We start from the raw sequence: 253,460 nt of genomic DNA on the forward strand, positions 1-253,460 counted from the left end.
GGAGGTGTCTGGGCTGTTATTTTTCTGCCTGCCAGTGTTCTTCACTTGATGTTGCTGTCTAAAAGCACCGAAGGAAGAGGGCTGTGGGACATATTTATACCAGGGGGAAAGTTGCAAGAAATCCCAGTATTATTTCAGGATTGGATGTCATAGAAAAACATTGAGGTTACTGTTGCAGAGGAAGAAGTGGAGTTAAAAGGTGAAAACTAAGATGCAAACAGTGGATGCAGCTGGCAAGAAGCATCTGGTCATCAGCCAAAGCATCAGACTGCAATAGATACAAAGTGACATCTCAAGGTGAATGAGTTAGTAGGGCTTTAGCATCAGATAGCTGCAAAGTGTGCATTTAAGAAGGAGCACTAAAAAATTGTATAAGAATTTTTCTTTATAGCTCTTTGTAGCTGTATACATGTGAGAAAATAGTGAGTCAAGAACACTTTGATGTGTGGCTGTAGAGAGACTCCTGAGCGGTGTTCTGCAACTGTTCTCTCTGTGGGTGTGGGTGTGTTTCCCAAGGCTGCACCGACCCTGCCATGAACATACTGTCTGCCCTGAGTTCACTTCTTTTGCTCAAATGGCCTTGCCAAGCTCTCTGGTATTAAGGTAACTGTGACACAGTTACTCCTTATCTCCTATCTGTAGCTAAGGAGTGGTATTACTTCTAACTCCAGTGCCCCCTATGAATGGCTTTTCTCTTTGCTGTGACTTCTACTTTGTATGCATACTGCTGGACAATATACATTATCCCAAATATTTTAGAAATTAATGTACTGTATCACTATTTTAAAGAGCTCTGAAGTTTTTGAATGTCATTGTGAGAGGAGGTGCAGGAGGCAGCAGTTGGAAGAGGTTTGGGCTGTCTGCCCATTTTGGTCACAGATGTGCTGTATGACCTTGGCCAGCCATGTAGAATTGCCTCAAGCTCAGACCCTTTCTTGTGCTGGGAGTAGTTCTGATGACTGCAGAGAAGACTTCACATGCTGTGAGATACTATTCAAAGGAGTTGAGTGTAATCTTCAATATTTTTTTATGATACTTTTGTCTGTAAATAATTTATTTCCTTCACAGAGGTACTAGAGATTAGCTGAACATTTCACATGCATAAATGAAAGGACTCTTGCTCTAGCAAAGTGGGTTATTGCTGTGTGGAGAAGGTGAATCTGAGATCTAAGCAGAAGTGTTTCAGTAGAGTGGTTTGCATCAAATCTAAGCAACTCCAATTTCACTATCTGCAAATTAAAACCTTACAGTAAAATCCAGTGGCATGTGGGGATTATCTAGGCCTTGTTTGTGGTGGGGTCAAAGGATGAAGTAGAATTTCACAGTATTTTCCTAGGGTTCTCTGCCTTTTGCAGAATATTGTGTGATAGGTGTTATTTTCATTAAATACACTATTAAAACCCAAACAAAACCATAAGGCTGGTAAATATAATTATATCCAAGCTTGCATGTGTTTTTGTTGTAAGGTGGGAGAGTTCAGAGTTTTGATTCCAAAGCTCCCTGTACCGATAGCAAAGCCTGCCACTGTACAAGGATTTTTAAAGCAATTTTATGAAGAAGACTGGAAGGATGGACAGAGGAAATACAAATCTCAAAACAACCTCAGGAGCTCATAAGGCTTGAAGGAAAAAAACAAAGAAAAGAATTGCTCTGTAACAACTGTATTTGCAGTTCACATCCTGTAGGACTTCTCTCTATGCCTTCACACTCTAGGAATTAAGCTTCACAGACTTCAGAGTCTTTACTTTCTTTATGGTTTCTTTGACCAGCAATTTAGAGTCCTGCCTCCTTGGACTGAACCATTAGGAGTAAATTTAACCCATTTCTTTAATGGAAATAATTTGAGCATGACTGAGAGCACCTTCTGGTTTTGCTGGCACTTCATGGGCCATAGTTTAGAAATTTCAGCATGTTATGTATCATGAGATGTGGCCTTTCCAGTAGTGAGATGGGTACAGAACAGTAAAGTTAATTTTCATCTAGAAGTCAGGGTATACAAATCTGAACCATAAAAAGCAGAGATACTCTCAAAGAAAAATGTGCTAGGGATCTTATACAAGGAACAGGAAGATATTTCAAAGTCATAGGGGAATTTCAGCTGTTGGGCAGTTACTGCAAAAACTGGAGTTGAGCCCCCATGCAAGGACTAGTGTCCCTGACTTTTACAAATGGCTCTATGAAATCTCAGTGATGAGCAAATGTCAGACTCAGGCTGTACTCCTTAGGCAGAATGTTGTCTCTTGATGTATTCCAGGATATCTTGTTTGATATTTGCTCCCTCAGTTAAAAGAACATTTTTATGGTCTTAAGCCCATCTAACAACTCAGGTTTTGTGGAAGATTCCCATTCAGATTATTTCACTACTATAGGATTTAAGATCAGAAATTAAAAAAAAATACAATAAACAGGTGAATTTAAAAGCCTTGCAAAATTGAAGAAATATAGAAGTTTCCTTCATTAGAAAGTATCCTTAAATCAATTTTGCAGAAAGTTTAAATCCTTTCTGGTGTTCTCTAGAGTGAATGTGGATCAGTAAACTGTAGACCTGTTGTATTTGTTGATCAGCTGAGGTGGGAAGACAAATCTGAATTTCTTGTAGTATCTTCTACCAATAGACTTGATGTGCAGTCTTACTGAAAAAGGTCATTATCCATTAGTCTCTATGGTTCTGTGGGAAAACTTGCTCTCTGAAGAGTACTAGAAGCAATTTTAAAAGAATTGCAAATTATTAAGGTTTTTACTTAGAAGTTTGAAGACATAAAATTAAACTGCAGAACATCTCAAGCATTTGTTGTAAATTTTGTCATGATTTGACTGTCAGCTGCAGAGCTTTAAAAGAAAATATTATAGATCCTGTTTTCTGTAACCTCTTTTTTTTTCCCCCTAAGTGGCATGGTATGGTAATTTCACCATGTGTTCATCTTGCAGAGCACTTACAAATTTAAATAAATATAATAGAGGTTAGGGTGTGGCTGATGTCACTTGAACTGCTCAGTACATATTGACAAAAATCAGGACAATTTTATAGGCAAATTGTTATCTACCATCTCCTCATAGACCACAGCTGTGATATTAATGGAAAAAGGGTTATAATTTATCAGTTGTGACCTACAACAGGAGCCTTGCCTGATGTATGATGCCTGATGTACAATGTGACTTTCAGTCTTTTTTCACTTATGGACCACTATTGGTTGAATTTAGTTTCTTCTATTGTAAGTTTAAACCTACTGGTAATGGGCTTTCTGCTCTTAGTCACATATTGCAGACATTTTATAAATATTGCAGAGCCCCTACCAGTGCTCCTCAGATCACCAGACTAAACCCTCAGGTTCACCAAGAAACCTCTGTTGGATGGGTGCCATCCTTGGTTGGACTGAGATGTTTTAGAGCTCTTTGTGTGTGTCCTGCGTTAATGGAGTCATAAAAGAACAAGGGGATAGGTAAGTAAATCCTCACACAACTTTTTCAGTCTAAACCTGTAAGTACCCTCATTCTCACCCCAGTTCTCTCAGTTCCACCCAGTATCACCTACAGCACTTATTTCTGACTGCTGCTTCCACAGACTGTTCCAAACGTGTTAAGTGGTTTAAACTGACGACTGCTTTATGCAGATGACTGTGTGTAGTGGAGCTTTATAGTAGACATGTTTTGATGCTTAAGTTTGCAGGAGTTATGCTCTATTAGTCTGTGTATAAACTATTGCAAATAATGTTACTCCTTTGTTTTTAAGCTCTTATTCAAGAATATTGCATTGTTAAATTTTATTGTGCTGAAGTCAGAGAAATTAGGTAGTGATTCAGCTGAAAACACTGGTTTATTTCAAGATTTTATATGTATTATATATTTTTAAAGAAGCGAACTTGTAATTGCAAGATATGGCTTTCAGGTCTTTTTCTCACACAAGATCCTCTTGCAAGAGTTAGAGGGATAGTGATTTTTACTAATTTCTCTATGCACTTTAGGTCCAAGGCACTTGTATGTTAAAATCTGAAGTGTTTTTTTTTAGAAAGCAAAGGAACATTTTTTAAAAAATCAACATACACTAAGAGTCTCTATAAATAGAGACTAAAATAATGCAGGTGAGTCTGTTACTTCTTTCTGGACATAAAAAACAGGGTCAAAAAGGCTAGAAAGACAGCAGAAGGGTGGGAAAAGAGCAAAGATGGGGCAACGCTACGAGGTTGTGTACAACATATATATAAGCTATAATTTGGAAGCTACATGGGAGAACTTGTTCTTAACAAAAGGAAGATGTATAATTTAACTGGAAAAGTTCACTGAGATTTTTTGTACATGAAAAACAGAAGAGTATAAAGGAGAGAAGAGAGTGTATCCAAAAACTACTGACAAAATGGTGATTTGGCTCCCCTGAAAGGGAACACTGACAAGAATATGAGACAAAAAGGTCAGAGAAATAATAATTGGAAATTACTATTTATAGCCACTACTGCATACCTCCTAGGTGTTTTAGCATATGAAAATCCAAACTAAACCAGGAGAAGTTAATGCAAGTAAGAAATGTCAAGGAAACAGTAATTGCTAAATGGAGTTAATTGGATCTTTGTGGAATTGTTGGAGTGGAAAAAAACATTTTGTAGGTGGAAAAAATAGCTGTAGGAAATATCGAAAGTATTCAGATAAATATACTACTATACTTCTAATAATATTTTTTTGTGTGTCTGGCATGAAAATGTTTTGAGTATGTAGGAGGAAAGTGTTGCAGATCCATTCCCTTTTTGCAGAGCAGAATTACTGAAAACTCTATGTTCCCAAAGGAGGTTGTTAATGAAAATATGGAGACGAAAATGACTGAAGAAATCTCAGGTTTATGCTCTGGGCTAAGGGAATGAAACCTACAATGATGATTATTGATAGATCTTCATTGAAGGCATTACTAAAAGTCACACTTTTGGGAGCAAAGCAAATCCAATTTCCAGTTGTTCCCATAAGGTAAGGAAGCCAGTTGATGCCTGTCAGGAAAGCTTAGGTGAAGATGCTCAGAGCTGCAGAGATCCAGCCCAGCCCCTCTGCAGGAAAGGCTGCAGCCTTTGGCTGCTGTTCAGCCACTTGGCAGAGCAATTACCTTGTCCAGGGGCTGAGCCGTTGGAGGTTCTCAATTTGGAGAGGTTGTCTAGGCATGCTTGAATCAGGTCATCTTTCTTTGTTATCGTGGTGATTCCACGCTGTTTGGACCATTGCTCAGACTCACGGAACTTTAAAATAGCCGTGCTTTGCTGAGCTGTTCTGACTAATGATCTTGTCTGTCTGGGGCAGCTATTCACCTTACTGAAGCTCTCCCTCCCTGGCCGCCCCCGGGGCAGTGCTGACTGTGGCACTTTTCAAAGCAGAATTGAAGTCCTCACACAGAAGTTTCTTGCGAGAGCTCTGAATGCCATCAAATTTTCATTGTCAAGTACTCTTTGAAAGGAATAGTACTGTATCCACAATTGCAGATTTCTGGTATCCTAACTACCTGCAAGCAATTTGGGTCAAAGATCTAATGTTCCCGTGTTCCCTTTTCCATTGATCTCTTAGAGTTTAAGAGCGCTAAAAAGAGCTGCAGTGGGAAGTGTCACTAAAACCTAGAAATAGCAGTTTAAGGCTTTTAATCTTTTCATGACCATTAGTAATTGCAGGGGAGCCACCTCTGCCCAGCAGCCAACAGTCTGGGATAGTATTAATTGCAGCAGATTCTACGTATGTGAATGTCTGTGTCTTTTTCTTATGTTTTTAAGGTGTACATTTTTTTCTTTCTATTTCCTGGGAGAATAATATATTAGTTTATACCTTTATAATCACTGAACAAAAAAACTCTAATAATGTTTCACTTGTACTTTAAAATTTTTCAGTTGTAACCTTATAAATTCTTTTGTGTTAATTAAGTAGTGCAAGAATTTTCAGTCTGTGTATCACTGTGTGGATAAAACTGCTTTTATAGACTTACCTAATTTATAAATTCAAATGTTGTTCCTTGAATTTTATTTTGATTTATTATATTGGTTGTCATGGTGTTATGCATTTTATAAGTAAAAGAACCAATTTGTGAGCTGTCTGTTGGTATCACATGAATTTATTTTTGATATATCCCAAATGTAACTGTAACTTTATTGAACTGTCTTTTTAATAATGTTTGATTTATTAAAAAAGACAAGGCTGAAGTGATAAAAAACTTGGAGCAAATTAATATTATTTTAACTAATTGGTTTCAATGGAGTTAGATTAGCAGGTAAAATAATACAATGCACTATTTATTTCATCCATGCCAATGCCATTAACTTCCAGTTCTGGAGTCAGTAAGCAAACTAGAAGTCAAACATATAATTGAAGGTATTTGTCTGTTTTTTCTGGAGTTTCCAGATTATGCTTAATTCTCTTTCCAGCTTCATAGTTCAGGAACCTTGTGCTAATAGCCAGTGAACCAGAATTTTCTGCTGCATGAAGTGCTACCAAGTGGTTGACTCATCAAAACCAATTCAGGATAATTTCTGGGGTCCTTTTTCTGTGATTGGTGAATATGGACATGGATTTTTACGCACATCTTGGTGTTTGACTGCCTGGAATAATGAAAAACAATCTCACACATCATTCGTGTGAGAGAAATTGATGATTCTGTATGCATATTCTTTTTGGATCTTTTTCTTCTATAATAAAAGTCAGCAGGTCTAAGTAGTGTGACATAAAGTAGGAAATATAGCAAGGGCAGAGCTGTGAAATGTGCTGCTTTATACAGTTTCTTGTTAAGTACTACTGAAATAGATTTATTTAGGCTTACATATTCGAGTTTTATTGTTGTATTGTCTACAAAAAGCAGTTCCATCTGATGCTCTGATTTTGAAAAGATTGTGCTTGCTGTACTTTGTAAGTTTTCCCTTGAACTGACTTTCCTTTCTCTGTTGGAAATTATAGGAAAAATTTGCTCCCATTGAAAAAATGGTTTAAAAAATTCAGTAGTAAATTAAAATATAAATCAAGCTGTAGCTGATGAACCAGTGAATGCCTAGGATGTGTCGGTGTTGGATTGTTTAGGAGGAAAACTGACATCCATGTGGGAGCCTTTAAGACTAGCAGAGAACTCCTATGTACAGAAAGGGAACCAAGAGGAATAAGAAACTGGAGGACACAGAATGCCGCAGTGTTTTCCTATTTGTATTTTTAATTTATTTGGGTTGAGGCATACAAATATGAATGTCTTCTGATTAATTTAATTATGAGAATTGCTTCATAACTAAGTGACAGAAATGTTCCAAAGGAAAGATGGAATATTGAACTGTGATCCTTCCAAAAGTATCTTGCACAAGCTCATAAGAGCTAATGAGCACACAGTGAGTGATTACAAGCAGCTGAGAAATGTGTCCTCTCCATTCATAATAATTTTGATACTTTTGAATGTATAATTTGCACTACAAAAGTGTTGGAACATGGCCTATGAACTATACAGAAGACATCTTCTAAGTAACAAAGTTATCTCTTTTGCAGAATTACTTGGTAGCATTGTTTTACACTTGTAAAGAAAAATGGTTTTGATGTCACATGAGCCATGTTCAATACAGATACAGCTCATGGTTTTGATTGTTTTCTGCTCCAGGAAAATTTCTGTCCTTAATGTTATACTTAATGCTCCTCTAAGTTTCTTTTTCTGGCTAGTGACCTCTGTTCTTGTAAGTGATTTTTTTTCATTTAGAGCAACACCAGATTCTTTCCAGAGGTTCTGGTACTTCTCTGTTGTAGTTCATTGTTATATTTACCACTTCACTAGTGAAGAGGAAAAGAAATTAGGTCATAATCTTCCTTCTGTAAATCCCTTTTAATCTTCCTGATGTATTTGAACTTCATGATCTTTAATGCTTCCAATGTGTTTTTTTGCTATCAGTTTTGGCCTCTCAGGTGGCCATCTCATAATTTATTATGGTTATTCTAGAGCACTGATAGTGATAATGCATTCTTGATCAATTTCTGAACTTCATTATTCCATGTAAATAATTTTGATCAATATCATTCTGTCCTAAAACTCTTGATGCACTGAATATTTAAAATCTCTTTCTCCCTCTGAGAGGCATTGAAATAAAGGCAGGACCAGACATAATTTGTTCTTCTTTAGTGACAATATTTTGAAAGTAAAACATTGGAGACCTATTGAAATATCAATAGATAACAAAACAAATGGAAAACTGACTAATAAATGAAAACTCTTTCCACTCTCATTCATTGGAGCATGATACCTGATGTAGTTAAAAGGAGAAATTGATGTTCCTACCAGCTGGACATAAAACTATGCATGTTCACCTGTTTTAGCCTCTCAACATGAAAAATCCAATGGCAGGAAAAAGGTTCTTCCCTGTAGGGGTTAAATAAATTAAAAAATAATTTGTCATTGAAGGTGTTCTGATCATGGTAATGCTTGAATATTTGAAGTATAGAAAGGTTAAGACAAGGATATAGCTTTTCTCTCTTCGAAAATACCAGGTTAAAGGCAAAGCAATTTGTGGAATAGTTGTTAGTATTTTTATTTCAAGCTGGACCTTCACAAGGTGAGAGACTGAAAGACAGAGAAAGAGAACAAACATAATAGCTGCATTAAATAAAAGGGTTTTATATTCATGGTGGTAACTGTAATATACACTGTGCTGGGATATCTTTCTCTTTTAGAAAGGAATCAGAGCCTTTTTTAAAAAAATTGCTATTTTTCCCATTGTGAGATCAAAGTTTCTCTATTGCTGTGTTCCTGATAGCATTACAGTAGAAAGGTGTGCTGTCCCATTTAGCAAAGTAGCCTCATTAATGCAATTCTCTTTAGGTTAAAGTTCTGTCAATTACCAATACTGAAAACATAAAATGTTTTCTTTTTGTGTATGAAAGAAATCAAATGTGCATTGCATTATGAGTCCCATAACTCCACTAAGAGCAAAGATAGCAAGAAAGTGTCATATTTGAACAACCACGTATTTGAAGCAAGATAAAATTTTTAACAACTTACAGCACAATTTGAAAACCATTTTTTCCTCTTTCAAGAAAATTCCTTAGGAAGAAGCCACATCTGCGCTATTCCTGCTTTTTTCCCCCTATTGCTTGTTTAAGAACTGTTTACATCATATTAATAATTTGCAGATAAGATCTTCTGGCTGGGCCTGCGACCCAGAGGAACAAATATCTTCCCTTAGGGGTGTTCCGTGCTAAAGGACAAAGGGATCACTTGTGGCCCTTTTGTGAGAACACGGCATGTGAGTGTTGATGGTCCACCCAGTCCAGGGTTTGCTCTTCTGCAGTGATAGCAGGAGATGTGGTTTAGGGAGATATCAATGAACTTGTTGATATGGACAGCAAGAACCAAACCAAAAAGGCTGAGAGAATAATGGATATTATGAAATGTAATACTTGTCAAAACTGATTTAGGAAAAGCAGACAATAATTGAGATAAATGACTATGCTCCACTGCACCTTGTCCTCCCTTCCTTCCAACCCCCCAGCACTGCAGGGACATATGAATGTGCTTTTGCTTTTTTTAGAGTTGGCTCTTTGTCAAGGTTACCATTACTTGACTTTCTGATACTGCGTTGTAAAGCTATAGTCAAATTCATTGATGTCATGTCTGGAATACAAGGCATGACTTCCAGGGCTTCTCTCAGCAACATGCACCAACCAACTAAAAACAGCCACGTGCACTTCAACAAATGCAATCATTTGAGGGGTTTGGAGTTCATGTGATTATCATGAGAAACAAATTTCGTCAGCGAACAACCAGAGACTCCCTATAGCAAGTGGGAAAATCTGAATTGAAGAATACAATTTTCTCTTGCATACATTTTAAGTGGGTTTGTTTTTTACAAACAATCTCTTTCCATGTCAAATCATTAATGTTATGTTGGGTTAGAAATGCCTGAGGAAGCCCAGGAGATTGTAACTGCTGACATGTGTGGAGACATCTCTTAAGGTCATCCCCAGACTGGTTACAGGGGTCAGTTGTGCTGCTGTGGGTGCAGACAGGTGGGACTGAGCTTCCCATCATTCTCATTTCCTGATGTGGGATGCCCTTGGCAGAGATAAAGACAGTGTTGCAGTGTCGTGGTTTAACCCCAGCCAGAAACCAAGCACCAAGCACCAGTTTTCTTCCCCTGGACGTGGCTCTGAGATGGGTCTGTTACCATGTAGCCGTTCAGAATTTCTCAGCACTGAAAAAAACCTAAGAAACCCAAAAGTTTCTGGTAGAAACAGATAAATTTCAGAAGAGGAACTTTTTAGAATCTTCTTTGAGGCAAATTTTGTAGAGAGGTATCTACCAGAAATGACCTCATCTAAAGAAAATTCCGTTAACTTCTCAACAATTCCATTTGAGCTCTGACTCAGCAATGGCAATGTGAGTAAATTCCATAGTGCCAGTTACTAAAGTGTATTTTAAGAAGCGGAGCTTTGGAAATTGAAGTCCATTGTTTAAATGCAGGAATAAATGTATCATAGTCTTCTAAAATAACCCAGAAAAGCAGCGGGTTAATTTTAATATATAATACTGTCAGGATACGGGGGGGGGGGAACTATCTGTTAGTATTTCTGAGCATTCTGAAGAAGCTGAGTCAGTGCTGGAAGGAAATACCTGTTTGTAGCTGGGAAATGCAGCCGGGCTCCTTTGAATGCAGTGCTTCCCTTTCCCTTCAGCTGTGGTGTGGCGCTGTGGTTTCTGCAGCTTCGGGAGTGACCAAAGGTGAAGTCTGGTGGCTGTGCTGTGTCTCGTTTGTCCCAGAGACGTGTCCTTTGCTGGCCACGCACTCTGCTCTGTAGCTCTTGACTCACAGCCCAGCTTGGATCCTTCCTCCGGGCATTGGCGCTGGGAGCAGGGACCTGTCCGGCAGTGCCAACCGCTTGTGAGCTTTGTGTTGGCTGCACCAAAATGCACCTCCTCCCCAGCTTGTTATCCAGAGACAGTTTGTCCTTTAGGTCTCGGGATCACACCTGGTTTAAATCCACCCTTATTGCTACGCCAGTTTGGCAGCAAACTTTATTTACAATTTGTAATTACCTTACAGCCTCATTACAGCAGACACCTGGTACTTGCTGTTACATTTAAGGTTGCAAAACAGTTGCCATAGCAACAGCTGTCTCTGCACACCATAATTTTGTAGAGCGTTTCCCTATTGGCTAAAAACCCCTCCACAATTGCTTTCTGTCCAAGGTTTAATTTTCCTATCAATCAATTCTAAATTAATTTGAGGTGAAATAATATATTTCTCATTAGAAAAAAAGACCCAACCCATTTTCTTCTGGGATAAACAGATGCAAAAGTAGACAGGCTGAGGACTATTAGTATTGCGTAGACTGAGAAAAAAAAGTTTTGCTTTAATTTAGTTTTAATGAAAGTAAGATAATATCATGGGTATACGAGGCAGAGATCTTTTTTCTGACCATATAGTTTTACTGTCTGTCCTTTTACATGACTTGTTTGATAGTTTTAAATACTTACATATTTAAAAAAATATCAGCTATCTATCTATCTGGAAGATTAACTTTGGTTTTGACACATTTTGCCCTTAAGATAATAGATGTCCAAACAGTAAAAATGACCCAGTGTATTCAGGCTGTGTCCCTTTCACTCTGTGTACGTGTATTGCTAGAATCAGTCAAAGCTAAAGCCATGCTGGAAGATTGGGAGCTTCTAGCTTTAAATTTATCCACTCTGACATGTATTCGACTCAGGATTTACTGCTTTAAATATTTTTAACTTAAATTTAGCAAACTGATTTTCTTCAGACTTAACTGAATCCTGAGGAAATCTACAAAGCAAATCTAATCTGAAGAAAAATACCACATTAGTTCTAACATTAATTGCATTTAATAAAATGCATTGTAAACTGATATAATCTTATTATTGTTGTTTCAGATCTCATTCTATCTATATTCAACCATTGTTTCGTAAGTCTATCATTTGTGGATTTCTTTGGTTTTTCAAGCTTTATGTAAACACTTTGGATTGTCTTTTTGGAATATTCTGCACAGTCTACCTTGTTCAGTTTGGTAGATTTCAATCAACATAAATCCCATTTAAAGCATTTGAAAGACTTAAATGACAGACATATATAAAGACCCAAATTTGGGGGGTAGCAAAATATATTAGGAGTCAAGATATATTTTTGTTCCTTTTAGTAGTGTAAATACTTTAAATATAAATCTGGAAATGTACAGTCAGCACTCAGAGTTATTGACAATTTCTTCTGCATTGCCTTCATGCCCACAGCAGCTGCAGCAGAATTCCAGACCTTCCACTCCACTTTCTGGTTGCCAGCATGACCCCAAATGCCCTTTGATCCAACAGAAGGAGTCTTTTTTCTTTAAGGAATGAAGTGCAGGTTAATTGCTTATTTGTATCTTGAGAGATCAGAAGAAATTAACAGTGCTATGTTAAAATTGCATTTATTCTTTTAATATATGTGTTACAATAATTTTCAGTAATCTGAAGATAGCAATTTTATTGATGTCATGCAATAACTTCCTATTCCAGTTAAATGTATTTGTATCAGTTTTTATGCTACTGTACTTTTTGTGTCAGGGAGTAATTAGTTGAATATTTCTTAATTATAAGTATTAAGTTAAAAGTGTTACATAGTGCAAAAAGTGTGAATGCTAAAGCTGGTGGCATTAATATCATGTGATCCTATGTTTTTCATTTAGCATTACCAAGATTATCATTGCAATTTCAATGTATTCAAAATAAGAGGCTGCAGAACTTGGGCTGCAAGTCTGAGATGGATTCAGTATTTCTGAAAGCTGTTAAAATAATGATAGAAATTTCTGGAAGGAAATATATTTTCCAACATAGTGGTGGTCTGGGAATAAATTCTGCTTGTAAGAGCACCAAGATACATATTTACCTTTAAAAAGACAATAAGTCCAGATCTTATTTGAAAAAGTATTCAGTTTGTCATTGTCATATTCTATTTGTATTAATGAATGGTATATTTTGGACAGTTACATTGCACAGGAAATACCTACTTTTCCCATTGACATTAAAGAGTATACATTATAAAGTGTTAGAGATACTTCTATTGAAATGCAATTCTTTTCACAATTTTGAACCATACCCTTTAAACTGATTGTTCAGTAGCAGATTAGCACAAAGGCACATTTACATTCATGTTTTCACCCTTTGCATCCTCATCCATCAAGTTCAGACCCTTGAGTTTTTATTATGTTTTTATTGAAATGTTAATGTGTAATGTGAGAGTGCAAAAACCTCGAATATATGAAAGTAAATAAATCACTGCCACCTAAAATAATATTCTGAGAAATTGAAAAGAGGACATGGATCTTTGCTGCTTCTGTGCAGATGCTGACTTTTAGAAGCTGATGATATTACTTAGCATCTGCTGAATGTGTCTGTATCTTGAACCTGGTGGGTTATTATTTTTCCATTATAGATGTGTTCCTGGGTTGTTCTATAATAGTAACATAGTTTTGCAGACTGACACCTCAAATAATGTGGCAGTATTAAACTATCTTTACTCTTGGTGTTTGAATAACAGAAGGAGGTCAATAAAACAGATGAAAGTTGAGGTTTATGGAGACAGTTCTAGCTAGAAAGGCAAAATGATATGTGTTATATATTCAACAGCAGGCAGAGTGTTCCCATGAAAATGAATATTCAGGGGTGCCTTTATTAACAAGACAAGACATCAAGTTAAATGGAAAAACAACACATTTTTCCTGAAATAATTTCCTGGGTGTGTAGGCAGCTTTTCTGCAGTGTATTTCAAACACTTTTTGTAAGATGATTTCTCCTGGAATGAGTGTATCCTAGTATTTCTGGCTTGACATTAGTGTTTGATGTCTGAGGTTGCTTCAGAAAGTTTAAAAACTAAGAAATACTCTCTTTTCAATCGTCCAAACAAGCTTTTTGTTATAAGCCAGGAAGTTTGGAGGAGTCCAGGTGTCTGCACTGACACATCTGTGTTTATCAAACTGTTGTTCAACTTTTTGAAAAGAGAACAGACTTTTAACAGGACCGACTTGTTAAAACATCGATTATTATATTTTGACTGCTGATGGCATTGGTGATATTTGAATACGTACTGCCCAGTACAAGTTATTTATTCCAGGCTTTGCAGAAGGCTGACCAGTTTCTAATTCCCCAGCCATCCCTTTTACTGCTTACAACACTGTAATAACACTGGGAACATTTTGTTCTTGGGATTTCCTTAGATTTTTGGGCTTGTAAAGAAGTTGACAGTAGTCCAGAGAGCTTCTCAGCTTGAAACTTGCCTTGAAACTATTACATTTTTCCAGATGCTGCCATGCATCTTCTTTCATTAGAGGCCATGCAATTCTGTTCTGTTTTAAAAGTAGCATAAAAAATTTAGAAGCACGTATTATTTTTATGAACTGATATTTGTACTACCTGTATAAGGCACCTGGCATGTGCCTTGCGTTCAGGATTTGATTTTAAGAACATGTTCTTGATGTCTGTGACCCCATTGCCTATTTGATTGATTCCTTCAGTGTCTATTATCAGCCACCAGCGTTATAAATATTGTAACGTGGATATTAACCTTTTGCTTTGTACCTTTCAAAAATGCTAGTACATTTTATTGATGATTAATAATTAATAACTGCCATTCTGATTTGTTTCCTTTGTTTTCAAATCTACTGCATTGCTGGCTTCCAGCAGGATTTTTTCCAGTGTTTACAATTTGAAGTGTAGTATTCTTGACAGGGGTGTTTTTAATATTATGCATACATAGGAAGGGAAAGAAGGAAAAGGTTTTGGGAGATGGCTACTTTACAGTTACTGTCTTTTTTTTTTTTAATAGCTTTTTTGTTTTAATTTCAGAGAAAATATTACAAAATACATTGCATTAAATAAATATTGCGTTAAATCAAAATCATACAAAGAAACACAAACCCCAAAAGAGGCAACTTCTCTATTAAAAGAAATATATGAAAAATGGGCTGATTATACAAGAAAGGTTCCATTCAGGGGGAAAAGAGTAAAGTCAAGATTTTTCTTTATTATTAATTTAAAGTTTCAACTTCCTAACTAAGCACAGAAGTCATGCAAATGAGGAAAAGGTGAAGCAATTGAATAATTTGAAAGTGAAACATTTTGTTTCATCTTGGAATCAGGAGGGAATTCAAGGAACCATTTGATATAGAGTCTCAAGTTTATAAAATAGGACTTTTCAGTTTCAGAACTTGCACTGGAAAAAGTTCTAGCTGATGTTAGAACAGCTTGCTCTATTTAAGGGTTTGTGCTTCAGCTTGGAGGCATTTAAGGCAAAGTCACCTGATTGGGAGCTAACCAGAGTTGATTTATTACATGGATTGTTGTCTTGTGTTTTGAGATCTGTAGAGAGCAGGATTTGCTAATTATATATCTCAACTTAGATTGAAAAGAAATATTTAATAATACTTTTACCAGAAATATAATGTGAAGTTTTACAAAAAGCAATTTAGTTAGAATGACATTCTGTGCTATCAGCAAGCTTTCATTGTATATGTGTGGCCCATATGGCAACACCAGGCACTTATCAGTATGAGGAACACAAGCAATTTTTTATTATTCATACCGGAACCTCAGTTTGTTCCAACTTTAAACCATTCTTTTGGAAAACAACTTCCTGAGCTGACAGTTGTAGAGAGACTGGTATGTATAAAAGCAACTAGCCATTTCTTAGATATTGATTTAATTACTCCTTTTGGTCTTATGTCTCTAAAATGTACCTGGCCATACTTAAACTTGCTTACAGTTTAGCTGTGCACCAGTAAAAAAAGGTACTTGGCTCCCCTTGGCAAGTCACTCCCTGCAAATCTCCTGTGTTTGTAGCTCCAGAATGTCTGTCCTCATCTTCTGCCCCTATAGTGGGTCTAGTGCTGGCCAAATGCCAGTGCACCCAGTAGAATTATTTACTCATTTTCTGCTGCGAGATTAGGATTAGGAGAAGGGCAAAACAGGCTCAAAACTTCAAAAGGTATAAAGAGAACTTTATTAACAGAATTAAAAGAAAAAGAGTAACACTTCAGAACACTTCTCCTCCTCGCACACGCTCTTTTCTTTCCCGCTGACAGCATCAAAAGACTAAACCTGGGACTTTCAGTCATTTTGACAATTCTAAAATAATCTTACTTCAGTCCATTTAGGGAAAGGAGTCTCTTGCAATGCCACAGATACTTCTCCACAAGAAACAAGTTCTCTTGTGATGTCAGTGTCACAGCAAATCAGCAAATCAGTTGCCCAGGAAAATCTCTTTGCAGCGTGAAAGTTCCTCCTATGCCTTGCAGCTTTCCCACAGCTGCTTTCATGGGCCACTTCAACTTACTGAAGAGCTATTTTAAGGATGAGCTGTTCTAGCATAAAAGCAAAAGTTCTTCTCATCCACCTCTGGGAACATAGGTTTTCTTCTATCCCTGGGACAGGGTTTCTCATCTCACTCTTCTCTCTTTGTTCAAAGTTCTCATTGGATCACAGCTACTTCAACAACTGCTCACTTCAGTACTGATGCTTCTGTTCACAGCTGTAGTTAGAATGTTACATCCCCCCAATGCATTCCACAAATTACAGGGAAAAAACAAAGTCTGATATATCAAATATTTCTTCACCATACCCTTGCAAAAGAACTTCAGCCCAAGACTAAGGCATCTCCTCAATCACCTCCCATCTAGAATTTGACTCCTTCTTCACTGACCTCAGTGTCCTCACCCTTTCCTTTTGCTGATTTGGGTGAGTATTGCTGTTTGCAGGTCCGTTTGTTCTTAAGCTTTATCAATTGAAACAGTTTTTATAGGGTTCTGCAGTGCTGAAAGGTTGATCTCATGCAGGGAGAAATGCTCTGCATCGGGGAAATTGCTTGCTATGCTCCCTGTTCGTCATGTGGTCCCTGCCAACACCTGACGCCTTGTCTTCATGTGAGATGCTTCCTGGGGTTAGTTTTTAATATGTGATTCAAAAGAGGCATTTTCAACTCTTTTAAGTGGTTTACCCGGCTGTCAATCTTCAAAGTTAACCAGCTAATTGGTTCTGCCAAGTCCCCACAGGCACTACCCCCGCAGCCTGTGGACTCCCCCCCGACTGAAAACCAGACTTCATTAAACCACAACAGCCACATACTTCCCTTCTGTTGCCTCCTTCTAGCACTGGAATCGTGTTGTCTGAATTTTAACACAGGACATTCTCCTTTCTACAGTTCTGATAGGAAACAGCTTGAAATACTCATGATATGTTCAATATTTGCATTTTTTTTTAAATCTTTTATAGGAAAATTTTCTGATGCTATTGATTCCCCCCCCCCCCCCCTTTTTATAATTTCTTTCCTTTTCCTGTGCATTAATTCTGATGCAATTCCTCACATTCTTCCTTTTCAAAGAATTGACCTGTGATAGGAACCCTCCACATGGTCACTGAGATGAAAAGCAAAATGGATAAAACATTTAGTTTCTCTACTCAGAGTTCATCCTTAAGGTTTTGGTCCAAAAGGCCACTAGACCCACATATAAACAGTATAAAACCCCTCAGGATCAACTGATACAAAGCAAATTAAATGTTTAGTTATAAAATGCATGGTGGCACAATCTTCCAGTAATGAATTGAACCCCAGGAGAGGCTATGGATGGTAAAAAGAAAAATGTAACTGCTTGTTACTAAAATGCTCTCTGTCTTCGTTGTTTGAAGTATGTAAGGCTAGATACTTGGCTCTTCTGCTTGGTTGTTTTGTTCCACTTGATTTTGAAAACAAGTCACATGCAAACCATCAGTTACTAAGTTGCAGAAAGTTTTACACTGTAACAGAAACACTGCTCCTTCTACTATGGCAAATAGCAGAGTCAGGGTTTCAGTGCAGAAAGTTTCTGTATCAAAATACTTTAAGAAACATGCAAATGAAAGCAATCTCATTTGCTGTAAGTTTTCCAAATGTAGTATTTCTGAATCACTTCATGTGATTCAGAAATTGAATGGCATGTTTGCAATAGGCTCAGGACAGGAAAAAAAATTAAAGATACTAGGGGATGGTTGATATAAAGAGAGCTTGGTCTCTTTGTTTGGCGTGGATGTTATCTCTGAGAAATAGGAGCATGAGGAATGTCATCTAGCCTACGGAAATCAGCCATTAAAATAATAACAGTATCAAAGAAAACAACCTACTAACCTTTAGCAGTGTAATGTATATCATTGATATCCCTTCATATAGGGTGGCAAACTGAAGGGTTTGTTAGAGCAAGAAAATTCTCCATTGTCAGAGGAGCAAAACTCTCCTGTTTCATTAATGGCTCCTGATGTTCATCTGACGCAAAAATCCTAGGGATGCAAAGCTGGTGCTGAGTTACCATCCCAGCCTCTCCTGTGATGGAAAGGTGTGTCTACAGCTACCAATGTAAAACCTCCCCCAGACTTTCAGTGATCTGTTCCTTAGATAGCTGGGGGTTCTCTTGGCACTTAAAGAACCCTGTATTCTTCTCTGGAGATATCAAAATATTGACTGTGACAGCAATACATATGCCACAAGCTGTACAAACTGAATTTCACATCACCTGATAGAGGTAATACACAGCCCGATAACCGTAGTGAGCATTTCTAGCTGTGGGAAAGCTTTTCTGCTCTGCTGATGGATGATTTGGAAATCATCAGAAAATAATTATCATTTTAGGGTGCAAGGCTTTTAACTTAGCCTGGTGAATATGTGTCTGCCTCCCTCAGAAACAGGTGACAAACTTTAACCAAAGAGAATAAACTGATTCTGCTTGTCCTACCAGGGTGATACTTCTGTGCCCAGAAGAGGGTGTTACTGAATCCTTCTCTGCCATTTACCCTACTAGCAGCCATTTCACCCGTACTTACAGAAAATATGGGAAGTAAGCAAAACTGTTCTCACTCATTAATTTAACATTGGACTCCGGGAAATGAGCAAAGTTTTCAAGTGTGACCTTCATTTTTAGGTTGCCCGTGCTTTACAGCTATTTAATATTAGCCATTTGCTTTTTCTGGATTCAAGAGAATTGAACACCTGCTTTTTCTAACAATTACTAATGAAAGTAAACTCTGAATTTGTCTTGGAAAAGAAGCCCTCTGAAAATCAAGTAATGAAATTTGAGACGTTTTTGAAATATGACTTTTAATTTCCTACACTTCAGTGTCCCTGTCTGTACAATGACCTTCCCAGCTAAATGTTGAGGGGGCTTGTCAGCTTACTAATAAACTGGAAGAAAGTCATTAATACTATTCTCAGATTGCACTATGAAAACTCAGAGAGTAAAAGTCCATAGTAATTCCATTTCCCCCATGGAGGTCTTTTCTTGCTTCTCTGTCAAGGGAAGGACTGAATTTCTGTTGCCCTTCAATGGGCTTGCCTCTAAATCTCTTAGATATTGAGTGCTGTGCAGAAACTCAATCTCCATGGCAGTTAAGTGCCACTGGTGACTGTGTAATATTTGTCAGCACAACAATCATTAAGGGATCTGTACTGTCCACTAAAGGATCCAGTGGAAATGATGGATATCTGCTCACACTGCACATCTCCATCCTTTCACACCCATCCTTCAGCATGTGTGCAGAAAGCAAGGAACATGTGTTAGTAGAGTGGCCTCTATCAATTGCACAGAATAGGGGCTCTCTGTGGGGAGTTTTCCATGCCCATATTTGTCCCCTACAGAATGGTTGCGATGTTGGTCACGTAGCATCTGCTGCGTGTCCAAAAATGTCCCACTGTGAGTGAACTTGCTGGGCTGGCTGTCAAATACATTGAACTTTTCTAATTGGAATACTTGCATTGAATAGTAAATTCCTGGGTCTATATTTACCTTCGCAGTGTCTAATGAACTCTGTGTGAGATTGGTCATTCAGGCCTCAGGTTTGTTGGAGCTATGAACCAATTCCTCCATTTTCTGTTAAATGCAGGGAGTTTGCATTTTAAAAATTATCTTTTGTGTGTTGAAATTTAAATAATTTGAACCTCAAATAGCCTTTGGATTTTACATAATTTTCTCCCTGTGTTTTGATGGAACAGTGAGCCTGCAAAAAAAGGTGAAATTGTTTAGCTGGCCAGCCTGTGCAGGCCTATCTTTGAATAAAACATTCTCCTTCTTCAGCAGCTGAAAGCCTGTGGAGATTTTGATGATACAAATGAAAGGCACCTTGTCCATGCACCAGAGAAGCTCACAGTGCTTTGCTGGAAACTGCAGATGGAGGCAGATTGTTGTGTAATGCTGGACAGCTTCCAATGCATTTCCTTCAATGCACCTGTGCTCCAGGTAGAGTGACCCATTCTTTGCCAACTTTTAGAAGGAGTTAATATATATGGAACTCCATTTATGAAAGATTAGGTTTTCACATTCTTGATTGATCAGCCTCAGGCCTTTCAAAAGTATTGCATTCTTAGTGATGTATTTGCTCAAACTTGTGATAATATAGTTTTTTTGTCATTAATAGTTTCTGATTGACAGGTTTGGATTTCTTGTGGCTGAAATAGCCTGATTTCAGATTTCTGAACTTTACAAGCCCTAACAGAAAACTGCATTGAGAAAAATTTCCAGTTCTAAGATAGGATTAGAGACAGAAGAGGAAAAGCAAACCTAAAAATTATTTTTTTCTTTTTTTGCTATATAAGGTTCTGACTAACTTACTTATTTTACTTGTTCTATTTGAAGGCAGAGTATAATACTTCGATAAATAAAATTTTAAAAATTAGCCATAGAAGCAGTTGTCTTCTTTTTATTACCAATTTGACTCATTATATTATTGCCAGGAAATCAGCAATAACAGACCAATATTGAGGACAATTTACATGCATTTACCCTCTCATGTAGAGTGTCAAGTACATTTATGTTTAGTATACTGATTCCTTGTATTTATACAAGATGATCCCCCCCATACATTTGTTTGTTGGTGACTATGATAGTTCTTCCATTGTCAATATCTAAGCATTGTTTATCAATTTCTGACTAAATTTCATGATCCTATCTCTATTGAGAACAGATGTGCTGCAACTAGGGTACAAATGGAAAGATTACATGCTTGACCTTGCTTATGCATGTTGGGGTAAATGAGCTCCAGTAGGGTGGTGGAGTTGAACCCACCCAAGCTGACTATAATTGGTGATATAAACCAGATAATTAGAGACATGATAATTGGAGATGTGAAGACTTCTCTAGTGGAGGGGCACATTTAAGTAATTTGCCTTTGGCCTCTCTGTAAGGAAACTGCTTGTGGAAAGAAGACTGTGTTTTAATAACATCAGATTTCACAAAAGCAGAGAAAGCCATTTGTCCATCATGGAATAGAATATTATAATTAATATTCTGGGGAAAACAATGCTGAATTTTAGATCCATATTTGAATCAAAATCTAGCACCATCTATTTCTGTATTAAAGCCTAATTAGGTACATAACCAGAGCAGCAGCAAATCTACTGATATTACAGCAGTTACTCATTTTTTATCTTTGCATGATTTCAGAGTAATCTCAGGGGCAATATAATGTACAAAGAGAGGCACTGTAAGTGACCTGAGGTCATTATCATAGTGCCAATTAGGAAAAACAGACAGATTTTTTAATATTGCATTTTATAGGCAGTTGAAAATGCTCCCAAACAGCTTCAGTCATGAATACAATTCTCTTTTTAAATAACCTGTGGGCCTCCAGAAAGCAGAGAACAACATGGTTGTTCTGGAAATCCATTTTTAGGCAAAGTATAGTGAAGTATTCATACAGCACTTTTGTAACACAGGAAGAGATACAAGAGAGTAGCACAGGAAGGTTGTTCAGACTTGCTTTTTGACTTGCTTCTCCACCCATGTAAGATGTGAATGAAAAAAACAATAACACCATTTTTTTTAAGGACTATTTCTGATTTGCATGATCAAAATAAGTTTTTAACTTTTATTTTTAATTTAGGACTGTAGTTCAAAGTTCAAGTTTATAAAAAAGGTTATGATGGATTGGTGTTTGCTTTATTCCATCTGTGAGTATCAGTGTGTCGCAAGTTCATTCTGAGTTTAGGCAGGAAATTCAGACAGTGAAGTCTCCACAGAGCTTTGCATTTTATAGGTAGAAAAAACCTAAGTAAAAGCAAGTGCAGAGTAAGACCCTCTTGAAAGAAATCTATTCTGAGGAGATCTCTGTTACCAAGTAAGGTGGCTAAGGGATGACATCAGTTATAACACAAGTACTTATTGAGGGAATATTACAAATGACAGAATTTATTGAACAGGACCTTCTGCTTAGACTGCCAGTCAAGCTTGTCTAATGGTAGTAAAAATGGGAGAATGGAGGCATGAATTCAAAGGAGGCTTCAGCAAAGCAATTGCAGTAGTCAATTACTTTAGATGAAACAGGGTGATAAGAACCAAAAGAATGAATACTTGCAGGCTATTTTGATGCTTTAGAGTTGTATTTTCTTCTTTTACACATCTTTCTCATCCAAACCCATAGCCGCAGAAAACATTTTCAAGATTTTTTCTTCATTCCTGGTTGGAATTAATTTAAATATTTATGTGAAAGATAAAATTATATGCTAGAGGAAAGGTAGACTGAAGCCTGTTTACAGAAGATTCATTTTCATAGCAAGATAAACCTTGTCTTTGTTCTGCAGACAAAATTAACAGAAGTTGTTTGCCTAGAAGATTCAAGTCTAGAAAAATCTCAAAGATTTTCCTTTATAATATTGTGATGATTGTGGTATCTGTTTTTGTATGAATAATTTATATAGATCTGGAGTCCCTCTCTATATTTTTTTGTCTTTTGGGCAAAAGTAACAATTTAACAAAATTAAAAACCAGTCAGATGGTTAAAGTTTAGCTTTTTTTCCTGGCTTAAATCACTCTGAAGGCTCTTTAAGTCCAAGTTATGGCCCTTGACTCCACTGTCTCGATGCAAAATTTGCACTTCATCTGTGCAGCCTCATTACCTTGAGATTTTGCCTGAAAATTATACATGAAAAATGCTGGAAACCCAACCTGGGCACTGATTGCATGTGACAAGCAAGGTAGAAATGAGCTTTTGCTCTGGATTGTGAGCCAGTAAGAATAAAAACAAACTACTCTTATCTTCAGCAATACTGTGGAAAACAGTGAATATCTAAAAGTGGTTATACTGAATTTATAGTTTTGGATTCCAAGTTTTTCTTTTAACTTTGTTTTTTTCCCTATAAAATTCTGCTGCTGGAACACAAAAAAAATGTTCACATTTCCAAATGGGAATAGTTTACATAAGAAAGTCCTTCAAAGCAGGGCAGTGTCTTGCACACCTGCAGAATGTTGTGCATGCAGAGGTTTCCCTGCTCATGACAACTCATGGGTTAGAGCAGCCCTGGAGCTGCAATGCACTTACAAATGGGATAATTCAAAATTGCATCACCTGTCTCATTTCACTCACACTCTCTGCTATTGGGAAACTGCATGTTTTCCATATTGTACAGGACAAAAACCTGGTGGTTGTGGAGGGAAGGCAGGTCATGTTTTTCACTCTGAAGGTGCAGAGAGGCACTGGGACCTCAGACTTGGTACAGTCCATCCAGGGTGGAAATGCAGCTGCCTGTGCTAGTTTATGGGGCACTCCTCCCACCAGTGCATCCTTTTGAAGTAACTGCTCTTTTCTTCTAAAGCCACTAAATAACCATCAAATGGCATCATTCACTGTATGAAGGATACTTAAGGGAGTGGATCCTCATTCATTATATAACTTTGATTTTTAGGTCATTACATATAAAGCTCATGAATCTTTACCAAACTGCTTAATTCACTGAAACCCAGAATTGCTTTCCTTTTTTCACCATGAGACTTGTGCTGAACAGAACAATGTTTAAGCATGTCTGAAAACAAGGGTCATAAATCACCTACTTTAGTACAACTCTTGGGATTTCAGTAACAGGTTTTTAAATCCTGTAGGACTAATGTTACATAAGGGGTATATCTAAATATTATGCTGTAAAATATTTTCCTCTACTAATATCTATGTGTGCAGCTAGGAGAGGTTTTACTTGTTCTATTATTTTGGTTTGGCTCAAGACATTTACTAGCTTTTATTAAAATGAAAAACAATGGAAAAATACATCAAACTTATTTTTTTAAGTGAAGTGTTATATATGTCCTTTATGAAATTTGGCATTTACCTTATGTTGGCTTAATCAGTAAATTAATTTTTATTCCATTCCCTCCTAAATACCTTGCTTGGAGTCAAAGTTTTACTATATTAGATGTGATGGAAATGTGAAGGAAGAGTACAATCTGGTTTTACCATCTGCTACTTGATCTTGTGAATGCCACTTATATGACTCAGTTTATGCAGTATATACAGTTCCTGTCATATTAAAAGCAGTGTGTCTTATTAATTAACTACACACATGGAAGCCCTTGCCTAAAGTCTCAGAGCTACAAGTACTGCTGGAATAGTTCTTGGAAAGGGACCATTCTCTATGTAAGGTTGTTTTGTGTGAGTTTTTGTCTGTAAGGAAGAGCTGCAGGTTAAAATGCATTCTGGAAAGAAAATGACAAACTACATCTCTATGAATATGGACAAGCTTCATGTACAGCTGGTCAATTTGTTTCTCTTCTGAGAAATTAGCTATAAAGAACAGATTTTGTAAGACATATCTACCACAGAATTCCCTACTCCGGGGTAGGGAATGGCAGAGCTGCCTGGAAGAGCTGCCCTTGGGTGTTTTGGTGCATGGGCTCTCCAGGCAGCTCTGCCACTGACTCAGTGAAAAAACTTCACTAGATTGCACTTGTGTTTCAAGGTGTTAATAATGCATAACCTTGCTTTTTCTGGTGGGTAAGCTGGGATGGTGGTATCTTAATTTGATGTCAGTGAGCAGATTTATAGGATTTTGCATAATTACAAAATATGCAAGTTACCCCTGCTCTGGAATTGGAGAAGAAAGTTTTCCTTGTTTTGAGATTCATCTTCTATATTCACAAATTAGAGATTGTGCTTTGTTTTGTAACTCCTCAACTGATGTAATTTTCTACGACTGTCTTCTTTTGTTTTTTAGGTTGTTATTTTATTTTACCCACACTCCTAATAAAATAAAGTTTTACTTTCTAATAGAGCTCAAGTTACATAGAAAATCTTTAAACAATATGGATATCAAAAGTTAATTATGCAAATAATTCAAGTGCTCCACTGAGACCTTAGGAGAATCAGACTCAATTACTCAGTAACAACTGAAACCTCATAGTTCTTATTGTTTGGTTTTTACTTGAGAAAATATTTTTTGAATGAAAATGACAATTATTTAATATTTAGTTTTAACTTCCATAAAAACACAATGTACCCAACTAGGAACTTGCAGGCTGTGAATAAGCAAAATGAACTATGAACTTTACTAGTCAATAGCTTACATATTCATGAGACTTTATTATTGTCACTGATGGATAACATTGCCCATTTAATTCACTTCCTACCTCTTTCTATGAGTCTCCAAGTCAAATCCCTGGTGATTTGCTCTATATTTGAGGATATAGGGAGTGTTTTTCAGGTTTATTGAAGAACAGAATAAATAGCCTTTTCTTCATTTGGCCCATTACAATGCCTTTCATATGGCTTATATTAGTTATTTACCAAGTATATTAACACATTTGTCTCCTGAGGATTAAGCTTAAAAATTGGGAAATATGTGTTCTGAGTAGTTTACTGAGTGTATAGTTTATAATGTATAACCTATAATTTCAGGGACTATACTGATTGTAGAGAATTACCTTAAATCCCTTGGAATAGAGAGTATCAGTGTTTTTCTGAAGTCAGTATTAAGCATCATTGCTGTCTAATATAAACCCTGTATGCTCACAATGCTGATTACGGGGACCACAAGTTCCAGTGGTTTATAGGACTCAGGCTTGAAAGTGGAGAGAGATCATTTGTAGCTGAATAGAGGGTAAAGTAGCCTGTCAGCAACCTTGTGCGTGTCATGATGGCAGTGAGAGGAGAGGAAATATAGGAATGTTTGTTAGGGAGGAATGACTGCCTGATCCATAAGGCCAGGGAGCATTTCCACAACCAGGGGTGAGTTGATCTTTATTTTTTGAGAGAGAAGGGTCCTGACAGTGGTACCAGCCCATTACTTTTCTGAACATGTTTTCTAATAATTGGCCCTGAAATAACCAGCTCCTCTAGATTGCCTGTAGATTGGCACAATAAGAGAGACACAATTCCACTCACTCAGAGGATGGCTGAGATTGGCTTATGGGCACCATTCTGCCCAGCCTCGAGACATTCTGCAGAATTGTGTAATGCAGAATTTCCACACTGAAAAGTTACCCATGTATGAACTTCAGGTACCCCTGGAGGGACCAGAGGGTTTTTGAGTATTTCAGGTTTTGCTTCTGTTGCGTAGATACCTTTTGGATGTAGATTCACACTGTTTCCTTTAAAGCCTCTTTATTTTAGATGTATTTGTCTAAACAAGATGTGAAGCAGTTGATAAGTCTCTCTGACTCTCCTATTACAAAATGGCTTCTCTGTGTATAAATAGATTCAGTATAAAATTTTGAAGAGATTTAATGTGCATTTCAAATTGATATTTGAGAATAGCTATGTGCTTATTTAGATCAACAGATAAAACAGAAGAATCACCAACTGGCAAATCAAGCTGTTAGTTTGATCTTCATGATAGCAATTCCCCACCCCTTCCCCCAAAATGTTGTTTCCACAGTCTGTCAAGATGAGAAATGAAATTGAGACTTAACTGGAAATGACAAAGATGCTCTTGGAGATGAAATTTGATGAAAATCCATCTGTGTGGCTGAGGGAGATTGTATTTCAGGGCAGTTCACCTGTCTGAGCTAGAAGGACACTGAATCTGCAGACTGACAAAACGCTGGGTCTATTATTTGCATATTTATATTAGAGCTGAAGCTTGCCAAATATTAAATGTCCTCCCAAATTATATCTTGTGTCAGAAAACCTGAAATGGGAAACAGTATGGTCTTGTGATCGGAGTGTCATTTATTATACGGCTACTTCTAGAAATCTCTGTTTGGGTATCTTGCAAGAGGTGGACTTCTGTTTCAAACAGCAGTAATTAACTTCAATCAGCTGTTGCTGTAGTTAGAACTTTCTTCTGATGTATGTTTTTTTACATAAAGATATGTTCTAGTAGTGAATTAAAGGGTACTCATAGAGTCATATTCAGGATGATAGCAACACTGGTATTAAAATCACAGGTGAAGGAATAAAGTGGCAATTAAAATTCCATATACAACAAAACTGAGAGATGTATGTGTTCCTGCCCTGTGCCCCGGCAGCGGTTCAGATCCTTTTGTCCAGTCAGGATTTCACTCTTACTTTGTTAATAGGTCTCACCTGTGTCTCCCGAGCAGGTGCAGACACAAGGAGGCACAGGTGAAAACAGTTGTGATTTAAGCTGCAATGAGTGTGAAGGGCTCAGGCCGGGCCTGTGCAGAGCTGTAAATGTGTCAGGGAGGTTTTGGCAGTGCTTGGGACAGTGGCTGGTTTTGCTCTGCCCACAGAGATCCAAACAGTCCCCACTGCTGGGTCCTACTGAACAGGGTAAGGACACTGTGTCTGCAAGAACCTGCATGTACTGCACTTAGGTGACTTTCCTTAAGCCTTGCTAGAGCTCCCTTTGTGTTCACTTTGCAAATATTTGCATGCTCAAATTTGGTAGCAAAATAACAAATTTCATTAGAAAAAAATGCCTATAATATATGATGATTCAGTAGATGAGTATCTGAGTAGTTTAGTTTTTTAAATGTGAGAATGTTATCAATATATAAAGTTAAACATTTGTGCAAATGAAGTCCCTGGATGATTGTATTTTTCTCTGCCCAGTAACAACAGATCATGTTCAAAGTATTAATATTCAATTCCTTGAAAAATGTTTTTTAACATTTTCAGTTACAATGTAATCAGTAATCTCCTATCTGCCTACAGAGTGTCTTAATTAGTTAAAAAAGTTTATTAATAAACTTATTCTGCTCTAAATTAAATGGGATTTTATAGTATGAGGGCTTTATATTAAATATAATGGAAACTGTGGTGATGTTCAAGCAACTTGGCTTTAAAACCTATTGTGATGGGATGTATTAGGTTATATGTTAAAAATCTGACTCATTATTATTTTTGTAGTTAGTAATTAGTGATCAAAATTGATGTATTTTATTATAGATTTAGCATTTCTCTAATGATTGTGAGCTGAAAATTTAATCATGGCCTTTATGCACAATGCTATTGATTTTCAGTTTTTTTGAAAAAACCCCTACAATTTGAAAGGGAAAATTAAGGTGTGTACCTGAGGTTCCTTTTCATATTGAGGAATCTCCAATATGGAGACAACTGTGATCTCCACAGATATATTAAGTCTGTTTTATACAGGGTAACGTTCTCTATGAGAAGTAGCTCGAGATTAGACACACTATCTTGTATTTACTACACAGATGCACTTAAAATTGTTCTTGGTTCAAACTTCACCTGGGTAGCTCCAAATGGTGTCACATTCAAATTACTTTATTTTCTTTCTTGTTTTATACCCTTTAATTTCAGAGACTTGTCCTTTCAGAAGAAGAATCAAATATTCTGTTGGGGTCAGTTTCTGCACTCAGGCGTTAGTTGAACAATACAGCTCAAGGCAGGTGAGTGACTTTAACCAAAGACTAAATTTGATGTGATTTTCTGAGGATAGTTGCATGTCAAGATAACAGTGAATTGCTGATACCTGTATGGTTTCAAATGATTTTTCTTACGCCATTATTCTATTTAATGCTAGCATGTCCTAGCTGTCAGACATTTGAAACACTCTCTTTCCAACCAGATGTTATCTATACAAAAGATCAAGTAGCAATGGCAATTATGTTTCATAAACAATGGCCAGATCCAAATCAATCTGGACATAAAATTCTAGTGGTAGATGTGTCTTATAGCATAATTTTCTCCTAGATATCACACATTTGAGAATATGCCAGCTGCAGTCTAATAATTTTATAATTTGTTCTGTAATAAATAAGACACTGAGATTTAATAAAATGTACCTTACTGAATGTTACTTCTTTGGAAAGCATTTCAGACTTTTTTAGGATTTACTTGAAATATTTAGTAGTTACTCAGGCACAGTTCTGTAATGTTAAGCATGAGATGTTAAAATCATATTTTTTGTAGCTGCAGAAACTTTATGCTTTTATTCAAGTTCTGTAAATGAAAGAGAATGATATTTATAGCTCCATAATGGGTGTCATGGGAGACCTCAAGACTAGTTTATATCCACTTCATATATCAGAAAATGCACTGTAGTTTTATGACACAATATAAAATTGAAGGACATGAAGCCCTTTTTAATCTCATGGTTGTCAAAAGTTTAGAACTTTGTTTATTAATCAAATGGGCAATAGATACATTCTTAATTATGCTACACATCTCAGTAGGACAGGGACACAGGTATTAAGTTTTATTAAGAAAATTGTGTTTAATGTTTTGTAAATGTATATAACTGCTATACTGAAGCCTCAAATTGAGAAATAATATTTAAACTTTAAAAAGCACTGTGTATTAAATCCTCTGTAATCCTGGCTGGGGAGGGTACATACAGAGCTCTGTGTTTCATAAAGCAAGAACAGTATTTTCTCAGCTGATCCACCTAAATACTTCACATATAGAAAATTGAAGAGGATTTTAGTGTAATTCTAGTCTTCAATATACAAATAAACTAAGAACACACCCATCATTTTGAAAGTACAAATTCAAGCTGGAAAATTCTTGTTTCTTCTCCCTCTGGCACAAAAATGTTCCCAATCAGACACTTTTAATGCCTTGCAGTGGGGAGTATTCAAATAGGAAGGATGGTAACATGATTTCATTGTCCAAAAGGCTTTATTACACCAAAAAACCTGAAAAAATTCTCATAATAGTTTCACCTGAATATTTTCTTATCTAAACCCTACCTCTATCTCAGTTTAATTTCCTCAGATATTTCAACTTCCAGTCCTCTGCCCTCCTGTGTACCTGTATCATAAATGTTGATGATCTGTATCCTTTTGGTGTGAGTCTATACAGCATTTATTGCTTTATTCCAGTCTTCTATGGCAATCAGTGTTAATCTATTAAAGTGTTGAAAGCATTACATTGGAACATGCACTGCAAACAAAAAGTAGAATAAAATGAATGTGTGTTTGTATGTGTTAGATACTGCAAATTGCTGTCATTACTACTGATGTATGTATGAAGGTAGAGCATTCAAAGTATTTTTATAATGCAGATATAAATCTTGTGCCAGTGAATGTTAATCTGTTGGATAAAACCTCAAATCAATAATGGATTATTTGCTGCAGGTATTCTACTGGCTTTCATATTTAAGTATGTGTGCAAAGGAGGTAAAGTGAATGAAAGGTACAGGGGGAGTTGCTGTTAATTTATTTTTAAATTTTCATTTTGTTTGGTGTATAAACATGATGCTGTCTGGACGTAGAGGGTGTGCATTTTGTGGGAGTATCCTCAATCCTGTTTATCTTATACAAAAGAACTGTTCCTCTTCTAGTTGTAGTCAATTGTTAGAAATGCCTTCTTGCTAATGGTTGATTCTCAATTATTTTTAAAATGCTTGACCAAAGAGACATCTTCTGGAGCTCTATGTGCTTCAGATTAATCTTTGTATTACTCTCTGTCTCTTGGGTCAATGTTCAGGCCTTTGAAGCTTGACCTGTGGAAGACACACTTCAGTAGTTTTGAAGAAAATAATCTGGTAAGAAACTCCTTTTCCATTTTAGCTGAGCTCTGCTAGCTGGAAATGGTCACAGACCAGAGAAATAAAGAAATGCAATGTTTTCATGGAAGTGACTAACAGAAACAAAGATTAGATGTCTTTGAGCTTAAGATACTAATTTTTTGGTGTTGTTTTAAAATTAAAAATGCTTTAGAAGCTTTTATTCTTAGGCAGTCTCTTGTACAATCTGCCTTTCATAGACTTATGAGCTAAATGCAAATTGATCCTATTGCAATGAGAGGATGGGAAGAGAAAAGCTTTTTATTCTGCCAGCTCAGTGTAATGGCCAAGTGGACTGGGCTCAGTAATTCTTCCTGGTGACATTCCAGTTGTTCTGTATTCCATTCCTCTGTTCTATATTCAGATCCCAAGAAGAAGAAGGCTCAGCAAAGATCTTGGTAAACTATTCCTAATTAATTAAAATTATTTGAAGAATCCTTTGGAGAGGGATAATTAAGTTCAACTTGTTCTTCACTGGTTAAAGAAAAAATGCAAATAATCGTTTGATTACTGTGATTTTTATGTTTAAACAGTCTTTCCCCCCTTCATTTTTATAACTGAAACCTTTAGGATGTAGAAGTAAGTATATATGCCACCCCACATAAATGCAAGAAATAGATTCTCAAATGATGTGGTGCATACATAGTCATAGACAGCAGTTTAGATGAAGCTCTATTTAATTTAAAATACAAATATAGTAAAGACATGGACAACAGAGGAAGCTGTTATTGATTTCTATGCCTGATGCCGCACTGGTTTCTCACAAAAAGCTGATTAGAGACATCCTCTGCTCAGGGAAATCTGCTGTTTGCCTGGGGCAGGCTCGGGATGGTGTTGAGCTGTGTCAGCCTTTGTGCAGCACCCAGACACAGCTAATGGATGGTGCCTGCCTGGGACGGGCTCTGCATTAACCACGGCTGCTGCAGCTGCTTGCAGTCACAGTTGTTTGTCTTTGGATTTTCCTATTGTTTGGGAAGTAATTGTCAGCAGAAGCTGGTAGAACATTTTCTTCTGAAATAAAATCCCCATAAGATGAGAGAAATCAGCCATTTCCTTTGCTGGGTGACAGTACTGGACCAGTTATATTTGTGCACAATAGAAACTATGGGTTTTCCACAGCAACTTTGCCCCAGAGCGTGTTGAGTTCAGTCCTCCAGGCATGAAGGGACCAAGCCTGTCCTGAATCCTGCTTTACCTCCCAGTGAGCCTGTGATGAGGTTGGGGTTTGAGCTCCCTGGCTCCTGCTGGTGCAGGGCTCAGCCTGGGTCATGCCTGGGTCTCTGCCCAGGAAGCAGCATGGGAGGAGCCCTGCCGGATCTAGGGGTCTGCTGTGCTTCACTGCCCTACCAGCAAATTGTCATTACTGTCGCATCACCCCAGGACCTTCTGTTTCAGGAATAATGCATTTCAGTGTTTTTAGGGCAAAGTTTTCTCAGCTTTTCTGGCTTCATGAATTGAAAATTGAGAGACTGAGGCTAAATCAGAATTAAGTGGTGTTTTTATTAAAAATCTATCCAACCTTTGAAGTCGGGTTTACTGACCACAGAGAAGACTCAGCTCCTGTTACCTTATAATTCAGTTGGAATGAGGTTATACCATATTTGTAGTCTGAAGTACAGTATAAAGAAAGTAAAAAGGAAAACTTTTTTTTTTTTTTTTTTTGGCCATTGCATGTATTCTTTTCTAGATAGGTTTTAATTGATGGAGATGTTACCAGGTGAGCTACTTCAGTGATTTTTCTCTATCCTTATTTAGTAGTCTTTTGATGATCTATAAATGCTAGCAGAGACTGGTATCTGTTTTCATAATGCCTTAGAGCATTGTACCTAATTTATAGTCTAAAACTCAAAGATGTAACAGGAAGAAAACAATGTAATGACAGCATGGAAGAGAACTGGAAACTACTTAAAAATTCACCTCCAGAGGATACTTGTTTATGGTTATGTGCCTTTTTTTTTTTTTGAATTGTAATATTTTTGTTCAGAGATATAGTCAGAGTCCTGAAACTTATTATATAAGCTTCTGAATTTCAAACATTTTAGTGGCTTTAATAGTTGTGATTGAGCTGCTTTTGGTAATTACAGATATGGCTGTTTGGTATGGTTTTTCAGCCCAAACTGTTCATAAGGCTTAGTCTTGGGAATAAAATATGTCAAAATTATTCAAGGCAGCTCAGTAGCAGAGTGGAAGGTCTAGCAATTGCCATTAAAATGTTATGGATGTGGTTGCAAATGACAAGGGGACAACCTCACACAAGGAAATCCAGACAGCACAGGAAAACCTTTCCCAAAAGACTGTAATTATTTTGACAGACCATATTATGTGCCAGATTTAAATTGCCAACTCCCCAGTTGTTATAACTAGTGTCGGAAGAGATTTTGCAGTTCTTGGACAGTGGCACTTCTCGTAGGGGTGTCAAGTGATGTGAGCCTCTGAGTCAGAATGCAGGGTTGTACGTGAAAAACTTTCTGGTGGTTTGCTTTTTAAGCTTGCAGTTTGATCCAGAAGATTTTCAGTATCTTGCTGGACATTATTATTGTTTTGTAAAACTGTAGCAGAAATCATAAACTGTAGCGAGCCAGATTCTGCAGCTTTGCACATTTACGTTTATTCCAGTGTATGTACATATTTTACTTTTAGGATGGTGCAAAAGCCATTTTAGCTTTGTCTTGGTTCTTTTTTTTTTCTTCCCCCCCCCCTCGCCCCCCCTTATGCTTTCTCCTCCTTTTAGAAAGGAAATGAAGGAATGTCAAAAGAAAATTATTTTTTTCATTCCTTACTAGATAAATTTTCCTTTGAGATGTCATCAAGTGAGCTACTCAGGGTTATTTATCTCTATCCTTTACTAGTATTTAGATGTTCTAATGTTTACTAATATTTAAATGATCCTTTTAGAAAGGAGGAGATAGATGAGAGATATTTGCCCTAAAAAACACTTGAAGTACTTTTTCTTAAAAAAAAAAATCTTTATTAGGACTTTAAAGTAGTTGTTTATTCTTCTAAGAAACTCTTCTAGATGATGTACCTTCTCTTTGAAAAGCACAATTTTTTCTTCTCTCTACCAGCTAAGAATTCCCATGTGGGAATGTGTGCTTGAATTATGCAATATTCTGAAGGCAAAGCAGTTTATTCTGAATTTGTGAAAATAAATAAAAACTCACAAAGTAGTTTCTTCCATTTAATCTTTTCCTTTTTCTGTTTCTGTCTCTTATAGTCAGTTTTTGATGATTTGATCTTTATTTTTTTTTTTCTCCTTGCAATGACATCGAGTTTCTCTAAGGAACTTGGGTGGAACTGAGCCTGCCTGCAGAGGAGGTTGTGAAGACTGTATTGGTAACAAGTGAGAAGGCCCAAATTGGCACCAACCAGTCTGGCCTTAGAGGCATGTGAAGGACCTATCCTGAGGCTGGGTAGATTTTTTTACAGCTCAGAAAATTTATAAGATTAGGAAAATCAATTCTAGAATGAAAGATGTGCTTACATGGACAGTAGGTTGGCAAGAAGTGTTTATATTTAATTTTTATTGTGATCTGTTATAATTTTCCTTTTTGCCTTTTCTGTTAAAGATGACAACTATTTTAGTTTAATTCCCATGAAACTTCTTTTTGGAGTTTAAAATCCTACTGGTGTTCTTTCTGAGCTTGCTACAGGTGCAAACCTCTGCAGGTGCCCTGCAAAGCCCTGAGTACCTCAGGATCACTGTTTTTAGTAGCTGCTGAAATAATGCTGCTTTTCTCAAGTTCTGCATATTCCTTTCTTCTGCACAGCTTTTCTATACTGCATGATTAGCAGTTGCATTGTAGCTGACTCTACAGTGTTTTTATTGCTCTTCTAGGGAAGCTCCAAACTCTGCATCCCTGCTCCAGAAAGCTTTTGGTAGTTTTTAAAATAATGTTGGAAAAATACAAGCTTTGTAATAAATTGTCAAAAGCCAACTTTGGTGTAACTTTTTTTAAAGGTCAGAGGATGATTGATCACAACAATATCTGGATTCAATTGTTTTGTTTACAGTTAATGTTGTGAACACTACAACAATGTGATAGACTTTTCCTGCATCTCTGAATAGTAACTTCCAAAAATACAGGCTCATCCTATGAGATGTTAAGCCATATATTTTCCAAGAGGAGTATTCTCTGCAAAAACATTTTGTCATTGCAAACAGGACAGGCTCTGCAGCTGTTCAGCCATGAGCCCATTCCAGAAAACAGGAATTTTGGCTCTGAGGGCAGAATTTCTTTCCAGTGTGGGGAAATACCCTGTGTTAGTTCAGTAGAAGATTGAAGCAAAAGCTCTGCTCAAGAGAGTTAATACAGACTGTCCAGCTAACCTGGCTCCACTGTTTGCTGGACTTGTCTCTGATCCTGCATGGTTTCCTTCATGGCTGTCTTCAAATCTGGTTCACTTCTGCTAGAACTTGCCATACTTGGAGAGAAGATGGATGTTCAGGTATGTTTCTATTCTATTTGACTCCAAGGTTTATCTGTTTCTGGTCCTCAGGGAAGAAGAAGTTCTGTGTTGCTTTTAAATGCATAAACCACATACTTAGTCATTACAAATAATGATGTTGTCAAAGTATGAGTTTTCACCCAAAAGAACATCATCACTCTTTATTTGTTGTTTGTTTTACTTGCCTCGCTGAAGATGTTTCTGTGAGAAGATTTGAGGGTTGTTTTCTCAGCTGATGGGAATGGCTGCAAAAATGTTTTACAACTCTCCTGAGGGCATTTTCACTGCAGGGTGTAGGTTTGAATCTCAATCAAGATTTATTGTTTTGAGGTTCTGAACAGATATGTCCAGAGGACTGTGCTGTATGTGGATCCTTGTTTCTGCTGTCCTCTACTTTCCTCACTGACAGCTGAGAAAACTTTTCCATTTTCAGCAAGACACAGCAAATTTAACAGCTCTAACATTATCTTGCTTCAAGTTTTCTCCAGGAAAACTCAATGCTTGGGTGTTTATTAAGTACACTTTAAGTATATCCTTCCACACTGAGAACTCCTTCCTTCCAATGTATTTTGCTATATATTTGTATTATAATTTCTTTAATGAAAGTAATGTTTTTTTTATTAATATAAATAACAGTATTTGTTCATTAGATCAATGTGCAGAGCTAGGTATATGAGGAGAGAGAAAATTATTTTAAAATATTAAGTAAATATTACCTTTACATTTTTGTTTAGAATTACTAACTTTAAACCAACATTATTCAACTGGAGAAGAAAATTGGCCATTTATATGACTAAGCAGCAAATCACAAGCTGTACTGGTTTGAATAGCAAAACCAGTGAGACTTCAAGTTGGTAATACAATTTTTAATAGGGAAGAGAAAAAGGAAAAACAAGATACATGCCATAATAAAAATAAAACCACTGACAGAGTCAGAATACAACCTGATACCCTGTCAGTCAGGGTGTTGGTGCAGTTTTCCTCCAAAGGGTCCAGCGATGATGTGGAAAAAAAGCCTGGTTCTTCCTCTGGAATCCAGTGGAAAAAAGGCTACCTTTGGTATTCTAAACCTCAGTTTTTATCTAGGTAGGAAAGGCTTGGCTTGTCCTCCTGGCTGGAGCATCTCCCAATGGGATGATGTAATCTTATCAGTTATACAGTAGGACTGAATGGCCCATTAACAGAAGATATTCCCCACAGAGATAAGGATGATCACCCTTCTCAGATGGTAAGAGAATATATATCTTGTAAACCAGGACACAAGCACAGAGTCATCTCAAATGGCTCATAAACTACAATTAGGTACCAATTACAATTTATCATACTATTAAATAGTGAAAAAGCAGACAAATTCCAAGTTGTATTTTTTCATTTTAAGGTAGTGGAAGATAAAGAGATGAAGTTTTTCTAGAAAAGTATTCATGGTACACTGCATAGGGCTCTGAAGGCAGGTAAACTTCTGGCTGATATGTTCAAAAGCAAAATTTTAATATGAGAGAATGAATAGTCACTAGAGATTACATTGATACATAATGTCAATTTTTGCTATAATTTAAAAAGTTCTGGATTTTTGAACCATGATTTCCACTCCCTTGCAGTGTTTCAAGTAATGAGAAATAGTGGTTTTAGGAAAACCCATCTCCCACCTGCAGAGCAGGACAGTTTTTGAGTAATAGTTAAATAGGTATAAGCTGCAAATCAGCATTTATCTTGAGCAGTACTGCTAAGGCTGCTGTTAGACTACTTTTTGTTAACTGACATATTACTTGTATTACAGAGAATTTTTTTTCTTCTAGAAAAGTGGTTATTGCTGGCAGAAAAATCAGGATTATTTGGGATTCTGCTCTCATTACTTCTAGGAGTGACAAGAGCAATAAATGCACCTTTGTGCCATATCAGCAGAATTTTAAGGGTTTCCCTGAGTAGGATACCTAATGCAGTGTTTTAAAATAATCTTTAAGTTATGTTGCTTTATTTTCCACAAACATTATGGGAAGCTTCTACTACATTATCAGCACAACTTGTTTTCTGTAGCAAGGGAAAAGGACATCTTATATTTCACATCATGATCAGTGGCATTAGAGCTCATACTGACTTGAATAGATCCATCTCATTTCTGTTAATCTCTAGCTGGTGTATTTGAAGCTGCATAAAGAGAAGCCATAGAGTTGTTCTGAATAAAAAATAATGCATGAATAATTAATCTCCTAGAATTCCCTGTCTGGAAAGAAGTAAAAAAAAAAAATATATACTTTATTATTTATTGCAGCATGTTTTGGTTGTAGTCTGCAAGTAATAACTATAGATAAAGATTACAGAGGAAAATAGATCCTTTAAATAACAGTAGTTGATAAAATTATTATCTAGAAGAGTACTTGAAACATTTCCAAAATTACAAAGATTTTGTTGTGAATTCTTACTTTTACTATTCATCAATTCTTAGAGAGGAATGATTTTATCCTAGAGTCGTGATGGAATGTTCTAATCCTTTCTCTGAGGAAAGATGCATTTTATAGAAATTTGGCTGAGTATGTTATGTTCTGCTATTCTGGATATACTTTTTCTGAGGTCTTTGCCCTGGAGGAGAGAGCACTGTGTGTGAAGTTAATCAAGGAAGACACTCTAAATAATGTTTTCTCAGTAGTTTTAATAACCACTTGTATGAATCCATTCATACTATTAGCATATTTTTTGAATAACAATGTTAAGTATATTACAAATAACATAATAAAAATATACATGTTGTCTATTAGAGGACAAATAATTATATTTTGTATTTATTTGCAATTATTATTTACAATTATATATTAATTATTAATATATGTGAATGTGGACACGTTAGTAAGACTTTGCCATTACTACCAGTACAAAAAGGTTCTGAAATGGGCAGGGCAATAGGGTTCAGAAGCTGTGAAATGTTATTGTGGCAGATGGTTTAGATTGGCTTTTGGTTAATGGGGAACTAAGAAATAAAGTTGAAAACATGAGAAGAAAAAAGGTTGTAAGACAGATCTCATTTTTTTAAAGGAAAAGAATGTATTGGAGAAACAGAATAACACACTTAAGAGAAACAGAGTTTGGCAAATTCAGGGAATTGCTGCACAGGATTTCTTGAAGAGATCAGCTAAGGGATAAAAGACTGCAGCTTCTGAGGGTGACGTAGACTGTTTGTGTACATGTTATACGATGTGGAGGTGAAATAGAAATTATAGAAACAGACCATAATGGCTGTAGCAGGAGCTCATCAGTGACCTGAAGATCAAATAGAAATCATACAAAATGGGGGAAAAAGTATGTAGGATAAAGGTGAATGTAAAGGAATAGAATGGATCTGAATGGATAGAATTGGTTAGGAATTTCTATTAAGAAGGGATACACAAAGTAACAGGCGTCAGGGAGCTAGGAGGAAAGAAAGGAAATGTATTTCCACTGCGAAGCAGAACAAGCATGAATTCTCTCATTCTGGGAAGACAAAGGTGTCCAATATATTTTTCTGCAAAAGTTTTTAGTGTCTCAGTATTTATGAAGATTCATGTTAACAAGGAAATAGTTAAATTGATCTAAGATTATGAAAGTAAGTGTTTTGGGATACTTCAGGGCTAAACGTTCAAGTTGGCAGGATCTGATTAAATTCTCATTTCAATACTTTGCAAAAGAGAGCTGAAGTTGCTTCTGAACTCTTTTATCTTTATCTTTTTCAATGAATGCAGTCACCTGCTCTGCAGAGATGTCAGCAGGGCTTGTCCTGGTTGATCTGGCCTCTTCACACCAGGGAACAATTGCCTTCCCTGGCTCTGAGGAAATTTAGTGATCTTTCATATCGAGGCTTTCAAATACACCCTTCCAGTCTGTCTTTGGACATCCTCCTAGATTAAAGATAGTCCAGGGAGTTTTGATTAAGTCCTAAACCTCCTTACTGGGAACAGGGGTTAATTTGTGGCATTTGCTAAGCTGCCTGGTTACCTTCTGGGAATGTGCTTGGATTTCTTGATAGTACAGCTATTAGATAACTTTTTTCTTTCTTTTTTTATTGTTGTTTTTCCTTTGTTCTTTTGTTTGCTATTTATTAAGAAGTGGGAATGATTCTTCTAGCAGTGAACAACATTGCAGGTGTGTTAAGATCTTTACATTAAAATGAACTGGGAGAGAAGTAAAATGAAGCATCCATATTCATAAAAAGGAGAGATGCAGGAATCTTTAGCTGAAGATGAGTAAATTCACTGACTCCTAAAACAATAAATCAAAGTATCAACTAAAGCAGAATCTTTTTTTTTTTTTTAATGTAAGAGTGTCTTTTTACATGAGGACCTTTTCACCGGAAAGGTGAAGGTGGATTGGAAATTAATTGTAACACTCCAGGGTGAGACAGAAAATGGAATATAGACAAGCTACATTTTTAAGTTGTGTGTGTATAAGATGAGGGAAAAAAGAGAAGGATCCAGTGTCTAAGGGGTCTAAAAAGACACAACCAGCTTGTGATACAATTCAGCATGTTCTCAGCTCCTGCTGATGCTTGTTATTGTCAATTGGATGTCCCTGTGGCTTTCTAACTGCATCCCAGTAGAATCTCATCACCTTGCCACAGCTGAAGGACTATATTAAGTAAAAGTTGAGAGAAGGAATTGAGCTAAAAAGGGTGAAAACAAGAGTACCTTGCAGATTATGGAGAACATATCTACAGTGAGCTATTCTATTTGCAATTTTGATACCTTTTTTCCCTGAACATTTATGCTAGGTGTTTGTGCCTGTTCTTTCTTTTTTGTTTTGTATAAAAGTTAACTGATATATGGTTAGTTTCTAAGCTGTGGGAATGGTTGGACCCCAAAGCGCTGATTTTTTTCCCCCCCTTCCTTATTGAGGATTAGCATTCTTTAAATTACTTAAAGAAATGGAATAACTCACTTGGTTGTTCTTTTCATTGATTTTTTAAGACAAGGCTAAGTGTAAAGGAGGAGCATATCACTATCCATTTTTCTAGTAAAATCTTACTATACAGCTAATGCACATCTTTTCTCCCTGAACTGCTTCTGCCTCTGCACTGTTACGAACAGACCATGAGTCTGAGTGTGCTCTTACTGGTCTCTCTATCATAGTAACAGGCTAGATGGAGAAAAAATTCCTGAAGCTGTGTGTGGGCATTTACAGGGGTTAATACATAACATTTACAAAAGATATAGCTGTTTTTATTGATAACCGGTGAAAACAACAGAAAAGCTGAAGATGGATGCATATTTTTCAAGACTTTAATTGAATCTCAGGAAAAGCAAAAACAATTTATGCATGCGTATTTAGAGTGTGTATGAAGCACTACAAACTGTTTCAATGTTTTCCTTGCACTGTGACAAGAAAAATCTTTGGAGACTCCTATCTGCTGAATCTTTTCAGGAGCAATAACTTAATTTTTAAACAGATCTTAAAGTGTAGCAGTAAAAGCTGTACTTCTTGGCACATTCCACTTCCTTACCATTAATATTTAAAAGGTATGGACTCTTAGGTATTACTAATGAAATCTCCACAGATAAGGAAATACTGCAAATTATTAATTTTCATTTTATTTGTGTTTCTGAAATCGGTGTACTTTACTTAGACTCAAGGAAACCAACAAAGGATATCTACTACCTTCTTTATTCTCTTCGTATTTTGCTTTAGACCTAGAATTCAAGCTGCTAAAGAAACTTTAAATGCCTTTATGCTTAATTGTATTTAGATTTAAAAGTAGTGACTAAGGGGTGTCTCAGATAATTCAGATTGTCCAGAAATGTGCTACATGTGTCTGAATTCAGAGGGTGTCTCTGACAATAGTAAGAGTTGTGCTGTTATACTACATCTTATAAGGCCTTATTGTTTACACTACAATCTTACTGAAGTTCAAGTGACTGAATGTGAGGAGCACTATGTCACCTGTCTGAATATCTCACAGTATTATATTCTTTGCTTAAACCCCCTTGCATGTTGCATGATTATTGACCTTAATCTATTGTTCATAATAACCATATCAAAATGAAGCTTGAGTTTTGTTGTGGATTAGATTTTTTGTCTTTTGTTCCTTCTTACCTATAGAATTTCCCCCATAAGTTGCTAAGAAACACTAACTACTGGGAAAATATAGAAAGTGGCCAAGCTCAGGAATCTGGTTGCCCTTCTCTCACCTGGGGGTTTCTCTCCGAAGGGCAGAGATACTGGGAGAATTGGGCAGGTAAGGGGGTGGAGCAGCTGCAAGTCTCACATTCCCGATCGGTTTTGGAGGAGGTCGGTTGGAGCTCTGGTTTTGGGGAAAGATTTCCCTGCTGCCACAGAGCCCAGCTCAATCCTGCTTTCTTCTGCCATGGGGATCTTGAGCTTGCCTTTCCCTGCCCTGCTGGGAGCTGGACCGCCGCTGTCCTGCCCCCGGTGCTTCTTCAGCGCCGCTGCGAGCTTCTGCTGCACTGTAACCCCGCACGGCCTGCCCGCTGGGTCCTCCTGTTCCAGCTGCACCTCTGGGGCTTCTGACACATCTCATCCACCAGCCCAGGATTCCTGCTCATTCCTGCCCTTCCAGCTTGGTGCTCCTCAGAGTCCTGCTGGGCACCGGGATCAGCATCCCCAGTGGTTTATGAACCAAATTCTCTCCTCCATTCCCCCCTTGTCTGGGCACTGGGATCGACCCTGCCCCAGTGGTTTGTGAACCCAATTCTCCTCCATCCCCTCCTGTCCAGGCACTGGGATAGACCCTGACCCAGTGGTTTATGAACCAAATTCTCTCCTCCATCCCCCCCTGTCTGGGCACTGGGATCGACACTGCCCCAGTGGTTTATGCACCAAATCCTCACCTCCATCCCCTCCTGTCCAGGCACTGGGATCGACCCTGCCCCAGTGGTTTATGAACCAAATCCTCACCTCCATCCCCTCCTGTCCGGGCCCAGATGCTGTTCCTGTGTGCTGCCCGAGCCCGCCCCACAGCGCCCCCTGCAGGTGTGGGGGAATCATTGCCCTCCGTGACCGGCCGTGAGCCAGCAGCGCCCCTGCCGGCTGTGCCTGGAACTGCACCCAGGGAAGGGTCCTGGGGCTCCTGCTCTGTTTGTGCCAGCGCTGCAGATCTTGGTGTTGGTTTGCCTTGTTACACACACCAGGAAAGAACTGCTATTCCTGTCCTCGTATCTTCCTGACAGCCCCTTAATTTCAAAATTACAATAATTCAGAGGGAGGGGGCTTACATTTTCCATTCCAAGGGAGGCTCCTGCCTTCATTAGCAGATACCTGTCTTTTCAAACCAAGGCATGATTTCAGAATAAATTTCCACTTGAACAAGAAGTAATCAGGCATATTTGTGCATAAAGCAGGAAAATCACTGTGTCCTGAGGTTTCCCGTGTGTACCCTGGAGATAGAAACATGATAATAAGAGCTGCTGGAAGTTTTTTGGAAATTTTTGAGATAGTCTACATTTTAAAGTTACTATTAAATAATTTTTTTTGATATATCCACTGAAACACCTGTAAGTACAATCTGGTCAACACTGAGACTTTTGTGTCCTTCCTGTCCATTTCAGAGAAGTTTTCCTTCTGTCTTCTTTCTGCTCTACCTTCCTCATGATTCTTGATAAGAAAAATGAGGGAAATTCTTGTTAAGACATGTTTTGCTTTCTGCTAATATTTTTTACTTGGCCAGCCAGCTTTTCTTCTGAGATTTCTCTGACAGTTGCTCAAGTATTTGGCACTTCTGGCTCTGTAAGGTGTAAGGCTGCCTTTAGATTACCTGTTTTCTTCTGGTAAGCTAATATATACTGGTAGAAGTGCTGCACATTGGCCTTCTCTTCTGGAAGGCAGCGATGGTGACAGATTGCCATTAATCACCCACACTTATAAACATTTCAGCTAAAAGGAACTGGAATCCCTAAAATTCTTTTCCATTCTAGGCAAGTTAGCTTGAAAATACTTTCAAGTAAAAGTGATGCAGTTCCACATTAGGAACTCCCATTGTGACCAAATCTCTTTGCAGTCAGTCTATATATTTTCTTTTTCATTCATTTCTTAGTGTTCTGTGTAAAATCCAGATGTTCTCTGGATGCTGCACATAGTGTGAAATCTGCTTTGTACCATGGTTTTGTGCCCTGCGTTTGCACTTACTAAAGTGAGTTTGAGTTGTGTGTTCCAAACTTAATTTTCTATTTCACAAAATGCAGGTGGAATTTTCCTGTGGCAGAGTGGCTGTTGTGAACTGGGCTCTTTGGAAGTGTTTTCATGCTGAGGAGCCAGATGGGTGAGCACCAGAGTAGAATATATTTCTTTGTCTAAAATAACCTGAGTAGGAGACTATTTCTTGTTAGTTGAATTAGTGAGGTCAGTGAGATTTTTTTCTATAAAGAGTAACTGGCCGTTGCGTGATTTCACATTCTTATAACCGATTATTCTGTATTTAAGAGCAACGTAATTGTTTTTGGCTAAGAACCTCAGAGATTTAATGTTGAAATGAATATTTTTGCAGATTAAGTGAGAGTTTCTGGAATTCAGTTTTTACAAAAACTCAAGATCAGTAATTTAGGTTAGCAGATTAACTGGGCATTTCCTGCAAATTGCCTTAGTAATTCTCATGTGGTATTCAATAAAAGTAAATGAGTGCCCCAACTCCCTTCTTCAAGGCAAAATCCAGATCCAATATCTGCCCCCGCTTCAGTACCCAAAGCTGGTGTGGACTACTTATAAGTTTGGTTAGTATTTATTCAATGAATGCAAATTTGGAAAAAATGTATGGGGTGAGAACCATTCCTTTTATTTCTCTTTGTGTTTCTATAGAGTGACTTTCTTCTTTCTTTCAGACCTAATTTTTTGTTGTTGTTGTTTACTTTGTATCTCACTCTTAGCAAGTTTTTTAGCATTGTATATTATTAAACAAGGGTATTTGCCCAAGAAGGATGATTTTCAGGACAGAACAAAAAAAAAAAAAAAATGGAAAATAAAGCTTAAATGAAAATGTCTTTAATGAAACCATCTTTGAGATATAGGGTAAATCCCAGTGCGATCTTGGAAATGCTACTTGATAGAGAGAATCTGATCAGGAGTGAATGCATAGTAGACAGTGAAGTCTTCCCATGAGGCAGCCTAGGAAATGGGGAAATTTAGAGCAAAGCAATGGATCTAAAAGAATAGTATTTGTTTTTTAAGGGTGCTACGGCAAGAGCAGTTGCTGTCTTCTCCTGAGAAATCATGGTAATTGCTTAATGAGTCTGACAGAGGTTTTCCACACATGCTGTGTTTCTGCTGTATTTCTAAAATGCACCCATGAGAATTAAGGGCCGTTCATCTGTTGCCAATGAGCCTCGGGGTCACCTTCAGGCAGTGCATGTGTAAGGCTGGGTAGAAACTACAATTCAGAAAGAGAAACAAAGCCTGCTGTAATGATCTACTTTAAATTGTTCAGATGTTATAGGAGCACTCCTAGAATATGGCTAAAATGACTCCATAAAGGTCACCTAGAGGGATTTCAATAAAAATTATTTATTGGAAGAATTTTCTCCAATCCTTCAGCGTGAAAAATAATTTGTACCAGGACCTGGAACACCTCCTGTTTTCTCACAGCACCACTCATACTGGGAGATCTGCAAAGTGAATGGGAACCCATGTGTTACTGCAGAATATTGTGCAAAACATTTGGTAGTGGTTTCAGACCCCCTTAATTTTATTTGTGGTCAGCTGCTACGCTGTTAACATTAGTTGACATGCTGTGCCTTATTGCTTTAGCTGTGGTGTGGAAATATTCCATCTAGATGGCTTACAGTGAATTTTGAATATTTTTTTCTTTTTTTGTTGTTTCTGAATTTTTTAGAGCTAGAAATAAGATGAAAATTTGTGTTTCTTGGCATGTCAAAAACTTTGTGTCATACCAAACCCAAAATATAAAATAAAAAGAGATATTTGAATGGACATTTATATCCTTTGATTCCTAAGGCAAACTGCTCAGGGTAAAAGCATCAGAAATGAGAAGGTCATTTTAAATGAAAATGTTCTGTTTCTGCAAACACTAGGAGTTACTTTTTTATAGCTCTTGAAAGTCAAGAACCCTTGTGAAGTGGTTTACTTTGGGAATTCAATTGAAATCAAACCTACAGGGAAGACCTAAGGGTCATAAGCTGACAAGAAGTAAGTGAAACCAACTCCTGAACACCCAGATACAAAACAGAATGCATTTTTCTTACTTTTAACAAGGTGGGATATTACAATTCTTCCCTATGAGTGGTGAGAAAAGCTGAAAATTAACTTAGACCTGGGTGCCGGTCACTAAATTCTGGCAATGCAAGTTGCATTTTGAATGTAGTCTATAAATTTTCTTACTCTTTCCTGTTTTTCCCTGAACACTGCTGGGCCTTTGATTGTTCAAGGGCTATTTGCTGATGGAAAAATATTAAATGACAGGAAATTACTTATAGTGACTATCATCCAGGTGCCTGAATGGTCTATTGGGTTTTTAAAACTTGTTTTAGAGCTTCTAGGTGTGAAAAATGTTTTGTTTTTAAAAGCCATGCTTTTTAATTCTAGATTATTAGATGTAGAATATAATCTTGCAAGTTACATCACAAAATTTGTTTTGATAGCATATATATATGTTCTTTGTATAAGCCTTTCTATTTTATCTAAAGTTTCCTTTGTTGTCAGTGATTTCTGCTTGTCTTCATACACTGAGCTTGTACAATTTCAGTGTGTTATCTTTCTTTGCTTTTGTTCCCAGACTTAAAAAAAAAAAAAAAAAGGCAACCTGCCCAGTTGATGTTGTTAATTAGAAATTCTGATTTTCATGTAACAAGGGAGAAACTACAAGTCAGAATAGGAAAACAGACTTGCTGTAGAAGATGCTGGCAGGCCCATCACTCACCAAATATGGTCTGGTTTGGGTTGTCCCCTAAAACCGTGGATGTGTTCAGTAGAACTGGGATGTGCCCTGAAAGTGGGAAATCACTTTTGGGGAGGAGCTGCCAGTGGGGTGATGGTGAGCAGCAGAGGGAGGTGGCAGAGGGGGAGATGCCACTGCTCCGTCTGTACTGCACGGGCTCTGCTAAGCCAGGGAGGATTTCTTCTCTCCTGTTTTCCACGTTGGAGTGGAGAATTCTAGGAGTAAAGGAAATGGGATTGTGGTAGGAGTCATCCTCTGCTGGGTTCATCTGGTGAGAATGAACTCCTTGCCCTCAGAGAAAGAGGCTGGCACAAAACAAATCCCACACCCACCAAAAGCTTTGTGTTTCTGTGCAAATCAAACCTGTTGAGGGAATTGTTTGAGTTCAGTAGCTTACTGAGGGAGTTATATGTTTAGAGAGCTACATTTTCCAGCTTGTATTCTAGCTTGTGGTATAAAATACCATAAGCCCTTGTGAACGGGGGGCTAACAGGAACAGAAGTCTCCTCAGACTTATCAGAGTAATTTTTTTAGTCTTTTGATCTAGAAATAAATTTGGCAAAGATAATAATTCATAATTCATAATAATTGTTTACTGTTGCCCTTATCTGGGAAAAGCATTTACAAAATATTGCTCTGTTATTAAATTTGTTTTAGTACCTGTTCATTGAATCAATGATTATCTTGTAATTTTTTGTGAATATTTGAAAATGTGGAATTATAGCCTAAAAAAGATGAGAGGTAATTTTGTAAGCTGAAACAGCTAACTGTAAAAATGTAACTGCCAGCCTAATTTCAGAGAGTGTGCTAATTTATTAATTTCAATGGCAAACTAAAGCTGCCACTTCTCAGTCTAAGGCTATGTTTATGAGTAAACATTAAATAATGATAAAATAAATTGGATATATCACCACTTTCCAGCTTTCCCTGAAAGATGTATAACTTAGATTCTACCCTCTCAATCTGTCTCATCTGACTTCTTTCCGTGAGGGTCTTAACTGGATTTCTTTATTACAGTTTGTGTTGGGTTCATGCCAGCTTTCTGCTGCTTCCTACCTTTAGTTTCCATCAGCCAAGGGAAGAAGTGAAAGGATACTGAATGAATGAAGGTTATGATCTGTTGGTGCAAAATCAGCCTTCTGCGCTTGTGATCAAATGATCACCCCATAGCTTTTAACTGATCTTTAATTTTTAATTTTTTTTTCCCCTGGAGATCTGCAGTGGCTTCTGGAATTGAAAACTGTTAATTATCTTCTACTCCTGCTGCTTCTGAGATGGTCTCCCTTATTGACATCACTCTGATTTGTAACTGGAATAATAATTCATTCCTTAGATTCTGACTGCATTGGCCAGGCTCTTCGGTTAGTGGTAATGTAAGAGTGTCAGGATGAGAGAATAATCCAGAAAGACTACCAAACCCCAGAACAGCAATGATGGGAAATCTAGCTGCTCTGATTTGGTTGCTTTTATCATTTTGTAAGTAGCAACTCCAAAATTCCATTTGTGTTCAGCTCTGACTGTATTAAAAGTCCTGCTCGGGCTGTGTTGGTGCAGTGAGGCAGACACCCTTAAGTCTCTGCAGAGTGCATTTGCAAGGTGCAGGATTCAAATCAGTAGTGAGGCTGTCAAGAGTCTGGCAAGATACAGATGTGTTATCTTGCAGGCATTAGCATCACAGGAATGACAGGTTGTAATATGATGTCATTCTTAATGGAGTTTGTACCTCTCAAATTAGGGAGCCATGGGGGACCTCAGCAAGCTCCCCTGTGCTGAAGGATGAAGAATGTGCTGTGTGAATTCTTGCTTTTGTTCAAGGCAGCCTACTTTCACAAAAAATTAATTCCTTCTGCAAGGCCAAGATACTCAACAGTTGAATCCACTTAAACTGAATGTGTTTGGGTTCTGGAACAGTTAATGCCCAGTGCAGACTTTATCTGGTATATAAAGTTGTAACTAGTCAGATCAATGCACTTTTGAGATACATAATGTGCTGCTTAAATTGATGTTGTATTTTCACTTGTCAGAAATCTTTTGCTTCAACTATCTTGATTTTGTTGTGACAAATCAGTCTTAGGAGCAGAAATGATGAACTTGGCTAGTAGGTCTCAAATAATTGAGTATTAAGTATAAATATTTTATATTCCTAAATAAAACAAGATAGGTGTTTATATTTAAGTCACGTTGCTTTACATCCTTTGTATTATGCTGCTGTAGTTTTATTATAGTTATACGTTATGGCAGTTCAATGTGGTTTTTATTTTTGTATGCAAGCTTAGTCCGTCAACAAAATTATAGGAGAATGAATGATAGCTTTAAGCATAATTATGCTTGGTTTTGTTTCTGTCATCTTCTAGCTTCCTTTCCTCAAACTTTGGACTGCTTACAGTAGTGGTCTCTAGAGGCAGAATTACTTTTTAACATCCAGTTTTAGAAGTGAGCTATATTTTTATTGCTCTGAGCCAACAGAGAAGCACAGTTCCCCTAGAGGCTGTTCCAAACAACTTTGCAAGAAAAGAGACAGAAATATTTCAGGAAACCGATTATCCCTGACAAATATATACAGCTGTCTAAAGAGCAACCTCAGACCCATCCATGTCACAGGATTTTTTTGGTCTCTCTAATCTTCTTACTTTTACAGAATCCAGTTTTGTATTCCATTAGTATGCATGTGTATGTTCTAATAGTCTATAAAAACACTGCGTGACCTACTTACTGAGAACCTGGTTTTATATCCCATTAGTGGGCATGTATTTTTACAGTAACAGACTTTTAAAAACACTGTGTGACCCATTTATTCTGCTTCATCGGTAACTCCTGATGTAGTGTGTATATACATCTCCTTTGCCATTGTTTAGGAAAATATGAGAAAACCTTCCAGTGCTGAACAAGAGTTCTGTGCTGTTTGAACTGCTTTGACACTAATATGATGCTTGAAAGCATTTGCAATGTAAGAAAATGGGATGTAGATGAAGCAACCCGTACTTAGAGAAGGATTAATATTGCAATGTATCCTGACCTATTTTTAAAGAAATCCTCATTTTACTGATTTATGATCCCCTGTTGAACTCGCTCATGCTTTACTTGATTTGGTTTTCTCTGAGATTTACTAAAACATGTTGAACAAAAAGGAGTTCCTATAAATGAAGAAAGCATCCATTGTTTTTTTTTTTTAATCCTAATTGTAATTCCTAAATATTGTGAAGGGCCACATTTTTTTGTGTGTAACCTGCCATCTGCCTGTCATATGATATGCTTTATTTTCCATGATACTCTTGATTTTTATAGACTTCTATAAAAAAAATTCTTCCTTTATCTTGACTGGGGCCTTTGAGTCTAATACAAAACTATTTAATATTTTTGCTTATTTTTGTCAGCCTGCTCTGTATTTTCTGTTGTTCTATTCTATTCTGAGGGCAGAGAGACCCAAATTTGATGGTGTTCAAAATGCTTTGCCATGAAGTGCAAAATGGTGTTTTGGTCTTTGTTTCTTTCTTAACAGTGCCCAAGATTTAATTTACTCAGTTTTGACTGCCATTGCATAGTAGTCTAATGGGTTCATAAAATTAACTATTATAGCCCCAGACCTGAAATCCATTTGAGTGTTTATCATATATGTAAGTGACCACTTTCCTATTTGTATGATGGAATGTTATTTGTTTTTAGCCTGATGTGCCATGGTGAGTACTTTGTTGGATCTCTTCTTTTGTTCCATACATTTTCAAAGAGTCTTGTGGTACAGTGCCATCCTTGGAGTGTTCCTGGGGTGCCATGGATTTCCATGATCTCTGCAGAGGTCCATCTGCTTTCAGACATGCCTTGGAGTGTTTTGCATCCTGAATCAGAAGCATATGGTAGTGGTTCTATAATATCCCTCTCTTTGTGTGCCCATACTGATTAAGAGATTATGCACTAGATGAGGTAGGTGTTGGCTACTTAAGGTTAACCTTTGGAGTTCTCCTCTGTCTGTGGGATATGGCTATCCTAGCAGGATCAGAGCTCCTTACATCCAGAGAGTGTCTGGCCCTGAACAGATTTACTCATTGTCCTTCCCTACATGCACCCAGTAGTAACTGGTTTACAGCCACAATGCTAATCAGATAAGTCCCAAAATTCAAAGAGGAATAGAGAGATTCTAGTGCCAGGAATAAATGTGTGTAGCATGGAAGAATGATCTAGTTCAAAGAATTTATAAAAATATGTGAACACTAGTAAGAGAGGGACTGTAGTCTTGTGGGAGTATTGAAGTGTCTTTGGTGTGAAGTTAATCCATGGAACTAATTGTATTTAATTTGGGGGTTTTGCATTGTAGTTCTCAGGCTGAAGTAATTTCATGGAGGAGTTGCACAAAAGCCTATGAACATGTTGCTTTATTGTACCTCATCCACATGTAAATACTTTCCCTCCTATTGTAGTAAAAGGGCTTATTTACTTTAAATATTACCTAGGCTCATTAATTGCAGTATTGGAATTTTTTAGTGTAATGGGAAAAGCTGTTCTATCAACAGAGTGGCATTAAAAATGAATATTGTAGCTAAAAAAGTTAATACATTTGATCTGCAGTTAATCACCTCCCACTGGGGGGGAACGGTACCATAATAAATAGTTTTTCTGGCTGGCAAAGGTAATGTTTAGAAGACATTTTGCCTTGACTTTTCAATTTGGGAATTCAAAGTGTATAGAACTCAATAATTGGTTTAATTTGGAAGTTTTACATTACAGTCTTGATGAAGTTCATTTACTGTGCATCAATAAAAGGGATGAGAAAATGCTTAGGAAGTGCTGCTTTCTGAACCCCTCTTTTAGTCTGGTAAAACATGGTGCAGCTTCCCTCTTGTTACCTATAAATCATTCCAAGTACTGAACGTTATATGACATGAATAAACAAAGGTGTGACCTGGAAAGATGCAAGATCAGTTTTCAGCTTGACAAGGCACATGAGGTGAGGTAATTGATCCATTTGACTTGTAGCAACATGAGAAATACATTTGATTCCCTTAAACACTTAGGTATATGTGATGTTACTAGCTTTAGCTTCCAGGGGCTTGCAAATGTTTCTGCCCTGAATTCAGTCTTGAGAGACAGCTGCTGTTGGGTACAAGGGGAATAAATTGAAGGTGGGAGTAAGCTCTTTACTTGTCACATAGAAACGTGACTGCTGAGAGGCTGGTATTTGATTATTCCAAAGTAATACAAACAAGTGTATAAGGTAAAATGTCAGTTGGGATGGTTTTACTTTTAGCCTTTATTACCTGTATTTAAGGCCCATCTATTCAGCTGGAGAACTTGGAGTACCTCTAATCTTAAATGGTCTATTGCTTAAATTTGCTAATTGCTAATGCAATTTAATATTATGCTTATTACATTTATCTTTTATTTTCAGAACTGAATCTCTTTCTGATGTGAAGCTTTACTAAATGACATAATTTTCCATAATATTAGCTGCTGACTAGCTATAGTTCATGATTTCTAGAACTAAGCAGGCAAATTCTGCTGCAGAAAATGTGATTACAGAATGTTTTAAAGCTATAGAAGTTCTATAAAGTATATAGACATCAACATTACTTATTGGCAAAATGACCTGCCTAGGTTTAAGAGTTACTGTGTGTAGGTTTCAGCACAGTAGTTGATCAAGGTTTCAGTATTTCACTTGGTTCATCAATACTTGTGAATTTTTATTAGCTGCTTTTAATGATCTAAATTATAAATTATTTAAGTCTGTTAATTGTTACCAATAATGTTACTGCTTTCATAATATAAATCAAGCATAGCATCCTATTTTGGATGCTATTGGAATGGCATCCTAATTTATTTTAAAATAAATGTTGATTTTTACAGGTTTCTAAGACAAATACTTTTATAAATGAAAAGCTTAATTCTTGCCATTTCTATTGATGATCAAAGCAGTGAGTATCTGTCTGTCTCCTGGGATTGTATCTTTTGAATAAGAAATAATAAAAATTAATTTGCATTACACTGACATAACACGCAATTGTAGGAAAAACCTGTTACACTAGTTGATCAAAAGAGATTATTGTAGAGAGAGTGCTTGGCAGAGGAGACAACTCTGGAACAAATAATACTGAAAGGAGGCTTGTAAATGAGTCAACTTTATTTGAGGCTGGAGTTAAAGGACTAAACAAAGACATACTTATCCAGCTGTTGGTATTGCTTTCTATGGTATTGTTGTTCAATGTGTAATGAGAAATAACAAGTCTTTCCATGTTCTGCACCCACCCCTCACAGGGATGTTTGTTCAGTTTGCTATGTTGGTCTTTCCAAGAAGATGAATCTACTGTACTGCTAACAGGGATAGGGATACTAATTAATCTCATTTAGCAAACCCCGTTGATATTATAGCATTTGTCAGTGTGGTAGGGTCACTGAAGTTATTTCTTTAATGTTTATTTTATTTTTAATCTTGACTGAAGGTGGTTCTGTATAACTATGCAGCATAATTAAATTGAAATTGCATGATATCAGATTGCAATTTTAACTCACAAAAAGCTAGACAATTTTTGGTTCATGTATTTCAGGTGCCTAAAGTTCTCCAAAATTAACTGCCACTACTCAATTGCACTAAAATGTGCAGAGTGGCTTTTGATATATTTATATTTCATTCCCTGAAGCAAAGCAAATTAGATTTAAAAATCATGTCTGAAATAACTGAAATAAATATTCCACTTTATTTATTATAGCAGTTCATGAGCACACCTGGATAACCAAGGAGTTTTAAGAAAAGGAAAGACAATCTGGAATTTTATTAATTATGCAAGTTCTGCAGGAAGCAAATATTAAAATTGTAAAGAATGGGACCCCTAGATTGTTTTTTATTTTTGTAAGAACTCAAAGGATATGCCTGTGGTGAAGTTTTAATTTGGATGGGTTATGCTTTTGAAATTAATCTCTTGATCATACCAAATTACAGTTCTTTGCTGTACATCATGAAATGGAACATGAAACTTTCATAATTTTGTAAGATGTTCCATGAAACTAAATTTCTGTTGTGGCTTAATCCCAGCCAGCAGCTAAACCCCAGAGAGCTGATCACTCACTCCCCCACCAGTGGGGTTGGGAGAGACAGCTGTAGAGTAAACACTGGGAAATCCATGGATTCAGATAAAGGAATGGGACTGGAAAAGTTTACTAGGGAATGACAAAGCTGCAGGCACAAGCAGAGCAAAAGAGGGAATTAATTCAGTGTTCTCCAGGGGCAGGCAGGTGTTCAGCCCTCCCAAGGAGGGCAGGGCCTGTCACGTGCAGTGGGGACTTGGGAAGACAAGTGGCATCACTCCAAATGTCCCCCCTTCTTCCCCCAGTTTATATACTGGGCATGATGTGACATGGTCTGGAGCATCCCTGTGGTCAGTGGGGTCTCCTGTCCTGGCTGGGTCTCCTCACAGCCTCCTGTGCACCCTCAGCCCTCACCAGCGTGGCCCTGTGAGAAGCAGGAAGGGGCTGAGCAATAACAAAAGCATCTCTGTGTTATCAGCCCTGTGTTCAGCACACGTCCAAACAGCCCCACAGCAGCCACTGCAAAGAAAGTCAGCTGCAGTCAAAACCAGCACAACTACAAAGTAAAGTCCTAGGAAATGTGTATTTTGTGGATGTTGGGTTTACTCTACAAATCCACTGCCGTCGGTCCTTGCTGCTTGGTCACGTAGGCACAGCCAAAGCTGGGGCTAAAGTTTCATCAAATCTGATATCAAACTGAAATAATGATGTGCCATGAGCACTATTGCCAGCCAGAGATAGTCTTCCACAGGAAAACTTGTGCTAATGAGGAATGTGATGAAGATAAGTCCTACTCCTGTGAAATAGGTTGATACCTATTGAGGACTGTCAGATTCTATGAGGAAGGAGAAGGGTGTTTAACAATTGTGTGAGGAAGGACCAGTACCTTTAGGTGTCTTTGTGCTTTTCACGTAGCACATAAGACATCATGGTTGGCTCTCAGGAGCACCACTGGAAGCCACCTGAGTTGCTATAATTTGTTTCTCGCATTATTGTCAACAGAGTTTTGCTCAATATGTGAGATCTCTCCTGTAATCCAATGTGGTTCAGAGTTGATAGGATTCACTTTTCTGTGGTCTTTGAGTAGAGTTGGACACTTGGTGTGAACATCTGTAAATATTTACAACCTGACATTCATCTGTGATGGATAAAGGATGATGCAATCAAGGACAGGGGTAGGGATTAAACTAAATACTAAATAATGCAGCTGGGTAAAGGTAAAAGCTGGCCAAGAGATTGCAGCTAATAACAATTCCCTTCTAGATGAAGGTGAAGTATAGAAACTGGTACTATTGCAGCAGGTACTGTCCAGTGATAAAGGCACGAGCAGGTGGTGGATTCTGTTCTCTTAGAGAAAAAAATTAAGAGGACCACAGAATTTTTACTATTGATTTGTGTAGTATATTTATGTCATCAACCTGAGGAGCACTGCTTAGTTAAAAATTAAATATATCTGTATAAGTACACCTCTTTGCTTCATTAAGCTTAGTAAATTTTAGTTCAAAGTTACAGAATATTGTACTTTTATTTAGGAAGCCAAGTAGATATTTTTTTCCTTAAAACAAAGATACTGCATAATATAAAGATTACTGAGGTGCCTACAATGAATGCTAATGACAATTTCTTCATCAATGCTTCACTGTATTCGGACTATTAAGTGTTCATATTTGACTGAATTTATGAATACATAGATTAATAATTGCAATTTTTTTTCTGGAAAGAATCATTACTGCAAACATAATTTGAGCCATGTTCATTGTTCATTTTAAAAAAAATTTTCTTTTGTGAGAGAACTTCTTCCTATCCTTTCCGAATAATCTCTTGGATATGGTTAGGAAAATGACAGAGAAAAAATATGACACTAAAATATACAACTAGTACAATGCAAGTATTTAGTTTTGTTGTGTAGCTGAGATAAACTAATTTGCCATTTTGAATCTTGTCATGTGTGATCACATGATCTCTTCATTTAAAGAAGTAATTGTTTATGTAACTTCTGGAGAAGGTCTAACTTTTGGGCCAGTACTGTGGTTGCCCCTGCCTTTGAGAGCAACCAGATGAGAGAATTTCTAGGAACCTACCTCTAATCCATCTGGTTTTGGTTTAGATTAAGCCACTGTTCCCAGTAGTTACTAAAATTCATCTCTTGGAAATCAGGCATTTCAGAAATTAAAACTGCTTTAATGTGTAGTGGTTCAAGTATAGATTTTAGCGTGGTTTTGTAAATAGGAACTGTCACTTCTACCACCAACAGTGTGATAGTCTTTTGGTATCTTATTTCACTGTTTACTGAAAATACAGAGAGGTGTAAAATATCTTTATTATATAGTCTACAGTCTCTTCCATCTGTGAGTGCACTGCCACAGTCTCGTTCTCCATCTGTCCCTGATTCTATCATATGGTTGGTTCAGTACAACCTATGGTTGTTTTCTTTGGAAGAGTCTCAAACAGAAACTGAGTGAACACAACTGAGTGAAATGTTTAAGCATATTGCTGTTATTTTAATGTTCCAAATTTTAGCACTAGTGATTTAGATTTTGGTTGTTCTAAGTCAAATCCTGAATATAAATTGAGTTTGGATTTTTTTTTCAGGGGTCTTAAAACATTTTTTTTTGTTTAATAACCAGTAAAAAGACATGCTCGAATGCTTTGAATCTAAACCAGCTGGGAATACGAGTTAATAAGTTTAACAATAGTGGGGATCACATGTTCTATAGCAAAGTATGACAAATAACAGTTTAAGATGTAATAATTGCATTTTACATTGTCCTGGTATTTCTGAGGATAGGGGATTTTCATCCATGAAGCAAACTCTAATATAAGTATGTCTGGAAAAAACTGCAAGCCTTGGAGTCACTTACTCAGGAGGAATTCTGCTTAAGGTTCTAGCCCTTCTCCTTATTTGACCTTGTTATTTATGTATTTCCACTGAATTATGGGATCACTGGTAACTAGAGACTCATAACACTCAAGTTACTAACAAATGTTTATGGAAGTGAACATGAAAATGAATGAATGTAGAAAATCTGATGCTGGATTTTCTTGGCTCTGCGCAGCATTACTGTTTTTAGTGCACAGTTCTAATTGTCAGTGGAATGTCTGGGAAGACAATTTTCCTTGCCTCTCATGTTTCTATAGCTATGTAGGTTAGCAGACTGTTATACCTTCCAGAGCTGTCCTTTTTTCCACTAGTCCCATAATGCTGCATGATGTTAAACCTTGTTTAACACATGCGGAATGTTAAAAACACTCATGTATTTATTGATCACATTTCAGGGACCAATTTAGTCTACAGATTATTTTAGGGTACTAAAAAGAATTGCTTTTAATTCTGAAATCCAATTCATGAAGTTGTAGAGAGATAGAAATGGCTTGGATTTTCCCTTCTGGATTGATCTAGAGTTATTTGACTAGCATTGGCATATCATGAAGAAATATTTTTATGCTTTTAAAGGTTTTTAATAGAGCTCATTATAATGAGCTGTTTAACATAATCAGATTAGCAAAATCCAGTATCTTTGTTCCTCAACTGTATTTCTGCCTCTTTGGTCACTTCTTTCCCCTGTGCCCCGTCCTTGTTAACATAGCTCAGTGGATTGCTGTCATCTTCAGGGGATGCCTGCCAAGGTTTCAGCTCAGCTACTGGCTGGTAATCTTGGCTATAAATACATCCTCCCTCTTCAGACAAGCTTGTAATAAATGAGGGAAATTATTACCTCACACAAATCTGAAATTTCAGCATGGATGCTGTGTGTTAGGTGTCTAGAAACAAAATCCCACTTTGTAAAAAACACATCTGAAGAGCTGCTCCATGCAAACCGTATAAAAGTGCCCGTATTGTCAAGTTGTTGGTGAGTAACTGCTGGTGCTTCTGTGCTATGGGTGGATGTTTAGAGAGGTTGACTGTCATGTGTGGGTCGTGTTTGCAGCAAGTCTAGCACAACAAAGCCTACAACTTGACCTGTAGGGGCTCTCTCTGTCAGTGGTGAGGGACAGGGGTGTGTAGGTCAACAGATGGTAGTTACAGGTAGTTTTCGAGGAGGATTTTTCCTCAGCCCACGAGCATACATTCAGTCCTGAGAAGACACGCTGTGCTGCTGTAAGCACTGGTTATGCAAGTTTCACTGACAAGGCTTGTGGCGAGGGATTGCGAGAGCAGCAGGAGAGCTCGCTCTCTACCCAGGGTTCTGATTAAACTCCATTCTTGAGGCAGAGCTGCTCTTTGAGCACTGCCCGATGCTGTTTGGCTTGTTATTGAAGGAAGAGATTGCCCACAGGTAATTTGATAATTTCTTTGTCAAATCTAGAACTGGGACCCCGCATAATAGAACAAGTTACGCTTGAATTATACCTGGACTTGACATCACTGGTTTCCTGTTCCATTAGAAAGCTGACTTGCATGGCCCCAGACATCTGCCATGGTTCAGATGGGCAGTGTCAGAATAAATGCCCCTATGGGAAGAAAGGGAAACTAGGAAAAATATTTTGCAATAACCTCATGTATATTATTTCATTCTAATGATCTGTCTGGCAAATTTGATGGGCTCTACTTCTATTAAGGAAGAAAGCAAAGAAAAATAGACAACTGAATATATGTGTGTTCTAGCAAGCAAATTTAATTTCCTCATTGGCCACAGATACACTATGTCTTGACAACACAGATAAATACAGCCCTTGGTTAAGAGGTAGAGGTATCTGTGAATGATGAAAATCCATTCTGATGCTTAAAGTGCATGGAAATCCTGCTCTGTGTTCACCTGTACTTGTGCAGCCTAATGATCCTTTTGTTAATCCCTGAGCCAGGGACTGGATCAGAAAATTTCCCTGGGAAGAAAGAAAGGTATTGCAGGAGAATGAAAGGATAAGTGGATGAAGTGTATGTATATGCACATATCCCCTCTTATTTTCTTTTTTCCTCATTTATTTTGAGCAATACTTGTTATGGATTTTCCCTGCACTTGTAGGCTTATTCAACCTTATGTCACATCCCTGTTTGTGCTAATACAGCAAACTAATTGAGGTTAAAAATAACCTCTATCTGGAGCACATACTTACAGGCACAAAGCCACTGAGAAAAGAGTGAGAGCATCCAAATTTATCTAGCTCCTCAGGCTAAATTCCAAATTTTGCAGAAGAATAGAGCTCAGGAAGGAAAGCTTGGGAAGGTGGTCTCTGGAGAGATGAAGGAAATGTTCACAGGTGCTGTGAGAGAAGAGTGTTGACCAGGAGCATCTTTTAATTCAGTATTGTGTGAGTTGAGAGAAAAATATTAATTCATCAATATTAATACACTGAAAACAGAAGGTTTTTTTAAAATTATAATTAATGCAACACTGTTCCTTTCACCTGAGCAATCTTTTTGGTGATGAACCTAGAGAGCCCCTGAACAGGCAGCCATCAATAGTAAATATTTCACAATCTGATAAAGGAATATTTACTGAAGCTGATAGAGGCAATTGCTTCCTAACGATACTTTGGATTATTTTTTTTTAAATTATAGTCAAGGAAGTGCTATTTATATATTGTTTGTTTAAGTATAAATTATTTTATGATACAGTTTAGGTGTATGAAAAAATTAAATGATTTTGTGGTAATTTTCACAAAGATACATGTTCAGCAATGATTAATTCTGCTGTGCTGCTACAGTGCATATTGCTCTGTTTTTCTTGAGTTTTCAATATCCAGCTTTATGTTGGCTGTATCTAGAGCAGGTGTTGTAACATTAAATTGAATAGATTCCATAATAATTAATATGCACTGTTCTTTTGTTCAGTAATATTTAGTTTTATTCTTCTCTCTGCACCCCTGAGGCAGACTTTGGAGAGGAGTTGGGGTCAAGAGGTTCCAGGATATTGAGGTTGCCTCTTCTCTCTCTGTAGATATTTATGGTGAATTTTTGTCCCCCCCCATCTTTCCAGGAAGTATGTGAAGTTTGTCTGCATGTTTCATCTTTTGAAATGCCTACTAGTCAGATGAACTGCTCTGTATATCAGTGAGGGGAAGTCAAAATATATTTTGGAAAAAAAGGAAAGCTTCTGCTGCTTCTAACGTATATATCCTTTCTACATACTGGACTAAAATAGTTGTATATCACCCTTTCTATATTTCAACTCTTGTTTATTTATATCAACATATTGGGATGCTCCCAAATGTGTTTATTTTTATAATAGCAAATCAGCGTGCAGGAGAAGTAAACCATGCAACTTGGGAATTGCTTATCAGCTGTATAATGAAGATGAATGGCAAGCTAAATCTCATCTGATTATGCAAAAGTAGCTTTTTATGATAGCAATGCCTTTGCTTTGTGGTTTGTAGAAAGCTGGGCATCACGCATCTGATTAATCATGTAAAATTAGATGGAAAGAAAGAAGAGGAAAAAAAAGTGGTGCTGTGTATTCTGTGTCTTTTCCAAGCAGGTGGCATTACCTGATGTTTAAAATCTTCTTTGTAGGCAAACTAAGAATATAAAATGATTGTGAAATTCTTAAGTTGTAGTGAGCCTCATTAAGAACTGGACCTACTAATGTGACTTCCAGAATATAATAACTAATGTAATCTATTAATGGTAAATATTTGCCAGGGTTGGTTACATCTTAAGTTGAATGGTATAAGGCACCAACACAAAGACAGTCCTAAACTGCTAATCTTGACTTTCCTGTGGGATCTAAATTAATGCAAATTTGTTGATAGCATCTTCAATAATAGATTTCTGCATCCAGCTGAATCCAGCTTTTATTTACCTTGACTCAGAGGTTCAGGCCTTGGATCTCCATTACCAAAATTCAGTTCTTCTGTTTGTTTTCTTTGTTTGTTTTTCTTTGTTTTGCTCCCCCCTCTGTGTTTGCTCTCTTATTTAGCCTTGGAAAGTGCACAATAAAACTTCTTGCATAAGTTTCGATTGTCCTTGAGATCTAAAACATTGTAATGAGAAATCTCAAAAGGCACAGGATGGCTCATCCTGCTGTATTCCTGAGCCACTGCTTTATCAAGGAGAATCATAAACCTTGGAAGATTTGCAGATGTCTTTTCTTGGGAGATTTTCAGAGTGATGCAGTTCAGAAATCCTCCTTCTGAATTGAATGTTAGCACAGCAAACTGGATCTGTGGAGGACAGGAATTGTTTATTGTCACAACAGTAAGTGACAAACTGTACAGTAAATTACTGGAGCTGTTTTTTAGGGCTTAAAAGAGAGAGAAAAGTATCAGAAAGTAAGGGGGAACTGAGTCAGATAATATGAGTATGTTTTCTGTTCATCCCCAGACTTTCTGTGAAAATGAGGGCACTTACACAGCAATGAAAGGTAATGAAAGCAAATTGTTATTGTTCAGCATCATAAATACCCATAAAACCCCAGACCTAAGCACTGATTGTGCTTTTTCATTGATGTGCCAGAATATATCTTGCTTTTTGCAAGGATTTTGTGTTGTGACACAGCAGTATTTTCTGCATATTACTTTTGTCACCAGCACTAGAGCTAATCTCCTCAATGACGTCCAACTCCACCATGTCTGCATTATTACCTTGTTTATAACTGCACTGTGTTTCTGCTGTGCTGCAGAGAAGGGTGTCCTAATTTACTTGAAATAGTGGCTGCTTGAGGATAGGATGCTCAGGCAGTTACTGCACATTCAGTTTCTGGTGGTTGATTGAAACTAGAAGCTTTATGCCACATTTCAGGGCTATTCTGAAGTGATTTGTGACATGAAAAGATAAGACCGGATTGTAAGAACTCAAAATGGATCTGAGTGGCTCATTTGAAAGCAAGATGCCCACACTTTCTCTCCTCAATCACACAGTTCCTTCTTTTCCCAGCTAGGAACTCCAGCTTTCAGAGTGAAGTGTTTATAACATGAAATCTCAGTCTCAGAATGTGCTTTAATCTCAGGACTGAAATGTGCTTTAATGTCAGGACTGAAATTAACTGTTTTCTAATGGGAAACTTCACCTACACATAGGGAGACAATCAAGGACAGGCAGCTGACAAGTGTCCTGGAATTGGTTCAAAGATCACTGCTTTGAAACCTACAGAATGTCCTTTCATCTTCAGGTGGTTTAATTACTTGAACTCAAGTTTCTATTTTCTTTCAAACAATATTGTTGTAGGCAGAATGTGACCTTGGCCTCTGGCAGTGATTGGAGTGCCCCATGTTTTCATCTGAAGGGTGCACCCAGTTTGCCTGATGAGAACCAGGTCTGTGAACATGCTGGTTTTGGTCAGCTGAGGAACAGCTGAGGAGCTGTTCCCTGGTGAAGGCACCTGCCTCACAGGGTCACGGGGAGTGAAACTCTGTCAGTGGCACATTCAATAAGAAGCAACACTCCTTGAGTCTATGGAAAGATGAAGTTCCATTTGCCTGGTGCAGTGTAAGAGTTCTTGCTCAAAATGCAGCAAACAGGACACACCTCTGGCAGATTTGCTGACAGGTGGCTGCTGAAGTCCAGGTTGGAAAGTCACTTTTGTCTTTTGACATCAGTGTGAAGGGGATGTAATTCCCTGCTGCTTTGGACCAAAACAGTAATTCATGCGCAGAAGGGTACAAAAGAGGTGTAGAAATTTAAGTGATACCCTTACACCTTTTTCATACTGCTCTTAGAGTTCAGAATAAGGAAGAATCAGGTCTTGGTAAGTGTTGGATGTCTAGAAATAGATGGTGTGCCCAGAAACTAGGAAAGTAGTTTGTGATGGAAGGGTTGTAGTTTTATCATCGGGAGCCTGAATGAAAGAATTGGTTTCTTATATGATCCCAAACTCCGTGCCAGATGCTGATCCACCTCTTTGGATCAATTTTTGTCTATAAATAGCTGTTCTTCTCTCTAAAGCTTCTGCTTTGGAGGATTTGACTTTGCAGAACTTGTCAATGCTTTTAGCACTTCCAGAAAGGTAGCCTTCATTCTGTGGTTTTAATTGAACCCCATTCATTGTACCCTCAGTCAGTAAACAGAAGAAAGGTGACAGTCTTTTCTTTCCAGTATCACCTTTCTGTCTTCCACTTGACGAATGAATCAGTGTCTTTGATTTTAAAAAATTGCCTGAGTTTCACATATGTTTAGTTTATTTCCTTTGAAAATGTTTATTTAGGTGAAGGTTTTTCTTGGAGTGAAGAGTGTAAAGGCAGACAAATGAAATACAAGTGAAAAAAGGCTTATTGAAAAAGATTCACTTAAGCATCACTAGCAATAGGTCAGGCCTTGTATATAAAAAAATTCTATCTGTATGATGTTTTCCCTTACAAGATGGAAATAGAGACATCCAGTCAACCTTCACTAAGAAATTGCTATGAACGTAGAGCATCTGAGCACAGGAGCTGCTCTGTGCTCCTCAGAGATTTGCCATGCAGTTTCAGAACAACCTCTCAGTTGTGTAAAAAAAAAAAAAAAAAAAGAAAAGGTTTGTCAGATGGTGTTTTTTCAGCTTGATTGTAGCCTGTCAACTTCACCTTTAAATGTCACTTCCTATTCACATTTGCCTGTTACAGGTGCAAAAATTCCAAAATTACTGTCGTGATTCTGATATGTTTGTGTTTTGTAGGAACGTTTCTCAGCAAAATCTGTTCTGGGAAGCAGGAATTCAGAGCATGCCTGCAAAATAACACTTCATATACGCCTGCTTCATACTTGGAAATGCAGACTCTAGCCATTGATCTCGAGCTCATTGGAGGGGAAATCGTGTCAGCAGTAGTGAGATGAGTATCAATGTGTTTCCTGGTGTAGACAGGGGCTTGCTTAGCACTGCTAAACTCTTGATTCCAGCTGTTAGCAGGATGGCATGTGCAATTACTTGTGAGACTGACAGTCTGTATTGCCTCATTTATAGTTTTTAAGGGTATGTAAAGTGCTTTAGCACAGCTGAGCCAGAATTTAAAACCCTTGTGAAAACATGGGAATGTTGTGTTGTTGTGATTAAAGGAAACTGAAGCGTGACCTAATGGCAGCTTAGCTGAGAAGAAGAAAGGATGAACGCTTTTTTTTTTTTTTTTTTTTTTTTTAAAACAAAGCTAAAATCCAGCAGAAGGAGGAGCCTCATTGCTGGAGGCTATAGTGGTTGATGTGTGGATTAGGTATTCTCTAAACAATTAGGAAGTAAGTGTTTGTGCTGCTGCATATTTAGAGAGGGTCAGGGAAATTATAACATGGATTTCTTTAGGAACAGTAATTAAATATAGTAATTACTGAAGAAAATATCATTCTATATTTAGAGCCTTTATTTCATATCTAATTTGAAGAAGAGTTTCCCATTTGAAAATTATAGTATTATAATTGGCTTTTTCCCCTCTTTTTGAGTTAACATTGTTAGAACATAGTAGCTAACTTAGCAAATATCTGTTAATGAACAAGTAATTTATATTAAAATATATTTAAATAAGAATTATTACCTGTCAGTCAAGGCATTGAGAGTGCTTGAGGTTTTTCCTTTTAACTTTTTAATGTATTTCTGATAATTTTATTGTTTTTTTCTCTTCTGTTTCTTAGAATGTTTGTATGAAGTTCTCTTTAGCTGAGCTTGGTTTTCAGAATGTGTTTTTTTCTGTTCAGATGATGGAGATTTTGCTTTATCAAGTTCAGTAGGTGTTCAGGGATGTATCCAGTTCCCCCCTTTGAATTGCTGTGGGGTATCTGTAGCAGCACTGCAGCCTCAGCTGTTGGGGCTCCCCTGTGTTGGCCAAACTGCAGGAGCAGCTCTGAGTGCAGGCAAGGCTTCATCCAGGAATGGTGCCTGGCACTTGTCACCCTCATCACAATCAAATGAGATCTGTCAGGTTTATGATTTGTGTGTCTGGTAGGAGCCATCTCAGTGTGTTTCTGACTCTTGATAATTAATGAGTTTTTGAAGGACAGATATTAAAACAAACATGTTCAAAACAAAGCTGCCTTTTTAATTTTTTTTTAAGATTTTTTTGGTCAGAAATATTCCTTTTCAGGCAGATGCAGAGCTCCGTCAGGGTTATTCTTGAGCATATTTTGGAACAGTATGCCTAAGTAATTATTCTGAGTTATTATTTAGGAAAGAAATTGAGGGGTAGTCTAGACTTGAAAGCTAGCTCTATGTTAAATAATTAAGTACAGCTGGAAAAAGGATATCTTTAATGAATGTGTTTTGTATATAACTTTGCTGACAAGCTTCTAACTGAACTTTCTTCCCTTCTTGGTCTTTCTTCTTTCTGAAGTCCTTGGATTGACCACTACTTGAAATTTGTTTATTTCTTCTCCAAGCTTTTAATCTAAAATATCTGTACCCAGACACTGCATTACACAGGCAGCCTTCTTAAAACTGGCTTAATCCACTTCGTGTAAAGACAAGTTGTGTTTCAGTTATATTTTGTGAAAAAGAGCCAAACTACTTAAATAGTAGTTTGTAGTACTTATGTCACTTCTTCAAGTGTGGAAGTTTGCTAGTTTGACAGTTAAAGCTGGAGTTCAGATACACATCATTTTTGAAAAGTTTTTTTTTTTTTTTGTGCTGTGTAACTCTTGCCAGCTGACAGAATAACCTTGGCAGAGTGCAGCCTTTGCTTCTTTTCCATACATATTTATTCTGCTACCCTAGGATCATCCAATGGGAATTCATTACTTCAGCTATGATTGAAGAAATCTTATTTTTAATCTAAGTAATTTTCTGTGAAGTTTAATTCATAACATAAGAGCGCCTCCTGGGTAATAACTAAAAATTATATATTTTTAATGAAAAGATTTGCCTTGAATCCTCAGTGTCCAGCAGACTTGCCTCCCACTCTCCAAAACTCACAGATCATCTTTACCATATAATGTTTAGTATTTCGTTACAATTTAATTACTGGACTAATTCAAGATTAACAATAAAAATTGTCTCGGTTGGATTTAGGGGCTTTTAAGAGTTGTAGGGGTGATTGGTTTCCAGTTGGTTGTCTTACATTAAGAAACACAGAATTGCTTTGGGAAGAGCTCAGGCTAATATGACTTGCAGGCTCTATTTTTCCAGTTTGAACACTGGCACAGATTTATCAAATCCCTATGACTGTGTGTGTGGGTTTGTGAAAATGCTCAGTGGTATTTCCAAATGGCCCTGAGTCCTCTGCGTTTTACGTTCCCGAGTGACTTTTAGCAGCATCTTAGCTGCAGTCTGAATTGATCACCTGGCAATGAAGAGAAGCGGCCTCAGTTTCTGGGTTAGTCAGAATAACCCTGCAGAAGTGGTTGTGAGCCCCAGAACATGCAGAGGGGTGATGGGCTGGCGTTCACAAGTCTGGCTCTGTTCCTGCTTCTGGCTTGGGTTTATTGTGTGAGCTCAGGCACCAGGCCCTGCTTCAGTTTCCCTTCATTCTACTGTGCCTTACCTACTTTGGGAATCCCTTCTCAATAAAAAGATCTACTTCTGATTGCATTTTTACAAATAATAGCTGACCTGCGCAAAGCATATCTGTACCAGATATACTATTTGTTGTTCTATATGTTAAATGCTAAAATGAATAAACACCCCCCCCCCCAAAAGCCCCATATGAAAACCCACACTAAACCTCAAACATAATCACATAATCCTTTCTTCCTTACTTTTTTTTTTTTTTTTCCCCCCCGGGATCAAAATATTTTACACGGCTCTTTGCAACTTAATTTAAAATTCAGTATAATCATAGATCAGACAGCATGTTAAATCTGAATTAAAATCTTAGCAGTTTTTAATTTTAAATTTGGATGCCAATTTGCACTTGTACATTAATGAATTGAAATAGTTTCATGAATTTTGGAGAGTATTCAGCCTTTTGGGGGAATTATTTTTTCTTTTTGATACCTGGTGATGGCAAATATAGAAGTATTAGATTTGGTGACATAAAGTAATACCTGAAAGTGATCTGAGGTCTCATAGGTATTTTTAAATGATTCTGTAATTTATTTGTGAACTATTCTGTATCTTGGGAACAACTCCTGGTTCCTAGAGTGTCATGAGATTTTGTTTTTGCAGAGTGCTCTTTCAGCTAGATGCCTTTAAAACACCCAGAGAAACACTGTAGATCTGTGCCACTCTAGAATTTCAAAAGTGTACATCAAAAGCTTAAAAACATTGTGGTGTCTGCACAGATTGACTTTTGAAGAATACATTAAAATTTATTAAATGTAAGTTATTTTGTAATGTGATAACGAAGCTGTGCACCAATTAAGTACTTGTGATCTTTTTATTCATAGTTTAGGACAAAACATTGCTAATTGTCTTGCAGGAATTATGGATAGTGATGGTGTATGCAGCGTCTTTCAGTTCCAGTGGTAGCTCTTGCATTTTAGCTGAGAATGGGTATAAAATTATTGAATTACATCTTTTAACAAAAGGTTGTTTCTCTCCATGCTGTGTGAGAAAAATTCAAATACTTGTAGATGACGTGATGTATTTTCACATGGAACAAAAAATTAATGCCTCAGAAAATGTAAAGGATGCCTGCATTTAATGGTGAAATCTCAGAAGTGCTGTTAATATCTTTCTGATTAATAGTGGAAAGAAAGAGATGAACTGAACATATATGGACTCAATTAACAGGAAAATCAGTGAAAAGGAGAATTAATTTATATAGGTTTAAACATTTTTTAGCTAAGACCTGATTCCTGCTATTGCTTATCAGTCCTGACAGTTTTGCCAGTTGATAGAAAAGCAAATTTTATTCATAATTATTGTCTGTGGGTACATGGCATCACAGCTTAGCTGGATGAAAGTGGTAATTGTAGAAAGTTCTGGAATGACACAAAGAGCTTCAGATTTTGCTTTTCTAATTAATTTGCCTGTTCAGTTGTGTGGTTTCTGTGCTGTTTTTTATTTATTAAATTTAATTTTTGTTTTTTATTTGTTTCTCCATTAGGAGCTGCCTAGGAACCCCCAGGCTGAGCTGTACATTTAAGGTTCACTTCAGTGTGGACTGTGCTAACAGTGCTCCCACGTGCTTCATGCTTTTGTGCAATGTAATGAGAAGCCCAGAAGTTCTATTTATTACATTTACTTGTTGCTTAAATACCACAGGAAGGACTAACAGGAATTTGATTTAAGGTGTCGGTTGCACAATATAGTTGTAGTTAATTGAAGAACTTTAGATCTCCAAAAGGTTGTGGGGTTTTGATTTGTTTGGCTATATATATTGGGTATATAGGTATGGGAGCACTATGAAATATTCATCCGTGATGAATAATTCAAATTGTAAATTAATGATTTATTTGCATCTGAATATTGATACCTTCACAGTGAAAATGGGTTTACTTTTCATACTGGTATGTTGATCTAGAAATTTCAAGGAGCTGGCTTGCTTACTTTTTTTTTACAGATTATCAACAATTATCAGAGGGCAGGATTGTTTGAAAAGTTGATTGAAGTCTTCCTACTTGGTCAATAAAGTAATTAAATAATCTCAACCAGTAAACACCCATAACTGTAGCCAGAGATAGTGACAGCCCCCCTTGTTGTGCCTTGGGTGAAAAACAAGGTGCAATGCTTGGAGCATAAATTTGGAATCTAACTCTGCCTGAATTTCAATTCTGATGACATTTATAATAATATTAAAAAAATTAATCTTACTCCTTCAGTTTTTCTGTGTGTGAATGATGGGACATGGCTTGTCTCAGAAGAATATGACTGTGGGTAAGTGACATAAGCTCAAAACATCATGTGAGCAGTGACCTAGTGTCCCTGCAGTCTCTTCACTCACTGTTTGCTTTTACCTCTGACTGCACAGAGTCAGCTCATATGAATGGTTTTGGGGGGTGTGTATGTCCCTGTAATTTAGCTTCTTTTTTTTTTTTTCTGCTTTGATGGTATTTTCTGACTCTAGTTTAACATAGTAAAAGTTGCTGTGCTGTGTTTGGCTTCTGAGCTCATCAGTAACATTTTTAATTGCTACAAAAGTGTTCTGACAAGCAAACCTTTTATGAACTTGGAGTGGGGAGAGAGAGAATGGGAAAAGTCTCTTGCATTGCTTGTCTATTATTTACTGGCTAAAGAGATATCAAAAGTGTTCTTATAATGGAATTTCAAAATGGATCTGGAACTTTATTCCTCCTGCTATAACTGCTTTCCAATATTGTTTGAAGAGGATTTCTGGTTTCTTTTCCTTTGTTTTCTTCTTATTGTTAGTCACAGTCACTTTGGTATATGGATGTGTGCTAATTATTCTCAATCAGTCTGTTTAAATAATTCAGAGTAAAGGCCTCAAAGGACCCTCTAGGTAGCAGGTCTGATTTAGAATAGCACAGTCTTTGTAACATGGGCCCTTTTCTTTCCACTCTGCCCTTCCTTCTCTTTTTAATTGAAATGTCTCTTGTATTGGCTTTTAGGGTATCTCTTTTTCAGTGATATTTTATTTAACACTGTCATCCAGATACAAGCTGCTACTGTAAATAATGATACTGTTCCAGACTTTCCTCCGTTTGGCAAATTATCTTCTCGGTGTTCACTTTGTGCTCTGCACAAAAGCAGATGCTAGTTTCTAAATATTCCAGTTAACTGTGTTTGTTTCTATTAGCAATGTCTGACATGCTGGATTTTAAACCTGATCTGTGTTTCAATAAGCTGATTCTAGCCATTGCATTCAACCAGACAGGACTCTCTTAGCTGGCACTAGCCTCAATAGCTCACTTGGAGAATTTAAGAGATTTCACCCCTTCTCACAGATTATTTACCCAACCAGTCTAAATAACAGCATTTGCCAAAATTGCAAGCTGTTTATGAGCATTTTTTCTATTTATCTATTATTTTTATTATTTTAAAGAGATTTGATTCATGCAATAAATTTTGTTTATAAGTTTTGTTTATCTCCTTCTGATAGAAGGATATATGCTCAGAGTTACTCTTCATTGTTTCCATCTAATAAGTTATTGCTAGGTGTAAACAGCATTCTTTGTTTCTATTATTTTCTGCTGTGAAAAGCAGAGTAGTAGCAGAGTTTTGTCAGGAGTTAAGTTCACTGCTGCTACTGACTCCAGCTCGCTTTAATAGTTACTGTAATGCTTTGTCTCAGCTGCTGAGTTGGGGAGAATGAAAGGCTAGACCTAATTTTGGAGTGGTCACAGTGCTGAGGAAGCTCAGTCTGGCACAGGAGCTCCTCTGCAAATTATGCAGGAAAAGCGGATAGTGTTTTAAGGGCATATTGATTTATTATTGTCTCCTGGGTCCAAATTCACATGTTGATGCATCATTAGATTCAAATTGCTGTTGTTTCTCAAGCTCCTCAAGAGAATATTCCACCTCAGTGTTGTGTCTTGTATATATATTATTCAGGGAAATAATATCTGCAGGCTCTGTGGCTTGAACTTGTTTATGGTGGCTTCCAGGCAGAGAATACACTTATCTTTTTGTAACAGAGGGTAGTGACATGCAGAGTACACTTGTTCAGATTCCACTTAGTACAAAAAGAGGGGCAGACCCTTTCAAGGGATCAAATCCTGTCTTGTACTGCTACTGAAATCAAAATCAACAGAAGTAACTCTTGAGCTAGACTGGAACATGACAAAAATGCAGACAGGTCTGCCTTTGTGACGTTACTGGTATCACACAGCCTTTTCTGGTTCTGCCACGAGTTAAGGAATGCTGGCTGAATCCACACTGACTGTGAGCCCTCTTCCACATCCATTCCTTTTTTTTTCTTCTCTATCTTTTCCTCTGAGTGTATTCCCATACAGACCAGCTATTCTGGGTATCCAATTTGCTTGTGAAGTGCTTTTTCTGTCTGAGTGCTGTGTAGTGCCTGGAAACCCTGAGTGGTTTCTATGGACAAAGCCCTGCTCCATGTTGCAAGTTAAAGTCCATCTAGCAGGCATCATACAGGGACTGTTATCTAGAGGAGGGGAATGGATTCACTCTGCTGTAGTTTTCCATTAGTGTTCCACCGCATGTTTTTGCAATTCCTTTTAAGTTTTTGTTTCTGCTAGTCAGTAATTGACATTTATTTTCTCACTGTTGTGACCTCAGGCCTGGAGGCTTAACTCACATTGCAGTCAGTGCTGTCACTGGCAAGAAAAAAATCCTCTTGCTTAAATGGGTAAACATGATTGAACAAAATGTGTAGGCCATCTTAAACCTGAATGGATACAGGAATAGAGCTGTCTGTCTATCCTGGGCAAGTGAAGATGGACATCTCTGACTTTTGCCTGAGTCTGGTCTGTTACACCTCCACTTGTGTTTACCCCAGTGTAGGTTTGGTTTTTCCTTTGTGTATGTGGCCAAACAACAGCATATGTCCAGTTTCCAGACCAGAGCTGGCAGCAGCTCAGGAAGCTATTCTGTGGTTTGTCCTCTTTGCCTGGAACTCCTACTACTGCTCAAAAACCCCTAGAGAAATGGGTGTTGACTTATGTGAGACTCCAAGGCAATGCAGGTTGGAGCCTGGGACTGTACTGTAGTGTGTAGAAATAAAACGAAAATATTAAAGAGTGGACTTTACTTCCTTGGATTAACTGTTCTGATTATCTTGTATTTGTTTAGTTGGAAATTAATGTATGATGTTTTAATGGGTTTCACTACAAAGTTTACAGTATACCCACTTGTTATTCTGCAGTGAATAATTCATTTTGCTAAATTGATAGAGAAGGCTTTCAGTTGTAATTGCTGGAGTCTTTGAAATGTGAAACTGAATTCTTACAATGAAATGGTCATAGGCTGAGTCATTTAGGAAGTTTGTTTAGGTAAGCTGTCAGCTACAGAATCTGTTTGAAAAGATATTTTTGCTCATTTGTTTACCTACTGGGTTGATCTTCAAATTACATTTTATAGATTCATCATTTAGAAATGCATTTATCCTCTGTAGTGAGTGTGTGTATTCATTCAGCACAGAACACCCAAGAGAAACAGATCTTTTCCAGATACAAACTGTAGCTTTTCTTTCTCTCATCCAATACTTCTAGTGACACATTTTTATAATATCCCAGTTCTGCTTACAAACACTAGATTGAGACTTATATCACGTCTTGATTATAATTTTAGAAAAATTTAGAATTTGTCTCCTGAAAATTGATTTCTATGAATTTTTCATAGTACAAGCCAATCACATAAATCTGGTGCCAAAATGCAAAGTGATATGAGAACACCATCAAAATAAGCATGTGTAAACAACTGAATGCTTTCCAACACTTGCCCAGCTGTATTTTACAAATAACACTGAATTAATTTATGTTAATTTTATGTCTGCTAGCTGAATTTAATTTAATACAATAACTTAATATTCTCAGCATATTTGTTCAGGTCTTTAGATTTCAAGGGATTTGTGAGAAATGTGTATTTAACTCAGACTAATACAGTAATGGTAAATTATTTTTCTGTTTTCAGTATTTTTCTACAAATTTGATTTCTACAGTGACTAATATGAGAATATCAATAAAAAAGAGTGAAACAAACTGAGGGGAGGAAAAAAAAAGGAAATTATTGGTTATTACTATTATTTTCTGAAAGCTTCTCAAGTAAATAACTAGAATCATGTCTACCTAAGCCAAATGGTGGCATTTGCACATGCCAGGAATTCTTTGAGAAGTCTCTTGATTCTTCCCATGGTACAGACAAAATAATTTGGAAAATGTTTCATGTTTTGCTGCTGGGACTAGTTTGAGCCTCCTGGTGATGGCCCAACACCCATGAATTGATTATTTTGATACAAATTTAAGTCTCCAGAAGACATAAAAGGTATGAAGACCTGTGTACATCCATTTCCATGTCACAGATGTGTCTTTTGGTATTTTAGCAGTTTCCTGGGTGCAGTGTCCATATCTGGAGAAAGGGCCAGTTCCAGCACTGTATTCTTAATTCAAGTGTCATCTCAATGTGGCACTAGGAAAAAAAAAGATTAGGTAAGGTGTTTTAGATTCAGAATGGCTGCTAGTTTTAGTTTCTTTTATTCACACATTACTACTTCCCTTCTTTTGACAGGTATTAGCTAAAAAATGCATTAAGAAAAATTTAATTCAGTTTCTGCACATGGCTCTTACATTTTCATCCTAGAAAAGAAAATAAAAAGTGCAGAAATCTTTCTCAGTCTTTATTGAACAGTTTTACATAAAACTGTCAGTTCTGAGTATACAGGTTGACTTGAAGAGCTGTCATATGACAGATTTCTGAATCTATTTGCTCTTTTCAGGTGCACATCAAATGCTTTCCATGTAGTTACTGTTCCTTGGAGAATGGAAATTTTTTTTCTTGATCTTTCTATTCTCTATTATTTCTTTTTTTCCCCTTTATTTCCCTAACTGCATATGTGTATGTTTGCTATCTTAAGTCACCAGTACAAATGGAATTCCATTTAGAATTTTGGTTGCATCAGTTGTTACCGAGAAGTGAATTTCAGTTTGCTTAGGTTATCTCAGCTGAATTAAGAAAATTGTCACAAGCTGATTTTTTTTAAAATGGGATCATTTACTTTCCTAAAAGTGATTATAACAGCTTTTAAAATAGCACTGAAAACTACTCCTTGTCAATCATTTTGACTACATGAAATGTGTGAGGTCCAACTGCTTGTGCTTCACCATTGCCTTTGCTTGTATTTTGATTCATAAGAATGCTTAGAAGTCCCGTGCTCTAGAATTATTAATATATTTTTCTCTTATCTTCCACATGACAAATTTTGATCTATAAATATTTCTCTGTTAAAAACAGTGAAACATTGAAGTGTACTGTGTAAAGCTGTGGATTACATAGGATGGTTTTACCAGCTTGCCTGATTGCTTCTTCTGTGAGCATCTGAGGGAGACCACTCAGAGCAGTAATTGAGTGCCTTGACTGAGTCTCTTGTTATTCCTTTATCCTGAATCTCAGGGATAAACAGTTAAGTGGGTGGTGATTACATCATGCACTGAAATGTGTGCCATTTTACAGTAGAATAAACAGACACAGAAAATATAATGAAAGTGCTCCAGGTAAAAAACCAGAAGCTGTTTATTCCAGCCTTTCTGGTTTAATTCACAGAGCCACAAATGATGTATTGTGGAATTCTTTTTGCATTTTGTCTACAACAGTGTTCTGTAGCAGGAATCACCTTGTCTCTTGATTCTTCTTCTTTTATTTGAAACTGAGTCTGCTGATGTTTTCTCACATCAAACCTTGCTATCTGTAAACTGTCTGTTAACATAGGGCTGTACCTCGCAGAAATGCAATTTGGAATCTACGAACTTAGGGGAGTGTTCTTAACTCTTTAAAGACTCTGCATAACTTCTCTTAATGTCTAAATATACTTATGACAAATCTGAGTTTTAGTATTGAAGGAAGAAGTTTGAGGGTGTTGAAAGACCTTAAAATTTCATCTAAATATCTTACAAATATCTCCTGTAAAGAATCTGGTTTACCTGCATGGAGTCACGTTTTTTAGAAGGCTGACATCAACATACAAACTATGACCTCCCTTCCCTTAGTTATTTTTTTCCCTAAGCAAAGCTGAAAACTCCAACCTGTGTAATGAGAATCACTTGTGACCAAAACCAACGACAAATGGGTGGCATTGCACAACACTTTTTATATATGTGTGTATTTACATACCTACCTAATTAATTGTGTTTTTTAGGACACTGACATATCAAATTTTACACTTATAAAACAGCCAGATTCCAGACAGTGCAAATCATACTTTAATATATTATAAAGCTATATAGTAAGCCCACTCTGTGGGCTTCACATGCACATAAAACCAATAGTTACATAAATAATATCAAATGACAAAACTAGAAAGCAGTTTCTGCATACTTTATTTTACAATTCCTCACTAAATATATTTACAGGACACAGAGTTTGCTTTAGTGCAATACATAGTAATGTTGCATAAGTACAAACTGTTGAACTTGTCTAAAAAAATTAAAGAAATAAAGCACTTAACTGATGTTACAGCTAAGTATGTAAAGCAACGTCAATAACTCTGAGTGAAAATGCTAACAGCATCTTTTCTTCTCATAAACTATTTATAGAAACAAACCACAAACCAGCATTACATATTCCAAATTACTACCCCTTGTACAGTACCATATCATTTAAAAAAATTACTTTTTTTAAAGCACATATACTTTACTGTACAGCAACCTGTTTCTACAGATACTGACTTACTCTTTTAATACAAATATGACATTACCGTGGCAGTTTTGAAGAACAAAGTTATCTCAAGATATCAAACATCAGTAACAAACTCTGATAAGCACAGCTTCTTGAGAACCTGCTTTAACAGCATTTCTTCACAGTGATATTTATGAAAGGTTGGAAAAAGAGATTAGCATAAAATATTTCCATCCTTTTTCAGTTTTTATGCAAAAATCATTACTTTATATTGGTAATTATAAAATTACAAACACTTTCTATAAGTAACTGCATCTGTAGTAATGATAGAAAAAGTCATCAGTAAGACACCTAAAATGAGGCTTGCATAATATGAGAATTTGAAGAAAACTAGGTACACCTCATTTTTAAAATAAGAGTAAGGGATGTAACTTAATTTAGAATAAGCAACACAGTTTAACAGGGAACCTGTTATCAATTTAAAAAGCTACTTATTTATTAATAAATGTTAAAAAATAATAAAATTGTGATGAGTTGAAATCAACATTTAAAAAGAGATGATGAAACATTTACTCATAATCTTAGTTTTGGCACTTCATTGGAACAATTACTTTACCAAAGACCAAAATATGTATAAAAGATATACAGCTCCTTGACATACCTTGCAAATATAGTACATAAGTACTGGCAAACACTGAAAACATAGTTAGTTAAACATTCCCACAGATTTGCACATGCATGCACTAGTCAGACGACAGCGTTGTATTTATGTTCTTGGCGGTGACAATCTTGCATTACTTGGGTATTTTAGGCCGTTTCTTCAGCAGATCTTGTTTCTGTTTTAAGTCTTACGAATTCTTTAGCGACTTCATCATTGTTCCTTTGAGAAAGTATTCTAAGGATGGTTAAGCCAGTCTCATCCACGGCGAGGCTCCTGAGCAGGGGGTACCAGGAGGCGCAGCTGCCCCTGTCGGCGATGCCCTGCAGCTGGATCACGGTCATGCCGATGATGCGATCCTCCCGGGCAAAGCAGTAATCCTTCACTGATAGGTGCAGCTCGTAGGCTCCTGCCTTATCTTCCTTACTCAGCAGGCTGTGTGGATTAACAAGGTGAATTTAGAACAAAGAGTGCGGTTTAATTCCCCCAAGGAATTAATTCTCCCTAGAAATCTTGGAAGAATTCAAGTGAGAGCGGTAGTTTAAGTTCTGTAGTTCCATTTTGTTACAACAGAATGTCTAATTTTAAACTTTCTACACGTGTAACCCTTCAGATGTATTGGTGATGGAGCCTCTGCTCTCAGCAGTCTGAATAGAAATGGAATTCCCTCAATAGCTGGAACAGGCAGTTACCTTTCCCTGGAAAGTACATAAAATGTTCTCCAACTGTCAGCACCGTGACTTTAAATCAGCTTCAAAATATACAGAAAATCCCTGGCAGCAGGCATCAAAAGGGGCTTTGTGGTGAGACACAGACAGTGAACTAATTTCTAGTCAGAGCTGGAGGGTAAGGGGAGGAAAATACATTGGTCTCAGAGAGGATGGAGAAGTACTAAATTTAAAATTCCAGGTTAGGTGGAAATTTCTTACTGATTTAAGGATTAAATGGTAACAGCATTAAATAAACAATACTATTAACACATGCACAACCCAATACACATTTAGATAGCTCTACAGGCATGAAGGCAGATATCTAGAAATAATAATCAGTGCTTCTTTCCAAACAAATACCTAGGCCAACAGATTCCTGAGGATAGAATTAGTTATTCCTCTGTAGGGAAATGAACTGTACATTTTAACCAGGTTTTGTTGTTAAAACTTGGTGACTGCCATTCATCTTCATATACAACAAAGATACAAATTACAAAATAATTTTGAAATGGTGTCTATATATCTATGTAGGATGTCTTTTTTGTTGTTAATGGTTTAAAGGCAAAAATAATTTAGGAAAATTTTCAAAAAATATGCAATTGCCAGACATAGAAGACTTACAATTGGAAAGTTTCATTGTACTTTGGTGACCAGGTGTTGCTCTTGGTCTTGGTTCCGTGTTTTCTTTTCTTGTCACTTAATTTAGGACCCAATATGCAAACTTCCACAAAGGGCCGGAACATAGCTGTTGTTTGCCAGTTTAGGTTATTAATTGCTACAACTATAAAGAGATAAAAGAAATGAAGTTAAATAAAATTCTATTGAAACGAGTTCCAATTAGCTACCCTGTATGACTTTGTATAGCCAGTTTATATATAAAATATAAACATGTATTTTACAAATCCTTTACATTTACAGTTTCTTTTTGTCTATTACCTTCACTGCAATTTAAAAAAATCAGCTTATGCTGATCTGAATGAGCCTGTGCTTCTGAAATTCAGGTTGTGCAGAACAAATGCATTTTGTTAAAAATGCAGCTTCTTAAGTCTTGGTGCAGTCGTTCACCACTCAGCTTTTACCATAGTTTTTAGAAGTTGAATTATGTACAAGCAACTGAGAAGTATAATTTGACACATTTTAATTTAGAACTCTGTAACTTATCATAATAACTTTAAATTATCTATACAGAGAGGCATAGACAGTACGTGCCTGCATAATCTGAACTTCTGCTGATGTTGAGTAAGGAAAAAGTGCACTCCTAATCACCTGAAATGTACTTACAGCTTCTCAAGTACTGTAATGCTTCTCATTTTTTGTTTTAGTACTGCTATGTTTGACTTGGGATGTAGTGCTTGGAGGTTTGGTCTTTGTTGCTGCTTTCTTTTTAAAGTTGGTTGCTTGAAACTTACCTTTCACAGTGACTTTATGCTCACCAGTTCCAGGATGGGTAGAGATATCCACCTGTACAGATATCTCACCCACTGAATTATTAGCAGTTTGACCTGAAACAAGAATTACTGGTTAGCACACCTGGTTTCTGGATGCATCAAGAGAAACAGACAGTCAAAGGTGACTGGTATTTTCCTTTAGAAACACTTAAAAATTTGTGATGCTTTTCACATTTAAGTGGGAATCAGTTACAGATTCATAAATGCCACAAAGAACTGGGTAATTGCAAATGTCTATGGAAAGTGTCTCAGTGGAATAAAAAGTCCTGTTCATCTGGAACTTTCCATTCTGGTTGTCATTAGGTGTGTTTGCATCTTGAAATGCAGAAGCTGCGGGGTTTGTCAAGCTTTTCATGTACCTGCTAAAAATCTTATTGCTCAGTGTGTATTTGGAAAGTCATTTCTATATCACTATTGATGAATCCTTTGCTGAACATAATCTCAACAAATTACTGAAGTTCTGCACTAGCACAGACAGAGAGGTTTAAAAACGAAAGAAGGTTGAATGGATGGTAGAGGAACCAGGTACTTATTTTTTTAAGCTTTTGCTTTTGAGCACTAGGGAAAGTTGTAAATAATTTTGTACAGAATGAATCTTTAAAAGGACTTTAAATATTGTCTTGAAAGGTAGCTCAATATATCAGGTTACAACAGTGCCACATAAATAAAATGGAGTATGTTTACTTGTTCTTTGGTTGGATGACTGTGAATGCTGAATTCTGTGAACTGCACTTGCTCCCCAGTGTAATCTCCTGTGAACCACATACTAAAGTAAATTGCTACCCCTTGACAACTGGCTGCTGTTTCTGTGGGTAGCAGAGAAAAGATTCTATATTCATCTTATTTATAAAAAAATTCCCCATCCCTCTGTATGTGAGGAGAAGCAAATATTCCTTTAGAATTTTTCCAGCAGTTTATACAGAAATTAAAGAAGAGGTACAGAGAAGAGGGAAGGGTGTCTTGTGTAATAATAGTGGGGAAAGTGATTTCCCCTCCTTAAATTAGTTTATAACTTGAGTAGTTTTTTTTTCTGTTATGCATAGTGATTTTCTTTCCTGGATTTCCTCAACAGTGGCTTTCTAAAATTGAGCTCTACAGTGATGTTTATTCATTGTTTTGGCTTGATCTGTAATTGTGTTATCTAGATGGCATGAGCATTGCAAGGTCGATTAAATACTCTTACCCCAAGTGTTACTACTTCAGAGAACAAGCCTTTTTTTACCTGGTATATCAAAATGTGGAGACATTTTCACAACAGTGATCATTTCACATGCTTAGAGTTTTTGGACATTATTGTGCATTTCTGAGCTTTCAGGTAAGCTTGGCTTGTAATCTACTTTTGAAATATAGCAGTGCTTTAAAAATATACAATGTCAATTTGTTACTCTATTCATAGATGTCACTGCTGATTTGAAGGGTACAAATTTTGCTATTAGATGTTCCTATTAGATATTGCTATTTCATCATCAGTCAGAGGGTTTGGACCACTACTGATGTGTAAATAAGAAATTTATTAGACATCAGCTTTTTAATGACAAGAGATCTAGCTGCACTGGCAGCAATTAAGTTTCTTGTATTTGAATGATTACTTAAGACTGTACTATATGGAAGCTCTGAGTTGGGGAATAATTCCGTGGCTTGCTCACCATAAATAATAGATAATTTTTTAGAAGAATTTGTACAAAAAGGTAGGAGCCAAACGGACCAGAAAAGCTAAATACTAAGACTCAAAGAATGGCTTTGTTTGGAAGCACGGACTGAAGTATTGCCTGACTATAGCAAAATTTGCTTTTACTTGTGAAGGGAAAGGAAATTCTCATTTGGTGGAGGTCATAAAGTTAAAGCTGGCTTTCTTTTATCTTGCAAACGTATCAATTTTCTCTTAGGCCACCTATCAATGAGTAACATGTTTTTAATGGAGTTATATTTAACCCTGGGTGTTGACTTGTGTGAAAAAGCCTTCCCTTGTATTTGTGGGTTACCTGGATTAAATGCAGACAATGCCTGTAATTCAGAAAAAAGCTTGCCCAGCATAGGAATCCAAAACTATATATGATCTATTTTTATATATAGGGCATTCCCATTGGCTTTGTGATACTGTAAAGTAAATCAAAGACAGCATGGACTGGATGTTCTACAGCATTAATCTGTCTCATTCTTACATATTGGGAAATTCCACCTTTTCAGGTTGCTCCATAATACATGGAATTCAGTCTCAGCACAGGCACCTTCTGTGGTGATGAACCTCTTTATGAATGATGCTTCTGATTTCATTGAAAGCCTTCCTTCAGCTCTGAAGTTTGAGTCGAACACACTGTAACTGTTCTCATTAAAAAGCTTTCAATGCCAAGCCAGACAGGAGAAGAGAACCAGGAATTTGTACCACCTAAATCCTAGGGACACTGCATGGGTAGGATAAACTGAATGAACTGAGAGAATGAGAAGTTCTTGAACTCTCTCCCAATCACAATTAATAATAATTTATCCCTTGCTGCAGTGGAAGATGAGTTAAGCTGATCCTGAACATCACTGAAATTATCAGCTGGTGTCAATTACTTGTTTTAGCTTCTAGCTTAAAACAAACCCTAACCCAGTTTTAAAAGAAGAAAATTAGCATTTTTATTTGATAGCCTTGAGAGCAGGCTGTGGATGGTGGTAACAGTGACATGTGCAGTGTTAGCCACCAATAAGGACAGGTAGGATTTCATCAAGACAAGAATCTATGAATCTGTAAGATTAAACTTGTTCTGTTTCTCCAACTTTTTATTAATTATTTATTTTTTAATTAATTATGCAAAGTACATTCTTGCAAAGGTGTCCTAATTGGTACCTCTTTCCTCTTCCTGGTAGTGCATAATTTACAACAGTGCTCTAAGCAGTACTGCAAATATGTAGTGTAAATAGTCTTCTATGTACAGTACTGCTTGATATAGTTATAAAGAAATCTGTGCAAAACATCACCCAGTTTTATACTAAAAACGGTTGACATTAAAATGACCCTACATTCAGTATTGCTGAGAAAACCTTTGCACAGCATCTCAGCTAGCAGAGACAATTTCTAGTGGAGTCTAGAATATAAACTTGGTTTCTTTTAGTAATCACCCCATCCATCTTCCTCTTTCTGACCTGCTTAACAAACTAGAGATACAATTCCAGGACATTTAGTATTTGCTTATAGCATCTCTTATTGACATTCAAGAACTATGGTACTTCATTTTAACGTCTCTGATCTGTCTATTTCTGCTGTTTTGTTTTCTTTTTTGCTACCACTTCTTGTACAGTCACAGCAGGAATTAGTGATTCTGATTGCACTACAGAAAGGTCCATTTATCCTACTACATTTAATAAGCCAATTTAGCTGACAATAAATCTCTACATGCACTGCAGAGGATGATTGCACTTTTCTTCCTTTAGTACTATAATATAACTCATTTGAAGGCCAACAAACTTATAAATGATTCTGCCTCATGTTTGAAAATCTTATGGATGTTTAATTATTACTGCTTGCTCTCTAATATCTGCTTTACGTTTTATTTGTTAGTATATTTATATAATTCAAAATGCAGAATCCTCTTACTGGTGGGTGGTCACATGCATTTAAAGTGAAGCCATTCTTTTTAGCAAAACTATAAAGAACAAAAAATATCTCCTCTGGCCAGAGATGCTTGCTCCTCAGGGAATAGAAAGGCCTAGAAGTCAGGCTTTTATTCCTCCTTAATTAGCACCTGGAATGGCATCAATGTGAGAGCTGTTGTAACACTCAGTTTGACAGAAGACAGACATTTTGGACCAAGGACCAAGTTAAATATTTCTTAGTCACGATAGTCATAATCATGACATGCACAGAGAAATTCCACTGCCTTCTATTTCTTAGTTGATGTCTTTGGAAAAGGTGAACTTGGGCACTCTGAGAAAAAGGCAGAATATGAAAATGGAAAAATGAGTCACATATGTTTTGTAAAAACAAAACAGTAGCTCCCTATACTTTCTGGGATAATATTCCTGCTAAATACAATAGACTCTTACTAAATCAGTTCTGTGTGCATGAAAGTAGGTTTCTGTGGAAGGATTCCTTTGTATTGCTTGATCTTTTAGCAGAAAAAAATGTTCTAAAATGAGGAGGACTTTGGAAAGTAATTTCTAGGTTTGCATGAAAAAAGATCCCATCAAAAATAAATGGGATTCACAGAAAATGAGTTAGCATAAAATTTTGGAATGTGGTGACTTCAGTATTTTGCCCCAAAGTAGCCAAAGATAATAAACAAGACTGAAAATTTGTATGATTGTATCAAAATCTGTGGAGGTTTTAATACATTTCTCTCTCTCACTCTTTTTTATTACCCAAATATTAGAAAGCTGGCTGAGCACTGGGAGCCAGGCCAGCTGACCAGGCACTGCTGCCTGTGGGATGCCAACCTCTGCTGTTTGCCTCATTGGATTTTTCATTTAAATACTGTGCTTTAGCCTTACTTTCTAAATGGGACATAAAAATGAACAGGTTGAACAAGTACTCAACCTTTCATAGTTTCCAACGCTCCAGGAATTACACAAGTTATGAAATCAGCACTTTAATCCAGACATGTATTTGTCATCTTTTGATTGATTATGCCAATAAAATACATATATTTGTCTGGTGTTGAGCTGCTAATTTATTAGGAGAGAAAATATCAAGGAGACTCATTGAGTTATTTTTCACAGGAACCTAAGACTGATTTGGAGGAAAACCTTGAGTGCATTTTTTAACATTTTCATTTAATCCACAAAGAGTAAGTTAAAGCTGAATTGTTAGGAGAGGGATGTAGCAAATGGTTGATAATTATATGTTTTGGGTGATTCTGAGAACCAAGTTCAGCACTTGAAGGATGACTTCAGCAACCATTTATTCACCATGCTGCCATACAAAGATTGAAAAGATTTAGATTTGTATTTCATCAGCAAATGTAAATAATTTGTCTAAAGGATCACTTGTTGTGTTGGAATTAAGGTTGGCAGGGGATTGGGCAGCATCTGTAAGCCTCTCCACAGCTGTGCAAAGCCCCACTATCCAAGTACATTCCCTTCCATTGGAATTTCTGTGGTGCCAGTAGGGTGCGAGGCACTCGGAACACAACATAAAAGCAGGGTGTTGTGTGAGTGGAAGTCTTGCTTTGAGTGCTGGCATGGAATCCCCAGCTGAAGCCTTTCCCTTCACCTCTGGCAGGGAAAGCCATGCTCCACACAGCCAGGGCTGCCACTGCACAGCTCAGGGGTCCCCCAGAGCTGCAGCTGCTGCTCTGCCCACATGGGAAAGGAGCTGGGGATGAGCCAGCTTTGGTCTGGGAGGTGTGCATCCAACTGGCCTCATCTACCCCTCTGTATGTATATATTTATATATATATTGATATATATGCATGTATTCTGTCCAGTGTTTTACCCAGACAACAGACAGGCCTCTCCAAAGGTCTCTAGAGGTATTGAATGCCCTGCTTCTAGTAGGAAGTTATTTTTTAAAATTGATGTCATATAACTGATGGTTACCTGTAGCTTATGTTTACATTCTTAAAGTCTTAGAGGAAACTGATATACAACTTACTTCTAATTTAGGCGCTTTACTCTTTCATTTAAGGAATAACCAAAAATTTTGTAATGTGACAGCCTCTTAAGTGAATATTTTGTAAAGACCTTCTGTTTACCAGCAGTGTGGTTTTATCTGTGTGAACTTTAAAAAAATAATTATTTTTTCTGTCACTATTCTGAGTGTATTTGCTTTGCTATCAGCATATGATGGAATATTTTTATGAGTTGTAATTCAGCAAGTTTCTTCTTTGTTCTTATCTTTCCTGTTTGTTGCTTGTAGTAATATGCTGATTTTGCAGCTTGTAATGCACATCTGTTTGTTGTTTTTTTTTTTTTTTTCTTCATGAGATAAGGTTGTGTAACACATGGTTCTGACCTCAATTTGAAACTACAGTGGAGGAAGCAGGGATTATTTCTTGAGTTAAATTCTGTCTGAAGTATGGGTTATGAGAGAACTGGAAATGTTCTGTAGGACTTAAATTTCCTGATAGAATACAGGTATAGCTTTCAAAATATGACAATTAATAATACAATGGTTTTGACAAGCAGCAGAAGAAAAGGTCTTTCTTTTTCACCTATAAGCGCTGTTAAACAATTTAAGCAATTTTTCTTTTCTGTAGTATGATGTCATCTATCTGCTTGCTTAAACTATAATTAATATCAGATTATTGTTTTAATCTCATTCCATATGTTTATGAAATACTTGGTTCTGCTTTGCATTGTATAATTACAGGTTGCAAAGGAACAAAGAACTGAATTTTAGCTTGGCAGTTGAATTTGTCTTCATTTTTGATTGTGTAACTTCCTTCCCTGTGTTAGTGACTTCACCAGACAAGGATGGAGTTACTGTTAGAGATAAGCATATTTACTTAAGGAGGATGAGTATTGTATTTTCTTGTTCTCAGATACACCTTCCCTTTCTAGCTTTCAATTGTCTGGCATAAGAATGAAGAAATCTGAATCAGGCCAGCTGAAGTAAAGTCTTGTCTGCAGCCTTGCAAACACACAGGTAGGCTTTGCAGTATGAGCTCTGTGTTGCGAGATGAGTATTGGTTCTTCTGTTTAAGTGATACAAACTGTTCTAAGTCAAGCTAAAAAATATAATGCAGAATCCTGCCATTATGTATTATTCTATAACAACATTTGTGAACTGGAGCTGCTGTAAATTTGTAAGAAAAAGATATTTCTCTATGTCCAATAAATAACCATTTTAGATGCAAGAGGGGTGTTTACTTTGGAGAAATTAGTGGTAATAAATGAGAGCTATTTCAGGAAACTCTGTTTGGACTTTTTTATGTAGTTTGCTAAAATTAAAATAATATCTGTTCAAATGTTATTAGTGTTGATGTTAAACAAATGTAAATATTCACAGCACTGGCTATAGTTTATGAAATTACTGAAGATTCAAGGCATCTGCTAAACTAAACCATAGCCATTTAATTTTGATATACTTTAAGTAGTTTAAAAGGTGAGGTATGACTTAAAGAGGTGACTGCTTCTCTCTTCTTTTTTCAGGAGTGACTTAACAGAAGCTTCACCAGTACTGGTCTCAGCACAGAGTAAGGGTGAGTACCATGGGGCAGGAAAGTTCATGCAATAGGCCAGCAGAAGTATAGTGGGAGCCTGTCCTTTGGCTTCTAGAGTTCTGTTTTGATTGTGAAGATGTGGTTAAATTTAGCTCAAGTTTGATTAAAATTGTCTTGTCCTGCCTGACCTGAAATTTGTCCAATTTGGCTCTTGCCAATGTACAAAATATAGGGTCCTTTGCAGAAGACTGGGAGCCTTCCCTGAAATTCTGGGCTGGCTGCTGGCTGCCTTCCAGCTGTGAACCAGTCATGGGGGTTCCAGCCCTACAGCACTGAACCCCCAAGTTCCTGCAGCTGAGCTGGGTTTTACAGGTCAGGCTTGGTGCTGTGCTGCTATTGCACAACTGATTCATGCTTGGCTCAAGCAGACTGTGCACACAGAACAGTTTGGTTACAAAAGATTTTGAAAGCGATCCATATAATAATCTGGATGTATGCAAGAATGTTATCCTGTAGCTGAATTCAGAGGAAAAAAACCCACCCACTTTTACAGCATGGGCTAATGATTACTATTGTTATTATCAGTGCACAGATAAAATGACTAATTACAGCTGACAGAAGTCCAGAGTAAATAAAATCAATCTGAGATCTGGACTTCAGGTGCTCTGCTTGGTAACGATGTACTGGGGGTGCACGATTCTCATCTGGCTGTGTTTTATGTGCTCTTTGCAGAGGTATCAGTCACCTCCTAGTTTGTAAAATACTGGTCACTGAGGCTTTGGAATGCAGTTCTCCCCATTATCTGCCTTCAGGTTTGGCTAAATCCTTTAGGTCTGTATCAGTGTCCTTTTTAGAGACTCCAGAAGTGACCTGCTCCATGGAATGGCTCTTGGCAGTGACATCACTTGTGTATGATTGAATAAGAAAACTGATCCAGATGAATGTGCTTACAACAGGCCCTGCAGAATCAGCTGCCTCCTTTCTGGGTAATATTAAATGTGAAGTTCAGCCAGGTGGAACTAAATTTCATTACTAGTTTATAAATCGTTCTATGTATTATTAGAAAAAGTTTTCCCATCAAACAATACTGATAATTTATTTGCAAAAGAAAATGCTGCTCTGCATGTTTTATATTTGTGGGTTGGGATTAAAACAGGACAAGTGCTTAGCATACTTTGCTTATTTTCTGGAAATGTTTATACAAAGGGACAGTCATAGATTATATCCCCCTTACTATCCTATTGATACCAATGTTAAAATCTGTAATGATCAGAGTTTCCAAAGGATTTAATCTCCAAACAAACACACTGAAAATGTGTGGCAGATCTGGGGTAAGAGAAGAGAAACCTCTCCTCTTCCTCCTCTGCCAGGCAGAAAGGCAAGCATTTAATGAGCTATGTCACTGAGAAAGCTAAGATGGTACCTGTACTGTCTATATCTTTATTTATTAGACAACATTTTTCTTTTATCCTTACTTTTCATAGAGTGGTTAAGATTTGTGTTCACAACACTGAGTGAGCATTAAATTTACAATTTAATTAGCATAGAATCATTATATCTGGAAAAGACCTTCAGCCATGACAAATCATTATATGGAGAATTTTTTTTTTAAAAAAAAGCAGTTACTGAAGAAGTTACTGTCAGATTATGCTCCTCACTGTCATTTGCTTACTCCAACACTTGTCTGTTTTGAAAAGTCTTGAGAATCTATAATGCTGCTTTGAAAAGAAAAATCATCAGAGTAAGATTACAGCACTTAATTTCATTATGCATTTGAAAAAGGCAGTAGGAATTTTGCTTTCAACTATTTAGTCTGCTGAAACCACCACAAGAAAAACTATGAATCCCTGAGTCATAATTTTAAAAGTTAGGAATAGTTTTATTATTATTTTATGCAAATTTCTTTGTTGCCAAGATCTTTAGGAATGTGTGGGCACAAAGGCTGGGAAACAAAACTCTGGTTCAAGCCACCACGTGTCTTTAGAAATAGTGGAGATCATAGTGTTGGATAATTTGGTTATTGCTATTGAAAGTGATCCTCCTGCCTGAACACAAATACAGGAAAGAATCAAGGACCATAACACACTTCTACAGAGCCATTATCACAGAATCACAGAATCTTTATACTTGGAAGAGACCTCCAAGATCATAAAGTCCAACCTTAGGCTTTCTGTTTGTGTGTTAATTCCCCCTTCTCATGCCAATCAGACATTTTTGCTCTTTAGCTTCTTAGAAAACTGCAGCTTAGTCTTATGAGGGAGAAACTGTTTTAACCTGTGGGTAGAAGTAAGCCTGATTATCTGCTTCTTGTAGTCATTACAGGAAGACCAAGCATACAGTTCTATCTGCATTCTATCTACAATATATGCTTTCTTTACATTTACAATATTTTTTCCATTGCTTTGAGCTTAATTATATCCGACTGTCTATTGATTATGGATTGGAAATGTGCAAAAAATAGGCCAAATATCAATCTGATGATATTCCAGAGAAAGCTTCTGATATGCAAACAGGGTCACTTTAACTAAAAGCTAATGATACAGTTAGAGCTGTGAGGCTGGAGATCATAATAGATAAGAATTTAATTCTTTTAAATGAGGCATTAAAGGATAATGAAAAGTTATGAGTCACTTTTCCTTAAGTTTCATTCCCAGTGGCTACATTTCTAACAAGACTGGTGTGCAAATATAGGCATGGTAATGTGTGCACAGAAATGAACACAGACCTCAGGCTGAAATCATGCTGAAAATCAGAAAATTAAATTTTGTGGTTCAGGATTTATAAAAGATCACTAATGGCTTAACTATTCTTTTTGTCCTGAAGCTACAATGTAGGTATGTGTTAAAGAAAAGCGAAATACAGAAAAACAAAAATCCAACCAAAAAATAAAAGTAAGTAACAATTTTCTGCCTGAATCCATATTGCTAATTTCTGTTTTGAGGAGGGGGGGAAAAAATACTCTATTCCCTATATATTAGAGTTTTATAGCTATTTTCTCATTTTTATTATATGAGTTATCAATAGAGATGTCAGTTTTAATATGGAAATATCTTAGGAAATAATTCCTTGGAAATAATCTTGGGGCAAGCTACAAACCTCATGTTTCATGCTTTTTGTACTGTAACATATTTTACTTCAGAAGTAAAAGCAACTGATTTCCAGCTTTACAGCCCAATTAAAACTTTCTGATTCTTATGAGCTGGAGCAGGGTAATTAATTATATCAGCAAATTGTATTTTTTCCCAAAGACATGAAGTGGCAGGCAAGTCATTTTACAAATGCTCATTACATTCAAAAGAAAACTAGTAAAGATTACTATTATGCAAAAATTAGGAGTTTCTAGAATGAAAAAAACATTCAGCTTGGAATATGTGTGCAGTGCTCCAACAAATAACCCTGGTGTTCAGTGTGCTTCCAGAGCTCAGGGACTGTCCTTGCTGTGCAGCCACCAGCCCCTAAAGGAACTGTCCCCAGATAAGCTCCAACAACAGCATTAGAGAAGGGATAACATCAGTAACATCACATTTGTGTCAATAAACTCTAAAATACCACAGGGGGTGCAGAATGTAATCTGCAATCAATAATTTAGAACATTTAAAATATATTAGGATGCATTTCTATGTCCCTTACAGATCACTTACTCTGAGAAGTTTGTGTGGCTATAAATTTCTTTATCAAGGCGTCAGTAGTTTGTGTGTAAAGGCTGAGAGCATACTTGAGGGACTGTAGGTCTGGGCTCTTTTCCAGGAAATTCTTTTTCAGCCCACTTCCTCCAGCATGGAAGTATTGCTAAAATGAAAAACAAATATGGTTGTTCACAGAGGAAAAAAAAGGCCTCAGTTACAGACATGCAACTTTAAGTAAAATTCTTAAGTGAATGTTTAGGAGTAGCAGCAGGTGTGTGTAGATTCATTATAGCATTTGAGATAACTGTCATAATTTCTAGTACAAAAGCTTCTTTCCAAGGGTAAAAAAAAAAAGAAAAAGGGGAAGAAAATAGTATACAGAATTTTGATTTTTGTCTTCATGATCTGAAGTATTCATTTGCCAAAACTGGAGAAACATTTGAAGCATTCTTTTAGGGTGCAGAGAGTGGAAGAAGTTTTAATTCTTTTTCTGAAAACCCTCAAAATATCACAAACCTCTCTCAAATGAAATCGTGGTTTACAAGCACAGATAAAATATACATTCCTTTTTAGGGAAAAGGGAATTTAGTAAAAAATTTTAGAGAGAGTACTCCAGAAGGTGAAGTTTTGAGTAGCAGTGTGAGAAGAGGACTACAGTTCTTCTGGCACAGGCAGATTTGGAAAAACAAATAATGCTTACGACTTTGGTGCCATGCTGACTAAGTAAAGTACATATACAAAAACTATATATACAAATGTATTCTATTATATCTTCAACCCCAAAGCTCAATTCAGAAAGATTAGGGGACAGATTCTTCCCTTTTTCCTCTCACAATGAAAAATTGTTCCCCAAGTTTTATAGAGGACAGTGTTTGATGAATTACTACACATCAGCTACAATGAAAAGATAAATGTGTTACATCCCTTCATTTTGTTCAAACACCTGGCAAAGCATTTTGCAACCACCATTACAGTTCTAGCTCTCAAGATCAATAAAGCTCCCATTAATGGCTAATCAGTAAAAATAAACAATATTTTTCAGGAACACAATGACTACTTGATGAGATGCAATATTGGTCCACTCTGTTCAGGGAGTGTGGGGACTGTAAGCAGAACCTACTGTCCCTGCCTTTTTTGCAAAGGAATAGATGCAACATCTACATTCCAGCTTGCATACACACATCTCCACTAAATGCTATATCCCAGGTTTAACTGGACAGCTCAGCCCTACTGTCCACATCTGCCCTTTCCATTTAATGCACACATTTCACTTTCCAGTTCTCAGGATTCTGCAGGAGATGAAACATAAGTGTTTCATAACAGTTATTATTTACATTTCTGTATTGCTTTTTACTAACTGTTAAAGGGAAAAAATATCAGTAGGAGCAAAATAGGATATGATGTCATCAGGCTGCAGCATTTAATATTGTTTGAATACTATGGGGATAGTGTCAGTTTAAAAGGTTCTGAATAAATCTATCTTCTCATCATTACACACTTATAGAAACATGCATCTTTCCAAGGAAGTTATTTCATACGATATGTTCCAAATAAAGCTCTCATCCTAATTGCTCAAGAGTTCAGTCATGATTTCACTAAGAATCATAACCAATTTCGAAGCAAGTGTTAAAATATGTTAGTATTTCCTGCTATTGGGGCATTACTGTGATTTTTTTTGAAGTTGTGTCTCCCAGTAAAACATTATCTGATGCAGCAGCTATGCATGGCTGAAAGCTCCATGAAAGCTAACAGCCATGTAAAGAAAAAAGACACCTGAGCCTTGTTTTCCTGAGTTCTTAACTATTCTTTTTGTTTTACCCAAAGATGGTAAATTTTGCAAGCAAAACCAGCAATGTGAATGTATCATTACTGTATGGAATTGAATACAGAAAGATAATCTGTAAAACCCTGTTTACTCCTTCAGCTGGATCTGTTATTACCTTGTTCCTTAGAAATAGAAACCTTGAAATAATTCCCCTGCTACTCTTGCTCCTCTCTGAGCTGTTTCAAGGTTTGTAGGTGACCCAAGAGGTTTGAAAGTCACACTGACTAATGCAGGGTCAAGTGTGTGGAAATCAGTGCTGGAGCCACTGCAGTCTCAGCCCAAAGCTGCCAAGTGCCAGCCAAGCCCCTTTGGGTGCTGGTTTCTCTTTGTGGAGGGTCTCTGGGTGTACTCTGTGGTGGTCTCTGGGAACTGGGACAGTGTTAGCAATGAACATTGTCTCTGGGCTGACATAATGAGGCAGCAGAGAACTCAGTCTGAGATAACTGAGGCCAGGAAGTCACTTCTCCTAACTTGCAAACTGCAAATTAAACTGAAAAATATTAAATAACTATATAAATTGCTATGGTTCTTTTTATAGAATGCAACGACTGATGATACACTCTATGTATTTAAGATTAAAAAATATTCCTTTATATTTATCAAAGGATTAATAACACCATCTGCAATTAAATTTTGATTGTTTCTCAGTGAATTAAATGAAAGGAAAAATAAAAAAAGACTGTAAATAGAGATACTGCAAAACCCTTCCTTATCATAATCAGCTACCCAATTTCTGAACACACACAACATGCCATTTGTACCATTCTCCTATTCTTATCTGGGCAACCATGATTTCTGCTTTTAACTAAACTACATTTATTAAGCATTACCAAAAAACTTCTATATTTTGATCATTAAGCTTATGAACTACATTCCTAAATAAACATAGCAGTCTTTTTTTCTTGAGTTAACTCATAAAGTTTGCCTTTTTTCACTTTCTACCAGTGTAAGCCCAATTTCTGCACGATCAAAGTTTTTTAAAGCATTTTGGAAATGATTTTGCCATATTAGATTGTAAGTACAGCAGGCAGTTATAATGCACACAGTCATTGCCTTACAATTTGAAAAGACATTTTTCAGGAAGCATTCTTTAGCTCAGTTAATGAATATTATGAATTAACTATTATAATTTAGCACACAGATACAAGGATGTTGAATTAACAAAGGGATTTCCCTTATTTAATATTCTTCCTCCAAATCTAGACATTTTTAGTAACATGGTCAACACCTATCTATCCATCTGTAAGAGTTCAAACATTGGATATTTAGACAAGGTTAGAGTTTATTTTTTTCCCAGCTTTTATTTGTTTGGAATAAACGTTTTGAAAGGAAAATTATTAGATTCATATACTTTATTTCACACAGCTTACTTTGGAGCATACTTACAATTTGTTCCATTTTTCAATTTGTTCAATTTGTTACCACAACATTACTAATTCCTAATTATTTTTATTTCTGAAATAAATGCCAATTCCACTACAAATACAAAAAATGGCAGTTGGGAGCCCTTTCTGTTGCTTTTTGCTTGCCTTGGAGACTGTTTTATTGCAAAACACTTGATCATAAGTATTTCCTCTTACTTATATCTTCAATTTTATACTTCAGTAGCTGCCTCCTTACCTTCCTGATGTGCTGTCTCTCCCCAGCAGACAGGAAAATATGCTGTTATTGTAGAAACTGATTGCTTTTAAGTTATTTACACCAAGTAATGATCCAGGCCAATGTGAAAAAGACTGATAAGCAAATTAAATAATATGCTAATTAATAATATATTAAATAATCCTAATGGCTTCTTTTGACTTCATAAACCAAATCCATGAAGAGAGTATGGAAGTGTCCAGTCTTTTATCTGAAAACCAGTCATTGTTGGGCATTCCAGCACAGAGCAGAAAAGCACAGAAAGCTGTACCTTTATAGTAACTAGTGCCACGTCCATTACTGCACACTGCCTCAGGGTCAGGCTTTTGGCTTCCTCTCGGATCACGTGGTCCTGCAAAGCAAGACAAGACTGCAGTGGGTTTTGAGAGAGAGACAATATTGTGAATATCTGTTCCCTGCAAAACAAACAGGCATCCGCCAAATGCCCCCCAAGGACTGTGATTAACAGGGATTAATTCAGAATCCTTTCACAACAAATGATAACCTGGAGCAACTGTGCTGTTTCTTGAAACAACGACTGTAGAGAACCAGATCCACTATTTAATACTGAGCATTACTTCTTTTCCTAGGATGCATTATTTCTCTGTTTTGGGGGATGAAGGAAAGTTAAAATTTAACTTAAAATACTTATGTTAGATGATAGAGAAGTAATTAATTTTATTAGTGAACCTGAATGTTTAACAGATGTTTGTTAACGCCCTATGTGTAAAATAAAGGGGGGGGGGGGTTTCCTATAAGAACATGTTAGACTTAGAGTGACTACACTCCTGATAAATCTTTATCTAAATAAGCAGTCCATGATTTACTTAGGCAATATTTTAACTCTTCTAGCAAATGGAAAAGTCAGAGGCCCCAAATACCACATCTTTGTACAAATCTGAAATCCTAATGGCAGAATTGACTGGCAAACAACTGACATCAGCATCAAACATCTCTGCTGTCCATCAGATGGACTCCAGTACTGAAGTGCTGAAGACTTTACTGCAGAGGTACATACAGTGTTTCAATGCTCATATATAGCCCACAGAAAGAAAATTACTGGCATTCTCACATTAAGGGCTTTTTCAAAACTGGGAACTGGTTACAGGAGCAAATATACCTTTTTTTTTGGTTTCTTTTTTTCTTGTGATGTTTAATGCTCATAAGGTCTAGTTGTGCAATATGGGAATGATGGCTTCTTGACCCACGTACCAATCACTTACCATATGAACATAGAGTCTTTTATTCATAACTTGGTTTTGATGAAACTGCACAATAATTATTCACCTCTGAGTAGTTACTGCCATATTCAATCTTATTATACTATATAAGAACAAGAATGAGGGATGAGGTTTGGCCTCACAGTCACTAATATTTCCTCCTTTTTTTTGGTTAGTGCAAACCATTCATGGCTTCATCTGGCTCCATTACCTTGAGTTTTGACAGCTGTCCAAGATCTTTGGCTGCACTGAATATCATCTGGGGCCCCTGTAATCACATTGAAAATTAAGGAAACAGACTCATAACAGCATGTTTTCTTTTTATGTCAACACAATCTTATTTTCTGCTAGGACATTGGCCAAAGTCATCGTTTTGCAAAGCTAAATAAAAGTTTCAGTTGCACAGGAGACACATTTTCATTCAGTTGATAAGGCCAAGTGGTTGAATGCCTGCAGCAAGACTCCCTTCAGTATCCTACAGCTGATACAAATATTGCATTTTCTGCTGAGAGCAGTCTTGTGTTCTCCTTTCTGCTGTCTCATTTTGTATTTAATACTGAAAGCTAAGGCTGTGATTGTTCTCAGTGTGTATCAGTGAGATGTTTGTCCATAACTGCAGCTCTCAGGTGCTGGGCTAACATGAACAATCATAGTGGGAACTGAGCAGCCCTGAGGAACCTGCAAAAGCCTGTGTAGCAGGAAACCTCAGCTAAGTGAAACACAGCACAACGGTGTACTGTGAGCCAGAGCCTTTGTTAAAAGAAAAGATACCGAAGCATTTGAAGTTAAGGCAATATTTTACAACAGCCAAATCCTGGCATGACACCAAAGACCAATGCCTACACATTTGTCTCAGACAAACAGAACCCTACTGTAATTCCATCTTTTATCAATCCAAGCAATATAATTACCAGTGCAGTTACATGGCAGTTCAGCAAGACATAGTTCTGATTATCTGGATTTCATAAAAAAGGTTCATCCAACTTACACTGGACTTATTTTTCATTAGACTTTTTGTTCTAAAGAATTTCATTTTCCAGAAATAATTTTGCTTCTTAAATGCTTCAATTGAAGAAAATGTAATCTAGAACTACAGCTTAAATCTTCATTATTTTTAGTAGTAGAATGGTAAGATAAATATGAATATAAATAGAAAGATGTGAAAAAATAAACCCCATTTCTGGATGCCTGTGCCACTCACCATCAAACAGAAAGAAATATTCAGGGCTAGAAAAATCTCTCACAGTAGCCTACTTTTCAGTGCTTTTCTTTCATTATGTGTTCAATAGTAAACAGAACTACCAAAATAAATGGAAATAGTGCACAATGCCTACCAGAACCACTCTACATAGAGGCCACCACTAGAGAAGCTCACCTTTGCACAGATTGTTCTATGAATAATTGATCCTGCCTGAAACTAATAAATGATCCTAATACGTGATGGAAAATACAGTTACCCAGTTGCAATGCTACCTCTGTATTTGCAGATAAAATTTGCACAAAAAGTTTGAAAAGCACATTAAAGATCTCAGAAATGTAAATTTGAAACTTATTGAAAGAGAGATTGAGTCTAATTATGCAGAGTTAACAAGGTCATGACAGTAAATATGAACAAATTCAGTGAGTGGAGTCCTAGCCATGATCAGATCTACTCTAGAATTTTTAATAGTTCAGGAAATTCATTACTATCTCTGCACTATTTATACATTTTCTAGTAGAGTTTCCCTGCCTGTCCAGCACTATTCTTTGATGCATCTTCAATATATTATAATATGATTTAATGATATGCCTTTAACTTATGGACCCTGACCAACAGCTTTATAGCAGCTGAAGTGGTACCATAGGATGTGTAACAGCAAAGTTGCCAAAGACATACTGTGGCAACATCATGGTTAGCCTGTCATAAAATGGTCAATTGTTTTAAAATGAAATTGAAAACAAGAAGAATTAACAGTTATGTTAACCCAATCCCTCAAAGAAAAAAATACACAACAACAACAAGAACAAAACAACCAACAAAAAAACAACAAAAAACCAAAGCAAAACAACAAAAAAACCCAACAACAACAACAACAAAAAACACAAAAAACCAATCCCCCCCAAAAAAACCAAAACAAAACGAAAAAAACAAAACAAAACGAAACAAACAAAAAGAAAACAGAAAAGCAATTATGAAAAGGGCTCCAAGCCAGGCTCTCTTTGCTGATCCTTCGACAGGATCAGATTTCTCTGTTGCCCTGGGCTCAGCCACCAGAGTTCACATCAGGCCATGCCCCACGAGAGTCTCCTGTGCAGCTCACAGTGTGTAAGTACAGCTCCCTTCCCTCTTCCTGGCAGGCTGGAAATGCAGGTCTGCCCAAAGAGGACCTCCTGTCAAGTCTGCTAATAAAATACCCCAGATGTTTAGTGTTCTATTTGGCTTAAGCTTCCTGATGTTAATTAAATGCTGCCTCAAGATGAGGAATGGCACAGCAGGCAGGGCTGGAGGATGGGATGGGGCATCCCTGGCTTCCTCAAACCTACAAAAATGGAGGTGATTGAATTTCTGATGCGACTAGGGAGGGCAAGGAACACTCTTCATGTTACTGTGCACAGCGAAGCTGAGAGAGAAATCGGATTTAAAACCCCTTGTGTGAGAGCATGTGACTGCATTCCTTCACGAGACTGAATTCATAAAATCTGCTCTGAGCTGGGGCAGGCAGTAAATGAAGGAGTGAAGATCTCCTCACCAGCTAAGAGCTAGATGGCTGCAGGACTCTGAGACACCAGAAAGCAGCACACTGCCTGCAGTCCAGGTGTTGTCCTTGTGGTCAAGGTACAGACCAGGATAGTGTCAGACCCCCTGGCAACAGCACATCAGGCACAGTATTACAGTCCTTTGTATCTACTGAGAATTACTCTGGAACACTTACGGTTTGGTCTGTCAGTGGTGGAAGCACAATTTGTTTTTCTATTTTGTTTAAGACTAACTTCCAGAGCTCTTTCAAAACCCGTTTCAGAACTGTCTTCTCACAGATTTTTGCAGAGACACTTAAACTGGAATAAAAACAAAACCACAAACCAGTCACCAAAACTAGCATTAAGACTTCAGAGGTTCTCTATCATGCTTAGATTAATAGCCATTAAGATTTACAGTTTCTCTACTAACAAAAATTTCTCAGCAGCTAAATTATTTTGCAATATTATCAGTCAATATTTTTGGCAAAAAGACTTGCAGATTACAAACTCATATAAATCTCCACTATCTAATTTAATGCTTAGTATATCACTGATGCATATTTATTGAAAATGCAAAATCATGATGAGTTATAAAGTTTGATAGATGATACAATTTAGCACTCCCACGCCCCTAAATTAAAGTTTTAGTATATAATTTGTTTATGTCTTAAAAATAAAGAGCAACTGTCTCTCTTGTTTTTATTTCTACTGGGATGTAGAACTGCTTGCTGACAACTAATGCAAATTCTCAGCTACTGTTTGGAAGCATTTATTTCTATGTACTGACATGTCTGAGCCATCTTGCTGTCTATTACAGTAAAATTTAATTTTTAGAGCACCTTTTCCATCTTCATTTTGAAAATTTCTGGCTGGGGAAAACCCACATAGGGAACCAAAGGGGTGTGCAACTTGTGACTCTAGACCTCAAGTACAAGATCAGTGCCAGGCTGCTTGTCCTCACAGCCACTTCCAACAAAAGGCCACTGGTGTTTCAGAAACACCAATGACCAAGGACATCAATGTGCTTACAGATGTGCCTGTGCTGCACATGGCCTTTCAGAACCTGCCACTGCTGAATGATGATAGCATAAGTTATGCTTACAGAGGCCAGAATGAATTTGGAGCATCCTCTCAAAACTTAGCATTTTAACAAATATAAAAAAAAAAAATCAAGCTGCTGTTTGGATGATGACCTGGTTTTTGGTGCCACAGAAGTGCATACCAATAAGCAGCAGGACATTGAGAACAAGCCTAGAGCAAATGCAAGACAATTTCAAGTATGGGAATTACTTTTGTTCATCTTTGTAACACAGCCTGTGGAGGAGAGACCGTGCACCAGCTCATTTTCAATGACCCAAAAGATGACAAGACATGGAAAGACAAGCCTGTAACCTATGTAAAAATTGCTCAGTGTTAAGTAAGCAGGTTAGGCATGGGATTCTGCACACAGTGAATACTAGAAATATTAAAAATACTATAGAGTCCTTCCAGGAATCAACAGTGCTTCAGAGCAAAACCAAGTATGCCTGACTGCAGCATCCAGTTGCCAGTCTGCCACACAAACCAGTCTGTCTGCCACACAAACCAGTCTGTCTTCCACACAAACCAGTCTGTCTGCCACACGAACCAGTCTGTCTGCCACACAAACCAGTCTGTCTGCCACACAAACCAGTCTGTCTGCCACACAAACCAGTCTGCCACACTTACGTTTTGTCCAGGGAATCCATGAGAGGCCGAAGCACAATCTCAGCATCAATGGCTGCGCTGTTCTTATTGGCTGCTGCATTCCCATTTCCTCGCATTTGATTCAGTTCATTGCTCATTTGTCTTACACAATCTTCAATAACAAATTGGAAACTATAGGATGAAAAAAAAAAAGGAAAATGAAAGCATTATGGGAGAGAAAATAATAATGTTGATTTTGCATCAGGTGGATGATGGTGCAACAAGACTTAAATATTTTCTGCAATGATGCAATGTTCAAAATCGAAGATACTGTGGTGTTCTGGTCTGAAAATAAGTTCCACTAATGATCATAGCTCATATAAGTAATTAATGCCATGTTTTGATCTTTTCCCTGCCTTGCTTCCATTCTGCCACAATTTTCATGCCCTTGTAGGCATGCCAAATATTTATTTTCCGAAAGTAAAAGATACATCAGAATCTATAGTTTAGATATGACTGACTACCAGCTAGGAACAGCTTTTCAAGATTTTATTTTTGGTGTGAAAGAACAATACAAACAGATGATGATAAATAATTTTTCTCTTGATGATTAACAGAAACCAAGCTTTAATATTATTCTTGAGGTAAAATCAAAAACATTTACTGATTCTGCCCTTTTCGGCTCAATGACTTTTTTCCAGATTTCATGCAGTCAGTGCCATCAGAAGGTTGTTACTTCTTTGCAACTACACAGAGTTTAAACACTTGGACTGTTTAAAATATTCTTTTTCAAAAAACCCCCTTACTTAGAAGCACTTAGACTCTTTCTCCTGGGAGGAATCTTTTTCACTTCAAGGTGACTGAACACATCCTTCCTCTTAAGTTTGTATCTGTTCAGATTTTCTGAAAATTGATCTGGTTGAGTGTCTGACAGTCTTAAAGTGCTATTGATGTGATAATCATTGCACAACATACTGACACAAAGCAGAACAGCAGTTAATCAGTCACCAGTTGAGAGGCAGGAAGAGTCTGCACACACAGCAATTTGGTTTATGGGTGGATTTGTCATGGATTGAAATGGTTTAGGATTAGTTTATGAACAGAAATGCAAAACAGAGGCAAAAAATATATGGGGCCTATTTAGGTGAAAAGATAAATTGGCAAAACTTGAGGAAACTGAAAGAGAATGTACTGAGAGAGAAAAGAAGTTGTTCCAGAGACATGGCTAATTGTAAAAAGAGAATGCAAACCTCCATGTGAAATCACTGGAAAAGTCAGGAACTTTTCCAAATGCACTTGGAAGTACACTTACCTACACACTTTACAGCCCTAGATAAAAACAACATGAGGCAGCTAGTGAAACCACTCATGGAGATTTTTGGGACCAGTTCCTCCAACAAAAGTCAAAACAATGCATTGCCTTTCTTGACATTAGACATCCTTCCAACATTGTTAACCTCACAGACTCAAGCAGTAAAATGACCCATGAGGAATGTTCTAGCAATCTGGAGCATATCCTACACTGAGCTATTCTGGGTTTGCTGTTGCAGAAACCTAGTTGGCTCATTCAGAAAGAAGCCCTGGAAAGAAATAATATTCATGCACTGTCAACGATCCGAGAAGCAGAGCCTGGGAGCAAAAGTACAGCAAGACAATACAGCAAACCAAGCACACTCAGAAATAAGCAGACTGTCTACCCAGACTGCCCATCAATGGATTAAATCAGCAACTACAGACTTTGCTTAATGAACACCACTGCAGCACTAATCCCTCTTTCTTAAATTTCTTCCTAATTTGAAGTAACTTACTACTTCTTATACCACAAGCACTGCTGGCACAGCACCATACTCATTCAGGACTGCAGTGTGCACTCTGATTAATGAAAGGTTTTGAGAATAAGGCTCAGTAGACAATTTTTGAAGAGCCACAGGCAAGCAAATGACCCAAGAAGGCCATTCACAATGATCACTTGAAGCAGGCTAAACACAGGCAGACATCCCTGGTTGAAGCAGGCTACTTGGAAAAAGCTGCCAGTCTTGGGAAGTAACATAAACATGGTCAGAGAGGAAAGTTTAATATAGCATCAGGCAAGAAAAAAGCAGTGACTTTGCTTTCCAAAAAGCAGAACAAAAGCCATCAGCCTCACCTCTGTAACTTGTTCACACCCACAAAGTTCAACTGTCTTTACAGTGAGGTTACTGATACTTGACTTGTTTCCCAGTCTAAACACATACACACACGAATGCACACCACTCCATCAGGGCAGAAGCAAGCCATGCTCAGGACAGCCAAATAACCACCCAGACTTCATCAACAAGGGAGGTTTTTTGAGAAGGAATATTCCTCTAAGGTTTGCAGCAAAATGGGTTTGTTACCTTGCAGCATACGTTACACTGAGTTCATCCAATACATTGCTAAGTTTCACCTGAAGTTCTTTTAGAACAACACTAGCTTCAGGATCCAACTGCAAAGAGATAAATAACATTATATTTTATTTATACACTAGGTTCCTGGGGTTTCCATTACAATCAATGAATTAGGAATTACATTCAAAGATACACTGCACTATGGAAAATCAAATGTGGAAACACCTGTTGCGACACAGAATTGCTTTAGTAGGCCTTGATATACAAGTACCATTTTAAAAAAGTATGGAAAAATCTTTGATTACAGTAGGGAATATTTATATTGTTAGAAATCAAAACTGTGCCACTGAAAAATTACTTTCTGTGGGATTGTGGAAACTGTGTTGGCAGTCACAAGGAGAGAAATACCATTATCAGGCCAGTGGTATTTAACAATGCACCCAAGAGAAGGATGAAGGAAAAGTCAGTGCTCATGTTAATAGTATTTCAGATGCCTTAATATTTTTATTATTTCTGTACATTTCAATACTGTTGGTATTTTGTTTTGTGATTTGCATTGAAGTTGTTTCCATATTTCATATGTTTCTGTAATGCAGTGTAAAATTAGGACAGCCAGCACTGAAAAAGATGTCTTGAATTGATCCATGCCAATTCTACTGACAGAATAGGTGGGAAGGGACTTCACCAAATTTCAATACTGCTGTTTCTAAAAGCCATTAGGGCAAATAAAATTCAAGCACAGAGTAACACATTCTGATGCTCTGATACAGGTTTGTGAAACAGAGGAAAAGTTAATGCAGAGGAGAAATATATTTTTGCATTTACAAGGATGAGGATGCATGCCTAGGCATTTAATCAAAAAGGTACCCTATTGATATTGACCAGCAAACTTATTTGCTATGGATCCTTTTTCAAATTAAAAAAGAATATTATTTTTTTCTCTCCCTGATCTTTAGCACTCAGGAAAAACAGTTACAGTCCATTCTGGGATATGATAGATGATCACCAGGATCAACAGATGAATGGGAATTAATAGCTGATGCTCCAGGTCTTCCAGCTGTCTACATCACAGTGTTAGGGAATGATTTTCAATGATAATGCTTAATTTGTGGACTCTGTTTTGCAGCAAGGTCAGGTACAGATCTTCTGACAATTTCAAAGGACATTGCACATTTAGAATACTTAATCAAGGCTGTTTCTGCTTGTGTTTTTCTATCTTTCAATCACATGAGTAGTGTTTGGTGCTTACTTTTCCTCTGATGCTTCAGAGCACAGTGGTGTAGCAGGTCAGTTCTTTTAATCACACTTCAGAGACAAGGGGAAGCTGTCACAGCACACTGGATAATTTACTTGAGACTACACAGGAATTCTACAGCAAAGCAAACTGAAACAGATTCAGTGATCTATGAGTGTTTATGATCAATGAGTGTTTTAATCTTAGACCATCCTTCATCTCCTTAGAGGTTATGTGTGGGTTGAAATCATAGAAAATCCAAGATTTTCACAAGAACCTGAAATAAGTGACAAGGGGGAATTACCACAAGTCCTTTAGAAGATACTCAGTGTTGTGTAGCACTCTTCTAATCTGAGAAGCTCACTCATATTTTACTTATTACTGTAAGTACTTACTGTGACTACTTACTGATTTAGTTTTGAATTACTTTGCATTGAGAGAACTTCTGTTGCTTCTGTATATCTTAGTAGTGTCCCTGGCAGACACACTTTGACAGTTCATACACTTAAAATGATTGCTTTCCTTCATATGAAGAGCCGGAATTAAAAAGCTAATTTTACTGCAATGTCTATGTTAGTAAACAAATTAAGACTTTACTATCAAAGGCAAAGATTTTTCCAGGAAATGCATTTCACTAGGGAATTATACTGTCTCCTTTCGAGGGATACATACAAACCCCAAATTTATGACCACTGAAATATAAACATTTAACAAACACTGAAACACAAGCATTCACACTGAACATGTCAAGGAAAACACAAAATACCAGGCAAGCAGAAGACTCAAAATTTCTTAGCAGATCATGCACAAACTAGAGAATCACCTTGTTACTGGGCCTACAGAGGTCAGTGTAGGTACTTTCTATCAGAGGTGGTTGTGCTAACCAGAAAACAAAACGCATCTGCTAAATTCACCTGGAATTGAACTTAGTCCGGCCAAAACAGGATTAAATGCTAATGCCAGATTGTGGACATCACACACATTATAGAAGGGTGCATGCAACTATTAAACATTTTAGAGGCTTTGTGCTCACAAATTGCATGAGCAAGTTTGTGTGGGCACAGCTGGAGGCATCTGGCAGGACCTCCAGCCCTGTGTGTACACATGCCCATGCTCATGGATGAGGTGGCACGGGGAGGAGTGTGACACAAAGAGGTATGCGGGCTGCCCGGCCAGTGCTCCACACCTGGCCACGGAGGCATCACTAAGAACATGTCAGCAAGATTTTTAAATGCTAATTCTCTTTAGGTACTGGAAAATACGGTGATTTGAGCGTCTCAGCAGAACTAAATCGTGCACTTTTCATTTATTTTATCATGTGCCTTCTATGTGCTAATGATTGTCCTCAGGCATCATCCAAATATGCCACAGCATGACCTGCCTCTTTTTCCTGATATGGCAGAGCTAAGATGGAAGCATGAAATGAGATCAAGGGCAATGCTGATCAGCATCTGAGATTATGTCATGGAGGGATATACAGACATGAAAATGAAGTATTTATGGTATTGGGGACTTCTCTTTCTCTTCAAGTGTCATTTGCTTCATAGAGTTTGATAAAGAAGGAATGAAAACTAATAAACTTCTCTGAATATATTTCAGGAAAATAAAAGGAAAAGGCTCTATTTGAGGGGGGAAAACCCCAACAAACCAACAATAAAACCCAGTTATGAGTGTCATTAGCTATGTACCATAGCTAATTTAAGCACCAAAAGAGAAAAGACAATGCGCTTATCCCTTGGACAAATGTATTTTGGATTCCATTTACAGTTCCCAGCATATGTGGGCTAGCTTTATAACACATCGGGGTAGGTTGCCCAGGTTTCAAAATTGGATTTTTTAAAGGAGCAAGCTAATTTCATTAATAATGCATAAATCATACTTTTCTATAAATTCTTAATATTCTTGACTTTTCTAGGCTCATATTTCTGTTATTTTACCACGTTCTTAAATAGCAGAATTAATTTTTACCCACAAGGGTTCGAACATACTCATAAATTTGTTTGCACATTACATAAGTTCTGTTGATTATGTATTATCAAAGAGATAATTAGAAGTTTGACTTTTTCTGAATGCTACACAAAAACTGAGAACACATTTACTGAACAGCTGAAGAAATACAAAACATTTGAAAAGCATAGTTTCCAAATTCTGCCTGTCTAAAACTCTGAAATTTTTTATACAGACATGCCTTGGAAAAAGAGTTAAAAATCTGATGAATTTGGCTGCTTTCAATATGCTAGATTGAGGTATTCCCTGCTGCAATTTAATGTGTGCTAGTATGGGCATAATCTTGTTAACTGCAAATTTGGTGGTGTTTCTGCAAGAAACTACAGAGATGCAAACTACTTTTGCATTAGTTAAATGGAACCTCTCTAATCTGAATTCCATTTATCTGCAATTTCACATGTCTAATTGCTTATAGTTTCCTACTGGGACTGTCTGGTTACTTCTGTACAAAAAAATAATTTTACATATTTTCTGTATATCTAGCCAAGGTAGAGGTAATTATCAGCTCCATCACTTCAGTGGCTCTTTCTGTGTCTGACAGACATCACCCTCCCTCCACCCACACCTCTGGGACAGTGACATGTGAGACGTTTGGCTGCCACAGCTCTGAGTGCACTGGAAAGCACTTGGGCCTCTGTACAAGGGCCTCTTTGCAAGATGTAAAGATGGACACTTGAGAACTATTCTGCTCAACTCTGGTCCTCTGTCACCCCATCAAAGTCTTTAAGGCCACATATAGATTCCTGTAGGAGTTCCTAAGCTTTATATGTAAAGTTGGAACTGAATTTACCGAAATGGGAATACGATTTATCAACAGTTAATATAATATTGTCATACATAAACAACCTGGTTTTGCTTTACACCTTTTTTTTTGATCCTAATTACTGTAACTCATTTCTGCCATGTTCTGTCATCTGGTGTAAAGCAACACAAGCATTGACTTCTCTTCTTTCTATCAGCTTCCATCTTATCAGACATGAAAAAAAAATTAGTGTAAATGTATGCATTCCTTTTGGATGAAAAAAAAAAAACAGGAGATAAACCAAAATTCTATGATGATGGTCTGTTCCCATGTTTTTGGACTTGATTTAAAAAACCCCAAACAAACAGTGGGTTAGATGTTCTTTAGTAGTCTTTCTCATGGCAGACTGTTCTCATTGATATGATTTGTGAGTACCCTCCCCTGCTTTGCTGCAGCAGAGGAGGACAGTTAATAAAGAAGCTCATCTTGTTCAGACTATTTTATTTTAATGGTGGGGGATCTTAGAAACCAGTTTCTTCTCTATTTATAGAGCTCCCTGCCTGCAATGTGCAATAGGCTTACTCTGAACAGAGGGACTGCTGCTTGATTGTGGTTATTTTGACTGCACAGTTTGAAAGACATACTGCTCACAGTGTGACACTGAGGAGATTAACAGCATTTAATTTTTCGTAGAATTTGTTTTGCTTCAACTGAAATAGGTCTCATTATTTTGCTGAAAATCACCTGACTTTTATGCCCTCCACAAGTGAAATATTAAACTGTTTTTTTCCCTTCAAGGAAACTGCCTGCAAATTTTATTGCTGGCTTTGTTTCTTATAAGAACCAGTTCAATGAGCCAAATTGGCCATTAGCAGTTGTGCCTTTCGAATAGTGAGGGAATAAGTATTCCAACTGGAGGACAAACATGTTAGTGGCATTTTGATAAGGGTGAAAAAAAATCAAACATGAATGTAGTCTTCTTCAAGACGTTGCCCTAAAAGTCTGAATGCATTTTTAAGATCTTTTCTCTTAGACTGTAATCAGAGATACACTTAAGGCAACTAATGAAGGGATTATAGAAAAAAAATTATCCAAATTGTCTCTTTGGGTTGTATGTTGCACCATATTTGTAGGAAATTCTGCTTTGATACTGCAACAGCTTTAATAATTCTTCCTCATTAACATCAAAAGGAAACCTAAAAGAATGAGAAGTCATAAGAACTTCTGAGAGAAAATTGCTATGAAAAATTCCTAATTTAAAGAAAATTAGTAATAGAAGGCATTAGGATCAAATGAAAAACTAATATTTTCTTGCAGAAAAGGGACATTTTAGGGATTCAAGCAAATATTCTGGTTGAAAATAATTTGCTAGAAATAGACATAAAATGTGACTCAGCTTTCTTCTGCCCTTGTTGTTATCCCAATTTATGAACATTTACCTGTTTTCATGAATCATGACATTCAAAATTAAGATTGGATCCAAGACCTAATACAAAAGTACTTTGCACAGACCGTAAAAGCATGGAGGACAAGATTACTTGTAATATTCAGAGAAGGAAAAAGGTATAATAGGAACCACAAAAACAGCCACCTCTGCATGATGAATATCTGTTTTCAAAGTTTGGTAAGAAATTTGCAGTGACAAGGCTAAGAAGTTTATTTCCTGTTATCTGGAGCAGGAAATATTTTGGCTGTGGCAGCTTCAAGGAGCTGCTCCTGGCTCAGCAGAACCTCCACTCCCTGGAGTGACTCTGTAGGTGCATCTGGAGGCTGCAGTTCCTTGCATGGCATAGGAGACCAATCTCACTTCTGCAAGGTTGCACTGTGGATGTGCAAATGTGAAATGTGAAAACGGTTTTCCAGTCTTGTCTATATAGTGTGGCCACATTACATCAAAATTTTGTGAATCTAGCAAGCTACAGCCTCAAGAAGAAAGAGGATGATGTATGCAAAACTTATTTTTTAAAGACAGCTACCGACAATATGGGTAGGATATTCATGTTCTAAACACTTTCTCAACAGGTAGACAGGATTTTTTTCTATGGCTTGAAGATATGTTAATTTCTTCATCATGTTTCAGAACAGTAAAAGACTACAGTCAGGAAGGTATTTAAAGACTGTTTATGTCCTTTTAGTGTTGGACAGGACTTCAGGCACTTTTAAATCTTCTGGAATTAAAAAGGGGGTAAAGTGAGGGTTTTGAACTGAGCTGTTTTGAATAACAGCTCTTGGTGAAATGGTATCTTGAATATAAGCAGGCCCTTAGATACTGAAAAGTGCACTTAAAATATTATATTAGATTTTTTAAAACTCTGAAAGGCTTTACACTATCTGCCTAGTAAAACTTCTCAGTTTAGTATCAACTGAATGCCCAAGCATAGCTCTTTTTAATTTTAGATCATAGGGAATTACACAAATGCATCAATGGAAATAAGTAGAAAATGTGACTGTTCTTAGCCTTAGAAAATATGGTCAGGAATAATAAAAGATGCTTACTATCACAAACCTCATAAGAGAATCTCTCTCCTTCTTTCTTCTGCTCAGTGGATTGCAAGTCAAAGGCATTAGACAAAGACAATGACACATTACAGACAAAACGTACCAATACATAAAAAGCAAAGTATACTCCAATACAAACATTAATATAAAGCTGGCACTACAGATTGCAACACAAAACACCCAGTGCTGATAGAACATTACAGATCATTAGCATGTGTCTGTGAAATAGCATTATGTCATTCCAGTATTGTCAGGACAGTAAATAGGTCTTGTAGAATTTTTTTTTAAACATTTTTATTTTCTTTGTAAGTAGAAGTGAAAGCTTTGGCTAGGTTGCAAACATGGTGCTAATGATCTCTAAGGAACTTTGAATTAATCAGGAAACAGATATGACTCACCTCCTTCCCTCCCATGGACTCAAACATTTTCTCAAGCTGGACTCTTAATTGCTGAATGTTGTTCATCAAGATGCAGGCCTACAGAGAGAGCATCAAATGTGAGATTGTGCACCCCAATTCTTCAGCAGCCCTACATTCATAGAATTATAGAACCATTAAGGTTGGAAAAGATTTCTAAGACCATCTTCATGTATACAGCTGTGTGCTTTAGAGGAACTTCCTGTGCACTGCTGCCTCTCCTTCCTCCTTTACTGATCCTTCTCTTTGCTCAGCCTGTGACAGCCCACTAAGAGCAGTGCTGCCCCACAGGGAACTGGACACCATCTCCCAGTCAGCTGGACAGGTTTCAGATCCCAGAATTTCACATCCTGAGCTGTCCCAGGTAGCTTCTACTCACCTAATACAGTTACATCTGGTGGATTAATGCAAGCATGGAGAGCAGAGGCAACAATGATCAAAGTGCTTTGGGAGTGACAATAGGCTGCAGGAAAGGGGTTGCCACACTCCTTCCTAGACCCAGCCTTTGAAGAAAACTATGACAACACTGTAACCCAGATAATGGCTGATGCTTAAGTATTTTAATAAATCAAGAGGCAGTTCTGTTAATAACAGAAAAATATTTTAGAAATATGCATCTTTGCATTACTTGAAAAGCTGGTGAATAAATTAGGCAATAGAACTCTCTAATCATATTATTTTAGTCTAGACATGTTGCTGTTTATGCTAATTTTTAAAAGACAGAACACTCTGTGAAAGAGCTGCTGTACAAAAGACAGCAATTTCTGTATTCATATAAGGTTAAAAGTAAAATGTTAATAAAATTAAGGAGCTAGTTACAGAAATCATGGAAGAAAGAATCTATTACTAGAATCTTGTGTACTTAGATGACATTATATGCTGGTTTGTTATGGTGCAGGTGAAGGAATCAGACAATACTTACTAAAAGAACAGTGGCTGGCCAAGGCCTGCGTGTTCTAGTGCATGACTGGATTAATTTAGACACTGAGGAAGGCATTTCAATAAAACACATATACTTTTTTCAGACAAAAATATGGTGATAGAATTGTTACAGTGATTGATACCCATTTGTACCTTTCTCGTTAATAGAATGTTCCAATGTAGGCCTGAAACATGATGGGATCAATAACATGATTTAACTTTTAATTATTAATACATTACTCTTGTAGGAATTTGGTGTCAGGGTACTTCTCAAATGAAGAATTAAAATAGAAATTTGGTCTATCTTCCTACCAGTCAGATTATTCCTTCCCAGTGAACCATGCTGCTCATCCTTCTACAGAATGCAGCTGGCTTTGTACAGCTGAAATGGCACCTCTCTGCTCAACTCCTGAAAAATCCACAAACCCCAATTCTATTCGTCTGTCTACCTTCTATTAATTTACAATCACTAGGATTGTATCCTCCTTTCCTGTACTATTGCCTGACTTCTAACAAATGAATCATTTTGGAAATTATCTGCAATATCAAAAATCAATAATTATGAGAATTATGATTTGTGATGGGGGTATAAGTGGCTGAATATAACATGTTGTTCCAAACAAATGCAAATGCATTTGGCAGTACAGTGAAGCAAGGAGAGAAATACTTCACACTGAAGCAGTTTCAAAGTTTCCTTTGAGGCTGGCCCAGGTGGCTCTTTCAGAGCCTAAGTCTCCCTTGGCTCAATGAAAACTTTGCTATTGTTGTCAAGTAAAGAACATTACCTAAAAACATTCTCATTGTGTTTCATTATCACCTACCCTTCAGAATAGTCAGTGCAGCAGTTTACAGGAATCTAACAGATACAACAACAGGTAAAAGTGAATGGCAAATACAACAGCAGAACTCACATTTGCTTGTAAATGCTGACAGGAGGTGGACATAAGGGGCTGTTTTTACATTAGATAAATATGTTTATGAAAAGCATCTTTGATATGCTTTTATATGAACAGTTTATGTGCACATTTTGTAGTGTTTAGTAAGATTACTAAAAGTATTGATTTGAAAAAGAATACCAAATTCTAATTCGAATCATAAAAAGTATTTGTTTTAATCTCTTCTATCAACTTTAATGCAGATGAACATTTATTGTAGATGAAATTACCAGATCAAATGGAATTTTATTAAGATAAATGTATGTGAGGCAAAAAAAAAGGTTTTTTCTCTCAAAGTCATTTGATACAATACTTTATACCTGGTCTAGTGGAAGGTGTCTCTGCTCACAGCAGAGGTGTGGAAGGAGATATCTTAAAGATCCCTTCCAACCCAAGCCATTCTTTCATTCATAAGAAGATTAATTTCATCTAAGGTCTTCATAAAGATAGGCATACAAGGATAACTTCAGAAATTATTCACTCCAACAATTAAAAAAATCCCATTGGATAGACCAAAAGAATACACAAACAGTTAAGACTTGTTGATTCAACGATTTATTAAAACTCATTTCTTCTAGAAATCAGTGAGCTTTATTTAATATTAACATTAAATTCATGAGAACTCCTAATATTTGATATTTAGCTGCAATAGATGTCTTTCTAAATTCTATTATTGTGTGTATGTTGGTGACCCCTAGACCATCACACTGCTCCTAACTATCTCGAGCACTGGCAGATGTCCAGCACAGGGATGTGACACAAGGACAGCTGAGATCTGTGGTGGGTTAAGGGCTGTACCATTAAAGGTAAACACTCTGAGGATGGGGCTGCAGTTATTGATCCAACTGCATATTGGTGCAGCTGAACAAAACACTACTAAATACAGCATACATTGTGCTAAAACCTGCCTGCCATGGGAGAACTAGCTTTGACTGAACATCAATGATACTGAAAACCAGTTCCCATGAATACTTTTTCTTGGTCTTGTTAAAGTATTGAAAATGTTTCCATTTGTTCAACTACATCTTTAGTGTCTATATCATTTATTTCTGACTCCATGACTATCTGCTCCTTCTTTAGGGACTCCCTTGTAAGCAGTGAGGCAACAAAACAGCACAGTTTTCTTCTCCCTTCTGCAGGGGTAAAGCACAATGAGTGGCAGCAGCAGAAAACTGCACAGGGAATAGTGATCTTAGAAACTCTCCCATGCACAAGGTGATACAAAGAGGCAAGGCAATGCAAAGTAAAAGCCCTAAACAAAGATATTTTCTTCTGTTTGAGAAAAAAGATGCAGATGCATTCACCATGTTCACCATAGTATTGGGCTGTTTCCACAGCATATTTGTAGTCATCTTGTAATTAATTTAGGACTTTGATACTGAAATTATTAACGAGGATTCTTAACTAATTTCACCTATTGGAGCTTTTACAAATTACTGTAAGCAGCTTGAAAACATGCTGACCTCTCTCCATTCATGTCTTTTCATATAAAGAAGTGATTACATTTCCAAAAAGTACAGTAAGTCACTGATAGGTAATTTCTGAAGCAGAAAAAAGCCACAGCTTCTTACTCACCACATTTTCTTTATCACAGTAGGAGCTGAAGTAACTTGAAATAATCGCAGCATACTGAACAAGTACTTTGTTGATAGTCTAGAAGGGGAGAAGGCTTTTAAAAATGGTGAATTTCATAGTGTAAATCAAAAATAATAGAAGAGGTTTGTATAAATGATAGGTTTTACAGGTGCTTACACACACAGTATATTATATTTTTTAGGTATAATATAAACAATCCTGTGAGCACATTTTCAAATCCCTGCACAGCAGACAGTGGGTAGCTCTTAATGTAAAGCGATCTTCTAGCAGAGGTAGTTTAATTTTAGCAGTACTGTTTTTGAGAAGCACTGGGAGCTCTACTCCTTGCAATTTACTACATAATTAATGGAACAGTAGCAAGCTCAAAAAATCCTCCAGGGTGACAATATGTAGACTAGAAATACAATGGAAATATAAGACAAAAGGAGCACCATTCAAAGCCTGGCAATATGAGTTACCTTACAATAATAATGTAAGTAAGCACTCTGCAAATGTAGGATTGTTGCAACGAAAGGAAAGAATTAAATGTAAATGTGAATTTTTTCTAAAGCCAGCGGGACTATAATAGAAATTCAGAACTTGTGAGGAAGTGTAACTATCCAAATAGAAAGCTGGTACAGTTGAATTTATCAAGCAGCAGGTGAATAACTACCATCTCAGGATGTCAAACAAAAATACTTTATTGCCACACCTTGAATTTTTCCTTCACTTGCACTGCCTAATTAGCTAATTGCATTTCACTGAATGGATCAATTAATGGAATTGCAATCAGTTCTCAGCAAGATAAGAATTGATGTATACATGTATGTATAAAATATATAAATGTGAAATCTCAGAGAGGACAAAGCTTCTCAAACTGGTAAACCACTTTGAAAAAGTAGACAAAACCCAGCCTTAAGCCACAGACAGCCTGTCTTTCATGCACTGACTTTAATTTACCTTTGCAAATCTTCTCATTAAATGAGATAGTGCTTCTGGATTAGGACACTCCAATTTCCTAATAATCTCAAAGCTTTGATTGAGCTGTGTGAAGACATCAACCACAGAGCAAGAGAAGAGGGCATGATCTGATGTTTGCTGAAACTAGAGAGAAACATTCAAATGTTAATAGCTGTTCAGAGATCAAAAGTGCATTCATTGATTCTTACATTTCAAATTCCTCCTAGAGTCATAAAAAACAGTAAAGGAAAAAAAGTCTTCCTGCTAATACTAAGAAATGTGGCCTTTCACTTTTCTGATACTTTTGAACTTCTTAAAAATAAAACCAGAATTTTCGTTCATGACTTCATTATCACATCATAGGTTAGTGAAAGGATACCATAGAATAAATTTTTTGGGGATTTAGGCAGAGGGAATTAGAACAGGAATTTCTCTGTAAGGTATCTTCCAAAAGCTGTTATCTCCTGAAGTCTAAGAAGGATGTTGAGGGACCAAAGGTACTTCTGGTTTTGTAAGAATATATGTCTTAATACTTTATTTATTCTCTTCTTTAAAAAGCAAAGGCTCACCCCATCTTTTTTGTCTCTTTCTAGTGCTCCGTGAAGAAATTCCATTGAGACATCTTCATTTTCATCCAGCCACTGTATGACAAATGGTTCAAACCACCTGAAAATTAGAAGTAACTTTGAAAACTAAAGTAGGTAGATTTCATAAAGATCCCAAGAGGAGAGATGTCACGCCACCACACCACCCAGAAGATTGGCACCTTGTGTTTTTATATCTGTTCTAATTGCTAAAAATTTCAACAACCCTGGAAAAATTTTTGTCACAAGAATGCTGCAGCCATCAAAAGGCTTTTCAGGTTTCAGTTTCACAATACTCTCACTGGTGTACCCTGATGATGTAAAATTAGCAGCAGCCAATTCTCTACCAGTGAAGCATGGCAGGTATGTGCCTTCTATCAATATTTGCTCTTTGGTAACATTTATTTTTTTATTTGTATATGAAATAACTTATATGTAACTTTGTTTTAGCAAAAATAAACTGTGTTTTATTTTTCTTTCTTTTATATATATAAAAAAATAAACTAATAGAAGACCTCAAACTATCTCAGCAAACCAGCAGACTTGCAGAACTTGTATACAAGGACAGAACTGAATATATTTATTGCAGAGACAAAGGTGATAACAAAACCAGCAGCTGAGTATTAACCCGATCCAGTAAGAATGATTTCAGTAGTATATCCTGCAGGCATTACAGCTTTATCCAAATTTGGCTATAAACAAATGCAGGGACCTAAAAGTAATACTGCTACTCTTCCCACATCTTATACCTTCCTCAGACATTTTCTGACCAAAGAATTTTGTCATCTCTGAAGACCTGTAGTTACAACAACAGTAGAAACTAATGAAATAGCTAATTGCACATTCAACTCCTCAACCATTTCATTTGACAGATTGAAGAATTAAAGAGAAGGAAGAGCAAAAAGTAGTTGTTGGGGCTACACACCTTGAGATCTTGCACAAACCTGAGCATAAATATTTGACCAAAATAAACCTTGCACAAAGCCTAGAGTCACAGAAGCCTTCCCAAAACACCACTTACAGAGAGTATTCAGGCACTGCATCCTTGAAAGCAGAGAGTTCTCGCACATATTCATTATAAAACCATTTCACTTTGAAGTGTAAATTCATATAATCTGTGCTTTTGCATAATCGCTGCTTTTCATGTTCTGTAATAGGAGAGGAAATAAAAGCACTTAATAGCATTCTAACAGTAAATAACATCCTTGTGCCTCAGTGCACCATGACATAATAATACAGGCTTGCAATTTAAAGCATAATTGATTTGATTTTTCTAGAGGTAGTAATACCCACAGTTTCGATTTTCAGGATCTGAGAACCCTTAGGAAAAAGAAAACAAACCAAAGACCAAACCACAAATTAGGCTTCTCCCCTCTCTTCACTGCAGTGAGAAAAAGCCACAAATTTGCTGACTTCCCATTCTTTAGATCCTTCTTTGGCTGTTATAAAATGGTTAAGCAGCTTTTGAGTGTCAAGCTAGAAAAGACAACCATAGCTGTGTAGTAGCCAGAGGAAGTAACAGCTACAAATGACAGTCCTACATGATTCTGTGGAACCTGTATTCATCAGAGCTAAGGAAAAGAAAGAGGAGAAAACTCCACAGCTCTACACCATCTGATTTATGGCACAAGTAGAAAAGATAGTTTACTAGAGTGTTTTTGAAATTTTTCAAATGGACTTCACCTTCTCAGTGTCCTCCTGTTTTCTATATACTAAATACAGAGATGGAAGTGGGTGGCAGAAATCGTGGAGCTACCTGTAACCATTTTCTGCATTTTTGAAGTCTGATTTAATTTGTTTGGAACAAATGTCCATCTTTGTTCCAGGATTTTGATCCTTGTTTTAGCTTGCATGCTATGCTCTTCACTGTTCACCCAGCCACTGCAGACCTGGGCAGGTCCATTCCTTCTCTCCCTTAGCTAATGACTCTTTATCCTTGCTCAAATATTTCATTTCCTTCTCCCTCAGCATGAAACTAAGGATCCACAAGTTTTGGGCAGAATAATCATACCTTTGTTTACTGCTCACAGCTTCCTAAAATCTCCACAGATCTCATCTGTTTGAGGTGTCATGTCACTTGCACATTTTTCCCTAAGCAAAAGAGTAATTTCTTTTTGCAGCTCCCTTAAAAAATGATCTAATACAGGTGCTCAGCAGGAATGATGTTCTTGTGTAAATATTATGTATTAAGAACTTACTAGTTTCAAGCCTCCTTTTTTGCTCCTTACTTCTGCTTGCTTTGCAACACAGCATTATACAAATTTCATATATTTGGATGGGAACGTAATTTTCTGTAACAGCAGGAGCATCCCATCCTCTGTCATACACTTGAATGTAGCATTGGATTCTGTCAGTGAGAATGCACTGTGAACGACACATTCTGTGTTTTCAGATCTAGCCAGCTACATTAGAAGGAAATGTTTAGTTTTATTATTATGCCAAATCAGCACTCCAGTAGTACACCATGCCATCTGACAAGTGTTTCGGATGCATTTTATTATGCAGTGAGTTCCTAAGTTTTGTGCAAATCAGCTTATGAAGTGCCCCTGTGGGCTTTTATTGCCTTTTTAGCATTGCAGTAACATTTTCACCTTCACTGCCTTTCCATCACACTCAAGAAAAATCACTAAATCAGTTTCTGTCTAAATATTCCATTTATTTATCTTCATGCTACTTGAGAGTACTATGAACTCTCCCCAGCAGAGTATCATTGTTAAACTAGCATTAAACAGGACCACAGAGAGGAAAATGTTGCCTTCTCTCATGGCTCTAAGGAATCTTCATTTTTAGGTAGCAGGTTTTTCACAAACTATTACAGAAAGCTAGATGACAAAACTTTTTCTCTGTAAAAGGTATTCTTACAAGATGGACCAGTCTTTCACTGAGAATAATTATGTTATTGCTATGAAATTCACTGCACATCTACTACTATCCTAGATTGCATCACAAATGAGTGGAATTTCTGAAATGAATAGCACTTTTTTTTTTTCATTCAAGCTTTGCATAAATGGTTATACAATGTAACTTGAGAATGTTTGCTATAGCATCACAAACCAAGGAAATGCTTGTTTCAATTTTAGAAATGAGCTATTGCCGCTAATTGACAAACTTGTCCAGGAGGGTAAAACTTACACATACCATTCACTGATATTTTCTTTTAAGGTTAAGATTTATAGCACATTAAAGATGAGCACAAAAGTAATTCATGAATAATTAAACCTTTTTCTGCAGGCTGTTATGCCTTGTACAGAATATTTAAAGAGCCTCCCAGGATATTATTTCTAGTTACATATAAGTGAAAAATGCATCTAGAATTTCTGACATTAACCTATGAGAACATCAGCAAACACTTCCCATGACCTATGAAGTAATTAAGTATCCATGCATTTTACCTCTCCAGTTCTTATAAACCAAAGAAGGTAACAAACAGGTGCCCAAATGATTCAGCAGTGATAATTTTAACTGGATAATAGATGGGTTTATCCATGGTAACTATGAATTTTGGTTACAAGTGCAGCAACATCACTGTAGTTGCTCTGAATTTAATTAGGACCAGATTAGGAATAGATTGCTTCCTTAATTTCTGAAAAACTAGCACAAGCTAATATAAATGTGAGCCAGCACAGGATACCTGGAAGAATTTTGGAGATCTTTGTCTATTTTCCTTGAGGGAAAGCTAGTACCATGTTTCCCTACACAGACATATCAATTTTGGGCTTTCTGGAAGACAGATGTAGTAGCTGCACAATATAACTCTTTTTTAAAAGATCCACTCTTGCTTTACAAAATGATTATACTACTGAGCCAGTCTGGAACTGAACCTGCCAGTTGTGTGCAAATGTGGTCTCTGGAGAGATGATGACAGAAATACCTGAACATTCTCATAACTGATTCTAGGTAAGGAAATCTCCAGTATAGCAAACCTAATGCTGATAATGTTTTTTTATTTTGTGCTGCTCCTTTTCTGACACATTCCTTGTACTGAGCATCATATTTTTATAAGAATCTACTCATCTAGTATGTTCCATGAGGAAGTCATGTTCAGTTCCCATGCTGGCATGTTGTATTGTATTGTACTGTATTGTCTGAAAAAATGCTGATAAGATTCTTGTAAACTGCAACATCTCTAAACTTTAGCTGTGTGTATGGAGCACTTCAGCTGCTTTGAGGAACTGCAGTTCCAGTAAGTGTAGCTTTTTTACATTGTTGATGCCACTTGGGCTGTGGGGGAATGTCTCCTTAGGGGTGATGCTGTAATGTACACAAGCTTCCACAGCAACACTCTAACTGCAACCACAGTAAAACTTATGGAATTGTTCCATCTCACTGGTATAAATCAAAGAGATGGGAAAACCCTTAAGAAGATCTCCAGTAAGCAACAGCATGGAAGAAAAAATAAAATCTGATCCAATGTTGTTTGTAAGACCAAGAATGAAGAGAGATTGTTTTTAAAAGCTATTACATAGAATGTATCAATATATGCAAAAGAACTTGGTGTGTTATGAAATCAGCACAGACCTGGTGTATCTGGCATGTACTTTAATTGCAGGCAGCAGCTCTTTTAGAGAAAAATTTATAAAGAAACATAATAGGAAGGACTATAATCCAAGGTACTTTCCTCACAGGCCTTGACCAAACAACAGTACTTGAATCACATTTGATTATTTGCTCCATTTTCCAGCAATCGCTGAAGGAAGCTAAGAAGATTTTCTTATAGCTACAAACAAAAGTCATAATTATGACTTACTAAGCAGAAATATCTACATGACACTAACAGCATCACTTCACAAACTGGAATAGAATCTTGTTCACTAGAGAATCCTTTTTTCATTTTAACCTTGAGGTAATAACATCACTCTGAGTTTCCAAGTAATTTTTGATATGTATTAGTTGCTAAAAAAGGAAAAAAGGGTAATCTAACAACCTTCATAAAGGATGAACATGTTAAATATTCAGATAATCAAATTGATATTTTGTTCAACTCTGATTTTCCTTATTTGGGTAGAAAAACTCAGAGCAATTTTTTTCTACATCAGTTTCCAAGCCAATATGTTTTGTAAAAACATATAGTTAAGCTGCTTGAAGGATTCTAGCAAGATGATTTTAAAGTATATTTCAAATCTTTATGAACAAGAACTTCAAGGAAGTTAGTTTGCAAAGAAATGAACAAATTGACCACATATACATAAATATATCTAAAAAAAAAAGTCCAGTTTTCAGGCTTTATAGATAATGTTTCTGGGATTAATAAATACTATAAAGAATATTTATGTGTAGCAAATTAATTACATCACAACCAGCTGGTTTGACTGACAATACATTCTATTGCTGTACAGTTTATTAAACAGAAATGGTTGAGACTAAGCATATGGGATTTGTGTTTGGATTAGCTGCAAATTTTCCCATCAAAACTCAGCTGTTATTTTCAACCATTGTGACATAATTCCATATTATTTGCAATAATTACCTACCAATCTTTCTAGACTGCCAGCTGCTATCTATTTCTTCCAGAACTGCCATTTCAGAAAACATGCTATTTCCAAACTTGCAGTCATATAATTGGGAAGGGTAATTGGGAACACAAAACTGAGTACAGCTAGAGGAACAAAAGCTCTGGTAAGGAATGATATGGACAGGGTGTGAATTGGTATTCCTCCCTCTGAATCACTGTGGAGATGTTACACCAAATGATGCACCTATGTTTTGGATAAAAGTAGAGGTTAATGTTCAATGCACTTGATCCCAGTGCAATTTCCCCACAATACTGGAGCACGTGCTGTGGCACAGCCTTTTTTAATGTGGGCACTATGCTTATTGTGCTCTAGATTTAATCCCTCTACTGCTGAAAGAAACCTGAAGCCTCTGATTGTATGAATGTAACAGCGTACAGGCCACAAATGGAGAAAAAATTTAACTCAAAGTCCGTCACTGATTTAGAAGGAAACATTACATTCTACTAGAATCTCATCCTAGGATTCTTGTACTTTGCTAAAGGCAATGAAAGTCACTGGTTATTAACTGAAATAGACAGTAGAACACAACTAATTGATAATTATGTATAATTTACATTGATTTTTATAATGTGAAATACTACTGACCTTTCCAAAAGGGCTCTTTGTGTCAAGAGGTATATGATAAACCAAAACCTGAAAAACTTCTGTCATTACCTCCTTTTTGGATTACAATTATGTCTAACCCTCCTCTAATTCTCTTTCAAAGTATATTGTATCTGTCACAACAGACTTCTAATCAGCCAATCTTTTCTCTGCATTTACTTGGAAATTTTCATCAAAATGTCTTTGGATGGTTCACAAATATAATGGACTGCACCTGGAACATCTCTGAGGGGTGATGGACCTGTGCAAATGGGAAACTGAAGAAAAAAGAGACCAAGTACACTTGTTAAGGCAACATGAATAAATTAAGAAAGGTAATGTAGATCTTCTTCGAAGGCGTCCTTACTGTGGAGTCATATTTCCTCCCTGGACAGAGGAGCTACTGGAGAAGGTCCAGTGGAGGCCACAAAGATGATCAGGGGTCTGAAGCATCTCTCTTGTGAAGAGAGACTTAGGAGGGGAGCTGGGCCTCTTTAGTCTGGGGAAGAAAAGACTCAGGGGGATCTCATTAATGCATATAAATATCTCTAAGGAGGGTGCCAAGAGGATGGTGCCAGACTTTGTGGTGGTGCCCAGCAATAAACCAAAGATAAATAGCCATAAACTAAAACACAAAAAGTTTCATCTCAGAGTGTGGAAGAACTTTCCATTGAGAATAACAGAGCACTGGAACAGCTTCCCAGGCAGGTGATGCAGCCTCCTTCTCTGGAGACATTCCAAACCTGCCTGGATGCATTCCTATTGTCACCTGCTCCAGGTGACCCTGCCTTCACAGGGGGTTAGGCTGGATGATCTCCACAGGTGCTTGCCAGCCCTAGCAATTCTGCGACAGCGATCAGGGAAGGCAGACAGGCTGTCTTATTGTGAATGATGAGGAAAAATGGATTCGCTGTTCTTTGCCTTCTTACCTGCAGTGGAAGAGGCTAATCAATCCCTGGCTTAATGCAGTGCACTGGAAAAGCTGATGTGACACTGCCCTTTACGTTCAGTGAGCAGCTCTCAAAGCAAGAGGCCATTTGCTCAGTGCTTGCTTTGCCTGACATTTCCCAGCAGCTGCACGAGAGTTCAGGGTCACCTGCTTGGTGTGTAACATGGAGGTGTAACATTGGAGGTAACACGGGAGCTTCAAGGGCATCAAATACCAGTGTCATATACTACTTCAGAGAGGCAACATGTAAGATCATGAGGGATGTATGAACCTGATTCAAACTACCCTATCTTTTACTATGAACATTGCATTTGCCATTTTTTACTCACTGTGTTACATTGTCTAAATGTTTCAGATTACTTAGGCAAATTAACTTTGTTACCTTAACATTACTCAGTTGCTTTTTTACTGCTTATTTGTAGGCCTTATTACTCCTATTAGTCTCATGAATTAATCACTATTTCCAAAGCCAAATACTTCCAACAAAAGTTCCAGAAAAGTGGATGGTTTATCACCAAAAGGTCAATGCAAGATATGTAGCTTGATTATATATAAACTTGCTGTTTTGCTTGCTGCCAAGAAAAGAAAAATGCCAGGAATACAAGTAAATGAATATGATCAACTTCAGTATAAATTTCACCCTTCAGTAGGGTATCAGGCTGAAATTTACATACCATGATACTAAATAGATAATCAAGAACAAACATTTGGAGACAAAATTCTGTCTTTGGATACACATGGCTGCTATTGAATACAAAAGGAAATAAGCACTTGCTTCCAATGAGCAAAATAACTTGAACTGTGCTTTTTTTACTGTTGGTGGAATTTTTGCTTTGTTTATTTATTGGCCATGGAATGTGTAAGGAAATGGAAGCTAAGAATGAAGCAGATGAAATAGTCCATTCTATCTGATATGAGATCTATTATGATAATTAAACCCTGGGGTTCTGAAGAATATGATTGCAATTTCAAATACTTCATACTGACATTTCAACTTCTATTCAAAGTAATAAAATAAGAAAGTAATGAAAGTAATAAATGTAATAAAAGAAGAAAAGTAATGCTAATATAGGAATTCAATTTCATATTGATTAAACTTTCTTAAAACTCTAATATGTATAAAAATTGCAAAACAAAGACAGACTATATCCCTCATCTTTGGAAGTGCTCAAGCCAGGTTGGACTGGGCCCTGAGCAGCCTGGTGTAATGGGTGGTATCCCTGCCCATGGCAGGGGGGGTTGGAACTGAACCCAAACCACTCCATGTTTTTGTGATTTGATGGTATAATCTTGAATCTGGTACAGAACACAGAATAAAGGTAACAAAGAACACTTCAATAGCATTGGAACTTAACTACTGAATACTCAGCTTTGCATCTTCAATATAATTTTTGTGATAGATTTCTTCCATTTACTTATTGCTTAATTAAAAAAAGAGTGTTTTACCATGAAGACCTGATTCTCTGCTTTTTACCTCATCACTAGTATGCAAAGTGAGCATAAAACCTTATCAAATAGGCATGCCTGCATTTCACAAGCAATTAGTAGAATGAAGTACAGACCAGGAGGAATTTGGCAGGAAGAGAAATGTGAGGTTGCACTTAAAAAATTACTTGTCTTCTATCTGGCTCTGCCTGCAAAGGCAAAACCAGAGAGGTGTTCTCTAATTCTTACCCAGAAAATTGCACTTAAGGCTTATTAAAAGATAATGTGGAAACAAGCAGTTTTAACAGATTTATGCTATTCTCCTGGGGGTGGGGGGGAAGCAATATCAAATGCTTAGTTTCAAACTAACACACTTGCCCAGAAGAGAAAATTGACCTCAGATTCTATAGAGAAAAAGGCACAAGTGAATTTCCATAAGTGGAACAGTCCTGAAAGTAAAAGACTGTCTAAGAAAACAGAGACCAGAAGAAGAACACGTAATGTGTGAGGAAAGCTTTAAGTAAAAATGGGCAAGATTAAAGATAGCAGAGGTTGCTTGTTATTTTTAATTTCTTTAACTCAAATATTTGATTCTAGTTAATAAAGAAAGGTATTTCTTTTCCAGGAAAGCTGTTACTGTTTCTCAACGAAAGAAGTCCAAAAAATAAGGGGATTTGTTGTGTGGTTAGCTCACAGAATGCAGGAAGAGGTGCAGCACCTATGCTCCACTGCTGCTGTGCGAGAATCACACAGCTCAACTCTGACAGAGATAAGGGGAAGAAATCCCTCGAGAAAACAAAAGGATGAAAGTTCTCCCCAGCCAGAAGATGCAGAGCTGCACTAAACAATGCAGGTCCTTTTAAGGGATGGTCTGAGGGGACAAAGTCACATTTTTGCTTAGAGGTTTTGTTTGTTTGTGGTTTTTTTCTTCCCCGGCCATAAAATTAGTTCAGACGAAAGACATAAAGCTAGCTTTTGTAAAAACATAAGATGGAATAAAGTGGTATCATCTTAGTGGTAAAGAACTATAATCAAGGATAATAAGAAAGAAGCAGCAAAATATTCTTCTGGGTTGAGATACTTAGAAACTCTGGAGGAGGTCTTGCCTGCCCCTGCTGCTATAGGTGATACACAACCCATTGAGCTGAACAAAACATTTCTCCCTTCAACTCACTCATCTGTGGAAGGGGCATGGCCCTTTGTGAGCTATAGATAACCTGTAACTATTAATCAATGTAGAGTTCATTTAAAGCACCATTTACACTCATAACCTATCCAAGCATGGTGGTACCAGTATAAGCTCACTAACAAAAAATTGCCTCCGTCACAATTAGACAATGTTCAGGAAAAGTTTATTCACAACTTTTTTATAATAAGTAATTGCCTGAGTAAGAGCTAATAATAGCATTTAGGAACAAGAGTTCAAGTACTATTACAAGAGTAATAGTCATTGGTTAGAAAAAGAATAAATAAGGACAGAGCTATCATTATTAAATATATAGGACAATATACACTGCCAGTATTGAGTGCCAAGTTTAAGACTGAGCAATGAAGTCAGGTATTCACTGATGCATTACATTTTTTCTAGCAAATCTGGCACTATGAAAACACCTAGAGTCAGACATAGAGAAACTGGAACTTACTAAGAGTATTATAGACTTGTATTGCAGCACTGCTCATTGTTCTGATGTTGGTTCAATGTGTTAAATCCAAGACCATGGATTAGAGAACAAGGAAATTATGGATATAGCAGTCCCAGTTGCAAGGTTGTGCCATACCAGAGATCTCTGAAGTAGTTCCAAGCAAGATGACACATTGCTACAGCACAATAAGAAGCCATGAAGAAGTATTAACTCTGCCCCTGGGAGAAGATTTATCCACTTCATCTGTCTTAATTACTGGGTCTCATTAACTCCAACAGAACAGTGCCATTTGGCATAGTTGTGGTGCTTTTTAGGCAAGCCTGGATAGCTCTGCTTTGCTCTTGAGAGGTGGATTCTCATACTCAAGAAGCTCATCCCCTCAGGATGTACAGAGGGCTGCTGTTACTAACATCCTTGTCTGTTATGGTGAATAAAGAACATTTCTAACTCCCCTCTTCCTCTAATCACAGCAACATTCTATCTTATCTGCCAAAGGAAGGTTTCACTCCACCTGCAATCTCCTTGATTTTGCCTTTACAGACTCTCTGGATTGCCACAGATGACTCTTAACTCCTCAGGTGTCTGAAAGGATAAGCATGGAATGCATTTGTTGAAAAGTGCTAATGCAGAAATGAGACCAACTAAAATAAAAAGGTTTTATATTTTCATATTGGTGACATCCTGCATTCTTGTGGATGCTTCCTTCTTGTCCTGCACAAAACCTCAGTCTTGCCTTCCCTCACCTCTGTAGCCTCCCTCTAAACCTCTATACTCCATCTTAAGAGGAACTTCGTAAATTGTCAATTTGGAGTGAAAATAAACTTGAAATCTGCCACCAAATGGTGTGACCCTTCTCTGGGCAGCATTAGCCTTTTTGGCTTTTTTTCTATGCTGTCTCTGTGCTCAACATCAACTCTCAGACCTGCCTCTTCTCTTTCAAATCACTTCATCAGTTTCTGTTATGGAAGAAGTATCTGTTAGAAACAAGAAAATAGTATCTTCTTAAGCAGTAAAGACAACAGCAAACCTACATTAAATACATAGAATGGTGGAATGACCATCTCCTTTTCCTATTTTTAAAAGGCCTTTAGAATCTTAGCTCTGCAGGATGCAGACTGCCTATTGCTGTATTTTCAAAGCAGCCAATTAATTTCTGGCCTGATTCTGGTCTTGACTTCTGGCCACTACTAGATTATCATAATAACAGTGATTAGGATGTTCTCTTTCTAACAGACTGAATAGTTTCAGACATTTGATCTGACCTATTCAAAAGTTAGAGATCTGAAAGATCTGAAAAAATAGATTTTTGAGAATAAAGAATTAAAAAAAGATATTTTGCAATTGCATGTCTTATTTCAGTTTATTACTCTCTCATCATCTTTTAACCTTGGCATCTTCATACTTGTAAAGGAAAAGATTTTCTACTATATGAAGTCAGTAACAAATAATATGCACTGGTGGTGAAATTCTCTGTTCTCATTTGTTTTCAGCATAAATACAGAATAATTGGGGGATCAGACAGTACAAAAATATTACCATCCTATATGATCAGATGTTTGTGTAAGCTAAATGCTAAACAACAATCTATAATGAATCATACAAACCACTGATGCTTCATGAATAACCTGCAAAGAAGAAAAACACCCTAAGGAGACCAAATCTAATGAAGACAATTCTCAAAGTGAAACATGTGATACTTTCATGCAAAATCTATGCATGAAAATAACCCATTAGACCAGAGAAAAGAAATATAACTGGTGCAAACTCAATTTGTTAAAGTTTGCCTAAAAAATTTAACACTGTTAAACACTGTGCAAAGGCTAAACATTTTAATTAACTTAAATTGGAAGAAAATCTAGAATGAAATTATGAACTCAATACCAGATTTTAGTACAGTTTTGTTTCCAAGGCATGTCAGCTTGGCACAGTGTAGCCCTGTTCTTGGCAGCTGTGCAGACCTGAACTGTGCTTTGGGATGTCCTGACCTCCCTCACCAAAAAACCAAGTTGTTGCCCCAGTGCCAATGCACTGCCTTGGTACTCAGAGACCTGGCTTTGCTCTTCTTCAGCCACGGCCACGGCCACGGCAGCTGCTGTCCCCTCTGACTTCTCCATGCCACGGCAGCAGCCTCCTTGCTGGAGTGTCCTGGCAAGGACCAAGGGAGGAGAGAAGGCAGAGGGTGTGTGGTGCCAGCTGGTGCCCCTCACAGGACTGCTGGCTTGTTCTACAAGAGGAGGTGGGCAGAGGGCACTGCTGGAGAGCAGCAGGTCTGCAGTGCACACACCCCCGAGCAGATCCAGGAGGGATTCAGCTGTACAGGGAGAGCAGAGGGCCTGAACAGCCGTTCTGAACTGTGCTCAGGAGAAAGAAAAAAGGAATGAAAAGGTGATACTCCAGTGTTTGCTCCAGTGTCTTCCTTTTCGCTGAATTTAAGCTGATGGATGTGGCTGGATGTATTTGTGAATACATAAAGTGGGTAAAACCTGAAACAGGATCTCAGATGAGCTAATCTAATCTTTTTTATCACGAGCAATACTTTTGCAAACAGTGCTGGACCAGTTCATTGCTTCTTGATTGGATGCAGAAAGGAATCAACTTCGTAGCACAAAAGACGCTGCTTCAGGAGATTACTACTAAATTGGAGTAGGGAAAGATTGCAGTCACAGCCCTGGACACTAGGTATGAACAGATGGTAGCCTATGTTAATAACTTGGAAGGAGAGAGTGGCATAGCAGAATGCAATGCATTTTAATGAACTCCATTAAAACCAGGAGGACAAACTGTGAACATATTTAAGAGCTTGCTTCTAATCTTATAGAATGTAAAGAAAAAATATTATTGCCTTCAACAACTGAGTTAAACCCAGTTTGCAGAATATCTATGGAAAGAATCAATAATTCAAATCCCAGGAAAGCTGGGTAGAGGATCAACATACTGATCTGTATTTTGTGACTAGATTTACTGAGGTTCCTGTTTAGGAATGAAATCATAGAAAGTAAAACAGTATACATTTATAATAATTTATACTAATTAAAAAATAATAACTTATACTAATCTCAATTTTCTTAATTGTTATTTATATGCAGGAACTGTTTTCACTAATGATTCTGGAAGCAGCCTAGAATTCCTAATGCCAACAATGGCATTTCCTCTCCTCAGAAAGTCAGTATCCACAGCAACACAGAAATCAGACCATATTCAGAGACTGGTCTGAAAAATATAAAAGTCAAATGCCTTCTACACCTCTCTCTGCAGAATAAGGATTAATATTAACATTAATATTTGTTTCAAAGTCCTGATTCAGTCCAAACATCCACACTTTATATACTGGATAATTAACTCTTTCTTAGAAGATTCTTGTTCTGTTCTTTACAACCAAGAAACAAACCATGGTTTGATCTGAAGCTGCCTTTTGGGAAACCAGCGTGCTCTACTGAACAAATGGAGTGATATTTTGTGAATTATTTTTTTGCAGTGCAGAATGTTTATAGTTCAATGGCTAAAGCACTACAAGCTTAGGGATGTCTGTGTGCAGAGTATAACTACACCCCCAAGGTTATGAGGTCATGGAAATTGGTGGCTATTAGAAATCCTCAGTAATCTGTGCTATCTGTAAGGGAATTACAACACTGAACAGCAGTTTTCTGATAGCTGTTCCTGACTGACAGCCTCTCCAGATAGAAGGTTGTTTCACTGATGGAACCAGGCTTTAATATGAAAGTGGCTTTCACTTGGTCTTCATGTTTCTCAGCTCTTGGAAGCTTTTGCCTTCATTGATCACTCTTAAAGGATGATCTCCTGCCTGACATCCCTTCTCAGACTTGTACTTCTGATTCACTCTGACATGACCACAGAACAGCACTTTGAAACAATACCTTGAACATCTCCTACCCACATCTAAGATGTCTCATGTCTTCTGTTGTTGTTGTACATATTTTAATTACCTTCCTTCCTTTCTTCTCTTTTTCCTCTTCTGTGTTTAGTATGGAAGTTCCACATTCAAATAACACAATTAACAAAATAAAGTAGCACAACAGCAGATGAACAAAACAGTTCTTCCACCAATAGCTGTTCTAGCCATTTATCTTTTCTCTTTCTTTATCATCATGAAAATCTGCCATGTCATCAAAGCACCACTGCACTGATATTACCACATTAGACATTCTGGAGAGAATAATATAGAAGTGTACCTTCAAATACTGGGGGTTTAAATCCTTTATGCCTGTTGAACTGCATTATTTTTTTTAATCTAACCTCATATTGTTTTTTTACCCTTTTCAGACTTGCTCTGTAGTTAGTAGCAGACTTGACTAAAGACAATGCCAGTTTCATGAAGGTATTTTTTACTTGGTTTGCTGCAACAATTGTATTGTGTGTTTGAAACCATCAGTTGAAGACCATTTGCTATATAGAAAAATCCCGTGTATTTTAAAAATGGTTAACCACAATATCTTAAGAGAGAAAATGAAACTGCATTTGATTTGCTGGAATCAGAATGAAAATATCCTGCCTTTTGAACACAAAAAAAATTAATTATAAGTGTGTGCTTCCTCCATAATTTCATTCTGCTAATGATCCTTATGGGCACGTTAGCAATTTTCAGCTAGTGAGAAAAATAGGAGTGTCTACAGTGCTCCCTAGCAAGCACATGTGTGTCTCTTTGGACACTGAATATTTTAATCAGATCTAAGAAGTAGCATTTCAAGTCACAATTCTTTTGTGTTCTTCTTTCACAGATAACTTCATATATTCACAGTGCAATGATTTGATTCATTTTAACCCTTCTTTTTCACTAATTAACAAAGCATCTTAAACAAGTACACCAGAAAGCTCTAATCACACAGAGAAATCTGATGCTAGTATTACTTGCAGTGGAAATTAGTCTTGGTGAACTCACTAGTGTAATTAGTAGTTTGTTCTAATTACCTTCCAGAGCATATTTCATGTCTTGGGCAAAAAGTGTCCACATGATTTCAGCGCTGATTTTTCCCATGTTCAGCTCTTGAGGGAACCTGCAATCAATCACATTACATCAGTTCACCTGCTGCTAGGAATGATGCTTACAGCTGCACAGCAAACAGGCAAATATTTCCACAAAATAATTCCCCTACTATGCACTTATAATATTTTATGTTTTGTAACAATTATATAAACCATCCAACCTTCAAATAAAAACTTCCCTTACGTGACATTTTAAATCAGAAACATTCATCTATCTTGCAGATGATTTCTCAGGTTTAGATAAAGAACATGGAACAGTTGACTTAGAAGTTTAGCAGCCACATGTTTTCCTTAATTCCCTTGTGACACTAGAAAAAAGTAAAGCTTTCTGTGAAGCTATATTGGTTTATATACTCACAGAATCCAATTCACTGAATTTGTTACTTCCACCTTGATTGATGTATGGATAAAATTAAAAAGAATACAACAAGTAGTGAAATTCAGATTTTGATTCAAAATTTTAGTTTTGGTCTCATGCTTTGTGTCATCTTTGAGAAACAGTCCTTTTTAGATACTTTCTGCTATTACCAATTAAGTATTTTTACACAAGTTTTTCATAGGTCCCAGCTGCTTCTTATTCAATGCAAAAGAAAGGCCTTAATCTTTGAGTTACATTTTCACTGCTAGCAACTAGCAAAAGCTGGCATTTTAGTGATCGATACTCTGTTTTTTTGTCACATTTTTTGTCTTAAAAAGAGGCCTGTCTTTAATACAGGTGTGGAACAGACATTAATATGAGCCATTCTCAGGACACAGAGGCAGAGCCAGGCAGGTCAGGCAAATGAAGAGGAGAAAGTAGAACACAGAATCTCCCAGTGGGGTAAAGCAGTTGTTGTTTAAAGTACAGGGGTGCAGTGAGAGCCACACAAATACACCCACAGTTCACCAGGAACACACAAAAAAGGGGAATCTTTTAATGAGGAAATACACAGAGCTGTGTGGCTTTTGTACTGAGGTTATTACATTTTATACTAGCAGGAAATTGGATCCAAAGTATTTTGACCTTTTAGTAAAGCACCAATCAAATTCAGAAAATATACTGTAATAATTTCTGTAAAAATGTAAGAGTTTTTAAGGGTCTTGTTGACACAGAAAGAATGAAAATTATGTGCAACTTTAAAATGGTAGCAGTATGATCTAAGTAATGTATTCATTTTAGAGACCTATTTGACCCTGATCATATCTGCAAAGAAAAAGTGCTTAAACAGCTCATTAACTCTGCCACTTTAATAGGAAGCAGTTGCTCAGTTTACTGAGCCCTCTATGTGCTAATGACTGCTCAGTTAAAGAACTTCATATTAATTCTGTTAAGGCAAAATTAATTTCTGTTCAAAAGCTGAAATGTAATTCAGCTGTCTTAATATCTTTACCTCTAGTCCACTCTGCATTCTCTCTTAGCACCAGACTTGAACTTTGATGGTGTTGCTCTGAGGAAGCTTTTAAAAGCTAATTTAATATTGACACTGTCTTTGGAGCACATTGCAAGGCTGGACATAGGCAAGGCTGGGTTTGATAAGTGATAAATAGATTTGTCTATGTATTTTAACTTGCATGAGCACATGATCACACACACTGCAATTATCAATATTGTTTAAATTAGTTCAACACATCCCACCTGGCATCACTTGGGTGAAGTCTAACACTGATGACAGCTTTTATACTTCTAGCAGACTGGTGGGCATTGCACAGCTCTCAGTCATGGGCATGAGGGAAATACCAGAGATATCCTTGCAGTTCACTATATATAAGAAGCATGTGCACAACAGAAGCACACAACATATTCCACATGGTAAAGATAAATGGCAACAGAAGCAGCTGTCTTTTTTAAAGGGAAGGGATAACCAAAGATTAAATACTAAAGCATCTATGTAAGTATGGTATTTTGTATTATTTGTATTTTATCACCTTATTTTTAGGTAAGAAAACTTTCAAACTACTTCAAATTTTGATCCCTAAGGAGCAAAATATCAGAGAAATTTCCCATGCAAATCTCTACACATCACATTTTCTAATCTTTGAAAAAGCCATGTATTTTTACATTCCTCAGTGCAGCAAAAGGACAAGAAGTGAAGTGCTCTGTCAGTCATTTAGCTTGCTCTTGCTACAGTTATTTCTGACCCCCATAGGCCATAATTCTCCCAATTTCAATGTAATTCTTAGAACAATATGAAATCCCAGTTTGTCCAGAAAAGTTATGTTGCCCATACATGACCATATCCATTTATTTCAAAAAATACTAAATTGCATATACAAGACAGCCACTTATGTCTTTGCTCCATTGACTCTAATTAAGCAAAAACTTAGTGAAAAGAGTTCTTATTGGCTAGTTCTAATGAAGGGATATATATGAAACCAGAGATCAATGGAATGAAATTGAACTCAGCTTAGAACAAAGTGAAAAGAATCAATGTATACGCAAAACATATATAACCCCCAAAGCACTTATCCCAGTCAGTACTGCATGTCTCTAGTTCAATGCTAAAGTCAGAACATGACAATCATGACAATTAAAAATGCTTTTTCTTAATTTGTGCTCCCAAATCTCCAGTCTGCTGCATCTTAAGAATATCAAAGCCTCTGAACCTCAGATGCACTTTCTCAGAATAACTAATTTTCCATGTTTGGTGGCTTCAGTCTCATCCAGGTGCTAAATCTCACCAGTCCTACGGGATGAATACATTCAGTTTTGTGCTGTGCATGCAGCAAGAGCATAGATCACACCACCTGTGGAGTGCTGGCCAAGGCCACTGCTTCACTAACCCTTAAGACAAATGTTCTATTTGATTTTGGAAAATATGTATTCTATTTAAACTGTGAGCAAAGAGCTCATTTATTCATACATTTTCTGCTCTGTCCTCATCTATCCAAAGCTTTATTTTGAACGTTCTTTCTTTCCCTGAAGAAAAAATATTGGGCCAGACAGATACTGTATATAGTCTGTGTAAGTAATCTGGTCTGCCAGCATTACATTGTTACATGAGAAGCTACAGTGCGTATGGTGAAAGAATGAAAACAGCTCTGTTAAACAGGATCATGTTCACAAGTTCAGTGAAAGAAGTGATATTCATATGCTTCCACAGAATGAAGTATAATTGATAATGGGGAATATCACTGACCAAGACACAAAACCTATCAGACACACTTTTCATCATGAAAGGAACATTCTATAGTTAGGCTGACACAGTCCAATTCATGATGCAGTGTACTCTGATTTTTCATTTCCATGATTTTTTCTTCCACTGACCTATGTTTCATAATTCACTGACATGTAGGCTACAATTATGCTGTTTCTACATTATAAGTTACTATCCCCAACTTTTCAGAGTTACTAAACATCTGAGCTCCTCAAGCATGAGGAAATCTGCTCCTGCAGATTTCATGTGTTAGTCCTTTCCATACTGTGTGGAACACAGCAGAGGAAACAGATCCTATCATTGCAATGATCTATGGATCAGTAAAGAACAAATTTAAAAGTCCCACTAGAACTGTCTTGTTTCTTAAATTTATACTACAATGACAACTTGACTGTTCTGAGTGTATGCGGGAAAAAAAAAAAGTGCAGAGGCCTGAAGTTTAGATCTTTTAAAATGCAGAGGCATATTTGAATTGAAAATTTTGTTTTTTATTTGATGTTCCTTTTATTAGAACAGATATTTTGACAGCAATTTCTCACAGCACATGCAATGCATGTTTAGAAGTGCCAGGAAGCCCTGGATTAACCTATGAATCAGGTTTCAAACACATTTTACATTGTTTAATGCCAGACCATGTTTCTCCCTCAAACTTGTCAAGTTTCTCATGTCATGTAAGAACTGCAGGTTGCCCCCACACTCCCACTGGGTGCTCTGCTCTGCTCTGTCAGTGGCTGCAATGCTTGCTGAGGCCATCATGTCGTGTTTCATCTGCATTCATAATCTGATACAGTTCAAACTACTCCATGACAGGGCAATTTTTGCCTCCAAGGTAGATATAAAAATAGGGTTTCCAAAACTGGTTGAGGAGTAGAATTCTGAGCGATATTACACAATTATGAAAACTTTTATCAGAATGTTCTCCTGGGGATCTTCAGCTACCTCATTGCTAAAATAGGAATCAAATGGATGCAGGCCTGAATAGTCCACTGAGATACTGCATGGCCATGGATTTCTAATAAGGAGTCATATTTTTGTAGTACTCTTGTGTATTCAACTTACATTTCCCATTCATCCATTTTAATCCATTTTACTTTTTGGGGTAAGCAGGGGGGTAAAGGCTGTCTTAGTTTTTTCTCAACAGTTTTTACATGCTGGTTTTGTGTTAGAAGAAGCTTTTCTTAAAAAAAAAAAGTATCTAAAGCAACTCTGAACAGTTTTTCAATTTTTTTCCAGTTACAGCCTCTTCATCTTTTGCTTCTGATGTCTCCTACTTCTAAAAGACCTGTTATTCCCTGTGTTCACTCTTTCACTCAGAAAACAACAGCAAAAACAGAGAGAAGTCAGACCCACGAGCTCTCTCCCTTAATCTGTCCCAATTCCGTCCACTCCTGATTCTCTTTTCATATCTTACACAATCATTCATCTGTACTTTAGGGAACTTCCTAATCCCCTTAGAAGGAATCTGTTCCTTATGCCTTTACTTTCTCCCTCACATTTGTATAAAAACACAGCTAGAATTTTTTTTTTAGGATAATCAACCTGCTATTACACTTGTTTAATTTCAATGAAGAGACTGAGTTTAATCACAATATATGTATTTATATAAATTAGAGATTTTACAATGACTCTATTGTTTATACAGCCTGCCAGACAAAAGGCTGAGCTTTCATTAATGGAGAAACTCAACACTACATCATAAAAATGGAGTAAACAGGAAAAGTGTTTTTTTTTCTAAATAGGGCAAGAACTTATTCCTAAATAAGGTCAGTGCAACAGATGATTGAACAAAGAAATGTTTATTATCCAGGACTGAAACAATACTTCATTTATTTCAAATAAAGGAAGGAGTCAGAAGTCAATGAAATATCTTTCAGCTTCTGGTTATCACCAGGAGGTTTCTTTGTCACTTTTACTGTGAGGCCATAAATAGAATGCTACCTTTTATGAACATTAAAACACATCTCAATGTACAGAGTGCCTTCTAGTATCGACACTATTTTGGCTGAAAAAACCAGAGAGTTCCTACTCCCCTTGAGAGCATTCAGTTAAATGTAATTGGAGAAACCTCTATGAATTGTTTAGTCATAATACAGATGTAGGTTTCAATGTTAACTTTTGCTAAGTCATCACAGCCAGACTATGCCCAGATTTTCTGCAATCTCTCTGTAAAATGGCTCCAAAGAGCTAAAACATTTCCCCAGGACCTCATCAAGTCACATTTCAATTAGTGCAAGGCCTGTTTTTCCAGCTGTAATATGTGAAACATGCTCCTTTGCACTCTTTCTATATGTTTCATGTTCAAGCACCAGCACTGCCTTTTTTTCCTGTGTTTATCAATTATTTCTCTCCTTTCTACTCATGTGTCAAACTTAAGTCATTTGACTTGTCTTGGTTATTGATTTGACCTCCCTCATCTGCTACATCTTCAATTCTGAGAAGTCAAGTTCCATCTCCAGGATACTGCTCTCTATACATTTTCAAGCCAGTCTGGCCAGTCAATTATAGACTCAGAGAGGGTCTTTCTGTGAAGTTCATTATTTTTACAATTACATGCCTAAAAATCATACTTAAAAGACTTTCAGCATGATTAGAACACCATGTGTACCATGATACTCTCATACCATCAATACCATCACACTGACAATTCCCTTCACCGAAATGTCACTGACATTTCCCTTCTATCCATTTATCTCACTTGCAGAATATTTTGCTACTTAAAGTTCTGAGATGATTCATATACCACCTGTCTTTTAATGCTCCTAAACCAAAAGATTTTCTTTCCATTATCAGAGCACTAAGGTTTTACCAAACTATGTCAGAGCTACCTTCTGTAGAAAAATCTCCTCCTAGATGCTATTTAAAATACAACTTCTGATTCAGGTGTATTTCTTATCCTCATTTTAATAAATCAATGATTCTTATTTTTTATCGGGAAAGTAATTACTTACTGGTTCAAGACTGGTGTATATGCTGTTTTATCTTCATCTATAATGGTGACCATTAAAGTAATCAACTGTGCCCAGAAATCCAAATTCTTTGTTGTTGGTCCCTGTTCTTCTTTAGGAACTTCTTGTTTCTTACTCTGTTAAAACAAGATTTAATATATTTTTATTACAGAAAATACTACGGGAGTCCCATCTATAGATTATTCCTTGATTGGGAAGAGTGACATATTAAGAATCTTTAGAAATTTTGGACCAATACTGGCTAACCAATAGAGCAGAATGTATGAAAAAATGTACTTGGCTGTGCACAAATATAAAGAACCATAGTGCTAAGATTATCATGTCAGCAAAGGAGATCAATAGAGACTTGGTTTTTAGTGCATGCTGACACTGTAATTAGATACATTATTAAATTCTTTGCAGTGCTGAGACTCAGCACAGGTAGAATCACTTGTTGAGGTAGAACTTTTATACTCAACACAATAAAGACTGAAAAAAATCAATGCTGAAAAGTGTTTAATCTTTTGTTTTAAATTGTATGCTGAAGGTATTCAGCCTAACAGCTGCTTATGATGTATGGCCTAAATGAAGAGGCAGTTGAATTTCCCTTAATTTTATTGAGAATTTTTTATTCTTTAATTTCACTGAAATGTGCATTTACAGATAATCTTTGTCTCTACAGTCTTTATTTACGAACCTTTAGCCTACAATTTCCTAAGCAAAAGTATTTTTCATTCCTTTGCTGGGGAGAAGAATGAATGTCCAAAGAAATAACTTCATTGTAGGGACCCAAATATGAAAAGAAATATTTGTAATTCTGTAGGGACACATACACGAAGAATTTCTGCCATACAGAGCTATGTCTGCACATGCTAGATCTACACATGCTCTTCTGCACTGCTGTGTGAGATGCAAAGGGGTCTCAGCTAGTAAGTGAGAAAATAAACATGTCTGTGATCCTGTAGGTTTAAACTTTTATTCCCTGGACTTCTCATTCCTAGTCCAACTATGACCACGTCAATCGACCTGGTATCTTTGTGAATATGCCTAACACTGTATTAGTGTCACAGTGAATTAATTAAATGTTATTTTAACCTCAATTAACTTTTATCTATGAATAGCATTTAGAATGGTAGAAAGGGAATTTCCACAACACCTATTTGAAACTGTCTTTGTGGCCACTGTGGAATATTTTAGACAAGTATTATTAATCACACTGCTAAATACTCAGTTGAACTGCAAAGGGTACCACCTCAGTGTCTAAAGCAACAGAAATAAAGCTCAGAAGCAGGTGGGTCCGATGTCACCAACAATTAACAACTGTGTATGCAAATGAGAGCTTTTCAAAACAGAGATGAACATTAGAGCATTAGTGTCACTCACAAGGGCTTTCCCTGGTATACATTGTATTTTTACTAAAAAGGCCTTGCTTCTATATCAAAGATATATGTCTAATAGACCATTTTTTTTCCAGAAACGTGTTAAATATCAACTGAAAGGCAGCTGTAGAAGACAAAGCCACCTCAGCTCAGTATCTTATCCAAGAACTGTATTTCACAGCAAGTGACATGTAGCTGAGACAGCTTTTCATGGCTGTGAATATGAATCACAGAATAAAAAATTCTGTCCTTTAACACAGATAGCAAAAAGTAACTAATTTACAAAGTAATAGCTGCACAAGGAAGTCCTTTGAACAAAAATTCTCTGGAAAAGAAATCTCTTCAAAATCTGTATGACCTTTTCAAATGGCCCAGAGAAGGTATTTTTTTAAAAAAGTCTCACATTACAGATGTAGTTTTATGCCCTGAAAATAAAGTGCATACTCTGCCCATCCCTAGTTGTTATTTCCATTTTTATCCTAAAATCTACCTAGGGTGTTAGAAATGCTCAGAATCATTCAAGCTCTTTTTACCTTAGTATTGTCAGCACTATTATTTGCTTTATGTACAACAGATGCCTTTGTAGAAGCATTATAGAATTATGGAATGCTCTGAGTTGGAAGGGGCCCACAAGGACCAGAGTCCAGCTCTTGGATCCCTGCACAGGACAATGCCCAAAACCCCACTGTGTGTTTGACAGTGCTTCCCCAACTCTGGCAGTCTTGATGCAGTGCTGTTGTAATAAGGTAAAACAGTGGTGAAAATTTGATTTCAATCTAGATTTCTTTTCACTCTTGCTATACCCATTTGAATGAAACTGTCAGCGTAAAAGCACGAACTAAATAGCTGATATACCTAATTAGTGCCACACTGGAACAAATACAGTGGGAAGATATAGGAGACCCTAAATGCCACTTGTAATTGTAGAGGATGATAACAACGAGAAATTTTTAAAAATACAACTGAAAAGGTCAAGAGGAACACAAATTCTGGATATGAAAAGATGACAAAATTATTAAACTGATGGTATTAGTGGTTCTTAATTTTAAAATAAATGATTTTCTAAAGTTTCTGTTTCTGTTTGATACAGCATTGAACAAGCTCAAATCCCAGACTGCTCTTCCAGTAATGAAGAGACCTTTCCAAATACTGGTATATGAATGAAAGTTTGCCAATTAGCAGAATCACTTTCTTTGAGCTTTTTCACATAGGAAAAGCTATTTAAAATATCTTGACCTCCTGTAACATCACTTTGAATGGTAATGCTGCCCACATGCACAGAACCATGAAATGCCATAAGATGCCCTGTACTTAAAAGCTCTGTAAATGACTGGCCAAAGGCACAACAATGATATTCCTAAGGGCTTCTGCTGGCAGATCAAACAAGCAATAAGAGCAGATGATATCTCACTAAAAAGACAGGATTTTATACTCTCAGATTAATTGACTTGGGTACTTCTTGTCTTTAGGATCACCCTAGAGTGGTAGCAAACACCTTATGAGAAAAGTGTCTTCAAAGAGAACTCATTCACTTAAGATTCACAAATACAGTAAGTATTGGAGGGTCTGTGGGCTTTTTAATGCAACATCCATACTAGGTGATAACTCTTATTCTTTTGCCACAGAAGACATCAAAATCAGAAAGACAAAGTAAGAGCAGTTTTTCATAGGATATGAATCAAAATAAATTATTTGCACTGCATCATGTTTTGCTCATTCCCTTTTATCATCAATTTCCTAGGCAGCTGAATTCATATGCAAGCGATGGATCATGGAGGCATAGAGCCTCCAAAATCATTACTGGTGTTTTGATACTCTCTTCAAGAAAAAAAAAAATAAAATGTAGAGGGTGTTTTCTGAGTTTAATGGGGAAAAAAAAAGGCTAAACTGTTGACAAGCAAAGAAAAAGTGTTTGAGAGTGGAGAAAGCAATCTCAGACACAGTGTGAAGCAAGATTAAAATCTACATCTGTATTACCCTTAGACAAATCTGTAAAGACTGGTCTGAGAAGCAGAGGACTTTCAACTTCTCTCATCACTGATTTTACCAGATTGTAAGATGAATGTCTGCTTTAATTTTCTTTGGTTTTGTGTTGTTATGTTCCGTGCAATCAATACACACTATTATCTGTGTGACTTTGATAAATTGAATCCTATGATATCAGAAAGCTATCTGTTGCTGTCTGCTCAAGTCCCAAGCTAGGATTCAGAGTACAATATTTTCTATATAAATAATGACAGGAGGGAAACTCGACGAAAACCACCAGAGTAGCCTTGATCAGCACAAGGCTACAGAGGGCAACTTTATAGACCAGTCTTAGATAATGAAATAATAATTTTAACAATTTCTCCATATTTGAAACTGCGTATTTATTACTTATATTACATATAATATTACATATATCTTATTACTTTATGTAGAATCACCAGAAAATATACAATATGCACTATATATAAAATATATACATATGTAGGCATTCAAATATTATGCCTTCCTATTTTTAGAATTTTATTTAATTTTAAATGATTTTTAATAGATAAAATAATGAAAATTTGGCTTTACAGAATTTACTTAAGAGAGCCTAAAGCCAGAAACCACTTGCAGACATGCATTCAAAACCTGTGAGGGATTTCCCTGTGCAGTGCTGTTGCACAGTAACTAACTCCTAAACTGTTAACTTATTTGAAACTGAAATCCTATCTGCAGAATCATCATAGGATCACAGAATGGTTTGAGTTGGAAATGATGTCAAATATCATCTTTTTCCATCCTCTTGCTGTGGGCAGGGACACCTTCCACTAGACCAGGTTGCTCCAAGTCCCATTCAAATTGAACACTTCCAGGGATGGGGCACCCACACCTTCTCCAGGCAAACTTACTTGATGTATTCTCCAGTACCAACTGAAGTGGAACATTATTCTTTTGGATTAATTCTCACTGAGAATTGTCAGCCTTTTTCTTCAAGGACTGGCATGTTAAAGGAGGCAGTTTAACTAGTCTGTCTGCTCAGGGCAGTGTGACATGCATAGCTCCTCTGCAGTGGCCAGCCAAGTAATACTGTGGTTTTGATCTGATCCACCCACCCAGAAGTGCTCTGCTTCTGCAGGGAATAGGTGGAGGAAGACCAAAGTGAGCTAGCTCTTTGACTTTCTAACCAGTGTTCTCAGACAAGCTGCTAAGAAGAAATTATATCTGTAAGATCTGGCCTTCCTCTGACAGAGAATTCTCAGAATGGGGTTGGAAATACCATAGCACAAAATGCATCTTTCTGTTCTGAGGCAATTTAGCAAATGTTTTTCTGTTACTGTGGTTAATGCTGCTGCCCATCAAACACAATGCTGCAACACAAAGAGAGATCTGTAAGTACCCTTTGCATGCCAGATTTGAAGTCAGAAACTTTTCAGTGCAACTAAAGCAATATGTAAATATAACAAAGGGCCCCACAAGAAGTATTGCTTGGCACTGAAATTTGCATGCCTGAAAAACAGAATTCTCTGTAGTAAAGAGCTTTTGCTACTGCACTTTATTTCCCACGTCATACTTCTGAATGTGTTTGAAAACCATAGATCACAGTCATGCTTCAAATCTTGCAGTATTTCAACAGGAAATTAATGATCTAACAATAATTTTTATCCTTCTTACTAATGAGAAAAAAGTACAGCTTTCAAAGCAACTGTGAGGCTTGGATTTCCAAATCCCAAATGGAAAAATGACCAGGGACTTACAGCTAAATAAAACAAAATGGATCCAGCTCCCAAAGCACAGGCCCATCCATGTGCTTATCTACAACTCATATTCCCAGAGCTGGGATGATTTTAGTCCATTACCAACCCAACCCAAGGTGCTGGACCTCTACAAGAGAGAAATGGCAAGGGCAGAGTACTGTGCTGCTGCAGCTGTACAACACCTGGCTCCCAAAAGAGCCAACTGTTTTTTAGCTACCTCCTGTCTGCACCAAGCTATGCTGTGACAACATTCAGAGCTGAGCAAAGACTCGAGTAAAGGTCCCTAACATCAGGTAGGGACTTATATCAGGCCTGTTCTGATGAGCTGATGTCAAATATAAAGTACTCCAATGTTTTTATTCCAGTATATTGGTGCTATCAGTCATGAAATTATGTGTACTGATCAAGAGCTCTTGAGATAACATGAAGGGTACAGTCTGCATTTCATTGGTGTCACTCAGTGGAGAAGACTGCAAAACGAATTATTGAAGGGACTTCAGTCACTGCGAGCACCAGCCAGGATTTCAAAATTTGTGTTCTCAAGAAAACAGAAAGAGTGACATATCTGTAAATTGAGTCAGAAAGCTATCAAAGTGCTTCCTAAACTACTTCTCCAGGATATTTTTTTAAACATATGGCAGCCAAGCATTTCACTCAGGTAACTGTTAATTAAAAAGAGAAAATACTACATGTGCTGTGTAAGGAAGTCAATAGTTCTTCATCAGAGGGCTTTATCTCCAATAATGAGGATAGCAATATACATGTCAGTAAGACTGTCAAGCTATCACGTTTTATTGTCTGTGGAAGCCATTGGTTTTTGCCATCAGCTGTTCTTTGTATTCTGGTGTGGAACTGTAGCATGATATTTTTGCATACTGTTAGCATTTGCAATGTTTCACAATGGGAAATATCCTCAGGGGTGATATTTTGCTGCAAGACATTAACTTTTTAATGGTGATTGTCTGCCTGACACAAAGGTAGAGAGTAATAAAAAGAGGAATTGGAGACTGCTGAGTATGTTTTCTGATTTACTTTTCCCGTTTATAGTGGCAAATATCCAGAAACTCCAATTTTAACAGTCATTGCTCTATTTTCACCCCAAACTTAAACAATCCCACACAATCAGAACTGAAGCATATTTTCTAGAAATACTGTGGCAGGCATCTCTGAGAACTGTAGATTGCAGCCAAAATCAGCTACAAAGGTCGTTGCCCCGAGTTGCACACAGCTACACACCCTGGGCATGCAGGGGCCTCAGCAGGACAAGAGCTGCCAGTCCTTCCCCTGAGTGAGAGCAGGTGCTGACCCACGTAAGGACCATTTCTTGTTGCTTTGGGGTTCATCGATTTCAGTTCTCAGTACCCACAGCTCAAAGCTCAGCTGTGCAGCTAAAACATGAACCTCCTGTGCTGCAGGACCACGCCAGGATGAACTCCCTCCTCACCTGATGGGGAGCCAAGCAGAGATAAGGGAATGGGCACTGAGCAAGGCTTAAGGGTGGTAAAACGTTAATTACCATACTGGTTATTGCTTCATTATTATAACAGGGGTACCACAAGCCAATCACCTGGATTCACTGGAAAGCCTCCTGAGCTATGGGTTCAAACAAGCTGCATACTTCATCCTAAAAGCAAATGCACTTTTGGATATATTGATAGGAAACCATAAGAGAATCATGCTGAACTAAATCTGCTAGTATAACTCAAGAGCTGGTGTAGAATTCAGGTGGTCTTTTGAATTAATTTTACTCATCTCTCTATTAGAGCTAGAACAGTTATATTTCTCAGAATTCTCTCCTATTTTCTGTGAAAGAAAGTTTTACTGTCTGGCATTAAGATTATTTGTGATTGCTGCTTGAATTTTTGGTTTGATTATTGATGTGAATTGCTGTTAGGAGTAAATTATTTTTAATACAATCTATTTATTTTAAATTTTGCTTTTTACACTTCTTCACTGAAGTCTCTTGCACTGCTTGTTGATTGTAATTGTACAGACAATTTTCTGCTAAAAGTTTCCATAAAAAGCTGCCCTTGCTGGAAATCTTGTGGAACAGAACTCAAGAGGTGTAGAAATACAGTGACCTCAGTTTTCCAGCTGAGTGAATACTTGAGGGTTTTGGTTTTTTTTTTTAGTATTATATTTCAGGACTTCTTATTTCTCCACCATTAAGTAGAGTTGTGTGAGAGAAAAATATAACAACATTGCTTGTTCTACCTCAAATATAATTTGGAGAGAACCCTTACTTAAGCAAGTTTTACATTCTCTACCAAGCAGAAAAGCTGTAATATCCCTGCACTTTAAAACCACATTTTAAAATAGACAGGCTAAATGACTGTATGGATTCACATTAAAAAGTTGTGAATTTTTTGAATACAGATAAGCTTTTGCAGTTGTCACAATGCTTTGCAGAGGTAAGACTTTATCACTTCTAGCTGTTTACTGAGGACTAGAATCTACTGATAAACTGCAGACTTATGTAATACTCAGTCTAGCAGCACTTCATATTATATTTACCAGACAAGATCAAATTGCTGCAGAGTAAACATTAGCAAGAAAACAGAACAGTTTATGACGTAAATAGATGTGATGCCTGAAGCTGCTCCTTCCACTAATTTATACTCCTGCTCAGCTTACAAAATAATCTGTTGTAGGACAAACACACATCAGCACCAAGTGTGGAGTGCTTATTGGTGCTGGTGAGAAATTCTTAGATTCAAAGCTACAGTTAACTTTTCTCACACAACAGGAATCCAACATGACAAAATAAATTCTCATTTCAGAAATGTTGAATAGATAGCAAATATCACCTTTCCTAAAATACAGGAAATCATATTCTGGATTCAAGTGAAATATGCTTTCAAATAAAGTTCATTTGAAGCCTTTTATCATTAGTATGAGTGTTCTTAATAATTATACGCACACAAAAAATAAGTGCATTTGCCAAAGAACTTGGTTAATCCTTTTCAAGGCTGGAATAGTCACAGAACTGCCATTTTTCAAGTGTACCATCCAGAAAGCAAATACAAGGTACAGGAGGTAATATGATAAAGAAATGTTGCTCCTTTAAGACCATAATTAATTCTAACATTGCTTACAGAATGACTGTATATTATAAATATATAAAAAGTACTCTCAAGGATTTTGCATGACATTTGGAACACAACAAACGCTGTAGTTATTTTGCATTGACAAGTCAACCTGATAGAAAAATATTAAGAAATGTTTCAGAATTATCCTCTACTTTCTCAAAGCAGTTACTAAAGCTTGCATCATGTATGTATCATAGGTGTTAAAATCTAAGGCTGGAAAGACGATATAATTTCCAGTAAATTATTTTTTTTCCTAAAGCTACAGAAGTGAAATGGTAGATTTTAATTAACTATTTTCTTGTTACACAGACCCTAAATGAACAATATTCAATCAAACGTCACCTTCCCCAAGCCACTGGACAATTTCACAGTCATGTCCAACTTGATGACTACAATATGAGTTAATGTATCCATTTTAAACATTTTAGAGTTCATAGCTCTCTATGGGTGTATTTATGGTATGCTGCTCCTCCATGAATAAAGAAAATGAAAATCTGAATGCTTTGACATGAAAGAGCACCTGAAGGCTGTTTACTAAAGGCAAAGTAACAATAATGAATGAGCAATAGCACCAAAATTAATTTTGACCTTACCTGATCCACTAACTGGGTGTAGAGATCATAGCAATTATCAAAAATGTATTTATAAGTTGAATCCAGGCAGGCTTTTACACAGTCTTTCACTACAGTACTGGCTCGAGGGGGGCTCTGCAATTCCAGGACCTAATTAAATATTTCATAAATGGGAGAATGTCAGAATTAGATTGAGCACAAAAAATCCAAGTGTTGAATGCAGTTCTCTTATACTGGATGAAAAGTGTTCAGATAAAACAGTGATAAAAATCATTAAAATTGTTTTAAATTAAGGTGGATTTAGTTCAAAGATACATTAAAACACATGCAGATAGATTTTATCTCTGTTTTATTTGAATTAAAATATTTATATGATGAAAGTAGCATGTGTGCCCACGAGTATACATCTTTATATCTTACGGTTTACATTTTAGAAGGTTTTGGTTTTTATTATTTAGGAAATAATTAAGCTTTAAAATTATGAGCTTTCCTTGGAATATCTGCCAAATAGCACTTATTTATTTAAAGCAAAGGGTTCATATCTTTAGTCCATTTCAGGATACATTAATTCAAACTTTAACTTAATGGATTATTTTAATTCTCTTTATGTAGTTGCCTAATGCAATGGAATCACATGCTCTTATGACAAAGGTTGCTTTGTGTTTCTCTTTTTTTTATTCAGAACTATTAATGTGAACCATTCAATTCCAAAAATATTTTCATGTTTGACCACTTAGATCTCAACCTTTGGAGAGACTAAGGCAAATAGTTATCAGATCTATTTTGCTGTTTGACTTGTGATATTACTATATTACTAGAAAACCATTATTCTATATGACTCCTAAGGAGCTCAGCTAAGTATACTTTATGTGACTTCACTTCAAACCTATTTAAAAGGCAAATATTTTGTTTCCTTCAGGAAATTTATTTGCGCAAGTAAAGCACGATACCTTCATCCGAAAAAAAGTAATGCTGGTAAGCAGGTCCACAGTTGATTTCAGATCTTGTAGTCTTTCAGAATTGCCGGCAGGAAAATTATCCTGGTGAATCAGGGAAAGAGGAATCATACAAAATTTGAGTTACAGGCAAAATTCTTGAACAGCTAGTCAAAACTCTCTAAGAAAACATAAGGTGTTGCTTGGAAGGATTAGAGATGTTCACATTACCCAAATTCTGCCTGTGAGGTAGTTAATGATGAGTATCCCTTGGACATGAGTAGGAGCACCTTTGATAATACTCCTGCATTTGTAAATGTAAATAATTTAAAACATTGTGATATTTCCAAAATGTGAATGGAGCAAAAAATGTTACAAGAAGTCTGGAAACTGTTGCTAACAAAAATGATTTATGGATTTTACATGGCATATACATCACTTGTAGGCATAAATGCAGTAGTAAGATTAATGTAGAAATAATATTAAATTTTTGCTATGATCTCTGGGTTAACAGAGTGATGTGAAGTAGTGGTATTTAAATAACTTCCTGCTAATGAAATATAAGCTTCATGCTATGAAACAATCTGGATAGCATTCTTCAAAATTAAAACATCTTAGCATGAACATATTGCCTTCATTTCATGGTCTTAGAAACTAAGTATGTGCAACTTCTACTCTCTTTAATGCCTTGGGGTTCTTTTAAATATTCCTTTTCTCCTCCAGTTTTGGAGAGCAGGCCAGATGAACAGACGATCCTTGACTTTCAGGCTGCCACTCCTAGAAGCTGAAAGGAGAGCCACAGTGATGAAGCCCTAACTTAGGTATTGTCCAAAAGTTTCGTGATCCAGTGACTGGAGAAGTTCAGAGCCAAATGGTAACTGGCAGGTACCCAGTGCCTGCTTTCCTGAAAGGCTGGCTTTGGAGCATAGCTCAGTGGAAGCACATTTCATGAACTCCTGCCACACAGGAAAACATGGAGACAAGACTCTTTCAACATTATTAGGACTTCAGCATGCAAGTTGTAGCAAAGATGTCAGGCTCTCAGAAGAAATACAGCAGTAACTACACTTTGCATTACCTGAGTCACTGAAGGTGACTCCCAGATGAATTAATTTAATCAACTTAAGACAAGTTAATGACCAATTTAATCAAAGTTGTTGAATACTACTCTTTCTTGAATATGTACTAATCCCTTGACTCATTCTTAGCTTTTAGAAAGAAAATACTAAGTTTTTTCTTTTTTGTCAGATTGGAAAAATACAGGTGTTAAACAGCTTAAATTCTGTAAATTTTTGTTCCAAAGGATTTGGGGGTCTCATTTTGACTCTAGACAGAATATGTTGTACATACCCTGTATTTGGACAAATCAATCCTCAGAGAATTGTGCAACTGATCCAGCAGCTTTATGAACTTTTCTCTCTGTAAAAAGAAAACAAGAGTATGTTGCATTAGAATTTGCAGGTTCCTGAAATTGCTGGGATTTTAGAAAGCTTATTTCCACTCTTAACTTATTTGAAAACCAATTTGTCTTCCATTATTTCATATACAAGTGATGGTTTGAAATACCTGTTCTTCAAGGCCAGGTGATACATCTTCTTTCACTCTATTTTCCTTTTCTATCAATATTGTATACCTAATAAGCACTAAAAACTGTGCAGCTGCGAAATGTATTAGTGAGGTCATAGTGATTTTGCAATGCAATATTTTCCTGACTTATATTTGCCTTGCAACTGATTAAACTCTTGGAGACAGCACCTCCCCCTTCCTTTAATAAGTAAGAAATTATGCTCATTTACAACAGAATTTGGTCCAAAAAGTATGATTGAAAATTATACTTCTGAAACAATGGCTTTTGTAGGAATAAGTTAAGTAACACTAATATAATGAAATTACAGTCTTCCCTTTCAAATGTGAAGATTAACTTGTTATCTTGATAGATGAAGGAGCAGTGAAAGTATTTTGCTGTGAGGCTTCCAGCTGAGTTGTGCCATTCTCAAGTAATACTAATGAGTTTTTAATTACCATGTTAGAACATATTCCATAGTCTACTGCACAAAACTCTGAAATCTCAGCCTATGTGAAAGCAGCAGATTTCTGGAAGAAGCAGGAGCTGGTAGCTCTCAGGATGCTCTGGTTGTATCTGCACCATCCCTCAAATGTGATGATCAGTAATTTGACAATAGAGTCTTTGTGCACTGTCTCTCATCAGTGGAGTTCTAACCTACACCAAACCCCGCTAATTTGGCACAGTTCCCTTAAGGGATCAATCAAAAGAGAACTTTTTTGTCATGTTATAAATCTCTACTGAAATATTCAGTCAGCCAAATCATTCCCAGCTGTAGCCTGAGGAGCTGAATTTGAGATGTTCTTTTTGATGAATGATGCGCAGCTATTCACTAAAAAATGCCTTTTGACCCAGGAGAGAAGAATAAGCTAATATTTTGCCTATAAATCAATTGTTTGAAAAAAGAGTTCCAAATCTCTATTAGTGATGTCTACTACTCTTTTTCCATCCATCTGTTGGACTATGAATTGGATTGGAATTACGTCAAAGGCACACTGGCATTAACATCACAGAAAGGCCTTAATCTCTGCCTAGTCTGAGGAAAAAAGTAGTTCTGATCATTAGAAAAATGGGAAAAAAGGATTAAAAAAATCCATCAAAACTATTCTAAATTTCAAAAGTTGCATCAAAAGTCTAATAAAGCTTGAACATTGAAAGAGAAGACTTGTTCAACAAAGATATTAAGTAATTTTTGGTTTACTCGTACAAATGTATAATTTCATGATTTTGTCTTGAAAATCTGAAATTCATAATTCCTCTATTATTCTAATACTGGGGAAGAGTACTAATGCCTCTAACATTACTTCAAATTAAATTTTAAATTTTAATTTGTATTTAATAAATTTAAATTACAATTAATATTTTATTTCATGTCAATAAATTGTATTTTATGAAAACTGTTACATCAAATATACCTTTGATATCAGCCCTACAAATAAAAGAAAAAAGAGGAAAGAATAAATGCATTTTTCATCATAAGATTGTGTTTATACTCTCTGTATCATGTGTAATACCAAAGTTATGAAGGCAACCTCTTTGAATTATCACTCTGCCTTCCTCCTCTCAATTCCTCTGAGAGTACAGAGAAGAAATCAGAGTAAGGGCTGAATGTATCTTTATCTACTACCATGTTCAAAGACTAGGAAGTCCACACTTGGAGATGCTTATCCACAGCATAAAATTTAGCAGTAACAAAAGAAGTATTATCACATCCTGAAATGCTACTGTTCCTCCTAAAATTCCTGATACCTAAATCCAGGACTCGGACAATGCATCAGCAAAAGTTTCAGCAAAAATAAGAGAGTCCATTATTACAGATACTTGTGAGAAGAGCAGCATTCATGGCTACATCCATTGTGCTAACATGAATTCACTGATGACACAGCCCAAGAAAGGAATTGCATCCAATACTTAGTCTAATGCAGTTAGCAGTTTGCAAGACCCACTGCAATAAAACAAAAACCTGTTTGTTGGAGATTTCAGTACTGTGAATGTGTGCCAGTGCTTTCTACCCTCTACACCTCACAAGGAGCTGAGCAGCATCTTCTCTGGCTTTTATGATGATTGATTTTAAAGACTCAGGGTAAAATTTTCAAAATCTAACAACAGTACTTATTCTTAAAAATGAGCAATTAAATGTAGATGTTAATATGGAATAGACTAGGAAAAAGAAAGGACTAGAACTCTCTTAAAAAGGAAAATCTACTTACCCCAAAGTTAGTAGCAGCAAAGCGATCTGAGGCAGATACATTAGTTGCTGCTGTTGTATGAGCATAGAAAGCATTTATATTGGCCAACAGTGTGCTCATAACTGCTGGAACACCAGGGCACATGTATTTAGAAGAGAGACAGGAAAAGTGCCTGCAATTCAAACAAACTAGCAGTTATTAATGATGCCAGGGAATCTGCTTCTTCTCCATTATAATATTTAACTCCAGTGATGTAGCTGTTAGGCTACCTCAGTGAAAACTCTGCAGATGCATATGAGAAAAATCCAGACACGTTTGATATAACTGCCACTTGTTGCACACTGATCTTTTCAAATTGGCCACATTCACATTCACATTCAGTTCCTAAACACAAAAACATGACACAGCTATTTAAATTGCTATGAAGGAAAACATTCATTATTAAAGAAAACCTAAAAAGCAAACTCTAACTCATCTTGGAAAGTCACAGAGATCTATAGTAGAAGAAGATTTAATTGTTGCCAACTAAAACACTCAAACCAGCATTTTAGTGTGGCTTTTATTTTACACTGCATTATTAATGAAAGGTGCTTCAAGCAGCTTCTGGGTTCACTTTGACTCGAATTAGGCCATAACTGAAACTGTTCCACTTCAGGCCAGTAAAATTCAGGAAACCAGTTTGTTAAACCCAAAGCAGCCAAAACTAGATATGCAAAGTAGCAGCAGTGTTTACTTGTTTAATGAATCAGGAGATGACTGCTGGTAGCATACAAAGAGCTTATAACACAACAAAACATGAGAGGTACAAATGAATGAATGATCTGACCCATGAGGAGAGTGAACATCAAAACATAAATTCTTAAGTTCAAAATTTATAATTAGGCAGGACCAGGAGGGAGATAAAGGGATAAAGACTAAATGTACACAAATAGGAAAGAGAATGAGGGGATTAGGAGAAGATGGTGGTAAAAATGGGTATATGGTCAAACAGAAGAGGATTAAGAAATTTGAATCAGTCTCCGTGCGACTGAAGGTTCTGATTATGCCACATGCTCCTCTTAGCTGGAGTCTCTGGCTCCTCTCTTGTGTTCCTCCTCAGGAGCATAAGGCAGAGCTGTGTGCTGGTCCTGAACCACCTGGGCACTATGCCTTCCAAGAAAAAAATTATCACAAGGTTCAATTGAACTCTCCTGCTGAACTTAAGCCAAATACCCTTAACTGTTGTCACTGACCAAATCATCTTTCAAGGCATCATTCAAGATTATTTTACTGTAAGGGCAATATAGCCCCTATGTGCTATAGAATATGTATGTGCTATGTGCTCACAGAATAGTGTTACCAAACATTAAATTCATTGCCAGTATTTTCAATGAGTGTTTTTAAAGACTGAAATGTCAATTCAACAAAAAAAACCAACATAGTTCTCTACCCCTCAGAAAAATCTTTCATTGTATATCACATGTTTTCTGTCAAGTAGAAGAATACTACTTTCCTTTGTAATAAAATAAAATAGTGATGTCAGGTGGTTCTCACCAATAAAGGTAACCTTTAAAGCTAATAGAAATATCTTATCTACTAGTAAGTTTGGGAAATATATGTAAGGATGATCAGAAATGGTTTCCAAAAAGTTGACAAAATAATTAATACTTTTACCGATGACCTTTAATTTCCAAAAGTCTTTTAGTGGACTTAAAGGTCCTTAGTACATGAGTGTCATCAATCTGGAGATTAAAAGGCACTAATAACCTCACTGGCCTTTGAGTCATACCTGTAACATATGCTCTGCTGAGGGAAGAGGCAGGCAAAAGGAGCACTCAGCAGCAGAGAAATCATTGAGATTGTCTCAATTGCCTTCAGGGAAAACATGGCAGACCATGGAAATATTGTTTGGGTCAACATTTTAAGGTGTCTTCTGCAGGTTCCTCTAACTATTTCACAATGAACTACCCATAACCTGTACTGAATTCTTACCTTGAAAACAGACCCAAACCGTACCAATTTTCCACAAGGAAAATTTAAAACAGTTGGTATAATTTATGTCATTGTATCACTGCACTCTTTCACCTGTAATGTGCTTAGTGAAAATTATGATAAAGCATCTGTGACAGATTTTTGTTTCTCTCCATCATTTAATTAAAATCTCTAATGTTCACAGAACCTATTAAGTACACAATATGGGTCATGACTCTGAGAATGCAGGTAACTCAGGTTATCAGGTACCTGCGAGACACCTGGATTCCTTCTCACTAAAATGAATAAATCAAAGTAAACCCCTGCCCTTGTTCTTGCAGGTCTTTGAAAACAGCAGGCAATAGCATGAGATGTTAACAATTTCTGATGGGCACAGCAACCATTGCTAAGTCTCACATATTTTAGAGAAAGGTTGCACTGCTTAAGCCACAGTGATGTCTGATACCAGACCTGCTTGCTCCAACTTCCTTACTATGCAATTTCCTGACCAACAGACAGTGCCTGGGATTCTTCTGATATTTCTGCTAGCATGAAGTAGCAGAGAAAGAAGTCTAATTGATGTGCTGTACTCATCAGTAAGCAAATGCTATCAATAAAAAATTAGTTTAATGGGCAATCTGTGTGCTTTTTGTAATGCTGCTACATTAATTGAAAACTAGCAGGAGAACAAGATGACATGGTTAGTGCTCATTAACCTGCTGGAATGAGAGCTATGTTGCTGATTGAGAATCATTAGGTTCTACCTGTGGTGACTTTTGCCAGTAAGAAGTAAAGATCTTAATAGAGCTTTTATTGCACTTGACTCTATTACACAGTAAATTCAGGTTGCTGATATAATGTGCAATTTCAGCGTCTCATCAAACACTGTTTCAATATGGGCCCAGATTTTTGCCTTCTAAAGAGAAATAAATTATGTTAAAAGATGAATGACAGGAATAAAGCTACTTTTTCTTCACTGCAGAGTGTGGTTTAATATGTGTAGGTAAATTAAGTTCCAGTATGATTCCTTCTAGATATTGAATTTACAGCATAAACTGCCATCAGTCACCACATCAAAATAAAGCTGGATCACTGTGCTGTTTTTCTACTGTTTTTCCTGTTTTCTGTGATACTTATTTTCCTCCTTATCATCTCACACAGCCAGGCTTGTACTTCTGGGAGTTACACATACCAGTTGTGTGGCTAACGGTGTCTGTCTGCTGCTATCCATCACAAAAAGCAAAAAAATTCTCACCTGAACTCTGTAAGAATGGCCATAATTGTCTTGCTTTTCTTTTCCTAATACAGACTCCATGAGGAGTGGAAGAATAAAATAAACATAAGAAAGAAGAGTGGATTATGTAACCCATACAGTAAAGACTTCAAAGAGCTGCAATTACTGCAACAGAATCAGTTTTTTTGCTGTATTTTGGTTTGGGTCAATGGTTGTTTTCTATTCACATGAATTCCACATGTGGTAACTTAAAGCAGATTCCTTGCTCAGTAACTGTGCAGTTATAATCTGTACCTTGAGAGTAAAACACCCCTTCTAAATCAGCATCTATAGGGAAAAAGTGCCTACATTTATCTCATAAAATGTGGAGATACTCCTATCTCCATCAAGAGGTGCAACCACACCTGAATTCATTCTCTTTCTAAGCTTGGTAGGAAAGGTCTCACTGGGGACAATGACTGGAGCAGACAGGTAACCAGCTGTGTGATATCTTCTGGGCTGATTCCCACATTCCAGTATGACTATATTCATTGTATTTAGGAAATCAAGACAAAATTTTTGAAATATTGTTTCTGTGCTCTAAAGGAATAGATATAAATAAATTTTGGGGCCAGGAAGAAATCTTCAGGCTTTACTAAGGGATCATAGAAGATAAAGCCATCATCATGAACCAGAATGATAAACAAGTGTGATTGTTTATTGCTGTAGTGGAACAGGATGCCAAATCCCTTTAGAGAGGGGTACTTTAAAGAAGCTTAGTCAGGTTTATGTTGTGTAGACATGCAGAAAGGCATATGTTCCTACTCCAGCATATGCCATCTATCCACACTTAAAAGGGTCAAGACTGACTATCATTAAGTGGAACCGAAACTTGAAATCTTAGCTAACCTTAAAACAAATATGAACACTAAAAAATACATTCAGGCAAAAAGAGCACCTCATTAGCAGCATCCTAAAACTCACGTAGCCTGGTGAAGTGCAGATGCTCTCTGGGGTCTGGATCCTGGGGTATTAAAGCTTAGTCAGTTTTGCATTTACAAACACAAACATTTTAGTTATCAATGTTATTATGAGATGTGCAGTAGAAGTACTCGGCAACTAGATTCTCAAGCAAAAAATGCTTACACAATATTCCTCTGGGCAAAGTGATTACATTCAAATTCTCTCTATGTTGTATAAGTAGAAAATTGCTTTTGTTTTAGTAGGAGATCTTTGTTACCAAATGCAATCTGATAATTCTATTTTCCAAATCAAGAAGCTGTACATTTTCTTCCAGCCACTAAAATTGTTCCAGAAGAAAAAGGTAATCTCATAAAAAGAAATAAAACCAGCAGATAATAGTCCAAAACAAAATTCCTCATGACAAATAGACTTAGTGTCTTCACTACTCTTCTCTGAAGTCTGAATGCTCTGAAATGCGTCTGCAGATGAATCAGCAAAATAATGTTTATGAATATATATTCTTCTCCAAGTATTACCTGAGATTACATTCACCACTGATTTTATTCCTAACTTAAACAGGCTGGGCCCATCCCCTCAAAAAGGCAGTGCTCATTATTGACATGCAACATTTTAAAATATAAAAGGATATTGGTATGGGTGCAATGAAATCTTAGCTTTAATTATTGGTGACTACCAATATTGAATTCACTTTCTCATTATATCTGCCTTCAGATACCTGGCTTGCAGTCAACAACATCAAGGAAATTTGGGGGAAAAGGTATAGAAGACAGTAAGAACAAAAAGAGCAGGCAAAATAGGTCAATTAACTTAAAATGGCTTGGTTAGAATTTTTGAGTAAGGATTCCTGAAAAATGGGCTTTAGTACTTGGCCAGTTCCATGTTAGATGTACAGACAAAATTTACTTTTCATGAATATCTGTACACTGTGTTATTAACTGAGATAAAAATAAAGCATTTTCTTTATATAAAAATATAACCTGTCAATTTCTATCACTTTTAAGTAAAAAAGATTTAATATAATCACATCAGCCGTACTGCTGTTTTTGCAATGCTGACTTTTGCAACAACTGAATTTCTAAAACCAGTTTCAAAATTTTCTGGAAAATTTTGCAGCACTTGAATACATCAAGAGATGTAGAAAGACAAAATTAAATTTTGCAGTTAAGGTTGTCTGTCAAAAATACAGCCATTTTATATTGAGATAATCAACTACTGGGGCTATAGTTAAGACAAAACTAATGCTAAATCAGCCCTTTATTTCTCATGCAAATCACTAATAACAGCCCTCCTTTGGCATTAATTGTTCTTAACAATTAATTTCTGGTCAAACCTTGAATTAATTTTGATACACACAGTAAGAACAACTCTACCACTAACATTTTGGTAAAAATGCCATACCATTTTAAATCAAGTTCTAAAACTACAATACCAGGATAAGTTAATAAATATCATAACAATCACACAGAGCTACAGAGAAACTAAACACAGAAATACAAATACTCATAAAAGTCAACACATGATTCCCTCCACATATAGTTTAAATATAAAACAGAGGAACTCTCAAGTTTCATTAATTATTCTGTGCAATGCTGTGTAAATTCCTTGAAGGAAGATCATTAAAATGTGTAGAGTACAAAATACATTCCCTGCCCTTCTATTAGATGAACAATACAATAGTTCACAGACAGCTACATAAAGTGAAAGACATGTTCATTGCAATAGCAGGTGGTGTCATTATATTCTGCAATAAAAAGAAAACTTCAGGTTTTTATGTACCTTCATGCTTATTATAAGATTCTTCTTTTTAGGAGGTAGAGATGCAAAAAATGAGAGATGTTCTGATTAAAAATTCCACAATATCAGGTTTCTACAAGAGAAAGAAGTCTGTATATTTTATTTAGAGGACTCATTTGGAGTCCTCTGCTTTTCTACAGCTCCAGCAGAATATAGTCCTTTCCACCAGAAAACTTTTTGCTGGATAAATTGAGAATATGTGATAGATCTCTCATGCCTCCAGGCCTCTGAGCTATATGGTGCTGTGTTCTAAGGTGTTCAAACAGCTACTTCAGAATGGATGATGTAGAAATAGGTCTCAGTACTGTTAAAAATGGGTTGCACAAATTATTTACATACGCTATGGAAGCTCACTATAGCCTTTGCTGTTATTCTGTACTCCTGGAAAAGAGTACAGAGCTTGTGAAACCCTGTTCTAGTTGCATCTGGAACACTGGAAGTCTTTCTGAACCATGCTATATATCAGTATCATAAGGATTAAGGAATGCATTAGCAGAAAGACCAGTAACAGCTTATAAAATGCTTATATCTTAAAGCCACTGCAGACAAGAAGCACTTCAGTGAGAATCAGATGGACAAAAATGATTAGAATTTTAAGTCAGGAATGGAAGAGGAATGGGGAATGAAATCACAAATGCTTGAAATTCCTTACTCCCCTCAGTCACGTTGTTGACAGCAAAGCAGAAAGCCAGCCATGATAATACTTACGTCATAGCTTGATAAATATATTCAATTCCATAGCGCATTGCAAATTCATCCACAATTTCTTGTGCAGCATCATCAAAGTACACCTTCCAGGCCTCATCACCTTTCACTTCAGGGATTTTCACCACTCCGTTAGACTTCACTTCCGTCAAGTAATGGAACAGATTCTAAAGGTAACAAATGTTTCAAACGTGAAATGTTGGCTTTTAAGAAGCATTCTGAAAATATATCTTACATATAGTCATCAATATGTTAATTGTTAGTTCATTTTAAATTATTTAATTTTCCAAAGACTGGCTCAAACTAGTCAGCAGACTTGTGATTCAGTGCATTGTATCTCCTTGATATAAAGTCCTGTCCATTAACTGGCACAGAAAGACTGCAACATAAAATAGTGCAGAAACCTGTCTTTTATATGCCCTTGCTAATGAATGAAATCATGATGTTGTTATACGTATTACAGAGTGTTGCAATTTTCATTGCATCTGTGACCAATAAATTTCAAATTCATTACTGAAGTCCTTAAGTTACAGGGAGCTAACAGAAACACTGCAGGTGCCTCTCAAGTTGCGTGTCTCTCAAGGTTTAGTACCCTTGGGAGCAAAGCTAGGATCTGACATTCATGGCACAGAATGCTTCTCAGATTGTCTGGCTCCATATGTATCTGTAAATTGCACAACTCCATATGTATCCACAAAATCCAACAGATTTTATTTCCTATTTTCAGTGATTGATAAAAAAGCCCTAAAACTTCAAAATAAATATGGTTTTGCTAATTAGCCCATAACTGTCTCTTGGTTTGTCTTAAAGCATTTGAATATTATCATTTACTTCATAGGTTTAACATCTGCAATCTCAGCTCAAAATCTATCAGCACAAAACTCCCCTAACAGCTGATTTTACAAACAATGAACAATGGGATTTTGTATTTACATGCTAGTGGTGAACCTTCAGGCATATATTAGCTATCAGATTTCAGAAACTACTTGTATTTCCAGAATAGAATTTCAACATGGATCACTTTGAAGGAAGAGTAATCAATTACAAAGAAAATCTTTCAGAAGACACACCTCAGTATGTCAGTGATTATTTTTTCAATGTTGACAAAAGCAAACTAGATGAAAGGAAAATTAGATTTTATAACATCTGTGTTTCTCCTTTTTCTCACTCTCCAAAATATGAATTACTGTAAAACAAAATAAATGCTTTGCAATATACTTCTGTAACATAAAGAAATGTTTGTATATTCCTGATGTTAGCAATCATGTATCAAAGTGCTAAATCAAAAATCAGTACAGGGATAGTTTATCTGCCTCAACCTCTTTTTCTAACATGTTCTGGCAGGAATGATCAGTTTGCTGTTCTTGTGTTTTTCTACCCTTGCCTCTGAACCTGATATGTTCTCAGCAATACAGAACGTGAAATCTAAAACTTGTCCTGAAGTACAGCAGCAGTTATTTGTTTCAGAGTTCTAATGTTCTGTAGCCTTTTGTCCTCATGCACGCAGCAACTGAACAGTAATTGCTATACTGTATGCTATAACTTCTCCAACATACCTCATGTAGACAGGTGTACTGCACATGATAGGGAGCAACTTTCTCCTCTCCTTCAATTTCAACGTTGATTTTCAGTCTAATGGCACCAGAGACAGCTGATTTATCTGTTCGCTTTTCTGAAGAGTGGAAAGCAATACATTATTAACTACCAAGAACACATATTTGTCATATGAAAAGTTTCATAAATCATTCTAGGTTAATCTTTTTAAAGCCAGGGAGTCCTGCTATTGAAAATGAGAATGTTTTTTAGTACCTCACACATGGTGCTGCCCAAAAAATAGAATACCTAACTATGACGTAGAGAATCTTATTTTATCTCCCATATTCCAACAAGGCTGCACAGCTATTTATTTACTACCTTCCTCTTTTCAATTGAAATTACTTTAGTTTTCTACCTGATAGCTGTACTAATTATTATGATTTTCCTTTAGTTATGAAGACTTTACCAACAACCTGCACTACTCTGTCTGAGTGTGATGGGTTGATTCTGGGAAGTGCCCACCAAAGCTGCTCTATCACCTCCTTTCCTCTCTGGACAGGGAATAGAAAATCTAATGAAAGCCTCAGGCTGAGAGAAGGGTGGGGAACAGATCACTCACCAATTACTTCCATGGCCAAAACCAGACTTGACTTGGGGGAAAATCAATTTGTTACCAGTTAAATCAGAGTAGGATAATGAAAAATAAATCCAGATCTTAAAACACACCTTCCCCTCACCCATCCCTTCTTCACTCCTGATTTTTTCTACCCCTTCCCTGCCAGTGGCACAGGGAGATGGGCATTGGGGGTTCTATCTTTCACTTTCAAATCAATAGATAACATTTAATATTTTAAAAGTCATACATGGGTACCAAAGCTACATATTTTGAAGTCACAAAGTTAATGACAGTAAGACTCTACCTATATTTACTTTAAAAAACCAGTAAGAGTCATACCTAAATTATACCATACATCCATTTCTCCACTCAGTGTTCTTACTTCAATGATTGTTTGCCCAAGGAAGTCATCTGATTCCTTTTTGAAATGCTGTTTTACTCTAGATTTAATATCATCATCTTCATCCCATACTCTTACTTTTATTCTATCTGTAGAGTTATGACATTCACTGGAAAAACAAAAATAAAATACAAAATGTGAGTGATAGATAAACTATATTACTCTGTACTGCTGTCTAATTCATTAAACTCAATGTCCACACACTTGCTTAAGTGCACCAAATGTCAAAGCACAAACAACCTGCAACATCCAGAGGAATAAAAGGCCATCCCAGACTGCCAGGGACAAAATTACAATTGCTATATATATGACAATTACTACATATAAAGAGAATAACTTGATTGAATTATATATAATAGAGATTGTATTTATGAATGTCAATAACTGCTCATTAAAAATTTTAAATTGAAATTCATACTTCTTGATGCTATTATTTAATCAGTATCTTAGGAAAGATACAGTTAGGTTTATTTGTCCAGGAATGCCATGATGTACATTCAATAAGCTTACCAAAGTCTAGAATAATACAAAAAAGTAACAAAAAAAAAAAAATTAAAGAATATTTCCAGTGTGTGTCAGGAAGCTTTTGTTAAAAACCAGAAAGTATGCATAAACATCCCAGCAAGAAAAGAAAGGCAATAAAAAACCCCAGGAAAATAAGTAACTGCTTTTATTTAAAAGATACATTAATGTTCTTCAAGACCTCCATTCCCTGGTAAGAAGGAGGAGTAGGGACCATGCCATGTTCTAAAAAATTTCTTGTAAATTTAAGTGGCTTACTAACCCCTCCTGGGTTGGGTGGATTTGAGAAACTGTTGGATGTGTGAGGGAATGAGGCAGCTTCACCTGCAATCTGCAGAATACACAGTGGATAAAAATTTTTACTCACAGCTGCACCCTGCATTTATTTGCACAGAAATGGAAAAGCAACTCTATTACTGCTTATTCCTATAAGGCACAATGAGGACTGTTTGCTGTTCACTGGTGATGGCTTTTGATCACTTGATTGGAATATCCCAGCACTGACAGCAGAGGTTTGGGTTAGTGAAAAACCTTCTGCTGACATTTGACTACTACAGACCTAGCATCAGTTAAATCCATCCCATACTCGTGCATCCATACAAAGTATGTTCTTAATATCCATTCACTAATGCTACAGAAATATTTATATATTACATATCTTTTTTAATCTTTAAATATAACTTTGGGGCGTAGCAGCAAATTTTCATCTTCAACAGGGCCTTACTTTGACACCTGATTAAGAGTTTGTACTCAAATTCTATTCCAAGCATATCAGTGCTTAGTGATCTGTTTTCAGTGTTAAAACAGTAATACTCCAACTTATCTTCCAAGAAGCACCCCTCAGGGGTATTCTAAGAATTAATTAGTGGTGGTAATGGGCTTTGGAAGTATAAAGTACTGTAAATGGCATTATTACAGTCAAGGCCAATCTGACACTAAAAATGGCATGCACAGCTTTTACTCTGCCACACTGTGATGTCATTCAGTATCACAGAAATCCTTGTCTGTCTGTATTCCAGATTTTAACTTTGCAGATAATTCTGGTAATTAAAATGCACATTGTTCTGCGATTAACAAAACTAATAAAGTGTAGTTTCCTTTTGTCTTATGACTGGCTTCCCTGACAGCCAACCAACCACAATCACCTACTGAATCTTCTCCTATAGTTGGGGTTTTCATAAATTACTCCTTCATGTGAACTCCTGGTATCTGCTATGGGGTGAGCTCATAGTGAGGACAGTTAGGATCTCATGTCTCTGACCACATCCTTTCATAGAACATGACAGACATACTATTTGGCAATCTGTGAAATTTCTCTGACCACAAAATTCAAAAGCTGTTGGCAAGGACATACAAAATATAGGAAGTTAGAGATGGATCAAATAAACATCACTGCCTTAAGAAATTAGGCTAAACACAGAAACCATTTAATTCTCCTGAAATGTAGCTCTAAATTACTGCTTTACATAGCTAAAGTCCTGAATTGCATTTAGCTGGGCATCCAACAGAAATAATTGACAGGGGATTTCTATAGTGACATAGGGAGATATATCACTGGTGAGGGATTTATGTGACCCTCATCACCATACCTGTGCTTTTAATAAAAATCTTGCTCCTGCTTTGATTCTCTGGCAGATGCTGCATATAAAAAGTCATTGTGTACTTCAGCACAAACATCGTATTTTTATTCTCCCGAGAAAACACGAATTTCCCTCTGGTATACACTTATCTGATTAAGAAATATTTATTCAGATGTTCAGGATGATTTACTGTTCCCTGATATCTGCAGCTGTCCTCAGCATCCTTTTCTCCTTCAATCTTAGGCTCCTGAAACATGGCAAGACCTGGCACAACCAACATGTTAACTCGTGTTCATCTTTGTGTAGAAACTTCTGCACAAACTCAGCTCTGCTACATTTGTAATGTTCCTGTGCAAGACCACAAAAATAGCATGGATTTGTGTTTAAAAACTGAAGAGTGGATGAGCAAATGCTTCCTCCTGGCTTGCCCTATGGCAGTGAAACTGCAGGGAGATTTACTGCTAAAGTTACAGAATTGTCTCTGAATGATCCTACTTAGTTGCCCAGACTCAGAAACAGCCCTATGTAATGTCATGCACGTTCTGCTTTAGTCACTGCTAACATCTGTCCAGAAGCTCTGGGTGGAATTCCTACTTTTGTTTACTCCAGAAAAATCAGCCCAGGGAATTAAAGGCTAGACAACATATGCTAGTTTCAGTGTTCCACTTCTAGCCACTCTGCTTTATATGCTCAGTTAAAAGCATTCACAGAAGTGTGATACAGGCAGATGAGAAAGGAATTGTTCTCTAGCACACAGACAATTGAAGGTACTGATGCTTCTGAAAACTAGAGAAGTTGCAGTCTATTCAGAGATGCAAGACAGAAGAGACAGTTTTAATAATTTATCAACAATCTGGTGACATTACATAACTTCTGCATTTCCAGAATGCCACACAGACATGAAATAATCCTGGAATAGTATTCCAGTTTATTCTAATGGCTAGAGTAATAAAACTGCAATAATAAAGTATATTTACAACATTACCCCAATAAAAATTTAATATTAGATGCACTGGCATGACCTGATTGTACATCTCCTCTAAGAGATCTTCACCCAGTGTTAAAATGACAACTAAGTGATACTGTGCTACCTTCAGAAAGTTCAGGAAGCCACTTATTGTTATTATTACCCCTCTTGTTTGTTATTACTGCCATTACTGCAAGCCAGAACCATACCACTGCTATGTCCACTTTGTTCTTAGGTGTTCACAGACAGTTCCATGGTTCCTCAGGATATCTCTTCTAGAACTTCATTAGCCCCACTGTTGGCAAAACTTTCCTGAAGTCTGATTTAAACCTCTCTAAATGTAATTTGTGGCTATTACCTCTTGTTCTACTATTAACAGTAAGCATGGAAAACAGATTATTCCTTTCCTCTTTGCAGGAGAAAGGATGTATTTAAAGGCATCCTCACGTCCACTATTTGTCTCTTCTCTAGTCTGGGCAGTCTCAATTCTTTAGCATTGTTGTTACAGGCCATGCTTTCTGATAAAGTAGAATGAGACTAATAACGCTTTTTCTTGCAAATGATTTTACTTTGTCATAACAAAAAGAGAGTTGTATAAAATTAATCTGGATTGACAGCAGTTTGGAAAAAAAAGTCTCAGACTATGCATGCTGTACTCTGAAACTGAAAAAACCTTATCACTGAACAAACAATTTGTCACTGGAGTTGCTTCTTAGAGGCTTTTTGCTCTCTTGATTTGGTCTGAGGCTGTGAGATACAGTTATTTTAATTAGCAAAATGTCTCTTAGAAACTTGGCTGATTATTGAAGAATTTTTAGAATGGATGAATCTAGTAAAATAATATGTAGGTTTTATTACTCAATTGGTTTTATGTAATATTAACTCTCTGTTACATACTCTTGCTTAGGAGTCAATGCTTGAGCTATTTCAACAATTCTGCCAAAACTGTGTTTAGATATTGCTGGAAAGTAGAGCAGCATTTAAGCAGTTATCCAATCATGTTATCTTCAGGTACAGTGAAGACCATGTTTTTTAAAAGTCAGTTCAACTGATCAAGAATGTATAAAATAACAGTTGAAAGGGACTTCAGTGAAGTCCTCTTGGCCACTGACAGTAACATATTTTTTAAGTGAATCCACTAATCATTTATTTCAGAATAAATAATGTACAAATGCTACGCTTTAAAACAACTCTAAAGAAAAGAATCTCTACAGCTGGATGACTGAAATCAGTTTGAGCAAATGTTTTCATGCACTGAAGGCAGCAATATAAATCCAATGAAGATATTTATTATGAGCCCTTATGGCTGTCTTAGTGAAATAATAATAATAATAAATATAAATAAGTAATATAAATATAAGTAAAATAAAATAAATAAAATTAAATAATATAAAACAATCACCCAGTTATTTGAAAGGCATCTGTATTATACAGTTGTATCTGAGGTATTTATGAATGGCCAGAGGAAATGTGGTACCTGCAAAGTCAGCAGGGCAATTAGATGTGTGCTAGACTAGACAGAACTGTCAGAAAAAACAGATTTCTGTATTTTAGTAAGTAAATGTTGAAAATAGCCAAGAGAAGAACGAGACTAGACTTTTATTATAGTGTATCAATCTAAAGGTTTCTACAAAGCTGAAAACTATAAAGCCAAAATATGTCTTCCTGTAATTAAAAAAAAAAAAAAAAAAAAGAAAAAGAAAAAGAAAATGCACTTCCTTTTCCTGTATCAGATGCCACACTTAACCAGAAAGAGAAGGTGACAGCTGCAGGACTCTTCCTTTGCTCTGGCATTGAAAGAAACTCTCCTGTTGTTGATGCTTCATTGAAAACGCCCCCCGTAACTTCTCTGCTATGTCATTTCTAATAATGCCAGGAGAAATGATCCAAGCCCTTAGCACCTGTAGTACATTCACTAAATGAGCATCTGCTGGCCTACTTACTTCTCTACCTTGTGCACCAAAAAGCTCTAGTTATGCTTTAGGAGGTCCCCTGTTAAAATCTATGCCAGTGTCACTTAGCAGAGAGTCCAACTACATTTTGTTAGAAACATTCTCTCACTGTTACCATGCAAGCATATCTGGGTTATGTGTGGTTCTAAGAACCAGAACACTGCCCTCACTCCAGGTGCTATGACTGAGCAAATGCACAGTGGGGAGCCAATGTTTTTTCCAAGTCCTTGTTTTGGAACAGATGGGAAGATTTAAAAACATGTTTTGGTATAATAAGTATAAGATTTTAAGATTTTTGAGACATCTTATTTCTGCATTTTATCATTTAAAAGTTATAATGATGGTTAACATTAGATTTTAAACAGGATTTCAATATCAATTACCACTAATAGGGCCTAATTTAAACAATACTTCCTGAGTCTATTAAATAGTTATACTGATTCACTTTAGATTTAATCTTCTGATTAAACATTTATAGTTTATTTAATACAATTCAGAAATTATCATATACTTTCAGTTGAAATCCAAAGCATTAACTAAGTCAGAGAGATTATTTCAGAAAGCACATGTGCTATAAAAATGTTGGAAAATGTATTCAGTGCAAAGTAGTTGCTCAGGAGGTTCATGCTATAGTAAGGTTTGGGACAGGGGTATAAATATTATTCTTAGGGCAGCAGATAATAATAATACCTAGTGCTTAGGAAAAAAAAAAAAAGAATATTTTAAAGTTTCCAGGGATTTTATTGTAGCCCTGCTCACATCTTCAAGAAACTACATTCAACAAACTTCCTATGAAATTTGATGAATGGCCCATCCATTTTTTTGACATTATGTAATTCCTACAATTAAAATGCAATGAAGTCATTCATCTCTTACTTTTGGTCACTCAAAGCCATTCAATGAAGTATGACACTTCAACTGTTACCAGAGTAACACAGTTACCTCAAAAAGAAAATGCTTTCTGGAGAGAGGAAGTTGGTAGTTTCCTAAGCTAAAAGTTTCTAGGTGTCTGTTTTCTCTGAATTACCTATTCATTTCTAATACAAGCGTTTGAAACTGTGAAAGGAATGGCATACATTGTTCAATTCAGCTGGATTCTCTAGTACCTTTTCCAGACAAACAGAAGCAGCATCTTGGACCAAAAACTCTTTCAAACTCTACTGAAACAGTAACCTCCAACCTAACAGGGTAGTGGGTTTTGGTCAAAAACCAGGGAAGTCCCAGATAATAAGAAGGTAACCTGTAGTATCATGACATTGCACTTTCTTGAAGAAAACAGGGCTCTGTTTCGAATGCCTGAATCTCACAGAAATTGTTTGCACAGTTTGTGTAGACAGGAATAGTGACACTTTCTTCCCTCTTTATGGGAAGAAAGAAATATGAGAATAAACTTAACAATGCCATCATACCATACTCTCCACATCTGACTTTCAGACAATACTCAGTCTTCTAAAAAGTATGGACATTACAAACACACCAGCCCTGAGCCTGGAGCACACCAGTTACTACGAAATTCCCCAGTTACACCTCAGAGAATCCCAGTGTCAAATAAAAACACATTTACCTTGCGTGGTCAGTTATCTGCACAAAGGAAAGCATTTCTAATGACAATTCTTGTTATGTAAGGCTGAAGTATGAAACCTGTTACTTAAGCTCCATTAAAGATTAGAGTAATTAGAGACAACCAACATCCTAAAACAGACAATTATAAGCTGCATGATCACTATAAGACAAAGCCACAATAAATTTTGATGCTCTCTCCATTCAGATCTTGCTAATTTCATAATGCTGTGAATATGCATAGTAGTACAAAGTCAATATTTCACTCGGTAGACTTACATTACCTAAATGTAGATTTAAAAAAGCAAAATCAACAGCACTTTCTATACTTACAAATAGAATTTTTCATCCCATACTGGATTTAAGTTTCCAAAAATAGTTTTTGTTCTTCGCTTGTTTTTGCCAACTTGCACAGTAACATATGGGTCACTTGAGCCAGTTTTGTCCTTAGCCTGTAAGCCCTGAGCACAAAGAACTGCGACAAAAGGAGAAAAGTGTGCTTTAGCCCTCATAGCCTTTATTGCCAAGAAGTAAATGGGAGTGACAATAGCAAGAGGAAACAAAGGCTTCAAAGTAAGGGATCATGAAGGAAAGGTTTCTGGATTATTTTCCCAATGTCTGGAGACTGACGAGGTTTGCCTAACTACCGTTCTGGACTGTATAATATTTTAAATTATAGTTTAATGGAGTAATAAAGATTCACTACTGAGCATCAAACAAATATATTTCACGCATAATTCAAATACTTTTCTCAAGCTTTGGTTTAATCAAAATAGCAAGGAATATAATGTTGTATAACTTGTCTTGAGTCTGATAGTTCCCTGAAGTTCTCTGCCACCCAGTAAATAAATAAAAAAATAAATAAAAATTTCCGAAATTTCTCCGATGATCCAAACTAACATTTCCAAAGTAAAACCTCCAATCATATAAAAAATATGCCCTGTGGCTTATGGAACTAAACATGAGGGACATGGCTATCTTTTGTCATTTATACTCTTCAAAGATTAATGTTTAGAATACTTTCTATGCTATCACAGAGAGGGTGACAGTTCAGATCAATTATCATCAACTGTTTATGCATTTGCTATCCTTTCTGACAGTTAACGTGGGTGTAGAGTTAATGGATATGAATTTAGTGGCAAATATAAACATATACAATTTGATTTTCCATCACAATTCATAAAAGTGGAAATCTCAGGAGAGAGCAGAACTGTCAAAGAGCAGCCTACTAAAGCCAGAGAAGTGCAGCTAGAACACTTGCTCTGGCTCTTATAATTCAGCAGCATTTGGCTTTGTTATTTTGCATGTATTATTTAAATCATCTCAGTGGTAACATTTAGTTAACATTGTCTAATATCAATCATTTTGGACAATGAAGCTCCCTTGGCATGCTCAGAAAAATTATTACCTAAAACTGGCACCTTGCTCAGTAGATCAGCTCTTGGTGTGGGTTCAATTATATATGCTCACTTCAGTAAAAGAAGTAAAATTCTGCTATTCTTTAACACATCCAATTTCTGACAACACTCTTAGGAATGAAATAGCATATTTTGTCTTCTCTATTCACTTTAAACCCACAGGGAAACTTTTAGAAGGCAAGATGTGTTTAGAAGTATCCCTTTCCTATTTATGGAGTAGAATTAAAAGTCAACCTAGCAAAAGTTTTCAAGGATTAAATTGTATGTATTATACTGGCCTGAACACAAGATAGCCTTCAGTATCCTTTAGAGGTACAACTAAAAATAAACATATGAATTAAATATGTCCCTAGTTCTAGATGACAGTCCAAAAATCCCACAATTATTCTTTTGAGTTCCATGCGACACCTCTCAACCTTCAGAATAGTCTCCATTTATGCTGAGGTTTTAATTCAAAAACTGAAATGTTGAAGTCAGAGGACCTGGAAATCCTTGTGAGCAGCTAGGTTAATGCAATTGGAAGCCATCTGGAATATGTTTGGAGTGAGCAGAATTATGAAACATCAGCATCACTAAAATGGAACATACTCTTAGTGAAGCAATGTGAATGGATAGTAAGTTTCAAACCAATGGGATCTGGAATTGCAAGCTCATGTGTTTTTTTAATCACTTTTTTTTGGTGAACTTAAACTCTTGCAGTTGGTGGCATAAAGCTCATCATTACCACAGGAGGTAAAGGAATAAATAAGGTATCCATTATTTTTACCTGTCTTCCTTCCTAGAGAAGTAGAACATAAAGTCGTTTTGGCAACTTAAAACTCAACTCTTGAAGTTGGCATCCTATAAATTCAACTGTCTGTAGATGCATCAAGTATACAACTGAACACATAGTCCAGCTCTACTTATAAAAAATCTTGCTCCTGAACCAGGGGAATAGAAAAGAAAGAGCTCTTAGAACAGAAGAAAATTACCTGTGATAGTTATTTTTGCTGACCATTTGGATGTTCCATCCAAAACACTTTGTTTTGCTGCTTTTGTATATTGTACAAAATCTTCTTTAGAAATATTAAACATTTCCTGGATAACTTCAAACACCTCTGGTCTATTTTTCTCTCTAATCTTCATTCTTTCCTTCATGGCACTAATAATATTCTGTGTTTTGTCTTCTGCACCATGTTTGGAACTTTTCTCAGCTGCTCCTGAAATGAGAGAAAAGGTCACAATTGTTATTGAAAATTAACTTTGTTCTTTTTCCCCTTCAGGGTTTCCAGTCAACTTTAAGTGCATCAGTACCTGCAGGAAGTCTTTGTTTCACATGAATAATACCTCATATATATTCTTTGTTGTGTCTAAAACTATCAGTTGATTTAGTTCAACATGAGGGGTTAATATTCAGCTTCCATCAGTGTTATGTGTTATACACAAAATTATTTATTAAACCAATACTATTCAGTGCCAGTCAGTATTGTGGAAACATCTCAACATGTGTACTGAACAGCAAGCACAAATTTGTGACCTCAAAACTCGATCATTAGATACCACACCTATGGAGACTTTTTGGAAAGGAGACCCTACCCAAGAAAATAATGTATCACAGGTATGGAACAGAGATGTTCCCCTCTCCAATAAAATGATCATTACTGATAATTTCAGTAAGTAGATGAGGATGGTAGAAGAGATCAAGGGATATTATCTGTGTGAGAATACTTCTAGACTGTTTTAGCCTGTGGTGGCATGTCAGGCAGAAGAACCAAGGTAATTTTTCTGGGACATCAAAACCACTACAACGTTTATTGCTTTAAATAAATAAATAAATAAATAAATAAAGTAATAATAATAAGAAAAGGATTTTAAGGAGACCGAGTTGTTGCTGATCTGATTCAAGGTTCTTTTCAGAAGTTCAGAAGCGCTCTGGTGAGATTTCTCTCTCTAATAATTGTCCCTGATCTCAGCGACCCTTTCAAAAACAAAGTGAAGTTCACCTTATAAAAATGTCCTTTTTCTGTCAGGAGAAAAGGTTTCCAATCAATATCTCTACAATATATTCTTCAAAACACCCCAAAAATCAACCTGCAGTTGAGTATGAGAAAAGAAGCATCAGACTTGTATGATCCGAATGGTAGGAAGCAAAAATTAAAATTTCTGCAGTGCTAAATAGGCTACATTAACTCTTGATAAAATTAACGTATAAAGCAAGACAGAAAAATGCTGAAAAATTTATAATCAGTGACATACTGTCACTTGCTATAGGCACTGCTGAATTTTGGCTCATGTTGTTAAACACTACTCAAGGGCTTGTGGCACTGAATGTTAGAATCATCATTATCATTAGCAGCAGCAAGTACTTCACTCTTCCAAAAAGTCATGTAAACATCATCCAACTGGCCATCCTCAAATCCTGGGAGGATTAAAGTATTATTGCTCCCTTTAGAGGGATAGTAAAATTAAAACAAAATTATTTTGAACAATTTTTTATAATTATAATTCAGATATTTCAACACTGAAGAAGCACAGAATTCCTTCTTTAAAATACCATCAAACATCAGAGTACCTAATCTTTTTGAATATGAAACACCAAAATTCTAGTGATTAAAGATTATCCAGAAAGAAAAATTTGGAATTAGTAGAAATAGAATTATGTGCTACCATGAAAGAAAATACCAGTTAAAAAATTCTCTAGTGATTTTATTACAAAAGAAATGATTGCTGAGCTGCCTGGAAACCATGACAAGTCATTCTTAGAAGACGCAGGAGGGAACTTTTTTCATTTTCTCTTATTTTCTGCCCTTCCTCAAAAAGTAGAAATGCAAAAACATAACTGAATGATAAACTCTGGGCACAATCTGAATGGCAATAACATATTCCTGTTAGAAACCTTGCTGATCTTTGAGATGGCACAGATAAAACTGAAATATGTATAAAAATACAACTTCCTTTAAGTAAATATCTTTTTCTTGATACTCATTTATTACAACTAGTTTTACATCCCCTACTGCTGACATCTACTGCTGTCTATCAACAACTCTTCATGCAGTATTGATCAAACTAATTAAGACAATAGTGTAACTTACATTACACAGGAAGTTAACAAGTACTCCTTTCGCCCTAGGGACTGATACAAACTCAACATGACTGAAATCAATTCTAATTTAATATTACATGTAGTAATAGAAAGGGATAACTTATAGAAGATGAGAGAGCTAATGAAAGTGTTACTGTTTTTTCTAAATCGAATTTAAAACAATTTTATATATTGACCCTAAGGATCTTGAGATGTGATTAATTTCTACAGTCTACATTAGCAATGATTATATATTAACAAAAATAAACCACAGAAGTTTGAAGGCCAATACATCCTATGGATTATGAGATGGATAAAAGGATGACTTGATAAAAATAACTACATTTCACTTTATGACACTGTTAGCATCAGCTTTCTCAGAAATATAGATTTAACCAATTGGTCAATTCATTTTTTCAATGGAAAACAAGGAACATGAATTTTTCAAAGCAGTATACTATGAACACTGAACTATTAATCTATTGGAAAAAATATGACAGGATGCTCAGAAACATTTGCATACTAATAAGAAGAGTGGAATCCCTTAGGCATGTTAAATATTTTATCTGCAATTTGCCATCTAGAGGTTTTGCTCTTTTAAAACTCAGTTGTTCAATGTTTTCAACTGTTCATACAACAGATGACTGCCAATCTTATTTATTTTTTTGCATGCTCTAGGAATAATCATCCATATATATCTACAAATATTCATCAAATGCATCATGGTGCTCTGAACCATTTTTAAATGTTTTTTTGAGGGGGAGCTGGTGATAGGGGCCAGAGGACAACAGCCCAGTTGTCCAGCCCAGTTTCAAGCACTGTACAGAATCACAGTTAAGCACTGTTAGGAAGGTTGATTTAGAAATTCTTCACTGATTTATTCTCCATGGGGTCAGTTGCTCTGGGAAATTTTAATTCCTGAGCAGTGCAAACCTTGAGCATCCATCCCTCATGACCTCTGTTCACACAGAGAACACAGTGAAAAGAAAGAACTGAGCGAAATATCTATGTAGTTTTCCTATCAGTGGAAGCTCTGGAACATATCAACAGTGAACAGTGCTGAATAACTCCAGAGTATGGAAGCCCACTCCATTCCAAAATCAGAATATCAGGAAGCTTACATGTCTTGATTTTCTATTGCTTAGAATCTTGTATAATAATTGTTTTGTAAATCAAGAATAATTTAAATACACCTGATTTCTTTTCACAGGAGAATGCATGGCAGCTGGAACCAAGCAGACCAAGAAAAAAGCAAAGAAAATTATATTTTGTTTTAATCCTAGTGCCAAATGTCTTACTGAATATTTTTTTTCTCCTTACACACACAGGGTTTAGTATTTTGAAGGGACATGATTCTACTCACTGTTCCATATTTTTGACTATTATATAGCACATCAATACAACTACAGCAAGTAGCAGGAATACTTTTTAAATATTTCCTTTGTTTTTTTTTTTTTGTATTTTGAGTTAAGTTAAACAAAGAGAGTTTATGTGGAGTAATAAATTGCACCAGGTATTGCCATAGACAATGGCAAGTAAATAATTCACTGATGTTAGCAAGCATTATTTTGTAAATGCCCAGCAACATTTGACAGATTTCAAGGGCAAAAGCATAACCAACAGTAGGTTTTCCACAAAGCTCCTGGCTAGCTTCTCAACTGAGGAGCATCAACACACCTTCACTGATTTTGGGTGATCTAGTCCCTCATTTCAGCTGAGCATGCACACAAATTCTAAAAGTGTGAATTAACACAACACTTCAGCTGTCATGAAATACTCACTCTGCAAACAGTCAGCATTTAGGAGATCTTGGCACTTCTCATGGCATTTGACACCACATTCAGTGCATCTCATGCCTTGCCTGGCTATGCCCCAAAGGAGGCCTTCACATTCATAACAGTATGTGGGAGTTGTAGCTGTCCAAATTTCAAAGTTATGAGGTGTAGTTGATGATATTGGATAGATCAAAGCCTGCAGGGTCTTCTTGAAGACATGTATTTTCTGTTGGGTAAGAAAAAAAAAAAATATTTCAGCTGTATTGTTTAACACAAGTGAACTGTTTCTAAACTATATGCCATTTACACTTAAAATGTTACAAAATATCAGAATATACATAGAAATATAAAATATTTTGCAAAATACTGATTTACTCATTTTGCTTTACACTTTGAAAATAACTCTGCATGACTATTTTGTCTAATTACACAAACAGCAGAGTTAGGTTGGAATCAAGTTATTCAATTAACACAAAGTCTTATATATATATCTTTTTATATTTTGAGGCAGAAATAAAATAAAAAAAAAAGCAGCATTATATTCATTAGGGCATCTTAAGTAGCTACCTAACATTAATTCTGTTAATTTAAATATTTCCTGTAGGGAGTTAGACACACTGGACAAAATGACTTTTGATTATATACAACACTATCCTCTAACACCAAGTGTGTATATAATCTCATCAAATAAAAGCAAGCCAAATGTAGGGTTCCATTTTATCTGTATCCCTGTAATAGCATACTTACTACTTCATTTTTAAGCATCAAGTTGCTTTTTACATTAGACAACAATGACCCATACTCTCAAAAATCCAAACCCATTTTTTGGACTGTTTTGGCTTAAGACCCATGACTAGTTAGTTCTACTACAAGAGCACTTATTAGCTATTTACTGACTAGTACTGTAACAACCTCAGTCTCAGCTCCTTAGGGCTTCATGAGATGAAAACAAAGCAGTCCCTGTAGTTTTGCACACAAGACCTTGGCTTATATGGGCTCAATGCTCTGCTTTGTTTATTTGAGGTTTTTTTCAGGCACCCCAATCTTCTGGGTCCAGGCAATTTAATGGGAACAAGAAGAGCTTCGCTGGCTTCAGGCAGCACTTGGCACCAAGCTTAGATTATGTCTTTTTTAGGGAGTGGGTGTTCATTAAATGCACACATGACTGCCATGAATATATTAGAAGTTCTAGATTTATTCCCTTATAAATGAATAATTGTTTCTTTTAGAAAGAAGAAACCATATCATAAAACATATCAGAGTGGTATAGTTCTGAAAGTTGGTTTGTCTACCATGTCATCCTCTGGTGTGGATATTATTAAGGTAGCTGTACAGTTGTAGCAAGGGAATAACATTTTGGAATTTGTGTTGTCTAATTTTGTTTTAACATCATTGTCACAGGTCTGACAGTATAGGAAGCAAGGCACACTTATTCAGTTAAGCATTTGTTAACACTCCCTTATCTTTAATATTCAGCTGTTGCTGAATTGCATAATTGCATGCCAAATGGGAGATATTAACCTGTCTAAAAATATGCTTGCATATTCTTGGTTTTATGTACCTGCATCTCTACTCAAACTTGTGAGATATTCTACTAATAATAGATTGTTTGATACAAATAAAATATTCTTTTGTTGTGCATATCTGGATAATGTTGCACAGTGCCATCAAAGGACTTTTGCTACCATAGGTAAAACAGTACCATGTCACCATAGGGTAGCCATTGATTCATAGGGTCAAGCACTAAAAATAACAAAGCAAAATGTTAGGCAGCCTAGGCTGCAACAGCTCTTATTGAAGTTAGTGGTTACTGCTGGAAACAGTATCCATCCTGTGAAGCCTGGCCAAAGACATATGGTGAGACATTTCATGGGCATTTGATCTGAGCACATCTGAGAACACTGTAGAACTGAACTAAGAAAAAAAACCTGATACAGCAGAAAAGACCAAAAACATACTGCTCTCCAGGGTCCTTCTTAGCCTAACCTAATAACTGACCTGAAAGCAAGTAAAGGTGTACAGCAGTTTGATTTGGCAGACCCTAAGAACTGTATAGAAATGGCCACCTAAGTCTGGAGAACTCATTTTTGTACTTTACTCCACTTCTGCCTTCCATGTTACAGGAACCTGAAAGGAAACTTTAAAGCAACCTGAAGTGAATTTATACAGTTTGCTGAGGAATCGTGTTTCTCAGAAACCACTGATGACATTCTCCCACTCCTGAGCTCATGTAGCCTCAGTACAAATCCTGCTCTTTCACCCTGTTCGGCTCCAATATTTTTCACATTATAAATACTTTTGGAATTTTGCCAGTAACTTTTACATTTTTCTGAAATGTCATTAAGAAATAAAATTTACCCTCAACAGGCCTCAAAATAAATATTTGAAGGTAAATGTAATTTTCAGCTGAAAGACACAGTTTTGTAGATTGGTTTTGCTGCTGAACATGTTCTTTCCCCTGTTGTTAATAAAGCAAATTGAAAAGGAGAATTTTATTTCTTTCTCTCACTGTCTAGAGGCTTTCACTCCTATTGCTCTTCCCTGTTTAAATGATTTTGTTATGTGAACATAACAACATGGCACTAATAACTTCCAATGTAACTATAAAACTAATAACTGGTTTGGCAACATTTAGCCCTCCTAATATATAGGAGAATTATTTAGTTATCTGCTTAACCCTCTGAGAGGAAATTTACTTGTGTTGTATACTACTTGAAATACTTGTCTATGTCATTGATGTAAAATTTTAAAAAATGTGAAGCTCTGTCTTGTTCAACAAAGGAATTAAATGGGTGCTCAACTGAAAGCATATGTCTAAGTATTACACTGCTCAAAATGTCTTTGAATCTGTGCTTGAGAACACACAAACTCACTGTGTCGTGAGTGTGTTGTACAGGAGGATAGCAGTGACAGGTGGAAAAGCTCAAAGCCTTAACCTCAGGGCGTAATTTTTTGAGTAGGTGGCACTTGAGTTTTAATAAAAGGCATCAGTTCAAAGGATTTTCATACTGAATCTAATCACCAAATAACCCACACCCACCAGAGTCACTAATATTCCCTCCAGAAAAACTTGAGGGAAGGTAAAACCTAGAAAAAACTTAATTAGAGGAATAACTTGCCCAAAGGGGATGTTTTCTCCTTAACTTTCATTGGTGACTCCATTTCTTCATCTGCATTTCACATCTTCCTTCTGTGGAGAGTATCTGGACAATTCTTTTATGCCTGAAAATGTCTGTCCTTTTTGTTTTCAAATCTTGTTCTACCCAGTGTAACGATGCCCCAGGTTATTAAGTTTGGCTGGCTACCTAGAGGAGTAGAAAAGTAGTGCTTTCCTCTTGTTTTAAATATCTTGCAAGAGGTATTACTGGCTGTACCCTTACATTTGTCTGTGAAGGAGCACTCCTTGCCCCTTGGTATGTGTGGTAAGGGCTGGCATAGGACTGGCTACTCTCATTCCCCTCTACTCTGAGCCAGCTTTTTACATTTTCTCATCAAATGAACTTTCATGTGCCTAAATTACATTGGTTTTCTGCCTTTGGACTTAAATTTTTATTTCAAGATTTCTTGAGAAATAACTATTCCTGATATACAGGCTTTTTAATATGGCACAGTTCAAATGAAGGCCAGGGAATACAGAGGTATAAAAATACATTCAAATGAATTTTCCCTTTCCATTTCTCCTGAATCAGAGTTCAGTAGTTTCTCTGGTTGATGGCAAGCATTGGAGATATGTTTGCACTGAGCTGTTCACTGGGATTTGCTACCTTTTGTTTCCCTCATGAGCAGGACCATTTATGTAAGAAACTATAAGTGCAGTCCAAATTATTCTTTCTTATTGTTCCTTTGTTGGCAATTAATATTATCTCCAATACTTGCAACTTTAGCACTTCAAAGTCAGAGCCTGGTAGTTTTTACATGAGAGGGGCATGCAAAAAAATAGATGAAGCAGTATTTTTTCATAAAAGGTAGTAATCATTATATGTAATGTTTGTTTAGTAAACATCTTTTAGTAATGTGCATGGAGTACTTTAGTGTGCTTTACTGAACTCAGCTATTTTGGTACAAATTCTAACAAAGTTGAAAAAAGTCTTTATTTTGTAGCACTTGGATGCCATAAATTCCTCCTCTACAATTTTCCCTCAGCCTTGATCCCCTTAAGATCCCATAGTTCTCTGTTCTATTAACCTTTGTTGCTATTTTGAGATAGCAGAATAAAATAACTACTGCCTCTACTGGAAGAACACTTCAAACACAAGCTGTTTTCTACCTGAGCAAATCCATCCCTGAGCACCACCAAATCATAACCTCATGATTACCATATAAGCACAGAAAGTTCACAATAAACCAGGTACGATTGATGGATGTCAATTTTCTCCTACGTGTTCCAGTTCCCAGAACACTCTGTCATTATTTTCTGTTCTCCCACTCTTCTTCTATGGACCTTAAAAACAATGTAAGAAAAATTCAACTCCTCATTTTTCTTCAGAATAGGATGTATTTCAGAAGGTTATGTATGCACTAGCAATCTGAGGAACACAAAATGGGTCAGTATGTCTTCAAACAATTGCTCTTTTTTTTTTTTTTAGTTCAGTCATATCAGGCAGCAAATTCTGCTCAAATTCTGGAAGTTCCTACACAACAAATGGAACACACTCAATTTCATCCAGTTTGTAGCATGTAAGGCTGAAATAATTTCTAAGGATCTTTAAACAAAAGTTTCTCTGTTACTTAAAAGACTTAAACCTGTCATTGAAAACACTTACCATTTCATCTGTGTTTATGGAGGTCCGGATGAGCATGGCCATGGAAATACCAGATTTTCGAGCTGCAAGTGTCTGTTTAAGGCAAAGGCAAGAAAGACAACACCTGTTGAATCTAATGGAAGGCAAATAGTACTTAATTAAACTACTGGATGTAAACATACCTGTAGAAGATACAAAACCTTTTAGGTAATGTTTGCAGCTTACAATTTTTAGGGTTTTAGTACATAGTGGAAGTACACTCTCCATCATCGTTACTGTTTCTTTCAGCAGTGCCCAGCTGAACTGCCATTTCTAATACAAAACCTGGTATTCAGAGATTTGTGACTCAGGTTTTTTAAACCACAGGCTGTCACTATTTTTCTGCTTTGCCAACCAAATTAATGTAGTACAAGGATAGGCATCCTGCCCTAATTTGGAAGCTGACTGTGCCTGCAGCAACAAGGGAGATCATTTTGCAGTAGTCTTATGGCTCAAGTTGTCAGTCTGGATAATTTTCTGTAATTCACTGAGCATGTTTAAATGGTGTGTATGTATATAAAATGCTACTTAAATAAAAAGACCTCAATAAATCTTAAAATATTATTTTCTTTAAAGGCAATAGTAATTCAGTATTATGGATAGCTATATGGAGAAATACTCTGGTTATCTGAGACAGGAAAAGAGATCAGAAGTCTGTATCAATCTGTCCTCATTTGGCCACATGTTGTTATTGGTATCTGGACAACTTCTGCTTCTGAAGACAATGCACTTGGTTGCAGAGATGAACTCTTGCTGCAGTATGGTACGTACAAAGGGACTGAAAATAAAGTAATTTTAATATACAATAAACAAGGAAATTTTATATTCCTTATTGCAATACTCCAGAAACTTAAATGAGTCCTTGAGAATTAACTAGTGAATATACTGATCAGAAAAGACCCTGGGGGAATGAGTTCTGTGTGTTTTACAAATAATATTTTAAATCTGAATATCACTTCTGCTATCAATAATCCTTTTGGCCTGACAGAAACAGATGAGCTTTATTCCACTGTGCACAGTATCAGCCATATCACTGTTATATTACTGGACTGCACCCACAGTGCTGTTTTCACTCCTCCTTTCTCTTACTCTAAATCGTTCCAAGTGTTTGTACACTTGTGCCTTATCTCTGTTCCTCTGTCATCCACTATGTGCTTTGTCATGCTTTGCTGCCCTCACAGTCTAGCAGTGTGTGGATCAATTATGCCACCCACTAACCGTAAGTCTGTTGCTGCCTTTGTTGTGAGAATGCAGATTTTCACCTAACTGTGAAGTAGGTCTCTGCAGTCCATCATTAGAAAACTATTACAGCAAAAGTTTAAATGATATTTTGTATGTGACATTCTTATTTTTGTGAAATGTATACTGGGCCAGAAGCAATTTAGGCCTACATCAGCAAAGGAACTGCATCATTAATCTCTGGATGAAGAGACAATTCCAATTTCTTCCAATTATATAATTTTAAACACTGGTACATTTAAAATGGATTTCTATTTATTTATTTATAAGACTGTTCAATTTTACTTTTAAATGTTCACTTTCCCTGATTCAATTTTCAATAAGTTTCTCTTGATAATAATTAAACTTGCAGACTGACACAGAATAATTAATCTTGTGAAACCAATTATGGGGTGAGGAATCATCCTTGGCTTAGTAGTATTTGATTCATCTCTTTCCTATTAAAAAAGTACCCTCCTTTTCCTTTTCTCTTTTAAATGCAGCAATTTACCAACTGTATGCCGTTAATTTGCTACAAGATTCTCCATTCTGTTATTATTAAGTAAATAATTCTGTTTACTTCTCTGTGACCATCCTTTCATTCTATTTTTATGAATGTGGAAATTCCATGGGTGTATGCCAGCGAGATTGACAAAGTCACAGGAAAGATTAAACAGTGTGCAGTCTTTGTTTTTTTCATGCTTTTTGTGTCAAAACCCAATGGTACAAGAGCCACGTATCGAAGTTGAAAATGGCAAGTAAAAATGCTTTTGGATCATTAAGAGGAAAAGAAACAATTGTCATAATCAGTAGAGTTTTTGGTTTTAAAACAATGTACTTTAAAAGCATTGGCCTTTTGATCCCTCTTGAAGCACTGTTTTTTTTCCCCAAAGTCTTGCCAAGTACCCATGTAGATTTTCTTGCCTCCACCATGCTAGTTTTGTAGCTTTCATGTCCCTTATGCTTAGGAAGGGATTTGACTCATTTAGGTATCAGTTGCACAGTCCCAGCCATTCCAAGCAATACAGCAATGTGAAGAACTTGGCAGGACAGGAACACAAAGGGCATAAGAACATTAACCTCAAATATAGGGCAGTGACTGCTGCTGCGTTCTGTCCTCCAGCAATACCAAAGAACATGAACCAGCAGAATTGCAGTTTCATGCTATCACTGTAAGTCAATAAACAGACACTATTTCCTGTGAGAAAAAATATAGGGAAACAATTTTGACCCTGTCACGTGTCCTTCAAGCCCAGTGCTCCCAAGGGTTGCCCTTGGAATCACAGATCTATGCTATTTTGCTTCTTAAACAGAAATGTGGCTAAAGTTATAGTACAGTGCCCTATATAAAATAACAAAACCTAATAGGAAACAGATAATTAGGCTGTTCTTAATAAAGTGTTTGTGATGGTGGAAGAAAGTGATATCTAGTGGGATTTGTGATAAACCAGTAAATTTAACAGTCACATGGATTAAATTTACAGGGATTCTGATGAAAAAAAAACCCAACAAAGATTATTTCCATTTATGTACCACTATCAGAACAAACTACAAGAAAAAGCCCATCAAATGATTCTGTTCTTAACACTGAAGCTGGTGATAATTCAACAGCATGAAGCACTGAACACATAGCAGTGTCACTTCTTAAGTATGGAATGAAACAAGGAAGAGTGAGCATTTTGGAAAGAGAAAGGGGAAAAAGCTGCCAGATTTATCTATGGGAAACAAGGTGAGAGGTTATGAACATAACAAGAAAACTTCCCCTATTGCCTCTCTGTTTTCAAGTAGCAGCAAGAAAGAAAGGTAAGTGCAGCTCATCAGCTGGAACTTTCAGGAAGTCCAAAATACCAGGGCATCAAAAGAGTACAGAGAGCAACAGGAACCTTCAGTGTTTCATCCCTCTCCTTTAACAGGACCCAGAAGTTGTCAGCAGTTCATACTTGTTCACCCTTTCAAACTGATGTCCAGATACTACCTCATGTCCTTCCTTAAGTAAAAATTTGACCTGCCGAGCATAAAGAACTTAAGCACTCTTGAATTATGAACATATGAAAAAAATTAAAAACAAAAACAAAATCAAAAACAAAAAGCCTAGTAAAACCCCCAAACAATAAAAGAAGATGACAAAGCAGATTGTTGTCTATTTAATTTTTGTTTTGCAACTCCCTAATATAGGATTTAAAATAAATTAGTCTCCTTTATGCTCAAGGCCTTCTAGATTACCTAATAACTTGTACTACACTGTTGAATTTATTACCTCCAAATTTGCCTTAGCAGCTTGAATAAATAAATTAATATAATTAGAAGTCGTTCTAGCAAAAACATGGGAAACCAATAACTGTAAGTAAAAGAAAATTGGACTCAATCTACAATTACATGCTAAATGATCAATTGTGTTGAGGAAAAAAAACAAAGAAGTCCTCTATCACAATGAAATAGGCAAGCTGTGTCTTGCACAGCTAAAGTAGCACAGAGGAACAGTCAGGCTCATGTAACTTCATCACTGCTGGCTGTGCCATGCAATACTCATTCCTCTGGAATTACAGAGGGTTACAGTTTTCTTGATCATATTTTCTTTTTTACTTTAAAAAATCTACAGCCTGTTATAATTGGGGGGGGAAAAAGAGTTGAAGACAAACCGTTTTTGGTTTGGTTTTGGACAAACTTGAGAGGCAGTAAGGTACTGAGGGAAATTGCTCAGCCCTGTCCCATAATTTTTCTATTAAAAATCTTGATGTTTAATCCTGAAATATTCAACAGAACTGCAGTATTAAGCCCAGAAAACAGATTTAGAAAAAATGGCAGTTCAGCTCTACTACACAATCATTATTTGACATAACTGTAATATCCTCTGTTTTTTCTTCATATTTGGAGCACAAACACAAAAGCATGATCTGTCCAGCCTCAAAGATAATTATATTGCTATGATTTCCATTTAGTAGACTTAAAAAAGCCCTCACAAATATACAAATACTTACTATTTTATGATTTACCTCCTTAATATAAGAATATTTTTATTAGTAATATAACTGAATTTGACTATAAATTATTAAAGTAGTTAAGAAAATGGACTGCTGACAGCAGAATTAACAAAAAATAGTCCAGGTATTTAGCTGACAACATAAAAAAGCAGAGAATATGACATCTGCAATTTAAATGAATATCTTTTTATATGAATCTTCAAATAACCATTCATTTTTAAATTTTTTTTGTGGAGACACAGAAAAATGTTCCAGTGCATTATCATTTTAGCTGAAGCAGGCAGTTGTTTCATCTGGTGTGTTCACTTCAACAGACTGCTTAATAACAGCAGCAAAGATTCACAAATTATTCTTGTGTTCTTATAAACAAATAATAAAGCTAGGGAGCAATACAGTCTTGATTGATCAAAAGAAGAAATTTGTCTGATTACAATGATTACATTGTATAAAATCACATTTAAACTTAATAATCAGAAGAATTTTCTAGAATATTTATAACATTCAAAATTATGACAGGCATTAACAGCAGCAGACAGTAAAATAGAGGTACCTTTGGCTATGGCTGGGCAGATCACACCTATTTGGCTACTGCGAGTTACAAACTTCTGACCTCCACTGTAATTATTAATATTTCTCTCCCTGGTTGTTTTCACTTCAACTCTAACTAATCCAAAGGAGAATACCTTTTTTTAAAAAAGCAGAAGCTACAGCAATTCCATCAGCAAGTTCACTGGACTATTTTTCTTGGCTCCACAGTGAACAGAGATCTGTTCATGCTCTCTGTATTGCTACTGCACTTGAGCCATCTCTTCTCCTTGCACTGTCTCTCTCCTGTACCAGATATATCCTACCAGAAGTCTAATAATGACCCATGACCGCAGCAGAGACAACTGCTCCTGCAGGTGGATTTTGACTGCCTTATCCTCTCTAATAACTGAATCTAAAATAAGCAGAGGCTCCCAATGCATTAGCATAGAAAAAGTTTTGGCAGTTTAGGAGGAGAGCATCCAAAGGAGGGCAGTGAAGATGGTGAAGGGACTGGAGGTGAAGCGTGTGAGGAGCAGCTGAGGGCACTTGGTCTGTCCAGCCAGGAGGAGACTGAGGGGAGAGCTCAGTGCAGGTACAGCTTCCTCCTGAGGGAAGAGGAGGGGCAGGCACTGATCTCTGCTCCCTGGTGACAGTGACAGGACGCAGGGGAATGGCCTGAAGCTGTGTCAGGGGGGTGGTTTAGGTTGGCTATCAGGGAAAGTTTCTTGCCCCAGAGGGTGGTTGGGCACCGGAACAGCTCCCCAGGCCGACGGTCCCAGCACCAGCCTGACAGAGTTCCAGAAGTGTCTGGAGTCCCAGGCACAGGATGCAACTCTTGGGAATGGGTCTATGCAGGGCTGGGATTTGGACCTGATGATGCCTGTGGGTCTCTTTCACCTCAACTTATTCTGGGCTTCTGTGTTGAAAACTGGATTTTTAAAATTGTGAATTCATAGAAACAAAACAGAGCTACAGATATCACCTTAACAAAACATACAGAATTTTGATGAACATTATATTAAAACACAATGCTGAAAGCATTAAAATAATGGAGTGAAATTGGAAGTGCAGAGGTACTAGGAAAATAAGGAAAAATTGATACAAGTGAAGTTAAAAGTAGGGAACATTTTGAACTTCTCTTTCTCTTCTAAGACTTTCTAGTACCACAGGGGAAGCTTTGTGCTTGAGACCTAAATATTGTTCTTGTATCATTGGAAAAGATATTTGGAATATACTGGTAACTTTTTAACATAAACTTTTTCTAACAATTTTGGTATACATGATGCAGAGGAGAACACATTCACATAAGGCATCACTTACCTTATGATTAAATTCTTGGTTGCAAAATAATTTTTTAACTTTCCAGTAGAAGGTCATAATAAAACACAATAATAATGAAATCCGTAACAGTTACTATGATAATTTCAGAACATTTATAAATATAAAAGTACTTACCATAGCCTTAAAATCCAGACAAGATAGGAAAGAAATTATAAACAATATTAATTTGTCAGGTTTATTGAAAAAGATACAGAAATTATATTTTAGTCAGCATCAAAAGAGTCTAGCACTCATTTCTAACAATATTATTTCTGTTTTTCTGAAACGGTCATAAGTAAGCATAAAAAAAGGTTCATTTACATTTATTTTGATATCTTAATATATTCTGAGCTATACCTTTCTGTAAGCACTTCCAACAATCAAGAATAAAGCAAAGTGTCATTTAACATGCATTGAAGTGTCATAGCAGGACAATAGACTACTCATTTAATACAACTGATACTGCAGTGGCTGCTGTCAAAAAGGTGGTTTAAATGAATGCAGGCTCCACTACGTTGTACAGTGTAACTTTTCATCAATTTCAGAAGGAATTCTACTCTAAAATGGTTGCTTTGTTTTCTCCTTTTGACTGCTCAGTGTGGTTGATCACCACAGAGTAACTGAACACAGAAACTGAGAAAACATTGAGCAATAATTGGCAAAGGCTGATCTTTCAATGACAACAGTAGTAATCATTCACTTAGCCTAACACCCAATCACTTCTTTACAGTGAGAAATTGGTTTGGGGACTCACCATCATCAGATACTAAATACATATTTTATTGAATGATGAAGTCTATACTACAGGAAAGTAAAAAGAGAATTGTGAATAGCACTTGAAATTCTTTGCAGCAGAGAGACTCTACTTCATCTTGTTTAGACTGGAAGTCACAGTAAGTCTTAAAGGAACTGCCATTGTTTTCCACTTTGAATTTTCTTTTCTTAAATTATTCGTGTTTTCAATGACTGTTAAAAACCCTAATAACCTCACCTTGTATCTAAAATATGCATGATCTTTAAAATATTAATAGTGAAAAAGGGCTACTTTTTAAAAGGAACTTTCTCTCTCTTTCAGTATCAAAATAAATCAAGTGAAACAGTATCCCAAACACTTGATAGCATCTTTGTGAAAATGAGTAGATTATTACTGTAGAGACAAGTAGACATTACTTGATTACACAAGTAATACCTAAATATCCAATTAGATATTCAGACTTATCTAGTCCATTGTAACAACTGCCTCATTGTCTTTTACTGCCCTCAATTCATTCTCTAAAGACTGCTTTTTTCCATAAAATAATTGTTGCAAACTGTCATTCAGATGCACAACACTAATTACAAGGAAGACCTACACAACTGGCAAACGAATCAACAGTTTGAGAAGTTACTCACCACATCTCGAACAATGGGAAAAGACTTCTTTCTCCGTAGGTCTGGCATGCTGTCAATTCCATACAGTCCACGACTGCACAAGATAAAAAGGCAGGGAAGAAAATAAAAACACGGAGCTTACAAGACTACATCCTTAAGAATTGCTTATAATATCTCTGTTTGCAGTTAAAAATCAAAATTAGCAGTTATCAGCTAAAGGCAAGTGCTCCAATTGAAAAAGCAGTGTGAGTGTTCTTGGTGCTTTTCCTTCTGGCATTCACCCAAAGCAGAGTAGCTAAAAGGTTGTTTAATACCTCCTAAAACTTTTTACCATTGATTTAGCAATTATAAGAAGAGCTTTCCATCATAAGTTCTCATATATCTGGTAGTTGAGATGCAGCCCAACATTACATATTGAATGTCATTGATGTCAATGAATATCACTGTTTTAAATTTGATGCAAAGTTTAAAATATCTAGCTAAATACATAATACATTTCAACTAACTCCATGTGACTGCGGAAAGCAGAACTTGTCACATTTTAAAAAATTCCATGGTGACCATCATTATTTTCTCTTTTGTGGTTTGATCTTTTTCATTGGACACACAATCAAATCCCAGTTAGATCTCACATATAACTTGGAAACAACAACAGAGCAACTTGGAGTCACTTCAAAGAATAAAAGGCTGACACACCAAGAGAATTTAAAAGAATACATATTGATCTGGATAACAAATTGGCCTGATTTTCTCTGACTCTTCCAAGCAATTAACACAGGTAATCTCCTGAACTTTTTCCACAGAGGGTTTTGGAAGATCTCTATATGCCTTGTCAGTTCTAATTCAGAGATGCTTGGAAATCCTGAGAAGCTGGGATATCAGATTTTTCAAAACCCAGTATTTTCCTTTCCGTGGTCATTTGTTTGGCACTGCCTCAAAAACCCTTTTAAATTCTTATAATTCTCTCTATTTCTGTGTATATAAAATCTAGATTCACAACAAAGAGTTTATCATCTGAAAGCCCTAAATTTATTTATGCATGTTACAATTATTGTGTGAAAAGAGATATAACTAAAATTAGTGAAGAATGTTTAACTTCCTTCTGATGCACCTGCACCATTCTCTAAGAAAAGGAAAAGAAATTCATCATCTGTTTATGCAATTCCTTTATATTTTAACACAACCATTTTCCCATGCCAGGTTGTGATATTAGAATTTTTTTCCCAATAACATAAAGATCAAAGTAGACCCAAATTTCAGCTTCCAGACACACTTACTAACCCAGCAAAAGTGCGATAGAAATAAAATAACTCTTCTGAGGCTGTGAAAAGCAAATGTACACAGACCAAGAAATAAACTCAGGGCTTTTTGCTAGTCAGGAGCAGTTCCATCAGCAGCTAATAAAACTTACTGTGTATAAGGCGTTCTTATGCTCACATAGAGGCAATACCTGTTAAAGGATTTCCATCTATTATCCTGCTCTGTAACACAAAACTATGACTAAAATGGAGGTCCTTACTGAACTCCTTTTAGTCATCATTAAGAAACAACATAGCAAGGGAAAAACTTTTCATGTTAATGTAGGTTATACATTGAATTCTCTACTCCCCTACCTACTTCCAATTATAACCCAACAATAACTTGACACAGAAGATGATGAAGTGCAATCATAATAATTTGATGAAAGTTATCATTCAAGGCAAGGGAAAAAAACTGTCATAAGGACTATTTTGCTGCTTCTGGAAATATTCTACCTAGCAGTAATCCAAATGTGTCAGAGAATTCAAGAAAAATAAATTTGTTTTACCATAGAGAACTGAAGGAAAGGAGAAATCATCTGCATGCAGCACCATCTGTGTATCATTAACAAATTTCAAAATGGATTAGACCATGTGGTAAAATTATCAGTCTCTAGCTCCTCATTAGGCAAGCAGTAAATTAATACAAGAGCAAGTCTCTGGAAGAAGTAAAACAGTACTATCCAGAATCCATATACATGATGAGAACTCCAGCTGACCTACTTTCACTTTTTAAAAATATGGAAATAATGAGCTCTTAAGCTCTCATTTTCAAGAAAGTGAAGAATAAAATGAAGATTATATTAAGTGATACTGGTATGGAAAAACCAGGAAAGGTGGTGCTTTTGCCTTCTAACAGAGAAGGTGCATGAGAAACCACAGAAAAGCTGTCTTTGGTCTTTGCCTTTACTTTCCTGTCTTGGGCTATTCTCTCATTTCATGCAACCAAGTGAAGATCACTGCAGAGAATGGAGAGCTGCAGTCCCATGGACTTGGGAGGTGCAGGTGCATGAGGGGGGTTCCCAGCAGTGTGCTATGACAGAGAGGGAAGAGCAAGGCAGAAGAGAGTCAGATGGGTGTTTTTGCATAGATAAAGCTTGGTAACAAAGGCTGTGAGGAAAGCAATCTCCCTTGCTCAAATGGCAACACCTTTTGGAGAGAGTTGGAGGGAGGAGTCATAGCTAACTGCAGTCAGCTGTGCTGGCAGTAAAAAGACTGGGGGATCCTAGAAAATAGCATTAGTTTTTGCACGAAGGAGTAGAGTGGGAAGTGTGATTAAAACAGAGCCACAAATGTCTTTGGAATGACAGCATTCTTTGCCTGAATGAGAAGTTAAATGAAAATTGCATAACTGCTTTTAGGGAGGCCTAGTGAAACAAAGGCTTGAATAAATATACTGTAGACAGCAAAGAAAGGTGAGGAAGGTCTAAACTTTGTCAGCAAAAGAAGTAAGGTTTAATCTAAAAACATGAGCATTATTGAGCTACTGTCAGCCATTTCAAGGAGTCCTATGCAGAGGTTACAGGATATCTGCACAAGGGATTGACACAGCTTATTCTCAGAGGATTCAGTATTTGAATTTATTCACCTGTGAATGGAAGAGAGGGCATAAAAAGAGCATCTTCAGTCTCCATAGTCCTTATCAGTGACAAGAGTTCTCCTTACACCTATGAGATTGCTTTTTGTGTGCAACCCACAAAAACCAGAAATTCCACGTTGCCTTTTAAAGGCCTACATCTATGAAACTGTAATTAATCAACTGGTTTGGGAAAGTAGTACATACAGCAAGATAGTATGGTCACATGCAGCTTTCTACAGGCACAGACACAATACTTACCTGTCAGAAGCATGTGCATAATATTAAGCAAATTAATGCCATAACTACCTTTTAGTGACTCCCATCTCCCCTCAAAATAGGAATCTAAACAGGAAAACCTTCATAGTGTCAATTGCATAGCATTTCAGATATAAAAGCAGAAGATGAATGATTAATTTAATCTCATCACCTTGTCTTTGTAATAAATTTTAATTATAGTAAAAAGTACTTACAGAGTACACCAGCAACAGGATTATACCCCTATTAATTGGGTAGCTGATATAACTGATAAATTTTACCAAAGGCTTTTATTTCTTTACCTTTCCTGAATAATAAGAAAGAATCCCCAGAACCAGATGCAAGATAACTTCATTTGGAGACAGCAAAACAAAATGTACAGGTTTCTGCCACATTTACTGTCAACCACTGGAAGATCTTTTCCCTCGACTTTTTAATTTCAAGTACTAGAGTGATATTATATTGCTAGAATTTCATTACTATACATTTACCAGAATGAAGACAAAATTGTGCTACAGCTTCCAATGACACTTATATTATATACAAATAGGTAAAAAAATCTCTTATCTAACTGAGCTCAGCATCAGAATTGTTGTATTAATTTCTCAAAAAATAAGGAATTAAAAAAATTAAAAGGGGAATACATACACAATGAAACTATCTTTCTTTTAATATAATTTCTTAAAACAGAAAGTGTAGAAAAAATGCTATAATGCTGTAGGACTAATTTGCAGATGCAAATAACAAAATTCTCAGTTACACTTTTACTTACCCAGCAAATGCTTGGACTGCATAAAGCTTGGAAGCATCCAAGGAACTTGTGCTTACTAATCGAGCCTTTAATAAAGATTAAAAAAAAAGTATGGTTACTTGGTTGCTTTCAGTAAGTTCTGGACAGAATTTAACTGCATTAAACATATAAGACATATGAAAATGTTTAGCAGGGTCAGCTCCAGGCCAAAGCTAGATTAACTGTTCCTTTGGGAAACATTTTGGTAGCATTCAGCACTTAATGACACACAATGGAAGAACCCATGGGAAGGTAGAGGTGCTGCTTCCCAAATACTGTTGCCCTTTAAATCCTATAGTGAATGCAGGGTAGGTGATAACTGGAGGTAAAAATCAGATATCATGTTTGACAGTAGCAGACCCCTGTGTTGGCAATTACAGTAAGCACAACAGTGAGGGTTACCCTGTATAGAAATGCAACACATTTGCAATACAATCAAAGGAGAACAAAAGAGTGGAAAGCTGGGAAAAAAACCATGCAGATTTCACAACTAAAATGAAGGAACAAAACAGGTCAAATAAGTCACAAACAAACATCAACAAAATACATGATCCCTATAGCAAATAGGTGATTTTAAACCTTTTCATCCATAGAACCGCTATCTGAAAGAGAATTGGGAAGAAGGGGAATATAGGTTAGAAAAAACAGTCTCTGAAAAAAATCTTATGCTATAAAATCTGTCAGTGTTTTAATCTGTTAATGTACACCAGAATCCAAGTAACATCTGTGCTTAGCTGTATAACTGTAGCAAGATTGCTATCTCTACATTTTAAACAAGCAAAAAGATGTTCTTGGTAGATAAGAACCGCTCCCACATATGAAGGACTGTGTGGATAGCATATAATTCACATACTATACCCCATCTCCATGTGATTTTTAATTTTTCAAAAATGTATTTTAATAATAATGAATATATATTTAATATAGTTGCAGTATTCAAGTAAATAATGTTCTATTTTCAGGAAAAGGAAAGTGTTTCTAAGGATATAAACACCACATTCCCCACCCCAACTCCTGAACTGTAACTTTTCTATCACAGCTACTCATAAAATAACCAAAATTACTCCCCAAATGCCAACAGAACTACAAATGTGAAAGTATAAGTTATTTCATATATATATAAATATCTCATTCTAAATTTATTAATGCAAGAGCACAATGTGAAATTTTACATTCAGACAGAAAATACTTGCTGACAGAAAAAGCTACCCTTATTTTATTGTCTTGTGACATTTGCACATTATAGTACAGTGCATACATGAAACAGAATTGTTTTAATTGTCACCTTACTGATCTTCCCACTTTCCCAAAGGGACTGCTCAAGGACTCTTTAAATAGTTTGGATATTCTCGAGATAGCTGGAGATATCTCAGGTTGCATACATTACGAAATAAAAATTTACACCTTAAACATGTGCCACATTTAATTTTTAAACCAGTTTATATGCAGGAAAAATCACATTCAAGCACATAAATCCAAAATATACTGGCAACTGTAAAACTGCATAGCATACAGTAGTGACAATAAGGGCACTAAAAGACTCTATTCTGGCACTAATTTTAGAGGCCGCTTACATGATCAAAGCATTTGGCTGACTAGATTTATGGAAATGAGCTTACTCTTTAAATATTCAATTTAAAAAAAAATACATGTGAGTATATTTGTCTCACAACACCAGATAGTACTGGCTGCTCTTTCAAGCGTATAAAGAATGTTTGGACAACAATATGATCTAGCCTCCCCACTCCAAAATTATTACAGCACTTCACAAGCAGGGTGAGAGCAGAGCTGGGAGGAAACAGGTGGCTGTGAGCTGCGCTGGCCATGGAAATAGGATGGGGTGTGCCTTTATGAGGCCTAAAGAAAAGATGAGTTAAAACCAGAGGGCTGGAGCAGCATCATCAATGAGAAGAAAGGCATGACAGCATGTACCAACAGGGTAGGAGAGACTGAGGCACCAATTCTTGAACTTGTGAAAAGGGAAGAGTCCAAAAGCTGAAGAAAAATCTGAGACTGAGGGAAGTTTTAAGCAAGACACTACCTGTAATTTAAGAAGCCTCATCACAATCTGTTCATGCAACCTGCATCTTCTTTCTAGAATATCTAATCATAACAAAATTGTTAATACTGACACATAAAGGCACAGAATAAATCTCAGTATTAGTTATGTGGAATGCAATTCTTAAGTAGTTTGCAAATACATTGCTATCAGACACCTAAAGAATCACATTAATTCTTCATTTAATCCACTTGTTCAAAAAGTTATATTAAAAATTGTTGAGACTTCTACAGAAAATGGATTTTTTCAGAGCATAAGAGATAGATACATAAAATTTTCTTTATCTCTCTTGGTTTCAGCTAACTTAATCTAATTTCACTACATTTCCTTTACTGGAACCTAATTTTTCCTAAATTTAGGGAGGAGAATGACCAAATTAGGAAGGAGAAAAGGTGTATTTTTGGCTTAACTTGCTTTTCTTTGCAGTCAGTACATGCAAAGAAAAATGCATCCATCTAATGGCCTCTTTTCTCAATAGAAATTACATAAAGCAGACAACTGATGCAAATTTCTGAAAAAAGAAATCTTAAGAACATCTCTTCTTTGTAACAAATGAGTGCATCTTCAGAGACAAAATTAGTTTAAAACTTCATTGTTTACTGCTTCTTCTGAACTGACCATGAGTGAAATAATCTGAACTGTGGAAGTGTTCTCTGTGTATGAGAGCACCAAATCAGGAAGTGTACAGAGTCACCAAGCAATTCACTTTAGTAGTCGTTAGGCTACCAGAACAGACAGCATCATTCCTTGATGTAGATAAGAAATGAACTGTGATTATGTAAGAAGCCACTGAATGTATTTTTAAATCAGGAATTCAGGGCTAGACATCTCATATTATATTGCTGAATGACAATGATTTACTTAAAAGAGCTTATCTTCATATAACTCACTTCTGTCATTCACACATTCAAAATACTAACCTAAAAAAGTAATGAATGCATGTAGGAGCAGTGGAAACACTGGTTCATATAGCTAACCCTTCTTACTGTAATTAGTTGTTTCTCCTTAAATTTTTCTTTTAATTGAAAATTCACTACATTATGATATACCAGTAATACCCTTCATCTTGTGCATCCATACCACAAGCCATTTTAGATAAGAGGAAGGTGTTTTTTACTAGAATTATAGGAAAAATCCTTTTCCTCCTTAACTGTTGCTATTTCAGCTCAGTGCAGTCCACATTCATATTTACAAACCTGTGTAGCAGAATGAAGATGACCAGCCTGCTCTTGAATCTACATACTACTGAAAATTATTTTTTACTAATTTCAAATATTGAAGACAAAAGGAAAATTCTCACAACCCCCTTATTTTTTAACACAGTTAATTACATTTAGTTAGATAACTAAGCAGGAAATTAGATAAAATGAGTATTTAAGTTTCCTTTGATAAGTTCCAGGTATTAAAAAGCAGTAGAATACTCAGCATAGCCACTAAATCTTGGCTTGTGTTGGAAAGGGTTTACATATGGGGATGGCTGGGGAATGAATTAAGAGGGGCTTGTCATTTTTTCAGTACCCTCAAATAAGCCCCCTGGTTATTTTCTATCTACCTATCACTTTAAATGTATGCTTAGTAAAATTTCCAACAAGTGTTTATTAGTGCTGCATAATTACTTTTCAAACTTGGTATGAAAATTAACAGTTATTAGAAAAGTTTAACTTTAAATAGTTATCAACTGTTTTCAGATTGTCATGGTCCAATTATTCTTTCTATTAGCAATGTTACCATCTGTAACTCCTCACACAAAACAGATATTAATCATACAAGACAACCAGTTTCAATACTCGCATTTCTGAGGAAAAAAAATCTATAAAGGATACTGAAAAAGCAGAATCTTCCTGCATGAAAAGTATATTAGCAACGAAGATATGGAAGTCAACACAGACCTTTGCTTTTGTAGCTTTTGACACCATTGGAAATACAACTGGCTCTATCAGTCAGCAGAGGTATTTCTATCAAAGAGGTTCAGGTGATTCTGCCCCCCAGCCATAACCCCCCTTCAAAAGTCTTGTGTCATTTCATTTCTGCACTTTTCTGAGCAGCAGAACATTGTCCCAATACACTCCTCTTTCTTTAATGACTGCAAAAAATTCAGTTCTCCACTCCCTGCCATAGAACAAGAACTGTAACAAGGTTCTAAAAATCTCAACTGTTAGGATAAAAATTAATCAATACATTGATTTTCCACTCTTGTGAGTGTGTATTATAGCACAACACCAAATAGGAAGAAGAATTAAAGTTCATTATTCTCTCAAAGTAGCATTTCAATATTTAATTCTGAAAAAATGGCTGCAGGAATGTCAAACTGATGGATAATTACATTATTTCTGGAAGCAAAGCCTTCAGACAAAACACTTGCTGCAATTAGACAACAATACAGCTGTTCCATGAAAATAACATGTGTCATGTACCCACAGGTAGAAGCAGTTTGAAGACTGAGGCGGACAATTTTAATTAGCATGTATTGCTAAGAAAGTGAAATAACAGATGAAAACCAGGTTTGAATAGAAGCAGGAAATTAAAGAAGTAGATTGGCCAAAACAATGACACAAATTAAGCCATGCTAAAAAACCAAATAGCTGTAGAAGCTATTATTGCCACTACTGAACAGAACATTGCACTCTGTAAGACCAGAGGATGTTGTAGTGCTGAAGCTTATTCTAGGGAGATGGCATATAATGCTTGAAAGATATTGAAGCTAGCACATCATAAGAGATGAGTGATGCTTGTCTGACAAAGGGAAGGTCAAACTTGAATAAAGCCTGGTTGACAGGAGAAATAGAAGAATCGCTGCTAGCACTTTACCAGCAGTGATGTAGAAAAATTACTAGCGGATACATGGAGAGTCAAAACAGGTCAGTTTGGTGAAGATGAAAATTGCATTTATGTCTCTATTCATAAAGTGCTCTGCAAACCTGAAACAAAAGGACATGCTTTAGTGTTTAGAAATTGAGTCCCATTAGACTTCTAATGGCTTTGTTTTACTATTGTTTCTCAACAGCTAGTAGACACTTCTACCAAATTCCAGAACTCATCTCTAAAACAGCAAGTTATAGACTGTCAAGAAAACTATTTGATTACAGAATGTAGTGAGCTAAAAAAAAAAACTACAATTCTCTTGAAGACTGGACTCCCTTGACAATCTCTGGCCTGTTAAGGTGATGATAGGAAGTAGAAGTCAGGATGCATTTTAAGTACTGTCTTCTGACCCCAGAAAACATTAAAATTATAAGGCATACATTAACCAAAAAGGATGAAAAGACATAGTTTATCTCCCTCAATACATGTCATACGTGTACAACAGTACATGCAACCAAGTAATTAATTATTTGCTGTGAAAACAAACATATAATTGATTATTGCAAATCTTTCTGCATCACACAGCTAACAATGCCACAAAGTGTTTGACTTGGATCAATATATCATGGTCTGAGTTGCAAGCTGAAGTCCAATTGGATTACTTCTAAAGAAAAACAAGCAAATAGCCCCTTGGTTGGACAACAAATGTGAGAGTAGTTCCTCTGGACTCTAACAAACAAAAAACATGTTCCTTGGTCCTAGTATTGAACATGAGGATTGCACTGAGACACACAAGATGCTTTATTCTGACAGTCAAGACAGAAGTGACAGCAGGGCAGGGATGTTTGGTGGCAGCCTGGGGCAGAGGGGTGAGCTGCTGTCCACCTTGGGCCACAAAGAACATGTGTGCAATAGCAAAGAGCTGAGTGCCATAAGAGTGGAGTAGAAGGTCAAAGCAGTTGGTGACAAAGACACAAGTGCTCACAGCAAAAATGTTTTACTAACATACCACTTCTATTTTTGGCCCTGATGATTGAAAGCCCATTAGCTGCTGAGCACATCAGACGTGATCTTGAAGAGCAGCATCTGGCTTGGTTGCATTAGTAAAACACATAGATCCCACTCAGCCATACCAGTGATCAAACCAAATATTGTGAATTGGGAAGACAAAGATTTGCTCTAAAAGTGTACCCCTGTTGTAAAATAAAATGCTAATGGTGGCACACCCATATGTCATATAAATATGCTACTGTTAAAGAGCAATAATAACACGTATAGTTAGGATCAGGAACAAAGGATCAGAACGTAGTGTTTGGGCAATAGTCATACATTTCACAGGCTATGACGTTCATAGCTGCTGTTGGCATGAAGTTGTTTTTCCTGTGGAGTTGCTTCCACTTCTGAGATAGGGTTTAGGAACTATCAAAAATAGTCTCAAACACTTTAAACATTACCTTCAGAATCCCCGAACTAGAAGGCTAAAAAATTTAGATAAACTGAGCTAATTTCAAGACTTACAATAGTAAAAGAAAAAATGAGTCAATGTATAATCACATACAAAATAAAAAGATGACATCAAGATGACATTATCACTTACTGAGATAAGACAAACATACCAGATTTTCTTATGTTTATAAGAAACTAGATAAATAGATACAGGAGAAGAAAAATACTTGAAATAATATGATTAGCATTAAACCATTAAAAATGGTTATTTACTGTTATCTTTTATGGTATATGTAAACTCCAAATCAAATTACAATTTGTTTTGGCTCTGATTTAAATAGTAAGTTGGAATAATTATGCCTAAACACCAAAGTGTGCCACAGATGTTAAGACCTATAGACTGGTACACTGGAATTCAAAGGATGACTTTTGGTACTACTGGATTTTTTTTTCTTGATGGGACATGCATAAATCCTGAATGCCTCAATCCCTTTTTATAGTTAATAGAAAAAGGCATGCATCCTTGTCCTTTACTTTCATGCTTTTTTAGAAAAGGAAAATTTCACCAAGATGCCTTTAAAAGTTCCTAAGGAAAATTCCACTACTTTATGTTTGCAGTACCCTCCTTGCCTTATGGATGCAGAGGAGCATCAGCTTCATCCTGTTTGTGCTAAATGAAACAGGAAGAGCTACAGGAGAAGATTAAAAAATGCTTTAGTTTATACTCATCCATTTTATAAATATTCCTCTCTCCTGGTTTATTTTTAAATTCAATAATAGTACATCTATCACATCTGTCTGTCCTTATTCCATCTTGGTATATATGCAGCTGAAGGACAAGAATTCCTTTGGTGAGGCTGCAGTTGCACTGGCGATACCCAGAGCTATACACAGTTTATGGTTCTGTGACAGCACTGACAAATCACTTGCTGCTACTCCAATAATCTGCTCCAGAGAAGCTACTCAAGTGTCAGTCAGCAGATTGCTCTTTGCCACCACTTATTTAGTGAAAACAGATTACAGTATTTTCTGTGGTATTCTTCTCTAGCTAACTTATTCCTTTTATCCTTGTAACTTTTGCACATTGTATTCTTTATCATAGTATCCAAGACATTTTTAAATGGCTCTGTCATCAACACAACCGTAAGTCTTGATTTTCAGATTTTCTAAAACTTCTTATCTTGCAAGCTACCTTAAGAATACTCTCAGCTCCTCAAGGAAACAATCATCGTGGTTAACAAAGTTCTGTCAGTATCAACAATAATTCTGCATCAGCAATAACTGGAGAGGTTTCAGGTATTTCTTTCTATTTAGAGTTCCTGAGACAACTGTCTAGGTGTTCCACTGGAAAATGTGCACAAGGAAAAAGTCTGGTACCTTCCCACAGAAGTAGTCCAAGTTTTCCTTTGACAGCAAAACAGAGACTCTCTTACATACTCTGTTGTAATATTCTACTTCACTAATATACCAGAGGAATACTTGAGCCTACTTATGAATTCATGTTTTCCAAGTCATTACATTTTCTAAATACATGTCTAGATACTGTTTCAGCCTGATGCTTTAACAATATTCCTTTTATCCCAAAGCTGCGTTCAAAAATTATACAGTGTTATTTCTACTTCTAAAACACAATGATCTAAAGAAAATGCTTAAATATTTTGGGAAAAAATAAAAAATATTTTTTAGCCTTGATGATACAATATTGTGTTCACCAAAACCAGTATAAAAACCCTTTGGAACTGACATTCGTGGTCAGCTTTCCTCTTATCTCTAGCAGCTTTAAATATCTTTAAGCTCAAGAAGAGCAGACAAATTGCATAAATATTTATCAATCTACATTAATTCTAAACTCAGTGAAGATTGTGTTAAATTGCCTCCTGTTTTCTTAAGGAGTAGAGTAGCAGAGACTTTCTGCATTTACAAATGAAGCTAGGAGTTTTAACAAATCACTTCTCTTAAAAAGAGAAATCATTCTCTAAGCAAAAGAGTTTTGGGGTGGTCTGCTTTTTTTTTTTTTTCTTTCGGTTTGTCTACTTGTTTTTATTAAACAGCCAAAATATGCATTTCTGCTAAACCTCATTGGTTAAGGATGTTGGGGGAGGGGATGTTGTGGTTTGTTGTGGGTTTTTTTGGTTTGTTGTTGTTTGCTTGGGTGTCTGATTTTGTTTGGGGTTTTGTGTGGGTTTGTTTGCCTGGTTGGTTTATTTTTTTTTTTTTTATGTTTACAAAATGGGTGTAGCTATTCTAGGAAAAGGCATTTGGTAACAGTAGAATTTTTTGAATCTGAGACTGTTACACAAATGTTGTGACACACATTTCCCTGATGTAATGCACACTGGTTTAGCAGGAGTTACTATGCTAAATTAAACTGTTGCTCTTCAATCTATTTGTTTACTATCATATTTACAAAGACATCCAGTATTATAATCTAAAATTTTCTGATAAGAACAAATGCTGTCACTACAGAATTGAAACACAATAAGCCAGAAGAATGCTATTATGTTTCCAGGAAGATATATTAAACAGGTTTTTAAAGAATTCTTTCACTTAACTTGTGGGAAAAAAGTACAGACTGAATGTGTAGCAAGCAACTGACACAGAGCATCCTTTCACAAAACCCCAGCTTTAGAGTAGGTGGTAAATATAACTACTTGCTTTTTCTTCACCGACAGAAAGATAAGATTTATCATCTTTATGACTAACTGATCACATTTCCTGTCATAATTTTTCAAAAGCAACCTTTCTACAAATCTATTAACCTCAAGACAGACTGCCATTTCTGTTTTAAGTCTCTGATATCCCTTTTCTCCATCAAAGGACAGTAGAGAAAGAGGAAGGGAAGGGTATAAAGACTTATGCCTGACTCCAGTGAAACCAGTGGCAAGACAATAATGCATACACTCTCCTGTGCACAAAACAAGCATACAAAGCTGGGTCATATCAATATACCTTGGTTCAGTCAGCACCATCCTGATTGAATTCATGGAGGGGTTAATAATTCTTTAGAACACTATTTTACCTCCTTTAATATTAGTGGCGGATTTTCAGAGTGCACACATACACATGTGAAAAAGGAATTGCGGCTAACCAGGTTGGGTGCAGGAATATTGTACTTATCAGTTTCTACCCACATCATCTGAAAATGTATTTTGTGTCTTCTATATCCTATACAGCTTCTTACTGCACCACCTTCTCATCCCCCACAAAAAAAGAGTTAGAAACATGCATAATTTCATTTACCTAAAAAAAAGACATCCATAAACATGGTGTCAAGAAAGAAAACCAAGACAGGTTAGTTTTTTTTTAAAAAAAGGATTATTACATTTCTGTGGTTCATTATCATTCCCTATACAGCACCAAAATAGATTCCTTTACTTGCAGTAATCTTGTTTCCTCAGTACCAGACATCTATTAAAATTCATAGCAAGAGTAACCATTTCTTCCCCAGCCTGCTCACACAATACATCTGTTCCACTGTGACCATCTTCTGATGCAAAGAGAGAAGGGAAGTTACATGAAAACTTTCCAGAATCTGCCTTTTTACATTATTTACATATGAAGAGAAGGGCAATAGATTAATCATCTTCTGTTGAAAAGTATTCTGTCCCCAAATCCATCTCTTTATAGATGATATGTTAGATGAATATATATTCATTTTCCTTAAACATTGCAGATGAACTGTATCAGCCATATGGAACACACAATCAGTCCTTATACTAATGAAGCATTTTATCACTTGTGAAAAAAACCCAAGCAAACCATAAATAAATGAGACGTGGGAAAAACAAACATAACCTTGTAGCATTAAATACTGTGGCTTCAGTGTTTTGAAACAGAATGAAAAATCTGCTTTTATTAACTATGAGTGTTTCTATCTTGACTACTCTTTCCCAATGATGCAAAGATTAATTGCATTCATTCAGTCAATTTTTCCTCCCAGTCAGACTGTGCCCAAAATTAGAAAGAGGTGAAATTACATTGAGCTGAGTCCAGGAGGAGCACCTCAAAGAGATCATGTAAAAAAGTGTTTAATTTATTACTTTGAACAAGGTGATGCTAAACTTCCAGGCAACTTAAAGTGTGGCCACAACTCAGTTTCAATCCTTTTTGGGGGAATTTGGGTTTACAGTAACACACAGCTCAACTTTATAAAGTATGTCTGTTACTACATTAACTGAAAGCTGCATTATTTCAAGATAGCTTAGATTTAATTTTTATTTATTTAATAAAAAATTATATTTAATTTTTTAACAACAAAATACTTGAAGAAATAAGGGGCAATGAGAACTGAATGTGCTTAGATTTCAAAGAATTCCCAAAACATGAAAAGCTGTAACTTTCATTGTAACAAAAGCAGACTGATTAAAAAGAGCAAAAGATAACTTACAAACCTCTTTTATACTATCTCATGAACAAGACTGACTGGCATTAGCTGTTAGTACTGGTCAATGAAAGAATTGGCATCTCAGTTTGGCATAATACATGCAAAATATATATGTTCTATCTTTATTAATTGCTTCAGTATTTTAAACACTAAACTAAAATTCTGCCATCAGTCTGCACCAGCAGTCTAAGAAGGAACTTTATTTTTACAGAACCCCTCCTACAAACCCAAACACAACTCAACATATTTTAATCAGTCAATGTAGTTACACTAAACAATTAAGAAATAACGTGGGATATATACTTTCCATTTCTCTTTGCACAAACAGTAGCCCTTTCTTAAAGCCCACTTCCCAATACAGTTAATGTAGACTGTGTATAGAGGAACTCTTTAATATAAAAAACAATGTAACATCTAACAGGCTTTTTATTTCTCCATTACAGCCACCACCAAAGAGTAAGGAATTTTCATTACCAAAGTAAGGTTTTAACCTATCCTATTTCCATCTGAATGGCTATAAGATGACTGATTAATTTATTAAACAATACCAGATCAATTAATTTTCATCTGGTACACAGCATTGACCATTTCAAGTCCAAACCCAAGACTTACACTCAGGTAACAAAAGCAGTACAACATCATTAACTACAGCCATTAGTTACAAGTCATTGTGAACCTATGCAAGTGTGTTAAAAACAAACATGATCAAGGTAAGACATAGGAAAAAAGTCTGAGTACAAGACAGGGTTAGGTTAACTTCTAAAGTTCACCTTCTACTCTTTGAAAAAATACAGCTGATTAAGGCAATTCCAGCTAACAGTTTTCCAGAAAAGCTGTCTAAATAAGAAAATACTTTTTTTTTTTTTTAAATCATAGTTTGAATAGGCAGAGTTTGAAATATGCATTGAAGTAAGCTTACTTATTTTAGTGGCAGCTTTTCTTAACATTGAACCAAATGACCACACCACCAGGGTAGTGAGGCAATACATTACTGGTTCCTTTGGTTTCAGATATTAGCATAAACAAAATAAGAGTGTATTCATAGTCATCTCTAAGTTCTGTTCTTTAGTCGTACACCACAAAGTGAAATATAAATCCTTCCTATAAAACAGTAGAAACACTTCCTTCCACTGTTAAAGAGGCAAATCCAATCTCTGTTCCCTGTCCTTTTGAGCTACCACTGCACCTGTGTATAGAGGTAGGTGAGTTTACCCATCTTGACATCATAAACCATCTACAGGTTACTCTGTCTGAAAATTCAGACCAGAGGCATTTTAAAATCTGAATTATTTTTAAAATCTGACATATCAAATGATGGCTGAGATCTTCAACAACTGAATCAAGAAGCTACTGCTCAAAAACTAGCATTCATAGAAAGAATATTTGTTATCATTGAAGGCAACTGAGAAGAGTGCATGCAAAAAAACCAAAAAATAATGCTTATGCTAAGGTACCTGTAAAAGATAAGATAGGGATGGGATGGAATGGAAGAAGCCACTAGGGAAAAAGTGAGGACCAGAACAAAGAAAAAATGCATAAGTCATTCTCAATTACAGTGTACAAAGAAACAAGCAACTAGGTAGTATTTCTTTTGATTTTTTCAAGCCATCAATCCCTCCATACACTAACTAATACATGCACTAACACAATGTCCCCATATCCTTACAGAACTTTAAACCTGAGGATTACTCATGTACTGCTCATGTCTCCTCTCATTTATGCAGCCCATTCATTCCAGTATGCCTCCAAAACCATTTTTAAATAAATAATATATAAGCAATCAGCTCAGAGTCTATTTTTTCCTCCAGCTGGTGACAGAGAATAGGACTATCTTATGGGGTTCTTGTGAACTAACAAATTATTTATGTACCAAAAATTTATTGACCTTACGTTATGCATTACTGGAATGAAAATCATATAATTCTAAAGACCTCTTTTGTATTAAACTGGAGAACTAACACTACTGTATTACACAGTTCTATCTCTGCTTGGACAGATCTTTGTCTAACAATTCCTGCTTACATGGAGGGATGAAATAATTCAGTGAAGAACAGGTTATGTTTTGGTTATATAAGGATGATTAATTCAAAGAAGTTGTTCTCTTTTCCATCTAAAAGTAAGAAATCTGAAGTTGACTGTGAATCAGTTACAGGGGTAAAAGAGTAAAACAACCCCAAAAAACATTCATAAAAATCATGTAAACCCTAAGCTATTAGTCACTTTAACAAACTTATTATTGCTCCTGCAAGTATTAAAATGAAGATTGAACACCTTAAGCTACTATTTGCTTAAATGATAAACTAAGTATTCTCTGAACATACCTAATTACACACATAAAGAAGAGAAGAAAGGTTGTCAAAAGCAAGAAGTTACAAAATATATTTTGTGAGTTTTGAAGAACTCCTTTAAGAACTGATTTACAAAATGATTTTTCCTAAACTATGTGCCATTCAAATAATAAACAGAAATAAAAGGTGTTTTGTCTTAGCAGCCAAAATGACATTAAGAAGACATCCTTCTCCAAAGGTTGCATACAAAGTATTCAAAAATGCATTTCCATATCACAGAACAGCTGAGGCTAGAAAAGAACTCCAGAGGCTTTGTCTAAGAACCCTGCTCAAATCAGGCCACCCAGAGCAGGTTGCCCAGGACCATGTCCAGATGGACTTTGACTATCTCCAAGGACAGACATCCCACCAGTGGATTTCATTATCTGTGGAGAGACTGTCCGTAATACCCATTATCCAGCTCGCTGTGAGTAAGCTGAAAGTAAAATAGAGTTTGCTCCAATAGTACTACCTGATGTCGCTGTTGAGGCAGGTGTGACATACAAATACACACATTGCATTTCAGAAGTCTAATATCCCGTTTATTACATCAGCTAGCTGTCTTTTATATACTCTACAAAGTTTGCATTTGTTCACTGGTTATGACAGATCAACATAACATTCATTGGCGTAAAAGCCATCTCCACGTCTGTTTTCCACAAAACTTTTCTAAAATTACTTTTCCTAGCTGCAGGTTTTCTTTCCCGCTTATCTCATTCTCCTTCTTCTCTTCTTGGTCTCCAGGCCAATGGCCTTGATAGAATATCTTTCAGAAATTACCCTTATTTATTAACCCTCTCTGGCTCACAGACCAACTGTAAGCCTCTCCACAACCTGCCACTCAGGAGAAATAGGTTTCAGGTAATATATTCTTTGAGTAGACTACTCCAGCTAGAAAATACATTTTGCAAGTTTTAAATTCTGAAGAATTAAGTGTTCTTGCAGACATAAAGGTTAGAATATCCTATTCATGCATTAGATATAAAACCATGAAGGACTATAGATATTGCTAATAGGTATTGCTAGGTGTACTATAGGACCCAAAAGTCCATTTGTAACAAACCAGTTGGTGACTGCAGAAGCAGAATCCCTGACTGAAACACATCTCCTCCTCCTCGATGGCATGGAAAACAGAGTAAAGACAAAACAGAACTGCTGCTCAAGAGTGAATGCACACTGTTCTCAGAATAAGCTGAGAAGTAGTATATTGTAGCAGTTCATTTGTAAATTCCCCTTAACCTTCCAACTGCCTTTCTCTTTTTTTTCCCTTCTCTTTTATAATATTCAATATTGTTTTATTTTTGGAAACATAAGTGGAGGTCGCAGTATGACATCTGGTAACCACACAGACATTTTGCCCCATAGACTACACCCAATAACACATTTTCATAAACTGGTCTTGGTGTCAAATGGATTCTCTGTAAATATAAGAAATGTTTCATCCATTCAGAAATAAAAATGTAATAGGTTAAGGGACTGAAAGAAATCTTTCACCTATTGTGTTAAAAGGAGAACATACATTTAATTCATAGAAAGGATTTCATGGGGTATATCAAAGTCAGTTCTCATTTTATAACAACCTTTTATCTACCAATGTACACAAATGCACGGACTTTAAATACTAGAATCAAACTGGGTTTCAAAATTTGTGGTCATCCTTGTGGGTTACCTTTACTTAAGTCTTCAGAACATTATATTCCTATTGTACAATGACATTGTAAAATGAATGTGGTTCCCTTCCCCCATGCCTCATAAAATCAGGGAAAAGTAATGAAAATCCTCATTATTGATAGCTGTTCATTCATATACACACCACCTAGTTTCTAACAGAGTACTGCAGAAAAACACCTGCAAAATACAAATGTGCAATCAAGTGCCATTATTTAGACATAAAATAGACTTTAAAGTAAACTCTACTACTGTCAATGGTTAAATGCTTTTGCAATCGACTTTCAAGTTGACTATATATTTATTGTAAAAGTAGCTGTTAATGTACAAAAGAAACACTGTAGAAGCTCAAGCTCATTACTATTGAATACAATTTTTGGCTAAAGGCACAGTTTTTCATCTTTAAAATGAATGTATCAGATGATTATTTTTCCAAGGCAAATAAAAGAAAGATTCAGTCAAGGTGACAATTACCATCTGGCTAGCTACAGTCATTATGATGCTCCCAATTAAATGCACATGCAATATTATAATGAATACTATTAGAATTCCCCTTAATGTTTACATTAAATATCATCATATTTGTATATTACTAGTATATTATTTTGTATATTACCAGTAACTACTTTGTATATTATTAAAGCTATATATATGACTATCTGCTTTGAAGCCTGATAATATGAAAGATAAAAATAATGAAAAAAATCAGTGTCAAAGCCTCCTGTGAATTAAGCTCCTTGCTAAAGGAACTTCTTCAGACATGCATGACCCATTTACACTCTTGTCTTTCTTCCACACCCTTCTCACCCCATTTTGGGGACTGACTACTTCTCTGAGAGCTTGTTGGGATGACAAATAAAGACAGAATCAAAGTGAGAACAGACATAAAATCAGTTTAGATTTCCTTCCACTCTTGTAAGTACATAACAAGTTATGGGTTGCGTAGTGGGTATAGAACACTGCCCATCAGGATGGATACAGAACCAACAATGCCTTGAAAACTGTTGAAGAAAGCAAGAGTGTAATATCTGAACACTCTGTATTGCTCCTATAAATATATTTATAAAACTATGAGAAAACCAAGAACAGTGTACTATTTAGTTATTTTTTAAAAAAAAACTTTAATCTTGTGAAATTTAGTTTTCAAGTTACTGAAATTCTAGAAATACAGCTACTTACAAGCATGTCTGACTAAACATATTCAGAAAACTTTCAAAACAAACTTGTGAAATTTAATCTTCTGATTTCTATGGAACTATTTCACTCTCTAAACAAAACACAAGCATAATTTTTGCTGCTGAGTTTAATGGGAGCAAGAAAAGGTACTACACAAAAATCAGTGTCCAACTCTAATGAGAACATTGTTGTACTTGAAAGACAGTATTAAAACACTATTACCTCCAGCAAGGATCTTCTCCTCCAAATCATTCATCTGTTTCTTGTATGCTTTTAAAGCTGCTTCTTTAAATGATGGTCGTATTCTTTTTTTCTTTGGAATTTCAGTAACTTCAGTAATGACCTCTGGGACATTCTGATTTTCATCCTCCCTTATTTCTACTTCAGGAACCATGTCACTTTCAACTTCCAATATCTCTTCACTGATCACACTGTCAAACTGTGTATCATATTGTTCCTCTGGTAGCATTGCATATGGAGTTTCATACAAAGACTGGTCCAGTTCATACTCTTGGACCTGCTCACTAGTTTCACTACTATTAGTTCTATTTTCTAGTTTAGCAAGGACTTGTTCCATTACTTCTACATAGTCTGTTTCATTCCCACCAGATGGTTCAACTAATTCTTCCTCATACTCTGCTTTGTAGCAATAAGGCTCAGCATAAACATCAGAATCAAGTGTTGTACTTGATTCATTTGCAGTAGACTGAGATAATGTTCTAAATCTTCCCATAAAAGATGAGCCACTGTCTTCATACCCACTTAAACTTTGTGTACTTTTATTCCAGACTACTTCTAAAGCTGACTTAGCACGCTGAAGCGTAGATCCAAATTTAGGAAAGCTGAAAGTCTTATCAGAAAGATCTATGCTTAATCGGCTGTGCCATGATTTAGGGGCGGTTTCCTCTGATTCGTCACTTGGTAGTTCACTCTGACTTCGGTACATCATAGGCAACCTGTTTTGATTCTGATAAGAGGAGATAGAATTTGTTTCCTGATAATCATCATATTGACCAGTCCACTGACTTTGTGTTTCACTGTCAAGGCCTGGACACGATGGAGAAGTACCATCTAGAGTGAAATCATAGCTTTCAGTATCATACTGGAGGTCAGAACTTTGTCCCTTTCCAAAATCTGTCTGTTGGTCTGAAGGGCTGCTCATATCATACACAAAAACTTCCTGCGTGGATGAGTCGAGGCCCAGATCTGCCCCTTGCTCCAACTGATTCCAGTTTTTCCATGGGGAAAGATCATCCTGTAAAGAAAGCTGACTATCATCATAATGGTTTATGTCTCCAGATACACAGATTATTCCATTGCTTACTCCACTATCAACAGTTTCTATGTTCCCTGCTTCATTTTGCTCTGGATACTGTTGCATATCTTGGACAAAAGTCTGTTCCTGGGAACTGCCATACCAGTTTAGAGAATCATCTTGCCTTCGCTGCCAAAGTTCTCGATCAGAGGAAGACAACAATGAACTGCCATTTGTTCTACTAAAATACTGGTTTTCTGAAAAATCCTCAGAGTATGACTGACACAATTTTGAGAAATCCGATTCTGAACGGCTAAGCTTTGGTGTTGCAAAGTCATTCTGTAAATTCCATAAAGGAGTCACATCTGAATAATAGGTCTTAGATTGCTTTTCCATAGTGTCAAATTCTGGCGACTGATTGTCATAATTTCTTCTATGTGAAAAGGTGCTATTGTCAGCAGTTCTGTCAAGGTCTTTAGTGTTTAGGGACTCACTAGTCCCCTTTGTTGTGCTTGTTTTTATCTGATGTGCTGATTTAGATATTTTTGCATAACTGTTCTTATTTATATCTGATTCCAAGTCTTTATCACTGTCAGGTGACTCCCAGTCATGCATTTTAGATTTTGTCTCCATGGTTAAAAGTTTCATATCCATGCTTTCGTATGTCTGAGAGGAAGGCAGTCCTCTTTCTTTTTTATCTTTTATTTCATGGGAAAATATATCGGTAGAAATTCCAATGCCAGTTCCCTTAAGTTTATAAGACTTTTTCAAAATCAAATCTCTCTGTTGTGATGACTCAAAGTAAACAAGAATGGGTCTTGGCTTTGCATTTGGACAGTCTCTTTGCTGGCCAAGCCTTTGGGCAAACTCAATTTTAATAGAGCTCTGTGCCTCTGAGAATCCCATTTTTTCCATTAATATTTTGTAAACTATGCTTTCAGCTTTTTCAAACTGTTCTTCAGGCACATTTAGAAATCTAAGACTTGCTTTGTTTCCTGGATGGCCTATCTGCTTAATGTAGTCATGTATGTCCCGAGTTTCTCTTCTGGACTGTACAAATCCAGTTCGTAATTGTTCAATTTCATTTTGCACAACTTCCACACTACTAGAAATTTCATCAATTGATTGTTTCAGAGCATTAACATGCCCTCTTAATTCAGAGAGTTCTGTTTCAATTTGACTTATTCCCTGAAGCTCTTTAAAGATCATTTCCATAACATCGTGGGTTTGGCTTATACAACCTGTTGAACTAAAGCCAGGTTCAAGAGTATTTGATTTCTGGTGACGACCAGTTCTGTCCAGAGATTTACTTCTTAAACCCCATGTTTTCCTCCATGAACTTAGCTCCGAGTCTGATGAGACACATTCTTGGCTCTTTTTCCATTTTCTTAGTTTTCGTAAGGCTCCCAGCTTCAACGTGTGTAAAGTGCGTTCTCCATCCGAACTTCCATCAGAGGCTGCGAGGCTGCTCAAGCTTTTCCTGTTGCGTCTCACAGGCATTGTGTGGGATAAGTATTCGTTTTTCTTGCTATTAGTTTTTACTTCACTTAATGACTCAGAACATGAGCTATCATTTGAAGAGAGGTCTTGAACTATATCTTCATTATTAGTGTTTGCTACAAAAATATGCCTTTGCAGTCCATTGGCAATAGCAACTCTGTAACTGAATGTTGGAGAAAGTGAAAATTCTCTATTGCTTTCCTCTTCTTCAGTTGATAAATTGCGAGCAGATGGGCACTTGGCAATCTTTTTAACAGTGCTTTTTAAAGTATTTGAAAATTTTGGATTTTTTGTTTGTCCAATCTGAGTTAAGTCTTGTTCCTTTTTGCTCTGACAACTCTCTTTCCTTTTTGTACTATTTCCCGATTTCTTTGTAAACATTCCTTTGCAAATCTTATATATATAAGATGAGATCAGGCTCTTGAAAAGGGCAGAAACCATGGAGTGTAATTTATTTTAAGCTGTTTCCACAAAACACAATTTTTGATCCAGAGAAGTATTTGTATCTCCAAAAGGATCATTGGCAAATGTTTCAATGGAGACTATAGCCATAAAGACTACTGATGCTCTGGAATAATGTGACAGAAAAATAAAAAATCACGCATCTGCTTGTTCGAAACAAAATCCTGAAGAAGTTTTGTATGTCTTGAAAAATCTCACTGTGTTGCACATGGCTTCTTGAAGTGTCTGAAAAGGAGGGAATGACATTACAATGGCTGCCAAGCAAATCTATCATTCAATAATACTGATGATGTTTTAAATAGGTTACAATGAAAACACAGACAATTCCCCATAATTGTCTGAATAGATTTTTTCATGAATAATTGAAGCTCAAAACAGTTCTAGGCAATACTGTTAACAACAATTAGTAAGCTATACTTATTTCCAGGCTTCTTCATCCAGTTTAATTGTCTGACAGAGATATTCAGGTTAAATGCTCTCTGCTTTCTTTCAGAGTACTGACATTTCAATTTAGATCCATGTGATGTACGGCAGTGATCAAAAAAACTGACAGAGTAACAAATGGTTACTAGCTAGTAAAACAGAAGTAGAAGGTTCTCACTTGCTTCATCTTTTAGAACAAGGTAGCATTCAGGTACAAGTGAATATTGTATCAATGAAGTGCTGTTCTGTCTTGTGATTATGTACATTACTATGGTTTTTTAAATAGCTGCTTTGCTACCAGACTTTAACATGCTATGATAACTCAGGACTCAAAAGCGGGCTTATCTTCTTGATTTCTCTTTGAGAAGTAAAAAGAAAATAATTCATAGAACATAACGGAAAATAATGACAGCTAATAGAAATTCTCATCCAGGTTATTAAATCTGACATTTTTCTGGGAACATTAAAAAAACCAACAAAAACAAACCTACACAAAACATGGTTTACAAGTTGCAGGGCATAAACTGGTGCCATTACAACAGGAAAGCTATTTGATCTAAAACAAATCTGAAAAGCTTCTGAAAAGCTTCTGGAAGTTTCTGTTCCATAAAACAAAAGCTTCTATTCCATAGAAACATAGTCAATAAATTTTAAACACGTAAATGTATCCTTGTGTACAGCATATCATTCACCTTCCAGTTTCATAGCTGTGGAATAAAAACAAGGCAACCAGCTCAGAAAAATTCAGCTCTGAAAAACCCATCAAAGAAGAAGTTCTTAAAATGGCCATTTTGGTTTCTAAAGCAGGTAAAATTCTTTGACAGAATAAGAAGTCTGTTTAGGTACAGGATATATAAAGGGTTAAAAATTCCTCCGTGGTGTCTTAAGCAGAGTAGAGAATATGAACTGCCCTTGTCTGCAAACACCCTGGCATTTTATGAAACATCACGGTCCACTGACACACCTCAAGACCTGGTCTTTGCATTGCATAATTTGTCTTCATTGACCTTACTATTATACTCTATATATTTATTCATTACATATATACACATATATGTAATGGTAAATAATAAACACTGATAAATACTGCAGCAGCAAAATGCACTGTGTTGCATAGAGCACAGGAAAAACTGCTAAAATCTTGGTTGGCTTCTGGAATCCTGGAACAGAGGATGTAAACAGACTCATTTCTTTTCCTGTTACAACAAAATTGGGATGCAGAGTGAGCAGAAGAATAGAAAACATTCTTCACTCTTTCCGAAGTAGCTATTTATTATTTCATAAAATGTGAAATATCTGTGGGACATGAATCACATTTTTAACACATATACATCAGTTTAGTCCTTGCCACTTCTTTTTCTCATAGGCTTATGCCTAAAGTATCTAGAGTGAATTAAGGGCAAGCAATATTTGGAAGCAAAAGAATGCTCCATGTGACTGCATGCAATTTTCAAGGAATGCAAATGACATCTCTCAGAATATTGAGAAGTTTTCACTAGAGCCAAGGCTGCCTTGTTTTCACATATTATTAGTAGAGAAAGGAACCATCTTGGGACACTTTTCAATGTCAAAGGCATGTTTCTGGATGTAGAAACACTTGTTAACCATTCAGCTCTTACACTGAATACTTGTAACCATTTATTGAACAAGATTTGAAGTGTGATTGCCTGCCTCCTCTGCCCACATAATAAAGATTTTTAAATGCCTTCTTATATAAACTTTACTTAGATGACTTGGACATTCTTCAAATTACTTTAAATCAAGAATGGAAAAACAAGCCAGAAGGCTTGTTTCCTGTCTCAGTCTAAAAAGCATCAAGAAGTAATGACGTTATCACTGGAATTTGGAACATTTCCATTCACTTCAAATAAGGTTTAATGCTTCTTTGTAGAAGAATCTCGATTTCATAGAAAGCCATATACATATATACATGTTTGTGTGTTTGTTTTATCCAGTGTCTAACCAATACTTTTTATCAGAGATAACTGAAAGTATTACAAATAGCTGAATGCTCAGCACTGAATTTATTTAAAGCCTGTTTCTGACAGTGTCATAGTGAATTAAAAGCTGTACTGTTACAAACACAGGGAGATCTGCTAAATGGAGCAGATTTATGTTCTCTCATGCGAGTTCTATTCCATCTCAGCTGTATTAGCCATATGATCTGTTAATCAGTTTACAGCCTACCACTGCTCTGTCAAAAACTCATTTTCTACAATAGTGTGTCTACACATGGAATCAAGTTTGAGTCATTGCAGATCTCATCCATTTCTTTCTGTAAAGATTTGCACAGTTGTTCTTAATGTTTTCAATCAAGGTTAAATCTCTGTAAGATAAGGAACAGTCTTTCAAGAAGCACATAGAACTAAGTCAATTATTTGAATGAGTTGCAAGTTGTAATTTGGAGACTTTCTTGCTCTATCTTGGTCTCCTGATAAGCCATTATGACCTTATTTTTTAAATTATCACTTTGCTTGTTTATTGAATGAATGCAATTTTTATGGCGAAGTTCAGTATCACTGGGTTAACCCATTCTAAGCATAAGGAATCCTGTTGAAATGTTACAGCAGTGAGGTATCAACTTTATGCTAGATGGTAATAGAGCAGGAACCTGAAAAGTGTTATGGTTTGTGAGACTAGAACTAAAATAAATTCTTAATGAGGTCCCTGTATAAAGAAAGGACAAACTGACACTTCCATCAACTTTTGACCCATACCAACTCTGAAAATAGCTTTGTTGGTCAACCTGATGGTGAACAGATAATGTGATTTCAAGCAGATTCAGCTGGATTTGTTGAAAACAAAGCATTGTCAAAATAAAAATGTCAGTTAGAAGCATCATTTATAAAGGATCTTATTCCAAGTCTAAAACTTATGTGTCAGGTAGAAGGGGGGAGGAGTGGGCCGAGTTAAAAATGACAGCTTTTTTAATAATGCAGAGTATTTTAGTTATAGATCTGAACACCAGACCCCCATTTCAAAAAATTATTTTAACAAATCCAGTTCTTTATTTTTATAAAAAAAGTGAATCATCTTAAAAATATAATTTCAGTATTTAAATAGAATAGCTAGATCACTACTCAGCTTCTGTTCAGACCCTAATAAACAAAGCCGCATAGCAGCAGCTCTCTCCAGTAAGAGGTAGCTTTTTGGATGCACTGTTCTCTTATAAAGCAAGAATCAGGCAGTACCAAAGCTTTGCTTAACCTTCACACTATTAATCAACTACAAGGGGTCCGTATGTATTGAAAGAGGAGCAGGCAAGAAGATTAGACTAAAGTCCAGTTTGTCTCTATAAAATACGCTATGATAGTTAACGTTCACAACACCAAGATGGTAGGGGGAACCAAAACAAAACCATGAAGTCTTCATCTGCAGCAATACCACTCTATTACTGCCAAAATAGTCACTAGAGTCTACAGACAGAAATACATTTTTGTGATACAAAAGATACTCAACAGAAATTAAATACTCAAACATAACAACAACAACAAAAAAAGAATAAACAGTCTGCCCTGAATCTGCAGAAACTGAGGCTAAGAGGGGTTCTCTTACTATCAGGAACATAAGGAATGAATAACAGAATTTAGATATACAGATTTATTAATTATGGTCTTTTACTAGTCTTATGCTTGCCTGGGAATATGGTTATCTAGACATAAGTGTACTTGCCCTCAGCTCAGGTCTGCTGGGTGAAACTGATGCTCAATTCCTTTTGACAAGCGTTATGGTGTACACTCCACACTGCTTCAACAATTTACTATAACAGGAGCATTATACTGACAATCATCTCAGATGCCCTAATTCAGAAGAACTTAATTTAGAGCACTTATCTGCTCCTTTATACTCTTCCTAAATTCTCCTTGTAGTCTTAACGACTGATATTTTTAATGTGTGTAATTTGTGAGTCTCTGAAGGTAAAATGACACTTACCTTAACACTGTGCACGCTATGTGGATGACCTGCCCAAAGACCCTGGCAAAGGCAGGGACCAGAGTAATGAAGAGACCTGCTTTCTCTTTTGGGTAATTACTATTTGTTCCAAGAATTCCTCAGGTTTTCACAGCAGCAGACTTTTGCCCTATCCCTTCAGCCCCTCCAACATTCACACAAGCGCACGGAGTGCTATCAGCACTCAAACCCTTTGGCTAGAAAGATTTTCCTATTGTTCTTCAAAATTATTTGGAAAGTTTATTGTATCTGCTTATTCTCCTGGTGATAACTCTTTATGGATACTGCTATTTTTGCATATCTAACCACCCTCAGAACATGCTGACTTCTCTATTTTTAAGAATGTAAAAAGTAAAACTAACCACTAAACTGCTGATTCAAACCCATCTTAAGAGCCTACAATTTGCTTATTTTTAACCCTCAAGGCCTACTGCTGTCCTGAGGAGGTTGCACATATATTCATGGGATACACTACAGAATCCAATCTAAAAATTTAAGTAATATTGCAATGCAATTGTCATTCACAGCTGTTACATATCTCTTCTGTCAGCATATAACTTAATAGAGTTTAAGGAAAACAGTTGGAAACAGCACATGCTTAAACCTGACTGGCTCATTGTGATTTAGAACATCTAACCCAGAAGTCATGTACAGAACTTTGTGCATTAGTGAATTAACTCAACAGTTAAACAGTTGCAGTTAAACTACTTAGTAACATAAAGAAGCACAGTGTCTTTGGATTAGCCGAGAAGAAAATGTAAATTCCTAGCAACCTAGGATGAGTAATTTTTCTGGAGAGAGAGGTCATCTTCACTGCTTCCCTACTACTATGAGCACTATGGAAGAAGAGAGGAGTATTTTTGTTCATTAAAAGATGTTTTTTTCAGGTTTTTTACAATTACTATTGAAGACAGACAAATTGAAGAAAACCCCACTATTTTACAATATCTTGCAGAATTACTTTTTTAGTTACCCTATTCTCTACGTCTTTGTACTTGTAATACTTGCATTTATCTCTACAAAGTTTTGTTAAGGCAAGTTAGGCTATTGCAATTCAATTATTTATGGACTGCTAATAAGATTGTTGAAGGCACTTAGAACACTATTTCATTGAAAACAAATCTATAGTGTGGTATTTACGTTGTAAACATGAAAACTTGTATTTGAAATAACTGTTCTTAAAGGTCAAAGGTCCTGACTAGACTAAAAACAAAGGAAGAGATATGCCAAATACAGTAGATAATACTGAGATGCAAAAAGCTACAGAACAGACTCTAAAGGTAAATTGTGGCCCATCTGGAGAGCAGTAGATAACACAGGCCAGTTACATGTTCACACAAGAACAAGACACTGCAGATAATCTGGAAAACAGTCAATATTATTTGACTAAATGACTTATTTATCTTCAATGTTTCCAATTTTTTCCTTGTGTTTTTCAACTAAAAAAAAGGAAAAAAATGCTGTAGTGTATAAACAAGGTGGTAATAATGACCTATTGCCCCTCTTAGAGCTGTGTACATAACATATGCTGTCCTACATAAAAACTTGGTTTTAGTCAATACTCTGCTCATAAACTGCTAAGACTGAGATAATTTCACCAAGTAATTAATTTATATTTAAATGCAGACTACAAAAGGAATGGAAAACATGGGGAGGGAAAAGTTATTTGCTAACAATATGGAGATAACTGTAGTACTAAGTCAGTACCAGACATAATAGCTCGGTTAGACTATTACCTGCTTGCTTATTAAGTCAGATTACCATAAATAAAAAGAGCTACTATACAATAATCAGAACCTATTGAGTGCCTATTAAAAACCAGGAAGTATCAACATACATTTTGACTTAATCTCAGTTCTGTCCCTAGTTTTGCCTGTGTTGTAATAGAGGGTGTTTTAAACATTACACCCTGGGAACCCAAATGATTTAATTTACACTAAAGCCATGTATATATAGAGAGACTGTATTTACAGTGTACTGGCTATATTCAAAGTTAAAATAAACTTTCTAAAACTTCTAACATACTAACTTTTCAAAAATTTCAGTAACTTTTCAGGATAGTAATTCCATCAGAAAATATAATTTAAAAAACCAACCAAGAACCCCCCTCCATTTTCTTTCAGGTAAGAATTTTAATCCTCCAACTGTACTGGAATGAGCCTCGGAACATGCAACGCACTGCCCTGAATTAGATCTCTCTTGGACAGTTGACCATGAACTCTGTGACTCACTACAGAGAGAATGTCTGCACTACATCACTCTACAGCTTTGATTCTTTTTTCTTTCTTTAAGATCTGGGGGCATTTTTTTAACTACTTACAGAAACTCCCAGTGAAATGTTTACAATAAGAGAACAACTTTATATGGGCAAAGTAAGCCCTCTGGATTCCATTCCTCTGCACATAGACATTTTACATATTTTCTAAAATCTAATAAATAGTTACGTTAAACTTTTAGAACAAAAGGTTATGAAAAGGAAAGTTTTTGATGAAGTGGTCTTTAATTTGATAAATGGTAGCAGTCATCAATGACATTTGCATTTGAAAAACACCACAAGCACAAATGACTACAAGTGCTTGTTGACAACAACATACACTAGGATGAGTAGGCACACACAGACAGAAACCATTCTTAACACCTGCAATGACATTCATTGATACGGATGGTAGATATTAAACATCTTTCTAAATTTGCTTCAAAAACTTTATTAAAAAAATCCCTCCGCTGTCTTTGTTTCAATATACTGACAACTGTGATACTCAGATTTGTATCTGAAAGCAAGAACCTCTGCTACCAACCTAAGTGAAAGGCAAAAATGAGGAAAAAACCCAGTGTAACAACCTTCTTAGGTGCCAAAAAATTTTTATGCTTCAGAGCTGTAATGATCTCATAAGGCAGAAACTATTATGCTAAATTCTTCCTTCACATTACAGTTAAAGGAAAATTTGGAATTTTCTGTCCTCATTGATGCTTTAGTGAGTTGGGACGTATTCTGAGCCATGAGTATTCTCCTACTGTGTTAACACTCTGGAATCCCAGTACTTTATGTGAGATTTCCTAAGTGTTTTCACAGCAATATCTAGTCATTATGGTAATGTGCTGACATCACTGCAGGATCAAGCAAATGGCATAGTGACAGAAAACCTTTATATGAGTCTCTGAATTGTATATATTCCCCTGAAAAACCCATCATTTATCTTACATCATGGCTTTTTTCTTTGAGATGAGAGCTAACCTTAATTCATAATCATAATTTCTAGCATTATATCCCTTACAAAAGGAATTTGTGATGAATGAAACATGCTTTAAACCTTAAATTCTACTTTGCATTCTTCTTAGTGCTTTTAGACTTAACAGCATTCTCTCACTGCTTTTCTCACTATGTTGATTTAGATGATAAGATTCAGCACTGACTTTTAGAACATTTGTATCTGTCAAGTAACCTTACATTTTCAATTGTCAGATCATAGTTGTGCATTACGCTAAAGAAAGGCAGCTATTTTATATAATCATCAACAGGAAACAAGTATAGTGTCACCCTCTCTGTGAAAAATAGCTGCAACTTTACAGACAGTTTATTTTCACATCAGAGAGCAATTGATGTTACACCAATGAATGTTTTTAAGGTATAAGAGTTCCTGTCAGCCAGGGGTTAACAACAGCATTTAGATGCTGGAACTAATATTAAACATTTTTGAGCCAACATGTTATAAAAAAAAGAAATCTTACTTTTAACTAGGCTGCATTGAAATTGGAAATGCGACAGAATGTTTTAGAAGATTTCAAGACTAATGAATAATCAAAGAAGTATTAAGTGTTTTAATACATTTTTACTAGACATTAGAAGACAACTATCAGTGTCCTTAGTTTAAGGGCACAGAGCTTTGTGTTCTATTTCACTTATTACAGGTCAGCTGAAAAAAAAGATTAATAAGAAAGTGCAAAAGGAGCCAGGTGACTAAAGAAATGAATAAAATTTTATACCTGCATATTTATTTCTCTTAAAGCAAATGAACCATCAGTCTCATAGTAAGAAATTAGTTTTAGTTACTATTGGTCTCTGAAATTACAGAAGTAAAAATAATAATGTTATCTTCTTGAACCTAAAATGATGGACAAAAACGCATGAAATAGTTATGATAGTTTTTTAGGTTGTGGCTTGGAGGAGATACATAATAGAGGGTATTCTAAGACCTAGATTTAGCTGTGGAACAGAATCAAGCATGTAGTCTAAGCAAGCTGCCTCTTCAAAAGAAAGCTGCAGGGTGTTCATCTTGGAGATTAATCAAGACCCAGAAATACATAAGCATCCGTAAAGCTCAATTTATTACTAATCCTGTCACAAATTAGGAGAAAAATACTGACACAAGTAAGTAAAATATACTACATTATCACCATGTATTCATATAATTAGTTTATATTTTTATATCAATTTAAACATACCAACTCATTGAAAAAAATCCAACAGCATACTGTCTTACTCAACTTATACTGTGAAGTTGCCAATCTTACAAAATAACCGCCCCCCCCCACCCAGTTTTTAATGAAGTGTTAATTCCAGAAGCCCAGACAGTTTCATCGACACTGTAGCATTAGAAAGCAAATCCGTTACAAATCAATGCATTGCATTAGCAAGAACAGTGGGAGGTACATTCAGAATGAAAATAAGCAAAGGAAACAAAGGAAAGAGAAAACTATAGGTAGACTAGACAAAATACAAAGAGCATACATACCTGGATTAAATTCTTCTTAAAAATAAAATACAAATTACATACCAACATCTTTATATTATTTTCCATTTATGCAGAAACACTGTATACAAATCCATTACTATTTTGCTGTTCTTCCTTCAGCCTTAAATGATACAATATGAGGCTGCTTCCCAGTGATTCAAGTCAAGTGCAGTCAGGCACGCTGCTAGTCTGCAACGGTATCTGTTCTAAATTCCACGGTATTCCCTAGGCAGCATTAAATGGAGATTTTTTTTCCTCCCTCTCCCATTTCTTTCCCCTCCTACAACTTGTGCTAACAGCGAAGAGTAATCGTGATGTTAGCTACTAATTCATTCTGCAGCTCAGCGTTGTTTCTCCTCCGTAATAGCAGAGCAGGAGTCAGCGTCCTACTCCGGTTCAAAAACAACATCACCACGAGAGAACAGTAATCATCCTGGTGCTTTATGTGCCGGGAACTTCCTCCGCTGCCGTTTAGTGCCGCCGCTGCTCCCGAATGCAGCACCCGCTGCAATAGGCACAGCCCTGCTGCGTGGCAGGCTCTGCTCGCAGAGCCACTGGGGCTCCCGGAGCAGCCTCGCTCGCAGGAGCGGCACATGCGGTGCGCCGGGGGAGCCGCCGGCTGCGCATCCGTGCCCGCAAGGGTAACGAGGGACACAGGAGCTCTTGCTCGGCAGGGCCGTGTTCCACCCTAACCTTTTATTTATCAGTCTGACATGGCCCAGAGAAACGACTGTGTAGAGATTTTTTACAGCAGCGCTTTCGTCAATAGCTGAAAAATTTTTTATAATAGATCTGCTAAATACCCTTCATAACTATTATCGTTCCATTATAACTTAAGGGTGCTCCACACAATAAGAAATGTATCACTTACTTTCCATGAAAAGCACTTACATGTCCCCAATTAATACCTAGGCAGTAGGACTCAGTCATCTATTTACTGCAATTCAAACAGCAGAATGGACTACTATTGTGCAGGATAATTTACTAACTGCATGCACAGAATACACCAGGTGGTTTTTTTTAAATGTTCACATGTTTAGTAGCGCAAGACCACACGCGGCCTTACGTGTATTGAAAATATATTTAAAATTGACAGATGAACTATAGAAATGCATCCAGAAAGTACCTATATAAAACCATTATAGGAAGAGTACACACAGCTGAATTGTAAATGTTTCACAAAACACGTGTACAGGCATAAACATAGGTATGCGATTATCCTCTTTAATCTTGGGAGACACCATGACTGGAATGCCATGGTGAACATTGAAGTATCTTTTCCATATAAAAATCAAACCCTCAAAGTTTGGGTGGTCTCTAAGAACTGACATTTGTAACAAGAAGCTTGTAATTTAGTTACTTTCTTTAAATGATAAGTGCTGCCTTTTACTCAAGGTAAGAGTGTTTAACAATTTCTAGTAATAGTTAAAATGTATTGGTTGTAGCTTTCACAGTCCTTGTACTATTGTTAGTATTGTCATCCGGGGACACTGTTTTACATACAGTTTAAAAATGGAAACGTTCTAGGATCAGATCTCTTACATACAGTTGTAAATTAGTCTTTTAGATTTCTGCATATCATTGCAAAAATAATTATGGACCATTATATTTATTTTCGCTTGCTGACATAAATGCAACCTACAAACAGACCATTAGATTTGTAGTTAAGAACCAGATGAAGGCATATTTGATTATCAAACTTTATTGCAGTTATTAGCCTGCAGCCATTACTTAATATTTTGTCTAGACTGAATCAAACTTACCCTTTAAAACTGCCATAGTGCATGCCAACAAAATATGCAATAAAACTTTCTTATAAACTCACAATAGGAAATACTCCACTGATATCAATACTCAGTGCTATTGTCCTAACTACACAAGATACAATAATGAAGCCTCTCAAAATCAGCAGGACTGCCCATGTCAGGATGAAAAAAGGAAAAACCAGGCAACCTAGTCAAGCATGCCCACTCATAGCTGTCACACACTTTGAAATAATTCTCAGTTTCAGCAAACAAGTAGCCTTAAGACTACAGACAATAAAACCAGTAAATACTGGAACTGTTTTGGGAAAATATAAGTTTCTGTAATTTAATTAAAAATATATTTGCCAATAACATTAACTCAGAATGCTTGGATTAATGTTGCCATCTTCAAGAAAGTTCCTAAGGGTTGACCCTGTTTATACTCATCTATTGTCTTACCACATGCTGAATATTTCAGCTGAAAGCTGAACTTATTGAACTTACTTGATAATCCATCATAAGTAGGACACTTTACCAGATGCATTATGTAATTGGTATTTCAGAAGGAAATAAAAAGGCAAACATCAATCCAAAGACCTTCAGTACCCATTATGGCTTATCTTCCCTGAAGGTAAAATTCTGTGTAGAACTGCTCCAAGTCAGAGATATGGTGACTCTGCTTGCAATGATATTGACCAATTAAGAATTAAATTTCGTGTATAAATACATACTCATTACTTACAAGTGAAGTTACTCAAATTCATAACAAAGTTACATTGTACCTCTGTTTACACACTTCTCACATAGCTGTTGGCAGCTTTCTAGACTACATCTATGAGCAGATGTTTTAATTCTGTAGAGTAGCTGAAGTTCCCACAGTCCTGGAAGCCCAGACAGTTTTAAGTCAGTGCCTGGAATGAAAGCCTTGTGCATCTTGAGAAAACACCCAAATCAGTTTTTGGAAAACTAAGACAAAGGAGCAATTTATGTGTGGGCCCTATGCATTGCAGTGCTTACTTGGCAGTAACCTGACATGTTGATGAAAATGGCCTTGAAGAACTCCCAGGAGTTCTTCACTGATTTACTCTATTTTCCCAACAGAGCATTAAAGAAGTAACTTCCACACATAAAAGAAAGAGAAAAAATACATGCATTTACTTGTACATATACAATACCCATAGAGTTGTTGCAACTTGTTACACAATTCCAGCCAAATCCTGTAGCTTAATGGACAAAAACTATGAAAACCCACTCAAAAAAACCACTATAACCACCTAGCCCAAACCACCCCCCCCCCCCAAAAAAAAAAAAAACACCAAAACCCAATAGGGAGCTATAAGCCTGCATGGAGAAAACAGATATTCTTTGTGCCTGTATCCAAGATTACGTGATCATGCTTTTCAAAGATGATTCTTTGAATTCTTAGAAATAAAAGTCTGTCCACTGATAATATTTCAGTAATTTCCATCATTACTTTTGTGCAATAAATCCAGGATAAAATAATATATCTTAGATATTATTTGACTATTTCTACTATGTAATACTTTTATTGAATGGTGATAGCTGTAAACTGATGGAACGGCTTTGAAGTAATTGGCCTTTCACGATGGATTTCAGCCTGAAAGTTGGAAAAACTATCACATAACTAAGCTATCTTTCTCCCGCACATGACCTCCCCTGGTTGCTTAAGGGATGGTTATTTCTCGCCATTCATCAAAGAAGGGCAATAACCGTCAGTTCTTGAACCCAGGCGGTCGGCGAGAGAGCGAAGTCACGGGGCAGCTCTGGAATGGCGCTGCTGTGGCGGAGAGGGGAGAGGGGAGGGGAGGGGAGAGGAGCGGCCGCAGGGCCGGCAGCGCGGCCCCGAGCCCCGCAGCGCACCCGGGGCCGCCTGGCCGCTCCCCGCGCGCCCCCTGCCGGCCCCGCATCCCCAAACCCGCCCCAGCGCGGCCGCGCCGCGCTTCTCTCGGCAGGCGCGCACGGGGTTTTACAGGCGCTCCTCTCCACACGAGGTTTGTTTTCTTTACACTGATTATTTTTCTTTACCGCGAAGCTCAATGTTTCCTTCTAAAAAGGAGGGTTTGCGATAAGAAGGGGAAACAGAAAATAACTGCTCTCGTATTTCATAATGCACCTGTGAGCTGGTTTAAAATTTTACTTCAGATGAAAAATGCTTTGGAGATTCTGAAGTTAGGGTGGCTAAAGTTACTTCTTATTCCACATTAAAACTTTTACAGACCTTTTAAAAACCGGTTTCTAAGTTTATAAAATGATGCAGTTTGAATTCTATTAAGTGAAATAAAATCACATTTAAGATTTTTTTTAATAGCAACTAAGGGAACAGGCAACCAATGTAAAACCACAACTGCTGCATGCCAGCTGAAATTCAATCTAAATTTACTCCTCTGATTTCAGAAAGGATCACAAGATGGGATCATAGTTGAAAAACAAATACAGGGACAAAAGCCCAATAACTGAAGAATAAATCAAGAAGTACCAATATTTTTATTTTTTTTTTCCCCCAGGAGGGAAAGTGAGCTTTCTACCCATTCAGATGTATCAAGCACCTAAAAAAATGTATTTGAAGTGATAACTTAAGAACAATATACATTAGTTCTGAAGTTTAATTCCCCATTGTGTTGTTTCTTTATGACTATTTTGTCCATTGTTCTTCTCTAGGAATGTATTAATTAGAGAAACTGTTGTTTTGGTTTTTTTTTCTAGAAAGTAGAATCCTTGCTAAATCATTTAAAAAATGAAGCATTTGACTCAGTTACTGCATTTCATGTGGGGAACAAGTTTTAGGTTGCCTTTATCTCAAGCATCAAGTTTTCTTACTCTTACCCTCTGGTTCTCTGCCCCATCCCACTGGGGAGAGCAAAAGAGCAGCTCTGTGGGGCTTTGTTGCTGGCTGGGGTTAAACCACAATAATAGGGCAAAGCTCACTGAAACAGAAGTGACAGAGTGGAAGAATTACAGCATCTCCATTCAATACAACCCTCAGTCATATACTTAAACTCAAGTATACACTTAACAGTTCTACTACAGGTGCTAATTAAGAGCCATCTCAAGATTTCTCAAAAGTGCCAACAGCATAAGAAGATTTAGAAAAAGAGTGCACCACCAAACTTGAAAAGAAAAATTATTTAGCAGTGAATTAAAACATTCAACACTGCCAATCTAGAAATAGGTGAAGACAGTAGATCACAAGAAAGACCTACAGTGATGAAGTAGGAACTCTAAGGCACATGCTGCAAGGATTTGAGAAAATGAGTGATTGCAACAATTGTGAAGTTACATCCTTTATAATAAATCTGAAAGCAAGGTAATTTACTCTCCTGGATCTTTCTTCCCCTAGGCCTTCTCCCTCTAGCTACTGCTTAGATGCCATCAATATAATTCATTAGCTTTTCAGTGCACGACCTGCCATTCTTTGTGTTAGGATTCAGAGTTCATCAGTGCTCCATTCTTGGCTGCCCTCAGCCCTCTCTCTCATATCCTAGCTCTCCTACTGAAATGATTGATGGTTATCCCAGTATTTCTCTCTCCTCACCCTAGGGCTCCTTTCCTCTTCTTGCACTGGGAGATTTTCAGCCAATCCTTATAAGAATCCCAGTTCTCTCTAATGTGATGGTTTCTTGCCTTCACAATCCTATTTATCTTCCTTAAATTCCAAAGTACAGCTTTTGCCTCCACAAAATGGCACCCATAAAGAGCAACTCAGCAGATTCATACTAACTGGCTTATTTTTCCTGGTTTGTGTGAAACATCCATTATCACTTGTAAACTTTCTCTGATGAGAACCCTGTTGAGTTTCATTTCAGCATTCCCTCAAATGCTCACAAAACACTCAATAATTCATTTACAAATATGCACTAGGAGCTGTATAATTCTATAACACACTGAATTAGTCAAAGGTTACCAATGAAACCAGTAATAAATAATTTAACATCTGTCCAAAAACAACCTGCAGAATGCTAAAACCTGGTTACTTGAAACAGCAGGAAGAGAAGAGATGCTTCAGTGCTGCCCTTTTGAGCTCTGCAGCAAAGGAGAGAACTGAATTTTAATTGTGTAAGAGAGCTCGTAACATTCCCATTTGTTGATTTTCTATACTAATGGTCAAAAGCAAAAGCTTAGATTTCTTATCCTCTATTGTGAATCATTCAGTTAGCTGAAGAATGCAATTTTCAACTTTCACATCGATTTAAAGCAAGAAGGGCAGGGATTAAATCATAGAATCAGTAAACTCACAATACCATAGGAAGACCTAGGTTAAAATAAATCTTCAAGTTAACTATAACTCTGTTCAGATAAAAAGACATCTCCATTTTATTTTCTTCACACTTATACAAAATTTCAAAACACTGTTCCCTGAGAAACTTTCAGAGGACACCATTCCAGAGGGGGGTGGGTGGAAATTACCTGAAATTATAGAAAATAGAAGAAACAAAACTAGTTTGCTCAGAATTGATGTGTAACATAATTCTGAACTTCTGCCTTTATCAGTGTATCTCCTTTTGTTAAAATAAACTTTCTAAACACCACCTTTTGAAAGCCTTAAAGGCAACTACATTGTGATCTTTGGACTGATGATCCAACTCCCCACACTGACCTTTCTACCTTCTTCATGTAAACTCAGAGTTCAGACACAAGATAGTCATAATCATTTATATTCCAGAAGTAGGAATGCTCGATATAACCAATCAGTAATTTTCTTTGGATACTATATATATAAAAAAATGTTATTTATAAAGCAAAGACATCCCAGAAGTTCCTTTAACTTATCAGGTATATTTTGAACTTCCTCATGCACCATTTAATATTCATTAATTAATATTCATTGTCAAAATATCTGCAGCTTGGCAAACATGCTCTAATGCTGAACTCAATTGAAAAGAAAGTGCACTTAATTTCTTTTTTTTTTAAATTGTCAGTTTGTCACTTTTTGTTCAAATTTTAATCTTTGAAATAAATTCAAACAACTGAAAAAACAGCTTCTTTGCTGACAGTGATTTCACCCAATCATAATGCTGATTGCTTCTTGCACATAGTAATTACTTTTTAGTTGAATCAGGATGCAAAATATCTATTATTAATACTTTTTGAAAAGCAAATACTTGTTTGTTTCCACTTCAAGGCATGCTTGCATTACTTAGAATACAAGGTTGAAAATTTCTGAACTGAAAGATTGGGTTTTTTCTTTTTTTTTTAATTCTTTAGGCCTATTGAAATCTTTCGAAGAGAAGTTTGGCATTAATCTCATAGCCCCATGGCTCCAAAAAAAAAGAATGATTTCTGCTTTCCCAGCCTTAAAATCCTACTGCTGCCATTGTGTAATATCTGCTTTAGTATTATTTCATCAAGTTTTCTTCCTAAATAAGACAGTAAATCAATAGATCTGACAAAATTAAGCTGCTGATAACTTCTCTATTAGTGAGGGTTCTCATACTGAGCATCACCACTGCATCCATCATGTAATTCACCACAAAGAGCAGCATTACAACAATCCACAGTGAATATTTAATTCTACCTAATATTTTTAAAATTTTTGAACATACCAATATATTTAATTTATTGAATAATTAGTGATCTAGAGATGTGCTGTGCTCATTGTGCAGTTAGGAATAAGTCAGGACAGTTTACCAAGGCAGATGTGTGCCACTCTCACTGCTGATTTCCAGATTATAAAACCAGTCAATATATTGCCACTATGTTACTGGGTTTTGTTGTTGTTGTTTTTTTTTTTTTTTTCCCTGTCTCCAACACTTACTATTGTCAATAAATACAGTTTTGGAATGATACAAATGGTAGCTTACATGAGTACTGTCCTGCTCAATGTTAGCCTTAGGAGTGAATTACTATGCTTTGTATTTGATAAAAAGCATATCTGTCTCAGAGAGGTGACATTTATTTATTTGAATATACTTCAGCAGCAAAGCAGTCTCTACTTCACTAAGGATTAGCAGCTAAAGATATAATCAAAGTGACATCTATAACTGGGGTAGGAGGGGAGAGAGGGGAAAAGACATTTGATTGTGCTCATGGCTGACACTGAGTTCAAAGAAAAAAAAAATCTCTCCAAGTGCATCTTTTCATAATTGTTGTCAGTACTCCACAGCGCTTATTTCAAAACTGTTAGAAAACTAAGGCAAATAAAAAAAAGCCTCCCTGTTTACTGTTCCTGGAATACAGTGAACATGAAACTGAAAAACAGACACTGGGACTGGATTATTTTAAAAGAACTGTGGTCTAGATTTTTTTTGTTATCAATTAGTAGAAGCACAATTAGAGGACACTATCCAGTTTTGCATTGTCTTTTTAAAAGTATTAATTGCTGATATTAAGTCTTACCTCAAATTCATAATTCCTCCCCCTCTAAAAGAGGGGAAGGATTTCCCTAAAGCTTTTATCTTACCACTGTTAGATCTTATATAACTGCATGAAGGCATAGCTATTCCTATTTCAAGTATGTACCAAGGCAATTCATTATCTAGAAAGAAACATTCTCCAAAACAGTTTGGCACTATTCCTATCTAGTCAATGTTTGAGTAAATATTCATCAGCTACAATGCCTCTGGTGAACCACTGGGCTGTCATCTCATATTTGATCAGACCTACCTAATTCTATTTTATATTTCCATAGATTATCATTAAAAGCATACATTCCAAATATTATTACTGGAATCTAAGCCACCAATAAATTTGCTATTACAGTAAGAATTCATGTTTGTTTCACCTGTGAGGAAATACCTGAAGGCCATCAACCTGAGCAAACTACACTCTCCCTCCCCCTGCTCCAAGCTAAACCCACTTCCCTAAACCTCCAAGAATAGTTTTAAAAAAGCCTCAAAAATTGTTCCTCCTTTTTAAATTCTTAAAAGTTTCCAAGGATTTATTCCTTATCTAAGCCTGCTTTGATGCCTAAAAGTCTCCTTCATGGTTAATAAAGGTTGTTATTTACTTTTCCAGCTCTTTATTGATAGAGACATCTCCCTCCAAGCGGTATTAGTGTCTTACAGCAGTTACCTACATAGAGAGATTGTTTTCTAGTGAGAAACTACTTCATTTATCTGTTTGCATGCCTCCATTATGAGGCTCTGTGAGTATTGTATCTTCTGTAAAATATGTCAGGATTGTTTAGTCTTCTGATCTTATTGTGCTGCATAGGGTTTTGTCTTATTGATGGCCTTTTATAGCCCCAATAATACTTGCAAGTGCAAAGTTTATTTTGATTAGGCATTGACAGAGATTCATCCTGCATGCCTCTCAGAGTTTCTGGGGAAACAATGGCATTTAATGTCACATCAACTGTGCTAAATCAGTGATGAGATAATACCAATGTGCTCTTTCTGAAAACCAGTTTGTCTTCAGAAAGAAAAGACAAAGCAAAATGTCCAAGGCAACCCACAAAGTTGAAGCATAAAGGACTAAAGATGTAGCTGTATTTCAGGGAGAATAACTTCATCAATAGAAAAACCTTATGCAAATTAATCTGTAATGAAATAAATAGTAACTCAGGAATTAAATGATCTTTTAAATATTTATAGAAAATTTCCTCTTCAAAAAGAGTTTCACATGAGGTATATGTTTACATTTCCCATCCACCTGATCTTCAAATTCTTAAAAGTCTCACAATAACTTTGCCACCATGTTTCAGCCCTATACTGATACTGGATTAGCTGCTGAGCAATCTGCTCTTATTTCAGTACACCAAGATATTTTTACTACTTTGCTAGAAAAAAACAAGTTAATGGCACAGTGACAGCCCAAGATCCCAGCTCATACATATTAACTTGCTTACTTTACCATCTTCTAATTCCTGACCTCACTCAAAATTACTTTGAAGAACAGTGGGAAGAAGCGCAATTCTAATATTGTTTTATTCAAATACCTTTTAACATCTGAATGAAATTCAGCTAATTCATCAAGTCAAAGTTGCTGACTGTATGGCATTAGTTATTTGGTTTTAAACTCAGAAATAAGTTTACCCCCTAACTAGGCAATTAAGCACACACCAAAGGAAAACTCTTCACAGAAGAATTTATCTTAAGGCTATTGCAACCTCTGCCTGCAAGAAAAGACTGGACTATTTGACTTGTCTGACCATTGTGTTAGAGAACAGGATTCTTCCTGCCTGTCTCCTTCAGTGAGCTATCATTCAGCAGAAAAAAAAGGAAAAGATCAAACCAGTGACAGAACTGGATGCAGAAACTGAACTCTTGAATCAGATAAGTACTCTTCCCACAACACCGCAGTATAAACCGATTTCCCCCACCACTCTTTTTACACAGGCGCAGTCTATGAATTATCATAAAGAGAATTCAGAAAAACAGAAATAGGACTGTGTCCCCAAAAGAGCAGGAAAAAAGTCTCAAAATGAACTGATGACCGTGCATTTCAGATGGGGTTTGACTCATATTTACACTAAACAAGTTTGGCTGCAGCATAAAGGCACAGAAGCAATATTTTACAGCATGCTACACAAGAATAAGCAATATTTTCAAAAGGCCTACACACAAATGAAACAGGAAGTCCATGATTCTTTACTTTCTTGTAGGTCACTGTACACACCAAAGACATAATTGCTGTGTTTCTCAGAAGTTATCAACAATAGTTTTGCACTACAGTCAACACCAGAAGACTGGGCAAAAACTAAACACACTGAATTCCCAACCTCTGATGTGAGGCTGTGATTCACACAGTTTAACAACAGTAAGAAAGCAAATACTTGGTCTGTTTACATGGTCAGCAATGATACCAAGTGATCATATTAATTTCCCTTAATTATCACATCTAATAAAAAAAAATCATGATGAGGCAGTGGCATCATCAGTAGAATTTACATGATTTTTTTCTAGGAAAAAAGTGTTCTTTAAATGATTTTTATTAAATATCAATGAAGTACTGCTTTTCCTCAGGACCAAAAATTATTTAGAAAAATATGTCTGATGTTATGGTATCTGGATTAATATGCAGCACCTGTAAGATGGCCAAACTGCAATCACACCTCTGAGACTAAAGAAAGTCTCACAATCTCATCCTCTTTCTGTTTCAGAATAAAACAAATCCTGAGGTGAGGAAACTTCAGAGATTTAAGAACCAATGGAAAGAATTGCCTCAACTACCAGAAACTTGGCAGTCACATCCTCAGATCCTGCTTCAAGTGAACTCGAGTTCTTCTTGACACTGAGAAAATTTTTTAAATTACAGTGATACATCAGTAGTTTGAAGAGTAGTTCTTACCTTCTGAATAGCCCTGGCCCATCTTGCTTTTGCAAAATTACCTCCATTACCTTGGCCTGTGTTTCCCCTAGAGAAAAGGAAAGGGAAAAATACTTAGAACAGAAAGTATGAAAATAAATAATTAAAAGAAATCTGATACATCTATGGGTGAGTGGATCAAAGTCAGATCCATCACTAACTCACAATATCACCTTTGGATTACAGGAGGTTCTGTTAAAGCTAAAAGTTTACTGGCTTGAAAAGACATGATTCCTGTTCCTCGTTTTATCAAGGTATAAAAGAACATTAGCAAAGGAACACATTTCCCAATTGTAGCGGCTCATAAATCAGGATTTCAAGGTCTTTAACATCAAATGGCAGGTGGAGAGGCAAAAAACCCCAACAAAATCCAAACCACCGAGGCAGTGAAAAAAAGGAAACCTTTGAATTTCCTCAGTAAAGGCATATCCTTGTGAGACAGACATTGTCACCAAGTTTTTGCCAACTGCACTAAAGGAGTTATTGAGAAGCCACATAATGTAAAACCAATACTCCCTCCCCCCAAAAAAGTAACACCAAACAAAACTGAACATTTACTCCAGCCAATCTTTGAAAAACAATCTGTTGCATATTTGGTTGCCCTCACACAGAAGTTGCAGAGTTGCACAGGCCAATTAGGGCTCATTATTTAGCTATTTCACCACACCTGTGAAGAATGTTCGTTTAAAGTGAAAAACATTAATTCCATTAATGTCTGTTAAGCACAGGTTAAAATAAAAAGTGTAGACTCCACCACTCCTGCAAGATTCTAAGCAATTCAAAATCCACTGCCTTGTACAATACCAGTTAAGTTGCAAAATAAAAAGTATACAGTAAATTCTACACATAAACTTTACAGAGGACAGTAGAAGCCTGTTTACTTAGTAAAGTTTTTGCAGCATATTTCTATTATACTTCAGTGTCATCCCTTGGTCTACACATTACTATTTAATTATCTTGGACTTTTGGAACAGTGCTCTTTTATTTGAGGAGAAAAACGTTCCCTCTGATACACACAGCTGAGTGCTCATGATGCAAACTAAGTATGAAGAGACTTGTTTTCCCCTGCCCTCATCTCTGAGGCTGCATGTTTGCAGGTACAGCCTTTTTCCTCTTCACAAACGGTTTTTTTGTTTTTAGGTAAATCAACCAAGTAATACTAGTAACTGGTCCACCCCATCCTGCAGTTGTTAACTAGACTGGAAATACTGGGTCATAATTAAGCACAGGGATTACCAGGGTAATTAACCTCAATGTCAGATGAAGATTGGGTTGTTGATGTTGATTCAGAGCGAACAGAGAGAAAAAGCTTTCTTTGCCGTAACTAAATGCAAGTAGGGAAAATACTATTCTTAAGTTTTGAGGCATAATGTACAGAGGGGGACAAAAACTGGCTTAACTGGTTTGCAGTACTTCTAGGAAGTCACCAATCTGTGATCAGCCTGCTGAGCACGGCTGTCAGATCAGGCAGCTGAATACATTTCTTGTGCCACTTAAAAACTCAGCACAGACAGACACAGCAAGGAGCAGTTCCTACCTGTTCACTTCCTGCTGAAACAGTGATGGGTCCAGTTTGGACAAATGGTACTAAATTTTCTTTTCAGATCTAGTGAAACTAATTAGTTACCTGGCAGAAGGCACTTCAGCAATACTGAACAAAGCTTCTGATGACACAGGAATTCTGAGTAACAAAGCCTATCAGATACTGCTGGGAATGACCAATCCTGCTAACTGAACAGCGCACAAGGAACATATGTGCCAGGCAAATGCATTACTATAATTTTCAAAACAACATAAACAACAACAGATTAGAGAACTTCACACAAGCATTAAGCCAGAAAACAAAGGAATTGTATCTGATAATCAGAAGAGCATAATATTGCCAGTGATTGAACAACATAAAAAGTTAAAAAAGACCAATGTCTTAAGAGTGCCTGAAAACCATACTGATTCACCATCCCTACTACATTAAGCCCAGCTGTGGTCTCTGATGCTGTGCAGGCCACAAGAAACAACAAGACAAGGAGAACTACAGTGATACCTCAGAAGTATAGCAATATTCAGATCTGGTGAGCTCAGCAGGCAATCCAGGTCAAAGTTTTGATGCACCATGCATCACACGCAGTAGACTTTCACATCTTTTGGCCAGAAGGATCAAGTAACCCATTTTGTTGCATTGATTTACCAACCAATGACAGGTACATGCAAAGGAATGTACAGGTAAGGTAAACACAAGAGGTCTTCAGTCTGGTTTATTAAAATCTAAGGATTTTTAATAGAAAACAAAAGTTACATTAGCGCTTTTATTTAATAGCTGTTTTCTCTCTTAATTTTGCTGGCCAAATACATTAAAATGCTCTAGCATTGCAGTGATGATTTGCATTTTCATGGCACCTCATGTAAAATTAATCTCACTACAGACTTCATTGTAAGGCAGTTAATTATAGAGCAGTTGCAGTGTGGCCACATACAGACAAAAAAATGACATCTTCTGAATGCTTGTTTTTTTGTAATGGGCAATCCTGAACATCTGTGTTCATCTCTAAGTATTCATCACTAATGTCAATTCCATCAGATTTGAATATAACTGGAAACCAATTTTGGAAGAAAAATTGAAATAATTACACTCTATTATCACATTTTTTATTTGGCAAGTCAGGCTGAAACCAACATCATGTGCTTAAATCAATCTCCAATGGATGTATCAAGTAGACTTATATTTGGATAGTACACTACCACAAAAATGTTTGGTTTTTTTCATCCAATAAATGTGCTTTTCAGAATATTCCAGTAATGCTCATTCTTGTACAAGAATGAGATAAGGCCAATGACAATATTGAGTTTTATTCTGAATTCTTTTATAGTTCAGGAAGGGGATAGAAAACAATAAAGAAAGATGAATAAAAGCTTCTCTGTTTGTTAGAATAGCAAGAATGGTACTTTCCAAGTGTGTTACTTCCAGTGCTGCAACTTTTGAAACATGCACCATTTAACATGAATTGGAAGTAAGTTTGTAATATTTCTGTGAGGATTTACACACTTGTCACTCATGTAGACTGCAGCAGCACAAGTTCTTTGGGAATATCTCTGCTGGTGCAGTGGCTACCACTGTCTTGCACATCAGGCCAAAGCCACATCAGCACTATTACATACACCTGGGCTACAAAAGTCTGTCCTTGTTCCAGCACCAGTCATTAGCTGAAGCTGACTGCACCGAAATAGTTTTCAGCTGAAATCAAGGTGCTTTACATCAGTAGCTTTCAAGTCAATTCATGCACTTGGTAGAAGGACACCCTATTCTTAATGGAAAATATGTCACAGATGATGAGGTACCATTTCTATAGTTACACAAGTATTATTGGTCTATAAAACTATAATTCAATTTTAAATTTTTCATAGGCTTCAATTATACTGTATAGATAAAAGAATAATTAGAATTAAAAAGCTATGTAATAAGTAGCAGTTTAGTAAAACACGAAGAACTGTAGGCAACACTCGTCCATCTTTGCTATAATCACATTTAAAGGAAATTAATGATGTGGTGAAATAGCAAAGGAAAATTAAGTGATCTAGGCATTCCACAGTTAACTACACCACAGTAAGACTTTTATTAAGCCTTGCATAGATTAATACAATTTAGATTACCCAACTACCTTGTATAGTCATATTTGTGTGTTAGTGGCAAGAGAAGGCAGAGTTTCCTCCAAGATTCTTTTCTGGTAGCACTAAATCTACGCCCCTACCCAGGTTCCCTTTCACTCTTGAAAATTTTATTTTTAAACTAACAGAGCAGAGAACAAAGCTTACTATAGGTCAGTGACCAGTTACTCATCCCCACAGTAAAATTCCAGTTTTAAATCTGAGTACACATTTTTCTTTTCCATTTGCTTTCCTATTGTCTAAAATAGTAAGTTTCAGTAACTGCATTATCATCTTCAATCATACATTTATGCTACTGCTGGCTTTCACTTCAAATAGTTTACAGTTTTGAGTTCTTGGTGGTTTTTAAAACTAAAATTACAAGTTCCTAGTTTCTTTGGGACAAGGTACTAAATTTTATCAGTCTGTATTTTGAGAAAAAACATTACAACAATAATGAAATAACATTTTCTGATTTCTTAGACATAACCTTGTTTAAATGCCTAAAATACATAGTACAGCAATAATACCTGTTTTCTAGCTATTCAGATCAAAAAATGTAGCAATGCATGAACAGAAACTAATATGCTTACATATCTGCTTTAGTTCAGTTTTTTCCTCCAGTGCTTTTTACAAGTTACTTACTATAATCATCAAGAACTTAAGTCTTTTATAAGAGCTACATCTTTTGACTCACCTATAGAGCAAATGAATAAAGTCTGAAACTATGCATTTATCCTCTTAACAGAACTCACTTTTACCCATTTCAAATTTTTCCTCCAGTTCTTCACAAGATTCTCATACGCATAATTCACATTGATGTTGATCTTCATGTCTTCCTGAAGAGGTCTGTCCTTGCTTGCTTTTAGAAATACCCCTGAGCCAAGTCTGCCCAGCTGCTAAAGATAAGCCATCGATTACTGCAGTCTGACCACCACTCCCCTTCCTGGGCACAATAACTATTTGGTGCAAGGAAAGTACCTTCCTCTCCCTTTGTCTTTTGACTCCTCAGATGGGTCCCAAGTCTGATCAAAGTGTGACTCATTCATGGGATGTTGCTGTCTTTGTTAAAACTGATTCAGAATGTCCCAGCTTACTTTAACATTTACTTTCCAGTAATGTTATTTTAGTGTTCTGACTTACAGTATGACCCCCCCCCCCCCCAAAAAAAATTATTTTTTTCATCATAGATAGAGAAATAGCAAACTCTTCCGTGTAACTGAGAATGAATACTGGGAAAAGGAAACAATAACTACTTAAATTCTGTATTTTAGGCCACTTAAAATGTTCAGACTTCAAAATATATGTAGAGGCATTTTGGATTCAATACTGTGGGATTTTCTTATCTTATGAACTATTATTGTCAAACATTAATATGTCCTTTCTTGAAAGGTTTGGTTTGTAAGACTGGGTGGCATCCTGTTCTCATTATGTTGGTGGAACGTATTCAATTTTATTAAACCTTATTCTAAAGAACCCCCACAACTGCAGGCCTGGTGCTAAAAGGTGTGGAAACTGAGATGTGTAGTAACCTATACCTAAACTTTTAAAATTGCAATTCTTACCACTCAGAGCTATGAACTGGACTGTAATGGTCATTCAGATCTATCAAAACTACGGCTCGTGATACTGATCTTGTACACTTAATACAGTGCCAGTAGATAATAGCTCATATTTCCCCCTACATTGCCACAGAACAGCGACTTTGAAGAAAGCTTCTAGGTTTTAAGGCCTGCCAAGACAGTAAATCAACATTTTACAAAGTAACTTCCCGGTATTTCTGATGGATATAAAGATAATACAAGGCAATGCTGCTCTCTGAGAAACCCCCACAAGATACATTATCTCCTCAGTGCTGCCCTAGCTACATTAGTGATTTCCTAACTGCAAGATGTTCTATCTGAACAAAAGGAACATACAATTAGAAGCTGATTGACAAGACCAAAGGCTATGGCAGGAGACAGGTGACACAAGGAAACATGTTGATGTGAATAAGATGTTATCAAGACATTGTTCTGCTGTCCAGTGAAGTTGCAGCTTTTAATCAATCTTGAATCTGTCAAAGTGTCATCTTGGATTGTTCCCAGAAAGCAAACAATGTCTACCTGACACTTAAGGAAACTTCATGGATTTCTCCAGATTTTGCCTGGATTTCCTCTATGCAGCTATTTGTTAGTCTCCAATTTCTTACTTATTTCAATGCTGTATTATAAAAACAATTTTTTTCTTCTTCTTCTAATACACCCAACTCAAAAAAAATAACAATGTCGATATTTTTTTCCCCAAATATATACTGGAAAGACATATTTCTTCAATGAACTAAACTATAGTAAACTAACTCCAATGAAGTTTACCTTGCTTCTGAATATAATGGTATCTTTCAGGGAAGCAGCATATAGATGAAATATGACACAGCGGTAGGAGCTCAATCAAACTTTTCATAAACATTTGCTGCTTTTCCCATGGCAGCTCTCTTTTCTCCTGTTGTGTAGTTCTTTATGTAGAGATCTTATGGCCCCATGTGAAATGGCTGTTGTTTTTAGAGATAAATTCATACAGAGAAAGGGAATTTCTCTGCAGAAGAACGATACCTGACAACTATTTTAGCTTTTCTACAAATGAACAAATTTTCTAGTAGTTCCAAGGGAATACTTGCACAGAGATTGAATCTTTTCTATCCTTGACACACAGCTACAAGTGTTAATTAGATAAACTAGTTCCCAGAAGCCAACAAGGTTACCTTAAAAATTTACTATTACATAAGGCCTAAGTAAAATGCGTTAACCTTTATAGCAAGTAAACCTTTTGGGAACCCAAGATAAGATAACTGTAGAACAGTAATGGACTTAATACACTTACATGAAACCTCTAAGAAGGCATTGAACTTAATTAATCTAGGTAAAAGAAAACTTCAAAACCTTTCCTGTTCCTTTTAAGCCTAAAAAATTTATCATGAATGATGTTACATTACACAGAATCTCAAGGAGAGTCATAATTATTTCTCATTTATTATGAAAAGTTGCCACCATAACAGACAATATAAAACTATGAATATTAATAAGGGAGCCAATTAAAGCTCAGTATTAGTTCATATCAAGATGCAAAATAATCATCAGAACACTCTCAATAACCACAAACAAAACAGACACTTGTGAAAAGACTGAAGTTAAAGAAACTCGTAACATCTGATTACTGGGAGAAAACAGTATGGACTGGTGGGGAGAGATACTGGAAGAAACCAAGAGTAATCTCTGCTATGTGACAAAGATATTTGTGTTTTATTTTACTGTGTAATCTACTTTAAATTGGTTTTTTTGGGTTACAGCAGGTTGTAAAACTTGGCTGTACCTTTTGTGCTAGATACTATGCCTCCTCTACTGGAAGTTTTACCAAGACTGTCTCATTCCTAGATTGGAATACTGGCTCAAGCACAGCTCTGCCTACGTACCCACTGAGCAGGACCCCAGTCTTGGATTCACTGCTAGGCCTGAGTCTGACCCTGCTGTGCTGTTATGGACCTGCCTGGTGCTCACTGCTGTGCCCTGCCCTGGCTGCACCACTGGCCCTGACCCTGAGCTCCAGGAGTTGCCAGTTTGGCCTCAGACCTGTCCCATCAGCTTTTGCACTGTTGGTTGACCCTTGCTGCCATTCCCAGGCTTGCCTGGGGTACTTGGTTGGGGCACTACTGCCCTGGCTCTGCCCTGCCTGCTGTGTGGCCCTGCCTCACTGCCCCTCCCTTGGACAGCAGCAGCTCATTCTCACTCACCTAAGACCTTAATCCTGCACATTTGTACAAATACAGCTAGGTATGAAGATTCTGGCTTTCAGATGTGCCACAAAGATTGGATTCATAGATGCATACTTCATAGTTAATAAAAATTTTTATATTGGTTCTATTGAGAACTTCTGGATGTGGATTAAAGCATTTAACTTCAAAACCAATCAAACAAAAATAACTTACCAAAATCTATTTGAGATAACTTTAGGAAAGAAAATGCACATCAACACCATACCATATCAGCTCACCATCACTTACCCTAAACTGCAAATTGCCTTTCAAAATAAATCTGTTTGGTTCCATACTATGCTTACCTATTTTGTAATTTAAATTTGAGAAATCTCTCATTGAATGATCACAACAGAAAATAAATGTATATGAATGTATATGTTCAAACACACTCTGTTTAAACTGATGGCTATGAATGGAAATATGGCTTTAGTTTAAGGAGTTCATAACCTGCAGCCAGGAGGTGGAGGTGGAAATTGTCATGGTTTTTAAATAATTTTATGCTTGTCTATAATTTTTTTGTTATCTAGGCATGAATAATGAAACAGATTACTGGAAAAATGGCTGTAAACTGATCACCTCAGCAATTTAGATCTCGGCAACTGTTTGCTTCTCTCTGTATGGAAAACCAGGAAAGATTAATTCCATTTTTAAGAGGCCATTTAATGCTGATGTTTCAAGCATTAAGAAACTTATAATACTATCACATTGAAGCTTTATTTTCAGTTTTCATCCATTTGAAAGTAAAGATGCATTTTACTCTCACAAATCACTGTTTTAGTTAATATCAGTTTAATGACTATTACATAAAAATCAACTTTACTGTGGCTGCGGATCATGAGTCCAGTTTTAGTAATATATCTCCTTTTGACACAGCAGTTACAGTCATCCAAACCATTAGAAAAGAGGAAGCACTGTTAAAGCCAAACACTTTAGAACAAGATACTCAACCCCAAATTTGTCAATACAGTCTATGTAAGTCTAGCCTAGTTTTTGGGCAGCATATCCCTCCTTCTCTTCCTGTATAGGTATAAATGACATTTACTCATGTGACCTACACAGGTAGAAAGAAATAAACATATATGGTTTATTATCCATTTAAATAACAGATTTTTTCCTAATGTAATAATATCTTTTTTCTCCTTGTTCAATGATTGATTTACAGTTCTACAGAGACAACAAGTACCACCGGACAAATCAACATTCTTTTGAAAAGAAAGATCCTTGTCCCTGTTGCTGTATTCCTTAGGGTTTGGGGTTAGTTGGTTGTTTTCTAAAAGAAATATTTGCTCCACTTTGCTTGTTTTGGAAATGCCCTAAATCAATTTTATGCCGTTCATTTTAGATATGATAGACAGGTATATCTGTACATTTCTGGCTACTCTGGATATACAGCAGCATTATTCCTGCCTCAGTGGTAGCACAGAGATTAGCCATGAAATCATTATTCCTGCAAGTGGCAGCATTCACCACTGGACACTAATAGTGCATAAAGAGTGAACCAACTGATTTATCCTATGGCTACTACAGAGAGGTGGAATATACAATAAATACTGGATTGCTGACTTTTAAAAATTCACAGTGATTCCTTCATTAATTATGATATTTGGAGAAAAACTCAGACAATTTGTGAGTTTGGGGGTTTTTTTACTAGTATTTTCCCCTTCTCTATTTTTTTTTTTAAGCCTCTAGGAAAAAAATCTATCACTCCAATTAGAGGTCACTTAATAATTTACCATGTCCTTCAATTTTTGATTTAGTGAGTTTTTGTTTTATGGGAAAATAAAACTCCATTGTGTAATGTTACTCCATTACACTTAATTAGTTATCAATCTACACCTAAAGTCAGCAGCCATAAACACCACTTATGTACATAACCAAAGAACTAATGAATAAATAGCAGTTTAAAAGAAAACACTTAAGGAAGAAATTTGGAACATTTTAAAACTTAAATATTTACAGGACAGTTAATTTTAGTGTTTAATACAGCTATTCAAAAGAAATAGTCTCATCCACTGCCCTAATTTTTCAGATTTTTAGTACAAGCGCAGTTATTTGGAATAAATACACATCTCTTAAGTTTTAAGCCAATCTTATATATGCTCAGAATCTTTGAAAATACCTATTACTAGATAAAAGAACTTTTCATCTAAAAATAATAGTTTAGTGCTGACCCTCAATTTAGTACTAAAAAAGTTCATTTAATTTCAATAAAATTATTTGGTACAAAGGGGTAAAGGAAAGAATTTCTTAGTCAGATTGGGTTAACTTCTTTCAGTTTAGCTTAACCTGCTCAGAGGCTCAGATCTCTGTTGAAAATGACACGTCAGCACAGATGATATGCTAATGACTGGACATGTGCTTAGAAAAATACAGAGAAACAGCTCTTGAGTGCTTCCATTACTGACAGCTCTCACCCCCAGGAAGCACTTGTACTTCTCTGTAAATACCCTGCAAGGACTAACTAGGAAATGTAAACAGGGTAAGGCTGACAGGCACCCAAGCACTACTGTAGCACCCTGCCCATGTGCAGTCTCTGACTGCATCTCTGAGCTTGAGTTTTTGTAGACTTGTTCATTTCCTAATTTTATGTAGAAGTTACATGCACCAGAACTCTGCTTTTTTAGAGTACATGAAAAGGTTATTTAAGTGCATCAAGATGTTATTGCCTCAGAGAATACATAACTTAATAATGTGATAGTTTTCATTGTATTTTCTCTCAGCAAGCTAATTTTCTAGTACCACTTCTGTTAGACACGATTTAAACAGGAGCCAAGTGCCTGACACACCAAATATTCTTGCTGCCTTTCCCAAGAGCCTGTTCTACCCCTCATCAAGACAGAAAACCTTTTGGAGTGTCAGCTGCTCACAGTGACTTTCCTGCACTGCTGCAGATAAAGGACACCATTAATGAAATGTAATACAGTCTGTGACAGCTGCTGTGAAAGCCAAAATGAACAGCAGAGGGAACTTTTTTTCTCACCAGTTTGCCTTTCAAAAGAAGTGAAGTGATTATTCCAACACAGACAAAGCTCTGCCTGCTCTCCCCACTGCTGAGTGCTGTTCTTAGAGGCTGGTAGGGCTCCCTCCTGAGCATTCAACTCTACTCAGCCAAAGCTGGTGGCAGAGAAATAATACAGTTGTTGCCACCTTATTCCTTGCCCCTTCCACCATTATGCATCATGCTCCACATTCAGAGAAGCAATTACCTTCAGACAGCAATTACCTTCCCTCCCCCTGTTTTTTTTTCCCCACTGCATTCTTGTTTGTTCAAAAGAAATAGATAGAAAATATTAATTCCCTTCTGGAAAACTTCCAGAAATGCAGGCAGCCTGACTAGGTAAATATATTAGCTTCAAAAATGGAATCGAATATCTTTCCTACTTTCCAGATAAAATAGTTACAATATCCAAATCATGTCAGGAGTTGCTTTCCTTCCTTTCTTAATCTTTCTGAAAGTCACAATGGAAGAGCTGAACCCTATGTAGACACATGCCCGGGGTGAGAACAGGACAGGTGCACTTGCAGTTACCATAAAATAACATAGAAAAGCCAAAAAATACCTGCATTTTCTTTACAAGTTTAAGAAACTTGCAGTCATATTCTTCCTTAAAATAATTTTGGATGTATCCTGTTAATATTCAGACATTTAAAAAAAAATCTAAAATCAAAAAGTGATATCACATATGTCTGAGGTGACAAGGTAAAATACCTGAGCTGGCTTTCTTGTATGCTGAGCCCTCTTTCCATGGATGACTGGCTGTCATTTCTATCTTGATGTGAATGTCTTGTACATTGGAGAGGTGTCTCTCTGTGCCAACCTCTGCAACCTAAATCTGTGTGGGTATCTGTAGAGAAGGAAAAAGTTGCTAGAAATCTTCCAGCCCATTTTATTTCCAAAAGAGGAAGTACACATAAAAATAATTATCTTAATTCATTAAATCTATAGTAATAGGGAATTATCAAATGAATTGCAAACATTTTAATGATTAAATCACTTATTACAAGAAAAGCAGAGAGTTCAAATATGATCTTCTGATTGGTACTCTAAAAACATTGTGAGGCCTAAACCAGTTACCTTCTTGTTATACAAAGTTCATTTTACAGTTTAAAAAATAATCTATTGCTGAATGAGGAAGAAAATTGATATTTTAAAATTTTCCAGTCCAACTTGCCATGTATTTCTTGCGGCTCCATGAACAGCATTCTGGAATCTGTTCTCTTCTGTTTGATTGGATTTTGGTTCTACGGGGGGCTTTTTTGTGTGTGCTTTATGTAGGAAACCAGGCTCTATTTTAATTCCACATGCTAGGCATAGAACTGAGGGATTTTTTTTTTTCCCAAGTTCTAAGCTCTTGGGAGAAATCTGACAAGTCTGCCACTGCAGATACAAACTGATTTCCTGCAGAACATCTTGCTCTATAAATCATCCTATTAGCTTTAGTGAGAAGAAAAGGTTCATGATCTGACCCTGATTGTGAGAAGTTTTCTTCCATGATTATGATAGGACTTTGTGTGCCTATCTCTTCCACTTTTAAACTTTTGCCTACAGATTGGGAATGATACTTTGATTTCTTTTCCAGCACGGTGTTTACAGGTACCAGGTAAGCTGCCAGAAATTTATGTCATATCTTTTACTAAAAGTGAATGCAACACTTATGAAACATGCAAAAGATAAATGTAACACTTTGGAAAACGGGATCTTTTCGTTTTCCTAATGCATATTAATACAAACTTCTAAATTTTAAGTGTATGTGAATTATTACACTAACTAAAGTGGTATGTACTTAGAATTCTATACTTTAATGCATGAGTTTTCACAATCAGTCTATTATGATTTTTCAGGACCTTGGTTTTTGCTAACTAAAGTTGTATCAGAACAATTAATTTTCTCATTTGCTAACCCCTTGGCATATCAATCCATTAGTATGGTGACTAATGCAAAAACAGGGATTAAATCTCATCATTGCCACTTTGTTCTTGTTACTTCATTTGCTTATTAGCATATATAAAAAATGTGATAATGAGTTGAATTTAAACCAAACCTAAGACGTGAGTTCTGCATGGTCTTTTCCAAAACTATTAATGAGGTAAAAGTTCTATTGACTTTCAGTAGACTACTTGCAAAATGACATTTTAGCTCCCAAAACACACAAATGAGTTTCCAAATTACAGCTATTACCAATTACTTCAGTAAAATTATCTTTAATTTCTTTATCTTATACTCTTTATGTAGGGTATAACAATGTTAAGGAGTAAGCTACCTATCTCTAACGCTGAATTCAAGGAAAAAAGTAAGACATTCTTTAAATTTTCTTCTGTTGTCTCTCATTAAAAAACAAAAAGAAAAAAAAAACCTAACAAATTAGAAGGAAAATGATCTTATTTCATAAACCCCTGACTACCCTTTACAAACACTGACTTTTAGAGACATGAAAAATGTTTGTAATTCAACTGTAGTGTTTATCTAAAGTCATTATTTTATTACTGAGACTTTGCTTGCAGAATATTAAATACAGTAGGTCTTCATTTTACTTAGCAGCCTTTTAATGGAGCTCAGTCTAGCTGGCATGAGTGAAATGTCAACTTTATTGCTACCACAACTGACATTAGATGATACTTCTACAAAAGGCACTGAACTACTGATGAAAACACATTTCCATGTTACTACATGCAGGATTTCAAGTCCAAATGAAGTCATACTATTAAAGCAGCATGGAAGGCTCTTATATTTCTGCCCATTATCCAGCATTCTCAAATGAATATCTTTCAAGATTTGTCAAAAGTAACTGCAGTCTTCTACCCTTCCAGTGCAATTTGTCCTAATAAAGAGGCTGTAGTGATTCCAATAGTCAGGGACAGATTCTCAGCTGCTCATAGCTGAGCTGAGTCGTTCAATAGGATAAGCAGTGAAAATGCCCCCATCAAACCCCAGGTAGATGATAATCCTGGCTTTCTCAATAGCCAAGACATAATGCTTTTGAATTCTTTCCTCTGTGAAGAAAACTATAGCCTAAGAGTGACCTCTACAGGATTTTCACAGTGCTCCACGACCACAGTGCCAGGGCCTGTCTTGGGACTTTTTCAAATATATTTGTTTGAAATCAGAATACAAGCTTCAACATACAAACCAGCACTCTCTCCAAGTAGCAGCCTGAAATCACCAACAATCTGAATTTACATCTTGAAAGCACAGTATTAGAGCTCCTATACAAGGTAACACTAGGTTTCTAGATATGAAAATTATGTAAGGACATACTTAAAACATTTTGCTAATTCAACATACCAAAAATCCAAAGCAAACAAAAGCCAGAATCCAGCTATGATAGAGGTTATATATTTTATTTTTTTTGCCAAGTATTAAAGAAGTAGTAATTTTTGTTAAAAAAAATAACTGTAGCTTATAGAAACTAAAATAGTTCACAGTCACTCTGTGAAAAGATATGTATTCCACCTGATGTATTAACAGAAGTGTCATCATGCAGACTACACCCTAAAGCAACTTACCAATGTTAATCAAAGATAATGCATTTTAAATAAAATTTAGACAAAGAGCATATTCTTGGTATAACTTCCAGTCCTCCTTTTAATTTAGTTTCTTATTCACACTTCTTCACTCTTTTTTTACTTTATTCTTGCACAAATTTTAGATTAATCTTTTCAGACACAGTTCATTAGACTATTTAAAGAGTAGAATGTTAGGCTAAATTGTTAAACTAAATTATGTTTGTGACTGTATTTGGAGATAGACCATGTCATATAGATGGATTGATAATCTTAGTAATGTCAATCTCTTTGTATTATATCACTGTGTATTATAACGTATCAAAGGCAGACAATCTTTGCTAGGAAGGTAAAAAATGCTGTGAAGACCTGGATTTTACTAAAATTTACATTGTGGATTGGTCAAAGCTGATGTGCTGCAGAGCTGTAACACACAAGGCTCTAATACTGGCCTGAAGGAGGTACTTCTTTCTTTAGCTCTGCAATCCACATATGGATCACCATTAGCTCCTGAAACTGCTCATCCAGTTCCTTGTAGGACATGGTTCTTACTTGCCAGTAACAATTGACCACTATTGGCTGTGAAAATGATCCAGTGATCAATAGGCATTTAGGATTCTATAGAAAAAATTGCTATTTGTTGTTGTTTTTCAGGAACTTATATGAAATTACAGGAACTTAGAGAGAAATAGAATGGCTGGAATGCTGGACCTTAATCTGTAACTCACCAAATGGTAATGCAAAGTAGATATCTAGTAAGATCTCATGAGAAGTTGGTGTTTTTGTGCCTTGAATCTCACTTCCATTTTTTATTACTTCAGAATGCAACCTCCACCAGGAACCTGGGCCTTCCTATGAAAAACAGGTTACGGAAATTACCTGAGCAGGATTTATAGCATTATCCACTTTTTATTGAATGAAGTTTCCCCTATGTCAATAGGAGCTCCTTTATAACACCATTTTAGTATTTTCCAGATTCTGTTGATGTACTAGTTAGGATTTCAAGTCTTCTCAGTCATCAAATTCAAAATATAACATTTGCACAAAAATACAGACAAATAGATATTAAAAATAATTTTAAATATTCATATTTGTTGTGTCTTAATCATCTGACAACCTTATCAACTGAGATTTTCCAGTTCCCCTTTGAACTGGTGCCAAACAAGTAGACTCTAGCGAGACTGAAACAATCCATTTAAGTTAATAACCAAGCCAAAAAAGAGCTTCTAAAGTAACACTCCCTAGTAAGTTATTTCTGAGTTATAAAGTCCAGAACAGAACTGCAGGGTTAAGAGCAGGACGATATATAACTAGGAATGTTCCACAGTGGAATAATTATAAATGAAGGTTTAGAGGATATGAAGAAATTAAGAAACAATCTCTTATCTTGCATCTTTGTTTGTTTAAAATTTCACTATTTACAAGTAAGCCACAACCTCTGTGTCAGCAAGTTGTAACACAGCAACAGCTTGGGCAGCAGAGCAGAACAACTTTCCCTAAGGCTTGAAATGGCACTTGGCAGCTGCACTAGAGAGCACTTTCTAATTTAAACAGGAATTACTTTCTTCTCTGCTTTCATTTTCTGAGAAGAATCACTGAAATGTCAGTTCAATGTATACATTAATATTTATTAGTTCCTGTAAAGAAATGGCTATAGAGTCTGATGAGAGACACTGCATGAAGTTATTCTCCGATTTTCTTACATTAATCCTATCTTCAATTGCCTTTTTTATGTTTCAGAAAAATTAAAGTAAGCAAACAATTTTTATTTGCAAAGATTAAATTAATCTTCTCTAATTCACAGTTACTTCTTTAAAAATAGCCTCCATGGACTATGCATATGAAAGTATATTTATTGGGAGAATTGTGGATTATTAGAATAAGATATCTCTTACCTTTTCCAAATTTAGAAAATTTTGAAGCAATGGCAATTTGCTTCAGCATTTCCACACTCCCAGAAATCTTTTTTCTTTATTTTATAAAACAAGAACTCCCTGCTGAAAGCAGTATGGTCATTCTGGTGGCCAAGGGACTACGCTGGATACAAAACTCCTGTATTGACCCAATTTCCCCACTCATCCTGTCCTATGTCCTCACTGTTCTATCAATTTCTTCTGTAGCATCACAGGGCACAGATGTTTTCCTCTTTGAGACAATGAGCAATTCCCATGAAAAAGAGAGCATCAGTATTTTGCCCATTTTAATAGAGATTTACCCAAGGTCACAAAATGAAAAGCCAGACCATGGAACTTGATTTAAAATTCTTTCACCCTAATCATATAAACCAAACCATCCCTGCCTCCCTAATTGTCCCTGAGTCACTTTGTCACCTTGAGAGCCACACTATGCCCTAATATTACAACTAAATAAAAGGAGTTAGAAAAATACATTGATCACAAATGTTGTTACAGTATTTGGGGAGCCCAAGAATGGGAAATTTATTGGATTTTACTCAATGTTTTATATTTCCACAGAAAGTTAACTTACATCTGTTGCATATTCCACAGTGGCAAGGGGAATCCATAAAACTCCCAAAATGCTATCCCAGAGCAAGCCTTTCTTCCACAGCTCCACAATGAAGCCCTTTCCATCAGCACTGATTTCACTATAAAGAATGAACACAGAAATCATTAAATTGAAAATGTAATCTCAACTGCTCACCAACCTATAATAATATTTTTTATTCAACTACTCAGCAATCTATAATAGTATTTTTTATAAAGTTACAACCTTCTTACAGCAGATAGAGAGGTGGAGATTTTTCAGTATACTTGTAAAACACAAACTAGCAGGACAAACAGAAATGTTAGACTGAACAAGCCAAATCTCAAGTCTTATTGTTCAGGATTGCCCTTACAAAATGATGAGGACAGCTCTGCTGGAACAATGGGAAAACATCTCCCAACTTCAAAAGCTGCAGATCCAGACTCTATTTTAGTTGTAATGATAGAAGACATGCATTTTATTACTAGCTGGTTTTGACCAAAAATATATCATACAACAACCTTATTTTGTAATAATTTAAAATCAAATTTTACCAAGCCATATCACACTCCCCTTGACATTGAATTAATATTAGGAGAGGTAATTTCCTCAAGGAATGTTCCCCATTGCATGCCAGTTCTGCAAATATGAACAATATAATAAAGCAGTATTGGTGTCTCTGCTATGACTCGTATGTAATCTCCATTAATTTTAAGTAGCAAAACTCATCTTCAACTTATTTGTGTGGGGTACCTAAAGTCATCAAGAAAAGAACAAATGAAATCAGAGAATGGCAAAGAGTGCCACCTCTGAGACAGCTACTTAAATTATCACACTGCTCTCAAAAACCATCCTGCATCAATGCCTAATTTTCTGCTGTACTTGCTAATGGCAATTGAATAGATATATTGAATTTTTGTTTTATCCAGCTTTTTTCTTTACAAATATGTTACCAAAGACCAATTGCAAATTTTTATCTTCTAGTGTTTTTGGACCACAACTTTTAAATTGACAACTGAACAGTGAAACTGCAGAGTGAAAGGTAAGGCAATATGCAACTTTTAAAATGCAGGCTGGTAATATCTGTATGTAATGGAACACAGTTTTTACTGTTATACATGGAGTGAGAATCCTTAAGATAATGAACTATAGTATACTTATCAAAATCTAGATAAATTTATTTGTAAATACTTGTTTATAATTCCTTTTCAAAGTCTGCTGTGTTGTATAGATGAGTAGGCACCAGTTGGAGCTACAGCAACCTCATAATGCAATTGCTACAAAAATGGTTTAGTATTCTTTGGTAACTAGTACACTGCAAATGAAGAAAACAATCCTAATAAATTGGTCATTTTTAATAATGGCGTGGAACACACATTTACATATAACATTATCAAAAGCAGTTAAACAAGAGCAAATAAAATGTTTCAATAACAGTATAACACACCCCTCAGGAAAATTTAGAGGTTAGTTTACACACATTCACTTTAAAATATTTTTATTTGCCCCCTGCCCAAAAGGTAATAGACAGGGCAAGTGCTAAAGTTTAATCAATCTACTTCCTGAAAAATGTTTACACTGTCATCCAATGCATGCCCAATTATTTCTAGTACTATTATGTCTAAATCAGTAAAGTTCTGAAATAATCATCACAACAGAGAATTATCATAGAGCAATGATTCCTCTACACTGAAACATGACTAACTTTTGTACAAGTCAAACCTGCAGTATAAGAATGGTGTTTAAAAAGGTCAGTTATTGAAAATAACTTTCCTTGACATATTCAAAGCCACATATGATCCTCCTCTTTGGATAATTGAGGCTGTGGCTCTGAACAGTCTGTTGGAGAAGCCTAGTGACCAGAGAGCTGGGGAAGAATTAGCCCCAGATTAAGATTAGTTTGATGTGGCCAGAAGTCAGAATTTTTGATGACTTCTATGATATGTCATTATATCTATGCACAAAATGGCATGTAAAGAAAGCACATATGTTCACCTCATGTTCTTCAGCTACTCAGTCTCCAGCTAAACAAGACAGCAGTTTGCTACAGCTGTAAAGAAATCAGTTGCATGAAACCAAAAGAATATTCCTAAATCAACCACTACCTTCAGAACAAACCTGTGATGAAGATAAGGCCCTAAAAGGAAATTAAGAACAATGTGTATTATGTGAAATAACCAGGAAGAAAAATTGGAGAAGCTTTTAGAAATCCCATTTTTACTACAAAATAAAGTGAAATTAGGGAGGAGTGTGTTATTTCAATCAAAATGTCAGTTTCAGCATACAATCAAAATATATTTATACGTTTCAATAACCAGAAAGTATGGAAAAATAATGCAAAGCAACTCATTCTTCAAACAAAATACTGAAATACTTGGAAAAGAAAAAACTAAAATTGAAAAAAGGATATTCTTCATAAAAATAACTAAAGCAAATTAAATGTTTACTTCTGTAAACATATTTTAACAGTCTGTAAACCTCCAGAAGAACATTTTTGTTTCCACAATAAGGGTATGATCACAGAGAAGGATGCGTAAGGAAAAAGAAAGGACCAAAAATGTTTGAGATTGTTGTACTAACTCAGATTATTGGGATTACGAATGGGATTGATTATATATTTATTTGGTTTAACTGTTCTGGAAGTTACAGTTGAAAGCATGTTTCTTCAGAATGCCAGTCAGTGTAAAAGTGTTTGGACTCTCCTGACCAGTGAGGTGTGCATAAAGCTCTACAGAAAAGAGAAAGATAACAAACGAATAATAAGATGGAGAGTGAAGTAGGCAAAGATCTGCACACAGAAGTGAGAATCAGTATAAGTCAATCATAAATAAAGTACCTAAACTGGCATTTAAGTAGATAAATTAATTTATTTTATAAGAATAATTCATAATGAAACTGAGTGAACAAAAAACAAGTTGTGTGAGGATCAATTTGAGTTCTTTATTGTCTCATTGCCTGTATTCCTAAAACATTATATGGAATTAAATTTGGAGACAAATTCTTCCCCTTTTTGATTGTTGCCCTTATCTGCCATGTGGCTTGCAAAATTAACTTTAGTTGTCTTCCCCAGAGCTAGTCTGGCACCTTTCTCTGAGCTGGATCCTTTTTCCTTGCTTTTGTGCTCTATACCTGACCTCACATGCACTAAATTGTTCTACACTATAAAAATACACCAAAGATACAAAGAAATCAATTGATAAGAATTCCCTTTTACTTACAACATGAAGTCTTGTTCCCAGCAAGGCTCCCTTCCTCTTCTATCTACTGTAGTGCTTTTTAAATTTTGGACTTTTAAAACAATGTATGTTTTGGATGTGTCTGAAAAAAATATAACCAGCACATTAACCCCACTTTAGTTCCTTCCAGAAGACGAAAACACAACCATATGGCAGCAAGGGTTTAACTCATACTTCATACACACCTCCACTCAGAGGAGTGGGTCAAATATGTGAATGTGAACAAGGAAATTCTTACTGGTTTTAGTAGGATTAAGATAGGAAAATCTCTGCCCATGACAGGCAGGAGAGACTATAATCCTAAATGTGAGTATTTTAAAGATCATCTTGCAGACAGAGTTCAGCTGTTTATCTATCTCTCTGGCAGCTCTCACAAGAAACCAGTACATCCTCCTTTTCTGCAAATTAGGATTGAGACAATAATATTGGGGACTGGCTAATGGGCTTTTATGTCCAGTTAAGGCGAGGCCATACACGTAGAATATGTGATTCAGTCTTTGTGCATGGATCAAGTTCAATTTCAGATGCAGTCCCAAATGAACTCAGAGATTTTTATAAATCTCTGTAAAGGCACAGTGTGAGTATTCATAAATCAGACCTACTATACAAAAAGAATAATATTTTTTAAATTTCAAAGTGCTTGAAAATACCACTGACAGAAAAAAAGCAGAAGAGCTGAGGGAAAGTTCTATCCTGTAGGGCCTGACACAGGAATCTAAGGTTGCAAAGGCACATTCTATCATCCCAGTGAACATAGCTTTTTGGTTTGCATGCATGTAACACATCCTTCACTACCCTCCAGCATCCTAGGCAAGGATCAACATGGACACATGACTGAAAAAAAGACTTCTTTTTTTAATACAACCACTGCCAAAATATACAAGACAGAGCCAAGATCAGAATTTTTGAACTGTGTTACCACAGGTCAATCAAACACTCAGAGCTGGAGGGAAGCTGTCACTGTCTACCAAGATCACAGAATAGTTTGTATCAAATTACACTGTGCTTAACAAAAGGTGTGAAGAAAAGTTGGCTGTGTACATCCTGGATGCAGATCTTACTGATTAGGACTGATTATAATATTTGACCAAAGGACTAAAGATATCATGTAACGGAAATTTTTTTTTTTAAATAAAAAAGTCAACAGCAGCCAATTATCTATTGGTTATCTATTTATTTTTTATAACTCACTGCACCAGTCTTCTCAAACATTACTTTGCTTTTTATACTGAAAAAATGTGACAAAGTCAACATTAATTTAAAAGTCTGGTGACTTATTTGTGAGAAATGGCATCAACAAGACATGGTTCACACACCACCATTCTGTGTAACTAAAGCAAACAAAACAAAATATTTGCAAAATCTTTTGTAGCTGCCAAACTTTTTTATAGTTGGGAGAGCCTGAAATTCAAAGTTTGAGAAATTAAAAAAACCCCAAAAACTCTGAATTGCTTGGCTGAAAGATAGCTACCTACAATGTTTAACTTAGCCATTTAGAGCACCCACGTAAATGAAAACTACAATAAAAAACTCTCTCATAGCTAAAAGTATCTCCTTTAAATGAAGCCATAAATTACAAGGCAGAAACTGAAATTCACAATTTTAGTGGTAATGTGTTTCATTGCTGTATTTCATATTCAGCTCTAATTTTTCCCCATTTGAGAGTTTCATGTCACTGTGTGCCACACCAGATGATCAAACGTAATCACCTGGTATCCTTCTGCAGCTCCTATTCCAGCATGAAAAATAAAATGTATCTTGGACTGCCTGCATTATAGTGTGGCCTGAAACACTCTTATCTGCTTCTTAAAATAGCTATTTCTCTAATAGTTCCTTGGCCTCTTAGGCTCTTCTCTGGATCTAAATCTTACTTTTCAGTGCTTTTTGACTAATTCACCCTCTCTAAATGTCATGAGTTGTGTCAAATAAGAAAATGTAGATACCCTATCTTTTAAATAACTGAATATGTAACCTTCTTGAAGAATAATACTGTCAAGGGTTAATACTATTACAGTACCCTGCCATTGGAAAGGAGCTGTCAATTTTGCTAAATGATAAGAAGTTTTGTTTCTACAAAGCCATTATTGCAGCTTCCAACCCTTTACCTGTGAAAAACTGGAGGCAAGTAATGCAATTTTTGTGGAAAAAAAAAATATCTTCAAAATAAACTGCAAGAGAATCACAGAGTTTTGAGAAACGTGGGCATTTCAAGATTGCTGTCATTCGCCACCTACAGAATTGTTCTGCCCAAGGAAACATGACCAATTATCAGAGAATATACCACTCAAACTTTACTGCCATTACTTATGGCATTAACAAGACTTCAACAGCATTTAAAGGAAAATTAGAGTTACTTATATTTTATCAAATTATTTTGATAATCACGTTCTGTAAATTATCAGCTCTTGAGTACTAACAAAATGTAGTATTGTAACATGTTTCTGATTTTATTAGGACTTCAATGAAAGAGAAAAGACTTTTCAGACTATACTTTGGACACATACTTAGTGGCCTGTTGTTAGAAGAACTAGCAGTTCTACCTATATCCATTCAGGCAACCTTTCTTTACTCCACATAAGTTTAAACCATTTGAATTTGCTCACATCTATTAGCCAGACATTTGCTGGCAATTTTTTCTGCACTGATTAAGCTCTCTATCAGCTTCTCCTGAGAAACAGTAATTACAAATGTCTTGAAGGCCTTAGATTTACAGTCTACGTGTGTGAGAAACTTCTGGCTCTTTGGATTTTCTTTTCACCCCTGGCTAAATCTTGGTCCTGGAGATGTGTAGACCTGAGCAGCTTGGTTTTGCTCATATTTATTGCCTAGGGTATACATGTGGTTGCTATAACTGTCCATCAGTGTCCTCCTATCTGCATTTCCACACTGGGAAAATTCAGGCACCATCTCCTCACTACCCTTGCTAAGCTAAAGTACTGTACTCTCCTTATTTAAAAAAAAATTTTGTTGACCAATGACACATTTAGGTCATCAAATTACAAAAAAAATTTGCTTTAGTGGAAATATATTTTAAGTATCACTAATTTGTGAGACAGTAATATTTCATAACTTAAAATTATAAATTGTCTCAGCTCACAACTTTGGTTGATAATTCAATCTTTAAAATATACACATAGTTCTTCACACATTTATTTTGTTCTGTACTGTTGATCCAATGTGTCAAAGAAATCCCAAGCTTAAATGATTCTTCAGTGTGATACAGAACCTCTTGTCTAAGAAAGAAAAATGTAAAGCAGAAATTGAAGGGGGAACCAGACTTACCAGTTGTTTCATCCAACCTCCCTTTTTTCACTGTATTAAAACAAACAAACAAACCATATTATTAGTTACAGATAATATCTTAGCACTGTTTTCCAATAAGCTTTATGAAAAATAAAATCCAAGGGATTTATGTGGTATAAAAAAACTCAACCAAAAATGTAAGCAAATAATCTTTAAAAAATATCACTGTGGGAAGATATGATGATTGTTTGGAATTCTTTGGGAAATAAAATATGCAAAAACTCTTTGTACTTTATAAGAACTTAATAAATACAGAGAGCAGAATGGAGGTCAAGTGTCCAGGAAGGGTATTATAATTATTATTCATCACCTCATAAGGTCAGTTGTAAATTCTTCACAATAATAGTCCCAGAAGACTGACTGTATATAATTTAAAATAACTTCAATCATTTTACAAGTCCTTGTACACTACAGTGTACTTGTTCTGCCTGTTATGAAAGGACATACTTGAGTAAAGACCTTACCAAACAAAAAGTGAACATTTCCAATCCTGATTTTGCTCAACAACCTAAAGTTCCACACTATGGTATCTCTTCCATTAATGAAAAATGCTCTGAAGCTAACAGGATTGTGAATCAGGTAGTCATAGGTATGGAAATTTTACCTGGTCATAATTTTGTATCAAGTGTCTGAAGAATAATGTTCAGTAAATTTAGACTTTTAAACAATATTAAATATTCTTCCAATTTCCCTGCCATGTCAATACATACATCACAGTTCAGTTTAATTTGAATGAAACATCACTGCAGTCTTACAATAATCAAACCTGCTCTATGAATATATTCATCATATACTTTACTGCAATACTTAGGACCTAGTAATTGCCAATAAAACGAAATTACGAGTCCACAACTTTAAATGGAAAGGTTCCCAAGAGATTGTCATTGTTTTCCAATAGCCTTTCATTTTCTTAAGCTCCTGTAACTTCTTATTACTTATTCTTGCTTTCATCTCTCCCTAAATATCCCCGAGAATTCTATGGAACTGTACCATATTTGCAGAATATCTGTCAGCCTGAATAATTCCATCATGTCTCATGCCTAGGAAACTTTCACTTTCAATACAAATGCTGAGGGGCCTAAGCTACGAACAATGGCCAAACACAGGAGCAATTCAAGTGCACTATGGGAGGGTACAATTTACATCCCTTGAAGGAAGTACTGCAAGGAATATTCTCATCAACATAGATAAGCAATGCACAACTCCACTCTGAAGTTGCTTCTTGTAGCTACATACTAAATACTTGTCACACGGATGAAGGAGCTCAATAGGAAAAACCTACCTTTTACACAGAGAAGTTCCATTCCAGCAGAAAAGTACTTCAAAGCTCACACACTGGAATTCAGGGTTTTTTATACAAAAGGAAAAGAAATAGTTTGTCTTGAATTAAATTACTCCTCTGCTGCTGCTCCCTCATTGCATGTGCTGCATGTGTTTCAATTTTGCAGCACGCTCCTCCCATGGCTCACATGGAGGGAAGCCAATCAACTGATGGAGCAGAGATGACAAATTACTTCTCCCTCTTTACTCATAGACATGGAAGAGGAAAGGAGAAATATTACAATGGTTTCCTTACCCTCATTTCCTCAGCTTCTATCTGCTGTATGCAGCTGTCTCTAGTCTAAACACATTTCCGAATGCCATCTTTTCCAGATATAACAAATTCAGTGCAACTATTTTATTAACAACATACTTTTGGAGCTCTTAAGCTTTGATTTTGATACTTGCAAAGCAACGGATTTGGAATACAGAAAGTTTAAAGCTTTTTTCTTTTACTGCAGAGCCACAGAGAACACTTATGCTATAGCTAAGCATAAATTTTATAATATAGTATAAATAAATATTATACAAAAATTGAATTTTATTATACTTCATGAATTTCGAATTCTCTTGCAGCACTTAATAAGATAAACATTCTCATGAAATGCTAAAACATTTTACAATATTCAAATTATTATACACAATACTGAAATTATTAGAAAAACTGTGGTGTTTATGACTACTTGTTCAGATTATACTGCAATTTAAAAAAAAATTTGTTTCTAACTGTGGTTAACAGTAGATGTATTTCCACAGACCCAGAATATCTTACTTTGTACATTTTTGACTCTCCATCATATTATAATTGTAGTCTGAGGTCTTGAATTCAAGTAGGAGTGCGTCCTTGGATCAGAGGGGAGCTCAGGAGTGGCTGTCTGCAGTTTGAAGAAACTGGCTCGGGAAGATGGCCCACCTCAAAATACAGGTGAGAGCTGAGATTGTTTAGCTGGGCTGTGAGAAAGCTGGGGGAGGTGGGTGGGGTTAATCAATGTTTATAAAAACCTGATGACAGGTGTAAACAAGACTGACTCTTCTGATTATCTAATAGCAGATGAACAGGCCAGAGGCACAAACTGAAACTCACAGAAAAATCTTTTTTGTACTGTGAGAGGAGTTTAAACACTAAAATAGGTTGCTCAGAAAGGATGTAGAGGTTTTTTGCCCTTGGATACACCCCAAACAAGACTGAACCCAATCCTGAGCAACCTGCTCTTGCTGACCCTGTTTTAAGCAGGGATGTTGGACTAGATGACCTTGAGAGTTTCCTTCCTTGTGAGTCTGTGATAGTCCATGAGGTCAAACTGTTAAGTGTGACACTGAAGTAAATTTAATTCAGGAGATCATGAAAGCCTACAGTTCCTATATACAATGTGTGTGGTTTTTTCCTCTCTAGAGAGGTGTCATAAGAAGTACTTCTATTGTTTCAGGGTCCTGGTACATTATGGCAAAAAAAAGGCCACAATGTGAAGTTGTTAAACTATTACATTTTGGTCTTGTGTTTTACATTAATATGTTTGCATATCTTTCTTCTGAGCTCTGTTCTGAACAATCCTCCCACAGCAGACTGATAGTATTAGAGACAGGTTTCCACCTTATGCAAACAATGGAGTTCTAGTGAAGATAACAAAGCTAGTCTGCCACACACAGGATGAGACACTGATCACAAAGGTGCATTTGGATCATATGAAAAAAAAATATTTACTTGGAACGAAAACCTAATCACTGCTCAGTAAGGTTTGGTAAGTAGAGTTCACAGTAAGCCTTAGCATGAATCAAACTTAGACAGCTGCATTTCTGTATCCATCTGGAACTGCCTAAACTTGGCTCTTCTTCCTTTCTTCCATGCCCATTGGCAGATACCAGGGCCTGCCATATGGAATGCAGATTTTTTTCCTTGAATCCTTGGTTTGCGGCTGCCACTGTGGCCATTGTTCATTTATGTGACTGTGATACCATGATTGATTTTTACATAAGCAATTCAGAAAGATATTCTGATTTTATGGGAAGAAATATGAAGAGGGTACCTGAGCATAGGCAGAAGGTAACTGGGAACAGGGCATGTGCAAATGCTCTTTCATTTGGAAAAAGCATTTATTATATTTAACAGAAGAATAGTGAAGAGCACTGAGCTGGAACAAGCTATCAAGATGGTCTTTGGCTAAAGGGTATAAGAATAGAAGTTGCAGGACAAAATCCATGCTTCAGTACCTTAAGTACTTACCCTATTACTCAGCCATGCCTTTCCCAAGGTTTTCCCCTTTCAATATTACAGTTATTATTTAATGCCTGATATAACACTTTAGCCCTATGTGTTGATTTCAGTTAAAAGGTGCCAGCATCATAAACCCATATGCAGAATCAAGAACATAGAAAGAATTTGAAAAAAAAAAAGCAAAATTAATTGTTTACATTGCATTTTAAAACTAACCTATTCCAAAACTGTTTATAGTTTCAGTTCACTCTATTCCATAGAGGAGAGTAATTAGGTACGATGCTGTTACTGAGGACATGTCACCAGATACCTGACACTGAGTGATCTGCTTCCATGAGAGCTATGTAGTTATCTTTCAATTCAGATTTTCAGCTGATAAACAGAGAATATGGTTCTTTCAATGAGCTTATTTCTACTGTGAATCTGCCTTTTTTTTCCCTTCCTTTATATGAATCCATACACTACAATATTAGCAAATTAAAGCTTGCCAGCATCTCTCAGTTAACTCATCAAAAGCAAGGAGATTTCACTCTGATGATTCACCTATTTGGCATTAAAACTACATATTGTTCTTTTCAGGAAGTTCCTCCCCTACAGGATACCTGCAATGCAATAACTAAGGTCATGAACTCATAGATTCTGATACACTATTTTGCAAAAGGAAAACAGAATACGTTTGAATACTAACTGCAAAAGAATGTGGAAGACTACCTCCAAACTTTTACAGGAAAATGAAAACATAGGTTATTGTTGTTTAAAGATATGTCAGTTATAGAAGAGAGTATTTTTTTTAAATCCTGGTGAGTAAAAGAAATCCAAATTTCAATTGTTATTACAGAGTGTAAGAACAGTCTCTTTGTATCTCCTACATTTTTGTCTAAGACCATAATGAAACTGTCTTTTCTTGGCTAATTTTATGCCGATCCACGTTTGGTTTTAAAGAAATTATGGCTTTGGAACACCAACATTTAAATATCTTTTTTTATTAAATTCTTCCCTAAAAGAGAAAGCAAATTTACTCCTTTGCAAATTAATTCAGAGAGTGAATTTTTCAGCTGATCAACATTCATCAGAACCTCCTTAACACTTGCCCATGAAGAAATATGCCAGTCACCTGAAAGGAGTAGGTCATGAAGTGGTTTTTGTATTCCCATTGAAATCAGCCATTGGCTTAAAATGAGAACTAGTGGGAGAAGATTTTTGTCTAGTACAAAGAAAAAATGACATGTTCTTCTGATCAAATTCAAAGATAAATAGCTATATTATCATTATGTGATCCTTATGACATAGAAACCTAAAACCCATGAACAAGAATTCAACCAGCAAAGCAAGGGGGGGAAAAAAAAAATCACTTTTCCCAGGCAGTTAATTTCTACCTTTCAGAAATATAGATTCTGCATTCCCAGGTGTACACTATAATTTTCAGTAGACTTCATAAGTGATAAAAGATAGAAATAATGAACTCTGTAACAAAATATGCTATCAAGAAATACATCATCAAAGTGACAGGATAAGCAGAAAATCAATGAGTTGATTTCTGACCCTGAAATACCATGAGTAATATTGAAGATAGGAACTACAAATTAGATCAGTTTTGTCCTTGCCTCCAAAAGATAGGCACAACTATGGTTAGGGATAATTGGTGGTGTATTCTGGGCTTCACAAGAATCACCTTGATAAATGAGTTCAAAGCACTCCACTGACCCTTTTCCAAGAGGAAACAAATGAAAGGCCCTCCTTCAAAATATTATGTGTTATTAAACACCAAGAACATAAATTTTGTTGAAGTATCTGTTATTAATCTCCAAAACCGTAGTGAAGTCAAGCTGCAGCAATAAAAAAAATCCTAAAGTTTTAACACAAATAGAAATAAAAGATTCATATTCCACCTGTCATATTTGTAATAGTCAGAGGAACTAGTAGACTGTTAGACTAAAAATAGACTTATCTCATGGGCTTATTACTATATTACAGAAAAGTGATATTCAAACTAAAAAGAAGTGCCACAAATTTAAAATTTTACATAACTGAATACTTAGAGGAATTGAGAAGACCACGTAATTTTTATTTTGGTCCTAAACTTTAGAAATTATAAATAGATTATTAATTTATTAACTTTAGGAATTTTGTGTACAAATTTTGCATGTCACTTCACATCTCTCCTTCCTTGACTTCAATTCCAAAAAGACTCAGAAAACTACCACTAACCTGTCTTTTGCAAATAGTGTTGGGATTAGCATCTGCACAGTAATTTTGGATCTTCTAATCAAGAATGCATTGACAAGAAAGATAAATATTTTTTTAATATTTTTCATGAATAGAAACTGAATATGTACAAACCAGTCATTGTACCACTACACTAACTGGGCAGAGGATCACATACTCATACAGTATGTGATTATGGTCCTTACGTTTGGGTACAATTCTGCCCTCACTGTGACCTCTTGTCTCTTCAGTGATGCAGTCATCTGGACCACTGACCTCACATGGCCCAGAAACCATTGACTCCTTTGTGCAGCAAGACAGCTCAGAAAAAGTGACCTCAGGTAATTCAAGGAAATATAAATCTAGCAAAAATAAATATTTGCTTTTTTTACAATCTATTTTAAGTTAACCAAGATTTTCTAAAGTTGTTATTTTTTTGTTAGCATTGTTACTCATTGGTATGCTTTATGTAAAATTGCTTGCTCTGACATAAAAATTTAACTGTACTTGTATTAATAAAGAAGGAATAAGTTTCAAAAGAATCTTGGCTCCTCAGAGGCCAAATCAAATATTTGTGCTCAGTAATTGATTGCCACTTTGTTCCTTATGAAAGGAAATGTTTTCCAGTCTCTTTCCCTGCTGTTCCATGTGTCCTTACATAGCCTTAGCTACCTTCTTTACTGCGTTTATTTTACATTTAGGGACACCTAGTGGCTCATGTCTGATTTGCTCTGGAAAGCAGCAATGATTTTGCATTTCCAAATGCACTTTGAGGGTTTCCAGATCTTATTTACCTATTAAACCATAGCATAGTAAACAGTTGACAAAAGAAATCACAAAAACAAAGAACTGTATTTCATAGTACACATGAAAAGATTGGGACAACAACAAAAAAATTATCCCTTTTTTCATTCTTTTTGAAATTCATACCCAGGGAATAAACATGTCTTTTTTTTTTTTATACCACAGATAATGTACTTGAATTATTTTTCCCCAGAAACTTCATCTTGTGAAATTTCCCCAGAAACTTTTATTCATCTTGAGCACTAGATTTTTTCCTTTGGCCTCTGTATCTTGTCCTAAATATGCATCTCAAATAGATGCCATTTTTCATTGTTCCATGTATGTTCGTACACATCCCTTTGAACTTTGGATTTAATGGAGTGCTTGAACCTAACCAGCTCTCTTGGTGTCAGTAGTATTGCTCCATATGTTAAAAAAACAAAGGTGGCAGTACCGAGCCCCTACCAAAAATTCAGCCACGCTCAGTAATTCCTTCCTCTCCAGTCTTAAATGAAAAAAAAGGAAACAAGCAGTTTGAGTTTGACTACTTGGATACTTAGCAGACTTTTTTCTATAGCAGTTAACCCACAGTCTTATGAGTCTACTATTAGTTACATGCACTGCAAATTTAACAGACCTTTTCTTTATGCTTTCAAAAATGCTCCATTCCTGGGACACTCAAAGACTTTTAATCTACATCAGCTCTGTACCCATATTTTTATATGGGATCTTAATCCTCTCTTCAGCTCACTTTAAAATATTAGTGTTAAAAAGAAGCCATGAAACCAGAGCAAAAATAAAGAAATCTGAGGTTTCTTTATTTCCTCTGTTAAATAAACACACAGGAAGTGTTTAAATTAATATTTTTAAAGTATCTATAATAGTTCAGCTTTTCCAGCCTTTTAAAAAACATTACTTTATATGCCAAAACAACATTAAATACATACCTGCAAGAAATCCAAATTTTCCCATCCTGTTTCTATAGAAAAAAGATAGATAATCTCTTTCTCTTGGATCCTCATGTCCCACAGTAGTATTAAACAAGGAATTCTTAGAAACAAATATATATGGTCTTACATGATCAAGAATACCAGAAAAGCACAGTCATGAACCTTATAATGAGAAACTTTAAAATTGGGAAAAGTTGTTACAAAAATTCCCTTACATTTTTCCCCCTTTCCACACTTTTCCTCAGAAAAGCATAAGGAA

The 253,460-nt window shown here is 36.3% G+C and overlaps 1 protein-coding gene across 2 annotated transcripts; it reads right to left on the minus strand.

Moving 5' to 3' along the window:
* Nucleotides 1-74,534: 74,534 nt before the first annotated feature.
* UNC13C (unc-13 homolog C) lies at nt 74,535-202,644 on the minus strand. Of its 2 annotated transcripts, XM_062501805.1 has the most exons (32): nt 199,668-202,644; nt 184,163-184,185; nt 183,566-183,630; nt 179,683-179,755; nt 178,426-178,431; nt 172,226-172,297; nt 167,469-167,688; nt 163,598-163,825; nt 161,542-161,683; nt 154,567-154,736; nt 153,632-153,747; nt 152,079-152,242; nt 145,451-145,601; nt 143,027-143,095; nt 141,692-141,781; nt 140,763-140,891; nt 131,980-132,113; nt 125,823-125,908; nt 111,806-111,932; nt 110,770-110,866; nt 110,201-110,344; nt 109,241-109,318; nt 105,792-105,869; nt 98,921-99,009; nt 96,588-96,737; nt 95,075-95,198; nt 92,374-92,430; nt 91,214-91,294; nt 87,495-87,642; nt 76,733-76,825; nt 75,945-76,104; nt 74,535-75,048 (listed from the first exon to the last, which is right to left on the minus strand). In XM_062501805.1, exons 1-32 carry the CDS (start codon nt 202,639-202,641, stop codon nt 74,763-74,765), a joined length of 6,624 nt encoding a protein of 2,207 aa, XP_062357789.1. In that variant the 5' UTR covers nt 202,642-202,644; the 3' UTR covers nt 74,535-74,762. The 2 variants fall into 2 exon arrangements, with proteins under 2 accessions (XP_062357789.1, XP_062357788.1); XM_062501804.1 differs by lacking the exon at nt 178,426-178,431 and having other exon boundaries at nt 199,668-202,641.
* Between the last annotated feature and the right edge of the window lie 50,816 nt (nt 202,645-253,460).

Source organism: Cinclus cinclus, chromosome 13, assembly GCF_963662255.1.
Source record: "Cinclus cinclus chromosome 13, bCinCin1.1, whole genome shotgun sequence".
NCBI classification, from domain to species: Eukaryota; Metazoa; Chordata; class Aves; order Passeriformes; family Cinclidae; genus Cinclus; species Cinclus cinclus.

Coding starts and splice junctions, on each gene's coding strand:
- UNC13C (XM_062501805.1), bottom strand. CDS start 202,641: ATGGTTTCTGCCCTTTTCAAGAGCCTGATCTCATCTTATATATATAAG. Junction 179,756..183,565: donor GCAGTCCAAGCATTTGCTGG/GTAAGTAAAAGT, acceptor TATCTTGTGCAG/TCGTGGACTGTATGGAATTG. Junction 75,049..75,944: donor TACAATGAAACTTTCCAATT/GTAAGTCTTCTA, acceptor TAATCCACACAG/CCTGCTGAGTAAGGAAGATA.